Source organism: Polyodon spathula, chromosome 5, assembly GCF_017654505.1.
Source record: "Polyodon spathula isolate WHYD16114869_AA chromosome 5, ASM1765450v1, whole genome shotgun sequence".
Classification (NCBI taxonomy): Eukaryota; Metazoa; Chordata; class Actinopteri; order Acipenseriformes; family Polyodontidae; genus Polyodon; species Polyodon spathula.
In genome coordinates, this window is record NC_054538.1 from 4,139,783 (window position 1) to 4,390,441 (window position 250,659).

A 250,659-nucleotide genomic window follows, 5' to 3' on the forward strand; every position below is an offset into this window, starting at 1 on the left:
TAAAACGTGGTAGCCATGTACTGTGCTTGCCCAAGATCACATAAATTGAGCAGTATTTTTGTTTGTTTGCTTGTGCCAATCGCTGACTGCCCTGTGTTAGGTAGTTAATAAATGCTGTTTTGGTATTTTTGACAGTAGTGAAGTTCAACGGACGGTCAGCATGTTGATTAGAGTTCATAAAGTGAAGGACCCTGAAAAGGTTAAGAAGGAGGGTCATTTCATTTGGTGTCAGATTTGGATGACTCGCCTCAGTCACGTTTATGACATAATCTCATGTGAGAGGAGTCAGGAAATATCGCCACTAGACTTTCCTGATGAAAAACGAATGCCACTTTGTCTTTAACATTAGAGCCAGGATCAACTGTACATATTACATTGCTCACATTTACATGGTGACATTCCCATATAGAGTGAATATGTGTACTACAAACACTACTTCATCTCTAAGCTTTATTATCTCCCTATAGCCAGCATAACATATCCAATGTTGAGTCCTTGGTATACAGTACACACAGGCAGCAGGCAGCATGCAAATACACCCCACTAATACACATGTGCCGTTTCTCTCTATGAACAGTGTCACAGAAATGCTGGTTTGCTGTGGTTTGAGGTAGTGTGTAGTTTCTCTCTATGAACAGTGTATTTATTGTTATTTACTCAAAAACGAATTCGAAAACGAAATGTAAGATAATTGGTTTTAATGACTCTATCACGTTGTGCTAGGCCACGTTGGTGTATAATAGTGTAACAATGTCTGTTCCCGCAGGCATGCAGGGGTGTGACATACCGAAGCCTTGCGCCCATAGCGCTGTACAAAAGACACCCACACCACTGCGCTCAGAGGACCCCGGAGGGGTTGGAAAGTTCTGATTTTTTTTTGTTTTTTACTGTCCTTGGCGGTTTATATTTGCAGATGTTACACATTTGTATCATTGTAGCTGCTGGTGTGCGGTGCCAGTAATTCAGATTATATCCTCCCTCATTTCAGCAAGTATCGCTATTGTCTTAATTATTCTAACTTTTTTTCCCCCGGAGGCTGGTACGAGGCATACCTTCCTGGAAGGTTTTGGGGTGCTATTCAGCACAAACATTTGCAGTTATATTCTGTGTGCGCGATTCACCCTGTAGTTTAGACGGAAGCTGCTGGGTGCTGCTGCGGGCATCAAAATCAACATGGCTGCATTTCTGATTTAATAATAATAATATATAATAATAATAATAATAATAATAATAATAATAATAAAGGTTTCTTATGTGAGACCATTTCTGCAAATGTCTGTGCAGAATTGTAAATTCTGTGATAATTTCTGTGATCGCAGAATTGGGGAATCCTGGTAGGATTGTTCGTTTATAAAAATAGTGTAGTGGTGGAGGAAACCTTTACCTGGAGGAAAAGCATAGAAGGCTCATACTGTATATTACAGCGCCCACAACTACTGTCTCATATTATCTTAGCGAAAGCCAAGTACAATATTAGCATGAATTAAGTACCAGCGACTCTCACGTATGTTTCCAACAGTGTCCTTGAAGACAGGGCAGCGTAGCTCCATACCCCACTAAATACCTCACTGGAAGTGCAGAGAAATATCTGATCTAATGGATATTTAGTATTTCATTAACAAAACATGTACACTTTTTTTGCACTAATTCATCGAGAGCAAAATGTTCCCCTCTGTTTAATGTTTTTGTTGTTGTTCTAGTGGTGGCTATTTTGAAAATTGAGAGATATTGTTTGTTTTATTTCACTGAATTAATCCAGATTTTGAGATTTTCTGTGGATGGAATTACATTACCTAAAGCTTTCCTTTATTAGGAGTTAATGTACTAACCAACTGTGAACTGATGATGATAGTTTAGACTACAGTTGAAAGGAGACAGATTTTGTTTTACCGTTTGTGTAAAATATACATATACAACCCTCATCACAGTTTTTTAATTTAATTCTTAGATATAATATTGCTTATTTACTCTATGGGCCAAGACTTTGAAAAACAAAATATATGTATTATAAAGTAAAACATTGACAGGACACACACACACACACACACATACACCACTGTGACAGAAAGACAACGATTCTTGATGATAAATCTCCCTCCCGACCTGTGAGAGCACTAAGTAACGGAAACAGATTACCCTGGACTGTTTGGCCTGACACTTCATTCCTAAGTTTAAAAGGAAGTGGGCCATTTAGAAAGGGGGTGGAGCTTCGGTGCACTAACTTATCGACCCGGAAGGGAAATAATTGGAGGAGCAGCTGCAATCGTCATGTGTGACGGTATAAATAGGGGACGAAGTGATGTAGTCTGTTCCTTTGTTTTGGTTAGAGAACAACCTGAGTTAGAGAACAACCTTGAGTGTCATGAGTGTTTTTTTTGTTTATTGTCTGAATTATATTTGTGTGTAATTATTTAGATGGCTAAACATGATCCAGGAACTGTCATTAAAAGCCAGCACGAACCTGGACAACACTGCACTTTGTTTTCACTAAAGAACTGTATTTTCACCACAAGCACTAGAGCATGCACTGCGGTGTTTGTGTTTGTGTTACGTGTGGGTGAATTAAAATGGGACTGTTATTATTTCAGGGCCAACCCGCGGATTACAGATAAGCAATACACACCGCTGTATTGCTTCTCATTGACAATGTTATTATTTACTGTTGTTCACCATCACTTATTTGGATTACAAAATACAACCATTAAACAAAATTGCACCTGGATTACAATTGTCTGTCTGTTTATTGATCACCTGCACCTGCACACTATTAACCATATTGCCACAGCCACCTATTCGATATATCACAGGTGTCGGGGTCCAATATAAATCTGCTATATTTTCGAGGGCTGCGATATAACGAGAGACCCGTAGAAAAAGAAATAGGCTAATAATAAATACTGTACAAGCACTCCCTCGTTTTATCGGGATGTCAGGGTCCAGTATAAATCCTCTATGCAACCTGTTTTTTGTCATTTTTAGTATAAAAAGCAGTGCATCATTTTAGAGTAATTACTTCTCATCAACTTCAGTCTCCAATTAATTTCATGTGCCTTCCTCTCCTTTCTCAAATGCACAAACCCGCTGCATTGAAATAATCCATTCCCAACACAGGAGGCTTGTTGCTAGGGAGCTGACGTCACTGATTTGTGGCTTTTGCTAGTGCATTGCTGCCACACGTGAACACCTTGCTGGCTAAGATAAAAACCGCATCAGCAAGCAGATATTTAATTTGCTTTGTGTTATTGTGCAATGCGATACTGATGCTTTTTTTTTTAAAAAGGTTTTGTTTATTGTTTGTGATGTGCAGTATGAAATAAAATGAACACAATCCACACACAGGCGGAGGTCGGGCGGGAAAGCGGACCTCTCGCACTAAAACATAGCGCTTATACTGCTGAACATTATGAACTGCTATGACTAACTCCAATTGATTCTGAAGCTTGGTGGTATTGATTTTTTGATATTTCACAATGTATGTGTATACTGAACGTCTAGTAACACATATAACAGGTCATGCGTTAATCACATTTCTACAACTCTTTCCACATTTCTCCATCTTGTCAGAAGGCTTGACTTTATTAATATGTCTGTGTGTCACTGGCTTTGTTTGTGGTTGTGTCCACAGTCGTAGTCAATGCACTGCTGCTGTCGTCTTTGTCAGCATTTTTTAAGCCTTAAAGAAGTAGTTTGTAATATAAGAAGCTCCTAATGCTCTTTTCATTGCATTAATAGGAATACTGACTGAATCATTAAGTTGTGTGGGAGATGTGAGTCATGTGAGCTTAACTATTATGCAAGTTCCAGTTTGACTGCACCACTGCTGCCTGTAGTAACAGAATTGCGTTCCAGTGCGTTCCAGCTTGACTGCACCACTGCTGCCCGTAGAACACAGTAACAGAACTGCGTTCCAGCTTGACTGCACCACTGGTGCCTGTAGAACACAGTAACAGAACAGCGTTCCAGTGCGTTCTAGCTTGACTGCACCACTGCTGCCTGTAGAACACAGTAACAGAACTGCGTTCCAGTGCGTTCCAGCTTGACTGCACCACTGCTGCCTGTAGAACACAGTAACAGAACTGCGTTCCAGTGCGTTCCAGCGTGACTGCACCACTGCTGCCTGTAGAACACAGTAACAGAACTGCATTCCAGTGCGTAGATGCCACTTCGTTTGTTTGTCCAGCAGAGTGGTTAAATGACAAAGCTCTTGCTCAGGCAGCTATAGAGCTTCTAACCTCATCTGCAGGGATCAGACTCTGCAATGTCAGTGCATCACACAACATGACCAGTTACTGCACTAAAAAGTCCAAGAATCACAATTAGCTGAGAACCACTGAAAACAGTGGTTGATTGTATCCTGCTACAAAAGAAAGCCTTCTGTGAAAGATGTTTTAAAACTTTACATAACAAAAAAAAAGCAATTTAAGAGATTATCAAGCACCAGAACAGCCAAAAGATTTGTGAAATGTGTTTTATTTTGATCTTTGATAACTAGTAATCATCAGCGATGTCCGAAGTTTCAGTTTTGACCTGGGCAACAATAGGGGGATTTGTGTTTGATTCAGAGCAGAACAAATGATGCAGAGGGTTAGTCTTACATTGTTACTTTATTAGATTAGAAAGATAAAATGTAACCCAGTAAGATCCAGAATTAGAAGCTTTGACTCCTTGTAAAAGCAAAGATTTCCAAAAGGAAGGGGATCTCTCAGAAGAACTTCTGCAGTTACCCCCTCCAGGGGTGGCGCCTGGCCCCCTCAGAATAATTTCTTTAAAAAAATGTGTTGTGCCGCAGTATCCCTGTTTAATGTTTTTAGCTTTTTGAATTGCCCCTATCCGTATGCATCATTCATATGTGCAAATAACCCATGTATTTAATAGGTGTACTGTATCCTTTCTTAAGCTGAAATAGTGCCACATAGTTCCAATGTTTTTATATGGTTTGTTGTTTATGAATTGACCTGCAATGGTTATCAGAAACGGTCAGGGTTATATTCATGGATAAAGTCACCACTAATCTGTGCTCTTAATGTTTCCATTGCTGCTCGGTATCCACAGGATCATTTTTAATTACACAGTTCAATAGGCAGCATGTGACTGCAGATCTATCAAGGTCACTGAGTTACCATTACAGATTGTATTTGATCACAGTTTTCTGGGCTGCAGCACTGCACGTGTGCTATAGCAGGTGAGGTTGAAGCAGTCCAGAGCAGTTTTCTCTCCTAAACTGTAGCGAGCTTGATTAAAAAATGCAAGAGGGTGTCAAAAAAATAAATAATAATAATTAAAATACGAGGAAGTCTTAACACGTATTTCTTTAAAACAGTGTTCTTTTTAATTGGACTCACTCTGTGTATCATAACAAGGTTCCTGGACACAAAAATAATGGTTCTAAATCAATAATGCAAAAATAACCAATGAGTGAACCACAGGGGCGACACACATGTGCTGTTTGTTTAACAAAGCTCTGCAACGATGGCACTGACGATTCTCATCCCTCGCTGAGACTGCAGAAGCTACAAGTATTATATACATTACAGGGATTCTCTACAGTCACGTCACAGAAGTTTTATAAAATGTATTACGCATTGGAAAGTAAATGCAGCAATACAAACTTAGATATGGCTCTGCTTTGCTCATTACACAATGTTGCAAGCTATTACAAGGAATACAGCCAGCATATTAGACCAGAGGTCAAAGTGAAGAGTACCATTACATTTAGCCGGAGGAGTTTCCTTAATTATGAAAATATGAAGTCCCGGTCCCGGTCTAAACGGCTCCAGGATGGAATTTGTCCGAGATTCCCAGACCTAGTGCAATCATAGTTTAGCACCACAGTCAAACCATAGCATATCTGTTTGGAGAAAAGACCCTGCCCCTGCCGCATCATTTTGCAATGCACACAACCCCAGAATGATTGACACATTGGATAGCCACACTGATCTGCTTTGGCGACAGCAACCAAAATACAATTCATAGAATATTTTAATTTCAATGTTTTCTTTGTTTTTGAGAAATGGCTGAGTCTAAAGGTTGAAGCGACACTGATAGTGTTATGTGGGTAAAGGAAGGACTACCCTATAAGGGAGAAGTGCAATTTTTTTTCTACATTATGTAGAAAAGATTTTAGAATTGGATATCGAGGTGAAAATGTTTTTAAGAAAAGTTGATAAATTGATATTTAATTCTATTATATATAATATATATATATATATATATATATATATATATATATATATATATATATATATATATATATATATATATATATATATATATTCAACACCCCCCAACCCCCTTAAAAAATGGCAGGTGTCCCGTTTTTGCATTTTGAAAAGGCGGACACCCTATTAAATCCAGTCATAAGAACGATTTTTGGAACTGACACTTTGATGAATACTAGGGGCCATAGTCTGCACTGCACTATTTACAACAGCTAATGTTAAACCAGCTATACTGAAGATGCTGGGCAGTTTGGATACTGCAAACCACAGTAGTGTCATCTTACTTTAAAAGGCACTTATCTGAAAACGTGAGGTAATTAAAATGTTTGATTATGCTCTCCCGGTCGTTCTGCTCACAGTCAGCCCTTGTTAAAGCTATAAAATAATGTACACGATTCCAAGTGTAAAGAATATTTAAAGTAAAGAATATAAATATTTTAATGCTTGCTAGAAATGACTTGGTTGCAGTAGCAGCAGTTACAATATTGTTTGAAGTTATTTTATTATGGGTAAACGTTGCCCTGTAACGCAATGGATCATATTTAGAAGTAAGAACGAAGGCAAAGACACAGTTTCTTAGAGGAATAAGACAACTTTAATGGTATAAAACAAGAAACAACTCTTGACTGGTCCTTCATTGTTTTATTCAGCAAAATAAAGTATTTGCATTTGCTTGAGAATGAAGTATTGGGATGGATTCTAGGTGCACACTGTGCAGAGATGCCACTGGTGCTGGTTGTGTCATTTGGCATTACTTACATGTATTTGTAATTAATGTGTGCTCAGGAAGTACATATTCAACATTTTATGCTGAAAAACCTGCCTAATTTTGTAGGCTTGAAATTACTAAAATTGTAACTTCACAACTGCAAGGTTTGCTTGGTTTCTGTGAGCTTAATTAAAATAAATAAATAAATAAATACATTTGTCTCCCTATACTCGGCAGTTAGTCCTTCAGTTTGCCCCCCTATTTTTTAACAAAGTTAGGTGCCTAGAATTGTGACACACAATAATATTGCTTTTGACATTGATTAAAACAGTGAATTGTTGTACTGCTTTTAGAATGAAACACTCACCTATAGATACCAAAACTGACTTGGTGTTACTGAATACGAAAGGTTACTGGTCCAGATCTTATCTACACTCAAAGTGAGTTTCGTTTAGATTTTTGTTATTATACAGTTAAATAAACTGTTAATGCAAAAGTTTTATTTTAGAGTTGGTTATTAGTTATCAATGTTGAAAATGGTCAAACTCCTTAAATTAGGTGAATTGAGCATATGTGTAAAAGGTTTGATCAGTAACATTTAAAAAACGATGCTTGTTAACTATCCTTGTGTGATTTATCAGGTTGGTCCATCTGGTAAAATGACAAGTTGTAAGTGAAGTTATTTCTGAAGTTCTTTTTCTACAGTCAAGTTCAAATTAGCTTCTGAAAAAGTGGCCCAAAATGGCTGAGAATGCATCTGAGAGCATGTACAACCCCAGAACTTCAGGGGGCCTATGCAGACGCCCAGCCAAAAGAGTTGCCCCAGGAGTTTCAGTCAAAAAGATCATCGGCCACTTTCACCCATGTTACTGATAAATTTTTTTTGCGAAATTATTTTGGAATTAATCAAACTGATAAAGAAGGCATACAGAAAATGTCGATTTTTTGCCCTGGAGTCCACATAGATATCTGTTAAAATTGTAGTGATTTTCTTCTTCCTTCTGTAGTGCTATTAAAACAATACCAGAGCAGAGGTAGATCCATCATTAAAACACTGTGTATGTTGATTGGTAACTGGAATGATGTCAGTTCCTTTAGCAGCTTAGTCTTTCTGTGGGTCCAGCATACACTTTCCTCCAAGATGGAACTGATACCAATACCAAGAGAAATGTTCTGCAGGTCCCTGTCATGAGAGATCAGCAATAACTGGACCAGTATATCAAGTTAAAAAATATGTAAGCTCCTGGGAATATCATCCTGGAGTACTTGTCAATGGCGTGCGTATTCTTTATAATCCGGAATCCCCGGTAACCTCTCAAGATGCCCTTCTTTTTGGTTGCCGTGGACTCGTTGCTCATGGAGAGATGGACCATCATCTTCTCCTGCTCGTCTGAAGCCACTTGTGTTTTGGTGTAGCCGGCCAGGCTGTTGGCGTCAGAATCACTGTAGGTCCTGTCCAGCATCATCGTCCTGGCGTGGGACATTCCACAGGTACAAGGCAGTTGCTGCAGGTAAAAATGAAGACCAGCCCATGTTATTATATTATTAATGTTGTAAACGCTATGACTTTGTACAATGGAAATGAAACGCTGTTACCTTTTCTCTGTGCTTCCTCTCTTTGCGCTCTTCCACGGTAGTCAGGTAGTTCACTGCAGCGTACTCCAGCACAGACAGGAACACAAACACAAAACTGACCCACAGGTAGATGTCCACAGCCTTAATGTAGGAGACCCTGGGCATCGACGCATTGACTCCAGTGATGATGGTGGACATGGTCAGCACCGTGGTGATACCTGCACAGAATTAACAAGGCCTTGTTATTAACAGGGCTTTATGCATGCTGGGGGCAGTATTACATTGACTCCAGTGATGATGGTGGGCATGGTCAGCACCGTGGTGATACCTGCACAGAATTAACAAGGCCTTGTTATTAACAGGGCTTTATGCATGCTGGGGGCAGTATTACATTGACTCCAGTGATGATGGTGGGCATGGTCAGCACCGTGGTGATACCTGCACAGAATTAACAAGGCCTTGTTATTAACAGGGCTTTATGCATGCTGGGGGCAGTATTACATTGACTCCAGTGATGATGGTGGGCATGGTCAGCACCGTGGTGATACCTGCACAGAATTAACAAGGCCTTGTTATTAACAGGGCTTTATGCATGCTGGGGGCAGTATTACATTGACTCCAGTGATGATGGTGGGCATGGTCAGCACCGTGGTGATACCTGCACAGAATTAACAAGGCCTTGTTATTAACAGGGCTTTATGCATGCTGGGGGCAGTATTACATTGACTCCAGTGATGATGGTGGGCATGGTCAGCACCGTGGTGATACCTGCACAGAATTAACAAGGCCTTGTTATTAACAGGGCTTTATGCATGCTTGGGGCAGTATTACACTGACTCCAGTGATGATGGTGGGCATGGTCAGCACCGTGGTGATACCTGGAGGTGGAACAACAGGAAGAACTTGTTTAACTTTTTGAAGCTTATTATACTTGAATAACTCGCATAAATCCTTAATTTGAAGCATATCTGTGAATCTATTTCAGCTGCTAATAAACAGTTTCAGGAGGAAATTCTCTTGGAGGGGGAATCCAAACATGCAAAATACATCGAGAGGTGACGTTCTTAGTAGCACAGGCTGTTTAACAAGCTGTGAGTGACGAGGATGTTTTCTCACCGAGCGACACTCGAGCCGGCACAGCCCTGCGGTCAATCCAGAAGGACACCCAGGACAGCATGACCATCAGAGTGGCTGGGAAATAGGTCTGGAGCAGGAAGAAGAAGATGTGTCGCCTGAGCGTGAAGGTGATGTACAGACGGTTGTACCAACCTGCAAGTGGCAAAAGGACTTGGTTATTGCGTTATCAGCCAGCCTTGGACTCATACACACCATTGTACACCGGCTTGCTGAAATAGCACTCAGGTTCAGTCGTATTAAACAGCATGCCACACAATTCCTAATCTATTATTATTATTATTATTATTATTATTAGTGCAATGGTCTTCAATATTGTACATCCCTCTTTTTCGAACCTGAAAAAGTTTGACAGGTGTTGATTTTGGTGATGCCATGATTACTGCTTGGAAGGGTTTGACCTCAGTTTAAGGAAATACACAACTCCCTGCAGTGTCTAGAAGCACACCTCTTTACCTTTGATGTGTCTTGTGCTGTATGCATTGCAGAGATGTATTTAAAACACAATCCTGATTGGTTTGACATTTTTAACCTCTCCCGGATAATTCAGCCGGGAGAACGAAATTGAAAACATATCACAAATTTCACATATGACATGTGATCTGTGTTTAGAAAGTCACAGTAGAATCCAGACCGTGCTCCCCCTGCAACAACTCTGCAGGTGTTCTGTTCTGTTTTCTGTAAACTTTTTAAAGCTACTTGATCATTGTTGATACCATGTTGTCCCCCCCAGATGATTGCAGCGCTTCATCTCCCATGTGTATTGCGAGAGCCACTCATATGTTTAGCAGGTTACAATGAGTTATACCTGTACTGCTGTAGAATGCTAGTCTGGAGGTAGTATGAAACTTCTGTATAAGAAACTGAGACAAGGATATTCTTTCATCTATTTTTAAAGACTCTTCACCGTTCTTCCAGTAAAGCATGAGATCTTCATCTGTGTAGGCATCTGTAAAATATATGCATTCAAATATTAAGGCATGATATTACCTGTTTTAATGTTACTTTTTGTTCTGTGATGATTGAGTAAATGGAGTGTTATAGGCATCTAGAATTCCACTATAACCTAGTGGGTGCACTGAAACATGAAACTGCATTTTCAATACTTGGGACTCTTAAGTGGTGTCAGGTGGGATTGGTGCTGCAGAAGGATACATGGGTTTAACAACATAGTTCATGGCTGCCACATGTTCTGCCACAGTGGACTTACCTAGATACTGTAGGAAGAGAACAGGACACTGGCACACATTTACTACAGTATTGTATGTGTAAACAGCCCAATCAATCAGCATGGCATTGCTTTCTAACGCAGATGCTGCTTATTTAAAACTAAATAAGCCTGAAAGCTTCAGTGAATCCGATGATCAGAGAGCATGTTGGGCTGTCAAGCATCAGCCCATGTGTAGTAAAAATTGACAGTTCTTAGCTAGGCTGGGTCAGTACTTTACAGGTAAACAATCTGAAAGTGTTGCACACATTTCACACTGAACGCTTTCATAAGGGTAAGAAATACACCACTGCCCCAGGTTCATTTTCTAACCACTTTGAGATCAAATGATGCACCACTCCTGCATAGGAGTTTGAAAGAGATTAGCAAGCCAAAGAAAGAAAAGCTGATAAATTGCAAGAACTCAAGTTTGAAAAATGTCCCTACCCTTCGGAAAACTATTAGAAAGGAAATGTTCACTACACAAAAAAGGGCAGAGTGAAGAAACTAAAAATGACTGCATTTCATGAAGATATCTTACAATACTGAACATCAAGACAAATAAAAATACTTTTTACTGTGCGTCTAGGGCAACCAAGTCTTCAACACTATAAAAGGTGAAGTGAAGTATTTGTGTTACTTACAACTTTCCAGCTCCAACGAGCAAGTTTGAGTGTCAAGGGGGAAGCGACTGAAGTCCATGTTACACATAGCTGTCACGGTGACCCTAAACATTCAAGCAAAGAGAAACAATTGTTTGAAACTTTCAAATCTGAATGATGGGTCCCAGAATGATTGGAAGGAAATCTGAAATTGTAATGACCACATGGCCAGGTCATGATTACATGGCAGTCTAATTCACTATATTACACTATCATGTCTTTCACCTCTGGAGAGTCAGGATCAAACCAAGTGATGAGTTTCGTTTGGTGGTTTCAACCTTGCTCCCAGTGGACATTGGACCATATCACAAGATTTTTACAATAGTGAAGTTTGAGTACCTTAAGGTTGTCCCACAATACTGAAAAGATATGACCATCAAGGTTACATGTGCCAAACAAAAGCCCTTCAGAGTCCCGATGTTCAATGAACAGCAGTCAGTGGCATCACTAGAATGCTATTCCTGGAACACAGCTAAAGTGCAGGGATGGCAATAAGACTCACTGCATAATAGTTTACTATGAGCTTACTGTAATTAATCATAGTGCCTAAGTAACAAGCTCTAGGTGTTGCACATTCGGCTCACAGTAAAACCGGTAACACAAGAGACATTAACAAAACCATTTTAACCCTTTAAGGTATTCTTATTTTTGCAATGAAATAGGGTTTACAATTTACTGACAGGTTGGACGTCGTCCTCCAAATTGTCGGTTTCCTCCTTGTGATATTTGAGTCACTTTCAAATGTATTTTAAGAAGAAACCATTTAAACAAGCGCTCGGTTCCTTGTGTACCCTCAAGGGGTTAAAAGCTTATGCCTGGTGCTGTTTCTAACCTGCTGTAAAAACAGATCACAGTGATGCACAGCAATGCAGGCCTCCTCCCTCACCTCAGGCTGTACAGCACATGTCCATCAGGAAAGACCCGCAACATGATGTTGTCCGTAGTGGTGTCGTGGATAAAGGACCTCTTGGAGTGGACAAAAAACACGTCTGGGACCCAGATCTTCTTGACAAGTCTGCCGTCAAAAGTCATGCTTTTGTTGCTGGTGCTGGGAAAGGAAAGGCGCTCATCTTTCCAGTAATGTCTCAGGTAAAGTGTCATGGTGAAGTCCTGTATTCGAAGGAACAACAGTAAAGTCACCCATACTGGTGGGAAGTGTAGTCCAGATACAGTGGTGGTGCTAGTTTATAATGTGTAGCCCACATGACTGCACATATTCTCAGCCATGTAGGTGCTTATGCTGGTCCACAAGCCCATATGGGCTAACATATACAAACTACCTTTTCACAGGGAGCAGAGTATTAACCAGCCTAAGCTCCCCTGCCAATATGTGCAACTGTAAGGTAACTGCAGTGTACTAATACAGAAGTGAGGACCCAAGGAATATAAACTGAAGCAGATTTATATGTTTTTGCAGATCATTTGTCATGGTTTGGGCAGGCATGATGGCAGAGTCAGTGGCACAAACATGCATTGTAATCAATGTCGGCAGTTTGACTGCTGGAACATCTGACTACTTTGAACCTCCTTACCCTTCACAGGTGATGCTTGCAGTATACTTAGGGTTTCTGATTTGTAGTGTTTTACCCTGACTTTTCAACTCTCCTGTAATAATTCAATTGATACCTGTCAAGCCATTTGTGTATTTCAATCACAAAGACTTCAATTAGAAACCTTCAACCTTTAACCCCTTAGTGCCCCATGCTATTGTACTTTGACTTGTCATTATCAGCTGGTAATTGAGATTCAGCTCTTTCACTTCATGGATGTAATCATTGTGAATTTCATCTGAGGCAGGGGTTTCAAATGTAAGCGCATCAGCGTCTCTCATAGACCCACATGGATTATAAACTGTCCTTGCCTATCCTGTTAACAAAGCCATATTGATATACAGAAAGTGCTTTGTTAAGAAGTACATTCTTCACTGCACCACAAGCGGAACCCCCTGAGGAGACAATGAGGAGCTAGGAGGTGAAGGGGTTCACTTTCTGAACCCGACATCATTAAATAGGGACATATGGAAAATACAAGAGCTGTAAACAGGATAGGTGATCACAGTCCGTTAGATATGGCTTTAATCTATCTTGTTCTGTCAGAGCTGCTTATCACGGGTCAGTTTCACAATGATTCTGACAAGAGACTGGCAACGATTACATTCATGGAGCATTTCAGTCACATTCGATTTTGATATTAGAACACAAGACACATTGACAAGACTTCTCCTTCAAACGTTTCTTCAGTGTTGTTACTGGATAGTGACTCTCTTTCACACACATTGTTTCACAGAAACCATTAGGAGTGTCTCAGGACTTTACTGCGCTGTTACCGCTGCTTGGGGAGGATATAGCTGTACATGTCACTATATGACAAGTGCAGTCTCTCTAGCATCACTTACAATGGGGTTCCGCATCCTGCAATAACAGTAGTTTCAGTGACCGTCACTAAAGCTCCCATTCACAGCACAGCCTGCCTGATTCACTTGAAGTCAGACTCAAGCAGAAGCAGCACATGACTTCTCTTTTATTAATTAAAAAAAAGATGAATGCACTAGTCACATAATTTCTAAAACTGACTGTTGAATAAAAAAGAAACATGACTTTTAGTGCATTATATTCAGAAACTATGGGTCTATATTTTACTTTATAGGAATCCAATCTGCCTAAACCGACTGTGAATCTGAAGAAATTAACTTTGAAAATACTATATAAAAAAATACAATAAAAAAAAAAAAAATAAAAATATATATATATATATATATATATATATACACACACACACACACACACACAATAAAGGAAAGGTTAAAGGTTGTGTGTAAAGGAAAGGTTAAAAAGAAACCCATATTGATGTGATTCAAACAGGCAGTTAAAAGAGACACTGATGTATCCAACACATCACAGCCATGCTCAGTGGTCCCACTACGTAGCTGAAGTACAAACAATATATCAGGAGTCCAATCTGTTCTGTAAACTACACCACAAGACCAGCTTCAGGTTTTGTTCTGTTACAAAAACTGCATTGGCAACTACCAGTTTACTTACCATATCTACTTCTGAAATACTGTCCAAACTTTCAACCTGAACATCGACCCCAACAGGAATGGCAGGACCTTTAAATAAAAATGGGTACACTGTTATGGCTTGAGGTGCCCCCGTGGTTATACACAAGCTCTAACTCCCAAAGTGAGGTTTTCAAATGATGTAAAGTAGCATATTAACAGGTTCAGTTTTATCAAAGGAGGTTACAGAAGATGCTTATCTTTAGATTAAATGCGTCTCCTGCAGTCAAACACACATTAAGGATGATCTAATAAATGAGTCAAGGAAATACATGTCTAAACATAGATGATCCTACATGCTATATAGACCATAATGTAACTGACCAGAGAAAGAAAAACAGCTAACCCAGAACAATGAGGTAAATTGTCTATGAAACAAAGTGGAACTGATTGCCCCATTTACTTCTATAGAGATGTAATGTCTGTATCTCCTGTGATATACTAACACAGTACACAATCTGTACATGCTGTGACATACTAACACAGTACAGAACCTGTACATGCTGTGATATACTAACAGTACAGAATCAGTACGTGCTGTGATATACTAACGCTGTACACAATCAGTACGTGCTGTGATATACTAACGCTGTACACAATCAGTACATGCTGTGATATACTAACAGTACAGAATCAGTACGTGCTGTGATATACTAACGCTGTACACAATCAGTACATGCTGTGATATACTAACAGTACAGAATCAGTACGTGCTGTGATATACTAACGCTGTACACAATCAGTACATGCTGTGATATACTAACAGTACAGAATCAGTACATGCTGTGATATACTAACGCTGTACACAATCAGTACATGCTGTGATATACTAACAGTACAGAATCAGTACGTGCTGTGATATACTAACGCTGTACACAATCAGTACATGCTGTGATATACTAACAGTACAGAATCAGTACATGCTGTGATATACTAACAGTACAGAATCAGTACGTGCTGTGATATACTAACGCTGTACACAATCAGTACATGCTGTGATATACTAACAGTACAGAATCAGTACGTGCTGTGATATACTAACGCTGTGATGTAAATGCTAAGATGTCGTAACACATAGCTAATAAAAAAAAATACCATAAATCATATGAGTCATTTGCTATGTGGGTCTCACGTGCTGTGGCTGACACATTCCAAGTTTTTTTTATTATGACTTTTGTAGGGCAAGCACTGCCCTACAGATGACATTGCTGAAGGCTTGCTTGAAAGGGCACATGCCACGCACACTGTATTTACTCCAGACTCATGGACCGCCCAGTACTCCACACCAGTCCTGCATGCTCAGCTGCGGCTTTTCATTGTCATCACATGGCAGGTTGTGAGTGTTACTAAACAAAATGTCTTTAAAACAGCAGATATAAACATGCTCTATAAAAGCAGTGGCCCTCACTATTCTTTTAATGGTCACATTAACCCCATACAAAAATGGCGCTATATACATTACAGACACAGATTATGGAAACAACAAACGATTTACAGCAAGACTAGGGGTGGGGATTGTATTTTTCCTCACTCAGACCCCTTACTTACTAAATACTCTGGTGTCTCTGAGTACATAATCGTCTCCTCAGTATATACAAAAGATTTTAATGAGCAATTCGTCTCACATGTATAACAGTACCCCAAAACATTCTCTTTTTTTTCTTGGTAAGCAGTGAAACTGGGGATGGGGAGTTTGTTGCCAGATAACTCCACTCAGACTACTTGCTCCCAATATCTTGGTATCCCTGAATAGAAAATGGTCTCCTCTTTAAAAATATGAAAGAGATTTTAATGCGCAGTCTCTCCCACAAGTGTAGTAGTCCCCCAAAATATGATCCACTTACTACCAGCAGAATGACTGGCTATGACATTTTCTATTCATTTGACCTTCAAAAATAGGTTTCTGGCTAAGGACTGCTAAGTACAACATTATATATTATACCAGTCTTTGCAGTCACCACTCAGGAAAATTGTTGTCCCCCCAACATTTACATGCTACTGAATGTCTTAATTCTCCTTCAGCAGTAAGCTGCTGTGCTTCAAACCCTGATATAGTGGTTTGAACTGGGACTGCACTATGGGTAACAAAGCTAAAACAAACAAGAGGTGCATTTAGTGTTTAGTTGCCTAATCTCTTTAAACTGTCCTAAAATAAAACAGTCCCCCTGTGTCCTCCAGAGCTAAACAGCTACCACCCTGACACAAGACATGAGATTGCTGGCCGTGTTAATCCATGCGGTCATCTTTTCGTAAAGTCAACTCTACAGCCAGCCAGCCAGCGATGCTTCAGATAGTTTGCCAAATTCTTTAGCAACAAGCAGTGCTTAAAGCTTAACAGGAAAACAAAATTCTAAATAAGAGATTTGCATTCCCCATGCCAGCCACCATGCAGTTACACGCTACATAAGTGGAGTGTGAGTGTGAGTGATTGGGGGTAGAGGGTGGGTGGGAATTTAAGCAATACAAACGTACCTACAGTACCATGATGAGACAATGTACATCATCAACATTGAAAAAGCTGCATTTCTGACACTAGGTGTTGTGGAAATGACCCCTATAGGTGTGCTGTTGTCATTTCTGATGCCTCTGTTTCCGTGATCTTGTATAGATACATTCCACTTACTAACTCATGGTTTGCAGAAGGGGCAGAAATTACATTTCAAAAAAGAGCTGTACTTCACAAATTCAGCTTTTAGGAGTGTTTTTTTTTTTTTTTAAACAGCTACATATTTTAAAAATGCCATTAGTATGATCTTGGTAAATAATTGTGTGAGTGTGGTTTGTACGGTATTGTCTGCGGTTTACAAACAGGGATCACAAGATATGATATCTCGACTGGGTTCATCCTGGGGAGTAAAGCCACTGAACAAGACTGGGGAAGCTCTGTCTGTTGGGCGCCTGGCCATTAGGAGGCGCTGTTGTGCTCTTTGATGGATTTACTGAAGCTTCCCTGTGACATCATGAGCAGATGCTAACTGACTTGTAATAGTTTCCTAATGAAAGACATTTCACAGAAACAGCTAGGCAGCTTAAGGAAGGTTCACAGCCCTGTACAGCACTGGAATAGCATAGGCACACAGAAGTATCGTGACACCAAACAAAGGAATGGAATCTAGAGGATTCACTGAAAATCCAGAATGACAGCTTAAACAGAAACATTCTTGAATCCACCTAAACCAGATCCAAAAAGATCCCACAAAGGAAACATACAAGAAATAATTCTTCATTAAATCCTGTTTGTAGTTTACAAATCAAAGCAGACGGTTTCAAATCACATCCAACCATGTCATGACCTCATGAGGGGCTAACCCTGTGACCATTCAAATCGAGGCTCTTTTGCAAATCACAGTCTCCCCGCGTTCAAAACCATACAATACGAATAGAGAATGAGGAAAGATGCCATCCGTTTCAAATTGTAATTATCCATTAACAGCTTTGAAAGAAGATTATATTCACATGTGACCAGTAAACAGTGACATGTGTAAACAAGGTTAGGGATGGGCCTAAGAGGCATGTGTACAGCAGTCAATAGCAATAGTTTTGCATTTGTTTAATTGGTTTTGGCATTGTCCAGTTTTCAGTAATTATTCCAGGTTTCTGGAACCTTCTAAATCAGCAGTGTCCCAAAAACATGCTTCCTCCCTCCTTGAAGCTTCACTCTGTGAACTAATCAGCCAGCCTCCTGTTACTGTCTCCAGCAAGTTCCCAGCAAGGTGCAGATCTTTTGTTCAGTTAAAAGAAAAGCAACATTCATTTTGTTCGCCTCAACAAGCTACTAGGAACCGGACAAGAATTGATGGGCCAAATGGCCTCCTCTCATTCGGAAATGTTCTTGAGAATGAAACATATTTATGTTAGAAGAATGTTTGACTAAAAAGCCTTATCAGATTTAAAGTGTGCAGAAGCACTGTACATTACAGAAAATGATACTGGATATGGGTTAGCAGCCTAAACTAATCCCACCGTTATACATCCCTGCTTGGATTAGTGCTGACCCTGCTGCAAGCTACAGGGAATTCAGCTAAAACATACCGCATTAGAAATCAGAGTCTTAGAAGTCATTACACAATGTCATTAATCTCTGCAAGGGGGCTGTGAAGGTCATGTTATAATTAAGAATATTAGGCTAAGAGAACACAAAGCGGTCATGTTGGTTTTTTGGAGCACTTTAAAGAACAGTTTAAATTAGCACAAATTGTTCACCCCTAACCCTGTTTGACACAGCTGCTCACGAAATTATCTGTCCAGAGTCAGAACCAGATGATTACAGGTTTAGTTTTAAAGGGACCAGTGTACACATTAGGTATTGGAAACAGAAACTCTCACTGGCAAAATGCATTAAAACGACATTTTGTTCATACTGTTTTTTCTAGATGCTGTGACTGTAACCGATTCCACTGCTAAATATATGGCTACTAATATTTTTTCCCAAATCAGACTCCTTTGCTGAACAGTAATTGACAAACATACATTCTTTTTTCCTCTCACCACAGCAATTCCTCACACAGCTCAGGAGAACTGAAGGTTCAGTGGATGTCCTCCACTAGCGAGCCAGCTTCCTCTTCCACACCCAGGAACTCGAGAGCAGAGGACAGAGGCCAACCCTGCAGATGTCTGCCTGAGCTGACGTGGTGCGTAATGGGGAGAAACAGTCCCAACGTTCCCCTGACTGTATAGCTCACCCTGCACACCATGCGGTTCTGCTTAAAGTACTCTTTTAATTGCATTTTGACAGCTTTTCCTCTGAAAGTAACTTTTATATTTCCAGTGTTTCAGTTAATAATTCTCAAACTAAATACTTAATTAAAGCTACACAAGAAATGTTAGCCAACGCTGGCCTAAATCTGGTTGACACCCCCTAATGTAAATAATTACTGGTAGCTAATGCACTGGATGCAAACAGATTAAAAATCTGAGCTGGAGGAAAAGCCCATTAGTAGAGGTTCACTGTTGGCACATCTGTGCCTATTGGTTTTGGGTTGTGGAAAGGGAATACAAGAAGAATGGCCCGGTGCAGAAATGTTGGCAAATTTCTTTCTCAACCTGGTCAATTGAGGCTGGTTAAGCAGACTGCCCGCCCAAAGGCAGCCCCTCAGTACGTCTTCAATTCCATTCCATGGATGTCTTACTCTCAGTGTAAGAAAAGGACTTCCCACATTCCGAACTTGGTTTTCTCTGCTGCCTGTTGTGCCATCTTGTCATACAGTATCCGTTTCGAATGAAATAAACTTCAATTACAATCCCCCTGAACCAAGTCTTGGAAGAGATTTAGTTCACAGATTTCTGATAAAGCAGGATGCACGCAGGCTAAACTATGGAAAAATGTAGTAAACAGACACACAAAATTATATTTCACTGTAAATTCTGTATATTCTATGGTGTTATTTCAAGAAAACTGTTACCCTATACCAGTATTTGATTTCCTGCTTTAAGCTTGTAGTGCCCAAGCATTTCTGAAATGAGAACAGCTAGTTATGTAACTTGATTCCATTTCTTGTACAAAACACATTCCCCCCTGTGTACTGCATATGAAAAATTCTGGCTTGTGGGGCTGGATTTAAAAAATAATAATACACAGGGATGGCTGAAATGGGCATTACAGGGTTAATTGTCTGCCGTTGTTATTTACTACTTAACTTGCCTTTGGGGCAAATATCTTTGGCTATGGGCAGGTTCTTACATAGTACTTGGCATGTGTAGTTAAATGCACTTTGTATTGTATTAAAATCAGCTTTAACAAAGAGAAAACAAAAAATATCCCTTAATGAATTGCGTTGATCAACTCTAGGGGGCACCATTACCACACCTTTTAAGCGGAGTTTAAAAGCATTCCTTGTACGTGAGTAGAATCCCCTACAAAGAAGAACCCGTTGATATGTTAACTGCAAACGCGGGTCTCATACTAAAATCAAAGAAGAACCCGTTGATATGTTAACTGCAAACGCGGGTCTCATACTAAAATCAAAGAAGAACCCGTTGATATGTTAACTGCAAACGCGGGTCTCATACTAAAATCAAAGAAGAACCCGTTGATATGTTAACTGCAAACGCGGGTCTCATACTAAAATCAAAGAAGAACCCGTTGATATGTTAACTGCAAACGCGGGTCTCATACTAAAATCAAAGAAGAACCCGTTGATATGTTAATGCAAACGCGGGTCTCATACTAAAATCAAAGAAGGAAGGACCCGTTCATATTTACCTGCAAACGCGGGTCTCATACTAAAATCAAAGAAGGAAGGACCCGTTCATATTTACCTGCAAACGCGGGTCTCATACTAAAATCAAAGTCGTCCACTCTGAGAAGCTGTTCAGTCTTAATTTTTTTCGTTTTTGTTCCATCATGGGTCTTCTTTGATAAAGCACTGTAAAAGACAAAACATTTGAATTCTCAAACTAGGTGCAGCAATAAAATCTAATTGAAAGTGAAAACTGAATTAATGACTGACAGGAACATATGCAATTCTCAACTTGTTTCAATGGATTGTAACGGATGTTAGCTGTGCATACTACAGGCTTTATAACCCTAGATCTATATATGTATATGTGTTTCAAGGAAGATATAACTGCACTGTACAAAAATGAAAAAAAAAAAAAAAAAAAAGAAAGTTTTTTTTTTTTGGGGGTGTAGACAAAGGGCTTTAACGATTATAATGTTTATTTCTGGACGTTTCAGACAGAAGCCCGTCTTCGGTTAAACACGATGCAGTAAACTTGTTCTTCAGGGATTCTGTGTTGTACTTGAATAAAAACATGTTTACAGCACTATTTACTTTTCTTTCTACATAGCTGAAGAAGGGCTTTTGTCTGAAACGTCCTCAAATAAATAATTTGTAATCATTTATACGAAACTGGTCTAACAAGATAACATGAGATATATATATATATATATATATATATATATATATATATATATATATATATATATATATATATATATATATAGTGTCTGTTCCTTTATGCATTTGGACCCCGCAGGAGCCAGTGCAACCAAACTCTGCACAGCCTCCTCCTTTATCCAAGGGAAGGTAATGGGCTGTTGGGATCCAAAATTTTGACCCCCGGGGTACTTTATTTAGTAACCCCATTGCTGGATCACTACAGTAGCAATGTATCTCAAATTAAATAAACCCACAAAACCAAAAATAAATTAACATAAATAAAGTTAAAAAAGGGAAAGGGGTCCGAGCGCATTGTGCAACACCCAAGATCAGTAACTTATAGAAAACTATAAGGCTATATGAAACTGGTCCACACACACACACGCACACAAGCTCGGTAGCGAATGAATGCCTATATGCAATAACCTGCCTTTAAGTTTCAGTAGCTGACAAAGGTCACAGTGACAGATTCACCTGTTGAGGTCTAAATCTGTTTGATCTCTCTTAATATCCTTTCTCACATTATGAAGGATTATGACAATATAAATACAGCTAATGCTATTCACGCGAACAAGGTCGTGGTATTAAGACAGCTTTAAAAAGTTATAAAATAATACTACCAAGAAAGTACGCAATACTTTGCAGAGCTCATACAAGTACCTATACCGTTTCCCTCGGAATACATTTTTTGGGGAGAAAAACTCGAGGAAATTCAGCTGTACAGTATTCAGTAGCCTACGTGCCACTGTAATGTCACTGTAGCGCGTAAACGTATTGTCAATTCTTCTAGTATAAACGGCTCAAATAAAATCTGGAGACTTGCCGTCTTCACTGCATAACGATTCTTTGGGAGAAGTTTGGAAATTCCCAAAACTGTAGGCACCAAAATGAACGATTGTTTAAACCCTAATCTGATATCAAGGAAGGAATACTGCAGTGTAGACTGTAAAAAACAAGCTTTTAAGAGACAACCACTTCTGTAGCGCCCTGCTCAGGAACTTACATGCCATGCTTTAGTGTTTCCGTGGGACCTGTCCATCTCGTCGTCATTTGCTTTCGGCTCTCAGAAGTAAGAATCAGGCAAAAAAGTAAAAAAAGCAGTTTGGAAAAATAAGGCATTATGATTGCAGTCTTAAAAATCCAGAAAATAGTCTAGAAATAGTCCCCTTTAGTCCAGGCCCGCAGTGGCTTGAACATTGAACCATCTGATAGTCCAGCTGTGTAAGCGCTGCAGAAATAATTGTTAAGGAAAAGCTCTCTGCCGGTTGATTAAATCTCAGAGAAGTGTATGTTTCCGACTCCAAGCTGCTTTCCTTTGCCTGTGATTGGTTTGCCACCACACAGCTGTTTGTAGTGATCTGGCAGCTCGTTGCCCAGCATTCCCCCCTCCCAGGCTACCGTTACGCACTGTGCATTGGATGGGGTTAACATTACTGTTTAAAATCTCATCCCAATCCCTTTAAACGTGATACACACGTGGGAGTGTTGTTTTGTTTTTATTTAATATTTTAATCTTCTTTGCGTTAGAAACATTTTATTATGAAAAAAAAACAAACAAACAAAAAAAACCACATTGGTTAGCATTATTCGAACGTGCAAACATACATTTATGGCCGTAATTTTGGGGCATATTTTTGCCAACTGTTAGTTTAAAATTAAACCTCCACCTTAGACTGTTACAACAATTAAAGGTATAACACTCCAATATCCAGCAGTGTGAAAAAAAACCCAAAAGAAAATATAAAAACTAATACATTGAGATGACACAGTGACTACAAACAAGCAATACCTTTATTTTATTTTTTCCTGAAACATCAAATGATAACTGTAACAAAACCTGATATTGACATACACATGTAATAGTTATCCTGTCCTAACATTTGCCACATGAAGTTCATCTCATATAGCCTCAAAGGGATGCAATGCTGTTCAAACTACTCTCCACTCCCTCAAGATCAATTTGGGGTCTTGGTACCCCCCCCCCCCCCCCCCCCAAAAAAAAATACACAATTCCACAGCAGAGCCTAAATATTATTAATGTAAAAGACAGATGGGATTTCTCTTGTTCCTTTTGTTGAGATGTGCAATAAATGTATCTGAAATCACTCCTGTTATATGTACTATTAGGTCATTCTTATTAATGGTGGAATGTTGAAATATGCAGGCTAACATTTAAATACTGACATACAGTAGATAGAGCTACAGTTTTCTTCAAGGGGAAGTCAAATCTCAATTACCTGCAGACCTCGATCCTGTTATGTTCATTCAGTATTACAGAACTCCTTTGTGGAATAGTCACTGAAAATACCCAACAGGCAATTGTTGTGCCCATATTATTCACTACAAATACAGTCAAAGATGAATTAAGTCCTGGCCAAAGAGCAGGTGGGTGAAAAAACAAATTCCTTTCTTGGGGTTTACTGGCAGCCAACTACTTGGTTCAAGCAACTAAACACTGAAGCTTTTTTTGTACTGCAGACTGTGCAAGACATTATACAGCATTGAGGTTGTTGAATATAGACAGATAGAGAGATCAAATAAAAAAGCAACTTTAAAAACCTTTTTTATAACAATATCATGTCATATATTCCGGTATATATTATAATAAATATTCTGACATTTGTTAGGATGCACTCGGTTTGCCATAATTAGGGACTGCATGGTTGACAGCTGTTCTGCCATTTCTTTGTTTAAAGAACTGGTTGTATACTATGAGCAATAAAGTGTAGCAAAAAAGAAAATTGGCCTTTTTGGGGTTAAAATATCAAGCTAAAAAGAACAGCTGTCCACTACTGTATATTCATCCACTGAACTTAATATTCTGATTTATATTACACCCATTCAAAGCCAAACAGTGAATGAAATCCTATGTATCTGCCCCATGCCTGACTAACGAGTGCTGTAAACTGACTTTAATACTATAACGTAGTCTACAGGATTACAGGCTGGCTGATGTCTCCAGTATGTGGTCAGATGAAGCAAGAAAAGCGTTACAGTTCATAGTCAAACTTGTACTCGCTGGCCAGGTAGATCCTTCGGAAGATAAGGGCAGCAAGCGCTAAAGTCAGAACCACTATGAGAACAGCCAGCCCCACGTGGCTGGAACCCTCAGGCTGGCGCTGGAGCTGTGGGTAGGTGGGGGAGGCAGGCCTCCGAGGCTGCTGGCTCTGCTGCTGTGCACGGCGTTGGCGAGGGCTCAGAGGTCTGTTCAGAGGGCCGGGCTGGGGAGCCTCTTCCCTGGGACTGCTCTGGGGGCTGGTTTTAGAGTCGGCCTGAAAGAAAAACGCGACAGAAATTCATTCACTCTGCACCTCTATTTAAAACACTGACAATGTGAGTGAAGTCCCGCACTAATTTTTCCTCCCCTCAAGCTAGTTATCACTGTGCAGTGGAGGAACATCAATTCTCTACAGCAGCTACCTTTTATGTAGTCATGTTATCTTGTTGGACCAGTTTCATATAAATGATTAAAAATGATTTATTTGAGGACGTTTCAGACAAAAGCCCTTCTTCAGCTATGTAGAAAGAAAAGTAAATAGTGCTGTAAACATGTTTTTCTTCAAGTACAACACAGAATCCCTGAAGAACAACAAGTTTACTGCACCATGTTTATAACTATAGCCGAAGAAGGGCTATCTATCCCAAAAACAAATATAAAAAAAAATACCCAACTAATAGTGACCCAGTATAATTTTCTGTAACAAAGTATTCAATAAATTATTAGTGGAAATTTCTGAATTCACAGCCAATGTGAACGAAAAGCAAGTATACCTGATTTTAGCCTGTGTAGGTCAAGAACGAGACCATTTAATGATAGGGAGTTAATGTATTATTGTATTATTATTGTAATGTATTAACTGGTCTTCAGTAATTACAGGTAAAAGCAATTTAAACTAGAAAGGAGGAGTTTAAATAGTTCTAAATATAAAGTTGCTGGCTGCAATGTTTCACAGGTATTCTCTTTATTAACCTATTCCCCCCTTTTCAATGAAAAGACTGGTCATGAATATAGCTAGATTTTACTTCTATAAGAACAATTAAAAGCAGTGTGTGTGTGTGTGTGTGCGTGTGTGTGTATAGGATTGCAAGCGTCTGTGTATGGATTACAACAACACTTGCACAGTCTTCCCCTCACACAGACATTATAGTATACAGGAACAACAAACCAAGAGGGAGCTATCACAAATATAATCAGCAGCTAGCAGGTATTGTCCTAGCTTCTAGTCTTCAGCTCTGATCGAAAGACTAAAATGCCTACCAATGTGCTGTGCTGTGAGAATGATGTTAAATGACAATGATGCTAAATGACAATGATATTAAATGACAATGATGTTAAATGACTTTTTTTGTTGTCATTGTCGTTGTCGCCCCCTCACCCCCACTCACACTCATCTCTAGCTCTGTCACTGCAGAAACACAGCTTATCTAAGATTTAACCATCATTTATTACAGAGCACTGGGCTACATTTACTGGAGTCAGGTGGCAGCATTGAACCAAAGCCAACTTTTTTAAAGGATCAGTTATGTAAAAGACCGGCTGGCCTTTCAATATTAAGAGATAAATGCCACAAGCTTTATTTGGGTAAATTGCACTCCCACAGCTATTTTTAAGAGCATCAGTTCTTTTTATAATAATGTTCAGAAGCATGCAATGACAGCACAGCAAACACGGAAAAGACACTCCAATACTCAAAGAATTGGGCTTCCATTCTTGAGCACTGGAGTTGTATGCCTTGCTTCCAAAGCACCACTGGCATAAGAACCCTGATACACACACAGTACCTATTTACAAACACAGCTAATTCAGCATATACTGCAGCAAAGTGTCAGTAATATAGAGATGGACACAGATCTGGGAAGGAAAACAGTTGCCTTGTTCTCTCAGTGTGTTTTTCTTCTTAATATAGAAGCAGCATTGGTAAGTTCTACTGCTCATCCCCAATTGCACTAAATCAAACAACGTTCCATTGCCAGGGAGCTCTGCATTACTGCATGTGGCTCAGCTCTCTTGTCTGACACCACAAAGGCAGGAGTCTTTTTATAGCACCAGTGCCTTGTATATTTTTATTACTATTATTCAGGTATAATAAAAGCACTGGCATGAGGATCACGCTTGTCAGCTGTCTGAGCTGTGCGGCGAGAGAGACTTGTTTTGTTTATAATTTAGCAAACTACTTAAAAATCAATCATGATGCATATGTATGCAGGTCTGATGGTTATTGTGGGTTATACATTGCACTGCAATAATAACCACCAGTTTTATACTAGTTGCTCCAAAGCTTCCCTTCAGTGCTTCTTGGGTTAAAGATGATTTGGCACCAACTATTTTTATTGTTTGTTTGTTTAACAACAATATCTTACTCCAAGTTACAGTACATTTTGTTAATGATAATGGGGATTTTCACTTCAAACTCAAAGTAAACGTATAACTAACTTTACACCATACATCAGAGACTTTGTCTTGTAACCCACTGTGCTTTTTCAGTTAAAGTTCTTGATATTTGTTTAACAGGATTAATAGTATGAGGCATTGAGGACCTAGATTGCACTGCACCTTAACAGCTGTTTCATGGCCTGGTTCTGCCACAGCACAACATACAGGGCTGTGAAAATCTATCTAACAGTGAGGGCCTATGGCCGCCCGTGCCTATTATTATTATTATTATTATTATTATTATTATTATTATTCCAAATCAACCAACATTTTAATGTCCCGGCCGGGTCATCTCAGATTTTGTTCTAATGAAATATATTCTTAGAATGTTTTCTGCACAAATGCAAACTTACTAATCACCCTGTACTTTGAATTAAAACTTGGTTTTGCTAACTGACTGCATCCATTTCAATTAAAAAAATTAATCCAACACTTCAACTTTTTAAAAACCTGAATAGACCCAAACACACAGCTGTTGAATAGATTTATCTTCAACCCCGACAGATACACATTTGGGTTAGTTCACTGTCCATGGTCACTTTAAATACAAACTTGTTTTTATTAAGATGCACCAAACTGCAAGCGAAAATCCTGTTGCATCCAAGTAAACGCCTTAAATATGAATCCGTTTTTGGAATCTATAAACAATAACATACTATATGTGTTCAGCCTCCCATCTATTTAAAACATTACACACTGCCGCAGCAGACAGAGGGGATGGTCAGAACTTTGAAGTCTCTTTCTATGATTCTGTTAGAGGTGTCTTCTTTGTCAGACCCTGTGATTTAACATCTCTGTGTGTGAAGGGTACACTGCTCGTCTTACAGTCCAATGCAATACAATAATCTTATTAAGGCTTAATCTATAGTGTGACACAGAAGAGCATGTACCAACTGCCAGGTAACAGCGGTGGAGGTTAGACTAGAATGCTTAAGCGGAGTGACAGTTCGATGCTATTCTTACATTATCTAATAAAATGTTGCTAATGAAAAAAGGGTTTATAAGCTCCACACATTTTCCTATCTCTTTTGTTGGTTTAACAGATTTTACTTGAAAATATCTCAGTGGGACAGATTTTCCACTGTAATACATTTTACTATCAAGAGGGCAATTTGCCTGTGGTTTGCCCATAGAGAAAGAAAACATATAAACCAATTAATTTGTTTAAAATCCTGGAGTCAGTTACAAAAGAAAACAGGTATAACTAAAAGCAGAAGTGTGTTACCGCTTCCGGGGACTCGGGAGCTTCTGTCTGGGTCCCGGACGCAGACGCCTGCTCTACAGATGGTTCTGAGCTCACGGGGCTGACCAGTACCTGCTTCTGGGCTGCTTTACTGGAAGAACTGGATTCTGCCTGTAAAATCAAGCACAGAGATTACTTATCTTTGCTGCTGCAGAAATAATAATGGCAAGTGAAATGTCCAGTGGTGCTTTTATTTAACTGGAGCTCATCTAACCTGTCTAATCAAAAGACAGGTGTTCACATCATTATATATATACACACACACCGTGGAAACTATGTTGTGTTTCTGAAAGAGGAATCCACCCTCTAATCACACATCTAATCAAATGGTTCCTACAAAATAGCCGTCTCGTCTACGCCTCCTTGTCGTTTCTTTGTTTGGTCCTCCTCCTCCCCTGCCTCCACCTTGCAGGGTGCCTTGTCCAGGGGGAAGGTGGTCCAGAGTGCCACTTGTCCTGCCCGCTGGCATTAGCTGGCATCAATCAATATACAGTACATCATAGCTCGGCCCGCATATAGGGGCGGCTATCGAGCTCCAACGGACAAGGCCATGGGCCAAATTACGTTTCACTATGGGCATGCTCATTAGTCAAATGCAATAAAAAAAAAAGTTTATTTATGTCTCCTTTCTGAATGTACAAAGATCACAGAGGCACTGAGCTATCACCATAGGTAATCGGCTCTTCAAAAAAAACACAGACATACGCACAAAAAAGAGCCCAGTAACTGGTGTACCTTAAAGCTGATCTGTCTTGCAAGCTCTTTGGCCTCCCTGTCATTGTCGCTTGGGTTGCTGTTGCAGGTCAGAGGCAGCAGAGCAGACCGCATGCTGCCCCCACACGCCTCACAGCAGAAGTCTTGGGACCTTGATGACACACGAAATCACAGGATAAATTTAACAAGAGGGACAAATCAGTCTTGCTTTTCATTGACATTTCTTTCAGAAAACCTGAAATAACGCATCAGTACTGACTGTTAGCAAGCTAATGATTAGTGCTTATCCCTGGATTATTGGGGTGTTTATTGTGTGCCCAACTCGCATATAAGAAGCAGAGCACAGCCTGTGAAAGCAGAAGTTCTGGTGCGCGAGTAAAACCCCCACAAAAAATAACCTCTTCTTCATCTAGCTGTGTCTGGGCGTGTAAAGGGTTACCGCTTCATAGAACAAAAATCGTACTTTTTGGCGAGGGATTTCCGTTCTTCGGGAGTGTAATCAAGAGACCCTATTGCACCCTCTCCTTTTGTTGGCATGAATCCGATTATAGCTATTAGTGCAGTTCTTACTGAAAGAGAAAAAAATATATAGATATAATTCAACATTAGATTAAATGAAATCATAATTCATATGAAAGCACATCACATGCTGTCAAGCCAAACATCCACGTTACATAAGATGGAGTAATGCTCTGCTATTGCTCTGCTTAAGCTTGGATTTACCTCTTAGAGGACACTCCCTTTGAGCTTCCCCTCAAAAAACCCTCTGCAACGAATGACATGGACAGACTGCTACACAACGAATGACATGGACACACTGCTACACAACGAATGACATGGACAGACTGCTACACAATGAATGACATGGACAGACTGCTACACAATGAATGACATGGACAGACTGCTTGACAGAAGGCCGTGTCCTAACGTCAAGCAAAATGCATCTGGGAAATGAAATAAATTTGCAGGTTTTTTTTTTTTTTGTTTGTTTTTTGTATTTACATTGAAGCTGTATTTTTCAGAAGAGAATGGATAGAAAACCCTGAGAAAAGGCAACACAACAACTCATCTACTCCACCCCCAAAAACAGTTAATAGATGTGTTTCAAAAGTGTTTCATGTAACACAGAACAGAAACAGGACATCAGAATTAGCTTAAATTTTCTGTATTATAAAGGCCACGGTCTGATTTGATTTTACTGGAAAATATACCGTTTTGGGTAATTTAAAAGGAATTTCATTGACATTATATAATGATGCTACAAACCCAACTGAAACACTTTCATATCCTGCCTGAACTGCATCAACCTCCAAAAGGTTATTCCCCTGTGATGTGAACCCCAGCCGTGGCTACCCCTGTATGGTATTAATCACATCTACAGTCTACTCAGGGTTACCACTGATGTGAACCCCAGCCGTGGCTACCCCTGTATGGTATTAATCACATCTACAGTCTACTCAGGGTTACCACTGATGTGAACCCCAGCTGTGGCGACTTGTGTTCTTAATGTTCAGAACAGCAGTTTCTGCACAGAAGGTTGGCACCATAGACTTCAAACAAATATCTATCTTTAGGCAGGTATGAAAAGGCATGACAAGCTGAGTTCCTTGTGCAATGTGGGAAGCCACTATTGTCTAAAACGGCTGTGAAATTATATTTTAATTGCCTTATGACTCCAAACACTATATAATTATGAACAAACATAACAACTCAATCAGTAACAGGAAATTAGATAAGTCCAGGTAAATATATATTTTTTTTAAATAATCTCTAGGTATTTTGTTTAGAGGCATGACACAAGCAATTCATTTTCTATATTTAAGGCAGAAACAGACGAATTACATAATCATGCATAAACTGCCCTTCAAAAATGCTGTGACCAAAATGTTGTCAAGTTTCTGATATTCAAAACAGTAAGCTCCTGCAGTGCACCTGTCCTTCTACTGTATATAACTCCTTCACTGAGGACTGCACTTTCAATGGATCACACTTTGACTGGTCTCAGTTTGTTCTGCACGCCTCTCTGTACTTGCTTTTCACTTACTGTTTTATTTATTGACAGATTCCATTTGACAAACCATGAGATTTTCAACTGTGCCTCTGGGCAGACTGAAAAAGTGTCTCTGAAGTGTAATATAAAGAGACTACATACTGCTCCAGGAGGGCTGCCAGGTCTCAGGGTGATGTCCAGAGATGCTTAAACAGATCTTCTTACCAACTTCAAATCTCCCATTTGGCTGAAATGGAATTGAACATTAGCCATCAGAATTATTATTATTATTAGATATATTTTTTTGAACAGCATCATTCAGCACAAAACTTCTAACATGCGCGACAAGTAATGCTGTTGAATACCCATTTTCCAACATTACTGAATCATTTTCTGATTAAATAAATCCATTACTAGCAATTGGGAAAGTCTAAAAATGATAATGATGATGTTCAACGCTTTTCAGGGCTGACTGAGAACATAAAAAAACTTTTTCAAATAAAAGGAAGCCATTCAGCCCATCATTGCTCGTCCGGTGCCTCAGTAGCAGCTGGTTAATCTCAAAGCTTTGGCAAGATGGTTCTTAAGGGTGGGAGGTGGACAGCTACAGAGGCTACTGTACACAATGCTTCTCCTATGGGCTTCAATACGTTATAAATTATGCTTCTACGTTAAAAAGGCATTCAAAATATACCAGGGATTGAAATAAGACTCCCACTGCATAGTGGTTTGAGCCATTCCTGGTTTTACAATGAGCTTAATAAGACACACATGAGCTTGTTATCTATACACTGAGGTTAATTAAGCTTGCATTAAAGCCTGGAATGAGTGAAACTGCTATGCAATAGGTGTCTTATTTCCATCCATGTACACATATCAGTTAGGATGCATGTAACAACACTCTTACTGTGAGCAGTATAATGCTGGGAGGTTTCATCGGATAGTCAGGAGGAAGCACAACTCTGCCATGATAGACACCGCCGTCAAAATCAGAATCAGGAGGGCCACGGACGGTGAAGTGCCACTCAAAGAGGTTATCCTGAGACAAAAAACAGAAAATCAAAACACACAGCACACTTTTGGAGATGGGCAAGTACCCTGGCATTCGAAATAAAACAAATCCATGCATTCTTCGACATAAGGAACTATTCATTTCGCAAACACATGTGCACTACATCACTTAAAACCGATGCTTGACATCACTTAAAACCGAAGCTCAGACAGTTCCCCTACACCTGTTCATACCTCCAAGGGTTGTGCGTGATAGTGTTCTGTTGGATCCCTGAGCTCAGCTGCCTCCTTCATCAACCGCTTCACAGCTACGGAAACACAAAGACAAAACACGACACTCAATTGCAGGTGAGCAAATGATTTGAGCAGGACAAACTTGACCGTCTGTGTGGCAGAGCAAAGCTCTGCCCTAAATTGGCAGGGATGGGGTTAACTTCCCCTACCTGCCTGGGTTTATTATGTTCAGGTGGCTGGGGTTGATTAGTTGATTAGGTTGATTAACGATCAATCAGCGCCCAGCCACCTGATATAAAAGGAGGCCTCTGCTTCTCATTTGGGAAGAGGGAGCTGAGGAAGCAGGTTGGTTTTTTTTTGGTTGTTTGGAAAGTTTGAGTCCAGTGAAGGCATTGCCCAGCCTGGAAATTGTTATTTTTGTAAATTTTGCTTTTTGTCTTTCTTTGTGTTTAAATTGTTTTGTTTTGGCCCTTGTGCCCTTTCATTTTTGTGTTTATTTATAATAAAATAGTTATTTTCTTGAACTGCAGTCTGTCTCTGGGCCTCTTTCCACTCGCCAGCCTGCCACAGGCTGCCATTACCTTCTGGTACTACTGTGGGTTAACTGCCACAGCAATGCCAGGTATGTACTGTATCACATAAACCGTGGATATTAGGTACAATTTCAACAGCAAATAGAACAAAGTAGGAAAACTTACAGCCAGAAGATTTTTACACACTGGTCATTAAGAACCGAAGCACAGGTTAATTCAAAATAGAAATGTATGAGTCACTATTTGCCAATCACCAATAGGTATGAGCCAGCTTTGAATGAGCAAAGATGGCATAGAACTCACTACAGACTACCAGAGTTCAATTAATCATGCTCATACAAAATTATATAAGATCGTTATGAGGGATCTCAGTGAGTATTAAGACATGTGACATGGTCTACCAGCAAAAACAGCTGTGCATTTTAACCCTTGACTTATAAGCCAGGCCACATGCCAAATGATAATTCAAGCAAAGTGTCCAACGTTGGTTACACAAGGCCTGGGTGTGCAACCACTAAGAATGCATGTACAACAGAAATTGTTGCAACACTTTATGACAATGTTTTTTTTTATTCTGAACTATTTTGCTTGTACCAACTACAATATAATGGTCAGATAAACACTTTTCACTGCAGACTAACATTGTGAATATTATTGGGAACTTTTTTCTATATCTAGATCAGGGCATTGATCTTGTTTTTTTTCACCTCACTGGGCCAGACGACCTTGCCCTGGTGGTAGATCAATACCGCTGTGGGCAAACGGCTCCCTCTCACTCACTTTCTGTGCTATAAACTAGTTTGTTCCAAGGAAATCATGATAAGGTGTCCCACGTGCTGGACTGATCAAGGCTAGATCTACATCACTCTGCATCAGAGCTTATAGTGAGGAACACAACAAGTATATGCTTTTACTAGAGTTGGAACTAGCTCAACCCAAACAACTACTTGTCTGATTTCCAGCTGAAGGTTGTATACATTACTGCCTGCATAGCCTGTGTCTTTTAGGAACACACACTGTAACTGTCAGCAACATGACTCAGGAAGTACATTTAAAATACAACAACTTCATTTTTCTGACAAGAATTTGTAGCCCCTTGCAGCACAAAGTCCCCCCCCTTTTTTAACAATCTGTAAACATATTATAATCCTATTCAGACATATTCAAACTACTTCTATCAACATGCAGCATACAAATATAATAAACCCTGCTGTACCACAGGCAATATGGGCAGCCAGGACACACTGATTCACTGGAACTCAACGCAAGGGTGTTTGAACTGTTCTGCAGGTATTCATTAAGGGATACAGACTCCCTTGCCCTGAATCGACTTGCAGGGATATACAGCTCTTACTACAGAATACATGTAAGGGTGCTACTTGCTCAACAAAGTAATCAGTCCTGAGGGGTGCAGCGCATACACAGAAGTGTGTGCTTTCTTACTTTTTGGGGCTTTCACAATATAAAGTGTAACACCACAAATAAAATGATGCCAATGTTCTTATTTTTGCAACGAGGTGCACGAAACAGGGTTTAAATTTACTGACGGGTTGCATCTGGTCGTCCAAATTGTCAGTTTTCTAATGATATGCGAGCCACTCTCAAATGTATATTAAGAATAACCGCTCAATTCCTTGTAGACCTTAGGGGGTTAAAAAGTACTCTGAAGAGCACAAACAGCTTTAAGACGCAAAATGCAATCATCCCAAGGGATCAACACAAAGAGGAGACAGGAGAAAAGCCGCCCCCCGGAGTGACATGAATCTGAAAGAAGTATAGAAAAGGGTAGCTGTGTTCAGCATATTTTTGCACTGGCTGTTCTGTGTGGGTGTAAATCCAATCCAGCCCTCACAACAGTAACAAAATCAATCTAAACTGACAGCTGTGCAATTCTCCACTGTAGCATGCCCTGACAGTCTCTGCCAGCCCAGGACTTTATTTAGTGTGCAAGGTTTTTATTTTTATTTTTTATAGACAAGATTTGCTTTGACTGAATGCACAAAAGAATTCAAGAGACAAACTTTCTCCAGTTGTTTGCGATAAACTTTGGAATGTGCATAGCAACAGTGTGTTCTGGTAAAAAACAAACAGGTAGCTACCATAATACATTTCATTACACAGTACAGCCAAGTCTCATTAAAACAAACTCGAATTAAACACGTCTTGATACTATGAATTTGGCTGGCTAAATTTAGCAGTTTCTAATTGAATTAAACAAACTGCCCGAGTTCGAACAGCTGAGTGTAAAGGACATTGGGAAATGTATTAACATACATCCAGATTCCCATCTCTCTACTGTATTTTAGTAGCTGTTTTGGGACTACTGATCCTATGATGCATTTCGAGTTACCATAGACAGTTTTCGAGATGCCAAGAAACATGGCCAAAATGCTTGTTTTTCCAAACTATGAAGGATCTTAAGTTTTTATGTACTATGTTGTGCTCATGACTGGAAGCGTGTTACTGTAACTGATTGCACTCTAAATTATCTTTACAGGACACTCTGCCAGCACTCCAATTCACTGTATTACTGGGTTACCGGGAATCACTTTACTTATTAGCTTACGTAAAAAATATATTCTCATTTGTGAGTTCTCATGCTGTGACACCGACAGCCTCTTCCTGCTAGAGATGGGTAGACACCGTTGACCAAGTGTTCTTTCTTAGTCAAGGCGACAGCACCTAGTAACTTCTGGTGACTTCATTTCTGATTAGATGGTTTACTGAGTCCCAGCTCACAGATTGGATGACTCTAATGACGTAAAGGTTTTTGGTCACATGGCTCTGGTCCAGGATTATAGTTTTGAACATTAAATCCTGTTATATAATGCATTTTAGTTTTCAGTGCAAAGTGTTCAGGATTAAACTAGCAATGAGGCAGGCACTTACATAACCTACTGATGCTCTGCAGGGTGAAAGGACAGAACACCCCCACACATACCACACAGCAGCCAACCTTTCATTATATTCTCCTTCTCATTGTGCAGGTTGTCATGAACAGACTTCAGTTCGAATTATGGAGCTATTTTACAGAAAAAAATAAATAAACCAGGAACAACTGCCCTTTTTTTCAGTTCCTCAAAACCTTGTTATAAAAAATATCACATGGGGCAGTGAACTTTAGCGTTTGTTACATTAGGTCAGCTGTATCAACAACTACCAAACCCAACTTCTGAGTATTATAATAGATCCATCACCACAACAAACTTTGGCTTCCCACTGGTCTGACATCGATCCGTGTAACAGGCATACCTTTTTCATTGCATAGCCCTTGTGTGTATTTCCTTACAAAGCAGCACCATTCATTAAAACCCAAATACCAAACCTCATACTGTACTGAAACCGCTCTTCTCTGTCACCAACTCTCTACCCATGCCGCCTCCCTCTCCTCTGTCCTAATTCTCATCAACCTCTCTGCAGCTTTTGACACGGTGGACCACTCTATTCTCCTGTCCTCCCCCGCTGACCTGGGACTCTCCGGCACTGCTCTTGCCTTGTTCTCCTCCTACTTCGCTGATCTCATGTACCGGGTGTCCTCGTGTGGCTCACCCTCTGCCTCTTGCTCTCCTTTGACAGGTGTCCCCCAAGACGGAGTCCAGGGACCCCTCCTGTTTTTTCTCTACACCCGCTCCCAGGGTCCCCTCATTTCCTCCCATGGCTTCTTGTATCATCTCTATGCTGATGATGCCATATCTAATTCTCCTTTCCCCCCTCTGACCCTGAGGTTTCCTCCCGTATCTCAACTTGTCTTTCGGCCATCTCCTCCTGGATGCACTTGCCTCATCTCAAACTCAACCTCTCCAAATCAGATTTCCTTTTCTTCCCCTCTTCCTCCCCACCGCTGATCTCTCTATCTCTATTCCTCTTGAATCCACAACCCTCTCTCCCTCCGCATCCACCAAGAACCTCAGTGTCACCCTTGACCCCTCCCTCTCAGCATACCTCTACTCTGGCACGCTAATGTTGCTTTTTCCTCAGCAACATATGCAGAATCAGCGCCTTCCTCACTGACTACTCCACACAGCTCCTAGTTCAGGCCCTGGTACTGTCCCGCTTTGACTAATGCAACTCCCCCCTGGCCACCCGTCCACTCGAGCTCATCCAAAACTCTGCTGCTCGCCTTGTCTTTCCCTTCCTTGTTTCTCCCATGCTACACTGCTGTTCTGCTCTTTGCACTGGCTCCCTATTGCTGCTTGCATCCAATTCAAAACTCTTGTACTCGCCTATCGCTGGCTTGATTTTTCTGCTCCCTCCTATCTCCAGGCTATCATTACTCCCTACATCCCTCTCGCCCCCTCCGCTCCTCCATCACTGGCTGATAAGCTCTTATCTGTAATGTGATATTCTGTAATGTGATATCTTATATGATACCTTGTAATGTAATAGTTGAACTGTGATATTTTGTAACAATTGTAAGACGCCCTGGATAATGGCGTGTGCTATGAAATAAATAACAAATTGTGTAATTAGGACTACAGTGCCAAAAGACATAATTTCCATGTAAATTATGAAATTTGTTGTTGGGTATTAATTAAATGGAATAAAACATGTTAATTACTGAACAAAATGCAGTCCTTTGGGTTCCCTTGTTTACACAGTTATTGACTAGCAATCAATAACAATCTGAAAGTGTTATTGAATATCGAACCTGTTGTGATCAAACTAACTAAAACTAATTTGTCTCTCATATATATATATATATATATATATATATATATATATATATATATATATATATATATATATATATATATATATATTCTTAGTTTTCATACATGTGTCATCTCTGCAGGGAATTGTAGGACTGTAGTCCTGGGCAAGGTAAGGATGCAGAGTATATGACCCTCCCAAACTGAAATCCACATTTGCATAAAATTCCAAAGCGAATGCTTCCAACAAAAGATAAAACCGAACCGAATTCTTCTGTACAATGAAAAAGTGTTGCAAGTGCCAGCACTAAGCTGATGGCATTCTCGGGACCTCATCGTACACTGTGCTGCGTGTAGTTCATACTAGCATCCCTTAATAATTTTAATATGATAACATAAGTCAAAAGTTACGACAAGACTTGCCTGATTGCCTTCAATAGGGATAACCGCAACTTCGATCGCTGTTTCCTTTTTAGGTTTGTTGATGAAAGGTGTTGGTGCTATTACTAGCAGGCATACGCCTGTGTACTTCAACCTAAACCTCTGTTAAACAAATGCAACCTAACAAGTGTAAAGCTGACACTGGAAGTGGAGTTTAAAAAAAAAAAAAAAAAAAAAAAAAGAGAGAAGTTGAGTCTGTGTTGTCTGTTAAACTACTCTTTGTAGACCTAATCAATTAAATAATTATGCTAAACTGACTAAAATAGCCAAGTGCAAAAGTATTGAAAAGAAAATGCAATTTTAGTTGAGGTCGTGAACCATTGTGAAACTGGAATAAACAGTAAACTGAGCGAAAGCTGCAAAAGGGATGCTTCAGACAAATACCGGGAATCTGCTTTAAATTAGATGCCTCTGACAGCAGGGCTGTTCAGTTTTATTCAGGTAGCTAGTTTCTGATTACCTTTGCTGCATTCTACTGGCACCTTGATTGAATTCAAATGGTAGGGCCTTATAGTACAGTTTTTTTTTTTTTAATCACATAAAAAAACCACACAAAAAACCTGGCTATGATCCAGACCTTGCGGAATTTGTGATACCGCTGTTTTTTTTTCACTGATTAATAATTAATAATGTGGAGTCTAAAAAAAACAAAAAAACAAAAAAAACCTCTTGTAACAGATGCTGCTTTGGAGAAACAGACCATGGAACCAGCTTCTAGCCTACACAATTTAATACTTGAATTGTAGGGGAAAAGTATATGTTTTGTTAAGATTACTATTTTTTCTTATTATTCATAAATGTTGTGACCTACCAATCAATGCCTCTTCTAATTCCCCCTTTGCGAAATGTACTAGGTATTTGTATTGCAGAATGTTCTACCATTCAATATTTTTAATATGCCTACAGTACCACGTGTATTGTTTTACATATTATCATTTGGCACGTCTATTAGGGCCTAATCCAGGGTTTTTGTTCCAACCCGGTTCTGAATTGTTTATGGACCAATTAAACCTCCATGCAGACCATGAAGTAGGCTGGGAAGCCTATTGTTATTGCTGTTTATTATTATTATTATTATTATTATTTTTCCACCAAAAGTTTGTCGCAGAGTCTTGAAAACACACACGTAAGTAGACGCCTATGTTTGGCCACTAGGCTAGCTCTCGTGAAAATAATGGACAATTTTCAAAACTCCTGCCGACAAAAACGACTTAAAATGGAGATCTGACAATGTCAGCATATAGCACATGAATGACCTATAAAAAGAAAATGTTGAAACAAAATCAATTGGATGTTTGGTTTGCTCGTTGCACTGGATCTGCGCAAAATATTCAAAGATCTTCTTGTCTGAAACCGCAATGTTGATCGGCACCAAAATTGTCACGTTTGCTCAAGACAAGGTCCTTTCTAAGTTTTGTAAAATTGCGATTTTTTGTTAAAAAACATGGATGTAGCGAGCAAAACAACAATTTCACGATTGCTATATTTACATATATCAAAGTAAAAATCCATTCTGCAATACACTAGAGACATGAAACTGACTATGATAGTAGCGGGTAATGTGAAGTACTGTTGATTTCAAAATGGCGTGTTTTGGTCACACGGTTTGACGGCCATATTGATAATTGAAAAACAAATGTTATGACCCATAACAAGATCAATGTTGCACATATGCTCCTCAATGTTGGTACAGTTGTGCATAACATAATAAAATAATAACCGCTAAAATCAAAAGCAGATTGGTCACATGGTTTGGCAGCCATATCGGAATTAACGTTTAAATTTGATCTCCTATGGTGTGCCGACATGGTCAAAGTTATAATGGAACACGTACAGGAAGTCATATGTGCTCTATGAAAAAATGCCATCACCCACGACCTTTGACCTCTCTAAAAGTACAAACTAAAAACTAGCTCCTTGCGCCTCTGGGATCGCAGATGGAGTCATGGTTCATATGAAACACATATAGGAATTCATACGTGCTCTATAAAAAATGTCATTACCCATGGCCTTTTGACCTCTGCTAAGGTTCAAAACCCACAAATTGGCGTCAGCTGTATCTAACACAGATCAGTTCACTTAAAAGCTGTGAACGGGCGGCCCTGGCTGCGTCAGATAACACGCATGACTAGCCAGTATGGGTTGCTGTCATAAGACCAGACTGGTCGGAGTCGCTTAACCATACTGTACTAACTATATAGTGTTTGTTACATATAGTCGTATCCGTGGTTTGTAAATTTTAAGTGTGGCAGATAATGTAAAATATAATTAATAAATAGATCCGATGGGCGCGGCCTAGGCTAACAAGGGTACCAACACAGCGAAAACAAGATACAGAAAGCCAGCTGCTTATGGGCCTAAAAAAAAGCAAGCACCGAAGCAGCGCTTGATAAAAATAAATAAAAGCAGCAAATGAAAAGCAAAGATAAATGTAAACAAAACAGAATTTGACATAAAACAATAAATAACACACACCGCGTCGCAAATGAAAATAAAGTTTGCATAACCTGCATTCATGTTTTATGATGTAATGGATACCTGCTAACTTAACTTTGACTGAATTAATATTAACAATAATAAAACTAAAATAAAACACCTCGAACGCAAAGCAATGATTACACTGGCATACCGACGTAAAAAAAAAAAGCAAACAACACCGTTCTTCCGGGGTCTCATTAAAGATTGTCAAAGAAACAAATAACACTTACCTGGACTTTTCAGGTTGTATTTTCTTTCCATTTCAGATCAGGGAGACAGGAAAATAAAGGTACCCCGATCTCCTCTGCTCTAAACGGCCCGTTTTGCGTTCGGAACAATCGCTATTCCCCAGGCCGCAGTGCTAGTCGGTGTGCTTCCTCTCAGCTTCCCTGTAGCGCTGTGGTTACTGTATGTTTAACGACGAACACATTGTGCACGGCACTTTCGTTTTTGTTTCTTGAAAACGTCCTGACGTGGCAGAAAGTTTGTTGATAATGCAGATGATGGTCAGTGAGATGGTGACAGGTCAGCGCTATTTGATGATTTGGTTAAAAACGCAACAACAAAAAAAAAAACTTTATTTAAAACATTAACAGGGAAACACCTGCCTCTCCCCTTCTCGGTGAAAATCAAAGCATTGGAGAGACATATGAAATTATATAAAGCTCACGGTGCTGTAATTAAGATCAGCCTGTCCCTAACGCAGGCGCTCAACTTGTCTGATGACATACTGCATTACGTTACTGGAATCACCTGTTTTATTTGACAGGTTTACAGTAAGTGGATTATGACAGCAAGGCAGGGACGGAGTGCAAACAATCTTACTCAGTATTGAGGTTGTTATAAACAAAGTGAGATTTTCATAACGTTTTCTAATTATAATAAACTAATACAAAGAAACACACCCCTTTAAAAAACATAATATCTGTCATAATACATCCTATAATACCAGCCCTACAGGAAATCTGGCACTAGTCATGTTGGACACTGCTGTAATGTAGAACTTCTGTTGAGTAAATCATAATCCGATTGCATCATACTGGATTTTCCAATAGAAATGCTTGTGGGGGGTCAGTAGAACTTGACTCAGTATTCTGCAGGGCAGTAGAGGTTAGTGATAAGTCTAATGAAATACAACAAATAAAATTCATAAAGGTTTCATGAGATATTAACTACTATTTTAATAGTTGAACACTCTGAGAAGTTAAACAATAAATAAATACATATGAAGTGGCTTAGTGATAAAAACAAAAACAGCAAAGGAGGGTGTGACATAAAAAAGGCTTCCATTGAGGACACTGCATGTATCACCTTAGTAGAGAACCAAGTTCCTAAATGTGTTTCGTGCAGCTGCTGTAGTGCAAATATATACAACCGATAATACATAAGATGGTGAACTGTTATGCTTACCAAGTCAAATGAATAATACAAGTTAAATGAAAAGTAGCATTGTGAAAGCACTTGGGTGCAGAAATTGTTTACCTGCCTGGTGGCATTTTCAGTGGTAACTCTTTTCAGGAAAATTTGGTGCAAAAATAGTGGAACTATGTGAACAAAATATAATATTACAAACAGTACAATCAGCAGAAAGACGCCTTTCCCTTCCAGTTCCACTTCACTGGTCCACAATTGCAACTCCAATCAGAATGATCACACCTGACCATAAATAATGATCTTTCTAAATAGTCTCATTCTGTCTGAGTGTTTTGTGTGTTATCTATGTGCAGGAACTGCAAGCCCAAATTAGGGGTCTGTATTCCTAAAGCATTACATTTATTTTCTCCATAAATGATTTTTAAAGAGAGCTCTAAATTCTTAACAGTAGCAATGGAGAAAACACAACATTTTGTTGCATTCCATCCTCTAGCTGCACAGATTACATTACTCTATGGCATATATCATATATTATATCTCTTATTGTTTTGTTCTCCATTGTACTTAAGAGTAATTACGACAGGCTACTGCAGTATATGCTTCAGTGCTGCCAGGGCTCTTCCTTTATAGGATGGTGCACTTAAGGAGCAACTTTGGTGTGCATTATCAGAGTTATCTAAACCAGTGTATTGTTCTTGTTGTTTAGATTCGCTTTGCATAAGGTTACGTGTCAGTCACATCCTGGTGACTTTTTAAAGCGCCAGTTAGTCATGATTCTGAGAGCTCTTGAATCCAGTTTTGACTTAAAAAGTCACCAGGATGAGATGACACAAATAATAATTCAAAACAACTCTAAACAGCAAGAAAAAAACATGAAGTTACTTTTAAGATATCTGAGACCAAGTTGTCCTTTAATGACAGAAATATATTTTTGTATTAAATGTGTTGATAATTTGAAGATGAAAGGCACAATGTAATCTCCAGTATGTATATGCCACAGGCTGTGAGTGTTATGGACTGGAGGAACATGCAGATTTAACTAAGGGGCCAAGGAAGAACAAAACCTGGTCTCAAATGGCCAGTTATTGACAAATCCGCCCAGCTGTGAACCAGTAAAGTAGAATTCAACCCCCTATTTCAATTTGCTGTGTTTTTCCAAAATGAATCTCTATGACAAAGGCACTGCCCCTCTGACCTGCTCTTTACAACTCTTAATAAAGACCCCTTTGTAACCTGATATGCATCCAAGCTTGTTTCAAGAATCCCCTGAATTGTGTTTAAACTATAAAAAAAACTAGAAGCCGTGACCCTGAAGGAGTTCTTCAAATGTCTTTTTTTCTTTTAGCTAGAATACAGCAGAGTCTGTGATGTCAGTGCAACAGTGTTGTAACAGGCCCCCTTTGCCTGGCAGGGTCCGCAGTGCAGGATCCGCAGTGCAGGGTCCGCAGTGCAGGCACCTCAGGACGGAGCCCTGGGTGTGCCATTCGGGGTGGCTTGCCTGCTTCTCCTTCTCTGACTCAGCAGCTTGCGGGACCACAACACCTTCAACCGCACCTCAAACACCTCCTGAATGGCTTTGCGGAAACAATGGAAGTTGTAGTCGATCAAGCCTGTAGAATACAAAGAAACGAGTGAGGGATGTGCTTCTGGTTTTGTCACAATTCAGAACCCATACAGTATCTGACCTAACTTTAAATAGCAGGAATAGCCAGTGGACAGTGGATAGAGATGCTACTGTGCAAGCTGGGAGTGCAGCAGTGTTCTTGAGACCATGCACTTGTTGTTATGATCTAAACACACAGCCTGCACAATAGAGTATCATACAGTACAGTATACTGTGTGCTACACCCTGTGCAGTAAACTTACTGTTATTAGTTAATATTTCATTAACCTTCAGTGACATAGCTTTCAATTAAAATGCATTTTATTATTAATCCAGAATAAAGAAATAAATGCCAAATGATAGGTTTAGTAAAGACAAGTCTTGATAGTTAATACCAATACCAATGCCATTCCATGCATTCAAATGTGTGTATCTTAATTAAAATGGGGGATATTGTTCTTATCAGATCACATTCAACTGCTCAGTGCTCTTCAAGTCATCCAGCAATGCTTGAATAGATTCAGAACTGGAGGTAGCCCCCTGCATGCTACTCAGGGACTGGAAGAATAATAAAACTGAAACAAACAAACACTGGACCATGTATTATATTCTTATTTTTATAATTCATTTTTATAATTATACAAAGTTTCCAAACTAAATGACAGGATATTCTACTGTATTTTTTGGTATTCTTTTGTACAAGCAGACTGTATTCTTAAGCAAGAAATGTAACACTTGATTAGCTAGCAGTGACATAATATTTAAAGAGCATGCAATTATTGGGACTGATCTACTTCCATCAGCCTCAGCAAGCTGCCAGTTATCATGAGTTTGAGGATTACTTTGTATTTACCTATTATCAACCCCAGCTGTGACTGCACTCAAAAACCTGACTGCAAGTGAATCTGGGGTGGAAGATTGTGGTATGGTAAAAAAGGACTGATCACATAACAGTTCAGTAATGCCATACCTGTCTGTGTACAGTATGTGCTAATGTGATTCAACGAACCTGCCTTAACTTCAGGTCATTGCATGGACAACAGCATACACTGCTTATTGGGTTTACAGAATACCCTCTGCTGTCAATACATACTGTAATCTTGATTGGTTTGTCTAAGTGGGTAACGCAAACCTATTCAGTGAGTAACAGAAGTCATAACCACAGACGTCCCAAGTTAGTTATGCATTTCTAAAAAACAGTATTTGTTTTTGTATTTTACCCAGGAAGAATCATCAGGTTTTCTGTTTACCACCATTCAAAATGTACTGGAGTGTTTACGAAAGGTACTAACAGTCAGTAGTTTTGCTATGATGGAACTGCCAGCAGTCCACTGCTACGAGCCTGGCTCAGTTAGGAACTCTAGCTGGGCAGTCTGACTTTTTAAAGGTACGAGATCTCAACCAAAACTGGAGGACATTCCTATCTTGCTTCACTCCTTGTAACAGGGACAGTGTGCCGTCACTGGCTTCTCTGACACATGCGTGCGTCTGCTGGAAAGTGCCAGGCACTCCGTCCGGGACGTGCTGCCAGCAGGGTTTTGCTTTCAGGGAATGGTAACTGGGGATTGGCTGTGTCCCATTGGAGCGTCTCGCTGTAAAAGGGAGCCACTGACACACGCTGATGAGCCAGATCATGACGGTCCTTGTTTGACAGTAGCAGTGAGTACTTCCAAGACGCGGCCACTGTGTGTATACCAGGGTCGCTCTTCAAAAAGAATAACAATAGTTTAGGAGATTTTACATCCCAAGAGAGTCTGTGGAGGGTGTGCGAGGACTGATTCCTCCAGCGGGAGCTCGCTTTAAAGGGACAGCAACGCTTCGCCACCAATAGAAAACATTTCTTTATTTGCTGTTTTTACCACATGTTTTGTATTTCTTTATTTTACACCTGTGTTTATTTCCTCCCATGCGCTTTATCTCTACCACTGCTATTACAAGTCACATGGTCTGTCCGCTCAACACTGCACTAGGAGTTACCATTGCTGGTAATGGGGGCTGCCTGTAACTACACTGCTGCAATTGTGTAATATTGTAAATAAATCATGGGTGCTAGATTTATTTAATACCATTTTTTGGTTGCAATTATTGAAGAATATTTGGCCTAGTATCTTTATACTTCAGTTCTGCACTTCACAGTGAGATCACATGACAGATGGCTATACTGAAAACTCACAAGTCATAGGAAACAGTGAATGGTGACTGAGAAGGGCAGCACCAGCATGGGCTGGCTGTTACTGGGAGTAAGGGCTGTAGTGAGGATCACCGGCATTAGGTTTTAAACTTGAGAACAGGCACTCACAGATAGGAACACATGTATTTTAGTGTAAGCCCACTGATTGGACATGTCTACACTCTCTGTTTGTAATTTAGTCACCATGGACTCACTACTCCAAATTGTTATTAGAGCTGTTTTTCATAAAGTAAAAATCCACCAACGTTGCTAAACCACATTTTGTAAGTACCTACTTAGTTTCTTATTACAGTAATACATTGCATAACCGTTCATCTGCCATGATCAATCACTTCAGCAGCGTTAGTTTATTATTGATTATTTCAGAGATTGTAGATCCTACCAAAGTTTTCGTACACTGTGTTGTATGTATTGCTGGTAGTGTCCCATGAGCTGTTCAGTGTGTTGACTTGATATGTAAATAAATCCTGTTCACCTGCAGGACATATCAATGTCAACCTCCGTCTCGATCTCCTGCCTGTCTCTCAGCAACGAATGCACACACCCACGCGGCAGATGGCTACCCTGTCACAAGCATCAATACCCTGTATCTTGGGGATTTAGTGGAGCTCCCTCATAAAAGCTGAATCTTAAAACAATAACTCTGTGAATATAGTAATTGTTGCAGCTGTGTATAATGGGATTTAAAACAGGATTCATTTATCTGACTTTTTACATATCCACCCCTACTCTGGTCCCACCGCAGTCCGATATGCAACAGATTACTGGATTTCGATAATAAAGCTATTGCTCTTTTTTGTCAAAGTAAAACTAATAAGAAATAACTTTAGACTACTTACAAGCTGCTAAACTAAATGTCAGAGTTTATTTGTGGTTGGGTAACATGATTGGGTGTGTTTTTAACATCTGATAAACTGGAATAAAGAGCTATAAGATCTAGCCGGCATTGCGCTAATGATAACGGCAGTAAAAAGCTCTGAGAATCTGCCCCCGTGTCCTGGAATGATCAGGATGCACAAGGTGCTGGCATTGAATACCACTTCAGTACAACACTGTGCAGAGTTCCGAAGAAATTACCTTTCCTTTCAAAGCTTTCCTCTCGCAGGAAACACACCAGGGCCAGGAATTTAGTCACTTCCTTCAGATACATGACCGTCGTGCTGTTCAGTCGGATGATCGCCATCGACTCCTTGTCATACGGTATTCCCCCTTCATCCCCCGTCACTCTAAAACAAGGACAGGACTCAGTAACCTCTGAATGACAGTTTAAAGATACAGTAGAGATACCCATTCAGATTTTAAATACAGCACTAAAGAGATGGATTGGTCCATGTCTTCATACCACTATTACTATAACTGGCCTGTTATGCCTCAATTACATAAGCAACCATGGCTTCAGTAAGTGCTTTTGATAATGCACAGTGCAGACTAAAAAAATCAATGCCTCAGTTATAAAATATAAGAAATAATCAAAATGATAATGATACAATCACTGAAACCTGTTGTGTTTCTGAACCAGATCACTTGAGGAACTATATTCCATTCATTCAGACCCAAAGATTACTGATTAGTTTATTTATTGTTCTTTTGCACTCCTAGAAAGCCATAATGAAAGCGCACCACCTATTTTATATGTAAGGTCATAGTCTCTTTTATCATGTCCCTCAAGCAGTGTGACTGGTGAGTAACACATACTGTGTGTGCATGTTAATCTCTACTGCTTGTTCTTTTCTGGTGTGTGAAACCCAGGAGTTGTACTCAAATCATTTGATCTAGTAACATACATTATGGGCAGGAGGTTCTTTTGAAATGCAACGGCAAACCTGTGTGTCATCTTCACAATTCAATACCACTATGTTTATACATGGTGGCCACACCCTACATGTTTAGCAACACTCAACAGTAGCACTGATGTAAAATCACTTCTCAGTGCAAAGACTGCTGGCGTTAGTGCTTTGTGCCATCCTCAAAACTGGGCCCTGCACCTTGAAACTTAATTTGACTGATACTTTCAGTTTCAATACTGTTCATCAAATGTTAAGACTAAATGTTAAGGATAACTATTCAGAGCACTGAAAGCATTGATGGAAGTAATTGGTAAGTCACAGGTACTGTAAACATGTGAGACAGGCTGTGTTCATACTCCTTCTGTTTAATCAACATGCAAAACTCAAAATGCCATGATGGCTTCACCCTATATATGCAGGCAATGTCCATGACCACGTGGATCGTGTCACAGCACAGCTCGTAGGCCTACTCAATGCAATGCTTTTCAATCAGGCCCTTGACCATGCACATGTTCTCACCCGTAGATGCAGGAGATGTCTATGACCACGTCGATCATGTCACAGCACAGCTCGTAGGTCTGCATATCCACTGGAGAGCTGTCCGTTGCGATATAAATCTTACTGACAACATCAAAAAGAAATGCCTTCTCGATTGCTGAATTCTGCGGGATAAAACCAAGCCATCTATTAGTTTACAAATGTCATGGGCCAACACATAGTGCAGTATACTACCACTGTGAACAGCTCTATACAAAGACAACTCTAGATCAGTCCATTTCAAAATGTTCTGTTTGAGCTCTCAATTAAGACCATTTTGGTGTAAGTAATAGATGGATCCCCCTGTACAGCACATTCAACAGGTAAGAAATGTAATATTTGCAAAACGAAACTATGGTCAAAGATTATATCACACTATGTTACACCAATTTTTGTTCTAAAAAAAAAAAAAAAAACTTTGATTTCCAAAGGTTCAAATATGTATTTATCATGAGTAAATTAAATTTCCTAAATGCACCTTACTTGCGTCTTGCTAGTTTTGGTAATTTTACACTGTTGCTTTCACAAAAAAAAAAAAAAAAAAAAAAAAATATGGTGTAAACCTAACACTGTGGTCAAAGCTTTGTGAATATGGTCATATGCCTCTGCATAATCACTTTCTGTCCAATGATATAAAACACTATGAGGATGTGGTGCCTGGGTTGGCTGGGGTCTGACTCAGGGATATAAAACACTGTGAGGATGTGGTGCCTGAGTTGCCTGGGGTCTAAGGGATATAAAACACTGTGAGGATGTGGTGCCTGGGTTGGCTCGGGTCTGAGGGCTCAGTGTCCAGGGTTCAGTAACTGGGCCCTGAGGTTCATCTAGTAAAGCCAGGTGAATGACTCAGCATCGGGAACAGAGGGCACCTGTCAATCTTTTGTCCTTCTGACAGAGAAGGGGGTTTCAGCAGTGAGGCTGAATTCTAATTTAACATTTCAAAATAATTAAATGATTAAAACAAATTAATAAATTGACCCTTAACATGTTTATTTCTGGCACGCTCCAAGAACAGATGAAAATATTAATAGAATCCAGTCACTGCCCTAATGTGACCTGGGCAGTGACTACCTGCAGCGCAAAAGAGTCAACGTGGATGATTTCACTTTAGCCTAACTAAAGTGAAATCGGATTAATCTCTCTGGTCGCACAGAGAACCAATTTTTTGTTAAAATGTGCTTTATGCAATGGCCGTTGTGTTGTTGTTTGAACAACAATCTACAAATTGGACTTTCTTCTGAAAGCGACCCATTTCTATCATAAAGACGTAGCAATTCTGCATCGTTCTTTTAACTAGAAATCTCATAAACACATATATGTGTAAGACACTGTTATTTTAATAAAGTTACACTACATGGTAGGTTATACTGAGCCTCACTTCTCCTAATTTTTGGTGAAAGAAAATACACCACTAATATTTATAAACTAGCAAAACTGCTAAAGAGGGCTCCAGAGTCCTTAAATGGAGACTTTTAGCAGTTTCCCACTTGTTTTTCAACATTGCCAGGTTTATTTTTCAGTTATAGTTTTCCATCACTGCTCTTATCTACTGGGCGAGTCCATTTGTATTCTGCTGCCACTTGCTGGTTGAAACTGCAGACACTTTTACTGTATTGACAAAATGTACATTCAGAGAACATTCTAGCCACATCTTGCACAACATTGACTGCTTTTTAAATAACTGTATTTATGTAATCAAGAACTTTTGTTAACAATATCTAAATATTTGTAGGTGCAATTGCACTGTTGTTATTATTTGTGAGGGAATGTTATTATCCTTCCGATGAGATGTAAAACCGAGGTCCTATTGTAAGTGACTGCAGCAGCAGCTGTTGATGCATAGTTCACCCCCTGGTCTTTGTAAGTCTCTTTGGATACTGCTGTCCCAGCAACCCCATCCCAGGAATACTGAACTAGTGCTGTCCTAGCAACCCCATCCCAGGAATACTGAACTACTGCTGTCCTAGCAACCCCATCCCAGGAATACTGAACTAGTGCTGTCCTAGCAACCCCATCCCAGGAATACTGAACTACTGCTGTCCTAGCAACCCCATCCCAGGTATACTGAACTACTGCTGTCCTAGCAACCCCATCCCAGGAATACTGAACTACTGCTGTCCTAGCAACCCCATCCCAGGAATACTGAACTACTGCTGTCTTAGCAACCCCATCCCAGGAATACTGAACTACTGCTGTCCTAGCAACCCCATCCCAGGAATACTGAACTAGTGCTGTCCTAGCAACCCCATCCCAGGAATACTGAACTACTGCTGTCCTAGCAACCCCATCCCAGGAATACTGAACTAGTGCTGTCCTAGCAACCCCATCCCAGGAATACTGAACTACTGCTGTCCTAGCAACCCCATCCCAGGAATACTGAACTACTGCTGTCCTAGCAACCCCATCCCAGGAATACTGAACTACTGCTGTCCTAGCAACCCCATCCCAGGAATACTGAACTAGTGCTGTCCTAGCAACCCCATCCCAGGAATACTGAACTACTGCTGTCCTAGCAACCCCATCCCAGGAATACTGAACTACTGCTGTCCTAGCAACCCCATCCCAGGAATACTGAACTACTGCTGTCCTAGCAACCCCATCCCAGGAATACTGAACTACTGCTGTCCTAGCAACCCCATCCCAGGAATACTGAACTACTGCTGTCTTAGCAAGCCCTAATGGCCCTGCCAGTTTGTTATAGTTTTTATCTTTTTATTTCTTCTATCCTCAACTCCCGCTCATTACTCCCGGAACATTCTCTTCCCCGTGCAGCCAGCCTGCAGGTCTATTATATTCTGGCCCAGGGGTTAACTAGCTAGTAATTATCTTATTACTCCTCAGCCAGAGTCTGCATGAGTTTAATAATGATGCGTGACTGTCAGCTAATTAGATACTCAGTAGCTGATCAGTCATGCATCCTCATGAAGTTCTAAAAACACACAACCCAATAACACATAATGGCGACGGTCTTCGACTGCGCCGCAACAATAATAATAAAATAAATCAGAATACTACAATAAATCATCATAATACAATAAATCATACTAATACAATAAATCACAATAATACAATATAATAATAATAATAATAAAATAAATCATCATAATACAATAAATCATACTAATACAATAAATCATAATTGCTCCACTTCTCCCCCTGCTGATGGAGGTTGGAGCAGCACGCAGTCTCTCTCTAGCATTAGAGGCGGGAGCAGCATGCAGTCTCCCTCTAGCGTTAGAGGCGGGAGCAGCGTGCAGTCTCCCTCTAGCGTTAGAGGCGGGAGCAGCAGGCAGTCTCCCTCTAGCGTTAGAGGCGGGAGCAGCAGGCAGTCTCCCTCTAGCGTTAGAGGCGGGAGCAGCATGCAGTCTCCCTCTAGCGTTAGAGGCGGGAGCAGCAGGCAGTCTCCCTCTAGCGTTAGAGGCGGGAGCAGCAGGCAGTCTCCCTCTAGCGTTAGAGGCGGGAGCAGCAGGCAGTCTCCCTCTAGCGTTAGAGGCGGGAGCAGCAGGCAGTCTCCCTCTAGCGTTAGAGGCGGGAGCAGCAGGCAGTCTCCCTCTAGCGTTAGAGGCGGGAGCAGCAGGCAGTCACCCTCTAGCGTTAGAGGCGGGAGCAGCAGGCAGTCTCCCTCTAGCGTTAGAGGTGGGAGCAGCAGGCAGTCCTCCCATGGCGGTGGAGGTGGGAGTGGTAGCTAGTCCTCCTCTAGCCTTACAAAGGTGCAGGTGGGCGTGATTTCTTCCTCTTGGAACTCAACCTGCTGGGGCAGTCCCATATTGGCAGCCAAGTAATTAATCACCACGGCTGCCGAGTTCACTGGTTAGTGATGTTGATCCTAGCGTTCCCAATGGTCTTGGCCCCACAGCAGGCCAACCACTATCGAGACGACCTCCCAGTTCCACGCTGGGTCCGTCACCCATTCCATCATCTCCTCAGAGGATGGATAATACTCTGCCTCCTCCCTCCTGGGTGCTGGAGGCTATGCTTGCTGTTGTTGCTGCTGCTGTCGCTGCTGCAGCCTTCTGCCCTTTTCTTTTCTTTTTTCAAAAAACAAACAAAAAAAATTCTCTTTTTTTTATTTTTCAAAAAAAAAAAATTGTCAAAAATTGGTGGCACTGTTGTCCCAGTTCTGACACCACATGTGACAAGATGGCTTCAGTGGTGAAGTTAGTCCAGAAAGGAACACACAGACAGGCAGTACTGACGGGTGAAACTGGGGAGCAATGACGCTCAGTGCTTTATTAAACAAATGAAAAATAAAAGATTTATACAAAACAAAAAAAAGACACAAAACAAAAAGGCATGCTGGCCAAACAAACAAACAAACAAACAATTATACTAACAAATATTGTGCTGGTGGTTCCAGGACAGTAGCAGTTGTTTTAGTTTTTACCTTTCATCCACGCCGCAACAATAATTACACAACAAATCATAATAATAATACAAAGGGGCGGGACACTCCGCCACTCCCCTCTACATAGATCTTACTTTTTTTTGTTGTTATGGAGATGACATAATGTAGATTAAATAACATTGTGCTGTGGCTTTAAAAAAACAAATAGACTGCTAAAGTTTTCCAAATAAACTGTTAAATGACGTCTACAGTACTGTCTGGACACGTCTGTCTCGCCAGTAAAACTACAGCAACCAAATGTCAACCAATCTGCCTTTGTAAAATTCTAACGCCTTCTGCTATTCTACTGCCAGCCCTGTCTTTACTGGATGGAGGCCAACAGTAAATAGTTACCGGCCATCATCTGACTAGTATTGTGTTTGTGGTTAGTGTGAAGCAGATCTGAGCGGCTTCCTTCTCTTGGGCGTATGTTAACTGCAATGTTCTCCACAGCGAGAGCACACATGTACTTACAGTAGTGAAAATGTTGAGCAGATTCTCCAGAGTGGGAAGCTCAGGGATGAGCTTCTGCACAACCTTGCTGAAGGCTTCGAATATCGAGTGGTCGTATATACTCGTCAGGTAAAAGCTGTGAGCAGGAAGAGAGCAGGGTTACACTGCATCATTTTATATTAACCCAGTGAAGGTTTGTCAAAAACTAGGCATATACTTCTTAGAGTAGCAGTGTTAAGATATGCCACTGTTTTCAATTGTCGCTTTCTTTACATATTTTACACAAATAGTGCAGAGTGAGAAGGAATCGACATGATGGGCTAGTAAAACTTTCAAGCGACTCTGTCATTTTAAACACATCACCTGGGTAGAAATGCAGACATCAAGGAGACCCACCACTGACTTACACTGCTAACTGGTTCAGCGATGCTCTGCTACATAACCTAACCTAGGAAAGTGCCACAATGCTTGTTTAGCAATTCATAAAGTTAATTTTTGTGTGCAGTGTTTACTTATTCAATTTTTTTTTATTTTTGAGAAGGTTGATTCAATAGTGCAGAGAAAGCCGCTACATTGTGCTTACAAGCCAAACTCCCTAAACCTGGGGTGGGTTCAATAGCAGAGCGTGGCACCCTGTAAGACATGTTAGCAGTTATTGAACAGTGTGTTAGGAGTGAGCAGTTTCACAAGAGCAGGCAAGACATCACTGTGCATTAAAACAGTTGCTTTAAGCAAGTTTTGCAATACCCTATTTTTGTAATAAAATTACGGGCATATGTTTGATCTTGAGACACAACTCAGATTTGTCAAGTTATAAATAGTCCAAGTTTCCTTATTATTATTATTATTATTATTATTATTATTATTATTATTATTATTATTATTTATTTATTTATTATCAGACGCCCTTACCCAGGGCAACGTACAGTTGTTACAAAAAATACATATCAAGAATTTCTAATACAATCCTCACTTTAAAAAAGACCATAATCAGTTTTAAAAAGATAAAATTACAACAAAAATATTACTTATCAAACATGTGTTGGTCATACTAATAAAAAATCAATTTGCAGACATCGCACTGATAATGAACCTCCGAGACAGCTCTGAGCTTGACTCGCTACTGTTAAGGTGTGACAAAGTGCCCGCCCCTGTGGATATTATCTGTTATGTTGCGTGTGGTTTGTTAAATGTTCGTGTATAGTCATTGGTACACAGGATATAAACGGGTCTGTGTAACGAGTGTTTAAAATGTATATTTGTATTTAGGCACGGGATTGTACATCACTTCACATACATTTAAAGTAGTTAATATGTGAGCACGAGGTTGCACATAATTAATTAACGTGCTGGGATTCAAGTGAATAATTAATTAGTAATTGAATCCCAGCACAACAGTATATATAGATGCACGTTTTCACATACTCGCAGTTGGGTGTCGGTGAGTGGAGAACGGGAGAGAGAGAGTAGGTGAGTTCAAATATCACTTGCTATTGCGTGCTGGTGGGACTAGCACGATACTTGTATTTATCTGCTCACCGTGTTTGTCAGTGTGTCTGTCTGTGCACCGTGTTTTATTAAGTATAGTCCGTCTTTGTTTGTCTATTTATTTTGGCGTAAAGTGCCGTGTCCTGTTTTTCTGTCTGTTTAAACTGTTTTATTTTACAATAAACCGGCGCAAGCACCATCATCATTTCATTTCATCCGTCCTGTTTTGTGTATTTATTTCCTGGTTCTGACGCCGCCCACTTCAGCTGTCTCTGTGACATAAGGCCACGATGCACTACGCAGTTTTGGTGCATCTGATCGCATGCAATCGCGGCTGATCGAAGAGGATGCAATCGAGTGCAATGCGATCGCATCCACGTCATGACTGCTGTTTGGAAGCGGGGCTGGGGAGTGGGAAGGGTGTTTTTGAGTAGAAAAGCAAGAGACACAGAAAAGACAGTGTGTAAATACTGCCTACGCCTATTGAAGCTTCCATATCTCATGATTCATTACAGTGTTAAATAGATGCATTTACCTGAAATCCTGCGTGAGTTTATAATTTTACATAGCTTAATTTATTGAGCCTTACTTGTTATTTTTCCACTTGTGTGTTGTGCTGGCGGACTGCGTTTGGGTAACAGTACCGTTTAGGAGCACTGTATTTGTACTCCTTAAATGGGAGAAATAGTACCATTGTTATTTTACATCGTTATTTAAAATATTATGAAAGGTTCAATATTTGTGGGGTTTAATTAAGTAGTGTATATAGCCTAACATGCTGAGTGTTTAAAATCGAAGATAGTTATCACTAAAAACTGACGGATTAATTAGCAAATTTTTTTTTAGTTAATTGATAATAGCCTACTTTCCAGTTTTAGTTCCCCTTCCGTCATTTATTTATTTAATTTACCAGGTTCTTGTAAACTTGTACATTGACAAAATACTTCTAAATGTAGCCTACACTGCTTTTTACTAGTTTACCAGTTTCACGTGTAAGACTAAGTACTGATGCAGCGGGAACTTAATTTTTTTTTTTTCTCCTGTGCTTGACAAGTTCCTTCCTGATGTTGCCATCGAGGTTGTCACATGATTTCTCCTTGATCACTGATTGGATACTTGACCAGAGCGACTGCATCCGATTGCATGAAAATAGAGCCTGGCTTGATAGCTTGTGATCAGATGCAATTCGATCGCACCCAATTGCACTGTGCAATTTTCGGATTGCACCGAAATTCAATAGTATATCGTGGCCTTGAATGAACCCCTGGCTTCCCTACAATGGAGATCTCCTTCTCTGTCGACAAAGTTTAATTCCTACCTTAGATGGATTCTCTCCAAAGCTGCATCCACAAGGTCATCATTGGCTCGCTTTTGAATGTCTCTCTGTTTTTCAATCTTGTGGTCATCTGACAGTCCATCAACCTTATGAATGAAAACTTCGAAGTTGATGTCAGGGTTCACTTTGTAGGCTCTGGTCACTGTAAGATGAAGTCTGCTCAAGGCTTCCACGTAGTCATCCTTTACAAGGGGGGGAGGGGGAGAAGTGTACAATGATAATGACTGCTAAATAAACTGCAACGACCTGAGCAGTTTGTACAATATTGTTTTTTTGTAATATTGGGCTTCACTTTAAAGTCTAGTAAATGAAAACTGCAGGATTCGACCGTAATAAACACTAATGATAAAATGTAGGCTTTCTCACTCTTAACTAGTTCTCTCTCACACACGCTTTTACTCTCAGCATCAGGTTTTTTGATGCCCAGTTTAATTACATGCCTCCTAACCCCCTCCCTTCAGCATCTCTATCAATTGTCTACAGGAAGAGATAGAAACCAAACACCTCAGAGCAATGGCTCTGATCCCTTTATAATGTATCACAGCAATAAATAATCATGACTAGACAAGTTATCCATAATACAGTACGTAGTCTTTAGTGATTCTTTCCTTTGTTTTAGAATTGTAAATGGTGTTTTTTTTTCCTTTAGACAAAAAAAGTGATGGTTTTCAACATGTAGCCCATGCTGTTTACCTGAGAATCAATGACGAATATCAGGGCACCAGTCCCCCTAAAGATCATCTCATAGTCAAAGGTGGGGTCGAAGAAGTCGATCTGCCCAGGGAAGTCCCAGATCTGGAAGTTGACGAAGGAGCTGTTGGACACGTCTTCCCGGCAGATCTTGTTGGTGCTCTCCAGGAAGAGGGTCTCGTTGGGGGACATTTTGTGAAAGACCACTTTCTGAATGGAGGACTTGCCGCTCCGCCTGAGGCCCATCAGCAGGATCCGCGGCTTCACTTCAGAGCTGAAGGGGTCCCTGCACCCTAGAACTGAAACCCATGCAACACAGTGTCAAGGGAAGAAAACCGTCTCGTGATGTGAACGAACAGTCTGGTCTGACTGTGTAGAAAGAGTGCCTGTGAGTGTAAATCCCACGCACAGGAGAGCTCCCCCCCAGCCCATTAAAGAACTGGCTAATCATAAACAATCTATGCTTACCCCTGCGCTAGGGTAATGGCACAGTAGCTACAATACAATGCTTGATGTTCAAACATTATGCAGGCTTGTAATATTTTCAATCTACTCAAGTATATAGCACTAATGTCTGCTGGAGCGGACATTACCTGCTAGGTAACGTACCGCTGTGCCAGTGAGGTGTACCGAGCCACAGGAGAGGACTCTTAACAAAAGACAAGGGCAATTATCTATAGGCAATGGCTGCTGCAGGGGATAGTAATGCTAATATAAACCAATGTGTTTTTAGTTCAGTGGTATTCAGTAAGTAATACATGTAAGTACAAGTAAGTCATTTAGGACCTGCTTGGAGTAAAGACCCGGACTGCACTGGATCATGAGGATCAGAACTGAGTACCACTCTTTAAGGTTATAATTTGGATGCCTGAAACTTATGCTGCTATTCAAAGCAAACGTCAAGATACTGACAACCTGTTGGGTTTTACAGAGCATCTACCTGTGGGATAATGACCGCTCTATTCAAGAACCTCATTGGCTCAGACACCGAGGAGTTCACAATAAGAGAAGTGCATTCTTGTAAGGGTGTTTAACATGGAGGAGGGGTTTGGTAAATATGCCGGACTCAATAGATCCCCATTGGTTTGGATTTTTAGAGCCAGAGGTGGGTAACTCATCAGAAGTGTGGTGCAAGGGGTGGCGTTCACTTAACTGCTACAGCAGGCTTCTGAAAGCCGAAGCTCCTAAATCGACAGGCCTGTCAGATCCTGTTTTGTCGAAGTGAGACACAATAAGCTACCCTATTAAAAGCTCATTGTGTTGGGCTGTGTAAAAATGTGACGAGCATCTCAGGGTTGTTTAGAAGATGATGCTGTTGTTGACAGCTCTGTTATTCTCGTGATCACTCCAGGGGAAACAACACTTGATGCAGAATGTATGCAGACCCTTATGTAACAAAACCCTTTCTGCTGGGAGCATTTCATTTTGAAGACACTAGCAGCCCAGACCACATTCCTGGACTGTCTTGAGCAGAACCCTGATGAATCAGCCGTCTATATTCCTGCTCCACGTAACAACAGAATAATCAGATGCATGTGTTCCTAAATTAGAATCATATACCTGGCAAGAGTGGCACTGTAAAGACCATATGGAAAGGACCATCTCATTTTAGGATATGCAGAACACTGGAGTCTGAAGTATGAAAAAAGTTGCAGCCTTCAAGTTTAACTACAGATCCAGAAACGAGAGTTAGCATGCCTGTTGAGTTTGCAGAGAGTGTGTGTATATATATGTGTGTGTGCGTGTGTGTATATGTATATATATATGTATATATATATATATGATATGTCTCTTTTGGTACCTCGTCTTCTCAGCAGAGGTCCTCAGGGACAGCAGCCCCACACAATTCAGCTTCATCGTCTTTGCTTGCTTTTCACTTGCTGTTTGTGTTGCTCAATTCCTTTACCGTCTGATAGACCACTCCATCACCAGGTGCACTACAGTATGTTCAAATGCCTGCTTTACACATCCCTTTCTTATTTTTGAGACCAACGTCATGCAAGATCTATGGCGTTAATTACATTCTTTAAGGGGATTGGATGGACTATCCAAAGTATGCAATCCTATTAAAGGAGCATACAATGTATAGCTATGGCCAAAAGCTTTGCATCAGCTATAATTTTAGGATTGAGACATAATTTAAAAAAATATATATATGGACATAATTTAACATCATGCCATCAAAGAAACTATAAAACGATATGTTAGATTTCGAAATGACACGTTTCAATTGTTGAAAACTACAAAACGGTATTTAATTCAATATTAGCGTAACATTATAGAGCAGGTGTCATTCGACTTTACGAAGCACAATGTGTTAATTCCATAGGGGGATGCAAACCTGTAGATAAATACCACACCTGCACAATCCAATTGATTGATGAATTTGCAGTACATACCCAAGTTTGCATTTTGAACAGTCAAAGCAACTAATACTAATTGGGAACCATAATCTGGAAGAACCCCAAAGGAGTCCAGTGAGTATTTTATTATTATTTTTTAGTTTAGTGTTTAAGTAATTGCAATATTAAGCACTCACAATGCTGTCTATATTTTAAAATCTGTTTTTGAAGAAAATGCCTGCTGCAGCCTTCATCAAAACATAGCACTGTCTATTCTTTTCATGATTTACACAACAGCGGGTATTCTGACACGTTTAGATCAATTGTAGACATATGTGTGTGTGTTACAAGTATTTCTTTTATCGCATTCTAAAAACAGTTAACATTCTGCTGGCTTCAAAACAGGCTGTTTTGCGCACGACACAGTATCATTCTCACTCGAGAGGTCGACTTGTCAAATACCAACCACACCCCCACCCCTTCACATGCGCATGCGTATGCTTCAGAGATTTACCGTTACAACTGTATAGCAAAATACTGGAAATACATAATAACAAAAAAAGTTACATACACCCTTATGGAAATAACCTATAGCAAGTCTTATAGTAAACTGGTCAGGTCCTATAGAATATCCTATAAGATTCCCTTAAAGTCCCATAGAGTGTCCTGTAGTACCACTATAGGATCCTATAGGACATTTCCGTAAGGACAGCAGCTGCAGTCCGCTGTACATTTTCATGGTCGCTTTTAATTGACAGAATTTTCACCCCAAACTTAATTAACTTTGTTTTTCACAATACTTCGTTAAACGTCGATACAAATTTTCATAAACTTAACGACGTGTAACGACACTCAATGCCTCAGTAGTCCTTAATGACTTGAACTAGAGCTGTACTATAGGTGCACTATTAGAACGCAGTAGCAGCCTAGTTACCCCCGTCCTCGCACCCGCTGTCAAGGTCCCCGTCGGTAAATGTGTCAAGATCGTCATCATCATCATCATCATCATCCTCATCAACACCAGTCATTGCGAGCGTCTCGTCTTCCTCCCCCTCTTCCTCGCCATATGTTTTGTTCCCTTGGCTCATTGTTGCACCCGAACGCGTTTCTGAGTTCCCAGAATTAATTAAACTGTCGTGGTTAGTGCAGCTATTCCACATTGTCACCTGATACTGTCATGCCATTGTGAACTTTCACCCGCCTGCCACCACTGGTCCGCCTCCGAGTCCAAGCAAGCAAAAGGGGGAAAGGGGAAACGAGTCACTCGCTCATCGCAGCTTTGTTATGGAAACGCTCACACAGGGCAGTGAGGATACACAATTTTACATTGGGACATTTACAACGATGGATATGATGTACATCCTCATTATGATATGTATTGTTATTTATTCACAAACCTTTATTAGAAAGTTGTTCACCTATGGGTTCCTTCGTTTCCAATAGACAGACACTAGTTTTAGCTGGTTACTAACAGCATTCAGCGCTGGTGAACCCTGGGATTTGTAGTTGTTAGGATAGCTGTCTGTTTGGGCTGTGGCACACTGATATCGGGTTTCAATGCCGCGACATCCTCAGTGGCGTATGTGCTGTGTTTTGAGAGTCTCACACAGACCACACACGTTCAGTGAGTTCGATAACACTAGCAGGGACATTTTTAAGATCAATTTTGTCTCACATGTGATACTATATTGTGTGGAATTACGTTACACAATGTATCGCCATAAAACAGTTTCTTACGGCACTTGTGCAGCAAGCACTCGAAAGCTAGCAACTATCTTACCAGAGGAAAACGAAACAAATGACTACGACTACTACTAATAATAATAATAATCAATCACTATATCAGGTACAATTATTTTGTTAACGCAGTTCAGAGCGCAGTGACTTTACCCTACAATAAACACAGTATCCTGCAGTTACCTGTAGCTGCTGTGTTTTTTAACATATTCACGTGATGGCGCTCCTAGTCGAGAATCACACCAAAAACAATTCTAGTTTCGCATTTCAGTATGGATTTATGTACAGTACAGAATGTCACAGGTGTAGGTTTTATGATTTATGCAGATTAAAAAGTCTTTTGTTTTGCAAATTCTGAAAACCAATCATGTCTTCATGATGTTATTTAAGTAATTTCCAGAAGAGGGCGCTGATCTGTATAGGTATGCATTGCCTGATAAATGCGTAGATAAAAAATTGGATGTTTGTCAAAAGTGAATGGGGGCGGAGGAGGACAGGTATCACTGGCAGAATATTAGAAATAACAGAATCTGAGAGGAATACATTGTTTTATTGATTTGAAACAAAACGGAACACTTGCTGGAAGGCAGATAAAGGTACGTTATTAATAAATGTTATCTTATTTAGGACCCTTATGTTTCTATATACTAGCTTTTAAGTGTTTGGTATATACCGTATATAGTTTTATAGACTCTTTCAGGGTGTTTTTTTTTTTTTTTTTTTTTGGCTCTGTAAACTCTTTTTCAGAGCGTAAAAGACTGTTGTTAAACACATATGCATGTGCTGCTGCCGTTTTACGCGGTTTGTTTTGTTTTTTTTGTTTTTTCATCACGCCGTTTTTTTTTGTCAAGGTAGGGACTTCGACCTCATACGCAGTTCCATTCCCTGCCGGGCGGGTTCACGTACAGTACAAACATTACGTGAGGTATTTTTAGAACATCTCTCCTCTTAGAAAAATCTTGTATATCTATAGATAAGGGGTTTATATATGGTGTTTATATATATATATATATATATATATAAAATGTGTGTGTTACAGTTGTATCCAAAAGTGTGCATACCCCAATGGAAATTTAGAAATTCTAGAAATTTCTTGAAAACAAATAATTATAGGAAAAATCTTTTTAATTATCTTTTGTGGATGAGGAAGCAAACTTACAAGAAATTGATGTCAACAGTTATTTATTTCAGCTATTTCAGTTATATATTTGTCAGAGAGCTTTGGGAATGATTCTTTAATGCTTTTTGACCATTCATCAACACAAAATTGTTCCAGTTCATTCAAATTCGGAGGACTTCTCTTGCGCACAGACTTCTTCAACTCATACCAAAGATTCTCAATCGGATTTAGATCCAGACTTTGACTAGGCCATTCCAGAACCTTGATTTTATTTTTCCAGAACCTTGATTTTATTCTTCTTTAATCATTCTGAAGGAGATTTTGATGTGTGCTTTGGATCGTTGTTGTGGGAATATCTTTTGGTATGTTATGGAATCCATTTTACCATGTATTGGAACTAAATTGTCCTGTGCCAATAGAGCAAAAACAGCCCCTTAGAAGGATATTACCACCTCCAGGCTTGACAGTAGGTACGGTGTAGTTTTCTTTGTACGCCTCACCAGACTTTCCAGCGATTATCAGCGTGACCAGATAGCTTGTTTTTTGTTTCATCATTCTGAAAAACCTTTGACCAGAAATCATATCCATCATTCAAATGCCGTTTTGCAAACTTTAAGAGATTGTCCTTGTGACGTTTTCCTAAGAGTGGCTTTTCCCTTGGCCTGTGACCATTGAGACCTTCACCATGCAATACTCGACCTGTGGTTGAAATGGAAACCCCAGTCCCACTTGCAGCCAGTTCACTCTGAATATCTTTGCTAGTCAATCTCAGATTGTTATTAACCTTCCTCACAATTCTTGGTGAAAGAACCTTCTTTCTTCCAGACTGAGTGGGCGTTGTGACAGTACCATGAGTCCTGTTCTTCTTGATAATAGAAACAGTAGTTGAAATGGGGATACTCAAATGCTTGGAAATCTTCTTGTATCCTTCTCCGGCTTCATGACAATAAATCTAGCATCTTATAGACAATTCTATCAGCATCAAAGGGTATGAATACTTTTTTGAATTCGCATTTTTGGAATTTTGCAAAAAAATTGCTGAATTTAATAACTATAGACATCTTTTAGACATTTCTTTTAACTTTTTTTTTTCTCATCCACAAAAGCAAAACTTCTGGTACAAAAGATTTTTCCTAAAATTCTTTGTTTTCGAGAAATTTGTAGAAATTACCAATTTCCATTGGGGTATGTAAACTTCTGATGACCAGCTGTACGTATATACAGTATATCATCCCAGTTGATTCAAGTATGTTAATTCCACATTTCAAATGGATTTGAAACACGATCAGTATGATGACACACAGGTTCTGCAGCAAGGGTTTACTAGTGTGAGGTCACCGGGTCATTTCAATAGTAATTCTACATTGGCAGTGGTGAAACACGTTTGAAGCCCTGATGCTGCATTAGGCTTCTGCTTGACACACTAATTGCACTTGACTCCTGAGACAGTGAGAACCGTGAGAACCTGAGGGTTTGTGTAGGAGAAACCAGCTCTCTGAGCCTTTAATCTACACTGTAAACGTCCTCTCCCTAGTACCTCTCGTTCTGCAGCACTGTTCATGCAGGACTCCTTCCCTGCAGGGTTGAAGATATGCACCATACTGCTGCCTCAGTCATTGCTTTGTCTCATTGTCGGGTTCAAACAATCACATGTGGCAAGCTCTCTAGTCCTTTTTAACTCTCAGTGAAAAGCAGTGTATGTAAAATCAGGCAGCCCTTTAACTGTATAACAGAGCATGTGTGGGATCATTATTTGCCCAAAATTTTTCCCTCAGTTGAATTGGGACGTCAAGTTTTGTGTTGTCTGTCTAGAACTCCCATTGGCTCGATGCCCTGAAACGAGCAGGTGAGACTGAGGAGTTCCTCAGGGGTTGAATGACAGACCTCTCCATATTCATGAGCTGGAGGAAGCAGTACTGAATCACACATGATCTGCATTCATTTCACTGATATCAGATAGTGTTTACCAGAGATGAGGCACCCACCCTGTTCTGTGCTCTAGATGTGAAATCCATTCAGGCTGCAAAGGGGCAGATTTCATTTCAATCCATTGAAACTACCTCAGCCTGTTTCACAGGTCATTGTTTTGTTGTATTTGAACTATAGCTGCAAATACATTTTTTCTAATCTGTTTTTTTTGTACATTTTAAATGTTTTGATCAAGTGATAATAGAAAGAAAACAATGAGTTTTTATGAAGTGCAATAAAAACACCCAATGTTTATTTTTTAAATGATGTTTGTGTTGTTGTATACTTTTATTTTAATGCGTTCAGGTGCTGGAGTTAGTGAATTGAAGAAGTCCCAGTTTTTCATTGAGATGATACAACTCAGTTACACAGAAGTGAAAATGAAGTATGGCAACAGGGTACCTGTATTCTGAAATTTACCCCTTGGCAAAACCAGAAATAACCGATTCTCAGAGCACTGGAAAGCACTGACAGATAGTCTTTCTTAACTTTGCCAGTGAAATAAATGAATAAACAAATAGAATCAGTTTAGCAATGCATCACTGCCAGTTTTCCCTTTTCCTGTTCCTGAAAATAACTACTTGTACTAGCACCTTTTCCTAGCCTTCAATATTAAAGACAAGAGTAAATGCTTTGAAAATCTTGTTCATAGTGCCATAAAGGAAGTTAGATTTTTCCTTTTTACCTCTTGTGGTGAGTAGGAATACCACACCCATATGCTCATGCTGAGGTCACATTCAACACCTTTTCCAGGCCCTTCTGATTCCTGTTTTTGGGTGTGTGTGTATCCAATAGCATGTGCAGCTGCCCCCCCCCCTCCCAAGTATACTTTAAAGATACATAAAGCTGTAATTTACCATATCCCTGTAACATTATCTGCACCGCAGCTCCTTCGTAAACCCTACCATGCTACACTTAGAGTAAGCAGTTTCCTTGAGATCCACATGCTCCTCCCTCCCTTAGTCATTCCCTTTATATGGAATAGCACTTGAGTGTTCGTGAAGTCACTTGATAGCATGCAGGATAGGCCTGATCGGATGGCATTTCAGCTGAAATGATAATAATAACTGCTTTTCCCCCTCCAGCCTCAGTCTTTTGTTTTGAATGATGCAGCTCAGTATGCAGGGGTGAGGCAGGAGTGTTAGGATTCAGGTTTGAAGATGTTCTTTATTCCTCAAAGCAGTATCAAATCCCACACATCAGCTCTCTGTTTCATAAAAAATATTAAAGTTCCAAAGCAGAATACTTTCTTTATTACCCAAGGCTTCAGTATTGTCTTCTCACTGATCTATTGTGATATTTCCAGTAAGGAAACCTGATATCTGCCAACTGCTGCCGCTCTGCTCTGTCAGCGTTGCCTGGAGAACCCAAATCACTATCCTGTTTGAACTTATTCCAACTTCACTGCCTTTTTGAGTGCAAGATAGGTTACCAGAAATACTGTAAATGAAAAGCAATGAAACCTCAAAGACGGAGTCCCTTGTGGTTGAAGCATTGCTAGCGACTGTCCCTCCAAATTCTTTATTTGTTTTTGATGGTTAAACTGCTATGGAGTTGTCAGTTGGGAACATAGACTTTCTTTATTTAGAACGTGCTGATATTGTAGCAAAACTGGGAGGTGCTGTGTCTGGAACTCTGCAGCCACACAACCTAACAAAACGTCAGTCCTAGAAACCTGGGCAGGTAGAATTGTACCAAATACAATAGGTTATAAATAAACTGTATAAAGGCAGGCATGGCCTTAGCTTTTGCTACACTTGATCCAGGTGGGGTGCATCTCTCAGTTTATTTTTCTACACTCTCCTTCACTATGAAACTGTGATGGACAGGATCCCATTCAAGCCCTTCATTTAATTCTATGCTTGGGAACTTTGTAACACTTTTTAAACAGCTGCCTCTCATCTTCTCCCATTCAAGCCCTTCATTTAATTCTATGCTTGGGAACTTTGTAACACTTTTTAAACAGCTGCCTCTCATCTTCTACCATCTGACCTCAGTCTAAGTTTTAGGTTAGGTTTGAAACCAGGCCAAATGTTGAAGCTCAGTGATGAAGATTTGCTGAGATACACCCCCCTTTTTATTGGGGGGTGGTGAAAACACGTCTCATTTTGGAGTGATTTTGAGGATCTAAAAATATTTTGAATTTCAGTAGCCTTAAGAATGCTTCTGTACAGATAGCCAGGTAGGTCTTCTGTAGAATAGCAAAGTAAGTACCACCATAGGTCAGTTTGTTAACTCGTGTTCCACAAGGGGTTTCAGCCCTTTTTGTGGGGTAATTAAATCAGACAGTAAAATAGGTAGACCGTAGCATACAGAAAGTCATTTAAATAATGAGCACATCTAAGCAATTTGAAAGTGATATCTCTTCTACTTTAGAAGGAACATGAACTTAAAAATCACTCAGGAATTTGGCAATTGGACAATTTTTCAATTTTAAGGCCCCCAGCAACATAGAAATACTGAAGCAGTGGTACGTATTTTGCATGAATTCTACAGAATACCTCCCTGGCTATCTAGTATCACTACCCCCCTCCACCCACCCAAAGGGGATGTATCTCAGCAAATCTTCATGATTGATCTTCAGTATTTGGCCTGGTGTCATACCTGACCTGTATCTTCCTATCATCCACTACACATTGTATAAGCAAAGTCAAAATCTGGCATTGGGAAGCTCTGGATGAGTTGACAAGGAATGACCCATAAGCTTAAGGGTTAAAGGAACGCTTTTACTGCTGTCTATTGGTCCAGATTTGGACTCTGGGCATTTTTCACAAAGCTTAACCCACTTAGATGACCCTGCTTTTAAGTCTCACAGTTTCCTCAGATTCTTCCTTTCTTTTTAAAGGAAAACTTGTTATCATCTGTTCGCTGCCTAAAACCCAAAGGCCATCATTTGAAATCCTAAAGTAAGCAGTCGTCGTGGTATTTAACTGTATCCCATGCACTGGACCCGCATGCAGACTTTACTGTAGAGTTCCACCCCATCTTCTGTGAAGGAACTGATTTCACTGTTGAAATGCTTCACAGTAAGTAGTGGACACTGGCATTGTTTAATTAGTTATACTAGGGCAGTTTCACAAAATTCTAGCCTTTTAATTCTATTCATGAATATGTTTTCACAACAGATTTAAATAATTTACCCCAATCAGCACTAAAAGTGTTTCATTATAAAAAAACCTAAACTTACAAGTTTCATAGTTCTTTTTATTTTCTCTAATCAGAACCCTAACCCTAAACTACATTACGCAACCAACACACAGTGAATCATGAATTAAATTCTAGCTTTTCTCTTTCAAACCCAATAGGTTACTGAACATGCTTTATTATTACATTTCCAAATCAAAAATATTATTAAAATAGTTTTTACTGTGTTTTCTGTTTTGTAAGAAAAAAATGCACGGTTTTGAAATGCCCATTTCAAATGCCTCGGCACTGCAGCCCACCTATAGTACCAATCAGGATGACTGATGATCATCGAGCTGCTTTTGTTCCTGCTCTCAAGGCAGTGTCCTCTTTTCAACCACCTAGTGTAATCATTGACTCTTACAAAGTGGCTGAACCCTGGACGAGAGGTCCCAACCGGGACACTTTCTCTGTTCTCGTTGGGTGCCTGTCCAGTTAGGGAAATTAGTTTAACTCTCCACAGGCGGTTTTCCCTCCTTTTGGGAGCGCAGAGACTAGGGCAGCCAACACTGTCAGCATGGCCCAAGCAGGATTTGCACAGGTTTGGCATGACTTCCACTATCCTCAGGGTGGCAGTGCTTTTACTAGGTGGGCCTCTAGAGTCCCAGCTGGTGTTATAATGCAATGTGTTGCAATGAATCTAAAATTAATTATTCCTTGTCGCACCATGGTATATGGTTGCCAACTGGCCTTGACAGCTGGAGAGGCAGACGTTTACCAGTACTGTATCTAGAGCTGCCAAGCTGCCATCTGGCCTGTTTTCCCTGGATCGCCCCAGTTTTGAAGAAGGTGCCCCGGGATTTCAATATGTCTTCCCGGAACACTAAAAGATCATTTTTTTTAATCTTAGGCTTCCACATCCATGTTGATCACTACAGCAACACCACTATGCCAGTTCTATACTCTAAGCACAGGTTAGAGAAAGACACAATATTACAAATGGATGCACACTATGAATTGGTTGTCAGGCCTATAAAAGTAATAATATGAATGTTACCTGTTGGATAAATATATGACTTCTAGAATTTTTAAACTTAACAACCCCCTTTCCATTTGGATGTCCCGTTTTTTCCTACCTCATAAATGGCAACCCTACCTCTTTCGCAATCTTAGCTGCTTTGAACAGTCTTTGAGCAGTCCTCAAACTACCACTATCTAAGACCTTATTAATCCTAATTTAGTGAATTATTGTTACTTTCTTTGAGTTTACAATCATTGTACTGTGCCTTTTGGGAAAGGACGCTTCTTTTACTGGCAGAGGAGATTAGATAAACGGTAGTTCATGCAACGTGTTCCTTGCTCTAGAGGGGCTTTCTTTTTTGACAGTCTAGTTCTAATGTTGCTTTCTCAACAGATTCGGTTTGCGAAGTATAATAGAGTTGTTACCGACAAACATCAGAGGAAGCCTTTTAATAGGAAACATGGCTTTGGTGTCCAATAGCGTCCATAACTAGGCAATGTACCAGTTCAACATTTGGGGCTACCTTCCAAACTGTCTGCTGTTTATTGTGTGTTCTGTGACACTGGCTGGGGCTGAGTGAAAGTAACACTTTTCACTACAGGTTTCAATGGCACCCCATTGCATTTAAACAAGTCTCTTTTATTTGGTGATGGGGATCATCCAAGCCTTTGGCTGGGAACAGCTACTGCACTACAGTATCTCCTAAATTCTGTAATTGACAGCTTGTTTTCATTTTTAGTGTATATTTTGGACATTTCATATCAGCTATTGAACACATCACCTGACTGTGTTTTCTGCTGGTATTTTTTCCTCATTTACAGGAAATGTGTAATCTGATTGGGAAAGGGCTGGAGCAGATGTGCATTGTGATGTAATGACATAAAGACAGGCTTAAATCCCTGTAGGGTTCTGATGTAATCCTGCATTGGGAGGATGTCGGTGTGTGATGCGTTATGTGCCAGAGATAAGGGACACAGCCAGACTGATTAGAATGGCTGGGAATAATGGACTTTCATATGTTATTAGATCATACATATTCATGTACTGCAGAACACATCTCTTTTTTTCCACAAAGCTCCCACAGTTAATAATTAAACACTGGTAATATGTTGTTCAGTAAAAGGTAAACAAGGAAATGGAAGAGGCATTGTCTAAATACATTACACTACATGCACAGTAACCTGGCCTTCAGAATGCCAATACATCAATGGACATGGGACTTACAGGCCTACCAAGTGACGTGTTTCCTTTGTTAATAGCTGATAAGTTTCTGGTCAAGACCTGTTTCTCAACCGTGCAGAGGGAAGACGGTGTATCTTGTTGTAAAGACCTGGCTCATAAATAGAGTTCTGAGCTCAGACTCCATTTAACACATTAAACAGCAGGTAACTACTGTGCCTGCTGAGATTACTACCACTAATGTTAATAATAACAATAATAATAACAATAATAACAATAATAATAATAATAATAATAATAATAATAATAATAATAACAACAATAATGTTTAGGACTGTTTTAGTCACAATTGTTTTCTGTGTTAAAGACAAGCATATAAACAGTAATAACAAGGGTGACTATGGTTTCTTAATATGACATGTGGCTTTTAAAATGGAAACAAAACACTAAGCCACATAACATTTCTGATGTTAGTTTGTATAGTTGCTTAGCAGAATGTATTTATTTAAAACACATACTAGGAAAACTCACAAGGCTTCTTGCTCTCATTTCTGTTGGTAATCCTAACCCAAACCCTAATCCTAAACTGTTTGTATTGTATTCCAGTTATTATTCCAAACTGCAATTGTGCATATGGTACTTCAGAAAAGAGGATAGTATTTTCAGATTTCAAAAGCAACAAATAATTAAATGAATCAAGGAAGTCTGCTGATAATATTGAAACCTTTTTTTAATACTAAAGGAAATTTTGTAAACTTCAATGACAGGTATTGCGACTGCATGCAAATCTCAATGTGTTCATCATTAGTGAAGAGCACTAACAGTAGAAATGTTTGTCATTACTTTTCACGCAGCTGCTTTTAGTATCTCTAAAAATGTCTGCTATTGAGTGTTTTTGTAGTTGTCGGTGGAAAACTGAAATCTCTGGAATGACAACCCAGGCCATTCATACACTAGTCGGTAAACTATGTCTGATTTGCTTTGGGAAATTAGTAGTCATAAACAAAACACAGCACTTATTTACTCAAAATATGCCGTTCTGTAAACTTTGAAGGTATGTATAAACAAGAAAAAGGTTAATTAGCATTCAGAGTAGGCTGTGTCAGGCAGTAGCTGACAGTAAGGAATTCCTCAGTCACGCGCTAAACAGCGTAAACATTCCTAAGAAGCTTTGCCAAGAGCTGTTTTCTGTTTTAACCTCCCTCTTTCTATTTCATATCAACAGAACGTGATAGAGGAGACAGAGACACAGGACAGGCTTGATAGAGGAGACAGAGACACAGGACAGTCTTGATAGAGAAGACAGAGAGACAGGAAAGGATTGATAGAGACAGAGACACAGGACAGGCTTGGTAGATGAGACAGAGAGACAGGAAAGGATTGATAGAGGAGACAGAGACAGGACAGACTTGGTGCAGGGAGCTGCTTCTTGGTCATTCATTATCCTGACAGCCCCTGGTGATGCAGCTATTGTAATGTAAATTGGAGCACCTGTTTCTCTGTGTGAGAGTGTTCAGTGGCTGTTTACTCCAGCTCTCTCTCTCTCGCTCTCTCTGTACGTTTGCCACTCACTTTACACTGAGCTCTCAGACACACAGTTGTTCAGTCTTCCTGCTGTACTACAGGCTCCAAGGATATAGTCTCCACCACGAAACTTTGTGGATCCTTTTTTTGTAAGTACAATAGGACTGGAATACTTTCTCTCTGCTGGGGTGTGTGTGCTCTGTGTTGAATTTAATGTGACGAGTGTTGCAGAGTATACTTGGTTTCACAGGGATCTATCCTTCAACCAGTTGTCATTATATGGTAGTTTGCAGCGGAACTGTAAGGTTAGTTCCAGGGGACAGATAAGTGCTGTAGTGTGTGTATGAGTTTGTCTCTGGAGAAACAGCCCTCATTGAATCCAGTGTGCTTTATTGCATTCATTCATGCTGTGGATCTGAAAACCAAAGAAAGCCATCGATAAGAAAATGACAACACAGTTCTGCTTGTAAGGTTATGCAAATGTTTTCCACCTGGGGGAAACGTCAGTGTTTGGATTGACTTCATCGTGCTGCCTTCATTGCTGTTCTTACTTGTGTACATTACCCTTCAGTAGCATTGAGACGTAGGTCTGTATGTTGAGTATGCAGGTAAAGGACTGTACAGCAATCTAGGGGATAGTACTTCATTGAAAAGCCTTCATCAAATGAATGAAGATTTGGATACTGGGATGCACAACCTGCATTGTTGTTGCTCATTTTGTACATTACAGTACAAAATACTGTCTGTTCAAGTAAAAAACAACTGTAAGCTTTTTTTATTGTGTGGTGCTACTGTAGATATTTTGGCAGATTTCGCATCCATATGATTGTAAATAGTCATTATCAGACTTGATTACTAAGAAAGTGTAATTACCTTAAGGGCAGTAAAAACTCCAGCTCAAAGAAAAGGAATCCTCTTTCCTGTAATGAATGAAAATTCTGTTTGATCACAGATTCGCACTTAACTGTAGAATGACTCATTTGAACAGCCTGAGTGAAAGCACTTGCTGTTTTTGGTTCTATGGTTTATAGGTGTCCAGTCATTTATGCTGATAATGGCATAAATAATACCGATAACAGATATCAATTTGAACTGAATCTTCCTTAAAGGGGGTCCAGTGTGTAGCATCATAATGGTGTTGTTTACAATGCTCATCTATCTATACTGCTTGTGCTCCAGTATAGCACACATGTATTGTCGAAAGTCACTCTGTCTTCTGTGTGTACATGCATGTCTAAGCCTACAGCTCACAAGAATTTCTGGAATTCCCGTGGGAACACATTCTTAAGTTGGGGAGGAGTGACTCATAGCAGATACCAGGTGCATTATGAGAAGTGGTCATCCTTAATAGATTTATTACAGACTCAAAGCTGCTTATTAAATATATCATGAAGAATCTGATCAACTAAGCACACTTTCTGTGTTGTTGTTAGTGTACACATTAATGTATTCCTCTATCGAATGACTGTTTAGGCTTTTGAGAGAAAAAAAGAAAGAACCCGGTTAGAGTGTGTAATGTGCAGTGTGTCAATACTAAGTGCATTGAAGGAGGCATCAGAGCCGAGCGTGCGGCTTCACTGCCATTCCCGCTGTGATGCACTGTGCACAGCAGCATTGCAAGGAGACTGCTGCTTCAGTTTGCTGGTTTACATTTACAGCTGGGCTGTATGTTCTCAAAATATCGCTTCAGAATTTAGCATGAAAACTTCTGGCTTACTTTTTCAACAGAAAAGAAAACAAAACTGTCAATAAAAGCAAAAATAACAAAAACAAACCCTGTCAGTATTACCCATTATCGTTTAGCAGCAAAACCTGGAGTGGAGGGGAAAACTTCAACAGCTCTTACGTTGAACTTTTTTGCATTTGTATTGGTTTTAGTATAGTATTGTAGCTAAACTAAAGCAGCTCTAAACAATGCCATTTTGTACATACTGCCGTCACGGCTTCAAGGGACTCTCAGACCTGCTGTTTTATTGCCCTCCTGATTGCAAGGAGCACTAAAACATCTTTTGTTGCTATAAAACAATGAACTCTTCAAAATGATATGTAGCATGTTGAATGATCAACCTCCTTTGCTGCCACTAAGTTTTGAAGCGCAGTGTTTTCACAAACACATAGCGTTGCATTCTCAGCCTCTTTCCAAGGGGACAGACCAAAGCAGTCGTGCTCAGTCTAACTGGATTATCTCCTGCCATCTGCCAGTTTGCATTCATTATTCCACTACAGCTTCACACGTGGTGGCTCAGGCAGGGGCCCGGTCCGGATTCCTCAATTTATTTATTTATTTATTTATTTATTTATTTTTAAAATAAATGCTCCCAGTTTGGACGCAGCCAAGAAAGCAGCATTCCTGTTAATTAGGCTGCTAAGGAAGCATAAGCAATGAAAACCCCTCTCACTGCTGAAATACAAGGGCCCAGCCTATTCAAAGATTATTTACTATAAAATTATGTCTAAATTAGGTTATCCATTAGACAATATAATCTAGAGATAAAAACATTAGACAAAATATCTTTTGAAATTGTATTGAAACTGTCGGCCTGAGTAACTAGCATTGGTTAAGACCCCTCATAAATGTTTATCACATTATCTTTACACTGTATTTTAGCAGTTTTACTTACTCTACTGTGCATTTATCATAGTTTACCCCGGTTTGACATGTTCATTTAATATGCTTTACCAAACCTTGCTATAATTTACAATGCTTCTCTGTGCTTGTCTGTGCTTTCACTATGCTTTATTACACTTTGTCGTGCTTTTACTAAGGGGGTCTCCTCAGCCCGCACTGGGGCACTTTAATACTCTAGTGGAACTAGAGGATCTGTTTTTGTTTTTTCATTTATTTTTCCTGACCCATAAGTTGGTTTCAGACACGTCCTGTAAAGTGTAATAAACAGGGCACTGTACATAGTAACAAAGAAAAAAAAACTGTATTTAATTCAGGGAATAAGACAAAAATAGTTGAGATATTGAACCCCAATCAGGGTGTGTGTGTGTGCTTCAGCTTTCCATCTACCAAATTGTGAGTGCATGTTATGTTGGGGTTTTGGTGTCCCATTTGAAGCCCAGCTCAATTACTTTCCAGGAAAACAAATTAATTCAAGGGTGTTCCACATAAATATTTATGCCTTCTTTTATACAAAAAGACCAGCTAATTCACTGAGGCTTGCAACACAAGCAACTGACATTTCGGACTAGTGTAAAAGCAACCCTATGAAAGGATTAAGAAGTGCATTGGGCAGTTGTATGGAGAGCAGTGTGTGGAAGGACTCAATGATGAAGGAACAGTCCCCTTGATTGTGGTACAAGTTTATTCTGGTGAGGTCTTTGTTGCTGATTGCTTCAGGACCAACAAACCAGAAAAGGCACATTCCCAAAGATTGTGAAGCTTTTTATCAGTGTTGCCAAAGCAGTGCAATTTACATTAACATGTGTATTTATTCTTTGCACGCAGCTAGCTATTTGTGAGTCAAGGTTTGCCAATATTCTGTGTAAAACTTTAGATTTTTTTTTTTATACTTACCATTACTTTTAGTGTTCTTTACTACATTTCTGTTTTATGTATTTATAAGTGTCACAAACTATACTTTGCCATAAGGGTAGATTCTCTTCAATCTGCATACGTTGAGCTTTGTCCTCTGCTTTGGCTGTGTATGGATCACGACTTTGACAATTGGAAATGTGATTAATGCATGCACAGTACCAGCCACCTTGCTCCCACACAGAGAGGAAAAAGGTCTTGGTATGAAGATCTCTCAGTCATTTCTAGTTTCTAACCCATTTTATCCAATCTGCACATAGTCTTGTTGTTGCTATCTGCTGACAGGAATAAAGAACAAAGCAGTGTTGTGCTGGAGTGCAGAATGAGGCACTTGGTTCTGAGAAGATAGAAAGAGTCACATTGCAACTTTTACATTTAGAACATCTGATAAAGATGAACTGCGATTTGTATTTATTTATTTTTAAATTAAGAGCAAGAATTCATTCAAATCAAGCCTCTTTTTGTTCTCTCTCAATAATCACACTATTTTACCTTTGTGGTGGGGGGGACTATTTTGTTGGCTATTTTACCCCACCTTCCTTAAGAAATATCTTGGCACTGAATGTATAATCATCTCATCCAATTAGTAACGCTAATACACAGAGTGAGTAATCGCATCCTGCACGAGTGACCTGTGCCTCGGTCAGTGTCCTGACAGTTGCGTGCTTGAGCTCTTCCCCTTGCAGAAACACACTGTCCCCCAGCATGCTCTTGAGGAGCACGCCTCAAAACCAGAGCGGAAGAAGCAGCAGGCGGTGGAACAGTAGAACTGGCTCTTCATTGTTCTGTTTCAACATGCTGTTCACTAACTGAACCAACTGATTCTGTGAGAACAGGACAGGTTAACCAGTCGTTGTTAGTGTGCCACGCAATCCTACTGTTAATGCCCCCTTTTAGATCATAGACTAAAATGTCTTTTAAAGTAATGAGCCTTATTCAAAAAGCTTTCATGACTCATTAAAAAGACTGCTTTTAAAATCTGTGTTTATAAATTAAATCAAGTTTGGTTTTCACAAAATTTGTCCTCGACAGTTAAAGAAACCAATGACGTTTTAAAACAGTTTTTGTCAATATTATCATTAGTCTTTCTGTTTATTACAGTGAAACTCTTTGTGAATCTTTCTGAATTCATGTATTTCTTTAGGCCGGTTTTCACAGTGACTTTATTGAAAGGCTTATCATCAGTTTATACTCGGCGATCCCTCTATTCATGCTGCTGCTGCAACTGCCATGGAAGTAGATACCGTCACAAAGAAGTTATCCATGTGTTCGTATATCTTATGCCATGTTTCCATTTCAACCATGAAACCAGTTTTAAAACTCTGAATCTTATTCCAACTGGCTCTGCCACCGGCTCCATCTGCACTCCAGAAGTTTCATAAAGGTCACCTCTTTGTATAATGTTTTGTATAATTGCCATTTATACATTAATTCACCAGCTTCCAGCCTCCATTCTCCATTCGCATTTGATGATCATGAGTTTCTCCATTCTGGATTCTCTGGATTTCAACTCCTGCTGTCAGGAGCCCCAGGTCACCTCGCACTCATATTGATCTGCTGCCAATGGAAACAAACAAAATCCATATCAAATCATATTCATCTCAGTCCAGTGGCAGATGGAAACAACCAAGTGACATTCAGTAAGAACACTCAGCTCCCTCCTTCAGAATGCTCAGGGATATCTTGTTCCATCAGGACAAGTGGTACATCATGTGCAGGTGCTTCCAACAACCAATGAACAGTTTTTGAGATGATCGCTGATGCTAGGAATGGGGTCGGGGTCGTTACTAGGGTTGCCACCTGGCCCCATAATTCCGGAACACTGCCAGACAGAACAGCATTTTGAAGTTGCCTTTAAACTGAAGGAAATCAACATGTGAACTGAGCCCTAAACCTTTGCTTAATTGATTCTGGTGATTAATTAGCTTGAGGCAGCACGACAATACAATAATAGCATTTAACAAATTAAATAAATAAATAAGTACATCATCAATTTATTTATTTTATTAATAGTTTTAAAAATTTATATATTAAAGTTTCTTTATAGTTTCTAATAGTATATCACCTTCTCCCACTGAAATCATTAATACTGAGCAGCTGCTCACTATTCCTGACACCAGATAGCATGAAAATAAACAAATCCCCTGGGCCGGATGAGATCCTCCCAGTAGTACTCAAAGAAATGAAAGAAGTAATTTACAAACCGCTAACCAAGATCATGCAGCAGTCTCTTGACACAGGGGTGGTACCGACAGACTGGAAAATTGCAAACGTAATACCGATCCACAAAAAGGGAAACAAAACTGAACCAGGTAACTACAGACCAGTAAGCCTGACTTCTATTATATGCAAACTTATGGAAACTATAATAAGATCCAAAATGGAAAATTACCTATATGGTAACAGGGTCCTGGGAGACAGTCAACATGGTTTTAGGAAAGGGAGATCGTGTCTAACTAACTTGCTTGATTTTTTTGAGGATGCAACATCGATAATGGATAATTGCAAAGCATATGACATGGTTTATTTAGATTTCCAGAAAGCTTTTGACAAAGTCCCGCACAAAAGATTAATTCTCAAACTGAACGCAGTTGGGATTCAAGGAAATGCATGTACATGGATTAGGGAGTGGTTAACATGTAGAAAACAGAAAGTACTGATTAGAGGAAAAACCTCAGAATGGAGTGTGGTAACCAGCGGTGTACCACAGGGATCAGTATTAGGTCCTCTGCTATTCCTAATCTACATTAATGATTTAGATTCTGGTATAGTAAGCAAACTTGTTAAATTTGCAGACGACACTAAAGTAGGAGGAGTGGCAAACACTGTTGCAGCAGCAAAGGTCATTCAAAATGATCTAGACAAGATTCAGAACTGGGCAGACACATGGCAAATGACATTTAATAGAGAAAAGTGTAAGGTACTGCACGCAGGAAATAAAAATGTATATTATAGATATCATATGGGAGATACTGAAATTGGAGAAGGAATCTATGAAAAAGACCTAGGAGTTTTTGCTGACTCAGAAATGTCTTCATCTAGACAGTGTGGGGAAGCTATAAAAAAGGCTAACAAGATGCTTGGATACATTGTGAAAAGTGTTGAATTTAAATCAAGGGAAGTAATGTTAAAACTGTACAATGCACTAGTAAGACCTCATCTTGAATATTGTATGCAGTTCTGGTCACCTCGCTATAAAAAAGATATTGCTAGAAAGAGTGCAAAGAAGAGCGACCAGAATTATTCCGGGCTTAAAAGTCATATGCAGACAGGCTAAAAGAATTGAATCTGTTCAGTCTTGAACAAAGAAGACTACGTGGCGACCTAATTCAAGCATTCAAAATTCTAAAAGGTATTGACAGTGTCGACCCAAGGGACTTTTTCAGCCTGAAAAAAGAAACAAGGACCAGGGGTCACAAATGGAGTTTAGACAAAGGAGCATTCAGAACAGAAAATAGGAGACACTTTTTTACACAGAGAATTGTGAGGGTCTGGAATCAACTCCCCAGTAATGTTGTTGAAGCTGACACAAAAAAAAAATAATTTGAATCTGTCCTCATTTTTACTGTGTATGCAATTTGAGTTCTTTAATCGTAGGTTCAACGTTTAGTTTTAAAATCCAAGTAATCTTTGTTGTATCGCATCAATTGCAGTATATTACAAGGCATGGGGTTATTTTCTCTACGTTCTTTTAATTATCAAACAGTCCAAGTGGTGCCGCTGCATAGACATTACATGCTGTGTGTACCTGTATAGTGATTTTGATATGGCGCACATAAGTAAATAAGTCTTGTTGAATTTACTGCTGCTTGCTTCCGATTAAACACCACATCATTTAGATATAGCGAGAAAACACTTGTTTATTATTTACGGAAAGTAACTGTAATATTATTACTCAAATTAAAACTCTAACACATTATATTAACTCGTTATTAAGAAATGTAATATTATTATTACAGTATCGCGTTACGTTACTAACGCGTTACCCCCAACTCTGATGACGACTGGGGTACCAGATTGCCAGCAGTGTCTTACCCAGGCGTAGTATAACCTCTAACCTCTCATCAAGGCAGCCAAACAAGGTGCCTTCTGCGGCTGCTGACTTACTAGGGTACCCTCCTTGTGTGTGGCAGGTATGCTCGTCAGATAATAGTCGAGGTCCATTGACAGGACAGCAGAACCGGGGAATTGGTTTCTGGTTACTGCCTTCACAGCTGGAAAAGAGTTCTTAGCTGATGCTAGTATGCCTTCATTCACCAGGATAGTTGATTTTTCATCTGAGAAAAAAAAAAAAAAACCAAAAAACTGTTCCCTTATTCGCACTGTCCAGAATTGATTATTGTAGTTTACAGTGGATTTTTAAAATCTACTAGTGATTCCTTTTGAAATCCCACTGGCTTCCTGTGGAATCATCCTCTCTATGATCTACAATGTGTTACACTGTATATTGTGGTGTATTTTGGTGTTGGGCTGTTTAGCATCTAGCACACTGTGGCTTGTTTAGGCAGTGAAATTGCATATTTTGATTAAATGTCTGACAAGAATCTATCATTTGAAGCTGGCGTATGGTGGCTTTGGCACCATAAGTTATTGATGTTGCCAAATAACAAAACTAATCTGCTTATCACAAAATCCTCTGCAGTTGTGAACGTTTCAGTGGTTAGCCTTCAAGCATTGGTTTCTGTGCTTCTGCAGCAGTGCTTGATGATAAGCTATTGAAGAGGTGGTCTCTTTGTGGTCTCAGAACATTGTTAAAACAGGTAGTAAAAACAGTAAACATACTGTAGTAGCCTTACCCACAGGCATGCCTATAACAGTGCAGTACAGTATATCTGCAAAGCCTTGACTTCACTCAAAGATGATTGTTTTTGTGTTCTCGTACTTTCACTAAGGTTTGTGAGTGTAAGCCAAATATAGGTTAAAATAAATGTTTATTAGGTCAGTCGGACTAGGAATATCCTGGTTAAGCCATACCGTTTTTCAATAGAGTAAATAATAAATAAATAAATACAATTCATGATTCATCTTACTTCAGCAACCATTATCTTTATTTCTCTCATTATCTTGCCAGCCTTCTAAAGCTTTTAGTTAAATAACAGCTTTTTAATGTGTTCTGTGTTTTCTGTTTGTCAGTTTGTAAAGAGCAGTTCTCTTTGGAACAGTCTTGGAAAAGCAGCCTTTATGTGCAGCAATTAGCAAATCCATACCTGCAGCAGCAGGCAAAGACTGGCACACTGACAGCTGTTTGGCCACCCCAGTTCCAAGTGACAGAGATAAGGGTACATATGTAAATATCACTACTAAAGTCTGTGAGATATGATTGTTCCAGCATTAACTTCCAGATCAATTCGATCTGGCACGAGGCAGGAGCCACGTACTCGACTGTTTGTTTACAAAGTTTTAGATCGTTCTGAACATGACAAGACTTGTAAAATATTTCCCCTAATTTGCTTGTACTTATAGTGTCAGAACAATCTCGTTCAGACGTGCAGTGAGATGGTGTGCACTGTACCGTAACTGTGCAGGGTCACTGGGACAACACGCAGCATCATGGATAGAGGGGCAGGAATCTCGTTCGGACGCGCAGTGAGATGGTGTGCATTGTACAGTAAGTCTGTGCAGGGTCACTGGAGCATCACGCAGTAGCATGGATAGAGGGGCAGGAATCTCGTTCAGACGTGCAGTGAGATGGTGTGCACTGTACCGTAACTGTGCAGGGTCACTGGAGCATCACGCAGTAGCATGGATAGAGGGGCAGGAATCTCGTTCGGACGTGCAGTGAGATGGTGTGCATTGTACAGTAACTCTGTGCAGGGTCACTGGAGCATCACGCAGTAGCATGGATAGAGGGGCAGGAATCTTGTTCGGACGCGCAGTGAGATGGTGTGCATTGTACAGTAAGTCTGTGCAGGGTCACTGGGGCAACACGCAGCAGTATGGATAGAGGGGCAGGAATCTCATTTGGGGGAGCAGTAATGAGGGCAGTTTTGGGAATCAAGCTTCACTATTGCTTGTGCTGTTCTTGCTGTGGATACATAGAAAGGACCAATTAGTCTTCAGTGCTGGCAGTCCATCATACTGAATATCAGATATGAGCACCATGTTATCACAATTCATTTTACAAACGGGCACAATTCAGTAAGTCAGAGGAACCTCTTCACATGCTTGGCAGTCTGTGTTGCTAAGATCCAGAGAGTGTAGCTGAAACAACCGGACCAGTGCTCGAATTCAGCTGTGCTTTCCTCTACCCCTTATCCAGCAACTCTCTTTATAGAAGCGATGCATGTCATCTTCTGTTAAAAGTCTTTTGTGAAAAAATTAGACCTTTTGATTTACTTCAAGTATGATCCATGTGACCGATCTCGCTCCCTGATTAAAAAAAAAAAAAAAAAAAAAAAAAAAAAATTCTGTTTCTTAGGAGATACTTTGCATTGCGATCTCTGCACAAGAAAATGGGTTTCCCTAACGGATCTCCAGGTCTGTTTTTTATTACTTATTAGCAGGCCATAACCCCAACTAGACAGAGTACAGTGCAGTTCTGTATTGTTCACTAATCTCTTAGGTGTAATCTGTAGTTTAATCACTTTGGTGTTTTTAACCTTTTTGTTTTGGATTTATAATTTTCATTGTTTTCAAGTGGTAACCTAATTTTCTAGGCACAAACCTTTTTTTTTCACAACTAACCTTTTGAGGTACTGTAGAAATACCATTCATATTTGCTGTTTTTCTTTAGAATAGTAGGCCTAGTTACTTTGTTATTGCTGGAATCTCTTCTCCTAATGTTGATATGGTGGAGGCAGGAGTATGTAAGTACACACACACACACTCGCGCACCACCCTGGATAGAAACGTTCAATATTCTGTGAGTAATGCGGTTTGCTCTGAATTCCAGATGTCTGGTAGCCTTCAAGCTTCAGTATCCCAGCAGTGGACGATGTTGTGTTGTGGGTATTTCCAATAGTGTAAATAGTAGCTCCACACTAAATGTTCCTATTTGCTTCATAAAGCTTCGAGATACTGGCTTTATACTTGATACACCGCTGGGTTCTGCGGTTCTTTCGATAAAGCTTGATTGCATTGTTCTTGTATTGTGACGAGGGTTTGAAGAGAATTGTTACGTGTTGAATTTCTTCAGACTGCTGTCTGTGGTTCTGTTTTATTGTGTGTTTATTGGGTTCTGTCCACAGCTTTGCCCTGTGCTGTAAACCCCAGCAGCCCATTGAACTACAGCAAAGAATCATGGTTATACTGGAGAACAGGTTTTACGCACTGGAACAATTGGGCCCAGTTCACATAACTTTGATGACTGTTTTAAGGAATGTTTTTCCATGAGTTTTGAACCTTCAAAAGAACACATTTATTTTTTTGTGATTTATTATCTTCCACTTTTGAAGGTTAAATATTCTTCTTGGATACGAGTGCTTTGGAAATGTAAAACAAACTTCTAACCCTCTACAGCTGAAAATGATCGAATTGACTGATTGTTAGTAATCAAAAGGGTCATTAACAAGCATTAGAACAGTCCTGAAGTTTTGAGTGTGTGTGTTCAACTAACCTCTGAGTTCAATCCTTTTTTGTGAATATAGCCCATGATTTGTGGGATCCTGTGATAAATGGGACCAGTATACATGTACTAAAGTAGTGAGTACAAGTTAGAATGACTAGCTGAGTGAATGGAGTATTTTGCTGAAGAACACAGCCTTGTTTGTCTCCCAGATATTTCATGCAGCTCCGAATTCTAGTGTCCAAGCACTATTTTCAGTATACTGATCCATTCATCCTTGAATCTAACTAACCCTTAATAACAGTAATAGACTGATGAACAGAAAGTCATTCATACAGTCATGAACTACTGGCATCAGCTTTTCCCAAATTAGCAACACCAACTTCAACACATACAGCTCAGGGCAAAAGTTTAGAATTTTAGGATTGAGACAATAATAATAATAATAATAATAATAATAATAATAATAATATAAACATAATTGTGATATTTTATTTAACATCATGTAATCAAAGAAACTACAAAAAAAAAAAAAAGGATAAAAAGTTCTAAAGCTGTTGCAGTTCCTCTAAATCTATTGTTGTTCCTTTGGTTGCAGGCACAGAGGATGTCACAAGCAGGGGACTCTACCTGACTTCAGGAGGTCTCTCTCTCTCTCTCTCTCTCTCCTGTGTGGAACATGAAAGCTGGGTTGATTGCATTCGGCCTGGACTGACGGAACTTGCCCACTGGTTGCCCTGGAGACGCCCCTTCTCTTCTAATTCATGAGCCAGCAGGAAGTGGCAGTCACTGCGCTTTCAGAACGGCTCCTCCTAGCAGCGCACAAAGGCCAGGCGGACAATGTGGTGCAGCTTATTAACAAGGGCGCCAAGGTAGCAGTAACCAAGGTAACGGGAGAAATGAGAGAACGGTGTGGGAAAAGGGGAATTCCAGTTTTAAAACATGTTTATAGATAGACAGACAGACAGAAATCACATTCCCTGCCATGTGCAGGGAGTGACTTTTATAGAGTTTTCTGATCAATAACTACAGGAAGTGCTTGGTTGCAGTTATTGCTGCTAAAGGTGGCGTAACCAGTTATTGAGTCTAAGGGGGCGATTACTTTTTCACACAGGGGCATTGGGTGTTGCATAACTTTATGTAATACATAAATGAAATAAGTATCAAAATGTTGTGTTATTTGTTCACTCAGGGTCCCTTTTATCTAATATTAGATTTTGGTTGAAGATCTGATAACATTCAGTGTCAAAAATATGCAAAAATGCAGAAAATCAGACAGGGGGCAAATGCTTTTTCACGGTACTGTATATATACAGTATACTGTATATGCCTGCATGAAAACCTCAGGATGTGAGAATTTATGGTCAGTAATCAGTGATATAGAAACAATGGGCATTCATGTGTGAAAATGTTAGACCACTTTGTGGTTTAATTAGGCATCGTAAACAATTTCTTGTGCATTTGACCTTTCTCTTACTATTTTAAATGAATGCATGTGTAGTCTAATAAAGTCATCAGTTGAATTAGACAATCACTAATGTGGCTATTTTGACATTTTTTTCAGTCCCAGTGGTTTGATTACATATTCACAACAAATAAAAACAAGAGAAGGAATGTGGTGTTCCAGTACATGTGCACATGGGTTACAACAGCGCATTATAGCTCTGATTTGTGAGTGTGGCTCTTGAAGCACCTGATTTATAGTTCTGAGGTTTCGTTGACAGCTGTTTAGCAGTTCCTGATGCTTTCTTAAAGACAGTCTAAGTATGATCCCTCTTTCCTGCCTCCTCCTGTGCATGGCGGCTGAACTGACTTGCATTATGTGGGCTGATTTGATTTAGGCCTGAGTCGTTTGTTACACACATGCAGATGTTTAACCCTGTTAGCTGTTACTAAAAAGGTTTTGATGTGATCTGAGGAAGACAGAAACTTGGAACAGGGGTCAGTGACATGTCTACGCAGGAGTCATTGCAGGGAGGTGAACACAGAAAGGGAGCTCAGAACCATTTAACACAGGGAGGTGAACACAGAAAGGGAGCTCAGAACCATTCAACACAGGGAGGTGAACACAGAAAGAGAGCTCAGAACCATTTAACACAGGGAGGTGAACACAGAAAGAGAGCTCAGAACCATTTAACACAGGGAGGTGAACACAGAAAGAGAGCTCAGAACCATTTAACACAGGGAGGTGAACACAGAAGAGAGCTTAGAACCATTTAACACAGGACAGGAATCGCAAAAGAGCCTTAAACATAAGTCAAAATGGGTTCTTTCTGGTTGCCAGGAGACCACTGGCTCTTGTTCTAAATCAAGTCACCTTAAATATGACTGACTCTCCCCTCCAAGCTTCAGTGAAATGTAACTCTCCTGGCTGATGGTGTGCCAGCCATTCACCTCTCAGCACTGCGCTTTAGACCCGGCCATTCACTCTGCTGTTAAGTTTTGAAGGTACTGTCAGCCGAGTACACAGGTGTAACATTTATTGACCTCTTGTCAAACTAAAGCAGCAGTGTCAGTTTTACTTTAAATTTAGATTTGGGTTTTTGCATTATAATGTGTTCTTATACGACTTTCAGCAGGACTGTTTCCTGCTCTCCTGATATTGCGGCTATATTTGTCCCTAAAGCCAGGAATTTCTGCCAGGGTGTTATTAGCTACTTGCCTTACAGACATCACGCATGGGATGTCACAGAACTTTCTAATGTTGAATTTAGATAAAACAAAGGTTATGCTAGTGGGATCACAGAACCAACTAAAAGGAAATGTGGGATTACATGAGCTTGACCCTTGCAGTCTCTCATCAAAACTTAAACTAGAAATTAAGAGTTTGGAGGTCATCTTTGATCCTGATCTATCATTTGAAACTCATAATAGAGAAGTTACTAAAGTGTCTTTTTACCATTTGAGAAATATAACCAAACTTAGACCAATTATTTCTGTATCTGATTTCAAGAGACTAATGCATGCCTGTTTCATCTAGAATTGATTATTGTAATGCACTTTTTATTCCAAAACGTGTGGTATCCCGCTTGCAGCTTGTTTAGAATACTGCTGCTAAAATTCTGACTAAAACCAGGAAAAATGAACATATTACCCCTGTTTTGGCCTCTTTGCACTGGCTCCCTGTGCAGTATAGAATTGATTAAGATTTTGCTGTTAACTTACATTCCTGAATGGATTAGCACCTAGTTATTTGCGGGAGTTACTGACCCTGTATCTTCCAAACCTCTCTCTGAGATCACAGGATGCGGGGCTGCTGGTTATTCCTAGAGTCAACAAAAGCAGCACGGGAGGAGCGAGGGCTTTTTCTTGTAGAGCTCCTAAATTATGGAATGCTTTGCCTTCATTTGTCAGGGATGCTTAGGACCATTACAGTTGTCAAGTCAAGGCTAAAATCACACTTTTATAAAATGGCTTTCTTATCTTTGGGTTTTAATGTAACTTTAAAATTGCTGCTTTTGTATTGTGTGTACTGTTATTGAAATGGTCTGACTGTGGCAGTTGTGTGTGTGACATGCTATACAAATGCATCGTGGTTGGGTCTTTTTTCTGCTATGTACTGTGCAGTGCTTTGACAATTTTGTATAAAAAACACTATATAAATGCAATAAATAAATAACATATACCGTGCTTTCCTGGTATACTACGGGAAACATAAGGTAGCATTTGTCAATTCATTAATAACTTTGGTTCACAGATTCTAAGGTACAGCTTATAAACCATAATTCCAGTAATAAAACAGCTTTATTAGAAATGAAAGCACTGCCTGAAACATTTGTCTACTTGACCTAGTTTTTTTATTTTACCCTTGAATCCATAAAAAAGCACAGTAAAGCAGAGAGGAGTAAATCATTGTAATATAATGTGATGGACTTTTATAGGCCCTTGACCTTCAGCCAGGCAAGCAGAGTCTGTTCCTGTTTTTAAATCTAAGAAACTCTCTTTGAAAAGGCTTTTCCTGGTACACTGCCTTAAGGCAGTGAATTGATTTTAAATAGCTGATTTAAAAACTAATAACTAAAATGTTTCTTCTTCATTTTAAACTGTTACGTTTGTAATCCTGTTTGCTCTGCTGAAATGTGTTCAGCGCTTTGAGTGGACCCGGTCTTGAAAGGCGCTATGTAAGTGTTGCTGTATTAAAAGCAGGCTTCCATCTCATTTGCATTTCCTCTAAACAGTACGGACGTACCCCGCTGCACCTGGCTGCCTACAAGGGCCACATCGAAGTGGTGCGCATTCTCCTGAAGGCAGGCTGTGATCTGGACATCCAGGATGATGTGAGTGCCTCTTGATTACAGCCTGCTGCTGTGTTCTCTCTTACAGCTGCCAGCCTTCATCTGCAGTCTTATTAACATCCCTCTTATCATACAAGGGAAATTTTGTACAGTATGTAATGAGCCATTATACTATAGTTAAACAATCTTCTTTTGTATGGCAATAAACAATAATTAATAATAATAATTATTAAACAATAAGCAAGGGATGTGAACATTAACAGTGTCAACGTTATGTTAAAGTGGTGACAAGATATTTCCATTTAAAGTGTTACAGAACTACAGCCTGCAATGTTTTACAAGAAGCACATTACGTTACCTTTACACTCCCTCCTGCAGCGTGTCCAGATCACACTCCCTCCTGCAATGTATCCAGATCACACTCCCTCCTGCAGCGTGTCCAGATCACACTCCCTCCTGCAGCGTGTCCAGATCACACTCCCTCCTGCAGCGTGTCCAGATCACACTCCCTCCTGCAGCGTGTCCAGATCACACTCCCTCCTGCAGTGTCTCCAGATCACACTCCCTCCTGCAGCGTGTCCAGATCACACTCCCTCCTGCAGTGTTCCAGATCACACTCCCTCCTGCAGTGTGCAGCGTTCCAGATCACACTCCCTCCTGCAGCGTCTCCAGATCACACTCCCTCCTGCAGCGTCTCCAGATCACACTCCCTCCTGCAGCGTCTCCAGATCACACTCCCTCCTGCAGTGTTTCCAGATCACACTCCCTCCTGCAGTGTTTCCAGATCACACTCCCTCCTGCAGTGTGTCCAGATCACACTCCCTCCTGCAATGTATCCAGATCACACTCCCTCCTGCAGCGTATCCAGATCACACTCCCTCCTGCAGCGTGTCCAGATCACACTCCCTCCTGCAGTGTGTCCAGATCACACTCCCTCCTGCAGCGTATCCAGATCACACTCCCTCCTGCAGCGTATCCAGATCACACTCCCTCCTGCAATGTCTCCAGATCACACTCCCTCCTGCAATGTATCCAGATCACACTCCCTCCTGCAGCGTCTCCAGATCACACTCCCTCCTGCAGCGTCTCCAGATCACACTCCCTCCTGCAGCGTCTCCAGATCACACTCCCTCCTGCAGCGTCTCCAGATCACACTCCCTCCTGCAGCGTCTCCAGATCACACTCCCTCCTGCAGCGTCTCCAGATCACACTCCCTCCTGCAATGTATCCAGATCACACTCCCTCCTGCAGTGTTTCCAGATCACACTCCCTCCTGCAGTGTTTCCAGATCACACTCCCTCCTGCAGTGTATCCAGATCACACTCCCTCCTGCAATGTATCCAGATCACACTCCCTCCTGCAGCGTCTCCAGATCACACTCCCTCCTGCAGCGTCTCCAGATCACACTCCCTCCTGCAGCGTCTCCAGATCACACTCCCTCCTGCAGCGTCTCCAGATCACACTCCCTCCTGCAGCGTCTCCAGATCACACTCCCTCCTGCAGCGTCTCCAGATCACACTCCCTCCTGCAGCGTCTCCAGATCACACTCCCTCCTGCAGCGTCTCCAGATCACACTCCCTCCTGCAGCGTCTCCAGATCACACTCCCTCCTGCAGCGTCTCCAGATCACACTCCCTCCTGCAGCGTCTCCAGATCACACTCCCTCCTGCAGCGTCTCCAGATCACACTCCCTCCTGCAGCGTCTCCAGATCACACTCCCCCCTGCAGCGTCTCCAGATCACACTCCCCCCTGCAGCGTCTCCAGATCACACTCCCTCCTGCAGCGTCTCCAGATCACACTCCCTCCTGCAGCGTCTCCAGATCACACTCCCTCCTGCAGCGTCTCCAGATCACACTCCCTCCTGCAGCGTGTCCAGATCACACTCCCTCCTGCAGTGTATCCAGATCACACTCCCTCCTGCAGCGTGTCCAGATCACACTCCCTCCTGCAGTGTATCCAGATCACACTCCCTCCTGCAGTGTATCCAGATCACACTCCCTCCTGCAGCGTATCCAGATCACACTCCCTCCTGCAGTGTATCCAGATCACACTCCCTCCTGCAGCGTGTCCAGATCACACTCCCTCCTGCAGCGTGTCCAGATCACACTCCCTCCTGCAGCGTGTCCAGATCACACTCCCTCCTGCAGTGTGTCCAGATCACACTCCCTCCTGCAGCGTCTCCAGATCACACTCCCTCCTGCAGCGTCTCCAGATCACACTCCCTCCTGCAGCGTCTCCAGATCACACTCCCTCCTGCAGCGTCTCCAGATCACACTCCCTCCTGCAGCGTCTCCAGATCACACTCCCTCCTGCAGTGTATCCAGATCACACTCCCTCCTGCAGTGTATCCAGATCACACTCCCTCCTGCAGCGTCTCCAGATCACACTCCCTCCTGCAGCGTATCCAGATCACACTCCCTCCTGCAGCGTCTCCAGATCACACTCCCTCCTGCAGCGTATCCAGAATCCAAAAAAATTCTCCTGGCAAATGTTGCTGAGTAAAAGTTGAAAAAAAGTGAACCCCTTGCTTATTTACCTATAAAAACTATCCGGTTAAAAAAAATGCTGTGGCATGGACAATACAGCAAAGGCAAAGTAGCGTGTTTCTTGGGTTCTGGGATACTTTTAATCTTACCTGTCCATTCACTGGCTTTTACGTTTTCTAATGTTATTTGCACTTTCAGTGCAATGATAATATAGGTTTGAAGTTTTGGTTTCCTCTCCCCATTGACTTCCTGTGCTACAGGAAATAGGACTGTACATGATGAAACACTTTATCCTTTGAGTGGTACACAAGTGTAAGGATTACCTGTTAAAAAAAATTAAGAAACAACTAAAAGCAAACAGTGATGTTACGTTGTGATGAAACATAGGGAAATGTTTAATGTCTTTGGTTATTTAGCTTTTTGTATGCAGTGTTTAGACAGGCCTTTGGCGCGCCACAGCTACCTGTCCGTAGTGTGTACAGTTTTTACTGTTTCCATCTGTAATAAACGTAGATGTTGTCGAGGGTAAGTTTAGGCTTGCTGATTTGGTATATTGTTTAATTTATCTTTAATTTACATTTAAAAAAATAAAGGGATATGAAAAAGTAGTTTTGCAGGATAAATGCATTATTCCCACTCATTCACAGGGATTATACAGTACTACCTATTCAACTGCTTTCTGCATATTCATACCTTCAAGACATGAGGAGGCTTGTTTCCTTTTGTATACCTGGGTATTCTTTTTTACCATATTTCAGCAGAGCATGGTGAAAGAAAACAAACTCTGTTATCATTGTGGTTGCTGCCTCTGTCCTGGAATTATATAGGAAGCTCCAGCCCTGTTAATGCAATGCTCATCTGATTTTCCTGCAGACATCTCTTATGTTCTTAGAGAAAATAAATCTAGTAGAAGAATGACCTCCAGTGGCCTAGAGTGGGATTATTATGACTACCAGCCAGAAGAGGCCCGCTCTCTGGCCTGTGTGACCCCATGGCACACGTTTTCCTTTACACCAGCCAATCCCAAAATTTACCACAACTCCAGTGCAGTCTCTGATTGGTCAGTGAGCACTCACACAGCCAGGTCCAGTCCCACAGGAGTAGCCAAGGATACAGTTGCCATGGACAGCAGAAACCAGGAAGAGAGTGTTAAGACAATACTGTGGAGCGAGGCTAGGAGTTCACCTAGATCTGAGGAAGTGGCGGAGGTTAGAAACACACAGGGGGATCCTGCAGCACCTTCTTCTATGGCTGCATGGCTGTAGTTGCTTGGCAGTGCCTGAATAGTTGCCACTAATACATTGGTGCGGTTGAGCTGCTGAAAATGTGCATGTTGGGGGCTAACACTTGCTTATGGCTTTCAAACCAGATCTCAAGCACAAAACACTTAATCTCGTCTTCTTTTACATCCCGCTCTCGCTGTTATAAATGACTGCAAACACAGACCCTTATTATTTTATCGAAAGCTGTTTACAACAGCAATCGGCCCAGTACTTGCTGTTCTTAATGAAGTCGCCTGAAGCACTGTTGAGCCATGCCTTATCTTTTTAAAGTTTATTTTTATTTTTTACTTCACACAGTTGTTTTTTTCAAATGTTTCTTCTCAGTAAAATAAATCTTGGTATTAATTTAGCTTTCCTTGACTGTTCTCAAATAAACCAACAGCTGTTCCATCAATATCCTGCATGTCATTTATAAAGACATCATTATTTTAATAAGTGTCATTCAAATATGGCTCGTAATTACTTCACAGTTTGTTCCTGGGGATTTCTTTGATGTTCTTCATCCTTGCCTGCATAGATCTGAATCTGAGCCAGGAAACCCAACAGCTAGTGTTGGGCAGTGCTGAGAGAGCAGCCTCTGTACATTTCTGTGCTGTTTCTTTGCATTGTGACAGAGTGACCAGACAGCCCTGCATCGTGCAGCAGTAGTGGGGAACACTGATGTCATCTCGGCTCTGCTCCAGGAGGGGTGTGCTGTGGATCGACAGGACAAGGTAAACTTTCCAGGACTTGTAGTGCGATGCTGGAGCATAACTGGATTATGGCACTTACATGGTGAAGCAACAATATTTCATAAAACAATATTGAACAGTATATACTATACTAGCATAGACGGTCTGTGTGGGTCATTTTCCTTCGTGTTTATTGTGTAGTTCTGTAGAGATGCTGTCTATGCGTATGCGTAAGTATTCTTTACTATACTGTATAAATGGTTGTGTGCCTAATAGCACCGTGTAACAAACTTTTTATTTTTTTTGGTTACTGGGTAGTAAGTGTTATTTCCTAATTGCTTATGCCTCAAAAGTATAGAAAATGGCTATTATTCCCCACAAACTTTGCTTTTGTGACCAGGACAGTGATATTTTGAAATTTACCTATTTTCCAGAACGTTCCAGATAGATTCAGTGCTGAGTAAACTTGGAGTAACTTCTAGAACTTTCTAGAACTTTCCAGTAATATAAATAGTAATATAAATACAGGGGCCTTAAGCCCACCAGTTCAGTTTAGTTCCAGCTGCCTAATTGGATACATATCTGCATTCTTCTGAGATGGCATCAAGAGGCTGCAATGGTGGCATTCCTGATGGGTCTCCAAGGCGGTTTTACCAAGTTTCCCTGCTATCTTTGCCTTTGGGACAGCAGGGACACCAAAGCGCACTACCACAGGCGGGACTGGCCACAGCGGACCGAGTTCTCTGTGGGGAGGAACAACGTCAAGTGGGAGCCACTGGTGGACCCCCGGAAGGTGCTGATGCCACCATTGCACATCAAATTGGGCCTTATGAAACAATTTGTCAGAGCTCTAGATAAGGAGTCGGCAGCCTTCAAGTACCTTCAAGACTTCATCCCTAAGCTGTCTGAGGCAAAGGTCAAAGCTGGTGTCTTCGTCAGACCACAGATAAAGAAGATCCTGGAGTGCAATGAATTCCCCAAGAAGCTCACTAGTAAGGAGAAAGCGGCTTGGAACAGCTTTGTCGCAGTGGTTCGGGGCTTCCTGGGCAATCACAAGGCCGAAAACTATGTGGAGCTGGTTGAGACTCTGGTGAAGAACTACGGCACAATGGGCTGTAGGATGTCCCTCAAAGTCCATATCCTTGACGCTCATCTTGATAAATTCAAGGAGAACATGGGAGCGTACTCAGAGGAGCAAGGCGAGCGCTTCCACCAGAATATACTGGACTTTGAACGCCGCTACCAAGGACAGTATAACGAGAACATGATGGGGACTACATTTGGGGGCTGATTCGTGAAAGTGATTTACAGTATAATCGTAAATCTCGAAAAACTACTCACTTCTAAATCTTTTGTAGTCATTTTTGTATTATTTTAGTATAAATACATGTTAATTTGGATTCATATGTTGTTTTTTTCTGACTTTATGTGAACGAAAAGACACAAATTCTCCCGTTTTCTCATTGGAAATAGGTACATTTCAAAATATCACTGTCCTGGTTACAAAAGCAAAGTTTGTGGGGAATAATAGCCATTTTCTATACTTTTGAGGCATAAGCAATTAGGAAATAACACTTACTATCCAGGAACAAAAATTGTGTTACATAGTGTAGTCAGCTGATTTCATGGAATGCATTGCATGTTTATGCTATTGATCCTGTCATCCACTTTATTACATAATTCTTATGAATGGAAATTATTTTTGGAACAACTTTAGTATTAGTAATTAGTAATTGCCTACCTGTTAAACCTGTTTTCCATATAATGCTTATTATTCCTTGGTAATGCTGGGGATACAGTAGGTAATGTTCGGAAAGCTAAAGCTGCTTAAAAAAAGATATCACAAACCTTGATTTGAGACAGTTCATTACTGGCATGCTCACAGTAGATTGCTGGCATGCTCACAGCAGCTTTTCATTGGCCTCTCCCCTGGCTCTGGAGCAGAAGTACGGTCTCTGGAGGTGTGCAGTGTTGTGCCCATGTGTTCTCCAGCCCTCTTTATCACTAGACTGCGGTGTTGTGCCCATGTGTTCTCCAGCCCTCTTTATCACTAGACTGCAGTGTTGTGCCCATGTGTTCTCCAGCCCTCTTTATCACTGAGAGTCTTGCCTGTGTTTTTATAGGATGGTAGCACTGCTTTGCATGAAGTTTCTTGGCATGGATTCAGTCAGTCTGTCAAACTGCTGGTCAAGGCAGGGGCAAATATTCATGCAAAGAATAAGGTAAAGATATCAATCTCAAACATGCATGATTTTTATGTTCTATTTTTCTAATAGCATCCTTGCAAGTAAACTATTGTCTCAATCTTGGCTATTAAATTGGCATACAAAGCATACATCATATTACAAAAACAATAACTCAAATGAAATATGTTGCAGAATATTTTTGTTTTGAAATGAGACAAATAAAACGAACAGGCACTAACAAATAGCACGAACGCTAAACACAAACAAGCACGGTGCTGGTGCTCCCAGCATTCATAGCAGTTATTTATTATTACCTTTTATTTTATTCTCCTCTCTCTCCCGTTCTTTTGCCCTGAACACCCAACCCAGAGTGAGTGAAACGTGCATCTATATATACTGTTGTGCCAGGATTCAATTACTGATTAATCATTCACTTGAATCCCAGCTCGTGAACTAATTTGTGCAGTCCTGTGCTCACATACTATTAAATACTTTAAATGCACATAAGTGAAGGGCAATCCCCGTGCCTAAATACAACTATATATAAATCACTTGTGCTACACAGAGTCCTGTGCACCAATACGTATACCAACATTAACACACCACACACAACATAGAACACAAAATACACACAAGGGCGGAGCACACTGCCACAGATGCCTTGTAGAAACATTCTGCTGTAAACTTTAGGGGTTAGTCATTAACAAGAAGGCTTGTGACAGTCTAAACAGGCACTGCTTATAGTCCCTTATAAAATTTACTAAGCTAAGTTGGCACAACAGTGTAGCAGTTTACTACACCATAAATCCCATGTTTTTTTACCATGTTTTACTTTACATATTTGTGATGTACCTTGTATGCTCATGCTTTAACTATGCTATTACCATAGTATATCTCAATACTAAAGTAAACCATGCATTGAGCGTCAGAAGAACAATCATCTTCAGTGAGGGGGAGCCCTACAGTTTCTCATGTCTCTTTATCTCCTGTAAGGCTGGGAACACAGCTCTGCACCTGGCCTGTCAGAATGGCCATTCCCAGAGCTGCAGGCTGCTGCTTCTGGGCGGATCCAGGCCAGACACCAAGAACAGTGTAAGTTAAGGGGGTGCGTGTGTGTGGGTGCGTGCGTGAGCAGGCGTGTGTGTGTGTCTAGCAGCTTGGCCTGGTTTATGGAACTTGGAATCCACATTCTATGTAAACGTGACATTAAATAAAATGCAGAGTGGTTTTAGCCATTGTTTTATATTATTTGGAAAAGATCAGAAGGTACACATGGGGAATCAGATTTACAGTACCGGTATTTACTTGCTGTTGAGGTGACACTAAACATGATAAACACACCAACCCGGGTTTTGTGAGACCAGCATGTCAGTCTAAATGTGCCCATCCATCTTGTTCTTTGTTGAGTGCAATAGATAAATCATTTATTTCCAGTGTATTGCTCATTAAACCATTGTGTGTTGCTTTCAGTTGTATCTGGTTTGGTTTATTCACCAGGGATGTGGGGTGGATTTGAGTTACTCATTACTTGCACCACCTTAGTTTCTTGTTGCTAGGAATGTAATTTTGCTGATAGAGAATGCAGTTATAGAAAACAAAGGCACAGCACACAAGATACAGCAAGAAAAAAAGATGTTGATGTTCAGTTAAAAGCTTATTAAGACATGCATCTCTGGTATGATTAGGGCGGCATCTTCAGTGCAGGTGTAGAGTCCAGTCTCACAATGCCATTTTCTCTTTGTTTCTCTGTGTATAATAGATACCATTCCACAAATGTAAACATCTAAACATTTTTTGAAACTGCATATGCACTACTTACTCATGACTGAAAGCATTTATTTAGGCATCACTTGCATACTACAGAAATACATTTGTTTTCTGGGGCTAGGCTTATATGCCTGTATACCAATACTTGACGTTAAAAATGCTTGTTGAGAAATCTGCATATGTTTCTTCATTAGATATTGTCAGAAAACCTCATCTAAAAATGGTCACAATTTTGTATGACGAAAGTGTCCTGTTTCAATAGGAACTGGAGGGTTTTTCTTTCTATGAAAAAAATAACATTTTCATCAAGCACATGCTTGATCTCCAAAAGCACTGTGAATAGTTTAAATGTGGTGTTTGTAAAGGTTTGATTATTACGCTGTTTTTCCTGTATTGCATTCATGTTTCTTTTGTCCATTTGTTTCAGGTGGGTGAGACATGTTTGCATGTTGCCGCCCGCTACAATCATGTGGCCATAATTACAATACTCCTCGGTGCTTTTTGTTCTGTTAGTGACAAAAATCAGGTCAGTGCATGTGAAGATCACATGTTTTTTATACTTTGAGTTTCTCTTCATCATGCCTTTCCCCCCACTAGTAACATCTTATTTCGCCTCCATTACTGTCAGAATAAAAATAATAGTTTATGACATGGTTTGTAGAGCGCAAAAAATCAAAGGGATCGCCACCCTCTTCTGTACGCACACAATCAATCGGACCAACACTCAGTATTTCAACTTAGTAGGAAGTTTGCATTACTTTACCAGGGATAATGATTTGAAGAAATTAGCCAAGTTCTTTAAGTGTTTCAAGTTGTCTTCACTTCCCAAGGTAAGTCCATACAGCTGCATATACGTATAGAGCTGCGATGGGAGTGAAAATGTCACGGAATCCCCTGCGTTTCACTCTTCTCTTGTTGATAAAATGTGTTTGCCCTCAAGGGACTGCAGAGAGTGACTTGGTTGTAATGCTTTATAAATGTGTTTCAGGCAGGGGACACACCGCTCCATATTGCTGCATCTCTAAACCACAAGAAAACAGCAAGGCTTCTACTGGAAGCAGGGACAGATTCAACCACTTTAAACAATGTAAGCTATAAACACCTAGCATCTTCTAATGATGATCACAAATGTCTTGTGACAGCGATGTTTACTGTACTAAAGGAACACAGCTGAAATGATTAGCCATTTAGAGAAGAGCTGTATTGCAATTCTATTTCTATAACAACACAAAGTATTACTGCATTGTGTGTTTCGCTGTCAGTGGGTGGGTGGGGGTAGTTTCTGGTCTCAGCCATGTTACTAAGATTGTTTTTGAGATGCATGTGAGTCTCCATGCCCATGTATTAAAGCATCGAAGTGTTCAGTAGGGCCCTGTTGTGAAGCAGGCGCACCCCCCCTGCTGGTAATGATGTTCTAATGCACGCAGGCAGGTCTGACTCCCCTGGATCTGGCCAGAGAACAGAACAGACCTGAAGTGGCCTTGCTCCTCACTAAAGCTCCGCAGGTAAGAACTTCAGCTTCATCAGGAACAGACCATAAAATGAGCAAATTAAACACATTTCTCAGCGACATAAAAAAAAACTGCTGTAAACTCAAATAGGCTTCTGTTCTCTTTCTCTAGCTTATACACTAGGTTTTGATCTTTGGAACACTACAGCAAATTAAATTACATTTTAAAGGCTTAGGTGCTGCCCAAAGGATTTTGGTTCTGTTTGTGGGCCAGAATATCACTCGGATCAATTTTAAAAGCTTTGTGGTTCAATGATCGCATACGAAAAATATATGTAAGGCAATGTCTTGTTAGCTGCATACAATACTTTGTGGTTATCTTATCCTGTTGAGACTCTGACCAGAAGAATGGTCCATTCACTTTGGTTTTGAAGTAACACAGAGCATTCTCCCCAGTGTGTTAAAAGGGCAGTACATCATGTCTATTATTTCTTGTTTATGGGTACACTAACAGCATTATAGAAACTGTAATCTTCATACTAAAGGACCACCTGCCATAGTCAGTCCTAATCTTTGAAATGAAAAAAAGATCATGTGAACTGGGTGCATAGGAACTAGGTATTTACAGTATGACTCATGTGTTGCATAGATTTACTATTAACTGATTTAAAAGAAGTCAACATCTAAAAGCATGCCCTGCATGTTCCACATTAATGAACAATATCACTGTCCAAAAACACACTTAAAAAATGGTTATAACCAAGGTGCCTTTATATTACAGTACATAAACCAAGCTTGATGGCACAGCTATTTCAACATACGGTAATTAATGTGACTTTCAAATTGTAAACATTTTAAACAGTAATGATCTATACAAGTATTATGTGATGTTCAGTAAGTAAAATGAACTATTCGGGTAATAAACCATCAGCTAAACTCATGTGCTGTGATGGATTTAAGTTGAGTTTTAATGTTAAACATGGCCCCTTGTTCATGAACCAGGTCCAGAGCTTCAGCCGAGGCAGAAGTGTGAGGAAGAGAAGAGACAAGTTAAAAGAAGAGCGTCGGGCGCAGTCTGTGCCCAGGGATGAGATGTTACCCACGAAGGTAAAACCAGGGATAAAGTGTTACCCACAAAGGTAAAACCAGGGATAAAATGTTACCCACGAAGGTAAAACCAGGGATAAAATGTTACCCACGAAGGTAAAACCAGGGATAAAATGTTACCCACGAAGGTAAAACCAGGGATAAAATGTTACCCACGAAGGTAAAACCAGTTCAGTTGGCTCAAGTGCTTATGAAGCTGTGTTCTGAATACACATCCCTGTCATATTGAAAGTAACTTTTAAAGAGCTAAAGAACTTGAGAGCGGTATTGCAGAGATAAATGCACTATTCATTTAACTCTTAGAATGTAATCTGTAAGCAAGTATGTATTTATCAGTTATTTTTGTGATGATGCCATGGAATGTTTGGAAATGTAACACAAGTTTAGTTTTGCATAGTGGAAATAACATAAAATCCCACTTTATACATTTAGGCAAGTTTCACAATATGATGACATTTTTAGACTTCTCATATACAATATTGCTCTAAATTTTCTTTTTTGTATTACTCTATATTTGTATATATATTTTCTTATTTATCGTTCAAAGTTATGGATGAACTGCCTTCTTTACATGGTGTTTTGTGACCAAATCCCAGTGAATAGCTACTGTTGCACAGTGGGAGTCCCTAATTGGATGTTGCTTCGTCCAATCAGGGGAGTGTGGCAGGTGACACCCACAGCAGTGACCACCCGCCATGCAGAAGAGGAGACCGCAAGAACAAGCCCCGCTCCACCACACCTGAGCCCCGAACAAAGAAGGATAAAAAAAAAAAGCAGAAGGAGAAGGGACTTCCTAAAAACACAGAGAATAACAACCAAGTGCAGCTTGTAAGTGTTCTTCAATCCAGACAACAGGGCGCAGTTCAGGAATGGGGCATTCATCCTAGATCTGCAGCACTGCAGCTCAAATAATAACATGAAGCTCATTCGCTTGCCCGCAGCCCTCTGCATTGTCAGAGCCCACCCCCAGGAATGACACCCAACACCGTGAGACCAATCAGAGGAAGAGAAACAAACGGAATGGCCCCTCCCTGCAGCCCCCTCACAGTTATAAGGCTTACCAGCTTTACACACTGTACAGGGGGAAGGATGGGAAGATCATGCAGGTAAGACCAGCCCGACTGCATCATTGTATGTATATCTTTTCGCGCACAAAACAACAACATTCAAATTACATTATAAATTGTATTTGACATATGATCAAATTGTAGTGCACACATAAGGCATGTTTGTATGTTTGAAATTCATGACACTGTTCTAAACAGCTGTCAGACTTGAATGTATTTATCAAGATCGTATGATAGGACCTGCTGATTAATAATTACAAAGGAAAACCTAGATCACTCTCTTGGGTAACCACATTAGACTACTGCCGTGCCACAGAGCAGTAACTAAACCATTCAAACAATGGTAATTGACCATTAGCGTTTCCGACTACTTCTTTCCTCAGGCCCCAATAAACGGCTGTCGCTGCGAACCTCTAATTAATAAACTGGAAAACCAGCTGGAAGCCACCAAAGAAGAGTTAAAGTCTGAGATTCAGACTGTCCAGCAACACATGAACAGCAAACTGGGGCAGCTAGATCACAAGAACAAACTGCAGGTACAAACACCATTACTTCTGGATTCTTAAACCCATGGTTGAGTTAAAATAGTTAAGTGGGGGCTCTTGAGTGAGTGGAGTGCAGGATGCACCCTATAGCCTGGAGATTGGTGGTTCGGATCCAGGCTATTACACTGCCGACACGGACAGGAGCACAATTGGGGGACACAAATGGCCGAGCGCTGCCCAGGTGCGGAAGGTCTAGGTTGGCCAGGCTAGCCTTTGTCCTCCAGAGGTTGCTACCTCTCTGACATTCACTCGAGTTCCTGGGTGTAGAGAGGAAGCTGACTTGATTGTTCTCCTGAGCTGTGTGTAGAAAAAATAATTGGACATTCTAAATTGGGGAGAAAATCGAGGGTAAAATAATTGGCAACAAATGCCAACTCCAACAGAGTATCTGAAATCATTGTTCTTTAATTCAAATTAGAATTGTTAGGGTAATCATTCATTGAAAGCCAGTCTGATTTTTCAGTGAATCTGGATTCCCAAAATAATGTGTTACTCTTCAATTAAAGCCTTTTCATTTGTATACATTTCACCTTCTCAACAGTTAAAGGTAATGGATAAGATGACCTTGGAAAGAATATCTGCAGAAAGAACAGAGTGTCTCCATCGCATTGACCAGCGGGCTGTGCTGGAGAAGCTGGAAGGGGAAAAGAAACAGGTGACAAAGCACACTCACTTTAAGAGCCAGCAATCTACACAAAACTTCAACTGAAACAAAAAATTGGCCGAGTTGCATGCAGCACTTCGATTTGATTTGTTTTCTTTTGCAGGTGTCTGTGGTCAATGATTTGAAAAACTGGTGTCTGTCTAAGATCCAGAACATTGAGGTGCGACTTTCTGGAGATTCCACAAATTCAAAACCCAAGTCCTCTGCTTTTGAGGCCCTTACTGAGAGCCACACCACCGAGAGTGACCTGAGCTCTTGGGACAACGGCCTCAGTAGGGCTGCCTCCCTCCCATCTGGAGAGGCCCAGCAGCACAGCCTGGCCAATGAGGGCTCAGGGAAACAGTACTTTGTGGTTCAGCAAGACAGCCCACCAGGTATTGTATCCTTCCAGAAAGAGAACACCATGGTTACCGCTATCAATGAGAATTCCATTAAGTAGAAAGCCAAATATAGAAATGCATTGTTATTAACTGTGTGTCTGTGTGTGTGGTGTATATCTCCACACTGTTATTGACTTGCCTCCAAATCTTGTTGGTACAGATGTGAAACAGCAGCCCCTGCTGATGGAGTTCCCCACACCCGTTTCAAGCACGCCTACAGCTACTTCTCCCAGAGTCGTTCGGCCCAAAGAGCGGACATTTGCCTCTGCTGTCTCCAGCTGGACACAAACGGAACTGCAAGAGACAAAGACCCCAGCTTCTCAACCCAGACAAGTGCAGATAAAGGCTTCAGAGAGCTTCTGCGCAGGAACGAGCAGCCTGTCTCCGCCTACTGAGCGTCGCAGCAGCAGACAGGGGCAAGACGGGGGGAGACATCCGAGGAAACACTCCCAAGGAAGGATCGACCTTCCCAAGCCCAAGCAAAGCCAGGCCAGGCCTCCAGAACTCCCTGCCCCCCAGCAGGAGCGGGACACCCTGCACGCTCTGGAGATCACACAGTACTTCTTTGAGGCCGTCGCCATGCAGATGGAGAAGTGGTACGAGCGGAAGATCGAGGAGGCTCGCTCCCAGTGTGAGCAGAAAGCCCAGCAGGACAGAGCAGCTCTACAGGAGCGAGTCCTCTGTCTGGAGGAGGAGCTCCAAATGTTACGGACTAACATGCACAAGGAGAGCTAGCAGAGGGACAGGGGGCGTGTGCATGACTAGTCCGTTCCACAAAAACACAATTACAGTATAGGAATTAATTGTCCTATTTGGAAAGAAAAAAATTGTAATATATTCCAAAAGTTTACATTACTAGCCCATGATGAAAAAATGTGTTGGCTGCTTTGGAGAATGTAAAGATGCAACACAGTCAATAAAATCTGCTTTCTAGAGTGCAGACTAATCTATGGATAATGCAGTGAGTAGATACCAAGCAGTGGTGTATGATTGTTAGGAGACTGCAGGTTTCATTACTGGTTAATGGATCTCAGGTGGCGCTGGATTCAACATTCAGTCTAAATGGGCAGCCGGAAACAATTTGTTAATCTAAAATATGCAACAAACTAAAATAATATGAACCCAGAAAGAATACATTGGTTTACATTCAATTATTGTATTTTTTTAACAATTTAATGTTGGTTGTTGACATAGACAACTGATAGACAACGTTGTTGTGTTTTTATAGATGAGCTTTTTTAAAAACAAGGTTTTAAACACCTTCTACTAACAGGAATAAATGCACAAAAGGTTTGATAAGGTTTTTATATAAATATTTGTTTTACTGGCAACCAACGTGTGTTTTTTTGTTTTGTTTTTTTTCAATAGTTTTTATACAGTGCTATTCAAAAACTTGAACACTTTTAACATACCAAGCATAACATAACATTGCCTAAACCCATTGAAAAACACAAACTGAAGAGCAGATGAACAATCATTGTGTCTCTAAAATAGAAAGTCTGAGGCGGTTTTAAAAAATTAATTGGAATTGAGAAACAGAAATTGATAGGACCCTGGTAGGAACCCACTGTTTACCAGTTAATGACAGACAACATGAACAGCCCCACATGTTTCTAAGTCATGTTTTTGCTCAAAGCATCACAGTGAGACCGTAATTTGAGTTTGTTTGCCGTTTGAGGCAAAACGGAACTGGAAAAACTATGTTCCAGCTTTCCATAAGTTTGTCACACTATATTCGTCACTCGTTACTGTAAGGCGTTTCAGCACCGAACACGCCAGCCAGAGAACCTAACTTCATAGCACAATAACATAGCACTTAATTAGACCTCTTTAATTGTTCTCAGTTCCTAAAAAGTTGCTGATTAACTTATACAATTGTATAATTAACTTGAAATCTGAAACTGTTTAAAAGCTGAAAACAATTATAAAGGTCCAATTAAGCAAATTAATAGTTAAATTAGGGGTTAAGTTAAGTAATGGATCTCAGTTGGAATGAAATCCATAAGACAAAGTGTGTCCTCAGGACCAGGATTGGGAAACACTGAGGTAGAGGCTGACAAGACATGGTTCCAGACAGCTCTCTTTTTTGGGCTAAAGTGTTAAAGTTCTTGACAGTGTTTCAGTCAACCACAGGGCGAATGTACTGGCACATCGTGAACATCTTTTAGTTTTTTTGTAGTGTTAGATCGTATATACAAATTTCTGTGACTTAGTGTGGAGTTAAAACTGAAATGTGTGAGTAAAACAACATACATCTCCCAGATATGCACCTGAATGTTCATGATCCCCCCCCCATCACAACTCCTTTAAAATGTTCTTCAACACATTTTCAAATGTTCTCAGTAGAAATGTGTATTGGCAAAAGTAACTGGATCGACACATTGCGGTATGTATTATTGTTCTTTTCATAGTGCAGCTGGAATGATCTTGTTCTTAGAAAATGTTTGCTAGCTGATCTTTGCTAGCTGAAGGGTTCCCTGAGGCTCCTGAAGATGTAAGTTGCCTTGTGAAACCATCATCCGAATTACATCCTGCAAGAAAGGAACGGAAGATTTTACACATCTCCAGAAAAAAAAAAAAAATAATAGAAGTGCTATTGTAGCAGAAGTGACCCCATACAAGTGTGTAGCCATAATGGTGCCGGAGATAATCCCAGGTCACAATTTGACCTATGACATGAAGATTAGGTCTGGGGTCAAACACAGCTTAATTCAAGAGCACAGTCACAGAGAACAGGTTCAAACTGAGCTAGAAACACCAGCATTACATGTCTTTACATTCCAAGATTTTTTTACCTGGTTGTCTGGGTTTATTCAAGGCTGGGCATCTGAGCTAATCTATAGAACAGTGCGCAGCAGTTCTTATAGTTATCAAGATAACAATCTGTGTGCTGGCTAGCTAATTGTAACCCCAAACATATACCAGACACCTGGAGGCACAATTGGGCAAAAACACCACACAACACAAATACATATCCAGCATGGATGAGTAAGACCTGGAACTAGGTGGCAAGTAGGAGGTAAGCCCACAGTATTTACCTCCCAGTGCCTAATTGGTGGTTTAGCTATTTACACTAATATGTCATCTCCACTTCCAGGTTCAACTACATCACATGTATAAATAAGGCAACTAAATCCAAATATTGTCCATGATCTGTGTGTAGTCAGCTACTTCTGTATACATCATGTCTGGTTTATCAGGATTCAGTTGAACAGAAAAGGTGACTTGCCTCTTCTTTGACCCCTCTGCTCCTCTTGAACTTGTCTCTAGCCCAGAGAGTCAGGTATTGCCGATCAATCTCAGCTAGAGGGATAGCCCGCAACAATGTCCTGTACAAACAAAGGACCTTCTGATGCTGTAAAAACAAAAAACAGACACGAGAGAATAATGATTGCAAATATGCTATTATTGCACAGCATGAACATTAGCGGATAGGTTTAGGAACAGCTAGTTTGTCAAGGTTATCACCGATTAAAACAATCGTGTGGGACAGGCCATGTCCTGGAAGGCAGAGGGTCACCACACTGGCCCAGGACCATCACATCCGACTGATCCATCTGCGTAATCGCAGACTGCAGTGGCTACAGCATGAGAAATTCCAGGAAGAAATAACCCACGCATCAGCAGAATGACTGTAGCTCGGCATCTGCATGAAAATGATTTGCATGCTCGGAGGCCGTTCAGGGGTAACATGCTGACAGCTGAGATCTGTGGGCCAGAGAACATCTGAGGTGGCAGCAGAGAGAGTGGTGGAGTGTTTTATTCACAGATGAATGCCGTTTTGACCTTGACAGACTTAACAGAAGATGTGTGTGGAGACGTTGTGGTGAGCGCCAAGCTGACTGCTGCGTTGTTCAAGCCAACTCGCGGTGGTGGAAGTGTGATTATGTGGGAAGGAATCTCCTTTAAGACTTGGACGTCTTTGGTGCAGATTGAAGACAGCCTTACTGCTCAGCGATACATTGAGGAAGTCCTTGAAGCAACAGTTTTCCGTTCCTGCAAGCCAATCCGAAAGTGCCAACATGCCAGCAAGACAATACAAGACCACACAGTGCGATGACGACAATTGCACGACTTCAAGAAAACAATGTCGAGGTCTTTCCTTGGCCAGCTTTTTCTCTTGACCTTGACCTGAGTCCAACAGAACATCTGTGGGACAAAATCACCAGTGCCATCCACAGGAGACAACCGCGACCAGCCAGCCTTCACCAGTTGGCTGCAGCTACACAGGAAGAGTGGCGGAACATCCCACAGCAGTCTATCCAGAGGCTGATCAGGTCTATGCGTCAACGCTGCCAGGATTGTGTTAATGCTCAGGGAGGTCATACCCGATACTAACTTTGTAATGTTTTCATTTTGACAATGTGTCACTTTTCATACTGAAAACTTATCATCATTCTTTGATCTGTATTTTTGAGATTTTGTTTGATATCTATGTTTAAAATATCTGGTTAAACCTGAGTGTTGCGTTTCTTTTGTGCATCAGGATATAGATAGATATAGATATTATAGGATCGTCATTGTGGATACCCTAACTGGTACCTTAAATATAATAACGAATACACCATATTAGTGATACACTGTACTGTATAGAATACAAAACATAATGGCCACACTTCCCTGCACAGTTCACAATTCAATCTGAACTGCTTGTATGCAGCATTTGAAGGTTCGCTTTAGTCATTGTGAAACACTTCTTCAACAGTCTGTTTATTCACTGTGAAACATTTCTTCAACAGCCTGTTTTTTCTTGTTAATACCGCACTACTTATGCATTTAGTTGATGGTATTAAAACCTGGAATGGCTTGGTTATATATTCCGTTTTGCATCTCCTTACATGACATGTTACTCATTCTTACTCTTAGCATGGTCTACAGGAACAGAACTCACTTGAGCTTTGCAGCCCGGGTTGATTCCAGTATAAGATGCAGCTGTTCACAGAGTTGCTGTGACAGTGGGGATGTTAACACCTGGTACTGCTGCCACATCTTAGCTGCAACCCTTTCCTGAAAAAAAGAAAGAAAGAAAAAAAGTCAGATTGGCTATAACCAAGACAGACACTGGACAGTGCAGCTTGTATCACCGCTGGTGACGAACAAGCTAGACAGCAGGGTAAATCTGTTTTGAATGGAGTGTGTATTATGGTCTGTCACAAAAGCAACTGGAAAAGTACTTAATGTCTTTAAACTTGAGCAGGTAGACATCACCTCTTCTTGATTTCCAGGCTAATGTTTCTCTCAGGCACCCAGCTGCTGCTCCAGCTCCTTGCGGAGTTCCTCAGGGTCATTTACAGATCTCGAATAAAGACAATAGGGCCAAGGTTCCCAGGTTAAAAGTGGAATATGCAGCTCTACAGTACTGTATGTATTCCATCAGTTTCATTGCTACATTGCCACTGCATAGTTATATTTCTTATGTTTTAAATAAATGCAAGTGATTTTACTTCATACAAAATTCAACATCCCCAAAACTTAGACCCTGCTGATGAGAGTCCTCAGAGCCTGCTGATAAGAGGTCCTCAGAGCCTGCTGATGAGAGAAGTCTTCAGACCCTACTGTTGAGAGTCCTCAGACCCTGATGATGAGCGGTCCTCAGACCCTGCTGCTATGAGAGAAGTCCTCAGACCCTGCTGACAAAAAAGGGTCTGACGTCTTCAGACCCTGCTGATAAAAGAGAAGTTTTCAGACTGCTGACAAGAGAGAGGTCCTCAGACCCTGCTGATAGAGGTCCTCAGACCCTGCTTATAAGAGAGAGGTCCTCAGACCCTGCTGATAAGAGAGAGGTCCTCAGACCCTGCTGATAAGAGAGAGGTCCTCAGACCCTGCTGATAAGAGAGAAGTCCTCAGACCCTGCTGATAAGAGAGAAGCACTCAGACCCTGCTGATAAGAGAGAGGTCCTCAGACCCTGCTGATAAGAGAGAAGTCCTCAGACCCTGCTGATAAGAGATGCACTCAGACCCTGCTGATAAGAGAGCGGTCCTCAGACCCTGCTGATAAGAGAGAGGTCCTCAGACCCTGCTGATAAGAGAGAAGTCCTCAGACCCTGCTGATAAGAGATGCACTCAGACCCTGCTGATAAGAGAGGTCCTCAGACCCTGCTGATAAGAGAGAAGTCCTCAGACCCTGCTGATAAGAGAGAAGTCCTCAGACCCTGCTGATAAGAGAGAAGTCCTCAGACCCTGCTGATAAGAGAGAAGTCCTCAGACCCTGCTGATAAGAGAGATGTCCTCAGACCCTGCTGATAAGAGAGAAGTCCTCAGACCCTGCTGATAAGAGAGAAGTCCTCAGACCCTGCTGATAAGAGAGAAGTCCTCAGACCCTGCTGATAAGAGAGAGGTCCTCAGACCCTGCTGATAAGAGAGAAGTCCTCAGACCCTGCTGATAAGAGAGAAGCACTCAGACCCTGCTGATAAGAGAGAAGTCCTCAGACCCTGCTGATAAGAGAGAAGTCCTCAGACCCTGCTGATAAGAGAGAAGCACTCAGACCCTGCTGATAAGAGAGAAGTCCTCAGACCCTGCTGATAAGAGATGCACTCAGACCCTGCTGATAAGAGAGAAGTCCTCAGACCCTGCTGATAAGAGAGAAGTCCTCAGACCCTGCTGATAAGAGAGAAGTCCTCAGACCCTGCTGATAAGAGAGAAGTCCTCAGACCCTGCTGATAAAGAGATGCACTCAGACCCTGCTGATAAGAGAGAAGTCCTCAGACCCTGCTGATAAGAGAGATGCACTCAGACCCTGCTGATAAGAGAGAGGTCCTCAGACCCTGCTGATAAGACAGCGGTCCTCAGACCCTGCTGATAAGAGAGAGGTCCTCAGTCCCTGCTGATAAGAGATAAGTCCTCAGACCCTGCTGATAAGAGAGAGGTCCTCAGACCCTGCTGATAAGATAGAAGTCCTCAGACCCTGCTGATAAGAGAGGTCCTCAGACCCTGCTGATAAGAGAGAGGTCCTCAGACCCTGCTGATAAGAGAGAAGTCCTCAGACCCTGCTGATAAGAGAGAAGTCCTCAGACCCTGCTGATAAGAGAGAGGTCCTCAGTCCCTGCTGATAATATAGAAGTCCTCAGACCCTGCTGATAATATAGAAGTCCTCAGACCCTGCTGATAAGAGAGAAGCACTCAGACCCTGCTGATAAGAGAGAAGTCCTCAGACCCTGCTGATAGAGGTCCTCAGACCCTGCTGATAAAAGAGATGCACTTAGACCCTGCTGATAAAAGAGATGCACTTAGACCCTGCTGATAAGAGAGAAGTCCTCAGACCCTGCTGATAAGAGAGAAGTCCTCAGACCCTGCTGATAAGAGAGGTCCTCAGACCCTGCTGATAAGAGAGGTCCTCAGACCCTGCTGATAAGAGAGAAGTCCTCAGACCCTGCTGATAAGAGAGAAGTCCTCAGACCCTGCTGATAAGAGAGAGGTCCTCAGACCCTGCTGATAAGAGAGAAGTCCTCAGACCCTGCTGATAAGAGAGAAGTCCTCAGACCCTGCTGATAAGAGAGAGGTCCTCAGACCCTGCTGATAAGAGAGAAGTCCTCAGACCCTGCTGATAAGAGAGAAGCACTCAGACCCTGCTGATAAGAGAGAAGTCCTCAGACCCTGCTGATAGAGGTCCTCAGACCCTGCTGATAAAAGAGATGCACTTAGACCCTGCTGATAAAAGAGATGCACTTAGACCCTGCTGATAAGAGAGAAGTCCTCAGTCCCTGCTGATAAGAGAGAAGTCCTCAGATCCTGTTGATAAGAGAGAAGTCCTCTGGTTGCAATGGTTTTAAAAGGGGCAGTTTGCAGGACTAGACACAGATCACTTCTGATGCAAGGTGATCACTGAACAAATCAAACAGACCATTCAGAAAGTCCAAAAGCTATCATACTATTCCTATAAGGTAATAATTACCACTGAAAATATGACTAGGGGTTGTGAGGTTACAGCTATATATCTGAGAATATGTTTGTATTGTAAGATTACATGTATGTTATTTATAGGATGTGAAGTTTTTGGTAACCGATAATAACCGAAAAAAACACCCCGAAGACCTATTTAGAAGATATTTTTTTTATTTTATTAAACCAATAAACGTGGGCTTAGCAACATATTTTAAATAATGTCAATCATGCACTACTGTCTTTCTACATAAAGAAAACGGGCGGTATGCAAAGACATTGCAACTGACCAATCAGCAATTCTGTGCGTTATGCAATACGCGTAATTTGTGTCAATGCATTATTTGCTAGCAACAGGCCTAGCGACCATGAACCCACCCAAACAAATCAACAGAAGCAATAACAATATTGACAGGGCAGACAGAAAGGAAGCAGGCAGGGCAACAGAAGGAGAAAGCTTCCAGAGAAAGGGGCTAACCTTGAGGGTGGCCTCCACACTGTGAAACACCTGCTAATGTGACCATGTTTAAATCCTGGGTTTAAAGTTGTTTTACCACATCTGTGACAAAATAATGACAGCGTGTTTAAATGACCCGACGAAGCATTTCTACAAAAGCATTTCTACTATTGCAAGGTAGTACTACAGGTTTATTATTGGGGGGTTAATCAATTAATCATGCCTGTGGGTTTTGATCAATTGATTAATGAATCTGGTCTACCGCTAGTTATACATTGATGAGCAATTGTCTTTAAAAAACATTAACATAAATAAAAACAGGTTCAGAAAATGCTAGCTGACTAAAACAACAAGTTGCTTTTGTAACTGCAGCAGACTTAAGTATTGCAATGCATTACAATGAAGAGCTATGTATTCAACAGCATTTACCGTGTATCCCCCGTCAGCAGCGCAGGCTCGCGGAAGTCCAACCTAACTGCAAGCCTTCGTGTGCCACAAGCCCACGCAATGTGGAAGAACTGTTCAGGCAAATCAGCAGTAACTAGGCATGAGGTACCTGTGAGACGACATGTCATTGAAGAGAGCTTGTATACATACAGCCCACCAAACACATACGCATATAGTGAAATATGTACACTGATCTGACTCCAGTAAACCCAATGTGATCGAACCCCACTTGTGTCTTACACTTGCACACAGAGGCAGGGCTGTATTTTTTTTCACAGGTCTAAAAATTGGTATTTCAAGATATTTGATCAATACGATCAAACTTAACATTAATAAAAGCAGAAATAATTAGCATTGTCACATTCTAAATTTATAATTTTCTCTAGAGGTATTAATACAACAAATGTTCCTAAATATTTAAATGCTCACCTGAAAAAACAGTAAATGCTAAATTGTAGAATATTTTGTTTTTATGCCCACCTTTTAAAAACATTCTTTTTTCACTACATAAAAAAACACAACTACATATAAAAATATGACATATGAAGTTTCTCCTTGTACTAGACTGAGAGATCTTTAGCAGAAATATATCAGATCAGCTGGTTCCTAACAGCAGTATAACAGGTAGTGTGTCAATAAAGAAAACGCTTGGTGTATGTTTTTTTAAGTGATGCACTATTCTTTCAGAAATGGGAATTATCACGGGAAACTACATATCATACGGCAATTGGTAAATTTCACGGAAATCGTGAAATTTGTGAAAAAAAATTCTGCCTTAAAATCATAGGATAATAAACAAACAAGGAACAGAAAGGATTCTGAAAATGTAGTTGATATAAGTATCCCTATATAGGAGTTACTTCAGGGAAAACAATGGAGCAATGCAGTGCTGTAAGGGGTAAGAAATGCCTTCTTTGTTCTTTGAATGTACTGTTCTATTAGTTTATTCATGGGTCAAAAAGGTTAAAAACACTGTATAAAAGACAACCAGCTCAATGAGCTTTCACTGTCTGGTCAATTTCAGCCTAACGACTGCTATTTGAGAGCTAATGCGATACAAGTTCTAATGTTGTAAAATCCAATGACTACTGGGAAGTTGCACAACCAAATAAATCTCTCAACCAGTACTAGCCTGTTCCTTTATTCAGCATACAAGAGCTTCCCTATTCAGATTCCTAAAAACACAACTGAATTTATATTGTATTTTTGTTTGTCATCCCAAATATAATTTGCAAAAGTCAAGGAGTCAATTATTTTCAACTAATGCATGCAACGCGTTGATGAAGGGATTTGATGAAACATACACCTACTCGTTTGGCCTCCCCTCTCCTTTTTTCTTGCTAGTTTACTCAAACAATTGCTTGGAGACGTTGTCCTGAGAGAAGAGGGTTCCTGGGTTTAATTTCTTTTTGAAATGTTTCTCCAGGACACCCAGGATGGCTGCTTCCTCTGGGTAACTCACTCGACCAGCCAGCAGCATAAAACCTGAAGTCAAATCAAACTGTATTATATACTAACAGGACATTTCTTTTTTAAAACTTTAAAATTGTTTTATAAAATTATAAAAATATGTTTTAATGGATTTTCTTCTTTCACAAAATTAAAAATAAATCACAGTTTAAGAGCAATACAGGAACTGGCATAGCCAACTAGTACCATCGTTTGCGAGGTGCTGAAGCCAGTCAAGGTCCTTCTGGTTCTCCTCTGCCAGCCAGCAGCGCTTAGCCCATCGGAACAGATCTCTCAGGCTGATGAAGCCATGCTTCCCGGCAAAAACCGTCAAGCCTCTTCGATGTGACTGAATACGAACATGTGGTCGAAATTAAATATAGACTGCCTGTTTACATACTAATAACCAAATCAAATATATCACATTTATTACATCAAATTGAATTGCAAAACAGCTTGGAAGAAAGAAAGGGAGAACGATGAAATACCAAATGCCATGCATGAAAATGTATTTAACTGTTGAAACATAAATATAACTTGGGATGGGCTTTGACTACTTCCTGCGTTTCTTTAACGAAGAGCTCCCGGTTGTCATCCAGCAGTGAGTTCTGAACTTCCACCACATCCACGGGAGCCAGATTCAGCTCATTCAAAAAATAATGATGACCAAATGATGGGCAGATTCTAGGACTGTTCCTACAGGTAAAAACATGCAGCACTTCTCAGATTTTTAAGAAGTTCAGTAGACACCAAAGTTTAAAAAGCAAAAAAATATGTTGGTCAAATAGGTTGGTCAGGTTTACCTTCTCTGAAGATCAGCTTCCTGGTCGTATCGAAAGATTAGCAGCCAATGTACTCCTGTATGTCGGTGTGCTCGTGGTTGTTGATTCGCACACACTGGTTTCCAGTGGCATCAGCCAGCCATTTGATCAGACTGGTTTTACCCACTGAGGTCTCTCCCTGAATCAACACTGGGTGGGTCCTACAAGTTGCACAGAAAAGTTAGCAAGTAGAATCAGACAGTTATTCATTATTATTAGGCTTCCAAACCAAAGGCTGGGAAACCTATTGTTATTGTTAAGATTTTGTTTTTTTTAATAATTTTTTTTTTTCTTCCCAAAACTTTAAACTGCTGCTGCTTCGAAGCTGTGTGACTGATCAGGTTCTGACTTGACAGGTAACAAGCTGGATACTTTGGCTGTCTGATGCTGAAAAAATTTTGCTGCTGCGTCCTTGCAATTGGCGCCGTGACGCATTTTTCGAAAAAACCTTTCAAAATCTTCTTCTTGGGAACCGGTGAAGCGATTGATCTGAAACTTGGCATATATCATCAGCATCCAAACCCGCATCAAGTTTGCGAAGCAGAAGTTGCTGTGATAAATTTTAATGTCAAAATGGCTGCCACAAACTTTAACTAAACATGCCCTTAACAGCAAACTGCTGCTATTTGAACACTGTTTGACCAACAAAATCCAAACTTGGTAATTATTGTCCCAGTAACAATGGAATACACATATGTGAAAATGGTTATGTTTTATAAAACAAGATGGCCGCCATATGTACGTTTACGTCCGAAATTTAAAACTGACAAACGATTTACTTGACTAACTTGAAACTTCACAAGCATCACCCTTGACACTGTAGCAATACAACTGACTTTTAAGACTCTTGACCCATTTTGCTTTTACCGGTACACTGCGTAAGAAGAACTTTGGAGGTTTTTCAGAAGAAGACCGTGTGCAACTTCACTAACTAGACTGAAATTTTTTTGTCTCATTTCCTTTTATTGGAGATGTTTCCGCTTCTGTTCTCGACAAAGTCAGTTAAAATAACAACGACCCGGTCCGAATTGGACAAGGAAGTCGTTACAGCATTTATTCTAAAATAAAAAAAACAGAAACACAGAAAATGTTATACAATACAATATGTCTAAAACATATAAATGCATTAGCCTTGATATGAAGATTTGTCTTTAGACTCTTTGTCTGACTGTGTCTTTTATCTTATTTTAACAACATTGCTGAAGGAGCAGTGGGAAGCATTCAGCTTGAGGTTAAGCCTGGCCCAGCAACAGATAAAATTGACTGAAACAGCTCTTGTCTTCGCCTTTGTAGAGGTGATTTCCTTTACTCTGTGCTTTTTAAAGTCAGATCAATCACTTCAACGGTGCCAAAGAAGAACATTTTGGGAGGTTTCAAGAAGAAATGCGTCACATGGCCATTTCGGTTTAACACCAGTTTCTTAAAAGTCAGTTATATTGCTACAGTGTCAAGGGTGATGCTTGTGAAGTTTCAAGTTAGTCAAGTAAATCGTTTGTCAGTTTTAAATTTCGGACGTAAACGTACATATGGCGGCCATCTTGTTTTATAAAACATAACCATTTTCACATATGTGTATTCCATTGTTACTGGGACAATAATTACCAAGTTTGGATTTTGTTGGTCAAACAGTGTTCAAATAGCAGCAGTTTGCTGTTAAGGGCATGTTTAGTTAAAGTTTGTGGCAGCCATTTTGACATTAAAATTTATCACAGCAACTTCTGCTTCGCAAACTTGATGCGGGTTTGGATGCTGATGATATATGCCAAGTTTCAGATCAATTGCTTCACCGGTTCCCAAGAAGAAGATTTTGAAAAGTTTTTTGAAAAATGCGTCACGGCGCCAATTGCAAGGACGCAGCAGCAAAATTTTTTCAGCATCAGACAGCCAAAGTATCCAGCTTGTTACCTGTCAAGTCAGAACCTGATCAGTCACACAGCTTCGAAGCAGCAGCAGTTTAAAGTTTTGGGAAGAAAAAAAAAAAATATTAAAAAAAACAAAATCTTAACAATAACAATAGGCTTCCCAGCCTTTGGTTTGGAAGCCTAATAATAATGAATAACTGTCTGATTCTACTTGCTAACTTTTCTGTGCAACTTGTAGGACCCACCCAGTGTTGATTCAGGGAGAGACCTCAGTGGGTAAAACCAGTCTGATCAAATGGCTGGCTGATGCCACTGGAAACCAGTGTGTGCGAATCAACAACCACGAGCACACCGACATACAGGAGTACATTGGCTGCTAATCTTTCGATACGACCAGGAAGCTGATCTTCAGAGAAGGTAAACCTGACCAACCTATTTGACCAACATATTTTTTTGCTTTTTAAACTTTGGTGTCTACTGAACTTCTTAAAAATCTGAGAAGTGCTGCATGTTTTTACCTGTAGGAACAGTCCTAGAATCTGCCCATCATTTGGTCATCATTATTTTTTGAATGAGCTGAATCTGGCTCCCGTGGATGTGGTGGAAGTTCAGAACTCACTGCTGGATGACAACCGGGAGCTCTTCGTTAAAGAAACGCAGGAAGTAGTCAAAGCCCATCCCAAGTTATATTTATGTTTCAACAGTTAAATACATTTTCATGCATGGCATTTGGTATTTCATCGTTCTCCCTTTCTTTCTTCCAAGCTGTTTTGCAATTCAATTTGATGTAATAAATGTGATATATTTGATTTGGTTATTAGTATGTAAACAGGCAGTCTATATTTAATTTCGACCACATGTTCGTATTCAGTCACATCGAAGAGGCTTGACGGTTTTTGCCGGGAAGCATGGCTTCATCAGCCTGAGAGATCTGTTCCGATGGGCTAAGCGCTGCTGGCTGGCAGAGGAGAACCAGAAGGACCTTGACTGGCTTCAGCACCTCGCAAACGATGGTACTAGTTGGCTATGCCAGTTCCTGTATTGCTCTTAAACTGTGATTTATTTTTAATTTTGTGAAAGAAGAAAATCCATTAAAACATATTTTTATAATTTTATAAAACAATTTTAAAGTTTTAAAAAAGAAATGTCCTGTTAGTATATAATACAGTTTGATTTGACTTCAGGTTTTATGCTGCTGGCTGGTCGAGTGAGTTACCCAGAGGAAGCAGCCATCTTAAAACTCAATGGTCTCCTTCGTCGGTAGTGTTTTGAGTACCATTTTGCTGCTTCTTCTGTGGTTCCTTGTTAACAGCAGATTTGCACACATGGTCCATGAGTTTGAGCAGGTCCTGCCAGCGCTTCTCTGTGAAGCATGCCTGCACATGCCCGAGGAAGGTGCTATTCTGTCTCTTGGAGAAGGTCTGGGAGAACAGGTCCTAGAAGGACTCGCGCAGGGGCAGCAAAACCAGTATGATCCACAGGCTTGTACCTGCAAACACATGCATATTAAAAACACAAAATCTACATTTTAGACACTGGTATTGCTATTTAATAATACAGAATAATGGGGAATTTACCACAATATGTAACTGTTGTATACAATCTTGTAAATGTTTTTAAAAGGACATATATGTATATTTGGGGGTGGGGTCAACATGAAAACTTATCTAAAATTCTGGAATTGGAACTACCGGTATTATACTAAATGACATTGCTTCTAGCTGTAAACATAAACCCACAAGTTAATTACTGAAATTAACTTAGATGCAACTGTTCCACTATCAATCAGTATAAGAACGAACACATGCAACGCACCGTCCCAAAGATCTGCTGTGTCATTCTGCTGGTTCATGCTGACAACCCTTATCTGGAGTCCTGTAACGCACACAATCAAATCCACGGCATGATTAAAAAGAAAGTTCCAGAACAAAAGATCAATCAAAATGCATGCACAGGACCAACAAAAACTGCAAAAACTTGAAAGAACAGTGTGCACATTAAAAACAGCACATCAAAAATGGCAAAGCAAATGCATAGCGCTCACTGTGGTCTTGATAGAAGTTGTGGTATTTTCAAACAGGATCAGAATACACTTCTAAAACAAGTTTTATATCTATATTAATATTGAATTGAACAATGTCCACACTTTTAAAATGGACAGGTATCTTAAGCAACAAATGTTCATAACACATATACAAAAACTAATGAAATCCCACTTTGCACATTAAAAAGTAGTACTGAACGGCTGAAACAAAGTCCTCTGCTTTAATTGGGTACACAGTTCAAATGTAAGGGGTCAGTTATTGGACGTGGCTGTGCATTGTATGGTTCAGTTTCTATCACATTTCTCTACCCTATCCAGTAGCGAATGAAAAGTTATAATCTCTGTACTCTAAATATTTTACCTCAGAGCGGAGGAGGCTGACTGGCCAATGTTTTGACGGGCATGAAAACAGGAGAAATGTTGATAGCACAAGCGAATCATGTCTCCTTTTCACGCTTCGAAAGTCTTTTTTTAGACCAGTGACGAAGGGAATCAATTCAATGTTTATTCAATTTAACAGCAGGGAGCCTATCAACCTATTAAGCATCTGTTAGCCCCTCTCTGTCTATATACATGCCAAGCTGGTATCACTACAATAATAATGTACATGTGCAGCGTGACTGCCGCAGGCGACAGTGGCTCTCCCTGCGGTAACCTCCAGCAACTTCAAGGCAATTCCTGGTTTGTACATCTGACAGAAATGTTCTGCCTGTTGAAGTAGTATTGGGACATGCATACATTACATTCCCTGGCAATCAAGAACTTAGTTTAAATATCCAAACATAAAATTAGTGATGAGTCCTTGTACAGTAAAACATACTACCTGTACAATCTACTGTCAACATGGCCTAAACATGAATTAATCAAATGAGTGAATTATCAAATGCTGATTTGTTGCATTGTGAAATATCAAGAAAGGGTTTGTATATCAAAGTGCAATTATTAAAATTAACAGTTCTGTTTCTACTTTCACAAAAGAAAGTGTGTAAACAGCATTTGAAGAAAAACAAGGTCTTTTTAAAGAGCTGTATTAGCAATAACAACAAACAATTTATACACAGTCTTAAACAGAAGATCTAACTTAGGAAAGTACCTTTTCCTTTGAAATGTTCAGTTTGCTCCCAATAACCTCTGCCATCTTGTGTTTGCTGTCTAATGTAGACAGCATTGCTGTAAACCAGACTAGAGCCTGTAGAAAATAGAACATATATGTACCGGGATCATTTCCATTCTCATGATAAATAAGCACAAGGATCATTTCCATTCTCATGATAAATAAGCACAAGGACCATTTTCATTCTCATGATAAATATGCACACAGGATGAGGGCCAGCAAGACCTCCTTATGAGATATCTCAGTCATAACAAGTTTAATCCTGGGTTTCAGATACAAAATGTGTGATATCAGATTGCAAAACTTGTTGGTTTACTTATACAGCCTTACTGAGGCCAAAATACAATCTAAATGATGTATGTTAGGAATTGTTCTGACTTGATTGACCTACTTTTTCTTATTAACAAAAAAGGAATTAAAGACACTGTATAACCCTATTTAAGGTGTCATTTTGCTCCTAAAAACCACACACATTTCAATAATCGAGCAGAGGGCACATCAGACACAAATTACAACTGGACATGGGAATTAGAATAGAAAAATGTGTTTAAAAAAGTCACATTTTGAGTCACAACACATCTGAATCTGGCTAGGAGCTGAGCAGGGCTAAAGGTTTTCGTCATTATGTTGCAGTGTCTAAAACTAACTAACTAGATGCTCGTCACATCCAAATTACTGCTCTTTCAGAGAAGCGTTCTTCTCGTGTTTGCTTAATCAACTCGTTGCATTTCAGTTGTATTCAGTAATATAGGAAGAACAATAACAAAAAAAACACAACCATAACCTCTGGATTCACCATTCTCAACTCAAATACAGTGCCTCTTAATACTGTATCATCTACATGTGACTCAACGCATTCATTGCGTGTGAAGTCAGTTGCAGGGCTTCAGCTCTGCAGTGCAAACACGACCAGGCTCCTCCTGCCAGTCCCGGCACGGCTTGGTTGTGCAGTGGAAACACGACCAGGCTCCTCCTGCCAGTCCCGGCATGGCTTGGTTGTGCAGTGGAAACACGACCAGGCTCCTCCTGCCAGTAGCGGCACGGCTTGATTGTGCAGTGGAAACACGACCAGGCTCCTCCTGCCAGTCCCGGCACGGCTTGGCTGTGCAGTGGAAACACAACCAGGCTCCTCCTGCCAGTCCCGGCACGGCTTGGCTGTGCAGTGGAAACACAACCAGGCTCCTCCTGCCAGTCCCGGCACGGCTTGGTTGTGCAGTGGAAACACGACCAGGCTCCTCCTGCCAATCCCGGCTCAGTTGTAGCGGTGTGAAAGGATTCTTAATTGTTGAGAATCCTTTCACACCACTTCAACAAGTCTCTGCAAGGGATTTAAAAAATAGGTCATTACTACAGGCTGTCCTCACATGACACCTCCAACATTCAGCCTCCGCCACACTGAAGGCCAAGCGCTCTACAAGGGAAAACAATCAATCAATTTGCTATTGACTTGATCAGCATCCAGCGGAAAGCTAATTAACAACCAGAGGGCTGGCTGGCTGGTTTTCTGATGTGATTTTCCATGGACCTTCTGAGACCTGACAAGATCAAGTAGCAAAATCAGCCCTGTATAATTTGTTGACTGACAAAGTGGCAAGGATTGAGGACGTTTCCGGGCCTTCTACCAAAACAACCTAAGAAAGATGAAGACAGCACAGTTTCTTGATGTAGAGTCAGCAGAAGGGTAAATTATGGAAGAACGCTAGTAGAATGCTACCAACGAACAATAAAGACGCAAATGTTACAAACATAAGCTCCCTGGAATGGAAGTCTTACGTGAGTGACAAGGCCCTTCCTTCAAGGCCCTGTCCTCTGTCTTCATTCTTTGGCTTGGGTCTGTCAGCAGCAGCTTGGTTTCCCTGGTTACCAGGACGAAGACTCCCTGTTGCCAGTAGATGTCAAGCTGACAATAGATGCCAAAATTGCTATAGACGGGTACCTGTTAAATACCACCTATAAAAAGGAATTAACATTTTTATATCAGTTCCATTGAAATGTTAAACATCAAAAGGACATGAAATTTGAAAAAACAAAACAGCAGCAGCAGCAAAAAAAAAAACACAAATATGAAAGGTATAAATACAGTAGATACCATTCCAAATTATGCAGCACCCCGAAAAAGCAGAACGCATTGTATGTCCCCCGATTATAACACATTAATATTGCAATTCCCTCCAGAACTTGCATTAGGAATGTCCTTACCAAGTTTCATCACAACCGGAAGAGCGAATCTTAAGATATAGTTAAACTGTAAATATATGGGAGCCTGTTCTGGTTTATTGTTGTGCCATTTGATTCAATTTCAAAATGCATGTAGCCTTGAAGGGATGTAAACATTAAAGTCCCAGTATGATGCATATCACAGTAAAATATGTGGGCCTAACATTAGACTACACTTATAATTTCACTGAGAGTGTAGATCTCACACTCAGAGTATCAATGAGAAAGCATTTGAAATGTTTAAACCACAACAGGTTGTATATAAACAGATTACAGTAAGTGCATTTTTATTATCAGGGTTTCATCGTTTTATTTAAATGTAATGACTTCTAATATGTTTATAAGAGTTTGGTGGCTACCTCATTTCAAGTTGAGAGTATTTTCTCTTCCACTGTTTGTACGACAGACCCCCTGACACAGCATAGAGCGCTCAACAAATACACTCAACTTGATCACAGGTAGCCACCAAACACTTATAAACATAGAGAATGAGTGTTATTTATTTCAAGAGACATTCATGCATTGATATCCTCTGCATGGTATACACTCACTTAGTAATTCTATTATTTCAACGAATATGAACATGGTCATTTTTGCCATCAAATACATTCCAAGCTGTACTGGAATATCTGTAACCCTAAAGCGCTTATTGTTCCAGACGAAGCCACTTTGCGTTCTTTTGATGTTCTTATCGCTTTAAAAGTTGCATCTATCACCTACGTGTACTAAATGTCATTATCATTACTAAAACACTCTTCTGTCTGGGTTGAACTGTCAAATGCACCTTAAGCAGCTGCTACAGGTCAGTGGTGTGCGGTCAGGGCAAGCCAGGCACACACTGCATGCCCTGTCAGAAAAATAAAAAAAAGCTGCGACACAGTATAAATCTAATCAAAATGGTATATATTATATATATATATTATATATATATATATATATATATATATATATATATATATATATATTATATATATATATATATATATATTAACATGTATTAATTGCATTTAGTTTCTTTGTGCTATTATTCTCATGTCACGCTGCGCTAGCTCTGCATCGGGTCGGGTGATTCAGGTCCCAGTATCCTGCTCTCTGTAGTGATGTCTCAGCCACTTTCTGGTAGTCCAGCCCCAAGTCATGCTGTTTTGTTCTGCATGACTCGTCTATCACTTTGAATAGGAACTGCTCACTGGAGTGACGTCACAGCAACGCGCAGACAATACATCCCAAGTCATGCTGCTTGAGAATAGCATGCCAGCCTAAGCATGCGTACTAGTTCAACGTTAACAACCTTGGCGTTGCATGTTTGTTTGTTTGTTTGTTTGTTTGTTTGTTTTTGTAGATTGGCCGGCAGCTGTGTCATTACAGTATAATGTCTGAGGAAAACGAGTATATTATTGAAAAGCTGGTAAAGCTACCTTTCACCTTAAGAGATTTCCAAGAGAAAAATGAAATTATTAGCCGTGGATGGCCAACTCCAGCATTACATGGCCTGAATAAAACAGGCAAAAATTACATCCTGCATTTTCAGGAGAGTTCATATTTGAAGAATTCGTATCTGAAGACAACATGGCTGACAGGGTGTGCGAAGCAAAATAAGTTTTTTTGTTGGCCATGCATCTTATTATGGAAGTGATAAAAATGTGTGGAATTCAAAAGGTTACAGTGATTTTAATAATTTGCATACAAGTCTAGAGAAGCATGGGACAGGACAGAAGGACAGAAGCACATTAGGTGCTGGCTCAATTTGAAAGGCTTCGGTAACACTCGTATCAAACTGCAGCTTGATGAGGCATACAGCTATTGTAGAGCACAGTGAAAGGGTCAGAAGAAATAAGGATGTGCTACACAGACTTATTGCTACAGTAATATACTTGGGAAGCCAAGAACTACCATTTGGTGAGCACTCAAAAAGGTGAAAGTTCAGCAAACCAAGGAAATTATGTTGAGTTGGCCCATCTGCTTAGCAAGCATGATGACAGATTAGCAAGCCACATAGAAAATTCTACAGGCATGTGTAATGGAAATCCTGGAATCAAGAAGGAAAATAACAAAGTCAAGTTCGTTGCAGTGCTCCTGGATGAAACCACCGCCGTATTCAGTGCATCCCTACTGGCAACAGTGTGACATGTGTGGTAGAGGAGCGATTTATCGGCGTCACCGATGTCAGTGCAGATCATTCGGCAACTGTGATATCAGAGCACGTCTTTGCTTGTGTCGAGGAGCTGGACAGTGCAAACAAATTAGTGGCACAAAGCTGAACGGTTTGCCGTCCAAAGTTAAGGCTAAATTTCCAGGCGCCATTTTCATTCATTGCTGTGCACATGTCTTAAATCTAGTCCTTTCGCAAGCTTGCTCAAGTATCAAAGAGTGTAAAATATTATTTTCAACACCAAATGGTCTTGCATCTTTCTTCTCCGTATCATCTAAGCGGACAAAGGCACTGGATGACATTGTACAGAAATGATTTCCCAGGGCTGCGCCGACCCAATGAAACTATACATCGTGTCTTGTAAACGCTGCTGACCAGTGCCGCCATTCACTGAAACTATTTGAACAGATAACTGAAAAACCCTTAGACTGGGATCAGAATACAATTCTAAAATGAAGAAAACAACTGAGCTACTACTAAATAAAAGAGGAGACTATGAGAAATACTATTCAATGATTGAGGAATCCACTGTAATCCCTGCCAAGAGAAGTAGACAAAACTGCAGCTGCAACCCAAAACAGGAGAAGAAAAGATTATAAGTTCACATGTTGGACACAGTAATAGTGCAAACGCAATGCAGATTTTCATCACTGGAAAAATAAGTTCCTGCAGCTACTAAACTTTAGTAAATTTGGCCAGTACAGAATTGCCTTTCCAGAAGAAGAATTAACTTCCCTAAATAAAACATACAGACACTTTTTTTATGCTGTACGCCTGCATAATGAGCTAACCGTGATGTATTCAAAGTGTTGCAGAGCTACTAGTATACATCCATGCAAATGACTCGAGTGATGCAATTGCTGAAGTGTATAAATTCTGCGGCTCATTCCTAACTGTTCTGTCTACCTGTCTTTCTGTGGAAAGAACATTTTCAGCACAGAGAATACGGACTTATGCAAGAAATGCAACGCTACAATCACATCTGTCAGGACTGGCAGTTATGTTAATTGAAAGAAACTTACTTAGCAAGCTAAAAGGTCGGGAGAGCTTTTATGACGCTGTTATAGAAGAATAGAAGAAAGAACGTCGGCTGGATTGCATCTATAAATAAGGTGAGTAAACCTATATATTTTTTTAAATTTCTTGAGTTACATTGATATATTACTGCATGCCCTACTTGAAAACCCACCGCACACCACTGCTATAGGTATCAATGAAGACCTGTACAATTCTTACAAACAGAACATGCTGAGCCTTGATATTTTTAACAGCAAGATGTTACTAATAAATAAGATGCATGCCACTTTGATCTGTTAAACTGGAATTCACTTAAGGGATATTCCCTTATAATATCGTTTTGTTTTGAACTCAATGATCAACACTTACGGGAGTGCATCAGGGCTGACCTCCAGGAGTTTACTCACAGCCACACACGTCTTTCATGTAGGTCATGGTTGATTCGGCCATCTGCTTTAATGATGTCTGCATTTCTTTCCATCAAGTCCAGAACGATAGGCCGCAGGTGGCGTCCAATCAGCAGCGTGTATTCTCTGTCCAGCAGTAAATGAGCTAACGTGTTCAGGATGCACTGCGGGCCTGCTGAGTCCATATCTTTTACAACAAGGAATGAAATACAACTGGATTCACTAATATTACTGTACACAGCATTTTAACATGAAACATAACATACCTAATATATACATAATAATATACATAATATAACATCCACACACGACTGATCAGAGTTAAATAACTCAGAGGCTCATTGTTTCTCATGAACCTCTTATTTATTTTATTCTTTTTAGGAAAACGTGAGACTTTCCACCCAATTCTCAGAAACGTGTCCCACCTGAGACAGAATGAAATCCTTCAAAAATAATAAGCCAAATCAGGAACCTATAACAAGCTCATTTTAATTGCACAAATGTTTAACACTCTAAATCTGGGCAGCCGAATGAATGAGGCTGTGAAAAGAATACAAGAACAAATGATTGTGTTTGAAGGTCAAGATGAACAAAACGAACATATAAAAATACTTCAGCTATGTCTTAACTGTGATTTATTTTCTACTTAAGTTTCAGTATATAACCTTAATTCATGATACAGTCCAAAATGTTTTATCTAATTGTGTTGGTGATGTAAAGGCTCTCAATGCCCCACAGGTAGTTGGCATGGCTCTTTTTGCCAAAGGGGTGGGACAGCTTGCTGTGCCCCAAACCATGACAAGTGGTATCAAAAGGGGTCCTGCATCAGCTGAGAGCAACAGGAGCTGCCAGAAGCACCCTGTCATTGTGAAACACCACCAAGGTTACATACTGTAGCTTGCATTAATTTGTAGAAGACTAACAGTGCGGTCAGCATTGCAGCTTCACCCATTCCAGGGTTTTTTAGCAGTTTATATGGGTCCTATATGTGACAAATAAACATTTTTAAATGACTGACGCTCGCATCAAGCACTGTGAATACTTCTCAATAATAATAATAATAATAATCGTATTTAAAAATTTCGGAGTGTTTAGAGATTATGTTCAGTGAAGACAGACTTAGTTCTAAATTCTCCATGTTATACTTTATAAAAATGTGTTCGCGATCGATGTCAGAAGTCTCTGGAATTGGTGTGTCCTGTTAATCCTGTCTCATCGCTCCAGCTTTCACTGTTCAGCGTGCAGTCCCAGTAACACACAGTCCGCACATGGGGAAATGCTTGCGTGTAATTTCCAGGGCAACAAGTTGCATGTTTCCTCCAGCATAGCGGCACAGAACGAGCGCTACCGATTTAGCTGTAGAGATCACGCAGCTGGAAAAGACTGCAGTACATGAAAGTGAATGAACACCCTATTCTAGAGAAGAGCTCAGTGGACATTTTGCACAGCGACACATAATATTATTTCAATTGTAAATTAACTGCTAGTCTCATATTACATATTAGTTTATCGAATTTTTTTTTTTAGTACTTTCGGGTTCTTATATTGTAAAAAAAAAAAAAGATACTAAGTTTGCAAATGTAAATCTTAGTTAATACTGAGTTTTTACCTCCACATGATATAGGCATAAGTACATCATGTCTGGTTCGATATGAACTAAATGTTATGATAAATTGCTTAATGTAAATTAAACCTTTACCTTGTCTGCCTAGCCAAGCTACTCCTGCCTTCCCTAACACAACCACCCTCTGCGTTGGACAGAAACATTACAAAGTGCCCCGAGGATACAGTAGGAATATTAATAATAATAATTTGCGTTGGTTTAACGTGTGCATTTTTCTGGTTCATATCTGAACTACAGTTTGCCCAACGGAAGGTTGTTTCTTTCTGTTGTGGACCGCGGGAAAATGTTATTTCCGGTTCGGTAGAGGTGCAGGGTTGGCGCGGCTGGAGTACACAGGATACGGGAGAACAGCACTAGGATCGGAATTCAATACCTTCTCTTGGTAATGTTGTATTTAATCATACCATGTCCAAAAGTTTTCGAGCTTGCGCGTACCTCAGTTGTGAAGAAATGAGAAGGTTTGTAAAATGATTTATTAATACATTGGCATTGTTCTGAGAAGCCGCCTGTGCAATGAGATAGTTTAGTGAAAAGTAATTTACAAACATTAGCCTCTGTACAATACTGACAAAAAAGAATGTGTTAAATCATTTTAATAAACTCCCGAGTACCACGCATTGATTATTTAGTTCTGTATTGGTTGATAATAATTACTCGTGAGTTTTAAAGTATATCTGTATTTTCATATTTGTCCATACACTTTTAAAAACTCATTCCTATGTTTTTTTTTATGTTTTTCGCTACTACAGTATCACTTCTTTTTTAAAATTTTTTAGAAGCGACTCGGGCTGGTGAAACAAAAGTGAACTTAAAAGTAACTTAAAATAATGTTTTCAATACTTACCATGGCAGTGACTTGTGACTGGAAGGAAACACAAGGCTACAACGTCCACGCTGTGCCTTTAAACCGTATTAGTTGCATTTAAACCGGTTTAAAAGTCCTAAATACGGTTAGCGTCTGCGTTTAATCCCCTACTCGAGAACCAGATTCGAGACCAGTTTGACAGAGTCCGGTTCTATTAGGACTTGCTGTCAGTGTACACTCTGCGTGGTATTCATTTTTATGCTTAAAAAAACAAATCTGTCAGGATATCTGTGTTAAACTAGTGGGGAAATAACAAAAGCACTGACAAAATGTAAAATTGGGCGACTGCAAAAATGAAATGCGAGTTAAAAGTACGATCGTGGATGAACATTTAACTTTGAAATAAAATTAAGATGAGAATTAGGCTCAGACAAGATATGAAGGTAAAAACAAAGATTTAATTATAATTAACAGTTTTCTTCAGAGTTTAATTATGAAACAGAATCATCTCAGTTTAAAGGGACGTCACTTGATTAAAAATAAAACGCCAAAACTTAAATCCCTGTGTGTGTGTTCTAATAGTGTGGACGCATTCAGCCCCTCTAAACCTGAAACGGTATTAAGTGTGGACGCTTTGAGCTGGACTAATCAGAACGGTTTCGAGTTCGGTTCTTGAGATCGGTTATGTAGTGTGGGCAGGAATGTTTTGCGATATTAACAAATGCATTAAAATTACAGTAGCACGCACCAGAACTGATTTATTATTATTATTATTATTATTATTATTATTAGGACTGCTCCAATGATAAAGACATTTTTCCTTTGGCCCAAAACCAACCTGAAATCAAACAAACTAAACATTAGGTGGATATCTGAATTTTCTACCTTCCGTCTTTAATAGATGGTAGATGCTCGCAGGAACATCTTGGCAGCAACTGGAAGCTGATTGGTTGAAGGTACTGAATCATTTTCTAATTGTCTGTTTTATTTTTGAATGGTGCTAACACAACCTAATGCCATACTCTGCAGTTATCTTGTAGAACACACTGCTGCAGTTTTGTACTTAATAAAAAATAATTAATACAATACCAAAAACCGGGACGATTAAGAATTTTACTGTTTCTGACAGGGAACAGCAAATTAAGGCTGAAACTGACAATCCCAGTCATAGCCTAGTTCCCAAATACATTTTTCGTTTTTTGCTCTACTCTACAGAATATGATTTAAACTACATTCAAAATGTTTTCATCCGAGGTTAACTTGTTTAGTTTGTTTTCAATGTGTAAAGGACCGAGTCCAGCAGTTGTTCACATTGACATTTACGTTTGCCAAATGGACCAAGACCACCTCTTTAGGTGGATTTGGTACGGTTCTTTTCCCTAGCGGACTTTGTTTTTCACACATCACACCAAATGTACCGAACCGTACCGAGTGTGGACAATGCCCTCTAAACGGACCCAGTGTGATCACACCTGTGTGAAACACCCATTTTAAAATCTGTAAGAAGATACCTTTAACTATCTTGCACTATAGCATTTGCATATACTGTATATTTCCCTCTACATGTACATCTATGGCCAAAAGTTTTGCATCACCCTATAGAATTAATGAATAAAATCCTATGAAACCTTCTGAATAATGTTATGTTAACATATTGAATTGCACACTGCTTTGTAGTTATCCCTATACAGTACTTAATGAAAAACTGACACAAATTGAAAAATGTGACATTTAGAAATCTAACAAAATTGTGTACTATTATTATGGCTTCTGGTATACTTTTGAGATATCATTTTCTAGTTTATTAGTTTACTTTTGTTAAATAAAATATATAAATTATGATCATATACCTTACATTTTTTTGTGATGTCTCAAGTCTTCTAGTTGACTTTGACCATAGCTGTATACCCTCAGGCCACCAGTTAGCATCCTGTAATGTCAGCTTTTCACACCCTCCATTACCAGTGTGATTAATCGACAGTGTGCATCTGGAGCAGTTGTATCAGACATATCTTTTTTTTTCTCTGATGTTGACCATTATCGTCCTCTTTCGTGGAGCAAAGGGTTGTGGAAGAAGATTGTTCTCCATTAAATTGCTCTGTGAAGCAGAGCGATATAGTATCTGGATCTTCTTTATTTCAGGTATGTAGGTGCACTTGCATGGAGAATTTGTAAGCAGTTAACAGCATGGAATCCAGGTATCTTGATGACCTGTATGGTGACTTTGGCAGTTCTGGTAAGTGATTCCACGTTTACAAGCTGTAAATACAGCGAGAGAGAGAGAGTGGGTAATTGAAACAAGCTTAACTTTGACAGAGGGAGCTGATGTTCAAGAGCTGCTGTGTATTAAATATGTGAACCTCATGTTTAGTGCTGTCTTTCACTGTGTAACGGCTATTTCTGGATCTGTAATCTTCCTCTTAGTCTTCCAAGTTAATCACAAAGTAAACCAGAGCAGAGCATTACTGACACACTTCACAAAAAAGTGATACGGGCACAAGAGGGTTAATTAAATAATATATTACTTTCCGGGCAAACCCCGAAACTGCAATTCGCAGATTGACTGGGAAAAGTCCAAATGGAATCACAAAGATTCAAGCCCAACAATGCCCGATTTTTGTTTCATTGCATTCACCGAATCTACATTTTGCATAAATGCTTGAAGCTTTTCATGACTTTTCATGTCAGTAACTGCTTTTACCAATTCCGAAGTCGTCTGCGATCTTGCTTTGACTGTCACCATGATCAATTTGTTCAAGAATTGTCAGTTTTTCTTTCAGTGTTAGCTGAATGCTCTTTCGTTTCAATGCAGCCATTGTAATTTAAACCTTGTTTTTATGATATACTGTATATTAAAAGACTATGTTTACTGGCACCGAACTAAAGTAGCTTTACCTTTTTGAAGTTTAGTACAGGTTTTGCGCATGTACACTACGTTTCCCGAGTAATCTCTGCTGTAACTTATCTCTGATTGGCTGAAGCTGCGTTTAGGGCCTACAGTACTACAAAACCTTGGGGAACATCAATGTTTTTCTGATTTTTGATCAGTCCGGATTATTGACGATTTACTGTATATGTGTATGTATACTGAGCATCAAAAGAAACGTATCCCTTATATTTGAGCATCAAAAGAAACTTATCACTTATATTTTGATAAAATTCACTAGATGTGATCGAAAAAATTACAAACTCTGTTTTAGAGCAGGTGCAGTGACTTTTTATTGTGCTGATTAACAATTGATATCACGAAGATGCTGCAAAATGATCTGTTGATCTTGGGCATGTGTTGTGACTCTTGGTCTCCCAGTTCGTGGCCTGTCATTGAGGTTTGAAATTGCTGGCTGTGAGCACCCAAGATGGCGAGCCACAGTATGCTGCCCTGTCCAGCCTCCAACATGCTGATTGCATTGGGAAATATAAGAAAAATAAAAAACTGAAATATCTTGCTTGCATAAGTATTCAACCCCCACACATTAATATTTGTTAGAGCCACCTTTCGCTGCAATAACAGCTTTAAGTCTTTTGGGGTAAGTATGTACCAGCTTTGCACACAGTGTCGGAGTGATTTTTGCCCATTCTTCTTGGCAAATTTGCTCCAGGTTGTTCAGGTTGGTTGGACGACACTTGTGGACCGCAATTTTCAAATAGTGCCACAGATTCTCAATGGGATTGAGATCAGACTTTGACTGGGTCACTGTAGGACATTCACCTTTTTGTTCTTGAGCCACTCCAGTGTTGCTTTGGCCTTATGCTTGGGGTCCTGCTGAAAAGGTGAATTTCCTCCCAAGCTTCAGATTTTTAGCAGACTGAAGCAGATTCTCTTGCAGTATTTTCCTGTATTTTGCTCCATCCATTCTTCCTTCAATTGTAACAAGATGCCCAGTCCCTGCTGATGAGAAGCATCCCCACAGCATGATGCTGCCACCACCATACTTCACTGTAGGGATGGTGTTTCTTGAGGCATGGGCAGTGTTAGGTTTGTGCCACACATAGCGCTTTGAGTTTTGGCCAAAAAGCTCTATCTTGGTCTCATCTGACCACAAAACCTTTTCCCACATCGCAGCTGGGTCACTCTCATGCTTTCTGGCAAACTCCCGATGTGCTTTCAGATGGTACTTTTTGAGTAACGGCTTCTTTCTTGCCACCCTCCCATACAGGCCAGTGTTATGCAGAGCTCTTGATATGGTTGACTGGTGCACCATTACTCCACTTCCCAGCCACTGAACTCTGCAGCGCCTTCAAAGTGATTGTTGGCCTCTCTGTGGCTTCTCTCACAAGTCTGCTTCTTGTTTGAGCACTGAGTTTTGAGGGACGGCCTTTTCTTGGTAGTGCCTGGGTGGTGTGATGCAGCTTCCACTTCCTGATTATTGATCCAACTGTGCTCACTGGGATATCCAAACACTTGGATATTATTTTGTACCCTTTCCCTAATCTATTCATTTGTATTACTTTATCTCTAACTTCTGTAGAATGCTCTTTGGTCTTCATTTTCCTTCAGATTCACAGCCTTACCAATGATCCTTCAACTGTGGGTTTTTTATCCAGAAAATGTGACAGCAACTTTAATGGTTCACAGGTGGAGGCCAATGGTGAGGTAATTGTGTCCTTGTTAGGGCAATTTCTTTCATCGGTACAAACTGGGAGCTTCCACAGCACAGGGTTTTTTTATTTTTCTTAAAAATATTTCCCAACATAAAACCAATGTCACCTTACAATTATTGATTCTGAGTTTTAGTGTTTAAAAATAAAATATCAAACAGAACGAAATTTCAATGTACCATTTGTAATTCAGTAACAAGAGAGATTTGGTCAGGGATTTAAATACTTTTGCAAGGCACTGTGTGTGTGTGTGTGTGTGTGTGTGTGTGTGTGTGTGTGTGTGTGTGTGTGTGTATATATATATATACATTGATTTTAAGCTTGTATCAAAAGGGGTTAAAGTTGTGTAAAAATCATAATTGTTGTCTTGTTTTGTACGCGGTTGCTGATGGTGTGCTGCAGATGTATGTACGTATTTTGAACTAGAATGTTAATCTATGTTAATTTAAATAATTGCAAACGTGTGTCTGCAAAGTTAACCAGAGCTGTGGTGAACGCTGTGGTAAAATCCAGTGTAGCGCATTTATCCTGAACAACATAACAAACTATTGATTTAGTTATAAACCTTGGAGTGTTTTTTGTTTCCGTGTTTTTTTGCAGTGCTAATAACTGTTTAGAGGTTACCCCAGAGTGGTTAAACAGTATGCATATAACTGTGCTGCTCTAGCCCTTGGGGCTTGTGTGTTAGTTATTAGGTCCCCAAATCCTGTTTTTTTTTTTTTTTTTTTTTTTAGGGTAATAACATTTGTTACATTTACTTTTTATTTTTAGATTCTATAGATTTCTTTTTTTTATTTGATTTTTTTTTAAGTATTACTATGCAGGACAGTCGCTATAAGATTGTTACCTTTATTAAAAATGTGCACAGATGAATCTACCAGTTAATCAACTAATGCCCATAAATTAACTGATCAAAAATGTGAGTGACAGCCCTAGCAAAAAACACATTTGAGTAGGTGCTTCTTTTATTTATATAAACAACAAATTCATTGGAGAACAGAAGTGGCTTTCTTTACAACATGCTGTTTCAGAATCGTGGAAAACTAAAGCCTGGTTCATACTTCTGTAGCAGATGAATGCGATATGTCAGGCACAGACAGCTATAAAAGCTGTGCAGCTTCACTATCTGCACGCATCCTTTTTGACTGTGCAAAGTGGACCCAGCTGTTTAAGTACAGACTGCAGTCGCAAAATTGGATACATTGACATTAAGTAGATGTGCTGAGCTTGTACATCTTATGCAAGAGGTTTAAAAAAAAATCAAGTGACCTTGTTAATACAGCTGCCTTCTCAACCAACAGAGAACCCGAAAGGACGAATTTGAACATTATCTAGAGAGATGCAGTAATGTGACAGTGAGCGATATTTGAGATGCATTAAAATGACAGGTGAAAGGTTTAACAATCTGAAAAGAAAAGACGCACGTCGCAAGATTGTAGGTTACGTAGTTCCGACTTGTCGCACAGTGTCGGAGACCCTCAACTCCGACCAGGAATGTCGGAGTCTGAAGTATGTACTGTAAGTTGTGTACCCTAAACTAACATTTAAACTTGTCAGAAGTCAAAACAAATAGGCTTTATATTATTGGTTTTGGTGTACTATTTAAAAGCTCTTGTGCATGCTGATGTAGCAAAACCTACATTATTTGGTGGTTTTTCCTTGAATTCTTGTTTTTTTGCCGTACCTTGCCCGTGAAATGTACTAAAAATGAGCGTGCCAAAATTGTAGCCTTAATCAAGGTATTTAAAACCCTATGAGGTCTTGAAATCTAGCGGTTGTCTATAACAGCTAATTAAATGATTGCTACAAAAAATAAATAGAAAATGAAACAACTGTATTTATCAAAGACATACTGCGCTACAAAAATTAGGTAGGCTGGTACTGAGGATCCTTTGAGAACCTTTCGATCTTAAGAGAAAGTGAGAAAACGCATAAGTGATCTGTTGTGTCCCATGTTCCTGGCAGATTCGTCTGTGGCCTGTGATGAGAGCTCGGAGGATATTTACTCTGGGCTGGACAATGAAAACAGTCCCATTTGCAGCTCGAATGCAGGTAAATATGTGTTTCCATTTGCAACATGGAAACAGTCTGTAAACGCAATCTCCTCTCATTTAAATGTCAAGCCAGTTCCATCTGCAGTCTGATACCAGAAGTTACACAAATCTCAAAGGTGACCTCCATGTATTGTTACAAAAAATTGCCTTTTATAAAATAATTTAGCTACTTGTAATATTTACCTGAGCAGTATAATGCATTCACACCACTGCTTTCTGTCTATTTTTTTTTTTCTGCAATCTGCAGTTTAAAACTTCCCAATTGGGTGTTCACTGCTTCCATCAGAGACTGTCAATGTAATTCAAATTGCATTAATATTGATCTGCTGCAGATGGAAATGAACAGAATGGATTTATCAATTTTTAAATCGCTCTCAGCGTCGAATCAGAATAATCTCTTGATATCTGCTTTCCATAGTCCCATCAGCTGCCTTTTACAATAGGTGGGAATTCAGCCATATCGAAGTCGCTAGCAAAAAAAATATAACGGGGCATTGTGGTTATTATTATTTAAATATTTATTTATTTATTTTAATAGTCTGTCATGAGGAATATCTGTGCTTTTCTTGCAGATAAATGTGCCAACCCCTTTTCACCTTTGACGACTAAAGATTCTTTTGATTTGTATGAAGAAATAATCACTGAAGAAAGGAAGGAGAGGGCAACCTCACACATTGAGGCATGTAATCACACACACTGTAACTAACCAACCAACACATTGAACCTCATGCTAATTATTTGAGCAGTGGCTCATTTGTTATGTTGAAAATACTGACATACAGAAGATTTATGTTCTTTCTTTTCTGTTTTTCATTTGCTACAGTTGCTGGTGAAGTTGGAGAAAACTCAGACCCATGTTAAAGAATTACTTTGCAAACTGCAGGAAATGCAGAATCAGGTTTGTCCATCTATAAAATAAATCATATGTAAAAGTCCAGCAGGTAATACAATATATATATAATGTCATCATCTTCAGCCTTTTTCAGTCCACTGCTGGATGAAGGCCTCCCCTGTCTGCTGCGACTCTCATCCACGCTACTCCGGCGTGTTTCCTAATTTCATCTTGCCATCTTCCTGGAGGTCTTTTTCTTGGTCGCTTTTATATCTCTTGGGATCCAGTCCAGTATCTCTTGGTCCAGCGATGGTCTGTTTATTTTGCTACATGTCAGGATCACGCTGCCATTTCAGTTTTTTCACTCTTATAATAACATTGCATACTTTTGTTTGTGCTCTTATCCATTCCTTCCATTTCTTGTCTCCTCTTGTTATTCCCAGCATGCATTTTTCCATACTCCGTTGATTGAGTCATTTTTGCATAGAGGGTCCAGGTTTTGCATCCGTAAGTTAGCAGTAGCTATATATATATATATATATATATATATATATATATATGCTAAATATTTTTAGAATATAAGAACATGTACGAACAAGGTGAGGTCATTCTAAGCTTGTCCAATTCCCAGTAGTTGATTGATCTCAGAACTCAGGTTGGGTCTTAAATCACCCGAGTGATTCTGCCTCAGCAACCTACTAGGTAGCCCATTCCATAGCCTCGCCACTCTGTGTGTGAAGAAGTTTCTCCTTCCCTATGTCCTGTCTATCTCCTGTGAATTTCCAACTGTGTCCTCTGGTCCTAGTTTCTGTACTGCGCGTAAAGTAATGGTTTAGGTTAACTATGCCAATTCCTTTTAAGATTTGAAAGACTTCAGTCATATCCCCCACCTCCAATTCTTTGTCTGGGCTACATAGATTCAGTTCTTTCAGCCTTTCGTCGTGGCTCAGTCCTTTTGTCTGGTTGCTCTTTGGACTGTTTGGAAGGCCAAAATATCCCTTTGGTGTTGTGTTGACCAGAATTGGACACAGTATTCATCAGTGCATTAACAACCCCATCATAGCCTCCTTGGATTTGTACTCTACACTGTTGGCTATGTACCCCAGCATTCTGTTTGCCTTTTTGATTGTTTCCCCACACTGTCTGGTTGCTGATAGCGACAAGTCTGTTACAACACTGAGGTCTTTCTCTTGGGGCGCCTGTCCTAGTTCTATCTCCCTTCTCCTCCATTTGTTATGCTCTTAAATTGAGTTTTGCCATGTTTCTGCCTAGTTCTGTATGCAATCTAAATCTTTTTGGATTTCGTGTATGGCTATAAGTGTGTCAAGCTTTGTGTTGTCTGTAAATTTGACAGCTTTGCTAATTATCCCCCAAGTCATTGATGTAGATAAGAAACATGAGCGGTCCAAGGATAAAGCCCTGTGGCACCCCACTAGGTACATTACCACAGTTAGAGGTTTCCCCTCTTACAAGTACTTCTGCTTCCTGTGTTTTAACCAGTTTTGAATCCACTTGCATGTGCTACGTTGTTTTCTCAGATTGCAGCATGAAGATTAGCCCTTCATGTGGCACTTTGTCAAAGACTTTTTGTATGGTTCCCACAATCGAACTTGACGAGAATAATAGAATTTAGTTGTGTGCTGAGTACATTGCACTATGCTTAGTAATAGAAATGCCATGTACAGTCTGTTTTAGTTTGATATGTAGCCCTCTACATTTGCACATGCTTGGTAACAACATAGCAAAGTCTGTGAAATCAAATCATTCATTAGTTTGATGTCTTGTGTGATCTGTATTTATGGGTTTGTTTTCCTCATCCTCTTCACAGAACACTACTCTGCATAATGAAAACAAGCTCCTAAAAAAGAACATATCTGCACTTATCCAAACAGCCCGGATGGAAATTGTACGCAAGGATGAAGAAATCGGCAGACTTCAACAGAGGTAAAAATAATACCATAATATGCAGTGGTCTTCAAGACGATCGGATTTGTATTGCTTGTGGTCCTTTGTTGCTAGCAGCATTGCTCATAGTATCAAAAGCTGTTCAAAAAAGTTATTATCTGCTGTGTGCATCTTTTTTATTTAAAGCAGAAGATAACATATTAACCATCAAAGTGAAACTGAGGTTGGACATTTCTCTGCTGATTGTACAAGTCACAAGGAGGCTGTGGGTGTACAGCATGGTATACTATTAAAGAGTGTTATTCTGTGGGAGCGTTCTAATTTATATATGATTTCAGATACAAATGACCTGATTTCCTAACCACAATATTTCACAATCTGTAATCTATACCTCTTTCTCTCTTTTTTGTTACAGGGGTGGGAGGGGTGGATTTAATCAGTATTGTCCTCGGTCTTCTTCGTCTAACTTTCAGAGGTATGTGAACACCAGGCAAGGGAACACAGACAGCCCAAGTGGAGGGGGAGGTTCCTCTACTGACGCATCACAGGGGACTAGGAATACATGTATTCATAGTGCTGGAGCAAATAACACGAGCCAGCTGCCAGAGAAAGCAGCTACTGGAACTGCACAAGAAGACTGTTTAGCTCACGTGCCAATCCGTCACAACAGAATACCATCCAGTCATGATGTATTGAGATCTGATAAACCAGTCCTGTGTTCTAGTGACAATTGTATTAATGATTCTAGAGACATGGAACACTTGCACAGAGAGGCAGCTGGGAAAGTCCACAAACACGCTACCAAGTCCTATATGGAAACTACTGCAAAGCAACTGACTGTTACAGAAAAACGGACAACAGAGTTCCAGGAGGAACGAAATCGCAACGTTAGGATTGGCATCAGTGCTAAAAAAGAGGAAAGGTCAAGAGAGAGACAGACGGCAGGAGGAGAGTTTAAAGAGTCGGAAAAAGATAGGGAAAAGCAAAGCCGATGGAGAAGTGCTCACACGGAGAGAGAGCAGCAGAGGAGATCTGGGAAGGGGAAGAGTTCAAGGCATCTATCTAGTGAATTGGACAGTTCAGAAAATCATTGGAAAGACCGTGAACTGGTAAGCAGCAGCTGTCGGCAGGATCTGAATCACAGTCAAGACCAGGAAAGGTCAGAGAAGAGAGCCCCAAAGTCCAGCATAAGAGAAGGAAAGCACACCAGCAGTTCCTTCAGAAGCCAACACAGGGACAAAGCTGTGGCCTCTTCAAGCAGAAGGGAAGAGGTGAGCCCCACCAGAGACAGACATAGAAAAGAAGAGCGGAGGAGAAAAGAGGAGAAGAAAAGAAGCAAGGGAGACAAAAGTAAAGAGGAGAGAAGGAAAGATGAGGGTAAAATGAAAGAAGAAAAAAAGAAAGGGGACCAAAAAAGAGAAGAGAAAAGCAGGCATGAGGAAACCAAGCTTCATTCCAGTGTCTGCAGAAAAGACACTGAACCTAAAAAGAAGTCTGCAAATCAAGACACAAGTGCAGAGTCAGAAAACGGGGTTCACATCCAGGGTAGCACAGTGCAAGAACTTGCAGTCAATGATGGTCAATCGGGCCAGGAAAACAGCACAGAAGATAATGGCAGGAATAGGAAACTGTGTTTCATGGAAACACTTAATCTCACGCTTTCACCTGTGAAAAAACCAAAGATGTCCACTATGGAAGGGAAGTTCGAAAAGAGGCTTTCTGGAGAGGGAGAGTTGGCAGGTGATAGTGGGGAACAGCGACAGTCTGATTTTTTTGGTAATGGTTACGTTGTGCTAGATGAGGCTGAAACAAGCAGCAAATCATCAGAACAGGATAGAGAGGTTTCGGAGGTTCTCAGTACTCATTCTCAAAAGACACGAACAAACTGTGTCGCAGAAAATGATTTGGAGTGTCTCCCAGCCGCCGATAATGCAGATAGTGAAAAGATCCCTTTCCCTCTCAGTTTGATGGAGCAAGATGTTATATCTTTAAAAGAAACTAAAACAGTAGATACAGAAGTAGATGCTGCTGTTGTGACCTGTGATGATACAGTGCAAACAGAAGCTCTTGCTGCTACTGTAGGTGCTGAGGTCCACAATGATACTGATGTATACTGTGTTGCCCTAGTTAGTGAGGCCCACAAATTAATCAGAAATGATAAGTTAGATACTGAATCTCCCACCGTTACCTTAAATGCTGAAGCCTGCAAAATTACTACAGATAATGGAGATCACCTAGTTGTAGACCTTGTAACAAATTACATTTCTGTAGATACAGACCATGACATTACTACTGATATTGAGTTCAATGACATTAGTGGTCATACAAAATACAACAATTGTACAGCAGAGGCCCAGGTTGTTGCCATAGATGATGTGGCCAGTACTGTTATAAACACAGCATCCCAAGATGTTACCATGGACACAGAGTCAAGTAATAGTTCTACAGATTTAGTATCCAGTACTGACACCATAGAAACAGAACCACAAAGTTCTGACAACACTGTGATAAAAGAAAACAATTTAGAAATAACTCAAAATTCAGATTACGAGGAAGATTTCACAGCTGAAGGAGAATATGGCAGTTCAAACATGGATATGAGTTGCAATCGGACAAAAAAGGATTTAATAAAAGGAAGCAGCAGAGCTTGGAGTGGATTGTCTGCACAGCAGGAAGAAAGTAGCATTTCATCCATGTTGCAGGAATTGAGTGGAAATCGAGCCTTCGCTGATACGACCAGCTGTCATTTGCAGCCAGATTCCAGTCAATGTGACACACTGGGTATTGGACTGTCTCATTCAGAGGCTCTGCCGAAAGGCCCTGCAGAAGTGCTGCTTCATGATGAGGATTCTTTGCTCGTTGCACTGAAAACTGTAAGTCACATTCCAGAGGTTATCAGCCCCCTAAGGAGCCCCGCTCGACCCCTGAAGAAAAGTCCAAGGCACGGGTGCCCAGGCAAGCCACCATATGTAAGGAGCTTAGACAAGGGTATGTATGCAAACTGTTTATTTTTAGTTTGTATTATGTTTCTTTGTTATTGATTTAATAAAACAAAAGCTTCCTTTATAAGACAGGGGCTGACATAGTGGAGGCATGTATTTCACACTAACGAGTTTTGCATAAATGCTAATTAGGTTGTCACAAATGACCTTGCTAAGGAACTTTTTGTATGGCAAGGTATATAAAATATAAGTTGCTCTGTGTTTATGGAGTCTGTTAGTCCCACTGTCTTTGAGAACTCCTTGTCCACTTGAGCTGAGTGTCCATATACCACTTCATGCTAAGAGGTATATGGAGGGACTCTGTCGGTCTGTCTCAGCCTTACCATCTGCAAGTCACACTGACATTTTTACATATATCTTGAGAGCACTTACTCAGTTCTGATTAAACTTGGTGTGGACATATTTTAGTAAAGCTATTGAGTGTATTGTAGCTTGAGCGTATATGAAGGCACCTATCCATCTGTTTGTGTGCCAAAGTTGTAGTTCTACTGTAAGTGCAGTGTATATCAAGACATGGGGATCCACTTTTCAGTGTTACTCATTTTGTTTTTACAGCAGTGGCAGGGGATGCATGCCACTGCATGTTAATTTATTTACAGTATTTAAAAACTTTGTTCTACATGTTAATCTGAGTTAACATGTTTATTGTAAATCTTCTTTTTCATGGTATTGTTTTTTGCATACAGCACTAATTTTTTTTTTTTTTTTTTTTTTAAAGAATTGTCTGGCATTTTTAAAATCTTCACTCCAGAAACAAAATTTATGGAAGTGAACAAGGAGACTCAGGAGCCGGAATGTAGCCATCTGGAAGAGACAAAGGAAGATGGAAGCTCCTCATCGTCATCTGTAAAGGATGAATTAGAAGAAGGAGAAATTGTGAGTGACAGAGAGGAAGAAGAGAAGCAGGTGGTGATCCCCTGTACTCGCCAGATAAAAGAGAGTCCCGGGCTTGGGAAGAAGCCGAGGAGTCCTAAGGCTAGAACCCCAGCTAAGCAGGTCAAACTAGCAGCTTTGCAAGGCAGCACTGCAAAGATAAGCAAAACCAACTCAACAGCAATAAAAAACCCTCAGTTCCCCTCAAAGAAATCCCCTTCAAATAAGAGACGCTTTCAAACTGTTCTGACATCTTTGTCAAACTCAGATCCTTCCTCAGTACTTGAGGTTATGGACATGCTAAAGTTTATACGCAAGCAAATAAGGAAAAAGTACATGAAGCTACACAAAAACTTTCCAGCGAGAACATTCTACAACGTCATTGAAATGTCCCTTTTGGAGTTCACAGAGTTTGTTAGGAATCTAAACTGCTCCAAACTGTCCAATTCAGAACAGACCTTGAAGTCCATACTCTGCAAGATCATTACAGCAATACTGATGCAGATTTCCAACAACGGTATTGTCAGTCGCATCTTTGAGCAGAAGGCTCCCAATCTCAAAAGCAAGCTCTGGATCTTTGTGGAGCAGCAGTTTGACTTTTTGTTCAGAGAACTCCAGGCTGCTCTGATTAGTCTGTGCGAATGTGCTGATCTGGGGCAACCTTCGGATGAGAAGGGCAAGAAGGATAAAGACCATACGAGGAAAGAAACTAAGGAGGAAAAGGAGACGCAAATTAAATCGCCAAAGACACCGGTCAACAAAGCAAAGAGGAAGGCCTTAGAGACTGAACCAAAATCTGATTCGAAAAAGCAGAAAAAGTTATTTAAGTCCCCAAACTTAAAATCCCCAAAGACTGGTTTAGGAAGTAGGGGCAAAAACCTAAATAACTACAAGGAGGATAAAGCAAAAAATAATATCGAGCCATCGAATAAGATTTTCAAACAAAACTCTGGCTTATCTACTGTTAATACACTAAACACAGTGGACTCGTCTAAAAAAGTCATTGCTCCCACAATAAACCCAGCCACATGTACCACAAGGAAACCTTTAAATGTCCCTGAAAAATCAGATTTCAGTTTTCAAATCTTAACAGAGCAGCAGGCATCCAGCCTGACTTTCAACCTGGCCACAGACTCTCAGATGGGGGAGATCTTTAAGTGTTTGCTGCAGGGGTCTGACCTGCTGGAGCAGAGTGCTTCTGGGGGGGACAGCCACAGCTGGCTGGTTGGGACTCCTCGGAAGGCAGCTCCAGGTGAAGAGAAGTTGTTCATGCTACCCACCCCGAGCAAGACTTTAACACCGATGAAAGTCTCAGCCTCTACCCCTTGGTCTGTTGTCAGCCCTGAGAAATTCCCTGCTTTTGGTGGCAGAATCGGGCTACCACTGAACCCAGCTGCATTAGATGAGAGCTGTATGTTGGAAGTCCCTTGTGCTAATTCAGTGGATACAGAAGCTGCATGTGTCTCACTTCCACAGTGGTCAATCTCCCATTCTAGGTTGACAGAAGATCTGGCGGTTTCCCTCACCATCCCTTCCCCACTAAAATCAGACAGTCACCTGAGTTTTTTGCAGCCAGAATACAGGGAGGTCATTGCTGTTCCGGATAGCGTCCTCCATGCCCATTATAGTGAAGATGCCCTTTTTAATGGGGAGGATGTCACTGAGCAGGATATCCACTTGGCGTTGGATTCGGACAACTCCAGTAGCAGCTACGATAGCAGCATCACCTGTCCCAGCCAGGCCATTCCACCTGGCTTTCAGTTCAAACCCCATCTGCCAATGCAGGCTGTGGTTATGGAGCGATCCAATGACCACTTTATTGTTAAAATCAGACACACGTCTACCATTGCCCCCTCAGAAACTGAGCAGAAGTCTCTAAGCAATAGGAGTAAGTCACTTGAACCCTCTGACGATAAGGAAATGCTACCATACAAAACAGACGCAGCTATGGCAGTTTGCAATGGGACTGCTGGTAAAACAATCATAAATGCTTTGTGTGACAGTACCGATATGCCTTTAATGAAAAAGAGTTCATCAAAGGTTTTAAATGTAATGAGTAGTCCTGCTTCTAATCAAGATACAGATTGTTCTGATGTATATAGCAGGTGTTGGCCTGCAAGACCTGCCAGGAAACTATCAGAAACTGAGGAGGGTGATTCTTCTGATCAGGGGGCTTCTCATAACTGCTCACTGCCAATTGGGCGATCACAAGACCACAGTGAGTCTGAGCAGTGCGGTGGCGAGCGCTCGGGCAGCAACAAGCGGAAGAGGTGCCATTCTGAGCCCCCTGCAAAGAAACCAAAAAGAGACGCCACCCCCATCTGCAAAGGCAAGAGGAAAAAGAAAAGGAAGTCTGAAGAAAGAAGCAGTCATTCTGAAAAAGGAAGAAAATCCCCCAGCACAAAGAAGTGTAGGAAATCCTCTTCTGCACAGTCACCCAGCAGCCTGTCAGCCAAGAATCTTGTCAAAAAGAAAGGAGCGGTTTTGGTAGCATGGACAAGGTAAGTACATTTATAAAGCTGTTTCTCTCATCACCTTACCATTATTATTGCGCTGTTTGAGGTGCTGTTTGTGCAAAAGGATTTGAATAACTGTGTGATAAACCCACACATTATGGTATTTATCAGCATCTTTTGTTTTAACAAAAGATAATGACTTTTGCATCTTGGGTACAGGTTTAGTGGTGTCCATCTCATTGGTTTTTACTGATCCTCATATCCGCTTGTTTTATTTATAGTTTCACATTGACCTTTTATATTTCAGTTCAGCTAACACACTCATGAGATGGTGTCACTTTGTATCTGTCAAGCTCATTGATTTCTGTGCCGTTAATGTGTTTCCTGCTGTCCTACAGGGATGATGACCGGGCTATTCTGGTTAACATCAAGAAGCAAGGAGCATCTGAAAAAATATTTTGCTGTCTGGCCTCCAGATTGAACAAGTCTCCATCTCAGGTAAGAAACAGCATGGGTTTGTTTTAATTCACTTGAGGAATAACCCATTTTTTATTTTATTTTATATATACAGTTCGACCTCAGTTATGAACCGCTTAGGAATGGAGGTTGTTCATAAGTTCATAAGTATTCTGAAAATGAGTTTTCAATAGTTTAATAAATGTGTGCACCTGCTACCTACTCCCTCAATCTGGAGAATAATACAAGGATACAGCACAGTAATGCAACACTCATATTGTTACGATTCTAAAGTCTTTAAAACAGTACTATAAATGGAAAAAGGATAAATTGAAGTTACCATTGAAATCGTAGCTGTAGCAAAAACACAGATTTAAACGTCCAGGAAAACCTGGATTAACGTTGTGCTTGTTCTTAAACAAAATGCATTTGTGCAGCTTGCTCAGTCATTCAGCTTTCTTTAGCTTGAAAAAAAAAACTGCTTTGTTTAAAACTAAAATGTTTCCAGTAAAATTGCCCACACTTGCTTTGAAATCGGCCTCCTCTTTCTGAATGCATCTGCAGGTGTACAGTAATTTTGCCTTCTCCATGACCAGCACATTGCGTATGTAGGAGCGCCTGTCTGGTTGCATTACACACGATAGAGCGATTGCATACTTCGGGTTGAAAGTGCGGTTCGGTAGACCAGTCAGTAACGAAGTTTGGTGTACGTAACTCTGGGGTTCTATTGTTTGTGTCTTTTTTCTTGTGTGGGTGTGTGTGTGTTTTCTTATTTTTTATTTTTTTATTGAAATTGTTTCATTCTTTTTCTGCAAACAGCAGTTCTTTGCTTGTGTTTCTCAGGATATTAAGCAGGAGGGCTTTTTATTTTTGTTTGTCCTGGTCGTTTTTGTTGTGATCCTAACTGTTTTTGTTTCTTTTTGTATTTGCAGGTTTATGAGAGGTTTGGCCAGCTGATTAAACTGTTCAAGAAGTCTGAAAAAATGAACAGCTGCATTTAGCTGTTGAACTCTGTGGGGATATGTGCAATAAATACACCTAAAACAAAAAGAATGTGTTGGCTCATACCTGCAGGTAAAGAACTAGGCATGGTGCCCCTGTGCTCCAACCCTCTGCACTCCAGTGGTGTGTATAGAGAAGAACATAACACCTGGGGGACATGCAGCTGGGAGCCTGGTGTTAATCACACTGACCGGGGCCTGCCTGCACTAGTGATGAGGATAGGCTATAGCCCCAAAGCTGCTTAGGAACACACAAGGTGTGTGGTCCAATTGGAGCTCAGTCAGTCCCTGATTTGTTTGGTGTTTTGAAGCCTAATTATGATAATGTTTTCAGTATGAGAGGTTATTTAGCACCCTGTAGTATTTACTGAAAATGATAACCTAACATTTTCTGTATCCTGTGTTTATTTTACATCATAATTTTTATTTTTATTTGTTGGTTTTTTTTTTAATATTCAGTAGAACCTCAGGCTTACGAACACCTTGGGAAGGAAGGTTGTTCGTAAGTCTGGCATGTGTGTAACTCTGAAAATGAGTTTAGCGGTTTTAAAAAATGTGCACAACTGCTATCTACAGCCTTAATCTAGTGAATAATACAAAGATACAGCACAGAAATGCAATACTCGTATTGTTATGGTTTGAAAGGCTACATTTAACTTGTTGGCAAATTGTAACTAGCGAAAACACAGATTAAATCATCCTGGAAAAGCTAGACTAACATGCTTGTTTTTATTTTATTTTAAAAACAAAATACATTTAAGTCATTCAGAGTCCTTTGGCTTGGGTGGGGGGGGGGGGGGGGGGGGGGGAAACAAACTTTGCTTTGTTTAAAACTAAAATGCTCCTAGTAAAATGGCTCATTCTTGCTTTGAAGTCAGCCTCACTTCTGTTTGGATACTTTCGTTGGTACAGTAATGTTGCCTTCATGATCAGCATGCTTTTGTCTTCAGATTTGCATCCAATGTGTCCGTTTTACTGCTCTATTGTCTTTCTCCTCCTTTGCAAACTGTGGAGTTTATTTTCTTGACTTTTTTTTTTTTTTAAATCTCCGACAGTTTCCCGATTATCGTATTCCCATGATACCACTGACACGTTTCAATGGAAAGTGCAACACGTTTGTGTTTCCCAGTTCTTACTATATCAGTAGTTAACACTGCACTTTTTAAAACTGGATGCTGGTTGCATTGTAGGCATGGTTGAATGATCTCGTACTTCCAGCTAAAAGGATGTTCAGTTGACCGGTCAGTTCGTAACTCTGAGGTTCTACTGTGTATTTTTATTTAAAAAATCCTGGGTCATAAATCTGATGACAGTCCTGATTGCCAGTGAGTAGGACTGGGAGCGAATTCTCTGGTAGCAAGAATGGTGTAGATGTTTCACTACTGTATGCCTCCCTTTTAGTGCCTGCTTTTGCAGCCGATTTCACTGGAGCTCAGGAACTCTGCCCTTTAAAGTGAAGGGAGCAGAGCATCTGGAAATCTTACTTTTTAGTTAATCCACCAAACATTGAAGTTTAAAAAAAAAAAAAAAAAACAACAAAACAAAACTTGATGGTTGTAAAAATAACTAATATGCTTAGCAGAACAGAATTTTCTACACATTTGGGCAGTATTTGTTTCTTTACCCATCTGATTTATACCAAGGATGTGTAAATAAAATCAACAAAACAATTTGAAATGTGTTAAATTGTTTCCTTGCTATATGTTCAGCGTTTCTTTGTTTAGATAGAGAGCAAGGTGTGTGCTCCTGTACGTTCACATTTGTATTTTATGTAATAATGGCATAAAGCCTAGCAATTGTAAAATGAGTGGTTCCATTGGATGAGAAGTTATTGGGTACTGTACTTTGTGTGGAAGAAGATTCCTTGCAGACCTCGGTTGTATCCTCTTCCAGTATCGACTCCTTGCACAGCGGAGCAGTGCACCAGTAACTGGAAATGAAGGAACTCAAATGTAATACAATTATCTGTCTAGAAGCAAGGTCTACCTCAGCAGTCATTAGTCTCACAACAGTAAGACGGTGTAAAGCGTTGGGAGACGTTATGCTAATATACTGTGAACCGAAATGTAATATAACATTAAATGTATGCAAACATTGTATTATTGATTATAGGCAGTTGATAGGCAATTCCCATTTTCAGTTAAACATTGTCTTCTTTTTAAAACACTGGTTTTAGAAAATGGCTTTGGACCCTTACTAAATCAACCCATCCAATATTGGGACAATGCAACAGCATTAAACTTTTTTTTTTTTTTGCTACCCGACCACCCCTCCCTCTATTGTACAGTGTTTTCTAGACATAAGTGGTTTGTTTCATATCTGCATCGATGTACTGGAATCAGTATAAAGTGAAGATTTCATTCAAGGTATCCAGATTGTTTTGCTTCAAATACTGGATGAATATTTGGTAATGTAATAAGTAGTACATTTTTTTTGTTTGTTTCTTTTCTCTATAAAATGTTATTTTTATGAGGACTTTGTTTCTGCTAAATCCGGCAACAAGTAAAACATGTACAGTTTAAGTTGTAAATAATTTCTTAATATTCTTGTTAATTTATTTTCCCTATTTTATGTATTGGCCCATGTCTGAATTTAACGTTGATGTAATCTTCTTGAAGGCAAAGAAGTCCTCATTGTCCAAGTTTCATATAAAGTTTATAGCTGACACGTTCCAGTCTTGTGTTGTCTTTACATGAACATGCCTCCTGTCTTACTGCTGGTACGTGCGCTGCCTAAAGCCGCTTCTCCAGCTGGCCTAGCATTGCGTGGGCCCTTGGAAGACCTCATTGACATCAATCTCTTCTCATTTTACATGCCCTAATGAGTGCAATTTGTTTAAATGTATCCATGTTGTATTTTAATAAAAGCCTTTATTTGCCACTAGGTGACTTGATTATGTGACTATAGATCCATGGCTTTCAGCAAAAAGCAGGTTTAGCACTATCAGAAAAGTGCAGAACCCATTCACAAAACACTAGTGTACCCAGCATACATATTTTCAATAAACGCATCATGTGCGTAATTATTGTCGTGTCTAGTCTGTATTACATAAAACAATAAGAAAATAAATAAAACAATTATTCAATGATTTCCAAAGACGCTTTTGTATCGCAAAGTGTGTGGGTCCATTCCAAAGTGGAGAACCAATGTGCTAAAAATAGATTCAAGAGGTCTCTACCATTCATTTGAACGAAAGATGAAGCCAGTGGCTCTTAAAATAGATCAGGCAGTTGGCTATGAAATCGGACATGACTCATTGATCATCTTGCCTGGCTGTACAACACTTTTAGAAACCAGATTAGTCATGGCCATGTATATATAATTTGATTTAAACGTCTCAAACCATAAACATTAAACTATTTAAAAATGCTTTATATACATTTGGGCCAGTTACTATATTAATTTATGTAAACTGTATACATAGTACTGCTTCAGATAAAACATATTTCTGCATTAGAGGCATATTGATGGCACCAGTAAGTTCATGTTAGGCCCCGGGGTGCAGAGCAGTGTGTGTTAAGGATTTGCACTATGTTGATGCCCTGTTTTCAATGATTGATTGGCAATTCTTTCTCCAGGGCTCAGTCCTGTCATCTGATGATTGAACACTATATATTCTGAACACTGCATTACCAAAGTTCGGGGAAACATTTGGCAACGCTATGTTGAGAGTAAGGACGACCTCTCTGAGCTGAGTTGGATGTTTAAAATAAAAGCGACGTGGCTGGAAAAATTATTTAGATCTGGAAGAGATCAAACTGCAGAACATTTGATCAACTTCCCAGTGTAATGTGGCCACGTGCTCAATCTGGGTATTTCTGAGAACTGGGATCTACACCACTGTTGAAATGTAAGTCTGGTTTTAGTGCAGTTTAAACAGTTTATATAATATGTGTGTGTGTGTGTGTGTGTGTGTGTGAGAAAGTGTAGTCCCGGGGAGAGAGAGAACAGGACTACACCTCCCAGAAGGACACGGGCTGAAAATCCTGAATATGATCATTGTTTTTGATTATTGTTTAATTGTTAATTATCATCTGCACCTGGTATTGACTGTAAATTAGTGCCAGGTGCAGGGTATTAAAAGTATGCAGCCAGTCTGTTCGGGGCTGCTGTGTGAAGGAAGGAGCCTGCTTGATATCATGCTGAAGTGTATTGCCTTTTTGTGAATTGTGTTTTGTGTAAACCTATTTTTTTTGTTTTGTTGTTTTTAAACTGGTAAACAGTTTAGATGTCCTATTTGAGTTAGGCTCCTGTTTGTGTTTTAGTTAGTACTCAAAAAAAGGAGCTAGGTGTTTATTTTAGTTTGTTTAGTTCTTGTTTATTAAAAATAGTGCGTAAGCGCTTTGAAAACTTTTTCCCCTCCTCCTCAAAAGCAGAACTTTTGCTGCAAAAGATTTTTCCTATAATTACTTGTTTGAGAAATTTCTAGAAATTATAAATTCCCATTGGGGTATGGACACTTTTGACTACAGCTCTGTGTGTGTGTGTGTGTGTGTAAATATATGGTTTGACTTTGTTTTGCAGAGTGAAGAAATGTGGGACTGAAAATGGGTGACTGGAACTTGCTTGGGAGCATCTTGGAGGAGGTCCACATTCACTCCACCATAGTGGGAAAAATTTGGCTGACAATCCTCTTCATTTTCCGAATGCTGATACTGGGAGTCGCTGCCGAAGATGTCTGGGATGACGAGCAGGTTGAGTTTATTTGTAACACGGAGCAGCCCGGCTGCAGGAATGTTTGCTACGACAAAGCCTTCCCGATCTCCCTGATCCGATACTGGGTTTTACAAATCATTTTTGTCTCTTCGCCTTCCTTGGTGTACATGGGCCACGCGCTTTACAGGTTAAGGGTTTTAGAGAAGGAAAGACAGAAGAAGGCGGTCCAACTGAGAGCGGAACTAGAAGGGATTGAGCTGATACTTGAAGAACACAAGAGGATGGAGAGGGAGCTGAAAAAGCTGGAGGAGCAAAAGAAAGTGAACAAAGCTCCGCTCAGAGGCTCTCTGTTGCGCACCTACGTCTTTCATATCCTAACCAGATCTGTGGTCGAAGTTGGGTTCATGGTGGGCCAGTATGTCCTATATGGATTTCAGTTTGACCCTTTATATAAGTGCACGAGAATGCCTTGCCCAAACACTGTGGATTGTTTCGTGTCAAGGCCAACTGAAAAGACCATTTTCATGTTTTTCATGCTTTGTATTGCAGCTGTTTCGTTGTTTTTGAACATCCTCGAAATCTCTCACTTGGGCGTCAAAAAGATCAAGCAAACTCTCTACGGGAGAACCGTCAGACATGGCACAGAGGAAGATTTGAGTGTTTACAAATCCAAGAAAAACTCCATGGTCCAGCAAGTCTGCATACTGACCAACTCTTCACCACACAAGATGGTTCCTTTAACTCAGACAAGTTACAAAATATTGCAGGAGGGCCAGCTGGACCCTGTACCGATTTACGTGCCCTCGGCGGGGTTTAAGATGATCTACGGAGGAAATGATGCGAAGGATGAGATCCTAAGGCAAAACCAAAATGACCGTGATCATGACGCCTTTAGCAATCAGCACCCTAGACAACTAGGCGAGCGTAGTCAGAGCCAGCTCCACGCGCAACGCCTGGATAAAGCCTCTGAGCGTCGCAACACATTAGAAGCCCAGGATCGTTCTTGCAGTAGCGACGACTCCAACAACAGGTTCCAGCAGAACGGCATCGGAGAGAACTCGAATCAGCTACAGCAAGCTGCCCTGCCTCCTAAAACTTCGTTCCAGTCGAGCCAGCTGGAGATCCCAGCTGCTGAGAGGAATGCTCTTTACAAACAGAGCAGGGTCAGCTGCTGCAAGGACTATGCAGAAGACCGCAGCGACTCCCCAGACAGCGGGCACTATCCTTCCACAAGGAAGGCCAGTGTTCTTTCAAAGGTGGTATCTGAGAGCAAGCTGCCAAGTCGATCGGGTAGCCCCGACTCCAGGAACGGCTCCGGGTCGGAATCCAAGCACCTGGGAAAAGGAGAAAGCCCCCCCATGACGGCGCCTCCGTCCGGGCGAAGAATGTCCATGGCAAGTAGCGCACTCACTGAGATCACCGGACGGGACATGCGTTTTAGATATGAGATCACCGGATGGGACATGCGTTTTAGATATGAGATCACCGGACGGGACATACGTTTTAGATATGAGATCACCAGACAGTACATGCGTTTTAGATATGAGATCACTAGACGGGACATGCGTTTTAGATATGAGATCACTAGACGGGACATGCGTTTTAGATATGAGATCACCGGACGGGACATGCGTTTTAGATATGAGATCACCGGACGGGACATGCGTTTTAGATATGAGATCACCGGACGGGACATGCGTTTTAGATATGAGATCACCGGACGGGACATGCGTTTTAGATATGAGATCACCGGACGGGACATGCGTTTTAGATATGAGATCACCGGACGGGACATGCGTTTTAGATATGAGATCACCGGACGGGACATGCGTTTTAGATATGAGATCACCGGACGGGACATGCGTTTTAGATATGAGATCACCAGACGGGATATGCGTTTTAGATATGAGATCACTAGACGGGACATGCGTTTTAGATATGAGATCACTAGACGGGACATGCGTTTTAGATATGAGATCACCGGACGGGACATGTGTTTTAGATATGAGATCACCAGACGGGACATGCGTTTTAGATATGAGATCACCGGACGGGACATGTGTTTTAGATATGAGATCACCGGACGGGACATGCGTTTTAGATATGTCTACTTTTTAATACACACTTGCAAGTACTATATAGTATTTCCTGAAGCTAGATTTTTGAAGTTGCAAACGATTTAATATCAGTGACAATCACTTACTGGCTGGAAAAAAAAACAAAAAACAAAACAAATCCAAGGAATCAAATAAAAGGGTGATTTTTCTGGACTTCTGGCAGAAATACAAATATGAATAGTTAAGTTTCACCCTTGGAACAACATGTACGTATTATATGATTGTTATGAAATGTTAAAGAATAAAGTAATCAGATTTCACATATTCACTTTCACAAATGTATAATACAATGTGTTGGGAATATACTTTAGTCGCACAGAAAACACAATCATTTCATTGTAAAGTACATAAATACGCATTTTAGAGATTTGTATGAAATTTATGTTGGTGTATGCCCAACTTAAACTTGAAATATCACAAATCAAAATCACATATCTAGTATCACCGAGAAAGAAAAAGAAAAGCTAATGGCCACTATGGATTAGCGGTTTTATAATGAGGCTTGCATTTTAGTCTTTCTGTTGGCCTACATATCTGTATGTCGCAGCAGAAAACGGGAACACTTTCGGACTTGTGTGTTCTCATGTAACCAGCATTTTGGATTGTGGGTTTATACCTCCCCAGCTGGTAAAATAGGACTCTATGTTATGGCTCTTGAGCTAGAACATATAAAACACAAACAAATAGGTAAAGCACTGTATTTGGATACTACTGTACCATACAATGGACATGCAATAATTTGTTTTTTCTGTTTGTTTTAGAGTATGCTACTAGAGCTTTCTTCCATCATGAAAAAATGAAAAACCAAGATCGTCATTTCAAGACGGCAAGAACACGACAGTGACTGGACTGCTCATTACAGAGAATCACGTCAGTTTTTTTATTTTAATTTTATTTTATTTATTTTTGTTGTGCCAAGTCTGCTTTATACCAACAGTAAAATAGCATTACTCCATTACTGTAAAATGTTGTTATGCTCGTAATTCATGTTGTTTTTATTAATAAACATTTCAACAACATAATACTTTACAACAGAAACCTTTCAAGAGAAAGTCTGGACTGTCGTTCGGCATCTATTACAGTAACACCTGTATTAACACGACATTACAACTGAAGTGTTTAACCTGTTATTTTTCTGTATAAGTGAATGCCACCGTGTGTAGGCCGTCACACGTGTGCAGTTAATTCAGCTTTCGCTGTAGCGGCAACAATTTTTCAATCACAAAACCGGCAGAGCAGCAAACTTTCTATTAACTCCTATTTAAAAAAAATAATAATTAAAACGCCTGTCAAACCAAATAACTAAATAATATAGATTGTCTTAAGCACTGTCAACTTGTTTCTCTGCTGAGTAACACTAAAAGACAGGAGTAAAATGCTTGGAAATCGTACCATTTCTTAGACAGGGCATAGATACATTTTTACAGAGGTCAATGTTCTTTATAAGTTAACATTCACGCTTTCAGAGAACAATGCTCAAATATTCAATACGTTACCTACACAGCAGGCACAGTAATAGTGCAGTGCAGTGTGTTTGCGTTACTTGTAATACATGAGATGTACCTTACATTTCCCTCCCTTAAACATTTCTAGAAATGTTACGCTTTTTATTTTAAAATGTGTGTCAGTGTCGCTGTTAGCAGTAAAAAGTTCAGCATCACAATGGATTTCTTTTTAAATTATTTCCTAAAATGTATTTATTTATTTTGTAAGGGATCCCTCTAGTGTTATAATTAAAAAAAAAAAAAAAAAAAAAAAAAAACCTTTTAGAAAACTTCCTAATGGTCATTAGCACACGTGATGTACCCTTTTAAATGTATTTTGCTCCGTTTACCACAAGGGGGCAGCTTTTGCTCGTCACTGTGATTGGGACCCGCTGAAAAACTAACCTAAAAACATCGCCCTGAAAACAATAAACGTCAGGAACTAGTTTTGTTAGAAATCGTGAACTGCGTAAACGTTACGTGTTACCACTGTATGAAACATCCAGACAAAAACAAAAACACAACAGTGTATGATACATAACGATATGTTCTTTATTACATTAACAGAAATGGGGTCTAGACAAAACAAAAAAAAAAAAAAAAAAACTTTTTGAAAACACTAGCAATTTAAATGAATGAAAAGGGGATTTTCTTTTGCACAATAATGTATTTACATTGAGTAGAAGAAGTATTTAAATCCACTGGGGTCATAGCATTTAGAAAAAAAAAAAAAGTACAATTTCCTAGTAACAGAATAAGCATTAACAGCTATATCATACTGACCATATATAAACACAAAACACTCTTCTAGAAAGAAAAAAAAAAAACCCAACCTTGCACACTACCAGCCTAGAACCAATACATTAAAAAATGATGCACCAAATTTTACTAATACATTAATCCCATAGAATCTGTGTAAAAAGCATGTAGAAAAAACACCTGATGCAATTTGATACAGTCATTGAGCAGTTTTGAGAGGTATGAAGGATTTTACAGGTAGATAAGTGTGGAAAAGTCCATACTGCTGAGCTGGGGCAGGGCTTGGGAGCCCCTGCACACTGACTTCACCCTGTTGTGAATATGGCCTCTGAAAATTGTAAGGCAAAAGATTGGAGGTGCACTTGTAGCCACATGATTCTGAAACAAACACGTCTCAAGCCAGGCTGTGAAATACATGAAAATAACTACAACCTGGCCTCTTACAGTCTTTCACGGAGAATCCGGCATTCCCACAGAAATGCTACACCTTGGGACACAGGGCACATATGATACCTCTGGTGTTTTGTCTTCCAAGAGAGGACACTGGTATCAAGTTTAGCAACCAGATTCCAGCAATCAGAATTCTCTTAATAAACCAAGTAGAAATGCTGACTTGATAAGCAGCCTTATACACATAGGAGGTGGCAAACTTGACTTCTTTTCTACTCATCCTGCATTTGCAATTTGCCACCTTGCTTCTCAATTCTGTATTTTGCTGCACACACATGAGAAGCAATATCTAACAAAATCTCTTAACATCAGCCCACTTCAAGGTTACAATTTGTTTCAGTAGTTCATTTATTTCTGACATAATGGAATATATATATATATATATATATATATATATATATATATATATATATATATATATATATATATATATATATATATATATAAAATCTCCAGATAGAAATAGCCTTTCTGTGTTATTTGGCAAACAGGCTTAACAAAATGAAACTCAATTAATGTTTTTTCACACAAGTCATCCAAAGAATACATCACATAGCCCTTTGTGTAGGTTTTACTTATGTGCTAATCTCAGACTTTAACAATACTGCTTATTTGAGAAAGGATCAAATTAATGGAGCAACGTGAAATATAAAAGCGTCAAACACTTGCAGTAAAAACAGCAACGGCAAAACATTGTCTGTTCCAGAATCATGCTGGATTGAAACCTTATAGGCACCCTGAGACAACATACACGCTTGTCAATCCCATATAGATTACTACATGAAAAAAACAAACAGCTTTATATGAGACGAAGGATAAAAGTAGGGGCGCAGCAGAAACCTGCCATGAAGGTCAATACGTAGATCCCAGGCAGAGTGTAAATTCACTGGATAAACCCCTTTCCTATTTCAGCAACTAGGGGCTCCCTTTGGAAGTAACATCACTTCGCACTGTGGACTCCACCCTGCTTTTGGGTTGATATATACAGTACAGATTTGTCAGGAGTCTACCTGGTGGCATGAAAGCCTGCTTCAAAATCATTCTCATTATTAAAGCCTGCTAACACTGGGTTTATGGAGCCTCTCTTGTTTCTCTGGGTGCTGCTTCATACAAGTAAACAGAAGAAAGCAATTTAACGGATCAAATACAAGCCAGACCCATTCTATACACTCGTTGCTATGCAAATAATACATCTATAGCTTATAGTTTTGCAATGCAGGTTCAAAAACGTTCATTGTGTTATATAACCGAAGCCCAATCTGAGCTTTTTTAAAAAATCTTATTATTGTACTGATGATCAACAAAGGATCAGTAATGACCCCCCCCCCGTTCAGCCTTATCGCTGATCTCCCACCTCGTTCTAGTCTCCCTTTTTATTACCTGATGAGTCTGTTTTGTTGGTTTGCAATACAGTTCAGTAAAGCACCAACATATGCATTTACGTCAATGAAAAAAGCTTAACAAAAGCAGAGCAGTTGTTCAGAGCTGTGTGAGCAGTGCTGTGTGAGCAATGGTTCAGAGCTGTGTGAGCAGTGGTTCAGAGCTGTGTGAGCAGTGATTCAGAGCTGTGTGAGCAGTGGTTCAGAGCTGTGTGAGCAGAGCTGTGTGAGCAGTGGTTCAGTGCTGTGTGAGCAGTGGTTCAGAGCTGTGTGAGCAGTGGTTCAGAGCTGTGTGAGCAGTGCTGTGTGAGCAATGGTTCAGAGCTGTGTGAGCAGTGGTTCAGAGCTGTGTGAGCAGTGCTGTGTGAGCAGTGGTTCAGAGCTGTGTGAGCAGTGGTTCAGAGCTGTGTGAGCAGAGCTGTGTGAGCAGTGGTTCAGTGCTGTGTGAGCAGTGGTTCAGAGCTGTGTGAGCAGTGCTGTGTGTGCAGTGGTTCAGAGCTGTGTGAGCAGTGCTATGTGAGCAGTGGTTCAGAGCTGTGTGAGCAGTGTTGTGTGAGCAGTGGTTCAGAGCTGTGTGAGCAATGCTGTGTGAGCAGTGGTTCAGAGCTGTGTGAGCAGTGGTTCAGTGCTGTGCGAGCAGTGCTGTGTGAGCAGTGTGTGTGTGCAGTGGTTCAGAGCTGTGTGAGCAGTGGTGCTGTGTGAGCAGTGCTGTGTGAGCAGTGGTTCAGAGCTGTGTGAGCAGTGGTTCAGAGCTGTGTGAGCAGTGGTTCAGAGCTGTGTGAGCAGTGCTGTGTGAGCAGTGGTTCAGAGCTGTGTGAGCAGTGCTGTGTGAGCAGTGGTTCAGAGCTGTGTGAGCAGTGGTTCAGTGCTGTGTGAGCAGAGCTGTGTGAGCAGTGGTTCAGAGCTGTGTGAGCAGTGCTGTGTGAGCAGTGGTTCAGAGCTGTGTGAACAGAGCTGTGTGAGCAGTGGTTCAGAGCTGTGTGAGCAGTGCTGTGTGAGCAGTGCTGTGTTAGCAGTGGTTCAGAGCTGTGTGAGCAGTGGTTCTGAGCTGTGTGACCAGTGCTGTGGTAGCAGTGGTTCAGAGCTGAGTGAGCAGTGGTTCAGAGCTGTGTGAGCAGTGGTTCAGAGCTGTGTGAGCAGTGCTGTGTGAGCAGTGGTTCATAGCTGTGTGAGCAGTTCTGTGTGAGCAGAGCTGTGTGAGCAGTGGTTCAGAGCTGTGTGAGCAGTGGTTCAGAGCTGTGTGAGCAGTGCTGTGTGAGCAGTGGTTCAGAGCTGTGTGAGCAGTGGTTCAGAGCTGTGTGAACAGTGCTGTGTGAGCAGTGGTTCAGAGCTGTGCGAGCAGTGCTGTGTGTGCAGTGGTTCAGAGCTGTGTGAGCAGTGCTGTGTGAGCAGTGGTTCAGAGCTGTGTGAGCAGTGCTGTGTGAGCAGTGGTTCAGAGCTGTGTGAGCAGTGCTGTGTGTGCAGTGGTTCAGAGCTGTGTGAGCAGAGCTGTGTGAGCAGTGGTTCAGAGCTGTGTGAGCAGAGCTGTGTGTGCAGTGGTTCACAGCTGTGTGAGCAGTGCTGTGTGAGCAGTGGTTCAGTGCTGTGTGAGCAGTGGTTCAGAGCTGTGTGAGCAGTGGTTCAGAGCTGTGCGAGCAGTGCTGTGTGAGCAGTGGTTCAGAGCTGTGCGAGCAGTGCTGTGTGAGCAGTGGTTCAGAGCTGTGTGAGCAGTGCTGTGTGAGCAGTGGGTCAGAGCTGTGTGAGCAGTAAGAGTCCTTGAAAATGGTTGTCTGTAGTACATGAATGCCAGGTTCACATGTTATTGCTGCTGTAAAAAGGATGAGTAGTTGCGGTTGAAGAACCGTTGGAACAAGCCACAAAACACAAGCCAGTCTTTCAATTAGATCTTTACAAGGATCAGGGGTTCACTTAACATTCTTCACAATCCAGTTCAGCAGGAAAATATATTATATATAATTATATATATATATATATATATATATATATATATATATAATATATATAATCAAAATAGGCGGAAATTGTGACGCAATACTAAGAATCACTGCGTTCTCCTTAGTGACATCCTAACTAACGAAAGCTTTAAATTTCCATTTTAATGATTATTAACCCATGACATGCTGGATTTGATGCTGTGTCAGGTTTAACTTGTGGAAACCATTTTTTAAAATTTTATATAATACTGAAGACGATAAAAAATACTTGTATTTTTGTTTTGTGTTGTTGTTTCCTGAATAAAACAAAACAAGCAAAACCAGCTGGAGAACTCTTGTTGTGGACTCAAATGAAAGAGTGCTAACATGGTTAAATGATTATCAGACATTCCTGTAACTGCACAGAACTACATTATTCAACATTATAACAAGGAGCTTCCAGTTTAGATGAATGTTAATCAGTCACTATCTCAGAAATTTAAGAATCAGATGTAACAGACCAGATGAAAAAGGTGTTTTTTTTTTTTTTTTTTTTTTTTTTTTTTAAATAATACTTTCCAATTAGATTGGGAGTTCAAAATACTGATTCTTAACCAGATCATCTCAGGTATCACTACAAGTATGACCGTTTCTTCGTTAACCACAAATTCTTTCCAAATTACAATACATTTGGGAGCACAAGCATATAATGAAGTTTACAAGGAAAACAAATCTATTTTGTTATAACAAGGGGGAGCAATCTTTATAAGTGCCAAATGAAGTGCATTCTTTCCCATTTTTGCAGGGCTTCACAACTCTAGATGAGAAAATACCCCATTCCCGAGAGCTGAATTTGCATGTTGAGTGCTCAGAGCATTTGATAATAAAAGTGCTAAGATTTCTAAAGGAGCTGATAAGACTTACAAAAGTCTAATAGTACAGAATAAGAGACTGCAGCGCAGCTTATAATATGTTTATACCAAAGCGCCAACTGTTTGCAATAACTGAAATAAAATGAACACTGAATAACGTTACACTGATGAGAAACATGGCCAAAAACTCACCCTCTCGCTTGTTTTTTAAATAGCATGTTATTTCTACTTTCAAATCTTTTACATGATCCGCCCTGCTCTCCTGGACATCACCCCTATATAATCGTCTGCTATGAATTCAAACAGAAATAACAGACCTCATTATTGTGTTACTCAGTGTTAGGTAATCAGTTCATATTCACCTTACATGACCTGTTTCCTGGTCTGTATTTCTCATTTCGACACTCAACTCGTGTAGGCCATTACAAGGCTGGCATCCTGAGTGTAGAAATACTAGGACATTTCTGAAGACAGGAAAGCAGAACTAAGAATTGACAGCACCTGTGTGCCCCTAGTACGGATACTTGACTCAAGCCTAGTGTGAATGAAACACCTTTTTCTGTCTACATGACCGAAGTCACCATGCTTAAATGGCACCCTATGGCAGTGCCACACATATATACATTAAACTTTGTGCCAAACAAGCGTTCTAATATTTTATAAATAAGTAGAAAAAAATTATATTGCTGATGTGTGGAAACCGAACTACTGTTTATTAAACCCATTTTTTCTCTTCATTTTAGCATTGTAAAAGGCAAAAAGAGGAATGTTTAAATTCAAAGTTCTGTAGCAAGACATGTGAAGGGTTCCAGTTGTAGAAATGCTATAAATGAGGGATGCAGAAGAGCTTCTTGCATATGAACATGAGCAGTCTAGCTGCTGTATGAAACTCTTGATCTGCCTCCAGAAACTGTAATTTATCTTATGAACAATATTGAACATTCAGAACAATTTCCTGAGTTTGCATCGGCGTGACATGGGCCACGGAGAGAAAGAAAGAGAGAGAGAGAGAGAGAGAGAGAGAGAGAGAGAGAGAGAGAGAGAGAGAGAGAGAGAGAGAGAGAGAGAGACAGAGACAGAGAGAGAGACAAAGAACTGCTGCCTTAGAGGTTTTTAAATCTGAGATGTTCTCTGCCCATCCCTGTTGTGAATACATTTCTATTATGTAAAAACAGTGTTGCCACTGCTGAGTTCCTTGTATGAACAAGGTGTAGCACCATAGTGAGGATTAAAGTCCCATTTTTATGCTGAGGAGAGAATACCTGGAGAACAGTATTGCTGCTGTTAAGACAACTGTAGTGTCAACCTTTTCTCTTAAAGAAAGTCCCAATGAACACTGGCAGAAGCTGACCGACAAAACTGGACTGACCTACCAGGCATGGGGGAGAACCCACGGTTATTCGCTACAGTCCTTCCGAGGCTGTTCATCAGTTGTACATTTATCAGTCATTTCCTGGCAGAAGTCCACAGTGACTGTCTGACTGCACTGTTCAAGGGAAGGCCCCCTTTCTAGGTAAGTACCTGTCTCGTGTTCACCGAGTGGGACTCCTCCTAAGCAGCTTTCTGATCCGTTGCCAGGCAACCACTGGGCCCCAAGCTGGGTGGGGCTTGGTTCTGTGCAGCACTGCGTGCTTTCCCCCGTGCACTGAGAATTCATGAAGATTTGTTCTGAGCCCAGTGAGGGGGTCTTGGAAGAAGATGGGTTGATGCTGGCAGTGGCGGTGGCGCCTGTTTGATCTGCTGCCCTGAGGACTGGGCAGTACCTCTGCAGGGACTGGATCTGCTCTGGGCTGAGCTGCACGTCCCGGCACACCTCCTGGGAAAGACATGAAAAGTTCTCCCACAGCTCTCCCATGCAGGCTTTCAGCTGGTTCCTCTCTGTCAGCAGCTTGTCTTTCTCACAGACCTGACAACACACAATAGGATTATTTAGAATATAAGAAGGTTTACACATGAGGCCATTCGGCCTATTTTGCTCGTTTGGTTGTTAGTAGCTTATTGATCCAAGAATCTCATCAAGCAGCTTCTTGAAAGATCCCATGGTGTCAGCTTCAACAACATTCCATTTTGATTTAGTTTAATGAGGTTCATACATACAGTCATACATACAGTTTATACAGGTTTATAACACTGATGAAGGCATGAGGCATAACCTTTTGTCTACTTGACTTACTGTAGTTTCCGAGTTTTAAACTGTGTATGGACAAAGGGATTTGTTAGGCTAAGCAGCTTTTAGAACCAGCGTGATTACATTTATAAAGACACTGATACAACACATTGTAATCATACTTAAACTGTGTTCCTGTACACGTTACAGAATGTCTTGGATAAATTAAATGCTTTGATTGGCTAAACAAAATCACAGGACCGTGCAGTAAGAATTGTCTCACTGCTCGACTAAGGGCTCATCACCTGTGAAGATGAAAGCATGTCTGTGGGTCATCAGCTACAGAAAAACAATAACTTGAGTATCGAAAAGCAAAAATCTCCTCCAAGGTGTGAGGTAAGACATATCTTCAGGTCTTACCACACATCCAATCATGCGCCACTGCTTACTTAAACACAGTAAACGGCAAATGGAATCTGTCAAATCATGGAAACAATATGCACCCACGTACAAACTGCACAGCAGCAGAAACTAGAATTCAAAGAGAACTGTGGGTGAGTAGGGAAGGTGGATTTTAATTATAGCTTGGTGTTCAACATAACACATAACATGAGGAGCTGCAGACCTAGATAAGGTACTCATCACTGGCTTTGGTGAGCAACAGAATTCACCTAAATCTATGTATGCCTTTGCAACAGTCAATCAGTGTTTGTTTGAAATGATTATGAAATACATTCGCTTGGAATACAATATGTTAATGCGTTATAGTCATTTTTAACCTAGTACTTGTATTGTGTTGTTAATATTTCAAGAGAACTCCCTTGAAGAGAAAGTCAGAAGCGTTTTTTTTTTCTTCTGCGCGCTGCTGGATCTAATTCATGACGTATGAAGATGTATTGTGTGTGATTAAGGCTATCCTCAGGAGAGTGTGCTAAAAAGGGACAAGCTTATAGAGCCAAATTCTGATTTGTTTTTAACATTACTTGTTAATGCAACTGCTGTTGCCAATCATATATGGGTATTATTTAACATCTATAGCTGGGAATAGGTCATAACTGCAACTGATCTGATTTCCCCTCCTAACTTCACCCTGTTCACTGCAGATTCTGTACTGGCTCAATGACAGCCCGTCTCTCCGATTCTCAAGGCACATGACCTGTTTGGTGTGCACATACCAATTTGTGGATCTCACATTCGAGATTCTGAATGCAGTCCAGTTTCCTTTTCCGGCAGCGCTGAGCCGCGATGCGGTTCTTACTCCTCCGTCGGATATCGTGAATGAACTCCAGTTGCTCCGAGGTTAGTTTGTGCATTTTTATCATCATTTGGAAGTCATTCCTTGGAAGTTCTGTGATTTGATCCACTGGGAAAGGAAGCTTGACCTGTAAGATATGAAACAGTCTGTTAAGATCCCAAATATACTTTTGTTTGCACTGTATTTAAAATTATGGTATACAAATGTAAGAGTGAACAAACTGACTGAAGCTTTGGCACAATAAACACTGTAGTAAACAGGGATGTCTGTGGCCTACTGCTGTTTAGGGTGAGCAAGTCTTGTTTAAAAAATGAAACAGGGTCACCACGGGTATCCAGAACTGATTGGATACTACTAATTACAAATAGTTCTGGAGAGATATGTGAACATTTCTCATTCCTTTAGTAATTTGTGCAGACTTGGATACAGAAGTACTGTCCCTGCTAATCAAGCGCCTACTATCAACAATGTATCAGAAACTGTGAGATGCTGTCTTTCCTATTGTGACTGAAACTTAGGCTGTTTAATGTATGTATTACGGAAGACATGTCAGGGATCTATTTTTATAACAAATTCACAGGCAAGAATGTGAGTACAGAATAACAAGTAAGTACCTGTATAATACTGCTTGCTGCCAGAAGATGGCACCATCATTGCATTACCAACATGTGAGAAGAGACTCGAAATTAAAATACTGCAGTGTACCTGAGAATGACCATAGTACTGTTTATTAAGCAATCGGGCTCTGGGCATATTACCTATCCATCAGTAGAATACAAGTCATCTTTTAACCATCTGCATTATTGCAGTTCAGGGAGGAGTAAAGTGATAGAGCAGCAACACCAGCAGATTGCATGCCTGCTTTAATTAAACCAGGAGAGTGTTATTTACCACCCTCTCAATACAACGTGTCACAGGATTACTAGAAGGCATGACTATACAAGTGATTTAGTATCAGCTGGCTCCCACATTTAGAAGACCTGAAGAAGCATTCTGCTGTCACTCGCTGAAGCACAGCCACTGACACTGCAGTCTGCAGTGATGCTGAGGCTAATTGCCTCGGTGAAATAGCAGAGCAAAGGAAAGGGTCTGCCAGCAAAGCGCTCAGCTTGGAGCAGAGGAACGATTCCCCACAGGTAGAGAATATTGACATGATCTGCTTTAATACTGACAACTACCATAAGGTACTGGTAAGATAAGTAAATACATGTTTACATTGTTCTGATGCATTTAAGGACAGTTATTGAAGAACAGGGTAATATCAATTTGATCAGTATCACTATAACATGTTTATTATTATTATTATTATTATTATTATTATTATTATTATTATTATTATTACTACTACTACTACTACTACTACTACTACTACTACTACTAATAATAATAATAATAATAATAAAATAATAATAATAAATAATATAATAATAATAATAATAATAATAATAATAATAATAATAATAATAATATTGTAGAATTGGACATTTTATTTGTTTCAGTTTTGTATTCTTGTTAATTACATCCCTGTAATATTGTAGTCTGCAACATCGGTGATGTACAGTAGTGAGACACAGTGATATAATGAAAGTATACAAAAACTAACTCAGCAATAAAATTATGATGACAAATTGTGCCTGAAATGCCAATCAATCATTCTGAAACTGGGTTCATTATGGCAAAAAGAAATGAAAAATAAAAAACTAACCAAATAAATAAATAAAAATACAGTGCCTAACAAGCAGCATGACGATGCTTATGACACATGAAAATAAAACCACATCATTATTTGTCTTGCTCTGCTATTCAAGCAGTGTCTGCAGCCACTTGAAAGATCTTCTGGTTTAATCATTAAGCAGGTCAGTGTGGCACTGCCCTATCATTAAATAATGGGATCGGGTTACTGGAGTGCACTGCACCCACTGTACCCCTCCTGTCATTCACCTGTGAAACTGTGGCTCCTGAGCAGCTTTGGAACGGAACACCAACCCCCCATCCACTGCAAAAATTTTCAAAAATCGAATTTGTTTTGACAAGTGTCAATTGTAAAGCAAAGCCTAGTCATATTTGTTGTTTTTCTGAATATAGTGAATGTGACAGATATACTACAACCATTTAAGAAGAACAGGGATATTTTTTTGGAATAAGTGATGAAATGAAATTAATGAAAGGAACTGCAGTACGCTGCAGCATGTTAAGAAATAAAGTAGGCAATTATACAGTATTTGTAACTAAAATACATACACCTACATTATTATTTGTTTTGTAAATACAGAGCTGTCAAGAGAGACTAAGAACCCACATCCCCAGTGAAAATAACCCTGCATGTAAATGCTCATGGTCAATGGGTTATGGAGACAGAATTCTGCACAGCGGATGACCTTTTGGATATTTCCTCTTAAGATAGTACAGTAAATCTGTAAAAGCAGCTTTTTAAATATATGAGGTGTGAAATGTAGTTACTGTATCAAACCACTAAAACAAAAATGACTGAAAGAGTGAATTGTTATAAAATGTGTCTTAAAAAAAGGGATAAATACAGACAATGAAAGCATCATGATCAATATTAAATTGTAACCAGTTAACAGTTATACAGATGACCCCAAGATTAGTGTATTTAAACTCTTCAGAACTCCTCTCTGGCACAAAGAGGGCCTCAGCTTACACTATCAGAGAATACACTGGGCTCGGCCAAAATAGATACATTCTGTGCATTCCAGCAGCATCACAGAAACGCAGATCCTAAAGGGCTTCCAGAGACAAAGATCTGAAACTCAATTTCATGCGGTTTTCAACTCTACCATACGTGTTCTGCTTATTAATACTGAGACCGCAATGCATCATACCGAGAATAGAAAACACTAGTTCTTGCGATGGAGCTGGCTTTCTGGACATCTCACTTCCTGTGCAAGTAACTGATTCATATATTTGTTAATATTCACTGTATTACTAAATATTACCTCCTAGCTGCCTGACACGCATGCTGTTGTTTCATTGAGAATTACTGAAAGGAAATACGCTACTGGCACTATACTGTACTTAATTTAGCAACAAATCAATGAACTTTAAAATACAAAAACTTTTAACGACAACACATTTTACTACTATTAGTCAAAATAAACAATGAAAAAGAACAGTGTAGCATGCTGGGGGGTTTGGAAGGTAATATTTTGTATTTAATTATAAAGGAGCTGGCTCACAAACTGGCACTGTAACCCGTGACCTTGTTACAATACAGCCAAGCAACCATTGGTACTGCCTTGAATGACTGTTGCCTTCTGATATTAGTCTGCAGTTGAACAGCTTCCTTCCTCTCCTGGATTCACTGTTAAGCCAGCGCTGTGAGGCAGGCTTGGTGTTCGCTCTGTCTGGGAGAGGCTGTCAACACCTGCACTCTTCTCAACAATGTTTCTGTTTAGAGCCGTTCAGAAAGGATGCAGTAGCAGGTTATTAATCAGAGCCCTTTACTATTAAAGCACAGTAATTATGCAAGCGTTCCTTTTCAAACGTAATTAAACAAACAAAGCACTCTGTATAGAGAGGGTGGAAGTGATTTGTACCAGCACAAACAGCATGGTTAGCAGAAAGGGTGAATGCTCTCAATTACTTTATGATATGTCCTTCCACTATGCAATCGTGCCTGATGTTGGTAACCTCTTAAATAGACTGGACATATTCAATAAACAATACAATGTATGTACTTCTGCAATTAAGATGGTTACAGCTGAAAAACAACTTTCCCATATCTCTATATTCCAGGTGAATTATTTTGTGCTTAATGCAACTCAATAAAGTTCCTATGATACCAAATGCTAGTCCCCCACCCCACTCCTCATAAGCCTTCAACGCATCTTTACTACTGTGCTTGAAATTGTTTCATTGTATGTTTTTCTAAATTCTATCGATTTTTGCTGGGTTTTGTTGTTTTTTTTCTTCACTTACCTCTTGCCCTCTTTCTTGAGCAGGGCACGACTCGCTGTCTCCTTCTGAGAATGAGCCAGACTCGTCACTGGAATTGGTGCCATATGACTGCTCACATTTAATCTTGGGCCTGACCTGGTTATACATGGCCTCGCCCGCTATACCTTGTTCCTGTTGATCGGTAGCGAGACACCGGGGAGAGGTGGAAAATTCAAACTGTGGTAAACTACAAGGAGAACCTCCACTTCCGTCTTCTGCATAGGAGTAGGAAGAGCAGGAACTAGAAGTCCTGGTCCTCGTTTCCGAGGGAGGGGAACGGGGACACACCTTGATTGGCACTGGGCAGCTGGTGTTGGGCCGAGGCCTGCATTGCACCATGGGCTCGGAAGGAAGTCCGCTGGGGGAGTAGGTCTGTGAGCACGGAAGGGAGCTAGCACCGGGCCACAGACCCTTTGGCATGTGTTCTGATAGTTCTGTATCCAAGGAGTTCCCTCCAGGGTACAAATGCGCCGGAGCTTCCTGTAGGTCGTCTGTAACTGAGGAAAAAATGACGCTCCTGCGGTCCAGCTCCGATTCCTGCTTGCATACTCCGTCACACGAGAGAGTCCTTAACGGTAATCCCACTTGGAAACCGGCAAACTCTTTCTGGGACACCACGGACAGCCCCATGCCCCCAGAGTACGTCTCATAGTCAGTTTTGTGGTCACCCTGAGTTTCTACTTTTTCCTGGGGACAGGCTGGTCTGTTGGTAAAAAGCTGCTGTGCTGTGCTGGGCAAACCTAACAGATCGGTCCCTTTTTTTAAAAAAGACCTCAGAAATGCTGGGGACTTGCTTTTAGGCCTGTCCATGTACAGGGGGCTGCGCTGCTTGCAGTCCAGTTCCATATCTGCCACGCCGTCGTTCTCTTTCTCATGCTCATCCCCTGACAGACACAGTGAGATGCTCTCCTCCTCGGCGCGAGGTTCGTTTTTGATCTGTCCCAAAGACAGTCCCTGGCTGTGGGGGGCACTGCTGCTGCCGGAGCTCGTTTCCTTGAATGTGCTTGGAAAACCTGAGGTACTGGTGTGTGATACATCGTTACTGTGCTTGGTGCAAGCCAGCTGATACTTCCTGTACTTGGGGCAGCGCGGGAGGTCCGATGCCCTGTGTTTCTCAAAGTCTGCCCTGCCGTCCTGGAACACATCGGGAATCGGCACAGCAATGGCTTCCTGTTCCAGCAGCCTACTGGTCTTGGTGGTCTCAGACTGCATGCTCTCATCCTGCTCCTCCTCCTCCTCCTCCTCCTCCTCCTCCTCCTCCGAGTTCTCATCTTGGGATCGGGGGTAAGATGCCACCTTGCGGCAAAGGAGCACACCATCTTCCTTGCTTAGGAGCTGGGCTTCCAGGAAGCGAAAGCAGGAGTCCTCCAGGTTGTGCATGCGCAGGAATTCTGCACAGTGGATGACCTCTTGGATGTTTTCTCTGCTGAGTAGCAGCTTAGCAGTGTAGGCAAACTGCAACAATGGGCCGAATCCCCTGGCAGTGACCTGCAAAAAAAAAAAAAAAAAAAAAAAATAGAGAAATTGCCAGCATTACCATCAGCAGTGCTATTGTTTGAAACATTGAGTGTGGTGAGATAACCTGACAATTCTAATGTCCAAAAACAAACACTGTAAAGTACCAGTTAATCTTTTCAGGTCAGCACTGATCATTATATACACAGGTAAATAAAAGCTAGCACAGCACTGGGCTGCCAGGCTGGGTGCAATCTATTCACACTGTAAGCTTTGTGTTTTTAATTTTATTTGAAATTATTAACAGTTTATCACATTCATTTAGAAAATGTACAATTACCTTCTGCACTGAGCAATACTGAACCCCATGCAATTTGAATTTGTGTGAGGTAGAAGCGTGTCACAAAGTGCTATATACTATAAAAGCACATTTCATGTAAAATGAACAAAGCTTCCAAGTGTTTAATATCTAGTTTAATTCTGACCAAACCTGCTGACCCAGCACTATCATCACCATCATCTTCAAACATGGTATTGTACTAACATATGAACAGCCTATCTGTGGAGAACAGAAGGGTAAAGCATACAGTAGTTCAAGTTTAAAACATGATCTATTTAATTGACTGGTGCAGAACTTCTATTTTTCCATGAAATGTGTGTGAAGAATGGAATGTTGGTATTTAATGCAGAGACTGCTGGATTATTGTGCTGGGTGCTCTTCAATTCCAGTGATACAATGCAATGGCTTCTGAATACAGTGGCACTAGCTGGTGAAGTCACAGGGGGGGGGATGGCTTGCTAGTCAAACTGAGAAGACAATGCCATGCGTTTGTTTGCTGTCTCCTTAAGACAAATACCAACTGATTACCCAGCTACAGCAGCTACTGCATACACTACTCCTTTCCCTTTAAGCTGTGCTTGTTATACATGTGAAATGTATGTGCAGGAAGGCTACTTGGCTTTTGTGGATTATTACCTGTGAAAGTATGCCTGGCAGTGATGGTATTTAGATCCACTATTATTATGTATATACTGTAAAACCATCAGATAAAAGAGAAGAAATGTGGGTTGCCAATATCCTAGAAACAACTAGGAGGAGGAATGCCCTGTTCTAGAACAGCAGTGACAGACTGGATAAACAGGGAGCGCTACTGTACGGGAATGTAATCAAGGGGACCTGGCCAAGTCTACTGTATCTGTTAAACGGATCTGTGTCTGATCTTTATCCAGCAAAAGAGGGAAGAAAAAAAACAGATGTTCATCTTACAAGCTGCATTCATAAAACCCCTCTTAGGCAACGTAGCTTGAAAATACACTGTTTGAATTTCAATAGTGCTATATACGTATATACTGCAGATGTATTGAATAGCTTTTTTTTTTTTTATTTCTTCGAGAGGAACCCCTGCCGTTAAGTGTTACACAGAACACTGCTATCCTTGCTAGCCCTCTCAACATTAGTATCAGGTGTCCCGTGTTCAGTTCCATTGTGGGTTCAAGAGTGGATTTATTATATCCAGCAACTGGAAGAGGCAATTACTCCCTATACTGGCAAAAAAATTAATCTGAACATAAAACAATGAAACACTTCTTTCTAATGCAATAAAACGAAACACACATATACATGCATAGCTACTGGATCAGCAACCAAATGCAACATCACAAAAAACAGTCCATTGTCATTGAAGGTGAAAGTCATCTTGTTTAAAAAAGGAACTGAGTCCTGCTCTGTTGAGAATGCTACTAATAAATAGAAGAGCACTGGGAAAAGTGCTGAGCGCACGCTGGATCTATTTTCAGCTTACATCAGCAGCTGCTGCCCCCGGATCACATCTTCATGTGCACCAGGCACCGTATGTGATCACTCTGGTGTTATGACCAGCAAACTAATGAAGGAGCGAAGCGGGGAGAGAGGAAAAGAAATCTATACTGGAGAGGAATGCTAAACGTGAGAAATAATACTGAAAAGGAGAGAATAAAGCACAATTCCAAGTCATTAGAGGAGCGACATTGACACATGAAGCGTTTCAGCCGTTAATAGCACTTATTGTATAGAGTGCAGACAAAGAGACAAATTAATCAAACTGACAGATCTGGGGCATTTTATGCTAATGTAAGCTCCTGGGCTTTTAGATTGCACTGCTCTGCGTCTGGCAAACTGATACCATACCATTACAGGGCAGGAAACTGTATGAATAACACATCACACATCATAAAAATTCAAACATCGTGTTTAGGAGCGCAGCCAAATGCGCAATCAATAGGCATAGAACCTTCTCCCGAGACCTTACATCAGCCTCAGTAACTGCTAGTCTATGTAAATGGGCTCAAGCATATTCCTCCATGTCATGCATACTAATAAGGCGGGAGGCAGTGACTGTCAGCCAACTTCCTGTAAAACAACGACCCCCACATGAGGCGAAACAGGCGAAGCAAGCTTCACTTTGCTGACTAACAATGGGCTCTGAATTGGATGCACACTGTGAAGACACATCCCGCTTTACAGGAACACACAACATTCCTGGATCCTTAGTGGAATGTTTTAAAAAGTTAATGAAACCCTTTCTTTACTATTTGAGAGCTGACTGAAGTTTGAAGGGGAGAAGAGAACCTGTGAACCTCTAATATGTTAATGAGTAGGGGTCTAAATTGTTAAATTGTGATAAAAACAGTTTGTGTTACAAGAAAAAAATACTTGAACATACTGTAGCCATGGTAACTGATATCAATTCATTTCATGAGAACACATATTTTCTGCCAGGTGTACCAGTATAAAATAGTATTGCTGCCACACAAAATACAGACAGGATTCAAAATGTCCTATTTAGTTTCACGTTAGGACCGCAGGTTTTAAACTTTCAGAAGTGTCATGTGTAAAGGTATCAGACCCCTCCAGACAGTACTGTTAAGTCTATCACAATCACAGCCTGTAAAAAACATGCTTTTCTAAGCTTTTCTACAGTATTTGATGATTTTAACCAATGGCCAGTGCTGTTGCCTTATTGCTGTGCTGTGCTTAGTAAACGGCCCGCGCTCGTCCCAGCATGCTAACTTGTGTCTTCAACTACAGCATGCAATGTCCTGTCCAGTTGGTTCCTGTTACAACCACTAGTGCAGTCATACTGAATCAGGAACAGTGTATATCCACACTACATGGTATTTGGACTGAGGAAGAAGGTTAATTAAAAGCAAAGGAAACATATGAGAATTCTATCTGCTAGACTGGGCGTAGCTATAACCTGCGCAAATTCCCCCAGGCACAGGCATAACAAGTCAAAAACAGAACAGTATGTGGCTGAAGCAGCTCTTTGAAAGACTTTGAAAAGCAAACTTTTGTATATGTTCACAAACCAAAACCATCCCTCTCTTGTCATTTCTTCCCCCCGAAACATGATTTGTTTTTAACAGTAAAGCATATCAAGACATTTTTACTTCTGTTTAAAAAGCAATTGTATTGCACATAGCATTTTTATAAATGGGATTGCTTGATTTTCACTATTTGCTAGAAACCTGTGACAAGGCATGCACTGAGATGAGATCCTACAGTTACTGTATAGGCACGCAAAGCTTGCCGGATAGCGCCAAGGCCTAACATTACTACTACTAAAGCACCACTATAAAACCCTAACCTACAGCTCTTCCCATTTAAAGCAAATGTTGTTCATATAATTGCGAAAAGGGCAGACCTACATAGTCACCTGATAGCAGGTCACAATAGTAACACGCTAAGTAGAGGGTGTTCTTTCGAGATAAGATTTCTGACCTCATCAACAGTTCCAGAGCGCACATATGAAGGTGTTATTTGGTCTAAGAACACCTTTACAAAGGTTTATAATTCGCTACCTCTTGGTTAGAATGCCACACTTGAGACTCCTGCTGGAGGACTACCAGGACATGCATGTTTATGTTAGGAGGCTGTGTGGCTGGGAGATACCACCTGCCAGTTACAGCTTGTTCAGTATCATTTAAACCAAGAGATGAACAGAACTTTGGGTCAGTCCATTTATACTAACAATAGGCAGGGCTTCTAGCCTTCCTGTAAAAATGAAAAAGCCACATCATCTACATATAGAATATTGTACAGATGAAATTCACTCAACGAGTGGTCAGAGTGGCTGTCCATGAAGAGTACCCAAAAGTACTATGGAGGATTGATACCAACTATCCTTTAGTTGTACATTTTAATAAAAAACAACATTCCATATCTGTTCTGGTATATTGGGCTTTGGAAACAGTGAAACGGCTTTAGAGGTGGCTCAGTTGACAAACGACTCTTGAGAAGGGAAACTTTTTGGATATGTTTTTTGAATTCTGTTGCACCACATGGCCTCAATGAAGACTTTAACTATGGATCTTTTTTGTAGCATGTATGTATATATATCTCTGTTCATTATTCAAGTTGCAGAGTAAAAAGTAAAAAAGTAACTTAGCATAAATATCTAGTGTTATAAAAAGTTTTGAGTGTTTAAAATAATATAAAAAAGTCTGCTCTTTTGCCTTTTGTTTCTGTACATAATTACTTCTTATTATTTTCAGTTGTTTTTGATTGTTCTAATTGTCAATAGGTTTGTGACACAAAGGTGATTAATCACCTGTGGAACACTGAGTGTAAAAGAAAGGGTGTTCCTCTGTATCAAATTGCATCTACTCATGAGTAAGACTGTCCAAACGTGTTGAGATTTTCTTATACCCATGAAGAGTGAAATCAGCTGGTATCTAAAACAGCACCCCCTTATAGCAGAACACAGTGTAATAAAGCATAGTGAACAGATGGTAAAGCATGCTGTAGGAATGCATGGCAAAGCCCCGAGAGTTACAGTATGGTAAAGCATATTCAGAAACATGGCAATCCATGGTAAGCTGTGCTAAATGCTTAGTATAATTCTGTGAAAAGCATGGGGGAAAACTGCAACTCTGCAACTCGCATGAACTTCCAAAAGAAAGGATTTAATCTGCATTCTTGGACAATTGATAATTTTGGGTCTTACTGACAGGAGATTATGTATTCAGGGTTAACAAGATATAGAGTAAGCAAGGGGTCTCAGGGTTAGGGCAGAGCCGTACATAGATATAGTTAGGGTAAACTGGGCAACACATTCCACACCATCAGCTGTTCTGCATTTATTCAATAGTGGTTAAATATAGCAAGCAAGCACTTCTGATCACTATATTTTAGAAAAAAAAAAAAAAGAAAGAAAAAAACAGAGAAAAATGCTATTTAACTGAAATGCATCAGAGCCAATAATCGCTGCACTTAATGGTGAGTTGCACCTATCACAGGTTCCTCTGTGCTATGACGCTCTTATTACAAATGAAACGCTAAATTAAATCCTCCTTTTTGAGATGCTGTCTAATGACACACCACCGGCTCATTGTAAATGGAGAACAGCGCTGGTTCATAAGAACATAAGAAAGTTTACAAACGAGAGGAGGCCATTCGGCCCATCTTGCTCGTTTGGTTGTTAGTAGCTTATTGATCCCAAAATCTCATCAAGCAGCTTCTTGAAGGATCCCAGGGTGTCAGCTTCAACAACATTACTGGGGAGTTGATTCCAGACCCTCACAATTCTCTGTGTAAAAAAGTGTCTCCTATTTTCTGTTCTGAATGCCCCTTTTTCTAAACTCCATTTGTGACCCCTGGTCCTTGTTTCTTTTTTCAGGCTGAAAAAGTCCCTTGGGTCGACACTGTCAATACCTTTTAGAATTTTGAATGCTTGAATTAGGTCGCCACGTAGTCTTCTTTGTTCAAGACTGAACAGATTCAATTCTTTTAGCCTGTCTGCATATGACATGCCTTTTAAGCCTGGAATAATTCTGGTCGCTCTTCTTTGCACTCTTTCTAGAGCAGCAATATCTTTTTTATAGCGAGGTGACCAGAACTGCACACAATATTCAAGATGAGGTCTTACAAGTGCATTGTACAGTTTTAACATTACTTCCCTTGATTTAAATTCAACACTTTTCACAATGTATCCAAGCATCTTGTTAGCCTTTTTTTATAGCTTCCCCACATTGCCTAGATGAAGACATTTCTGAGTCAACAAAAACTCCTAGGTCTTTTTCATAGATTCCTTCTCCAATTTCAATATCTCCCATATGATATTTATAATGTACATTTTTATTTCCTGCGTGCAGTACCTTACACTTTTCTCTATTAAATGTCATTTGCCATGTGTCTGCCCAGTTCTGAATCTTGTCTAGATCATTTTGAATGACCTTTGCTGCTGCAACAGTGTTTGCCACTCCTCCTACTTTTGTGTCGTCTGCAAATTTAACAAGTTTGCTTACTATACCAGAATCTAAATCATTAATGTAGATTAGGAATAGCAGAGGACCTAATACTGATCCCTGTGGTACACCGCTGGTTACCACACTCCATTCTGAGGTTTTTCCTCTAATCAGTACTTTCTGTTTTCTACATGTTAACCACTCCCTAATCCATGTACATGCGTTTCCTTGAATCCCAACTGCGTTCAGTTTGAGAATTAATCTTTTGTGCGGGACTTTGTCAAAAGCTTTCTGGAAATCTAAATAAACCATGTCATATGCTTTGCAATTATCCATTATCGATGTTGCATCCTCAAAAAAATCAAGCAAGTTAGTTAGGCACGATCTCCCTTTCCTAAAACCATGTTGACTGTCTCCCAGTACCCTGTTACCATATAGGTAATTTTCCATTTTGGATCTTATTATAGTTTCCATAAGTTTGCATATAATAGAAGTCAGGCTTACTGGTCTGTAGTTACCTGGTTCAGTTTTGTTTCCCTTTTTGTGGATCGGTATTACGTTTGCAATTTTCCAGTCTGTCGGTACCACCCCTGTGTCAAGAGACTGCTGCATGATCTTGGTTAGCGGTTTGTAAATTACTTCTTTCATTTCTTTGAGTACTACTGGGAGGATCTCATCCGGCCCAGGGGATTTGTTTATTTTAAGAGCTCCTAGTCCCTTTAACACTTCTGCCTCAGTTATGCTAAAGTTATTTAAAACTGGATAGGAACTGGATGACATGTGGGGCATGTTGTCAGTATCTTCCTTTGTAAAAACTTGTGAAAAGTAATCATTTAACATATTTGCTATTTTTTTTTCTTCCTCTACGATTTTGCCATTTGTATCTCTTAAACATTTAATCTCCTCTTTGAATGTTCTCTTGCTGTTGTAATATTGGAAAAACATTTTGGAATTGGTTTTAGCTCCCTTAGCAATGTTCATTTCTATTTCTCTCTTGGCCTTTCTAACTTCCTTTTTGACTTGCGTTTGCAGTTCTGTGTACTCTTTCTGCGTACTTTCTTTTTGGTCCTTTTTTAATGCTCTGTAAAGTGCCTTTTTTCGCTGAATATTTTTTTTAATTGATCTATTAAACCATTTTGGCAATTTAGTTTTACATTTAGATTTGTCTACTTTAGGGATATAATTGTTTTGCGCCTCTAGTACTACATTTTTGAAGAACAACCATCCTTCTTCTGTGGGTGTTTTCTCTATTTTACTCCAATCTACTTCTGTTAGTCTCTGTTTCATGCCTTCATAGTTTGCTTTTCTAAAATTGTAAACCTTAACTTTAGTCTTTACTTTTGGGGATTTAAAAAACACTTCAAATGAGACCATGTTGTGGTCTGAGTTTGCCAGTGGTTCTCTGACCTCTGTTTTAGTTATTCTATCTTCGTTATTTGAAAAGACTAAATCAAGGCATGCCTCCCCTCTAGTGGGTGCCTTCACAAATTGTGTTAGGAAGCAGTCATTTGTCATTTCCACCATTTCTATTTCATCCTTCGCGCTATCCACCGGGTTTTCCCATTTTATTTGGGGGAAGTTGAAATCCCCCATTAGTATGGCTTCTCCTTTGCTACACGCATTTCTAATGTCATTGTGTAACAGATTATTGTGCTCACCGTCTGAATCTGGCGGTCTATAGCATGCTCCTATTATTATGCCTTTTGAATTTTTGTCTGTTATTCTGACCCATATTGATTCGGTTTTATTTTCTTTGTCCAGGTTTAACACCTGGGCTTCAAGACTGTTTCTTATGTATAGCGCTACCCCTCCTCCTCTTCTGTCCTGCCTGTCTTTCCTATACAGTGTATACCCACAAATATTATATTCGTCCCCATCACTCTCAGATAACCACGTTTCTGTTCATTTAAGTCCAGGATAGGAAAATAAAAACAAGACATTTCCTGTCTTTGTGAACAAAATGTGGCACCCCTGAGGGTACAGTTTAAAGCTGGGGGGGGCACCTGAGATAGAAGTAAATCATAGCGGTGTAGTACAGGATAAATACTGCCATAAAACAGGCTCTTTTTATTGCTCGCACTCATGGCCAGTATCAAAAGTTGGGCTTGGCTGTAAATAAAACATCTGTGTTAAGATGCAAATTTTGTTTTGATCTGAATATGCTTTTACTGAATTTTTCTTTCCGGGATGCATGGCATGGTTTTATTTAAAAAGAATGCTTGAGTGCTAACCACCCATTCATTTAGGGCCTCATTTACAAAAGGGCAATAAAACATTATGGTGCACCATAATTGACATTAGTGTGCAGCGCCTCCAGGATTTCTGTATTTACTTTTGCAAATGTATTCGTTATCGCGTGCGATACTTGGCATATTATGGCGCGCACTACATTTAGTGCTTCACACTATGGTAATCAGAATGAATATGTGATTTTTATAGTAATGCCTGCTGATGTATTTAAAGGAGCATCCAGCTCAGAATAATGAGATGAGCTGTATTCACATGGTATTTACTAAAGGACGTTCACTTTAGCATTAAAGTGATCATCATTAGTGTGTATGGAGGTACAAGGTAAAATAAATAGTTTAAACAAACCTTTGTTCCACTATCCTAATCAAAATGAGGAATGTGTGTGAGAAAATGGATCCTGTGTGCTACCTGATTGTCTAGTTTACTACCTCTGTCAGCTGTGGGCCGTATTTGTCACCCCTGCTCTAGAGTAGTAACTATTTATTTTAAACTATGTCATTCAGCTTTAACTGAAAACTATTTAATAAACTGCAACTTACACAAAAAAAGCCTTGCTAAAGCTCACAGGGAATTACATTAAATTTCCCACAGAGGACAGGTTTACAGGACGTGTGCTATTAATTGTACTCAGATAGCACTGGCACCCTGATCCATGCAGCCTGCTCTGAAGGGTGGCAATGCCGACAAGGAAGAGAATTGAGGCTACGTCTCATCAATCAATATTTCTCAAGTAAGCAGAACAAAAAGTAAAATATGCCATTGCACAACATGACTTTTACTGTATACTCATTAAAGGAGAGAGGAAATAGTTTTTCTTGTTTTCTATTTTTTTACATCAGACATGGGAGTACATGTTAAAATTAAAAGGTTAGCAGTGCAGTTTCACTTTACGTTGCCTCTGCCTGTCCCTGCTGAGCGCTGTGTCTGTTGATCACTCATTTTCAGTCAATGTAAGCCACCCCCACCTTCACAATCAACTACTGACCAAAAGATACGCCTGGACTGCTGGGACTTTTTACATGAAGGTGGTCACGTGTAGTCTCGGATATTATTGTGTGCATTAAAGTATCACTCGCACTAAATGTAGTGCGCACCACGGCATGTAAATAAGCCAAATAGAGTGCACATAAATGAATGCGTTCTCTGTTAGTAAAGGGTGCAGTAAATTAAAATTTATCGCGGATGTTAGGCTCACTACTTTATGTGCGCGGTAACTCTACATTTAGTTCCCTTTAGTAAATGAGGCCTTTTCAGTGCATCTGTCTAACCATGCTTTTAGCCTGGAACAGCACAAGTCCCATTTGTATTAACATGCATGACATTGTATTAAGGATTTACACTGAGAAACACTAGCTGATCTGTGCCTTTGGCAAACCAAGGGCCTGGTTCAATTAACTTTAAAGCACTTTGGGAAGATATGCAGTCATACTATAAATTGAGCGAATGTGGAGCAATGTTTATATTGTATGTGATTAATAAATAATCAATGATATGTTAATTCAGTCCAAATAAATAATGCTACACATTACTTGATTTCATGAAAAAATGGCTTTTCTCAGCAAAAAAAAAAATCAACTGGAACACCGGTTCCCTTTGAACTGCAAATGTATTCACAGATTTGTATTACATTTGGCAAAACAAACTGCATTTTCTGACAAATTAAAAATATTTTCTGAAGTACTTTTCCACTGGGCTTAAATAAGATTTTACAGTTTGCTGGACTATCACCCTGAATGGAAACTTCTTGTATGAGATTACGTGGTCTGATGCATTTAAGTTGCAAATCAAATGGACACAGACACAGAGAAAAGAGAGAAGACTTTATTGTAACAGAGCCTTCTAATATTATCATCTAGGCTCTCCAGTAACCAGACCCAGCTTGATCCGCCACAACCCAAACAAATATCTTAAAACCTGTCTCAGAACTCTGACAGCACAGGAAGCAGCATCAGCCAGGGGACGCTGTTGTCAGAAGAGGCTGTGACCTAGCCAAAAGGCTACAAACCTCCAGTATCTGTGCAGTACAGTTTAATGTGACTTGACATACCTCCTCCGGCAAACTGACGGACTCATACTTGGCTTGTCCTGCCAGAACCTGTAAGAAGTACTCGCTGCAGGCAGCCAGGACAGCTCGGTGAGCTCGGAACTCCTTCCCCTCCACTGTCACTGTGACATCACAGAGGATATCCTGCTTCCGCTGGTCATTGAGGCACAGGAGGATGTTGGTACAGTGCACTGTTGACTCATACACATACATGGGGGCTTCAGTCTGCTCATCCACGGACATTTCGCTCACACCCTGGAACAGAAATAAGACAGCAGGGATCGGGTTACAGGGATCGCATTCCGCAGGGCTGACATCACCTCCGTGTCTCACTCTCACAACTGCTGCACTTCCAGCAAGCAGAACAGACTTTCATTTTACAACTGAACCATGATTCCCCACACCCTCAGGGGATTTCATGCAAAAACACTGGAGTTGTAAAAGGGGCGTCCCTTTACATAAATAACAAGAAAGGGACCAGCGGCTGCCAGTTTATAACAAGCATGTGCACTGAAAGGGTCAGGGTGACCCACACACATGCAATAAGATCGCTCGGAAAAGAACATTCTGTTTCTTTTTTCTTTTGGTAGCAGTTGTTAATTATACACTTTAGTTTTGTGTTATATTTAATTGCTTATATAATACAGTATATACTTCCCTTTTCCTTTTTAGAGGACTCTCTTTTTTTGCTGTGTATAATTACATTCCTGTTCAGAAATGTGGGTTGTATTTAAATGACCGATATGCAGATGTTTACTGGTTCGCTACTGGTAAAGCTGACTTTAACAGGATTTTACATCTTGTCACATCGATCATGTAACAGTGTGCTCTTTCACAGCAGGAGGAAACTTATTGTAATTTTATAATATTTCAGTATTAAAAACAGCCATAATACGTTATTACCCAAGTGTCAAAATGAAAAGGTTTTGAAGTGTAATTTGAAAACAATTCCACTTGATTGTCCTTGTTCCCACTTCACCTGCCTGCCTGCCTGCCTCACTGCTGGCCCCAGACATTCACTTGCAGTATCCCACTGGTAAAGTAAGATTTGTAGCTGTCAGCAAAAAAAAAAAAAAGCAAACCACTGTAATAGCCTCAACAAAAGAGGCGGCTGCACACTGCTTGTCAAAATGATCAGAGCTGTGACTTGTGCAGAATGTAATTATGTGCATGCCTTTTAGCTGAATAGTGAAGTTCTACTGGGGGACTGTCACAGAGACGGCCGAAGTGGGCGGCGTCAGAACCAGGAAAAGGAATGAAATACACAAAACACAGGACGGATGAAATGAAATGATGATGACGCTGGCTGGCGCCAGTTTATTGTAAAATAAAAGGGTTTAACAAACAAAAGACAGGACACGGCACTTCGCGCCAAAATAAACAGACAAACAAAACGAATAGACACGGACAAAACACAGAGTGGTCGAACGCTACACAAACAATTGAAATCTATATTTACACTTCTCTATCTCTATCTCTATCTCTATCTCCCGTTCTCCACTCCCGAACACCCAACCGCGAGTAAGTGACAACGTGCATCTATATATACTGTTGTGCTGGGATTCAATTACCAATTAATTATTCACTTGAATCCCAGCACGTGAATTAAAAAGTGCAATTCCCCGTGCTCACATATTACTACATTTTACTTGCACGTGAAGTGCTGTGCAATCCTCATGCCTAAATACACATATACATTTTTAAACATTCGTGTTACACAGACCCGTTTATATCCCGTGTACCAATGTCTATACACCAACATTTAAACACACCACACGCAACACATAACAGATAATATACACAGGGGCGGGCACTTTGTCACAGGGACCTATTACCGTGTCAAAGGTTTCTTTTGATGAAAAAGTGTGGCACAGAAAAAATAAACTAAAAACTATGATATTATATTTAATTCTTCTCCTGTCCCTGGTCTCTATGATAACCCAACATAAAACAGGAATTTAAAAGCTATATATTAAAATGTCCATTATCTGAAATGTGTTATTGCAGAGCCCCTGCATGATTTAGCAGTATAAAATTCAAAGGGTTCTATGTTTTCTAAGGGGCTGTCTAGAACGCAATTCCATTACAGTAAGACAGACCTTTTTTTTTTTTTTGTTTACTACCCAAATGATCAGCTGCACCAAACTATAAATTCCCTTTCTGTGCAGCAGGTAATTAGGAACCGGCAGATAGAGCTCAGGTGGGCTACTAATAACTACAGCACAGGAAGTGAGTTTACAGTACGGTGGCTGGACACATTGAACATTGGCTTCACAAGTCAAACTGAGTTAAAGTCTAAAACATATTTTAAACATATGCCGAATAATTACTTTTCCCTCTTGTACACCCCAACTGTTCTTAAGCAATCAAGCAGTACATGTACCACTTTTAACACAGCATCTTTAGTAAGACCTGGGATTTATTTCTGAGAGGGAGACATGATATTCTGATATATCTAAAGATATATCTTTAACCTTTTATTTTTGCGATTTGTGTTTGGGTATATTTCAATGTAATTTAATCTATTCATCAAACTGTATCTATAAACTAAACCACTTCAAAAGACCTTGTGTGAAATCTCAAAATGATAAACTTACCAGACAAAGCAACTGGAAACTTGACCTAAAGCATTTCATACAGTTAATAAGACATCAAAGATATATACACATATAACAGTCGGTGCAGACTGTTCTTATAAAGTTTGTCAATAAAAAACAGCAGGGGTGTGTTCCTGTTCTGACTGCCTTCATCTGTTAATATTACTGAATTTAAACCACCAATTCAACTCATACAAGAAACATACGATTCCATTGTACCAGTGGCAGTCTTTATGGGCAGAGTTCTACAAAGTAATCTGTAAAAAAGTATATCATCATCTTCAAGATTTGTTACATAATAAATACAATTTCATTGCCACCAGGGTCTTTATGGGTTATTGATATGTATTGTATGATGATTTAAATGAAAAAACAAGAAACAAAAAAAACAAATAGTTATAAGGGCAAGTGTCTGAGCCAATGTAAAAGCTCCACTGTGTTGCGTAACCAAGCTGTGAGAAGAGGGCAGCTTTAATAAGCAGCCGTCTAAGTGTTTTTATTAAATGTGTATTTTTAAAATGTGTACATGAATGCATGTTGCGCTGTTGTTAAGAGGCCTGCACTGTATAGCAGACGTTACCGTTACATTCCAGCCCTTTTACACATGCGGTAGTACTGACAGGCAGGCCTGGGGTCAATTACAATGGTAAAGCACTCCAGCTCGGCTGGCAAGGGAACGTTAAAACATTATCTGATGCAATAAAACGCAACCCTTTACACCAATATCATCTACTGCACCCACTTTGAATGGCACAAAAAGACAAACTATTTTTTTAGGCATCACAGTCGTTATTACAAAAGCAGCAGGATAATAATACTTGTAATGCTTTCTGTGAAAGCCACACTCTGCATTAACCTTTTTGACATGAAAACCAGTTCAGCGGCTCATTAGCAACAGTACACAAGCACCGCAGGGAATTAATAATAGATCCTATCACTAATCCTCTTGTCCCCCAAACCCACTAATAAAATGTACTTCAGACTGTAAAGAAAGTTCATTACATGGCTTTACACACAAGGCAATCAGGATTGTTCAACATAGTACAACTGAATAATCAAAACCTACTGTTTACAAATACAGAAAATAGAATGACACAAAATAATTTACAATCCAGCAAAAGTTATTTCCTGTGAAGCTAGCCGGTAACATGAACTGTATTTCAATTGCGTGGTCTGTGGCTGGGACGAGCATGCCACCACTTTAAAAGCCTTTAAAAGGTTTTACTGTATTTTACTGTATCTTCCTTCTACAGAAAGAGCTGCATGGCACAACAACCCTGTCTTCCCAATTCTATATAAATATATATACAGTTGTAGTCAAAAGTTTACATAATAATTGGAATTTATAATTTCTAGAAATTTCTTGAAAACAAGTAAAATTATAGGAAAAATCTTTTGTAGCAAAAGTTTTGCTTTTGTGGATGAGGAATAAAAGCTACATGAGAGAGTTGAGAGAAGGAACGTAAATAGGAGGAAGAAAGCTTAACAACCATGCAGGCGACACCACCTTACTGGCATAGAAGAAAGCGGACCTACTGACCCTGCTGGAGTCTGTGAAGAAAGCAAGTGAGAAAACTGGCCTTTTCCTCAATCTCAAGAAAACAAAGGTGATGTCCAACAAGAAGATGTCCGACTTCAGAACTGGGAATGAACGGCTAGAGGTGGTGAAGAGTTCTTCCTTTCTTGGGTCCGTAACTGATGAAAATGGAGATTGCAAAGTTGAGATCAAGAGGCGTTTAGGGTTAGGAACAGCAGCAATGACTGGTTTGGTTAGGATTTGGAAAGACAAACATATAACAACGGAGAATAAGAACAGGCTGGTGAAAGCGATGCTATTCCCTGTGGCTTTCTACGGGTGCGAGTCATGGACGATAAGGACAATCAAGAGAGGCAAGATCAATGCGTCTGAGATGTGGTGTTGGAGACGAATGCTAAGAGTGACATGGACTGACAGAAGAACGAACGCTTTGATAATGGAACAGACTGGAACAACCCTACCATTGGAGGCCATGAATGTGAAGCAGAAATGATCTTACTTCAGCCAAGTGATGAGAAACGAGGGGCTGGAAAAAACAATCAGGCCAGGATTCAGTGAAGGCAGGAGAAGAGGCAGACTGCGGATGATGGTTGGGCGACATCTAAAACATAACATGACTATCTCTCTGTGATCTCCAAGACGCAATTCTGGAAATTGGTGGAGGGTGTTCATCAGGGAGGTCTCCAGAGGTCGTGTCCAACCTGGCAGTACAAGGTGACAACGTGAATTTTTGGAGTTTTGCAAAAATATTGCTGAAATAAATAATTGCAGACATCTATTTCTTGTAACTTTTTTTACTCATCTACAAAAGCTAAACTTCTGCGTCAAAAGATTTTTCCTATAATTATTTGTTTTCGAGAAATTTCTAAAAATTATAAATTTCCACTGGGATATGTAAACTTTTGACTACAACTGTATAGATTACAGTTTAGAATTTAGAATTTCCCACAAACTGCAGCAGCACAGCTTTGTGATAATGAAGTAAGTCAGGTTTTACCCTGGCTTTTCTATTTTTGTAGTCTTTTGCAGACTAATCCTTTGAGTAAACTTTAGTCACTACTGGTACAGAATCCTCAAGGGGCTTTACACCCTGCTTTTATTCTTTACCTTAAATTACTATAAATAGATATATTGCACACTGTTGTGTAAAACATTAATCATGCATCATAACCCAATGTATTTAGTTTGTTTATTTTGCAACTTTTGTAGTTGTTTTGCAATATAAAACATTGCATTAAAACAGAAAATATCAGTATAATTTGTATAGCCCTATAGGGATTTTCATGAAAAAAAAAATTAACATAAGTTTTCAGTTTTCCCTTCTCAAATAAGATATAGTCCATTATAGTTGTTACAAGGAATTAAAATCGTTTATTTGTTTGTTTGTTTTAATGGAGTGTATGGTATAGACTAGCAGTGTAACAATTCCATTACTTTCTTATCATACATGGTGTGTACTGGCAAAATCTGCATTTCTTTAGACGCTTCCTCAAAAATGATCCTTTTATGATATACCCTCTAATGATATACCTGTATACCACTTACTCTGAACAATAAATATGCAATGTATGGCACAACATACTGTAATTTGTTTCAACTTTCCAACAACACTGTGGTACAGTCAACCATACCCTGCACTATTTATCACTGCAACTAGAAAACCTTGTTTTGTAGGCACCTATAAACCTTATTTTTTTTCTTTTTTTACCTCAGGTTGCGTAATTCAAGGTTAGCACCTTCAGGTTCTTCATTACAATTGGTATGCTTAAAATACGAGTAAAACTTTTCTTTGTGACGTTTTTTAGAAAGGGCGAACTGCGTGCTTCACCTTAGTTTGGCTTCTGAGCGACAGTTTACCGCGTGAGAGAGAGAGACTGAGAGGCTAGGTGCGTTCAGAGATCATTCTGCGCAGATTCTGTGCAGAATCTGACCAATTTAGCTAATGGATGCGTTCATGGAGATCATTCTTGGAAGATCACTGGCTAAACTGGTCATATTCTGCACAGAATCTGCGCAGCATGATCTCTGCAAATGCACCTAATGAACTGTAACCATATTGTGTGTGCACCAACTTCTGCCGGTTGAAAAGCGAATATTTCTGCAGTTATATTGTGTGAACTGCGCAGATCTGTGAAGAACTTCGGAAATCAGCTCTACAAGAACTCTGGCATGAATTTCTGTACTACCGTTAAAGCGGAATGGGTCGTGTTTGTTTTTCCACGGCTGTAAAACAAATCCTCAATAATTCTGACAGGTTGTAAAATGGCAGATTTTGGTCGGGAATTACGACGGTACGCCCCTTATCTGGCGCACTGCATAAACACACACACACACACACACACACACACACACTGTAGTGTTCAATCGTTTAGAAACAACAGATGATTTACAGCAAGACTAGGAGTGTGGACTGTATTGCTCATTTTTCCTCACTCAGACCCCTTAATTAAAAACCCTGTTATCTCTGAATAGATAATCGTCTCCTCTTTAAAATTATGCATATAACAGTATAACACTAAGAATAAAGCATAAAGAACTTTCAGTTCAGTTTCATATCATATGCAGGTTAATCTGGCTGCTGGAAATACCAGGATTAGAATCAGTAGGCAGAAAGGAACAGTGCAGCCCCTTTGTGTGTGTGATCAGGAAATTCTGTTAGTGTACCAACCATCTCAGTTAGAGGCAGGTGCTAGAATTTAATGTTCAAGCTAACTGAACCCTAATCTCGCCAGCTTTCCCACAGCTTGGACGTACACAGTACTAAATGATCTCTCCTTGCTGACTTTGAATTGAGAACCATTCAAGGACAGCCTTGACCGAGTGAGATCAATCTGAACTCAAAGTGTGGTGGTGTTCAGAAGAGTTTCAGGAGGGGAGTGGACAGCTAGACCCACTTCACAATGTGTAATGAAAAAGCAACAAGCACCTTAAAAACTGCATTGCTATAGGGCTGATTGGAATTCACTAAGCAGTCACCCAGCATTTGACTCAATGTATTCAACACAGAAGTCTCAAGGAAATGAAAAAATCTACTCATACTGATAGCTGCTCCTTTTGTTACAAATCACAACTGCCTTACAAAGTATAAAGGGTTCAGTAAAGTATTTTAATTACCTTATCTCCCCATGCATTACCTAAAGCATCCTATAACTATTAGAGCTGGCCATGAATTAAATAGACAGTTGTAAGCAATGATGACGTGTCATTGTTTTCTAACAGTTTTAGCCACTGTATGTAAAGTCACTTCAATTAACTCATGAAAAATCAGTACTTGAAGTCAACAGCACAGAGCATTAATCTAACTGAAATATACATTTAAAGGCTGCATGTGCCATCCAGTCTCGTGTACAAAGGAAATCAGCAATCTTTTATAGCACTGTATAATACAGCACAAAGTAAAGAAATACATGGCTGTGTAAAACGCAATGTACAGTAGCTCAGTAACATACTGTATACAATAGTATAAATCACCTTGCGCTACAACCGAGCCAAACCCACAGGAACAATGTCTGCTGTTTGCTTTAGATAGTAAGCACTATATGTTCATTGCACAATTTCACTGTCCAGTTGTTAAGAGATAAACAGAATAAATTGGTAACTCTCATAATGGTTAAAATATATTGAATAATGAACTATTTTCCCAGAGGAACCGGTAAAAGGAAAAAAAAGAAAAAAGATAATTATGTAAAAATATTACAGTAATTATATCACTGTTATACAGCACTTACTACTTATCATCAGTCTACAATAATAGAAGCATTAACGTTACAAAAACACTTTCAATTGGCTTAAAAGAAAAGATGCTGTGGCAGAACTGGATGATGAATCACATTATTATACTGTACACCACTTCAGCTTTCCTTTTCAAAAACCAGGCTTAATGCAAATGAGTAGCAGTGTTTGTTGTGTGAAAAAAGTACTTTAACTGCTGATTCATGAGTGGAAAATAAATCTGCAGATATAATACAACGTAAGACTATTACCAAACACGACAAGCTTGCAAGAAAGAACGGAAATCTGTGTTGTTTTTATTCCAATATTTCAATTCATTTCAAACCTTGGCATCCATTTAACACTGACTCATGCACAATACTTTTGAATTGAACAGAAAAATAACTGCTGAAAAATGTGAAGTGGATTGAATGGTATGGCACCCCAATGTTTTATTCTGATTAGATTTATCTGACACCCACTTTGATTCTCGTTTTTAGAACGAGAGACTACACAAGTTAATACTTAATTTGCACTGAGAAAATAACAAAGTCTTCCCTGCAGTGCCTAAAATGTCTATTATGTTTGAATTATTTTAAAACCAATAAACTAAACAAAATCTTATCATATTTACAGCCACTGCTACAAACTGATGAAATGATCTGCACCATACCATTCCCTTCATGCATGTCGTCATACAATAAAAGGAATAATCCTGGGGTCCCCTAAGTGGCTCATCCAGTCAAAGCACTGTCGTTGGGAATGCAGGATGAGCCACACAGCTTGGACGGGCTGTGCAAAGGGGCCGAACTTTGCTGGGGACCCCAAAGGGCTGGGGGTTGGGAAACCATCAGGGATTATTTCTCCTCAACACGCAACAGACAACCCTACTGGCCAGACACCGAGCTCATTCAGACTGGATAAAAAGCAGGGCTGATCTCTGTTCTTCAGTATCACCTCTGCTCTGGACTGCTTGCTGTAAAATTGATTTTTTAGGCTTGGGATGCTCACACGTCCTCAGAACATCTGTGCTGTGTGGGGACCCTCTGCGGTGAGGAGAAAAAACACTGGACATTCCAAATTGGGGGAAAATAAATAAAAACAATAATTGGTCACTCTAAATAAAAAAAAAAAAAGAGGAATAATCCATGTCTTGCAATGTGAATGAGTACAGCCTTCAATTTTCCTAGGCTGTTCAAGGAAGCACAGAACACCAAGAAGAGGCACACAAAGACATTTTTACACGAGGCTTCACAAATCAACTAAAGTTTATTCATAGGCACCAAAAAACCTCTTCGGTAATTCTGATTGTCAGAAACGGACAAAAACTGTCTGCATAGAATTCAAACAGTGCATTACCCATTCCTGATGATTTCTTCGGTTTGTTTCACGCTGCACATGTTACATATTCATAATTGAAAATGCGTGGATGTAACATGGTTTTGCAAGACGTGTGCATGAAAGCGTAGATTTCAAAGCCTGCAGCCACTTGTAATATCTCTGGCTTGGGATTTGCTTTACTCCATTCAAACATCATTCCTCCAGGTCTGGCAGAGTAACGTAATGCACCAGAAGGATGAATTCCCATGGTACCTGCTGCAGCACTCAACAGCAGGATCATTTGTATATGCCATGACACTGATACATGGGTATTCTCCCTTCATTCGCACTGGAATGGGATTTCACCTTCCAATCTGCCCTTCTGTTTTATGCTTGTTCAGATCTACCCCTCTCCTCAATTAATAACCTTGACGGCAGACCAACATGATTGCTGTTCAGCGATTTCCATAACTGCTTGCAATACTATGCAAATCGTCTGATTTCATGGCCTATGCTTTGTAAAAGGTGTATAAAAGGGCAGCAAGCAAAAATAAGGACCAGTGTCTGAAAGAATTTGTTGCAACTCTTTCGTACACTGCACAACACAATGAACTGTTGTAATGGTATAGAATACAAAGCTACTGAAGCCCCAGTGTAATACAGGATGTGCGATGATCTATACCTATTTCAATATTACACTTTTTTACTGTTATTTTTTTACATTTTTAGAATATGAATTCAGTGTATTTATACATTCACACCACCTCATCCTTTTATTGGTCTTTATAGGATTTTATAAAAAGGTTTATAAAAGATTGTGTTTTAATGAACAAGGCAGTTGGATGACACAGGCTAAAGGAATGAAGGACCTCCTTTGTCAGGCTGTGTAATCATTACTGTTATAGGAACTGCCAAATCCTCCTCCAGCTGCCAAGAAACGAAGCTATAAACAAGAATGTGCTTCAACAAATTCTCGAGGGGTTACAGGAAAATGCACCTAAAATATTGATAATGTTATGAAAAAGATTACAGTTGAACCTTCCATATCCAACTGAGTTAGCTCCAGGGTTCCATTGGATATGTAGAAATATTACATCTCAGAGTCGGGCATTATAAACAAACAGGTCAGGTACATCAGTAACGCAAGTATACTACACAAAGAAAACCAGTGACAACTATTGCAAAACAAACCACTGCAATATAGTGTTTGACAATTTACAAAATGACATTACAGACCAATGTAAGTCGGACAGGTTGTTTTGCACTGTGCGTGTTAACCATACAGAAACGACAAGAGGAAAGAACTCTAACAAACAAACTAGCTTTTGAGGTCTGCTTTTTAACAGTCAGTAATTATATGAATCCCATTACATTTATTGCTGAGAGGTTTTTTTTTCTCTCCTAAATCTAAACACTGTTCACTTTGCCATCTTAATTACCATCTATTATTGTTTTCTATAATATCCAACGGCATATGCTGGAAATATCATGCATCAGACATACTGTAATACACTCGTGCTAGCAATTAACTGACAGGTATAAGAACATCCTTTCACATGTACCGTCCATCCCTGTTTAAGACAGGCACAAGCTTCTATCTCACTGGATCAATCCATATTAGTATTTTGCTAAAGCCTTTTTTGAGTTTAGAAAATTATACAGTACATAGAGTACAGCAATCAGACAGCCTGGAGCTTGTGTACAATCTCTCAATTTCTAACAAACCTGTTTTCCAAACATGCATGGTCACGAGAGGGTGAATAAATACAGGGTTACTAAATCAGAAGCACACTCCTTAAATTTTCCCACCGCTAAAAAACATGTGCTGTAGAACGAATGACGCAGAAAACCCTGCCGGTACATCCAAAGAGATCATATTTCTATAGAAGTGTTACAGGAAAGGGTGTGCAGACAGACTGGAGGGGTTCTGGAATAACTACTGAACACCATGCAAGAGAACGTCACATGCTGATTCAAACACCTTTGAAAAAGAAAACAACAACAACAGTACTTCTACAACCACTTCCTTTCCACTGGCATGCACTTTATTGTCTTTATGTCTCGTGTTATAAAACAAAAGATTACCTGGAGCAGTAGATTAGCGATTTGAAGTTTCCCACCCTGCAACGTTTCTTCCACTTAAAAATTAAAATCCACACAGTACCATGTTTCTGTTAAAACAGTGAATTAAAAAAAAAAAAAAAAAACTTGAAACTTAAAGAATACTTGTCTCGACTCACATTTATAGCTTAGGATTAATACATGCACCTTGGATGAATAATTACTGCCCACAATAACTGTGGTTGTGAAACCAGCATGACTCATAGGGGGTTTTAATTTGGTAACAAATAAACAAGCGATGCAGGTTATTTTTAATTAAAAAAAAAAAAAAAACTGTCTGTTTCCTCATATTCTCCAATAAAGCATACAGCTGTGCTCTTCTGTTTCACTAATGTGTTCCACCAGGCATGACTTCTAAATGATTACCACGGCCAGTCAAAGATCCTCTACGCTGTAGGAACTGAACTTCAAAGTCACATGTTGTTTTTATTTCATAAAATCTGTACTTTCCGACTAGAATACTGAAAATGTTTAAACAATTTTACAAAATCTACAGATCGTAAATAGAAAATGTGCAGCACAAAACAGGAAACTGCTATTTACAATTTTAGCAATGCACAGTACAAAATGAATTGTGAGAATGATCCAACATGTAGGCAGAAAGAGAACACCAGCTCTCCGGAGATCTGAACCAGAAACCCAAGGCACCAGAGGCAATATACAGCATTAATAAACCTGGCAGAAATGGGTTTGCTATTTAGCGACTATTGCCACAGTAATACTGTACCTACATGAACAGATAATACAATCAAGCTGTACATTTTAGCACACTGATTCAAAAACAATGACATACAAGACACAATCAGGTCCTCTTCTGAACTTACAGATAGAAGCTATTAACACCAGCCTTCTCCCCAAGCCAGCTCTGAACTGTGTCGGGTATAAATTACACTGCATGTTAAATCAGCTAGATTTGCCATGTATGCTATGGTATATTGTCAAGCTGTGTTCAAGTCCAAGATATGTTCAATTCAAATCCAATCTATGTTCGAGACTGGGCTGGTTATTATAAGCTCAAGTCCAAACCCCAAGGCGTTGCAAAATAGACAAATAGGAACCTAGACTTGAACCATCACAACCTGAGAGACTACTTGGTTAACCTTCTTTAGTAGCTTTGATCTTTTCAAAGTAATTGCTGATAACATCTTAAGCTATAATCAGTCAATCTTTATTTTATATAGCGCCAGTCTAATGTAAGTCTAAGCAAATCTGAGGCAAGTCAGTGGCCTTTTACATGTCCTGTTGCCAGGACTCCCCGATAGTAGTAGCAAACTTACACTAACAAAGAAGGGAGAATATAAAAGACTACTTGACAATGATGTTAAACTTGCCCTGTCCAATGACCCTTCTCTTGCAGAGGACAGGGGCTAGACTGCAGCTCAGTCATACAATTGAATTCAAGTGCTGAAAATGTATGGCTTAACAAGTACGTACACAATCCTGCTTTTTAAAATCATCAAAAGGGCAAGAAATGGAAAAGATTATTGAACAAAACTGGTATAGTTAAACCACCTACACAAACACTCCTACTAACACACAACGGCAAACCTTATGCTGCTCAATATAGAACACAGCACTGTCAAGCGCTACAGTGTCATTTTTATCATTTACAACTGGAGTGCAGCAGCACAAAAGCAAACCCTTGTGAATATGACCAGAGTCAGTCTGTAAATATAGATTAATACAGCTGTAACTTAACCATGGCTCCAAACTCAACTAATGTAAAGCCTAATTATCTCACTACAGTATAAAGTGGTATTGTACAGTAATTATTAGCTGATTTCTGCAATGCTGGTCTAGCATGCTGTGGTTTCATATATATATATATATATATATATATATATATATATATATATATATATATATATATATATATATAGACATGTGGTAATTGCCACAAAAGACTCCCACACTCATTTTTTTATTGCATTGCTTAATTTTTTTGAAGACACAATAACTGTAAGGTTTAACAAGACAGGAATTAGCAGACTCACCTGTGTGATTCTGCAAAAAACAACACCAACAACCATTCCCAGCATATTTGTGCCAGGTTATAAAATGCCAGTAAGATGGATCATTCCTGGATGGTTCAAATACGTGTCCCGTCGTGAGGACAGCAGTATAATTAAAGCTTGGTGATAAAAGCAAATGAGGTATTAAATAAATAAATAAATAAATAAGCACATAAAATAATAAGTAATCTTGAAGACAACAATCCCATACACATTTTAAGCTTGAAGCCAATGAGAAATGCAGGGTTAGATATTGCGAGCAGTAATGTGAATGTGTTCTTACGCTCTTGTTCAGTCTGATCCCTCCACGGTCGAAGCATGTGCCCACTGTAAAAGCCACTCACACATTCTACCGAGACAATGACACGTTTTAAATTGGTCTGTGACTCTTCAGTTTAACTCTCAACGGAAACCCTGTGTGGGAGGTAACTGCCGTTAAAATGCTATCTCTTATATTAAATATCACAGCTGATACAGTACATCAACTTAAACAGGATAAATAAATAAAGATGTGTTAAAACATAACTTTTCCATTGTTGAGAGTAAATTAAAAATGGCTCAGTAGGCAGAATTTGGACCAAATGAAAAAAAACAACTTTAATGGGATAATTGTACTCATAATATTTAATTTCTTATTGAAAAATAAAGATAAAAAGGAAGAAAACAAAACAAAATGCTTAACAAAATGCTTTATCATGCCAACTGACTTTGAAAAGATGTGTGCTATGAAGTCCATACCACTGAACTGAACTGCAGTGCAGTCTTAAAAAAACAACCAGCTTTAAATTCTTCCATCGTGTGCATCATATTTGATGTAAATATCAGTGTTTTGTTTTGTGTGGTTCTGTGTCTATTTAAAGCTACAGTGTTCATGTGCCCACTAAATAATTCATATCTCCCATTCACACCTCTGCAGAGAACAGGATTCCAGTGCTGACCTTAATGGAAATATGTTGTGGGAGTTCCCTGTATTTCTAACTGTAAGTTATATGTACATAAGAAAACATAAGAGGGGGTGTAAAAAAAAAAAAAAAAAAAAAACTGTCTGCATCAGTCCTCACCAGTATTCAAATATTCAAATTGGTCCAAAGCATGCCACAGAGCTCACTGAATTCACATTTCACTTAAGAGGAATATCTAAAAGAAACAGTAAAACAAAGAAAGACACATCTAAAATGCGTGTCACTCTGCAATAAACTAAAACCGCAAATGCCCCCAAATGAAGGCGAGAGGAGTCTGAGCCCTGTGTTGGAGGCAGGAATGAGAGCACAGTGAAAGCAAAACTTCCTTTCTCATGTGGCAAAGTCACATCGTGCTTCGCTCTGGTTAAATGAGAGGTTAGAACTTTCTTACAAAATGAGAGCAAGTTAGAACCTCTTACAAAAGAACGTTTAAATCTATATTTACACACCTGCCTAGTCTGTGGATTATTTTCCAAAAAGAAACAAACATTCCCATTGCTTGTGATCTGTGTAGCTTTAGACAATACATGGAAGCTGATATCTGAACTTCATCACCGAATGAAATGGATGTTTGACTGTGATACTAGTCTTTTTGTCACACTGCTGTATCATCGTCAGTTTGCATATGGCTAAGAGATTTAGCAAAAAAGAAAAAAGCTGTTTCTTAATTATAACAGATTGTATCTTGCATAAAAAAACAGCTTAACATAGAATGGTGCTGTGACATTTCTATATCATCCTTGACAACATAACACCCTTAACAAGGACGTACGGTTTGACTTTTCATCTGCCTACAGTCTTGCATGTGCAACCAATTGGGGTTTTTTTTTTTAAATGTATTTATTTATTTTAAAAGTATTTCTCCCCTTCAAATTTACATGCCCAATTTCTTCCGATATTTAGAGTACTTCTGGTCAGTTCATTCTCAATGGAGAGAGGCAGCTGTGGAGTATGTTAACGGGTGACTCACTAACTTAGTGCTGATACTGCTGCTGAAATCCATAAATCTGTCACACGGGATTCCTCAGGGGATTAGATGAGACGGGATGCCAGCATGTCATTGCTCTCTACTGGTTGTCTGGTGGACCCTGGGAAAAGAACCCAGTGGTGTAGGCCTGTTCTTATTGAGTAGCATTCACATTGTAAATCTTCCACCATAGTTAGCTCTAATGAGCACTTTTGGATATGGAGACCAAACTAGCTTCTCCTCTCCTCCAGAGAGGCCTCTTCAGTATTGGGTTGAGGTGTGTGGAGAGGGGAATGCTTGCAGTATAGGGTTGAGGCATGTGGAGAGAGGAACGCTTGTAATATAGGACTGAGGCATGTGGAGAGGGGAACGCTTGCAGTACAGGGTTGAGGTGTGTGGAGAGGGGAACGCTTGTAGTATAGGACTGAGGCATGTGGAGAGGGGAACGCTTGCAGTACAGGGTTGAGGTGTGTGGAGAGGGGAACGCTTGCAGTACAGGGTTGAGGTGTGTCGAGAGGGGAACACTTGTAGTATAGGACTGAGGCATGTGGAGAGGGGAACGCTTGCAGTACAGGGTTGAGGTGTGTGGAGAGGGGAACGCTTGCAGTACAGGGTTGAGGTGTGTCGAGAGGGGAACACTTGTAGTATAGGGTTGAGGTATGTGGAGAAAGGAATGCTTGCAGTATAGGGTTGTGGTGTGTGGAGAAGGAAATGCTTGCAGTATAGGGTTGAGGCATGTAGAGAGAGGAATGCTTGCATTATAGGGTTGAGGCATGTGGAGAGAGGAATGCTTGCAGTATAGGGTTGAGGTGTGTGGAGAGGGGAATGCTTGCAGTATAGGGTTGAGGCATGTAGAGAGAGGAATGCTTGCAGTATAGGGTTGAGGCATGTGGAGAGAGGAATGCTTGCAGTATAGGGTTGAGGCATGTAGAGAGAGGAATGCTTGCATTATAGGGTTGAGGCATGTGGAGAGAGGAATGCTTGCAGTATAGGGTTGAGGTATGTGGAGAGGGGGATGCTTGCAGTATACGGTTGAGATGTGTGAAGAGAGGAATGCTTGTAGTATAGGGTTGAGGTATGTGGAGAGGGGAATGCTTGCAGTACAGGGTTGAGGTGTGTGAAGAGAGGAATGCTTGCAGTATAGGGTTGAAGTATGTGGAGAGGAGAATGCTTGCAGTATAGGGTTGAGGCATGTGGCGAGGGGAACGCTTGTGCTGTGGCTGCCTGTGCTATACATGCTCAGTGATTAAATACAAAACCTTTTGGTGTCGAGTTAGCTTGGTTCCTTCCAAAGCACTACAGTCATCAAAAAGTGTAGTAAAAGTTAAATGGAAAAAATTAACGTAGACGAAAAGACATTTTGTCGATTTGTTTGGAGGTCTTGATTTAGTTTCCAAGTTTATAAATGAAGCCAAAGAAAAAAACAGAAAAAGGACTGTAATAATCTACTTTTTTTTCACAAAACTGGGGGAATAAAAAAAATGATATTTAACCAAATGCAGCATTTCCAATATCTGTTTCCAACAAAGTACAATGAAGTTTAGTTGATAGTGGCATAGTGATTTTCCACAACAGCAGTGTGACACAGACAGTTCCAGTCCTAAAAGAAGATGTGTTGTCTTCCAGGTTAATTCCATGGGACAATAAAATCCAGAAGTTTTCCCATTGTCTAACAGCTTTTGATTGTACACCTCCTCTACTGGAAACAACATACGATCCGCAGGTCTATGGTTTGGAGAGTTGAAATGCTGAACACCTAAATACTGTATATGCTTGTTTTTTTTGTTTTTTTTTACCTGATACTAATGAAGTCACTCATTCTATAACTAAAAACCAAGCCTACAAAGTGTGAATAATAGACAAATTACAGACTGGAAGTTTTAGTGATTCAGTAACAAACTGCACACTGAAACAGTGTTAGCGTCCCATTCATTACTATAATTATACTGCTTTCATTTCTGCTTTAAATGTTGCACTACACTTTGTGGTTTAATATCCAGGTGCAAAAATTATTTCTGCTTTTCATATTTCAACAAAGGAATATGCATATTGTAGTGTCATAAACCAGCAGTTCTTCTGAATGACTTAGCTGAATCCGCATATATATATATATATATATATATATATATATACACACACACACGAGATAGGTAGTAGATAAATATGTGTAGAGGAGTTGGGGAGAGAGAGAGGATGGAAGGCTATATTTGCATCCTGAGCCATTCGAAAAAAAAGGCATAATATCTCCTCCTGTGGAAAATATACTGTGATCCATTCAACTCCGAGACCATCACTTTCAATTCAAACACAAAATGTCTCGTTTTCAATCACTCGACAACACCCACAGCACAGAAATGTTCATTAATGATCAACAAAATGAGAAAAAAAAAATGATATAAAGCTGGTACATTCGCATCTCTGAGAAACCGGAGAGGAACAGAAAATTGAAACAAGGTAAAGGCAATCATCCAAATAAAGCTGAAGCACTAATGGATAATGATATAGAACGCCTGTACAGCACTGAAACACTGTTTAAAAAAAACCAACTGTACAGCTGAACCACGTCTTCTTTAATATTAGCATCACAAGGGTATCCATATATTACCTTCAGTAATACATGGATATCCTACTATGTACAGTATAGCTAAATGTGTGTGGAGGGTTGAGGGGCTGTGCTGATGGATTTGCGGATCATTGAAACACAGGTACTGTCTACTAAGCAATTGTTAAATGTTCCATGGCACTTGCTGATATAAATAACAGAGATCATGTTTTTAGAACTCTGGTCAATTATTTTCCCTACGATCCTTTACTTCTTGTGTCTAGGTAGAAAACAGAACCTCTTTGTTCATGAGCAAGGACGTTTAAAAAGGTCTTTCTGACATTGTCTCAAGGAACCATGTCAGTTTAACACAATCTGCAATCAGGCGAACTGAAACAAGGCATGATCACAGTTACTGGTTTATCACAGCGTGTGCATGGCTTGTATCTTGTAATAAAACGCATCACATGTCGCAAATTAACAGGCTCCCAAGCATGCCTATGATTGCAGCAATAAATAAATAGAGGTTACTTTAAATGACAAGTAATAATGCCTCGTTGTTCCCGAGTCATAATATAAAGCAAACATTATTTTACTGTAAAACAGTCATCAAAGAACCCATGAATAGTTTCTAATACAAAAGGGATATATAACAAAAAAAAGAGAAAAGATTCTCACAATTTTTGCAGAGATGACAATGGTAATGCCCATCAAACAAAACCTGTGCAATATTGCAATAAGATTTCTCAACACAACCTTTAAAAAATGACTTTTTACACTTAGATACTCCTATAAAAATTAAACAGTTGTTGCAGTTTTATACTGTTAAAATTATTGTATTCCTCTCTGAAAAGAAAGGAAGAAGGAAAGACAGCCAGGAGAGGCAGGCTGTGCTATTTGCAGCACAAAGCTGGCTGCAGTTCCATGTGGATGTCTGCACACAGACCAGTTCCGTTTACAGCACAGCTCACTTCTTGGAAAGCATGATTGATGCTCACTGCTGGCAATTGATGGTTCTGCATCCAAAAGCATTTTATTCCTCTTTGCATCTCTCTAGCCCCCTGATATGACGACTGGAAACTGGATGAGCCTCACAGAAGTCTCTGAATGATATTGCAATAAACCGTTAGGGAACGCATTCCACTTGTTCAGAGAGTGCAACCAGAGATGGTTTATTGACTCTCAATAACATGATGCCTTCCACCCAAAAGGTCTACTTTTCCACCACCTTCCTAGACTTCTTTAAGACCACGCTTTCAAAGTTTTCTACTGCTGTTCACTAGTGATGCAAGATCTATTGTAGGTCTACCTTATGCTGGACTCTCACTCAATGAGCTGTATGCTGTGTTATTGGTTTGATTTTCCCAAGCCTGGCTGCTTCGCACGTATTTGCTCCCTGTCACTAACACCATAAAGAAGGTAGTGGTGTATGAAAACATTGCGGTTAACTATATAAAAAAACAAACAAAAAAAAAAAAACTGATTTAATGTTAATGTTTTTACTGTTTCTTGTCAATTAGGTCTGCAGGCAGTTTCCTTGCCTATAGGTGTCTCCTCATGTCACAATGCTATTAGACCATATCTTATCCATAAACCCCAATTTAAACAGGGCATACAGTATGTGGGATGCACACTGGTGTATAATTACGTTACTGGGAGGTCTATGGGGAGTGGAAAAGGAGATTATTTTTATGTTGTCTATTAGGGTAAGAATAGGCATTGACAGCAAAGGTTGTTTCAATGGCACCAGCTGTGGTATGCTATGAGCAAAATGGAAGATCGTGTTTCTTAGCTGTGACAGGACACCCCTTGAATATAAGATGATGCACCCTACAGAATAGCTGTGTTTTATCCTGAAGGGGGATTTTTAAAATGACCTAATCCACTCCATTTTGCCTACAGCCCAAACTCCTCAGGCAGTAACCTTTAAAATCTTTCTGTTATGCAAATTTATTAAAGGTTACTGCAACAACCCCTGCATGATGCACCATGGTAGCGGCTGTATTTTTTGTGTTTATTCCAGAAGTACAAGTACGAAACTCTAATATTTTTAATAAACCTCATTTTTTTAAATTGGATCATGTATATATATATATACTGATTCATATATATAACAACCTCTGATTGGTTAAACAGCATCACATGACCGAGCGTATATATAGAGTATACCATCGCTTGCATACTACTATATATATATATATATATATATATATATATATATATATATATATATATATATATAGTAGTATGCAAGCGATGGTATACTCTATATATACGCTCGGTCATGTGATGCTGTTTAACCAATCAGAGGTTGTTATATATATGAATCAGTGATTGGAAATCCTGGCCTGTGATTGGGTAAAACCTCTTCATAGGACGAAAAATAGATTGAACTATTGCCCTAATATCCTTAAACCACCGGTCAATAGTCCCCGTCTGTCATGTGATTGGTTCACACCACTGTCAGTCCCGCCCCTTTCCAAAGGAACGCCTTTCTCCCCTGCACTCTTCACAAGAGAAAATGTCTGAACACCGATTCTGTGAGTTAACAGGAAATGAATTTCAAAACATTACTACAAAAGAAAGATGCTCCAAACTCTAAAACGGTGATTAAAACATATGTGTCACTATTTTCTGACAAATTCTGACAATTCAAACAAATAAGACGGGCGGAATATAAACTGGACTATGCAGCAGTGGCAAACCAGGCGGAGATGGACAAAAACTTTGCTAACTATACTGTATAAACTTCAAAAACATTCTGTGTTATTTTTTTTATTTACATATGCTGTATGTGCTATACTTAAACACAATATATAAGTCAATATTTATTTACGTATGCTGTATCAGCATTTACTATCCAAACTTGTCTCACTTATTTTCTTGACTGATTTACTGAGGAAGCATGCCAGAGCAACATGGATGAGTGATGCAGCAGACAGGCAATCTTGGGGAGGCCTTCATCCATCAGTGGATTGAAAAAGGCTGAAGACAATGATGACGGTAATGATGATAAGGATGATGTTGTGTATATATATATATATATATATATATATATATATATATATATATATATATATATATATATATATATATATACATATAGAGACCCGGGGTTATGTGGACATTGTCCAAATTAATTAAAGGTTAATGTATTCCCATAATAAAAACTAGCAAAAGGAGTTAACATTTAAATCCATTAAGCAGCTAGATTCAAAGACGTGTTCCATTATTTTCATAGTCATAGCTAACACCACTATCTGACAGCTGGGCAGTTTATGACTGAACAGTCACAGAGTCTACACAACAACAATGTCGTAGATAATTAATGGCTTACCACAAAAACCTAGGTTGATGCCACAACTGCGAACGACAAAATGACCAAAAACTTTTCTATTAACAAAATAAACAAATGAAAGTGGTCTAGGGTCACACGCTAAGCTGCTGATTCTTTACAATTCCTGAGCAGCAGTGTCACAATGATAGTTATGCAGGGACAGAAGCACTGGATCACAAAACCTTCCGTTTGTATTTACAATTGCATTGTTCTACAGAGTGCAGCTTGAATTTGCATTATTGAAAGGCGCTTCTTAAATAAACTACTAAACCATTCCAAGCATTAAAGTTGCACTTAAGAAAAACCTGCGCATAGTATGCATTTATTATACAGCCATGTGAAATGAATTACTGAAACCGAGTAAGAATATCTACCAAAATCATTGGTTTCTTCATTTTAACCCACTTGTATCAATATTCTGCAACTATGGGGCAAATCAAAAGCACCAGCTACAGGCATTTCCAGTTCTGCATTCTTTCTCACCTGCAATTATGTTATTTTTTTATTTCTATTGCTGCCTACACCCAGTGTGAATGACTCGAAAACAAGCCCAGTCAAATATTATTACAACAGCAGACATCACCGGAGGCGTGCAATCACAGCCATGGAATTCACCTCCGAATCCAAAAACGAGAGGCTGGCGACAGCACTGACACAATGCAAGGACCACAACCTGCATTCAAAAGGGGAGCTTTGGATGCAAAAGAGAGCGATGGTATACACACACACTGATGGAATTGTGTCCTTTCTTTCTGAAAAGTATTGTGTCTTGCCCGGGCGGTACATGCAGTTAATACGTCCCTTTCTGAGTCACCGTTTCACAGACGTAGTACTAAAATACTGGATACTGTAGGTTTGACAGTCTCCACAAACACCCTTATTCTAATAAACTCAATAATGTCCTTTGCAGGTTTAATCTGAACTAGATAAAACTGGATACAGCACAGAATGTCATAAAACATGGCAGTTTTTCCAGGTGTATATACAATGGCATCATACTTCGCAATTAACAAAATATTTCTTATATATACACATTATATATACACACACACACACACACACACACACACTTAGACTTGCTACTATTCGATTTTTATTTTTTGCCAAATCGACGATTAATATGGGCGTTTAAAATTAACAATCTTTGTTTTTCAATTGAAGCACAGAATGGGTGAAATCCACCTTTATGCTTAATAAAAACCCACCAGATTTTTTATGCCACTGAAAAACGTCTCATTTAGCAAAACCCCTTTATCATATTCAACAGGCAACAAAACCATGGTTACCAATATTTTTGTTGAATAACGTTTAAAGATCCTACACAAATAAAAAAAAAATGGTGTCAAATAAGCCATAGAAAACGCAATATAAAAGTGTATTACATAGACTTACAGCACAGATTTACAAGTACACACAATATGCACAGAACAAAACATTGGATAGCTGAACAGAACTAAACTACACTTCTTATCCATAGTCTGAGCTCCACTCCTCTCCTGCTTCAGCTCAGCTGGAGTCACTGAAAGTAAGGCAGACGGGCTCGCTTCGTCCCGACACGGAGACTTCAGCCGTCGTTCAGGGGATTGTGCGCAATACTCATTAAGTGTTTTCCTTTTGCACACCACTTTCAAATCAAACTAGTAACTGTCACCATATACCTACAACAATAGCAAAAGCTTACCTACACCTTAACCCGCTAATTTCAAAGTAGGCACTTTGAATGACAGGTGCTGTAGCTGGCAAATGAAAGTGCACAATCAGTGCAGGTTTGATGATTGACAGTCATTTAAACGAATGAGAGCATTCTAGCGCTGCTTCAGTCAATGAGATCTGTCAGAAAAGGATAAAATGACTAATGGTGAAACTACACTAGCCACTGAGTTGACTGACAGCGACCCCTAGCCATTCAGAGAGGAACGGAGGCGGGACAGACAGCAAATATAAAAACTACACAAACTAGAGAGGATTTCTAAATTCTAATTTTGGTAAGAAAAAAAAATAGCAAGTGGATTTACTGACATTTATCGTATATAAATGAATTTCAGTCGAACTCATTTTTTGGGAATTCGACATTTAACGAGCTTTACTGATTAAAATCAAAAAGTAGCAAGCCTACATATATTATATGAAAAGATATAACTTATGTTAGAGAATAAGTTAATGCATCTATCTAATTAAAGCAATGTATCAGCACAGGAGTACTGATATATGCATGAGAAAATGTCTTATATATCTGTGAGCTGAAAGTGATACAGATGACTCATTCTTGCACAAACTGGGGGTTTATCTGTTGTGAGAATCAGGCTATTGGAAATTTACAGAACTCAATGATAAAAATGTACTTAATTTTATACTATGGGAACAAATAATATGCATAAATAGCTGTTGTAGGATACCTGGTTCTCATGACATAATAGAACAAAGGTCATACAAAGGACAATGAGAGCTCTTGACAAGACAGCTTTCAAAAAGGTGAAAGCTTGTTCTAAAGGTTAGATTTTAGCACATTGTTGTTTTTCTATAGATATGACTAGGACCATTGATAAAAAGTACATTTTTTCAAAAGTAAATTGTGAGACTGGCAATGTAATGAAGGCTACTCAGTTAAAAGGAAAAAGAAACCAGCATAAATTGTATTTGCTTCTCAATCTATGTATTTTTATGTAATGCTATTATGTATCACCTAGATTGATGAGAATACTCTCAAACTGATTCTATATCATTCTAGAATACAGAATTAGCAACAGTATATTGTACAGGGGTGTACTGTATATTCTCTATGGGTCTCTTTACTGAATAGAATGCAAGCCACACAGCAACAGTTACAGTTGCAACTTCACTGTTTCCAGTCCATGCTAACCTCTCTGATAACGATTAAGGCATCACGAGAGACTGAATTAGGATTCCCGGCTGGTAATCACTCCTGTGAAAGAAAAGTTTTCATGTTGAAGGGATGTGCAGTTCCTAAACACCACAGGGATCCTCACCTCACTTTATTTTGGCCCCTTGTTTTTCCACTGGAATCTCTGGATTCTCCAGCAAGCCTGTTATTCCTATCCCAAGAGCAGAAAGGGTTTAGGTAAGTAAGGTTTCATAATGTATTTACTATACATGAATTGATATCAGAACTTCAGCCATTCTAGTCTACTTAAAATGAAAGTTCTGTGCACTGAGCCATCTATAAAAATCTCAACATTTATCATTAATTATGCATGTCATAAAAACAACTATGGTGTTTCTTGGTAGTTATATACAGTTAATATATTTCCATCTCCTAAAAGCTGACTTTGCTTTTGCACATGCTATAATAAAGCATTACTTAAAAAAAAAAAAAAAAAAAAAAAAATCTTATAAAATCTTATTATTTAATGGCATACGTGTTAATTGGAAACTTTTCTGAAGATTCCGCAAGTCTTTTTTGACTGCATATGCTTTACAAAATTGGTGAGAACTGGCACTAATTTGCAAATCCACATTTAGAGACACAGATTTAAATTAATGTTAAAGGAAACGAGAAAATGTATTAGACTATGTACTTTTTCATTTTAAAGCAGAATATTTATTAAACACAATAAACAGCGCCCTGCAGATACACAGTAATCTATTCCAGCATGTGCCAGTACTAACTCCGAGACAATGAAATGTCTCAGGACCAGGTACTGATGTCATACAATCCTGCTAGACATGATCTATCCTGATTGACATGATCTCATTTTGCAGGGCAATTACAATCACAGACTCCAACTCAATTTTGCAAATGTGGAATATAATTCGACAACTATTAGCGCTGTGAAAGAAATGCTGCCTTTGAATTCATTTTTTAAATACTTATTGTGTTTACAATCTGAAAAAACAAATACATATTATTTTTACTTTCTGAGGGTATTCCAATTTCTTAAAAGGTACATTCCTCCTATAGCAGCCAATAGCCCCCGCTTCAAGGCAGGAACAGCATACGGTTCCTTCAGCCTCTTTCTTGCTCTGTCCTTGGCAGAGATCCAGTACCTCGGAGACTTCAGAACTGCCAGAATGATGGTGAAGTGCATTTTCAGAAACATTTGCATCTTTTTGATCTGTAGCTCTTGTTTGAAAGGCCAACCATAATAAGACAATGCGGGGGAAACAAATTGTTCAGTAACCCCACCGCCTCACAAGCCATTCATAATCTCTTTGCTCCTTTTTAGCATGCAGTTTGTTTTTAATGTATTTCTGTAGCTCATAAGGTTTATTAAAGCTTTTGAAAAGCGCAGTGCTGGTATATCCACTATGCTCCTGGGGTGTGTGCGCAACAAGACCCTGGTTTAAACCACTGGGGTGGACTGTATTAGGTCACTTGTTTATGCCACAGCTCAGACACTGCAGAGAAGCAGGTTTACACAGTCAACTAGCATAGAATTAAGAAGCAATGGCTACGCAACCCTTTGCAACCACAGTAGGGATGTACAGCAAGTATCTGTGCCACTGTATATACTGTGTGTTAACAGGGGTTTTGTTTCCTGGAGTCAGTTAGTTTTGCTGCTGAGATGTAGGTTACACTGTAAACTGCTGCCTCATACTACACTGAGGTCAGCAGGTGACCTACTTTCTAAAAAAAATAAAATAAAAAAACAGAGAAAAGAATGTGAACGTACAGCACCAGCTCTCCTTACAGACACAGAGCTCTTCAGAATCACAATGTCATTGTGCTGTGCAAATTTCGGCCTCTCAGACATTACTTCTATGGCATGCTGCGTTTTAAAAAGCTGCTGTCAGCAAAAAATAAAGACAATGTAATGTAATGTAATGTCTTTGACAACACCTTTTTTCATGGCGGGCTTATTCCACTCACCTACACAGTTAGATTTTCAAGGAGACACTGAATGTGGTTTTAAAGTGCTGGAAAGCCTTTTGCCAAAAAAGTGTTAAAAAAAAAAAAAAAAAAAAAAAAACGTACTGACACAAGGAGGTCATACAAGGGAAAGAACATCAGGAAAACAGCACAAGCAGAATCGGAAGATTACTTCAACGCAGGGCTGCACGTTTCAATCAGTTTGTCCATACTTTAGTGGGGGTATTCTGGGCTCACTCTGATAAGGCCCAGTCTCAGGTAGTAATTGTGCGTGCTGCTCTTACTATTTAAATCATTTACATAAAATACACAATGCAAATATTTTTAAATATCATGTCTACACAGATAACCGTGAATAAACTAAAACAAAAGAGGATAGACAGCGTCTCGCTTTGTTTCAATTTGGCAAATTTGGCAACACTACTCTGTTTTAAAGATTGCTCATCTCTAGCACAAATATTCAGAGCAAGTTGATTAGTAACTAAATATACTATGGTGTTTCAGTGTCTTGTATTGATTAAAGATGAGACAAGCAACCCCCTCTGTCTACAGCCATCACTCATCATTAAACCAAACACCTTGACACTGAAACTAAAAAATAAATCAACCCAAAGCAGGTTTAACGAGGAAACCCCAGAGTTCTGAACTACAAGTGTGTCCGCAGCTGTCTGTTCCTGCCAAAACTACAGAAATTCAGCCAAAAACAAGAAATACTAGTACCGATAATGGATCGAGAATAGAAGCTTACTTCTACACAGAAACGTGCTGTAAAAATGCAACTGCCATCCACCAGTGTGCATTCCATACTGCTATGTCAGATTCTTTACATACAGCACTGGGGGAAAATAAAGTCTATTTTTTATTTCTTTTTTTTAACACAATTAATGCGGGCACAAAGCAGAACCATATTCTGTATTCACTCAAATATTTTCATGCTACACTACCCTGTAATTGATTCCAGTGGCATGAAGCTCTTGTGTTGTCTTTAGACTGTTGTAACTCTGATTGTCAATGAAACTGCACCACTGGTATTGTAGGTACACTGTACTCTACTGACTGTTTAAATTAGAAGTGTCCATTTTACAAGACTGTGCAGAAAACAAACTGAGATGTGACACTTCAGTACAGCACTAGTATCGACAGATTATTTTTTTGTTTTTTGTTTGGAGATCAGTTATCACATTCATATAGACTGTGTACTCCGTTGGTAGGGGTACTCAAGTATTCTGGATAGTAACTATAAAACATACTGTAGCTTTTAGTCTGTGTTTTTAATTAGGAAACGAACAGAGAAATATTTGAAGGCTTAATCCATATCTAAGTTGTTTAAAGAGCCAGGTATTTGTAAAAAAAAACAAAAAACAAAAAGAAAAACAACTTTCTCTAATTGTGGACATCACTTACTATTAGTAGTTATACCATTTAAAAAGGACATACAGTACAAGTGTCATTTTTTGCTGCTTGCTCTAGTAACAAAATACATTTAACAGATTCATATAAACTATAGGCCTACACAACATATTTTGCTGTCTTTTTTTTGTTAAAGAAAACAAAGAGATACATGAAAAACAGCATTCCCCCCTATTACACATTTACGGAAATACATTGTTAGTTTGATATGGTGGAAAAGGCCACATATCTTTGGAAGCTGTATGGCTCCCGTATCTGCAGTGGTCAGGTAGGGGAGCATATATAAATAAAGTAAATCTAGCTGTTTTCAGCCACATACACCAAATGTAACAGCACATCTAAAAAGCACACTGGTCCTTGCTATTGTATGCCACTTGGGTTAAGGTTCTATTCTAGTTCAGATCTTTCATTACTTGCAGTGTGTTTGAAATGGCTACAGTTTGCTAAGTTAACTTGCAATCTTGCACTGATAGTGTGCTGAAATATGAGCACGGATCACACAGACTGCACAATCTAACAGCATCCCAGGCAGTCTTCCAGCAGGTCTTTCAAGCTGCTTGAGCTACAGTTAAAAGGAAGGAACTCTGCAGCAGGTGTACTGCGTGCTTAAAGAAAACCTGTTAGTTTGTTTTCATCAGTTCATCTTCTGAACATCTGCAGGCCTACAGTATCAGATTTATCACTGCACCTGCAAATCCATCTCTTCCTTTCCCTTAAAACTGCAAACTGAAGACATGTTAAAGAATACGGTTCAGTTTCAAATTCAGTTTTATAAAACTCAAATGTTGTAATCCTCTTTCTATTTGGTGCTAGGGAATTAAATAGGTGCATGAACACTGTGTTGATGGGCAGCATAATAAAGTTGTCTTCTTGAAGGGGAGGGTTTGAAACTGCTGGACACCTACCAAGCTACATAAAGCACATTACAGAGAATCACCACAACTGCATAAGCCAAAAGTAAGACCTTGAAGCTGGCTTTCACTTGGCACTGTACAGCAATATCCAAACATTTTACACCACCTAGAATTTTAGGATTCAGACAGAATTAAAAAAAAAAAAAAAAAAAAAAACACCTAAAAAGGACATCATTGAAATATTTTAATTAACATCATGCAATTAAAGTCATAATAGTTGTATAGTATATAGTTAGATTTCAAAATGTCAAATTTGTCCATTTTTATCAGTTTTTTGTAAAGTATATGGAAAGCTACAAGGCGGTATGTTATTCAGCATGTTAACATAAACATTATTCAGCAGGTTTCATTACATTTTATTAAGCAAAATTGAAGCAAAATCCTCCAGCATCTCAGTATGTGTAGGCAAGCCCGAATACATCTGCCTGTACACTGAAGTGAAATAACACTGTAAAAAGATAATGGGATTCATCGACAGACAGATATACAGATAGATAGATATTCACAGGGCAATGCACTGTACTGAATGAGGAAAACACAATCCAGCTCTTTACTGTAACATCTTCCAAACCACTTCAGATTCAGTATCAATATTTTATCATCCATCTCCAACACATGTTCATCTTGACCCCAGAAGCACTGCTAGAGGGTAAGTGCACTGGGGATTAAGTGCTATTGGTGTGCAAGGCAGAGTCATTGAGCTGGCTGAGAGCTCTATCACCTCCCCGTGATCTAGTCGCTGACTCAGTACTGTTTGGAGAGCAGGTTCAATGGGTTCAGCCTGTTATTAACTGATCGCTAGACTCACAGCATTCCGAGACTCGCCATCCACCCAGCAATTAAGCAAGCTCTGGGCTCCACTGGGGATTCCTGGGTTTCTCTGCAGCTCTGAACTGCAATAGGCTTTTAAAGGTACAGTATTGCAAATGACTAGTCCTTTACTCATGCCTGCTAGCATTTTGGAGAGGGGGGAAAAGAAGCTGCTTCTCCATGTTAACAGATGTCTGAATTTCTGATATTTAAATTTTTTATATAAATACATATGGTAAATACTTTTTTTAAATGTATTTTTTTTAAATGCAGTAAATATCACAGTTATACAGATGCCATAAACTGAATGGGCTTTTCCGTAAGCAGATAACCATGACCTCCACCTTTAAAAAGACTACAGTACCATTACAGTATGGGGCACCACCTGGAGTGACTCCTAATCACCTCTATCAGTTTTCACACCACAGTTGATATTTATTCAAGTACATTGGATTTCTAAATTTAATATCATGAATAATTCCTAACCTTTCATATTTTAGTGTTAGGAGACAGTTTAGTTCTCATGGTTACATCAAAGGACTCTAAAGATGCTGGGTTGGAAACTCACCTTAGTCACAGTCGCACAGTGTGAACCTGTGACTCACTGGACCTGTCTGTTCGTTTCCACTCACTTTTAGAATTGGGTAGCCCTGCCCACCTGGAACAATAATGCTGTATTTCAGTTGTGCTATCCTGAGAAAGCAATGCCTCAGTATCCATCATGCATACTTATACACACTGACAAACCTAATACGGTTAGAATTAAATTTTCTATCTATATTTTTTTTTATTTCACCAGTCAAGGGAAACACCGTAGTATATTTAGTTATGAATCCACTTTCTCTGAATAATTCTGCTGGAGATGAGCGACCTTTAAAACAGAGTAGTGTTGCCAAATTTGCCAAGTTGAAACAAAGCGAGACGTTATCTAGCCTCTTATTTTAGTTTATTCATGGTTATCTGTGTAAACATGCTATTTTAAAAAATTCATTGCATATTTTATGTAAATTATTTAAAGAATAAGGGCAGCAAGCACAAACACAGGTAATGAAATGAACAGGGCTGCATTCAAAATGAATTACTTCTGAACATACTGAAAGTGTATAAGATATTCATGTGTTATTCCTGTGGGATTCAGCCAGGAATTCATTAGGAATTTGCAGCCATTACTTTAAAGTGTTACCCATAAGAGTATTTAGAACCAGTTTGGAAATATTTCAAGAACTGCTAGTGAAAATATCTATGACAAAACAACCCTATCAAACAAATGCAGCTCCATGCTGACCTTTACTACTACAGCAATCTAAGGTACTGTTACAGTAGTAGCTACAGTAAACCTGTAAATGTAAACATTCTTTCAACTTATATCTTCTGTGAAATACAAACTGTTCACAATTTAAACAAAACAGTGATGCGCCTGTTTCAGTTCATATGTTCTGTGATCACTGCACCTGAAGTGGTATGAGCTTCTATCACTGTTTTTTTTATGTAAAACCAGCAGTGATTTTAAAGGGCGATTAATAACAGAAACAAGCCGAAGGCTCATATCGGCCTATACTGAATGCACTCCCTTCAACAATGTGGAGTTCTGTCAGTTTACAAGCAGCATCATCCCTCATATAACTGACAGGCTTGACTGGCGATTACCTCAGGCACTTAGATGGGAGTTCATTAGCCTGGCAGTATTGACACTGGTCCAGTTTTGATCTAAACCAATTAAACCAATTGTGAAGGCTCTTACTCACTTACTAATGTTTTTAGTTAAGGTGCGGTGCCAGTCAGGCTGACATTTCAATGCAGCTTTTAAGAACTGCATATGTAAAAGAAAGTGACAGATTTTCAAGCAGTCAGTGGAAAAATGATGTCAGACCCTGAACATGATTTTCCAGTGGTTGGTTTAACAAGCAGACGAGAGCTGCACACATGGACAAGTGCAGCCGACTGCTATACATGACAGAGACACAATCGGTGCATGTGAAGAACAGGCTGCCACTACACATGACAGCGACATGAATGGTGCATGTGAAGAACAGGCTGCTGCTACACATTAGAGACACAAGTGGTGCAAGTGAAGAACAGGCTGCCGCTACACATGACAGAGACATGAGCACTGCATGTGAAGAACAGGCTGCTGCAGTACATGTGGCAATTATACAGTAAGTAGTATGTAGAGATACAGAATGTTAGTATGTTGAAGTTTACATTACAATCTCCCTCTGAATGTAATTACAATAACAAGCACAAACTCACATAATAAATCATCAGTTATCCTTTTGAAAAACCTAAATTGTTACAGATCTGTGTAAGGACACCACCAATAAAATAAATAAATAAAACATAAACGAGGCACTGCCAGTTGAATGTGGTTTCTGAGACAATTGAAACGATGCCAGAAAGTCTCTGAGAAGGCTAAACATTTGGCATAAACAGCACCCATTACCTAATATCTCATTTAATGTCACAACATGGTTGCTTCACTTACAGCTATGGCAAAAAGTTTAGCATCACCTAGAATTTTTTAACTTAGACATCATTTAAAAAACAAAACAAACAAAAAACCACCATGAACATAACTTAGATATTTTAGATATTTAACATCATGTAATCAAAGAAACTACAACATGATAAATCATAAAAATCTACTGGAAGCCATAATAATAGTACAGTATTTCAAAATGTCACATTTTTCAATGTGTCCGTTTTTCGTTTAGTATATGGAAAACTACAAAGCAATATAATTCAACATAACATTATTCAGCAGGTTTCATTTGACTTTATGGAGCAAAATGAGTTAATTCTAAAGGGTAACAGTGTGCCAAAGGGTCTTACTGTATGTATGTGTGGAAATGCTCAGCTAAAACCAAATCAGTCCTCCAGCTTTGTGCAGGGCGTAGCAAAGCAACGAGCAAGCAACTCAAACATTCTCTGATGAAACTGCGGAGCTTTTCTTAACAAATAAAAAAAGGTTTTAATGAAATGAAAATTCAAGTATTGGCATGTCTAGCTGTGCGGTCCTATCTATTTCAGCTACTGTAGGACTGCCTACTGTGTTAATCTTGGCGTTCCAAATCCAACTAGGAAATGACTTCACAGCAATGTAATTGACGCTGCTCGCTTTCACTAATTCTGTCACTAAGCAACAATAACTATAAATTACCTTACACTTCATGTTGACACTGATAAGGCTTCTGTTCTGTTCACTATACAAGATCAAATTTATGCAGAGACACTGTAACTCAAAATACCTATTTATAACCTTCCAGCCACACAGTAAGACTTCAAACTAGAAAAGTATTCAATGGAACGCTGATCTTTGTGCATCCCCCTCCCCCACTCCCACTCTCGCTTCATTTTCAACCCAGGCACTGTCAGAAACTGCATGTCACGACTCGGCCACTGACTCATTAAGTGACTTGCTTGGGGTCACTCAATGAGTCAGTAGCCTTAGTTGGGATTTGAACTGGGTATCTCCTGGTTACAAACCCATTTCTTCAACCACTGGACCACACAGCCTCCTATACATGGCTGTGTACTGTAGTGCAGATCTTTGTTTCATGTTTATGCTTTAAAATATATTTCTTTAAAAAGAATACAAATACTGTAAATCATAATAAATTTAACATTTTGAACAGTTCTTGAAAACAAAAGTTTTTTTCTTAAAGTTCTGAACCTGATATTAAAAAAACAGAAAAATAAAAAGTAATTTCTATATGCAGATTCTTATTAAAACAAACAATTCTGTTATATATTGAGGTTTTTCTTACAATTCGCTTAACTCTACCCAGCAAGCGAGCTACAGAAGGTATTTTCAGCGCACGCTGAAACGCGAAATTCAAAGTATGAGCAAAACACAATGCGTGTCATATTAGCTTCATGAGCAGCAATAACCATATTGGAAGCATTATTGGTTAATATTGCGGTGTTCTTGTCTGCAATGCTCCATTCTTCGATAGCTGATTTCAGCAGATCTGCAATATTCTCACCGGTACAGCTTTCCAGTAAAGCCCTTGTCTGGAGGACGCTCGAGACCAGTGTCCAGTCTGCGGATACGTGGGGACAGGTAATTGTCACTTAGATCCAGCTATCACACGTGAGCGATATCCTCTCTGCCCTAGAAAGTTCTTGTATGATCTGTCGTTTAACTCGCTGGTATAAATCAGGAAGAGCAGCTCCAGTAATATAACGACAGGTAGGAACAGTGTACCTTGGCTCCAAAGTATTTATCATTTTTCGAAACCCTTTGTTTTCCACAGTACAGTAGTGACGCAAATCCTTGCGAATAAAAAAGGACTATGGACTGGGTTATATTTTTAACTTGCACTGATGTTGCAGATAATTTTGAACAACTAAAGTTTTCTATTGTAGGTTATGCGTAACGAGTGGTCACACTTCCTTTGCCGTGGCTGTGTGTGTAACTGCGATGGTGATGGTGTGCTGTCAATCTGATGCTGTTGTTTTAAGTGAAAACTCAGATTGGTTTTGTTCCCTGAATACTTGATTCGAGCCTTGCACATTTTACACACAGCTCGAGTCTTATCAAGAACTTGACGCAGCTAAAACCAAAATGAATCCACACTTTTAAACAGGCCGGAGCAGGACACATTTCGGTGTCACCCTCCATAGCTTGATGATATGATTAAGAACATTGTTAACCCGCCTGTGTTCAGCTTCCTGTATGCTTGACATAACATCCTTAGCTACAGACTTGGTATGGGAGGCTGCTAGGATACATACGAATAAATAATATTATAAGTGTTGACACAAATTCATGCACAAACATTGTTTTATATATTTATAAATATATAAATATATTGGTTTATATGCATATAAAAAATTCAAAATAAAAATAAAATAAAAAAAACTATATGGGTCACTGTATCGATAATCGTATCGTCAAGAAAAGTATTGCGGTGTATCGATGTATCGGCATACCCCTACTGTGTACTGTACTGAAGATCTTTGTACATGGCTCTAAAATAGAGAAATGAATAAAGACTGGCTCAATGAATATGCAAAGACGTAATGTGTCCATATCTGTCCAGCATGGAGGCTTGCTTTCCTCTTTGCCAGCAATGTATTAAAATAAATCTGTGGACATGACCCACCCTCCAGTGTTCGCTAGACATTACCTTATACAAGAATGAGTCTAGTGCATTCCTATGTCTAGTTGCCTATGACCAGATTTCCTACACTCAGCCCCTCCCCCGTCCCCTTCGCAGCCCCCTTTTCAGTCTCACTGTGTTTTTGTGTACATGATCTCACATGACTCAACAAATCCATCTGCCTGGAGTAGGCTAAGTTCGGAGCCTTCCCAGGAGGGAGTAGAAGAATTACTTTGTGGAAGGGACCTGGAGCGCTGCCCTTTCGCTGGCTCAAATTACCCGCTTGTCAGGCCTGACGGATTTGGCTAAAAATAAAAGAAAGCGGTCCATGAAAAGCAGATGAATGAGCTCAGCAGTTCCTTCGATAACACAAGCTGGTATTGCTTCGAGATCCTGAACAAAGTGGTTTTAATGCTGGGCACGGTTTTAGCATTCTGTCACAAACAAGCCCCCCTCCCCAACTTTCCCAACTGCAGAACAAAAAAAAGTAAAGAAGGAATGCATAAAGAAAGAGAGAAAGCTGAGCCGAGTTTGGTGGTGCCTCCTTTCTCCCACACAACCTCCACAAACCCTAGCCAAGATCGCGGGACCTCCTTTCTCCCACACAACCACCACAAAGCCCAGCCAAGAGCGTGGGACCTCCTTTCTCCAATACAACCTCCACAAAGCCCAGCCAAGAGCGTGGGACCTCCTTTCTCCAATACAACCTCCACAAAGCCCAGCCAAGAGCGTGGGACCTCCTTTCTCCAATACAACCTCCACAAAGCCTAGCCAAGAGCGTGGGGCCTCCTTTCTCCAACAAAACCTCCACAAAGCCCAGGCAAGATCGCGGGACCTCCTTTCTCCCACACAACCTCCACAAATCCCAGCCAAGAGCGTGGGACCTCCTTTCTCCAATACAACCTCCACAAAGCCCAGCCAAGATCGCGGGACCTCCTTTCTCCAATACAACCTCTACAAAGCCTAGCCAAGAGCGTGGGGCCTCCTTTCTCCAATAAAACCTCCACAAAGCCCAGCCAAGATCGCGGGACCTCCTTTCTTCCACACAACCTCCACAAAGCCCAGCCAAGAGTGTGGGACCTCCTTTCTCCAATACAACCTCCACAAAGCCCAGCCAAGAGCGTCAGACCTCCTTTCTCCAACACAACCTCCACAAAGCCTAGCCAAGAGCGTGGGACCTCCTTTCTCCAATAAAACCTCCACAAAGCCTAGCCAAGATCGTGAGACCTCCTTTCTCCAACACAACCTCCACAAAGCCCAGCCAAGAGCGTGGGACCTCCTTTCTCCAACACAACCTCCACAAAGCCCAGCCAAGAGTGTGGGACCTCCTTTCTCCAACACAACCTCCACAAAGCCTAGCCAAGATCGTAGGACCTCCTTTCTCCAATAAAACCTCCACAAAGCCCAGCCAAGAGCATGGGACCTCCTTTCTCCAATACAACCTCCACAATGTTTCCCCAAGCAAAAAACACTGCAGAAAAAAAATAACAAAACAAACATAAATACAAAGGAAAAACCCATCAGCTTCTTGTTGTTTGCCAAGTTAGTGCTAAAGTCACTCCTATCAGTTACAGCTCAGCCCTTTATTTGGTGTGTAGTAAACATTAATCTTGGCACAGATTTCTGTAAAGTACTGTAAATGCAATAAGCAATGTCCTGGCTGGCTCCTTTTTTTATTTCTTAGCTGTTTACCATGTGTTTCTCTCCTCAGAGGTCTGTGCGGGTGTTCCAGTCTGCCATCTGGTTCCTATCTGTTCAATAGTTGTAGCAATAGTAACAAAGCTTGCCACCGCTGCAATGTGCCACTCTTTAAGCCACTGGCAGTGGGTCCCCACTTTCATTCACCACTTCCAAAGCAAACCTTACTTCACATGTCTCTCTAGGCATTTACTATAATTATTCAGGAATGCAGAATGCTGTTGTGAAAAGGACAAAGTGTAGGCTGATAACTGGAGTACCGAAACAAGCTGCATTTCCAGACGCACCCAAAACACAACCACCCCTACACTCAACCATGGATAAAAGAGACAAATGCTGCTGCATGACATTGCACATTAAAAATAACTCTCGACTCAATTTACACTCCAGTGAAGTTAGCCTGAAATAACTGAACACTGTTCTACTAACTTTAAATTATTTTGTTTACTGAATTAATTAAACAACGTACCAAAGTATGTGATTGCACACACACTTATTAAATGTTACAGTAGTGATGACCTTGCATACTGACAGACAGGACTACTTCACCTAGTATGTTTTGCATTTAGAATTTCAGATGGAAAAAAACCCCAAAAAACTACACATTATGTGGCTTTGTTGTGAGACCTGTGTACTCCAAGCTAAATTATAAGTCTCCCAAGTCTCCATTCATTTGAACTGACTTATTGTGCAACATGTGGGGACTCCCACTGTCTTTTAAAAATAGCTACCGCACTTTTATCTCGGCTGCAGTTGGCTTTTTGTTCTCACAGTTGGTGTTGCAGTAAAGGCAGATGTGGCATATTTCTTTTAAAAAGCCCCAAGGGATCATCAAAACATTATGTCATGAATTGAAATCTCTTTCCAAAAGGACGTAAAGAAATGTGAAACACATGCCATACCCTGTCAATAAGCATTGCAGTTTGGATGGCACTTTTTCGATAGCATTAGTCTACAAGATGTTTCCATTGTTCTGTTGGGATACAAGGTCACGAACGCTACTGCGTGTATATTTCTGGCATGTTGGGGTATCCAGGGAACTGCACAAAACAAACAAACAGCAGAATCCAGGAATCAAAGTGTGTGCAGCACGTGTGATTGACACAGCACAGTTAAATGAATAAACACAATATCCCACAGGAGTCACAGAACAAACACGATCTGTGTTCTTCTGTGTTTACATGATAAACATTGGAGTTTCATTTTGCTCCGTTTTAGTTGTATTTTAGGAGAGCCCAAATGCATATGTTTACACCTATGAAAATATGGCAATAGGAAAGTATAATACTAGTTTCCTCTCTGGATATAATGCTACACTAGTAGCACTCCCCATGCATACACATAACAATTACAGGGTTATCAGTGGCAAACAAAAGACTCTTTCACTCAGCATCTGATGAAATAAATTGAAACATCATGGGAGAAACATGTAGTAGAAAGTGCGTTTGTATACAACCACCTACTGTAATTGTTCTTTCCAAAATAGTTAAACATTTCACTTACTGTACACTCAGTTAAAAAAGGAAAGTATTAGTAATTGGATTTATTTTAGAATGCCCGATGTTGTAATTTTAACAATTGTCTTTGCTTGCAATTGATTCTGTGTAATTGTGCGCCCTTGGAAATCAGACATACAGTAAATCTTAATAGGCTCTCATCAAGGTTAAAAATGTAACAATAATACAAAAATAATAATGTAATTAACAAGGATAAATGTGCAATTTACCACGGTGAACTATGATGCATTAGTATATATATTCTGTATGTGCTACACCTTTTCACTGTGCCTTTCTTGAGCTTCCTGCACTTTGTCATGCCTTCTTATAGTTAAACTTTTCTACAGAGGAGAACCGCACTGCTGCTTACTGGCTCAGTGCTTCACAGGGGATTTTAAGAGTCACCTTAGCCCATTTAGAACCAGTGCTCAGGTAACTGCATGACTTCCAGGATTACCTGAGGCAACACAGACCACCTGTGCTGTGAATTTAACAGGCATTTATCGTAAACCTCACATATTTAACCATGCTCATACAGGTATGAGTAACACCACATCCACTAGCTGCTTATTTAGTATACTGTACTGCCAAGTATATAAGAAGCCATTAGTATCCAGAGACACTACAGTACTAAGGGGCATCTTGGTATAGAATCTTGCTCACCAACAACCCAAACCACAAAAGTGTTGCACTGTTATTTGCTTCATGTACTACACTTAACATATTACAAGCACAGGAACACCCATACTTTCTGGATGCATCTATATGAACTGTATCATTACTATTTATATCAAGTGTACAGTAACACACATTATCAGAAGCTCAGGAAGCAAAACAGAAAAATATTTGCATGTAAAGTAACTTTTTTCAGGAGATAAAAGTAGGTACAGAGATAATGTAGTTTAATAACGTAATTCACACAAAAACAGAATGTTTTTGTTTATTTAAAATTTCTATACACATATTTCCTTCTTTTTTTTTTTTTTTTTTTTTTTTTTTAAATCGGACAAGTCTATATGATGGGAATAAAAGGGTTATCACTTTCTCTTGTCATGTTACTCAACAACCTGCATAAAGCAATCTGTGTTTATATGGAACACGCTCAGTCTATCCCTGGAGATCAGTGCATGGGAAGTGGTATTTAAGTGCTGTATGCTGACGATACAGAACAGTACAGTTCATTGTGTTCAGATACAGTACTGCACAGCTCAGCACCAGGATACTGTCCAGCAGGGGAAGACCACGCAGAGCGTGTTCTTTCAGAGTTACGCATTAACAATTAACAGAACCAACTGGCTGCAAAAGCTCGGCCTTAGATAATGAACCCCATAATTCATAAATAAACAAATACATGGGTGCTGTGTTGGTATTACTGTATGTCACACAAAAATGAAATCAGCACACTTACACAATCATAAATACGGTAAGTCCAATTAACAATATGCCATTTTTGCTGCAGTTGAACTGACTGTTACCAGTCTGTCTGCTGGAAATAATAACTATAGAACATCTACTAACAGATGGAGTTAACATATTATTATTATTATTATTATTATTAGTAGTAGTAGTAGTAGTAGTAGTACAAACTATATATTGTACATGCGTTAACTTATTTAAACTAAATATCAGGGTACATCAAATGGTTAAAACAAATACAGTACAGTTATTTATTGTGCCACCTGCACAGGAAGTCGCTAGGGAAGCATGATTTCTTCACAATTCAAAGCCCCTATAATTGAAGACACTGTACCCACTTAAGAAAAGGAAATCTAAACATTGTGAGAAGAAATAAATAATAACGAACATCCATAAAACAAAAACAATGAAACAAAAGAGAGAATACTCAGACAAGCCACCTTGATTATTAATAATAATAATAATAATAATAATAATAATAATAATAATAATAATAATAATACCCTTAAGACTACCACTGTATTTTGTACAGTAATTCTGTAGTACAACTCTATGAGCTGTACAATGCTTTCACTAAGCTTAATTACTTTGCAAATTTTTTACCATAGTACATTTTGAATAATAATAATAATAATAATAATAATAATAATAATAATACCTAACTTTTTGCTCAAATCCCTGCAGATTGAAGGAACAGAGACATGCTTCTTAACCGCTCTACAGCACATCTCAGCATATTTCAGAGCTGTCTTTTCTGGTCTATTATTCAGCCAGGCATTTTATGCATCCTTATGTATTATTATTATTATTTATATTTTTTGCAGAACCAGATCTTGGAGGAAACTGCACTGTGTGCACTAGAATATGATGCAACAACCATAATAAAGACATACATACATAAACAAATAAATAAATAAACAAACAAACTAACAAACAAAAAAACAAACAACCATTTCACAGTTGGAAAGTAAACCAAAACAACAATTAATCAATCAATCACTAAATAACTGAATCAATGTTGTACTTACAATATAGAACCACTACAGTAATGAAAACTGTGCCTATTTTTCCCCATACAATAAAGCCATTAAAAAAAGACTAAACGCAGCCACTTAAATGCTAAATGTAAATGCCCATGTAAATATACGCTATGATACTCCCTTTCCATGTGACCTGGAAGTAGTGACACATATTCAATATTTTAACATTATTCAGCAGGTTTCATTCAACTTTATGATGCAAAATGAATTAATTCTACAGGGTGGTGCAAAACTTTTGTACATAGCTGCAGGTGCCCTGTACAAATTCAAAAGGAAATTGTGTTTATACATTTGAATTACCGACATAAAAATGCTATCAGATATTTACAGATCTTGCGAAACAAACCTGAAGATTTATAAAACAAGATTTATAAGCCAATTTCTTATATATATATATATATATATATATATATATATATATATATATATATATATATATATATATATAATATATATATATACTATAGATATATATATATATATACTGACACTAATTCAAGGGAGTGCATTCGAAATGCAAAAAATATTGGCAATAGCTGCAAATCACATTATCAGTTAGTATCTTGTGCGTTTAAAAGCCTTCCTGTTACCAGTTGTAAATTGAATGTGTTGATATGTAACTCAGCTCCATTTACAATATCAAGTACAATACGTTTGTATACGGTACTGTTACAGTTTGATGCTTTGTATCAAGCCACTAATGGGAAATGCAAAGAACTCCAGGAAAATGAGTGCATCTATGTGCTTCCAATATTACTGCAATGTTAAATGTATTTGTGCAATAAAACCGAGAGCTAGACCTACCCTGTATTCCTGTACTATTTTAAAACAACACCATAGAGTACACTACTAAATGTGAAATATATGCAAGCTATAAAAATGAACAATGGCAGATTCGTCTTCAGCCACTATTCATTTCGTACAGCACAGAATTCTGTGTGTGTGTTTTGGCTAGATGCACTGCAAGAAGAGCAAGTTTAAAGGAACAAAAAAAAAGAAGAGCTACAGAGTTTAAGGGTTACCAAGTTTTTTTTTTTTTTTGTAAAGGCATGTAGTTCATACAGTGTATTTCCAGCAATGTTGCTTTTGAAATTATTTACCATTGTAAACAATGTTAAGGTATTTGTATTACGCAAAAAAGAAGATAGCATTTAATAAATCTGACCCAGTTGAAAAAAAGTTCATATTTTACAAAATGAATGCAGTATTCATGTGTGTAGCGTCAATCTGATAAAACTACACTGTATTTGATTATTAATCTTGCATTGCAACCCTGTACTGCCCTGTAGTACCTGTCACCTTAGGTTAAGGTGTCTGCCAAATAAATAACAATAATAATAATAATAATAATAATAATAATAATAATAATAATAATAATGTGAAGTGGAATCAATCTGTGTTACATTAAATTATAAATCACATACTGTATGAGAAATCAACCAATCACTGGTAAGGGTTTGTCAAGATTCTAATACCGCTGAACTTGTGTGTAAATGTCATCTCATGCTTTGAACAACAAGTAAATCACTCTTTGTTTTTGAGATGAATGCACATTGTGTACATGCTGTCTTTTATTAGAACAGAAATTATTCTGCACAGTACAATAAGAGACACCTCACACACAACCTATTCACTTAATGTACTGTTTTATAGTGGTTCTGGAATTCATAGACTTAAAAAAACATATTAAATCAGGAAAAGTAGCACTTTAAAGACACATATTAACAGATTTTTAAAAGTGAACAGTATCTTTGGCAAAGGAATGTGGATCAACTATGGTACAATATATTACGTAGCTGTAGACAACTCTTTCCTTTTGCACCCCACCTCCCCACCTCCTACTTTTCTCATGGAAAATCTGCTTTGCACATAATGTGACATTAAACCTGTTAAAGTTTCCTCTTTCCTCTGCAATTGGTGGTAGACACAATAATGGAAATGTTAGTGCTATATGAATACTATTATTACAGCTAATAATGCAAATACAATTCTCTACTAATTGTTTTATACTCTAAAGTGTCACAATAGCCAACCACAATTATAAAAAGAAAAAAAAAGATTCAGGGCTGGATTGTGGTTGACTGATTTTGCTGCAGTATGCTTTCTTTCCTTAAACTAAAATGGAAAAAAACAAAACAAAAAAAAAAAATAGTTGCTATTTTAAAAATTGTTTTTAGAAATGTTCTGTAATTTCTTATTTTAGTACTGGATAAGCCCATGAAACTAACAAGCAACCATCCAAGTTAGAGCTGCTAAGCCAAACAAACAAGAAATAAGACAAAAAAACAGAAAACTTGAGCGTGCATAAGTATTCACCCCCCCAACGTCAATACTTTGTAGAGCCACCTTTTGCAGCAATTACAGCTGCAAGTCTCTTGGGGTACATATCTATAAGCTTGGCACATCTAGCCACTGAGATTTTTGCCCATTCTTCAAGGCAAAACTGCTCCAGCTCCTTCAAGCTGGATGGGTTCCACTGGTGTACAGCAATCTTTAAATCACACCACAGATTCTCAATTGGATTGAGGTCTGGGCTTTGACTAGGCCATTCCAAGACATTTAAATGTTTCCCCTTAAACCACTCGAGTGTTGCTTTAGCAGTATGCTTAGGGTCATTGTCCTGCTGGAAGGTGAACCCCTGTCCCAGTCTCAAATCTCTGGAAGACTGAAACAGGTTTCCCTCAAGAATTTCCCTGTATTTAGCACCATCCATCATTCCTTCAATTCTGACCAGTTTCCCAGTCCCTGCCGATGAAAAACATCCCCACAGCATGATGCTGCCACCACCATGCTTCACTGTGGGGATGGTGTTCTCGGGGTGATGAGAGGTGTTGGGTTTGTGCCAGACATAGCGTTTTCCTTGATGGTCAAAAAGCTCAATTTTAGTCTCATCTGACCAGAGTACCTTCTTCCATATGTTTGGGGAGTCTCCCACATGCCTTTTGGCGAACACCAAACGCACTTGCTTATTTTTTTCTTTAAGCAATAGCTTTTTTCTGGCCACTCTTCTGTAAAGCCCAGCTCTGTGGAGTGTACGGCTTGAAGTGGTCCTATGGACAGATACTCCAATCTCCGCTGTGGAGCTTTGCAGCTCCTTCAGGGTTATCTTTGGTCTCTTTGTTGCCTCTCTGATTAATGCCCTCCTTGCCTGGTCCGTGAGTTTTGGTGGGCGGCCCTCTCTTGCCAGGTTTGTTGTGGTGCCATATTCTTTCCATTTTTTAATAATGGGTTTAATGGGGCTCCGTGGGATGTTCAAAGTTTCAGATATTTTTTTATAACCCAACCCTGATCTGTACTTCTCCACAACTTTGTCCCTGACCTGTTTGGAGAGCTCCTTGGTCTTCATGGTGCCGCTTGCTTGGTGGTGCCCCTTGCTTAGTGGTGTTGCAGACTCTGGGGCCTTTCAGAACAGGTGTATATATACTGAGATCATATGACAGATCATGTGGCACTTAGATTGCACACAGGTGGACTTTATTTAACTAATTATGTGACTTCTGAAGGTAATTGGTTGCACCAGATCTTATTTAGAGGCTTAATAGCAAAGGGGGTGAATACATATGCACGCACCACTTTTCCGTTATTTATTTTTTAGAATTTTTTGAAACAAGTTATTTTTTTCATTTCACTTCACCAATTTGGACTATTTTGTGTATGTCCATTACATGAAATCCAAATAAAAATCCATTTTAATTCCAGGTTGTAAGGCAACAAAATAGGAAAAATGCCAAGGGAGGTCAATACTTTCGCAAGCCACTGTACACAAGTCAGACTTCTATTCAGAGGCACAAAGACAGCAAAGACAGAGAACAGAAAGAAACAAGACAATGTAAGGTCTAGGAATACCAGACAGAAAAGGCAGGTGAGAAACAAGGCTGAAATAGACTGGTCAGAGAGTCATCCATCCCCACACAATTAGAAACAGGCTGCCTGGATCTGGACTGAATGGAAGGCTTGCAAGAAAAAAAAAAAGGAATTCATTAGTATGTTAGAAAGAAGATGCACTTCAAGCCAGTCTTTCTGGAATAGACAGAAATTAAAGCAATAATATGGGGGGGGGGGGGGGGGTATGTGTAACCCTAAATATACTGGATTCTGTAGAGATGTTTACAAAGAGATACTGATTCAGTTCTTGAATGGTTACCCACTCACTGGACCCTCAACCCTACTGAGTTTCTTTGGAATGACCTTGAAGATAGTTAATATCAGCAACTGTATATCAGTTTGACCCCGTTCACACTGGCGGTTTAAGGCGGATTTTCTCATATGTGAACGCTGCAAAAAAGAACAGGTAGCCCAGGGCTGGCCCAGATTTAGGCCACCATTTCGGTGTGGCCCAGGGCCTGCAATCCAGGACCAGGGCTGGTCTTTACATATATATATATATATATATATATATATATATATATATATATATATATATATATATATATATATATATATATATAACGCAAAGCAGACTTAGGGCCGACTTTTCATATCATATTACCAATTTTATTATATAGCTCAGTAGCAGGGATCCTAGAAATCCATTTGCTGCAGAATAACAAGGACAAACACACATTTTTGTCCTTGTTAGAGGCAGATCATTGCAGAACACATGGGAAGCGCTAAACAAACTGAATGAAAGGAAACGTAAAACAACAGCAAACTTGGGATTCTTTGTTCTGAGACGCTGGCGTCGAGCACAGAAGTCTGGCTGGAGAACGCTGCAGCTCTATTTTACAACAGCCACCCGGATGACAAAGACTAACTCTGACTTGAACTACCACGAATATTTTTTTATTTTGTTTTGCAAGAGGAAACTATTTGTAATATCTGAAGTAAAAAAAAAAAAAAAAGTTTGTTTGTTTTATTGATTAATGGCACTGGTAATCTTGGAATATGAAAGTGTAACAATTTGTATTTTCACTGTAATATTTCAATGCCTGTTAGTGATTATTATTGTTAATGTTATTTTACAGGCAACACAGCAGTAGTTTGTTATGTATCGTTTCCCTTAATGAAGTTGCCGTAGCTATACAAGTGGGACAAGGGTTTTATTATAGCCATATGTTTGGTAATCTTCCAAGAGAAGGGGTAATGCTTCAGTCTTCAGTCTACTGGTAATGGTTAGACACTAGAGACTAATAATGACAATGATAATAATAACGAGTAAACAATAGAATAGTTTAACAATCTTGTTTGTAAACAAAGACTGTAGTCATGCAGGTTAAACAAATAAGTATAATTAATAAGAAACATGTGTAATGTAAAATATGCAAGTTGCTGTTTCCTGCGTTTGAAATATCTCCGTGTTCTTGAGAGAATAATGTGATTGTGGGTTACAAACCATAACATTAAGGCAAAATAGTCACTAACTGATATGGTTTTTTAATAAATACCATAAAATTGCTATTGTGCTGCATTGGAAAAAAAAAAGATATTAATAAGAAACATCTTCTACAAATCAAGGATTTCTGTTCTGGTAGCTCTTCCATTCTGAGCGCAGGCGATCGTTCCATAAAAACAACAAGCAATTCACCACATTTTAGGCCTGCTACTCAGTCACATATGTGAACGTGCAAAGGCGCCTTAAACTGCAAATGTGAACGGGGTTGCAGACCTGAATATGCGGCAGCCCTGGGCGGGCCCGGTAGTGTGAATAGGGTCTTAGTTACAAGGTGAAGAATTGAAGAATCGCAACTCCTGTGTTGTGCTGCGCTTGTGTACTCCTTGCTAAAGAATCTAGGGGCTTTTTAAGATGCCAAAGGAGGTCATACTAAATACAAATGTATTAAACAAGGGCTTCCACTCCGATTTTAATATCTTAAATGGCTTGATACATTTTGGTACAGTATTTATAAACTGTTATAGACTTCAGTTAGACTAAACTTAGTTTATTCATACAAACATATAACCAGTGTTCTATGCAGGGGTGATAACTATTCTTTCAGAAAAAAAAGTGGTGCAAACTTTGCACTGGAGCAAAAGCTCAGTAAAACAGGTCCAAGGTATCAACTACTGTTTCTACACCTAAAAGCAGAGAAGTGAATTCATGCATAAATGTTAATTAAATCGCTTCAATTGCCTATATAGTACAGAGACTATACAGTACGTGCAACTGGTCTTAGCTTATACCTATTATAATCTTACATTATCAATGCAGCATATAAACTTTGTTCACAATGCAAATGACATCCTAACAACGGAAATATTACAGGTAAGCCTTACACTTTGCAAGGCAGAATTCCTAACAATGTCACCCTCTAAAACTAAATTGCATTTAATCAGAGCACATTTTGCATATTTTCCAGTCAACCAAGATTAGCTTTACCACCTTTTCTTTCCGTTAAAGTTTGCTTTGTTGTGCCATGAGGGCTGAAGAACTGATATGTGGCAGAAAGTACATAGAAATGTGGTGAGGTGACCTTTAACAAGTACTTCAGAGAAACATTTCGGGGTTCTGCATGCAAGAAAATAAAAAAAAAAAAAGATGGAAACTTGTGAAGGCGGAAGAACTCTATGCAGGAGGAAAACAAATCTGCCACTTGAGAGAGATTAAAGAAAAGAAAGAAAAGAACTCATAAAACCGCGAGTTTAGTCACTCCTATGACAGTGAAATCAGAGGCAGTGAAAAGCCACCACAGGCTAATCCTGTTGACGGGACACAGGAAGTGAGAACGACGCCCTAACACTGCCTCCCTCCTCTCAACCACCTGTACACGTATCACAGGATGCAGACACCCCCCCAACCTCATTCCCTCCCACCACCACTACTAGCCCGCACACACACACATCATTTCCAACTTCGTCGCTAAAACCAGATTGCTATCATTTAAAAAAAGAGTTTCACGCTTCGTTTGTGTGTGATGACTAACCTACCCTTTAAAAAAAGAGTTGTTTATGTATGTTTACTTAAAAGGAAAGGTGTCAGCCGGAAATAAATGCACTGATGTGCCTTTTCTTGCGGGGAGGGAGGGGCTCCACGCTCGTGCAGCACCTCTGACTCACAGTTGTTTGTTTGTGGGATACCGTGAAACTGATCAGTCATCTGTGGCCTTGTGACAAACAATTTTCTTTCAGATCACTTTAAGTCCCAAATCACAGCCCTTGCTGCTTAATCATGTATAGTAACATTACCCAGACACCTGAACAGTCTCACTTCCACATTACAATCATTGTAGTGCAACTGGCTACAGCAGACTTACTATTTTACTGTTGGTGGAACTCAGAAGCCAGGTGTAATGATGGCAGTGTGAGCACTATTAAAATCCATTTTCACTAGAATAAATATACTTAAAATAAATGCTTTTTTGCTTTAGATTAAGAAAACCAATGCCACCCTCAGCATATACTGATATACTTAGTGGAGACCACAGGTAAAGAAAAGATAATGGTTTGTATAATATTCACGGACCGGGGATAGAATGTGTGAAATTGAGTCAGAAGCAGATTAATGAGCACAGCTGCTTTTTAACTCAGCAACAAGGAGTGTACAGTATTTTGTAGATGAACTGCTTTAGTGCACTTGGAGAGAAAAAAAAAAAGATTTATAAGGTATTTTGACCTTTGCCAAAACCCATGTTACCTCAGGAATCCCATCTAAGTTGGTGAGTTCACAGTGTTGAAATGACTACCCTGGCAGACCGACAACAACAGCTCAACTTCAGGGTCATCCTGCTTATTCCCCTTGCATTTCACAACAATGACCTCACTCTCCTTCCCAGGAATGTGCTGATTGTTTTATATATCCTGTATACTTTCATGTGTTTGAGTGACCGGTGTGCCTTAAATAAAAACCAAGACCTTGGCAGGAAATGACATGAAACCAGCAAGGAATTCAACAGGGCTTTAAACCGATGTTGTTTACAGTGGATACCCAATAAAGTGATCGTAATTCAATAAGTCAGCACACTTGGAAATAAACCCTAACTTTTTTTATGAGCTATTGTCAGCTGCAGGGTATGGAATCTGTTGATGGGTTTGGTTGTGACTACTGAGTATCTGAGCAAATCCTTTCTTCTGTGCCTTTATGCTCCAAACAGCCCTTCATATGGTGCTATTAAAGAGTGAAAGCAGATCTTGGAGCAGACCATGTTGATGGGCAGCGTTTCTTACATTACCCTCCTACTGGTATTGAGAAGGTACCAGTCAGGGCAAGTGACCAAGGGGTATAAATGAGGTCAAATTAGCAGTAAACGACCCAATGTCTTTCTGCATTACTAGAAATAACGTTTTGGGGTATCACCCTGCACTGAAAACATGTAACAAGTACTCAAAGATCCAAACATCCTTTCAAAGATTCTTAGTAAGAAAGGATTCGGAGTGGGGTACAACAGTGTTGTACTAGTTTACAGGATAAAGGATGCCAAAAAAGTGGGACAATATTTGTTGTTTTGTCCTTTGTGTTGTGAAAGTTTGCATACTCATTGCTCTAAACTAGTGAACAAAATGTTTTGATGCATTTATTCTTCTTAATTCAAGTTTTTTTTAAAGACGTTTAAGTTGCTACAGATAATCGTATTAGTGCTGATGTCACTGTATAACACAATCAGACAGAATACAAACATGTGAGCGGATGAAATGGAAACCGCTCTGAAATACATCTGACCTGGTTTTTATTTTTTTTAAAGCAGTCATTTGCGCTACAGACTGCTGCTTGCTTTTTTTCTGACTTTTGCACATTTAGTTTTTCAGTCACTACAATACTGTAACAAAACTAAAATGTGTTGGATTAAAACCCACCAGCATTTCACATTATAAAAAGAAAGGAGCGTTTAAGAACATGCAAATACTGTATAATAAAACATTACAACAAAAATAACAGCAACAAAGAAAGCAACTAAACAAACAACCCAGGACAAGAACATCTCATCTTTTCCACTGCTTGGTAGGTAAGCTGCTTCTGTAACCACAAATTCTGCATGTTGTATTAATAGCATGCACAACATTAACCTGTCCTCCCTCACAAGTTCTTTTTTTCAGACTGCTATGAGGTATTCAAGGGTAATATTCTATATGATGACAAAAGTAGAAAGCATCCATCCCGTGCAATAACCATCCCGCTCGCTCGTTCCCAGCTGCCAGCTCTGTCTCCAGACACAGTCAATCATGTCAGGTTTACACATCACAATGAATCCCTCAATCACGGGGAAGACTGAGACAGGCAGCATTCTCAGCTTCCTCAGTGTTTGTGGCAAACTGCAGTGAATCCCTACAGAACAGGGAGAGGTGTGCTGTGCATACGTATGGAAACACTACCGATAGCAAAACATTTCTGCATACAAATATTATGGTTTGTGGTAAACCAGGATATAAATGCCAGGCTCACAATCTTTAACCTATAGAATACAGGCTTTAATAGTGTGCCTAAAAAAGCCAGGTAACAAACAGCAGTTAAAGGGCAGTGTCTGGTTATAGTAGCTAGTCGTAAAACAGCAGCTCTGTAAGAAAATGCTGACAGGCATTGCTCTCATCTGAACAGCAGTGCACACACACCGACCTGCTAAACACAAACAGGGTACACTGTATGCAGAGGAGGCAAGAGAAACACCTCCACACACTTCCTGTTTACTGAGGCTCACTTTCAAAACAAACAGGACAGGCTTCTTTAAATCGCCCGATAACATAATACAATAAGATGTGCTAAGAATCTTTCAGCGCCCGAGACAAACATACACTGTTTTTATTTCCTAACACATCTTTCTAATTCTCTACAGCTATCGTTGTAAGAATTAAATAACTATGTTTTGTACATGATGATTTTATTACGGAGTGCTGACTCAACCTCTTTGACCCCCTATCTTTCAGAAACGTCATTTTCCCCCCATCTTCTAGAACTGATTTTGAAGATAATAATGTTGGCTCAGACTTGACGTCTGAAGGAGCTGACACATGCACTGTGCTCAGCTAACATAAGATTTTTAACTGTCCCTACTCTTTGTTTCAGGACTGTAGTGATGGCATAGCATTTTGCTACTGGGCTCCTGATCTGGGGGAATCCGTGAAGGACAGTCAATCATTGACCGCTTTTAAACCCAGACTTTAAAGCCTTTTTGTTTGCAAATGCTTTATTGGATTGCAAAACAGTGAAAGCTGATTCTCTCAAAAAGCTATATAAAAATACAACTGCACTGCATTGAGACTGTATTAAAGCAGGTTTTTTCTCTGATAATAACAGTCTCACACCCTTTAACGAGACGCTCGTCCTTGCCAGCAGCTGCTCGGCCTGGGAAGCAAAGGGCTATGCTGTAACCAGCACCCTGCAAAGCCTGCTTTTCAAAATCCACACAGCAGTGCGATTAATGCTGAATGACCTTTCAGAATTAACAATTGGGCCAAAGGCCATTTTTAAGGAATAAAATAATTAACTGATTACAACTACCAAGAAACTACTCGCAACAATACGGAAAGGCTTGTTATCTGTGCTTGGTCATTAAAACCGAATGAGCACCAGCAACCCAGTGAAGCATCTGCGACCCTGGCCATATCGTACCCGTGCACAGGGCCACACTAATAGGATATATATAAATTGATGAAATGTAATAGCATTAGCTGCAATAATCAGATTGTGTTCATGTTGGCATAATGACTGCCCCAATCTGTCATTTTTATTTTCATTGTTAACATCCTGACAACTTTTTACATTTATAACTTTAAAGTCTGTTTCAAAGCTCTTTTTAAAATGGCTGCTCTAGTGCACTGGGGTTTGAGATCTGTTGTCTAAATCACTGCAGGAAGAGCAATAAAAAAAACATAACAAGTGCTCTGGCTTGTCTGTTCTGTACCACATCATGGATCGCTATTGCCGTGTTACCTGTTTGACAATGTGGGCAATAATCCTGACACTAAGGGTACACTAGAGCGGATATTTTGAAAAGAGCTATGAGACTTTAAAGTTATTAAGTGTAAAAAGTTCTCAGGATGTTAACAATAAAAAGATAAATGACAGGTTTGTTATTTAAACAGTTGGAGCAACATGTGGGGATGTGCAACGCTGTGTTTTTGAGAACCCTGCTACTTACCCTTTAAATGTGTAACTAACCTAGAGATTCAACCTGGTTTAAGACTACGCAAACATACTGCTCTCTATACTGCAAGCAAGCCCTGTGTGTGTGTGAGAATGGGTGCTACAGGCAGTTTTATGGGCGGAAAATGGAACGAAATAATAAAGTGTGTTCTGTTAATTAAGAATTCTCTGAAAACACAAAAGTAGATGTGACATGAAAGAACACGTCTCAAAAAAACAACAACAAAATTCTCTTGAGAAGAACAAGACCATTCTAAACAATCAGCATCTTAACGTAAATGAGATGACCTAACAAAGAGCAGCCTCTAATGACTCACGCTCTGCTCCACTGCCCTATAATGAATGCTTTCGGTGGACTACAATCTACACTCCTCATTCACATGTCATTCCACAAGCTAGTCTGCTGCTCTGCTGCTGGAGAGCTATGTCAGAGGCCAGGTTCTGAAAATGGCAGTCTTTTGTGAGAAGAGGTTGCCATTCTCATTGGCAGCAGCTTTATGTTAAACACGTTGGTGTGAAAACCACTTGGAAGGATATGCTCCTTTTAAACCCTTTTACAGTCTTTTTAAAAACATTTCAAACTTGAATCAGGTGTTTTCTGCTGTCTGCTGCCATGGCCTTACACAGAGAACACCTCCATGGTGTACAGTACCCTCTGCACTGTTTCTTGACATGTTACAGGCTGCATGATCTACTAAGAGCAGATGTTGTTGAAAACTTGTACCAAAGTGCATCCAGGTTGGCTCACCATTGTTACTCTTATTGCAAGAAGATTGGTTTAGTATTCTGTAACATTGACCTGAATATCAAAGGCTCCACACAATCCCTACATGCAATATGACATCAGTCTGAAGAAAACGTATTACTGATTTGCTGTTTACATTGCTGCTACTTCCTTAACTGTCATAAAACTAAAACAATGGGCCCAATCCACTAAGACTTCACTCGTTCAAAAAACAAACACATATGAGCGAATAGTCCCAATGTGAACAAAGAGTGACGGAACAGATCATCATTAAATCTGTTACGGTACTGTAACGTGTGAGATGTGGAATTTGAAGGCACTGGAACAAAGCAAGTGTAATCTACATTCATGGCGTTTATGCTGCACCAGCAAGTTGCCTGATGCACACCCTATTCAAGAAACGCATCATTTTCACACTGAAAGCTAACAACATACAGTTAAAACCTATAGATAAAAAGAATACAATTGTATTTAGAAATGTTCTATTTAAAGATTGTATATTATATATATTCCGTCTTTTTTTCATTGGTCACACAGTACAATTTTTTTTGTAGATAAACACGTGTAACACATGCAATAAACAATTCAGTGGGATTCATAATTGTAGTATATGAAATATGTAATAGTACATAAAACCACTTCACGTCGCTGGAATAACACACAAAGAACCCAGTCGGTTTTAATATGTATTATCTGTTTAAGAAAGCAGACAAAGCTAATGCATTCACGTAAATACGCGCTGCATGTCATTAGATCCAGCTCGTTCTGTTACTGCAATCAGGCCAAGAGCTTTCAATGGCTATTATTTTTAGAAACATGTCACTATAATTTAAAAATAGCCTGGTGTGCAGAAAGGGAGGGCACGATTTCACACTGAGCTTTGTTCATGACAGCCAGATCGTTGCCCAGAGGAATTACATATAATTTCCTTACACAGCACTTTAAAGGCAGAAAAAAAGACAAAAACAAACCATCTTTAGATTTTATATTGCTTTACTCAAAAAATATTGGATTGGTTGGTCTGACTATAAATATTTGATATCACACCAATTCAAAAAGTTTCACTTTACCCTCGCTGCATTATGTCAGCTGTACAAAGGAGTGCCTTTCATTATAGCGCAAATAGTTCAACACCATAGTTCCACATTTCACTGTTTCTAAAACCCCGGGGCACACCGTTTTACTTTTAGAATTTAAACTTACAGAATAGAATAAATAAATAATAAACAGATAAATAAAAATTTCTGGAATATATTACCTAATGCTATGGTGATTGGTATGTTCTAAGCATTTCTGAAAAGCGCATTTTCTCTACGCGGCGCCGCATTACGTCAAGTTGACATTTTCATGAGTTTGGGACAAAGAAACCAATACGATTCACAGGGGCTGCATGATCGTTTTGTGCGCGGTAATACAGCCATTCACATCTTACAGTACTACAACGAGTTTACTTCACTCTACCGACAATGCTGCATATCTAAGAGAGCATGTGACACGACCTGTTCTATTTTAAAACAAGGGGTCATTTCTACCGAACACGGGTCTATACCGCAGACGGGACGATGCTATATCACACAAGGGTACAGCCAGCGTTTATTTGTGGTCAGGTTAAATGGAAATACACAATAATATTCAGAACCATATTTTCCACAAGCGTTACATAACAATAATAGCTCGTGTAATGCTATTATAATCCGGCAAAATAAATATCCCTTAGTAAACAAAAATAATAATAATAATAATAATAATAATAATAATACATCGTTTCGTCAATATCTCTGCAGAGACTGCTACGGTTGACAAGCGCAGTTTGCATTTGCTGTTGAACCAAATAAGGGCATCGGTGCCTGCCTTACACAGCAAATATTTTGCTGCTTGTGCGCGGTTAATGAGACTGTAGTGTAATTGCTCGTAGCGGTAGACTTTCTTTTTAACCGATGAATGAATATCACACCAAGGCGTTACTTACATTTTCACATAAAACGTTTTATTTTAAAATATATTATTTTTTATTATTATCCAGTTTTGTTCTCCTCACCTAATACATACATTTGACACTATTCATCTTATTGGGTCTAGACTAGAGTAATTTGGAGTACCATAGATTTTATTTTAAAAGAAGATTAAAGACACTGTATTTTATTATTATTATTATTATTATTATTATTATTATTATTATTATTAGAAGGGGGTAGCCGAGTGTCGTGAAAGGGGGCGGGAATGGGTGATCGTGTCTGTCCCTTTACCATGGTCATCTGATCGGTCAAGCCCTTCAAAACTGACAGATCAGTCTCCGCAAAACAGAAGTGAGCCCTGCTTGACCTCCCGCCTCCTCTTCCTCCTCCACCCGGCTCTGACTGCATACAAAACACACACAAACAAAAACTACAAGAATAATACCAGCTAACGACAGGACACGATGTGCAAGAATAAAATCTAACTCTGATTAATCTACCTTTAGCTGAAGAGGCTGGCAAGAATACACGGTCCTGGGCAGCATTCAGACCACATGGTTTTTCTTCGCATTACAGCATCTGTTTTCCGATTTCAGCGCTGCGAGTACACCAGCATTACCATTCAAAGACCCCCCGGTTCTGTAACTATACCCGTTGTGCAATGCCAACAACAAACAAGAAACACAACACTACACGTAAAATGTTCACGCAGCTGCTCACCTTTTTAACTTTCGATTTGATTTTTCTTGCAGTCCAGCCTTTTTGTTTGTTTACCAAACGAGATTTTTTCACATGGTGACTTGCTTGCAGAGTTTCCCAAAGCCCCAAAGCTGTGGGTATTTCGTGGACAAGGTTGAATATGTCGTTGTGTAAAGGAGCGCCTGGTTGTTGTTATTCGCGTTGTTTTTGTTGGGTGAATGTCAGTGTGTGTTGCTGATCCGTGCAGCGTGCAGCTCCTTCTCTCCTGTTTGTTACTCTCTAATGGAACGCCTACTCTCAATCGCTACGTTGTTGACATTCGAACGTTGACGTCATCACTCCCTCATTCACACAATACGCGATACAGATTGCGTTGCTGCCGCGGGCGTTTGGACGCCTACTCAAAGAATCATCCGCAGCGTTTTTGGTGAATTGCCCTAGCTAGCACGTACAGCGCGCAACCTGTCTGCTCACGCGGCGGGATAATTTCTCTATGAGCAGTGCTCGCGCCATGGTTTATAAAACTATGCTGAGCACAAAGAGAAAAAAAAACTGCAGTGGGATGTGGGACTTGTAGTCACATGAAATCATTTCATTCATATTTTAGGCACTTCTAAAGCACTGTTAGCGGTATCTTGCAGGCTGTGTGTAATATACAAAATCCAACATTTTCTTTCACAGTGTTGTAAAAATGCCTACTGAATACTTATTTTCTTTTTTAAAATCAATGTATTACTTATGTATCGGATCAATATAGTATGACTGTACTGCAAATATACAAACAGGAATTTTGGGAGAAAAAGTTCTATTAACAGAATATGGTACCAAACAAATAGTAATTTGCATGTGTGTGTGTGTGTGTGTGTGTATGTGTGTGTGTGTGTGTACACATGGTCCAGTAGTTGAACCAAGGGACTGTGGTGATTGGATACAAATTCACAGATTTTAGAATATTTTTAAACTCCTCGGCTTGTCATTTAAAGCCCTTGGTGGACCAGAGATATTAGCTGGAGCACAGGGAGGTTAAGTGACTTGCTCAGGGTCACACACAATGAGTCACAGGCTGAGCTGGGTTTGAACTGGGACCCCCCTGGCAACTAGACTCGACCATGTGTCCTTATCTCTTATAGGAACTAGACACACACACACACACACACACACATATATATACACACACACATACACACACACACAAGATTCAAGACCAATGTAGGTGTCACTCTTATAGTGCCGAGGATACCTGCATTCCTAAAATATCAAGAAGGTCACGTCAGTCGAGTCCAGAGAAACACCTTGAAGATTTGATATTTTGAGTCCAAATATTCCATCCTTACAGTATTATTAATGTTAAGGCCATATACCCATGCTTATCCAAAATAAGCTCAAAATGACTCAGACTGCACTTCCAGCAACTGCAACTGTACACATTTTACTCTGGAAGGAGAATGTTTTATTGATTTAATAACTGTGTGAGTAATTCAGAACATGTATTATTTTTCAATACCATATCAGTCTCAAAGGACCCTTAGTTTTAAGCTACCGTTGAGAGAAATATTCAGTCAGGAATAAAACAATTGAAACAGAGCAAATCTAGCAAGAAACAACTTGTTACAGGAAATATTCAGCTGCTGTTCTGAGTAGCTTATTCATCCAATGAATTGAATTATAAATTCCCGGGCCACTACAGAGCTGTCAGGGTCTAGAGAATGTGGATTACCTCCTGTGTGACTGTTGTTACCAAGCAAAGAGTAATATTGATAATCCCTGTGGTTGGGAAATGTACAGTGAAGCCGTTTTACAAGTTCAGCACAAGTTCACAGAAAGCAGTATAATAGAAGAAGAAGGCTCTCCAGTGCATTCACAAATTAACATTTTAATAATGTCAGCTTTTGAATTAATAATAGAAGTGAGCAAATCAGGTAAGAAACATTTTGAGAAAATGTGCGCACTTTTTATGCAAAGCGAATCCATCAAATCAGCTAGTTCACTCATATTCGTCCCTGTGCAAATCTTTAGGACGTTTTAATATTTCAGTCTGCTCTTAAATATATTTCAATAAAGCACTGCTTGAAGCTCCAGCCTACTCTAGAGTATACTCCAGTATACCTGTGACAAAGAGAGTTGTCTTTCTTTGTTTAGGTTTTGCTTCAGGTTTCAATCTCCGCTTGCTTCTGGGAAGTGTTACAGGATCACTGTAAAGACTCCTCTCACCCAGCTCCTGCAGCCATTCAGTCCTCGGCCTCCTCAACAGAGACAGCCAGCTGTGTTGAATGCTGTGGTGGGTTTCTGACAAGGACTAATATCAACTCTCTATTTAACCAGGGAGGACGAACTGAGAACATGCTCTTATTCACAGTGGAGGCCCAGGGGAATATGGTGGGGTAATTATTTAGGATAGGAAGAATTGAAGGTATCATTTTTCTTGTACACTGCCTACAATCGAACTTGACCTAGGGATTCATAGAATACACATAAACTGAATGCGAAGTCATTGCCTTAAAGGGCTTGGTCGTTATCTTCTGGAAACATTGTAAATATGAAGTCTGCATTCATGAGCTGTTGAATATGTGACAGTGACAGCGGCAGTATATTTACAAAAACACTTGACCACTGAGTAGATATGGTAGTGAGCACGACTTATTTTTTATTGTTTGTTCTGTATCATCAATGAACTATACCATGTAACACAATTGATCCCACTAGATGTCAGCATCAAAGCTAACGCTTAGTTTTTTTGATATTAACAAGCTACATATCTGAAACAGGGAGAGTAATTCAGATGGACCATGCCAGATTTACTCCCATGTACTCAAATGAATCACACATTGGGTAGACTTGTACTGAAGGCTCAATAGATACACATCACACAATGTGTTACTTTAAATAAACTAAACTAGTTGCTGTGACTTTAAAGAGGAAATGATCTACTCAGTCTTAATGAGCGCCTTCAAAGTGTAACTAGCAGTGTGAAAATGTGCCAGTCTCACTGTGCCCAAGATGTGAAATCTGATCATTCAAATAAAGAAGTGTTTTTCTTACATATCAAGGCATTGGAACAAACTGGCATAAAAAAAAAGTTAAAAGTGGGTCTCAAAGTTTGTCTATCTGGTCTGTTTGAAAGGTCTTGTATGTCTTGTTACTAAGATTCTGGGGTTCTGTTTGTCTGTTTCTGTTTGTCAGTGTGTCCTATGTGTGTTGTTTTGTAGCTTACAAAAATGCATGATTGGTATATCTGTATCTGCAGCCTGCCAAAGGACATCCCTATAAAAAGAGATGTGACTGAACCAATGAATTCAAAAACAATAACAATGGATCACAAGAGGACCTGAATGCTGCACAGTCAGAAGTCAGGGAATGTCTTCATTTCTAAAATGCTAACAAAAAATAATACAAAATAATACAAAATTGCACAACTGACAAATCAATGGCAAATTTTAGTTGAGCACAGCAACTTCGCCCTGGCACAATGTTAAGCTCCTTTTGACCTTTGCTCTCAATAATAGTGACTCTTGAGAACCTTTATAACCTTCACATTTATAACACAGTTAAAACAGTTGTAGCCAGTCCCCAAAGGGACTAGATTGTTTTGGGGTGTTTAAGGCTGTTTATTGAAGGTGCCTCTGCATTCAGTTGTACTGAATAGAAATATGAATGACTGCTAAGTACAGGTGAACATAAACACTGGTTATACTGTGCAATATTACAAAAGAGATTTAATGGCTGACTTCAAGTAAACGTTACCAAAACAGCTTCTGTAAAAAAAATCAATACTATAATGTTCTTGTGATATGCTTTATCCTTTATGAAAAGTTTTTTTGTTGCCGTGTGGAGTGTAGATTCTAATTATGTATTAGAGGGCTGTGTTCATAAAACTGCAAAGCTGAAACTGACTGTCTACAACAGTCTAGATCTATTTAATTCATTAAACAGGAATGAACTTGAAATGGGTTCCAGTTTTGTGAATAAGGCTTAAAAGTCTTAAAAAATGAAACCCTTTAAACCCCCTGTGAATCCCTAGACTGACAGTGATCTGCAAATGAGTCATAACCAGAATACCATGGTGTAAAACCAAAACAAGCCGCACTTCTTCACTGAACTGCACACCGACGAAAGCTGGTCAAGGAATTTCACTTCAAACGAGAGATGACTCATCTCTGAGAGATTCAGTGTTTGCGGTCAATAGCAAATCTGTGCCAGAACACATCCTAGAATATGCTGGCTAAGGGTGTAGGGAGGCAAGCCTGGGCCCAGCCTGCAAGATGTACATGAGATGGTTTTAATAGACAGCAGTTAGTGTGAAAGAAGAAATGAAGCAACTTTTATTACGTAAGTGATTCAGCATTAACAATTATTATTATTATTATTATTATTATTATTATTATTATTATTATTATTATTATTATTAGGCAGATTAATTTATCCAAGGCGACTGACAGGGAAAAGAAAATTCTTACTGAAACAATGCTGAAGGATTATTCCAACCGCCATTCACACAAGCTTCCCTGTGTCATGTTTCCTCTGAGGCTCAGGTAGAGTTTTTGGCAGTAAAAGGAGAACAAGCAGGGAGCTACAGTAAGAGCACTGATCAGAGTAAGAGGCTCTGTATAGAGCAGTTAGCACATGTCCAAAGGCCTGTAAGTTTGCCCCTTGCCTAAATAGGGCTTTGTGTTTATACTTCTGTTCCATGTGGAAGCCAATAAGTACTTTCTACCATTTCAAGTTAGCAATGCATTTTGCATATAGCTATGGCCAAAATGTTTGCATCACCTAGAATTTTAAGATTGAGACATAATAAAAGTATAAGTTAAAAAAAAGAGAAAAACCACAAAGCAAGTGATATGTATAATTTTTAATTATTTTAATTAGAGATTCAGCTTTAGAATAAAAACAACTAATTAAACATAACATGCATACAATTAAAAATAACATGTCAAAACTAATTTCATACTTTGACATATGTTATTTTATTCTTTGTGGTTTTTCTCTTTTTTTTAAACTGCCCAAATACTTTTGTTTGCAACTGTATACCTGTATCCTGACCTCCACAGCACAACTAACTCCCTCAACCACAAACTCCCCTTATATACAATTAACCCCACCCGTTGAATCAGTCCTGCACCTATCCCTAGGGAACAGATGTAGCTAATACGACAATGTCTCACCACCCTGGTGCGGTTTTATCTCTCCCAGACTTAAGGTCCGCGCCATCTTGGAGAGGTGGGAGTTAGCACACACGGTGCCCCCCCTGGTCTAGAGGCCACACTTCATCCCTTAACAAGGGAGAATACTTTACCCTGCCACAGAAGTGCTTAAAAGTGTTTTTCTACTTTTTTGTATGTGATTTACCCAGCATTCTGTTTACATGTTGAAGTACCTAGTTAACGAAGTTACAAGTATCTGGGAGATCCTGTTGTTCATGATTATTAGGCTATGATCTTATTTATATTAAGCAATTAAATGGTTGAATCGATGTGCTGTTCTCCTAATGATGTCATTTGAATCAATGAACATTTTTAAACAAGGTATAAATATAAATACATTCATCAATATATTTATGTTGTTATTAATAATCACTCAGATAGCTGGCCTAATATAAACATAACTAAAGTATTCATGTTTTTAAAAATTGTTAAAAATGTAATAGCCTGATAATAACAGCTTGTTTATGTATTGAAAGTCTATGCATATGTGTATAATGTATCTAAAATGTGGTCTTACTTGAAAATGTTTGTTAAATGCTCTACTATTATTTCTTATACAAAAACAAAGAGTTGCACCACAAATAAGAAAATAAATAGCAAACCAAAAACTTCCTTGAAGACTTACAGAGAGGACTACAATCTACTTTCCATTGCATATAAATATCATGTTTTAAAATCAGCCTTCTGGTGAAAAGAATGGATATTAAACACAAAAAAATATGTTTTACTTGACGGTAAGAGCTGACAATTCTGAAAAGGAGGGGAAATTGTCAGGTAAGGCTGCCACTGTGCCAATGTCCATGCGGAGTAGCCCAGCTAGCCACATCACAGATCCCAGTCATGAAGGAACCTCTGAAGAGGGCCCATGATGTAGTGACACCTCTCGTGGAATGTGAGCTGATCTGAGCTTTCATGTCCATAATATTCCATGCCTGCTGGGACTTCTTCACCCATCTACGGATGGACACAGACGCCTGCGCACAAGGGATCTCCCAGGAGGGGCTCTTTGATGGCGTCAGAAGGCGTGGCTGGGAGGGGCCCGCTGCGGGGGACAAAGAATGCCCCCATACGACAACATGTACGGCGCACCATGTGCCCAGAGTACCTTGAAATCCTAGATATGTGCGCACCGCGTCTACTGAAGCACCACGCCTTACGCACAGAGCACTGTACGCACCTCGTGCACCAAACACCGAGCGTACCTTGTGCACCACATGCACCGAGTGCCTTGCAGCACAGAGTATAATGAGCACTGAGTGCACTAAGCACAGGGCAACAGATACTGTGCGCAATGCATACACTGAGCATCATGTGCACCGCGTGCAATTAGTGCTGTGCAGCACCGGTATACTGTGCACTGAGCACCGTGGGTACCGCTTGTGCGAGTCAATAAGCACCGTGCGCACTGTGGTACCTAAGTAGCACGGGTCGAGCATGCACCACGTTATTTAACAAACACCAGCGGCAGCTATGCAATGGTGCCTACCATGACCACGTGGTCACACACCTGACAGGGCCAAAGCCGCGGCAGGCAATTGACTTTGTACAACACAGTAAATCACATTACAATAATACAAATATTGCAATAATAGAATATTACAGAAGTATAGATGGGGAAGACCACACTGTGTGTTTGATTGTAAGGCCTATACAAGTGGTGAAGGCCGACGCAGCGTGCATATATCTCAGCTCAACAACGAGGCAAGCCTCAGTGAGAAGTACATGGCTGGTCCTCTGCGCAAGCACGGGGACGCGCAGCTACAACGAAAACAAGGCCTGACCTGTTTTCCGCAGGCGGCTGGTAGGCTAACTTGACAGTGGGGACAAGGCAGGCCCAGAACCGTGGAGTGACCACGCTTTCCCAAGTAAGAAAGGGGTGAAAAACACAAACAGTCTTAATAACACTGTTTACCGGCAGTCGACTAGAAGATGACAGACAGAAGAAAAGCAGCCTGACACGTGGAGCTAGCAGGTGCTGAACAGTGAGAAGTAGAAAAAAAGGCAACAAATGAATAGCTACTGATTGAGGGAAAGTGGCGTAGCCAGCTTTCAGCATGAAGTGCTGGGGAACCAGCAGCAACCCCAGTAAGAAAAAGGCTCAGTGCAACACAGAGAGGTCTTACCGAACCAGTCTTGAGAAGAGAAAAGATTGAAGAAGGTAGGCGGAACCAAGGAGGCCACCGAATGGAGAGGTCCTATCGGCAGCTTTGATAGAAAGAGCTCAGTGACACCTACCAATAGGCGTAAGAGTCCAATAACGATGTTTTGGTGGCCATCTTCGAATTGAAAGGGAAACAGCGTTGCATTTCGACGTTTGTTTACGTGCCATTTTGTAGCTATGAGGTGCACTCATGGTAATCGGTAATACAAAATGAGGCAATGCTATGACGGAGGTTCTGGAAAGATTTAGTAAACAAATTAGTGTGCCTGAAGACACTCTCGCAAAGACAAGTCACATTTTAAAAGACTGAATAAACCATTTGAATATATCTTTGTTGATGGTGAGTTATCAGGTTAAAACAGAACTGTACCAGTTTACGGAGCGTTTACAATGGGAAAAATTAGTTTCACCACAAGGCCTGATCTTTTAGTCGAAATCTCCTCTTAGGAGGTGTTCCTATACTTGGAGACTACTCTATATACTAGTGAGACCTTCATAATAAACCTTTATTAGTTCTTTTGAAAAAAAGTTTGCTTTTCTTTTTTCTTTATGTGAAATGTTCCAGCTTTGAACCTGGGAACACAAAACCCTTGGCTAAAGACATGGAAGTGAATACGTATGCAGCAGTAATTAAATGTTACCAGCATTACTGACTTCCTAGTTGACAGCCTGCGGTTGGCATACCCGCCCAGACTGTGTGGGAGTATAATCTTTAGGTTCAGAATTACAGGTCCTCAATCTCCCTTTGCTTTTGACATTTTAGTGACATCTGGAAAAAAGATGTTGCAATATACTTATTCTGTATTCTATTCATGGAAGATTTTTTTTTATTATTTCATAGACTATTAGATGTTTCTTCTTTAATGAATACATAACAGGGATTGGATGAGACATGAACAGGAACACCTGTTTTACCTACGTCAGTGGGGTGTAGGCCAGCCATTGATTGGTATGCTGGAGGTATATGTGACCATTCCTCAGTGACAGGGGCTTCTTGTTACTTCAAGAAAATTGGGTAGAACTTTGAAGAGAAGACTGTTCTCCATCGCTTTGAAGGTGTTGCCTTTGAGATATGTAGGCCACTGATACCTACAGAATCTCTCTCTCAGGACAGCATGCCAACATTTGGAAACTGTTCAGTGGGACACTCTTGGGGAGGATGTGGGTAATATGCATAAAAATACATGCACACAAAATCATACACATCAAATCATATTGCAGCAACCAGGAGGAAACAATATGCTTCTGCAATATGACTGGATGTGACATAAGTCAATAAAGTGAGATCCTGTCCCCTGCCAGGCAATGCAGTGCATGAGGGTCAGCAGCTGCTAAAGAGAGAAAACTACAAAAATGAACCAGTATGGCACGGGAAGCGAACGCCCTAGCCTAGCCGTGAAGAATTTCAAGGAATAAATATCGGGACTTTCTTCCTGTGCTTTGGGACGCAGGACATTTGCTAGGAAATCAGGACTGTCCCGGCCATACAGGGACTGCAGTCTTGCCCTGTGTGGCTGTTGCATGGCATACTGTATTTTATGGGTTTCTATGAGATAGAACTGCAAGGGATTGCTTTCTGTTTTATTAATTTTTTTAATAAAGAAAGCTGGTGCATGCAATTAATTGAAGAAGATGGACACGTAATTCTCTGTGGATAGTGGTCTTCAAAGTTGTGCTTGTTACAAAATTGTACCTACAAGATCGGAGTGTTGTGCCTATGATTCCAACCTGATGTCACCCAGTTGAGGAAGTCATTGGGCATGTACAGCACTGCCCTGTGAAGACCCCACTGTTACACACCTGCACACTGTGCATGTACAGCTCTGCCTGAATAAGACCCTACTGTCCTGCTGTTTTTAAATGTCATCACCAATAGTTGGATGAAAAAATTCTTAAAAAAATAAATAGTTCAATTTGTGTACCAGTCAACCTTATTTCCTCACGTAAACTCAAAACACCCCCTTCTTCATAAATAAACTTGTCCTTAGCAAGGGTTAAAAATGAGGTTTCTGCCACTTCCAGAGACGACCGTCTCATTCTGTTACTAAATTTGTCTTTCGGGATCGCTTTCATTGAAAACAACACATAACTTATTTTTAAATCAGTACACTACTACAAAATTCTAAATTCTGGTAAAAAAAAAAAGAAGATAATCCCCCTGAATTGGGGCCCCCTTGAACTGCTTGGGGCCCTAAGCTTTTGCTTAGTCTGCTTCTGCCTAGCACGTTAACATATTGAATTACACACGGCTTTGTAGTTTTCCAAAAATTGTAGTTTTTTTAAATGTGACATTTTGAAATCTAGCATGAAATACTGTACGACTATTATGGCTTCTGGTATTATGTTTCAATCCTAAAATTCTAGGTGACACAAAACTTTCAGCCATAGCTGTAATACAAGAAGAAAGGAGGCTATTCACTTGATTGTCAAAGCCTGCAGATTCTTCTTCCACACCAAGCCGACTGCAAAAAGGACTGTACTCTATTCTGATTATTCACATTTTCTGGTGTAAAGTCAAACTTGACTGTAAAACTGTAAAAATGGACATAAAATTATTTGCAGAACTGCCTGTCACAGACATAGAGGGAAAATGAATAAAGCAACAAGATATCAACCTGAGTGCAAGCTGAAACACCCCAGGATAATCGTTTCCATTAGCTACTGCTGTATATGAACCTATGAATCATTGATATAACTTTTTCTTTATGAAACGTATGAGTTAATTTTTAATCTGTTTGTGTAACCCAGTGAGATGTTGTTCATGAAACTGACCCCTGTGTCACTCAAGGTTTTTATTTTATTTATTTTTTTAAAATCTGTATTTATTCCATAAAGCCAATTCAAACCCCAATGGAATGAGAAAAAAAGTTTTGCTTCTTAAAAAGTAATCACAGATATAATCTTCTGCTGAGTAAAAAAAAAAATACAGTAAACAAATTGATTCTGTACATTCAGTAACAAAGCAGATGGCAAAGAGTAAGATAAATAACATCTAGAGCTGCTATATCCGAACCTAGGATCAGGATGACTAATCGCTGAGCTATTTTCTGCCGCAGTGACATTGAGAAACAGTTTCTATATTAGTACAGTGTGTCTATATTAGTAGGGCTCTTGCTAACCAAATTAATAATAGTAATAATTAAATAGGCAACGAGGATTCCAGGCACATAGGCACTCTTGATTGAACAAGCTTTGTTTGACCAGTGCCTCAGCATATGTGAGTGTAACATATGAAGAGCAACCAGATTTTTGAGATTTTTTTTTGTCATTTATGTAATTATTTAATTTGCTATAAACACTTGGAATTATGTACAGGAATCCAGTGTAGTTGGAGCAATGTGATCATGCTTGTGGGCTTAAGTGTGGATTGCAGGATTGAAGGTCATCTATGCCTTGAAACTGGAAAGGCAGGTGATTGGAATTAAAATAAGCAGTGCACTGGAGATACATCAACTCTCAACTGATCTTACCTACAGATCCTTCGACAAGCAATACTCTAGAGGTGATAATGCGGTTGTACGCCACTCATGCCCAAGGATTGTAGTTCCAGTTCTATCAAACAAGTTCTGATTCTAGAGGCATGCAAACATCATACAAGACTGGTTCGGCATCAAGGTGTCTATTGCACCAGGTGACATGGTCTGAGTTTTAATGACAGTACAGTAGCATACAAATGTTATAGTTAAAGATATTTGCACAAACATATCTTGAGCAGTAAGGATCTTAGCAAAAAAAAAAAAAAAAAGTGTAGCTATAGAGATGCATATAGATAAATACTGATTATAAAATGCGGTTAAAATAGCCCAAGTTGAGCACTCAAAATTCACTTATCTTATATAACAGACAGTATTGTGCATACTGAATGCAGTGCCAGATCATTGCTACATGAAACAATATGAGATAATGGCCTACATTTCAAGTTAACTATTTTGTCCAGATTAACCCAATCCACTGCAGTAGACTCACACACAACAGGTTTTTTTCTTTTTGGTTTTCTATAAAGTCAGGGTGTATAATAACAAAAAAAAAAAAAAAAAAAAAAAAACAGACAAACTTGTTTTTACCTGTTATTAAACCTTGAGGACAGAACTCCATTATAGGACATGCTTGCACAGATATGTGTCGACCAGGCTGTGCAGACACAGACGCAGCTATCCAGCTTGAGGTCTCTGCAAGGCAACACAATGTTGCTGTGGTTTGGCTGTCATTCTTCACATGCATTCCATGCACGGTAGCTGCTTTTCCACAGTTAGTCATTTCTTTAAACCCTTGAGGAAATTCTATTCTATGCCAAAAGAGAGATAAGCAAAGTTTTCAAATACATAAGTGGGTCACATGTCTGGTGGACCATTTGAGTGAAACCACAGTAGCAACAGAACAGGAAGTGATTGGACACCAGGAAATCTTTGCTTCAGTTTTGAATAGGAGGATATAAAAAAAAAAAAACCCACTGTAGCAGTAAAGAAACACAATATTCTGAAGAGAAGAAAAGGGGACCAGTGATAGTATTGCCAGTACTGTACCAATATGAGAGCAGGAAACAGATTTTTTAAATATTGCTCAGCACATTTTTTAATTACCATTAAAGAAAATACCCATTATAGCTCATAATGTAATTATTAACCATAATAAACACAATACCTCAATAAGAACTAACAATTCTGGCTTACTTATCCCCGAATTCATGATGAAAAGAGATTAACAATTAATATTATGTATGTGTATGTATTTCAAATCAATCATAAAGGTGTATTTGTTATAAGACAAAAAGAAACGTAACAATCCCAATTATTATTACATTTATTCATATTCTGAAAGGAAGAAGAATAAAGGTTCGGCTTCATAGTTAAAAACGTATAAAGAAGAAACAAAATCAAACATTCTTGGAAAAGTAATGCATTGTTAAATTTTCATAATGAATCCTTGATGTGCTCTCTGGTCATAGAGTTCTGCATTAGTGAAGCAGTCTTTAATAGTTCATTATGCATTGTTTGAGTCACGCATTACATATACATGCACCAGCTTCCACGTGGCTAAGTACGCATGTATAATGTTCCAGCATCTAGTTGAATAGACGCACATTACATATTGTGACAATATCAATAGCATGGCTTCAGTTCAGTTACTTGTAAACACACAATATAAGTTTGATACTTATTCTGTTGGTGCGATGTTTAAAAAACAAAGTCTTCTTAACACGGTCGTCCTCTCTGTGGAAGTTAGTTGTGCAGCAGCACAGCGCAGCATCTCAGTGAAGGCTGAAGGCAAATGTTTTCGTCGTTCCAGAGGGAGCCCATCTTCTCCGGGACAGCTTTGAAAATGACATCATTGCGTCTTCGTTGAAGAACTTCGGAGGTTGATGAGGTGAGAGCGATAAGATATTTTGAAGAAACAGTAAATCCAGAGAGCTACAAAAATCCTTATTTTGAGTTTAAATAACACAATGTATAGGCATTCCCTTGTACTGTAAACAAGTTCTTGTCAGTCCTTTTATTAGTTTACAGTATCTGATAGACAGTTGCGTTTCACACAAAAATGGCGTGTTAGAAACGAAATGTATCCACCTATTTCGTTATCAAATGTATCAATACATTTATAATTTAAACCTACTATTCAATATAACTTTAGTTACATTCATTAGAGAAGCATACGTATTTCAGTTTCATTCTGTATATAAAATTACGATTACAAGCATATAAAACACATCATAATACAAAGGATAATATTAAAAAATAGTTATTAGTTTATAATATTAATTTAAAACACAATAAACACTTCATATTGGGAAACTTACCTAAAATAATTATCCACAAGTTATGTAATTAAAAATGATTCTTAAAGCATTTTTAACTAACCTTTCATGAGGCGTGAGCTGGGGGTAGAGATAGGGCAGAAGAAGCAGAAGAGAGTGATTAATAAGACAGAGTGCCGGCTAGAAAGGACCGGACTTAGGATAGAAGAGCAGGCGAGGCCCACTCTAGTAGCAGACCAGCGAAGCTGGACATGGAAGCTAGGATAGAAAGTGCTCACTGACTGAGGGCGACGATGCCGACATGAGCCCAGGGGCGAAGGACCCAGCAACCGAAGACAGGATACAGAAAGTGGTCACTGACTGAGGGTGGCGATGCCGACACGAGCCCAGGGCTGAAGGCCTAGCAACCAAAGACAGGAAACAGAAGTTGTCACTGACTGAGGGCGGCGATGCCGACACGAGCTCAGGGCCGAAGGACCTAGCAACTGGAGACAGGATACAGAAAGTGGTCACTGACTGAGGGCGGCGATGCTGACAAGAGCTCAGGGCCGAAGGACCTAGCAACCAAAAACATATATGAGGGTTATGACTCGGGGAGCCGCCCCTCAGAGGAAGATGGTCCCGGAAGACTGGGACACGAAAGGAGATAGAGAGGGAGAGGTACCCAGCATCTGAGACTTCTGTAAAGGGGCGCTCGTTAGACCCCCAATTGGCCGAGACTTCACGCTGCCTGGGACCTGAGATAAGAACAAGGCATAGAGGTTAGTATGGGACTTGAGCATGAGAGCCACATCCCGAACTGAGACAGAGTATAGAACAGCCTTGAGTGAGGCAAGATAAGTGCAGGAGCTGCGAAAGAACAGAGTGTGGCTGGGGGTCCGCTCTGACTCACACGTTGAGAACCCCCTTGAAGGTCAAGGGAGGCTGAAGCCTGCCCTGAGGTCGGGGAAGTGAGATCACTTGCCCCCCAGAGACGACCGATGCGAAGGCATGTATGAGAAGGTGGAGGAGGGGAGGAGGAGGAAAATGAAATGCTAGACAGCAAAGGTGCAAGTGATCAGGGCTTAAATAGTAAATAGGAAATAATTGACGGAAATTGGAAACCCCCTTGCTGCACGCCTCCTGAACTACGCAAGCTAACATTTAACACAATGACGGTACAACTGCATAGTCACTATAGCTTGCTTGATAAGTTTTATGACACCTTAGGAGACCAGACAATCCGATAGCATTTTGGAAGGCAAGCTTAAGCTTGCTTAGTTAACACAGTTTGGCCTGTGCCTTGGTCTAATCAAGAAGCTTTGAAGTAGATCTGGTTAAGAATGTTCTGGAATTGGTGTTAACAACCCAATCCCAACAGCATGTCACACAGACAACAGTCTGAATTAAATATCTGGGAAATGCTTTTATTAAAATGAATTTAGCCATGAATTTCCTTGACAATTATTTCTTTTTCTGTTAATTGTTAGTTCATGTATAATAGGCCAGCTAAAACAGCAAACATCAGAGCCCGATGGATGATCAATTCCCATCATTAATCATATATTTGAAATTGGTTCAAATTGTTACTGTAATAATGATAAGCAAATTAATTCAGGTTTTTATAAGCCTGTTACATATTATTTGATGATAGCAATTCAGGGTGATAAACCATGGGATTAAGGCAGTATAAGAAAACTTACACAGTGTTCCCCAAATCTTACAGGAGTTTCTGTAACACTGACAATATAGATTGCAGTGACTGATTTATTTGCAAACACATACTGTACAGGACTGCCATAATTCAACATTCCACGAAAAATGCTGTGCAATAGGATCATTTTCCACTCAGCAACATTACTCATCATAGTCTGATAGAAACTGAGACTGAAACCCTCATTCTAAAATGTCTTTAAGCGTAAAAGAGGAAGCGTTACGTCAGGCCCACAGTGATCAGACAGATAATAGAATCCTAACAGAAACCGAGGTGTGAATGACTTATGCGGTTCCCAGTGGAAATGATGTAGAGTTAGTCTCTCAGCCATGAGTCGTCATCAAGAACATGGGAAATGAACAGATACATTTTCAAAATACAATCAAAGCCTCTGTCAAGGTGCTGTGTTGATCAAGAAGCAATATCCAAGGGGTAGTAAGGGGCCAAAAAATTAAAACATTTTCAGCTTTGCATCTGCATTTTATCCTTTGTGGAGGGCCTTTAATGAAAACAGACCAGTCATCCACACACACCTCAGGAGGAAGTAAAAGAATTGTATTGTGTACTGGATCAGATATAATATAGAATGTATGTAACACATTACACAGTTGTTAAATCCTTCAGCAGTGTTAAATCAGTAGCTTTGTTGGCAGTACAATAGTTAAATGGAGTCACAGGTAGCAAAGTTATAATGTTAAAACAAGCCCAGATCTCCATTCCCGAAGATCCATTTTTAAAAGGTAAAAGCTTAGGGCATTAATCGTAACATAATTCTCTAAATCTATTACACTGCCATCATTTACAAAGATGCATCTAGCTCCTTTGTGAAACTGGCACTGAATACTGTCACAATACCGGCTGCAGGGTCATATGAGATTACGAATATAAAGACCATCCATCTGCTGTGTACATGATAAAAGACTGGGCTGGCTGACGGATGAACAGGGAACAGAAAAGGCAAGAACACTCCACTGGGAATTATCTCTAGGGCTGGAGTGAAGAGTACATTACTCAGCTATGTAATGGATACGTTGAAAGATAAGCCGGCATAGCGTAACCAGGGAAGCAGCAATTTTAGATTTGTTGTGCATTTTGAGTTATGATGATGTTAGGAATACACACGTAATCGCGCCATCTGGATTACTTACTGCTGTTTGTAGACCAAAGGAAACTCATTTATGTGGACAAGCATGTCTTCTTTAATGGATTCACACTTGTAGTTAGGAGTGCTTGGTCTGGGAGTTCATAAGCAATGATAGCTTTCAACGCAGGGTTTATTGCATCTCTCTTTGAGGCTATGTATCTTTTTATATGTATATTCATCAGCAGTTCTTTTCAGCCACTGGCACTTTCTCAAGACTGCTGGATCTCATGGGCTTGGGCTTTCTCAGCCTTTCTGCTGACATACTTTGCCCTCACCCTGAACCTTTAAGCTTTGAAGAAGCAGCACAGCATCCACTAAAGCTACTGTACCTAAAAGGCTCATTATGTTTGTACTGTACTTGATCTTTTCCACTGTTCATCTATCCATTTTTTACATAGATAAGTAATTGTATAATTTGAACCAACATTGTATAGTGGTCTCCCTTTCTAGACCTATCTGATCAAGCTGACATGGGTAATTGGATACCAGTGTTCTGTCAACTGTGATTAATTGTGGGACAAGACACACAGCCTGTTAGCCAGAGCTGGTGCCAGAATGGCTGTCCATTACAACATCAGATCCAGATTATGTTATTAGGTGTTCAACACGGGGCCATGAAGCAAGACCAAATGCAGGATGTAATGCAATTGCGTATCGAGAAACTGCGGCTTCATAGTTATTTACAGGAAGTACAAACTTATATAACTTATAGAAATAATTTAATGAGAAGCCAAAAGCCTAAATTGCCAAGGCATTCGAAATATACAGTGCCTTGCAAAAGTATCCAGACCCCTGACCAATTCTCTCATATTACTGAATTACAAATGGTACATTGAAATTTCGTTCTGTTCGTTATTTTATTTTAAAACACTTAAACTCAAAATCAATTATTGTAAGGTGACATTGGTTTTATGTTGGGAAATATTTTTAAGAAAAATAAAAAACTGAAATATCTTGCTTGCATAAGTATTCAACCCCCACACATTAATATTTGGTAGAGCCACCTTTCACTGCAATAACAGCTTTAAGCCTTTTGGGGTAAGTATGTACCAGCTTTGCACACAGTGTCGAAATGATTTTGGCCCATTCTTCTTGGCAGATTTGCTCCAGGTTGTTCAGGTTGGTTGGACGACGCTTGTGGACCGCAATTTTCAAATAGTGCCACAGATTCTCAATGGGATTGAGATCAGGACTTTGACTGGGCCACTGTAGGACATTCACCTTTTTGTTCTTGAGCCATTCCAAAGTTACCTTGTGCTTGGGATCATTGTCCTGCTGAAAGGTAAATTTCCTCCCAAGCTTCAGTTTTTTAGCGGACTGAAGCAGATTATCTTGCAGTATTTTCCTATATTTTGCTCCACCCATTCTTCCTTCAATTGTAACAGGATGCCCAGTCCCTGCTGATGAGAAACATCTCCACAGCATGATGCTGCCACCACCATACTTCACTGTAGGAATGGTGTGTCTTGAGGCGTGGACAGTGTTAGGTTTGCGCCACACATAGCGCTTTGAGTTTTGGCCAAAAAGCTCTACCTTGGTCTCATCTGACCACAAAACCTTTTCCCACATTGCAGCTGGGTCACTCTCATGCTTTCTGGCAAACTCCAGACGTGCTTTCAGATGGTACTTTTTGAGTATAGGCTTCTTTCTTACCACCGTCCCATACAGGCCAGTGTTATGCAGAGCGCTTGATATGGTTGACTGGTGCACCATTACTCCACTCCCAGCCACTGAACTCTGTAGCTCCTCCAAAATGATTGTTGGCCTCTCTGTGGCTTCTCTCACAAGTCTGCTTCTTGTTTGAGCGCTGAGTTTTGAGGGACGGCCTTTTCTTGGCAGTGCCTGGGTGGTGTGATGCAGCTTCCACTTCCTGATTATTGATCCAACTGTGCTCACTGGGATATCCAAACACTTGTATATTATTTTGTACCCTTTCCCTAATCTATGCATTTGTATTACTTTATCTCTAACTTCTGTAGAATGCTCTTTGGTCTTCATTTTCCTTCAGATTCACAGCCTTACAACGATCCTTCAACAGTGGGCTTTTTATCCAGAAAATGAGACAGCAACTTTAATGGTTCACAGGTGGAGGCCAGTGGTGAGGTAATTGTGTCCTCGTTAGGGCAATTTCTTTCATCGGTGCAAACTGGGAGCTTCCACAGCACAGGGATTGAAAACTTACAGTTTTTTATTTTTCTTAAAAATATTTCCCAACATAAAACCAATGTCACCTTACAATAATTGATTCTGAGTTTCAGTGTTTAAAAATAAAATATCAAACAGAACGAAATTTCAATGTACCTTTTGTAATTTAGTAATATGAGAGAATTGGTCAGGGGTCTAAATACTTTTGCAAGGCACTGATATATATATATATATATATATATATATATATATATATATATATATATATATATATATACATATACAGCTCTGGAAAAAATTAAGAGACCACTGCAAAATTATCAGTTTCTCTGGTTTTACTATTTATAGGTATGTGTTTGGGTAAAATGAACATTTTTGTTTTATTCTATAAACTACTGACAACATTTCTCCCAAATTCCAAATAAAAATATTGTCATTTAGAGCATTAATCGGGCAGCTTTGGCATGAATCAAGCCAAGTACAAGGTTGTCCTGGAAGAAAACTTGCTTCCTTCTGCTCTGACAATGTTCCCCAACTCTGACGATTGGTTTTTCCAGCAGGAAAATGCTCCATGCTACACAGCCAGGTCAATCAAGGAGGACCACCAGATCAAGACCCTGTCATGACCAGCCCAAATTCCAGACCTGAACCCCATTGAAAACCTCTGGAATGTGATCAAGAGGAAGATGGATGGTCACAAGCCATCAAACAAAGCCGAGCTGCTTCAATTTTTGCGCCAGGAGTGGCATAAAGTCACCCAACATCAATGTGAAAGACTGGTGGCGAGCATGCCAAGACGCATGAAAGCTGTGCTTGAAAATTAGGGTTATTCCACCAAATATTGATTTCTGAATTCTTCCTAAGTTAAAGCATTAGTACTGTGTTGTTTAAAAATGAATATGAACTTATTTTCTTTGCATTATTCGAGGTCTGACAACACTGCATCTTTTTTGTTATTTTGACCAGTTGTCATTTTCTGCAAATAAATGCTCTAAATGACAATATTTTTATTTGGAATTTGGGAGAAATGTTGTCAGTAGTTTATAGAATAAAACAAAAATGTTCATTTTACCCAAACACATACCTATAAATAGTAAAACCAGAGAAACTGATAATTTTTTCCAGAGCTCTGTGTGTGTGTGTGTGTGTGTGTGTGTGATCTCAAAGATCCAGCTGATATATAATAATTTACCAACTTTTATTAACTCTAGGGTAATATAGTGTTAGTTAATGAAAATGTATTGATCTGAGGAAATTTGGTAGTAAATCACTCAGTAGCTACTTAACGAATTTTATGAATTGCTTATGATGGATAACAGATTCAGTTCGCCATCTGGTGGCATCCTCCTAAGCTTACAGTTTTATTTACTTCGTTCCAGCTGCAATGTTTGATTTATTTATTTATTTTTTAAATTATTACTACTAGCTTATGAAACATTGTTTAAAAAAAATTCCAGCTCAAAAAATGAATATTAATGACCTCTCCAAAGATAATATACTTCATTTAAAATTGTCATAACTCTGGAAGAACCAAAATGTGTTCAGAAATCAACACAGTGTGTGCTTTATTTATCTTTTGCATATTATTAGCTTGGAACATATTGACCCCAATGAAAGTGTTCAATGGCAAAGGACTGAAGATTATAAAAAGGTGGATCGCCTACACATTTTATTAACTCACCTGGCACTAAGTAACTTCACTGATTAGTTTCAGTGTCTTTCACACACAGAAAACAGCATTTATAAAGCTGCTGTGTAGCTCCTGTAGTAGATATCAGCTTCTTGTATGGTCTGTGGTTTTGAGAGCAGTATTTATTCCAATATTACTAGCGCAGTCGGCAGTTTTTAGGACAACAGCTTTCTTACACAAAAATACAGGTCTCTAGTGTTGAAAATGTTGATAAATCTCACGCAATAATGAATACAAAGGTTTTATTTTGACTTTCATTTGTGAAGGTTTAGTCAGCATGTTTTTCAATTATATTTAGTCACAGAATAATCTGCTCTGCTGCATCTTAGAGATTTATATTTTCAGACCCTTTCTCTTAGCAACAGTGTCCTAGAAACCACATCACTGATACAATGTTTGTGCAGCATGTCTGTCACTGACACTGCAATACACTGCTTAACACATGCCGACACTGCAATATACACTGCTGCACACATACCTTCACTGCAATACACTGCTGCACACATACCTTCACTGCAATACACTGCTGCACACATACCTTCACTGCAATACACTGCTGCACACATACCTTCACTGCAATACACTGCTGCACACATACCTTCACTGCAATACACTGCTGCACACATACCTTCACTGCAATACACTATGCTGCTCACATGCCTTCACTGCAATACACTGCTGCACACATGCCTTCACTCCAATACACTATGCTGCACACATGCCTTCACTGCAATACATTGCTGCACACATGCCTTCACTGCAATACACTATGCTGCTCACATGCCTTCACTGCAATACACTGCTGCACATATGCCTTCACTGCAATACACTATGCTGCTCACATACCTTCACTGCAATACACTGCTGCACACATACCTTCACTGCAATACATTGCTGCACACATGCCTTCACTGCAATACACTGCTGCACACATACCTTCACTGCAATACACTGCTGCACACATACCTTCACTGCAATACACTGCTGCACACATACCTTCACTGCAATACACTGCTGCACACATGCCTTCACTGCAATACACTGCTGCACACATGCCTTCACTGCAATACACTGCTGGACACATGCCTTCACTGCAATACACTATGCTGCACACATACCTTCACTGCAATACACTGCTGCACACATGCCTTCACTGCAATACACTGCTGCACACATGCCTTCACTGCAATACACTATGCTGCACACATACCTTCACTGCTACTCAGCGAGTCTGTGACACAGTAATGGCCCGCCCCCACGCAATCATTGACGCAGCGGCCTTGAAGGTTAATGGTTACATTTCTATTTCAGGGAACCACAGTTATGATAATAACCTAATGTTCCCTTTCAAGTACGAAATGCAACCATTACTGTATAGGTGAGCAGCAAAGCCAAAGCCATTGCAAGGGCAATACTGCAGAATGGCTGGAATGCTACAAGACAAAGCAGAGAGGCTGCCTTATGCGTTATCATAAGGAACCCCAATAACAAGTAGCTAGGGTGAAAAAATGGAAGGAAAACTCATTTCAATGCCTGTATTGTAAGGGTCGACTGGGAAGCCGCCCTTAACACTCTAGTTCCAAAAATAGGGTTTTGTGGATCCATGACATTCAGGTGATGGCGAGCAAAAAAGTCACTTTAAATCATAAGCATTTCAGCTCAGCTGAATGCAGGGGCTCAAATGGAGGTTTCATGAGTGCATTAAGCTGCCAGGCCCCCTTCAAAAATGACCCGCCGGGAAGCAAACTCCTGGGGAGACCGATTCAATTTTGACATGGAAAGCTGAAAGAGCTGCCAGATGGACCTTTAAATGTGGAGGGGGATTTCCCCTCATCAAACAGGTCCTGCAAAAATTGCAGTATTATTGTCATGGGCCAGGTTGTGGAGTCGAACCCACGGGGCAGACATCTGGAAAACACCCCACTTGCACATGTTCTGGAAACGAGTGGACGGTGCTCTGGCATTCTGCAGGGTCCTGGAAGATAAATGGCTCAAATACAGCCGTTCAAGGGCCAGTACCAGAGCTCCAGGCCCAATGGTCGGGATGTCAGAAGATCCTCATAAAGGGACCTCAGCAAATGGGAGTGGTAGGCTACCAGGATGCTGTTATAGTTGCCTAGTCTTGCGGTGAACGCACTGCCTGAATAGGCTCACTTGAGGATCGCCTCAGAGACTCGGCACTGTTTTTTTGGGGCAGGTAGTGTCCTTAGACAGGGGCACTAAATTAGGCCTTGACCAAGCTGACAACAGAAGCCTCAACTGCCAGAAAATGGGCCAGGCCCAGCTTCTCTGCAGCGTGCACCCTGTATAGGGCGTCCATCGCCGGGAAACAGCAGGAGCTGTTGACACAAGATCCCAGAAAGACAGGATTTTAAAAAGAAAATCCAAGTGAATTGGGGGGGGATACGGGAGAGGTGGTGGGCTCATTATCAAAAATCGACTGCCTTGTTTCACCTTCTGTAGGCCAGGGGACTTGCAAAATCGCAGTGGCCTCAGCGATAGAAGCTCTGTCAACAAGGACAGCTTAACTGCAGGGGATGCAATGTCAGACTACAACCTCAGACAGGAACTGTTCATCCACCTCCTAAGTGGTGGCGATGGACAGTATGTCCTCTTGTGGCCAATTTGCACTCAAGGGGACAGGTGGTGCCAAACGTTCCCACAGTAATTCCGCAAGAACAGTTCCTCGGTGGGAAACAGCTGCCTAGAGCATTCTCATTTGCTCAGAGTCTGCCACTCGCTTGGAACCCAGACTCCTCTTCTTCCTCAGGGAAGGGGAAAGAGAAGCAGATGAGGATGAGGAAGATTATGAAGACAGTTTTCTGCCTGGGCTTTCCCTGTTGCGTCGTCCGGTCTCCCTTGGCACAGAGCCATGGGGTGAGGATGCAGAGGGACACAGAGCGCTCTGTAGAGCTGTGGGAGAGATGTTTCTCCAGTATGCACTTAGAGAAATGTGCACAAAACTTGCAGAAGCTGCAATTAACCAGTGCCTCATTGGCGTGCTCTAGCCCGAGGCAGGAAGAGCATCTTCCGTGCTTGTCCTCAAGAGACATACTGGCCTTGCAAGTATCACAGGCATACAACCTGGGCATCATGCAAGAGGCTAGCAATGCATTGTACAGAATACAGTTGTTGCCTAAAACTGCTTACAGATATTGACCCAGCAGGACCGTTTTGGTACTGGACCAGTGAACACCGGTGCGGTAACCTCGGTCCTGGTTCAATAACTTGGTCTCGCATAGTGCTGCTGAGCACAGCAGCTGCTCTTGCTTGAGTGTGTGTTGTCTCTGTAAAAAACAGAAAAATACACAAGAGAAAAATCTTTCACCACAT

The 250,659-nt window shown here is 39.8% G+C and overlaps 7 protein-coding genes and 3 long non-coding RNA genes across 20 annotated transcripts; 4 read left to right on the forward strand and 6 right to left on the reverse strand.

The window, feature by feature from the left end:
* Positions 1 to 6,316: 6,316 nt before the first annotated feature.
* Positions 6,317 to 22,739, reverse strand: gabrr2a (gamma-aminobutyric acid type A receptor subunit rho2a). The gene is made up of 9 exons (XM_041249548.1): positions 22,448 to 22,739; positions 20,822 to 20,928; positions 14,547 to 14,614; positions 12,392 to 12,615; positions 11,488 to 11,570; positions 10,445 to 10,585; positions 9,619 to 9,771; positions 8,524 to 8,720; positions 6,317 to 8,432 (listed from the first exon to the last, which is right to left on the reverse strand). The coding sequence occupies exons 1-9, from the start codon at positions 22,561 to 22,563 to the stop codon at positions 8,124 to 8,126; spliced, it is 1,398 nt and encodes a 465-aa protein (XP_041105482.1). The 5' UTR covers positions 22,564 to 22,739; the 3' UTR covers positions 6,317 to 8,123.
* Positions 22,740 to 23,223: 484 nt separating this feature from the next.
* LOC121315448 (ubiquitin-conjugating enzyme E2 J1-like) lies at positions 23,224 to 40,828 on the reverse strand. Its single transcript, XM_041249551.1, has 8 exons — positions 40,402 to 40,828; positions 32,071 to 32,144; positions 31,733 to 31,864; positions 30,988 to 31,072; positions 29,299 to 29,404; positions 28,857 to 28,986; positions 28,104 to 28,232; positions 23,224 to 24,716 (listed from the first exon to the last, which is right to left on the reverse strand). The coding sequence occupies exons 1-8, from the start codon at positions 40,430 to 40,432 to the stop codon at positions 24,435 to 24,437; spliced, it is 969 nt and encodes a 322-aa protein (XP_041105485.1). The 5' UTR covers positions 40,433 to 40,828; the 3' UTR covers positions 23,224 to 24,434.
* Positions 40,829 to 42,860: 2,032 nt separating this feature from the next.
* On the reverse strand, positions 42,861 to 59,573 carry LOC121315447 (ras-related GTP-binding protein D-like). 2 transcript variants are annotated; one of them, XM_041249549.1, is made up of 7 exons: positions 59,291 to 59,573; positions 56,018 to 56,313; positions 55,307 to 55,506; positions 52,522 to 52,636; positions 47,646 to 47,788; positions 46,417 to 46,565; positions 42,861 to 43,155 (listed from the first exon to the last, which is right to left on the reverse strand). In XM_041249549.1, exons 1-7 carry the CDS (start codon positions 59,514 to 59,516, stop codon positions 43,004 to 43,006), a joined length of 1,281 nt encoding a protein of 426 aa, XP_041105483.1. In that variant the 5' UTR covers positions 59,517 to 59,573; the 3' UTR covers positions 42,861 to 43,003. The 2 variants fall into 2 exon arrangements, with proteins under 2 accessions (XP_041105483.1, XP_041105484.1); XM_041249550.1 differs by having other exon boundaries at positions 59,305 to 59,572.
* Positions 59,574 to 60,385: 812 nt separating this feature from the next.
* Positions 60,386 to 100,444, forward strand: LOC121315449 (ankyrin repeat domain-containing protein 6-like). Of its 3 annotated transcripts, none has more exons than XM_041249554.1 (16): positions 60,386 to 60,689; positions 81,672 to 81,960; positions 85,252 to 85,350; positions 89,692 to 89,790; positions 91,872 to 91,970; positions 92,928 to 93,026; positions 94,129 to 94,227; positions 94,690 to 94,788; positions 95,129 to 95,206; positions 96,154 to 96,258; positions 96,913 to 97,086; positions 97,200 to 97,364; positions 97,709 to 97,861; positions 98,412 to 98,525; positions 98,638 to 98,908; positions 99,075 to 100,444. In XM_041249554.1, the coding sequence occupies exons 2-16, from the start codon at positions 81,838 to 81,840 to the stop codon at positions 99,647 to 99,649; spliced, it is 2,352 nt and encodes a 783-aa protein (XP_041105488.1). In that variant the 5' UTR covers positions 60,386 to 60,689; positions 81,672 to 81,837; the 3' UTR covers positions 99,650 to 100,444. The 3 variants fall into 3 exon arrangements, with proteins under 3 accessions (XP_041105488.1, XP_041105487.1, XP_041105489.1); XM_041249553.1 differs by lacking the exon at positions 60,386 to 60,689 and adding an exon at positions 69,792 to 70,177; XM_041249555.1 differs by lacking the exons at positions 60,386 to 60,689; positions 91,872 to 91,970 and adding an exon at positions 69,793 to 70,177.
* A 1,704-nt stretch (positions 100,445 to 102,148) lies between these two features.
* Positions 102,149 to 116,276, reverse strand: LOC121315450. 3 transcript variants are annotated; one of them, XR_005950271.1, is made up of 11 exons: positions 114,967 to 116,276; positions 113,645 to 113,704; positions 113,106 to 113,318; positions 109,950 to 110,128; positions 109,354 to 109,842; positions 109,008 to 109,182; positions 107,680 to 107,806; positions 107,272 to 107,352; positions 104,123 to 104,575; positions 103,806 to 103,921; positions 102,149 to 102,269 (listed from the first exon to the last, which is right to left on the reverse strand). It is a non-coding gene; the product is annotated as an uncharacterized LOC121315450 (long non-coding RNA). The 3 variants fall into 3 exon arrangements; XR_005950270.1 differs by having other exon boundaries at positions 103,806 to 104,575; XR_005950272.1 differs by lacking the exons at positions 104,123 to 104,575; positions 107,272 to 107,352.
* On the forward strand, positions 112,026 to 113,062 carry LOC121315451. Its single transcript, XR_005950273.1, has 3 exons — positions 112,026 to 112,246; positions 112,354 to 112,842; positions 113,014 to 113,062. It is a non-coding gene; the product is annotated as an uncharacterized LOC121315451 (long non-coding RNA).
* A 23-nt stretch (positions 116,277 to 116,299) lies between the features above and the next one.
* Positions 116,300 to 143,322, reverse strand: LOC121315453. The gene is made up of 3 exons (XR_005950274.1): positions 142,232 to 143,322; positions 120,743 to 120,967; positions 116,300 to 116,937 (listed from the first exon to the last, which is right to left on the reverse strand). It is a non-coding gene; the product is annotated as an uncharacterized LOC121315453 (long non-coding RNA).
* On the forward strand, positions 129,463 to 141,152 carry LOC121315452 (CASP8-associated protein 2-like). Its single transcript, XM_041249556.1, has 7 exons — positions 129,463 to 129,860; positions 130,435 to 130,760; positions 132,523 to 132,638; positions 133,015 to 135,587; positions 136,320 to 138,975; positions 139,329 to 139,428; positions 140,319 to 141,152. The coding sequence occupies exons 2-7, from the start codon at positions 130,749 to 130,751 to the stop codon at positions 140,385 to 140,387; spliced, it is 5,526 nt and encodes a 1,841-aa protein (XP_041105490.1). The 5' UTR covers positions 129,463 to 129,860; positions 130,435 to 130,748; the 3' UTR covers positions 140,388 to 141,152.
* A 1,612-nt stretch (positions 143,323 to 144,934) lies between the features above and the next one.
* gja10b (gap junction protein alpha 10 b) lies at positions 144,935 to 147,960 on the forward strand. Its single transcript, XM_041249282.1, has 2 exons — positions 144,935 to 146,437; positions 147,922 to 147,960. The coding sequence occupies exons 1-2, from the start codon at positions 144,935 to 144,937 to the stop codon at positions 147,958 to 147,960; spliced, it is 1,542 nt and encodes a 513-aa protein (XP_041105216.1).
* A 5,354-nt stretch (positions 147,961 to 153,314) lies between these two features.
* On the reverse strand, positions 153,315 to 227,727 carry LOC121315454 (transcription regulator protein BACH2-like). Of its 6 annotated transcripts, XM_041249560.1 has the most exons (7): positions 227,562 to 227,630; positions 202,947 to 203,036; positions 197,404 to 197,469; positions 173,314 to 173,565; positions 161,319 to 162,824; positions 157,300 to 157,506; positions 153,315 to 155,923 (listed from the first exon to the last, which is right to left on the reverse strand). In XM_041249560.1, exons 4-7 carry the CDS (start codon positions 173,551 to 173,553, stop codon positions 155,414 to 155,416), a joined length of 2,463 nt encoding a protein of 820 aa, XP_041105494.1. In that variant the 5' UTR covers positions 173,554 to 173,565; positions 197,404 to 197,469; positions 202,947 to 203,036; positions 227,562 to 227,630; the 3' UTR covers positions 153,315 to 155,413. The 6 variants fall into 6 exon arrangements, with proteins under 6 accessions (XP_041105494.1, XP_041105493.1, XP_041105492.1 ...); XM_041249559.1 differs by lacking the exon at positions 202,947 to 203,036 and having other exon boundaries at positions 227,562 to 227,645; XM_041249558.1 differs by lacking the exons at positions 197,404 to 197,469; positions 202,947 to 203,036 and adding an exon at positions 177,944 to 178,145 and having other exon boundaries at positions 227,562 to 227,633.
* Between the last annotated feature and the right edge of the window lie 22,932 nt (positions 227,728 to 250,659).

Coding starts and splice junctions, on each gene's coding strand:
- LOC121315447 (XM_041249549.1), bottom strand. CDS start 59,516: ATGTGGAATAGCTGCACTAACCACGACAGTTTAATTAATTCTGGGAAC. Junction 55,507..56,017: donor TATTCGTCATTGATTCTCAG/GTAAACAGCATG, acceptor CCCCTTGTAAAG/GATGACTACGTGGAAGCCTT. Junction 52,637..55,306: donor TTGGAGAGAATCCATCTAAG/GTAGGAATTAAA, acceptor TCCTGCTCACAG/CTTTTACCTGACGAGTATAT.
- LOC121315448 (XM_041249551.1), bottom strand. CDS start 40,432: ATGGAAAGAAAATACAACCTGAAAAGTCCAG. Junction 32,145..40,401: donor ATACAACCTGAAAAGTCCAG/GTAAGTGTTATT, acceptor GTGTTTCCGTAG/CTGTGAAGCGGTTGATGAAG. Junction 29,405..30,987: donor CTGGCAGCCCTCCTGGAGCA/GTATGTAGTCTC, acceptor TTTCTCTTTCAG/TAAGAACTGCACTAATAGCT.
- gja10b (XM_041249282.1), top strand. CDS start 144,935: ATGGGTGACTGGAACTTGCTTGGGAGCATCTTGGAGGAGGTCCACATT. Junction 146,438..147,921: donor CCGGGCGAAGAATGTCCATG/GCAAGTAGCGCA, acceptor TGTTTGTTTTAG/AGTATGCTACTAGAGCTTTC.
- gabrr2a (XM_041249548.1), bottom strand. CDS start 22,563: ATGCCTTATTTTTCCAAACTGCTTTTTTTACTTTTTTGCCTGATTCTT. Junction 12,616..14,546: donor GTATTTCAGAAGTAGATATG/GTAAGTAAACTG, acceptor CTTCGAATACAG/GACTTCACCATGACACTTTA. Junction 9,772..10,444: donor AGCATTCTACAGCAGTACAG/GTATAACTCATT, acceptor TGCCACTTGCAG/GTTGGTACAACCGTCTGTAC.
- LOC121315452 (XM_041249556.1), top strand. Junction 135,588..136,319: donor TGTAAGGAGCTTAGACAAGG/GTATGTATGCAA, acceptor TTTTTTTTAAAG/AATTGTCTGGCATTTTTAAA. Junction 138,976..139,328: donor GTTTTGGTAGCATGGACAAG/GTAAGTACATTT, acceptor GCTGTCCTACAG/GGATGATGACCGGGCTATTC.
- LOC121315449 (XM_041249554.1), top strand. CDS start 81,838: ATGAGCCAGCAGGAAGTGGCAGTCACTGCGCTTTCAGAACGGCTCCTC. Junction 95,207..96,153: donor TCCTCACTAAAGCTCCGCAG/GTAAGAACTTCA, acceptor TTCATGAACCAG/GTCCAGAGCTTCAGCCGAGG. Junction 97,365..97,708: donor AGGATGGGAAGATCATGCAG/GTAAGACCAGCC, acceptor TTCTTTCCTCAG/GCCCCAATAAACGGCTGTCG.
- LOC121315454 (XM_041249558.1), bottom strand. CDS start 178,045: ATGTCGCCCAACCATCATCCGCAGTCTGCCTCTTCTCCTGCCTTCACT. Junction 157,507..161,318: donor CTCAAGAAAGAGGGCAAGAG/GTAAGTGAAGAA, acceptor CATATCTTACAG/GTCAAGCTTCCTTTCCCAGT. Junction 155,924..157,299: donor AATGTGAGATCCACAAATTG/GTATGTGCACAC, acceptor GTGTGTTGTCAG/GTCTGTGAGAAAGACAAGCT.